The 247,709-nt window shown below is 46.2% G+C and overlaps 9 protein-coding genes across 22 annotated transcripts; 3 read left to right on the top strand and 6 right to left on the bottom strand.

Moving 5' to 3' along the window:
- The first annotated feature begins 7,538 nt into the window (after positions 1–7,538).
- CAMKK1 (calcium/calmodulin dependent protein kinase kinase 1) lies at positions 7,539–107,179 on the top strand. 5 transcript variants are annotated; one of them, XM_077919442.1, is made up of 17 exons: positions 7,539–7,782; positions 47,521–48,078; positions 56,166–56,213; positions 66,783–66,836; positions 69,366–69,417; positions 69,683–69,816; positions 71,690–71,726; positions 72,534–72,555; positions 74,327–74,415; positions 81,572–81,771; positions 82,378–82,431; positions 83,248–83,321; positions 89,824–89,911; positions 90,318–90,446; positions 91,797–91,900; positions 94,880–94,927; positions 98,044–107,179. In XM_077919442.1, the coding sequence occupies exons 2-17, from the start codon at positions 47,626–47,628 to the stop codon at positions 98,114–98,116; spliced, it is 1,659 nt and encodes a 552-aa protein (XP_077775568.1). In that variant the 5' UTR covers positions 7,539–7,782; positions 47,521–47,625; the 3' UTR covers positions 98,117–107,179. The 5 variants fall into 5 exon arrangements, with proteins under 5 accessions (XP_077775568.1, XP_077775569.1, XP_028563515.2 ...); XM_077919443.1 differs by having other exon boundaries at positions 7,539–7,723; XM_077919444.1 differs by lacking the exon at positions 7,539–7,782 and adding an exon at positions 41,715–41,790.
- On the bottom strand, positions 106,835–112,545 carry C1QBP (complement C1q binding protein). The gene is made up of 6 exons (XM_028708416.2): positions 112,233–112,545; positions 110,325–110,475; positions 109,996–110,080; positions 109,577–109,672; positions 107,855–107,977; positions 106,835–107,356 (listed from the first exon to the last, which is right to left on the bottom strand). The coding sequence occupies exons 1-6, from the start codon at positions 112,489–112,491 to the stop codon at positions 107,207–107,209; spliced, it is 864 nt and encodes a 287-aa protein (XP_028564249.2). The 5' UTR covers positions 112,492–112,545; the 3' UTR covers positions 106,835–107,206.
- Positions 112,546–115,580: 3,035 nt separating this feature from the next.
- DHX33 (DEAH-box helicase 33) lies at positions 115,581–128,176 on the bottom strand. 2 transcript variants are annotated; one of them, XM_028708117.2, is made up of 12 exons: positions 127,669–128,176; positions 126,156–126,316; positions 125,330–125,557; positions 124,710–124,880; positions 123,938–124,123; positions 122,363–122,474; positions 120,949–121,108; positions 120,198–120,286; positions 119,188–119,315; positions 118,246–118,449; positions 117,349–117,435; positions 115,581–116,785 (listed from the first exon to the last, which is right to left on the bottom strand). In XM_028708117.2, exons 1-12 carry the CDS (start codon positions 128,159–128,161, stop codon positions 116,477–116,479), a joined length of 2,328 nt encoding a protein of 775 aa, XP_028563950.2. In that variant the 5' UTR covers positions 128,162–128,176; the 3' UTR covers positions 115,581–116,476. The 2 variants fall into 2 exon arrangements, with proteins under 2 accessions (XP_028563950.2, XP_028563951.2); XM_028708118.2 differs by lacking the exon at positions 126,156–126,316 and having other exon boundaries at positions 127,669–127,919.
- Positions 128,177–130,399: 2,223 nt separating this feature from the next.
- Positions 130,400–140,658, bottom strand: DERL2 (derlin 2). 3 transcript variants are annotated; one of them, XM_028708287.2, is made up of 7 exons: positions 140,498–140,654; positions 137,371–137,436; positions 135,858–135,931; positions 133,426–133,519; positions 132,328–132,523; positions 131,999–132,089; positions 130,400–130,945 (listed from the first exon to the last, which is right to left on the bottom strand). In XM_028708287.2, the coding sequence occupies exons 1-7, from the start codon at positions 140,588–140,590 to the stop codon at positions 130,840–130,842; spliced, it is 720 nt and encodes a 239-aa protein (XP_028564120.1). In that variant the 5' UTR covers positions 140,591–140,654; the 3' UTR covers positions 130,400–130,839. The 3 variants fall into 3 exon arrangements, with proteins under 3 accessions (XP_028564120.1, XP_077775572.1, XP_028564121.1); XM_077919446.1 differs by lacking the exon at positions 140,498–140,654 and adding an exon at positions 137,524–137,545; XM_028708288.2 differs by lacking the exons at positions 132,328–132,523; positions 133,426–133,519; positions 135,858–135,931 and having other exon boundaries at positions 140,498–140,658.
- A 2,197-nt stretch (positions 140,659–142,855) lies between these two features.
- MIS12 (MIS12 kinetochore complex component) lies at positions 142,856–145,448 on the top strand. 2 transcript variants are annotated; one of them, XM_028708553.2, is made up of 2 exons: positions 142,856–142,964; positions 143,893–145,448. In XM_028708553.2, exon 2 carries the CDS (start codon positions 143,930–143,932, stop codon positions 144,545–144,547), a length of 618 nt encoding a protein of 205 aa, XP_028564386.2. In that variant the 5' UTR covers positions 142,856–142,964; positions 143,893–143,929; the 3' UTR covers positions 144,548–145,448. The 2 variants fall into 2 exon arrangements, with proteins under 2 accessions (XP_028564386.2, XP_028564385.2); XM_028708552.2 differs by having other exon boundaries at positions 142,867–143,030.
- An 876-nt stretch (positions 145,449–146,324) lies between these two features.
- RPAIN (RPA interacting protein) lies at positions 146,325–153,399 on the bottom strand. Its single transcript, XM_028708510.2, has 7 exons — positions 153,232–153,399; positions 151,826–152,023; positions 150,282–150,327; positions 150,076–150,190; positions 149,810–149,873; positions 148,785–148,919; positions 146,325–148,523 (listed from the first exon to the last, which is right to left on the bottom strand). The coding sequence occupies exons 1-7, from the start codon at positions 153,307–153,309 to the stop codon at positions 148,494–148,496; spliced, it is 666 nt and encodes a 221-aa protein (XP_028564343.2). The 5' UTR covers positions 153,310–153,399; the 3' UTR covers positions 146,325–148,493.
- Positions 153,400–154,282: 883 nt separating this feature from the next.
- On the top strand, positions 154,283–171,421 carry NUP88 (nucleoporin 88). 3 transcript variants are annotated; one of them, XM_028708508.2, is made up of 17 exons: positions 154,283–154,693; positions 155,785–155,954; positions 157,374–157,499; positions 158,511–158,597; positions 158,721–158,897; positions 159,338–159,524; positions 160,898–161,048; positions 161,489–161,587; positions 162,293–162,383; positions 163,742–163,843; positions 164,267–164,425; positions 165,688–165,813; positions 166,553–166,618; positions 168,574–168,654; positions 170,202–170,328; positions 170,548–170,666; positions 171,217–171,421. In XM_028708508.2, the coding sequence occupies exons 1-17, from the start codon at positions 154,298–154,300 to the stop codon at positions 171,278–171,280; spliced, it is 2,328 nt and encodes a 775-aa protein (XP_028564341.2). In that variant the 5' UTR covers positions 154,283–154,297; the 3' UTR covers positions 171,281–171,421. The 3 variants fall into 3 exon arrangements, with proteins under 3 accessions (XP_028564341.2, XP_077775990.1, XP_028564342.2); XM_077919864.1 differs by lacking the exon at positions 168,574–168,654; XM_028708509.2 differs by lacking the exons at positions 163,742–163,843; positions 164,267–164,425.
- A 1,249-nt stretch (positions 171,422–172,670) lies between these two features.
- RABEP1 (rabaptin, RAB GTPase binding effector protein 1) lies at positions 172,671–223,931 on the bottom strand. 3 transcript variants are annotated; one of them, XM_028708505.2, is made up of 19 exons: positions 223,746–223,931; positions 203,707–203,832; positions 201,634–201,837; positions 200,266–200,426; positions 197,517–197,636; positions 196,526–196,661; positions 195,519–195,697; positions 195,043–195,081; positions 193,726–193,848; positions 188,561–189,025; positions 188,232–188,336; positions 184,394–184,510; positions 182,430–182,528; positions 180,288–180,428; positions 178,643–178,832; positions 177,378–177,433; positions 176,967–177,065; positions 176,711–176,827; positions 172,671–176,219 (listed from the first exon to the last, which is right to left on the bottom strand). In XM_028708505.2, exons 1-19 carry the CDS (start codon positions 223,786–223,788, stop codon positions 176,118–176,120), a joined length of 2,622 nt encoding a protein of 873 aa, XP_028564338.2. In that variant the 5' UTR covers positions 223,789–223,931; the 3' UTR covers positions 172,671–176,117. The 3 variants fall into 3 exon arrangements, with proteins under 3 accessions (XP_028564338.2, XP_028564340.2, XP_028564339.2); XM_028708507.2 differs by lacking the exon at positions 203,707–203,832; XM_028708506.2 differs by lacking the exon at positions 195,043–195,081.
- A 4,057-nt stretch (positions 223,932–227,988) lies between these two features.
- On the bottom strand, positions 227,989–232,105 carry IFT22 (intraflagellar transport 22). Of its 2 annotated transcripts, XM_028708503.2 has the most exons (5): positions 231,893–232,103; positions 230,567–230,646; positions 229,690–229,779; positions 228,290–228,492; positions 227,989–228,191 (listed from the first exon to the last, which is right to left on the bottom strand). In XM_028708503.2, the coding sequence occupies exons 1-5, from the start codon at positions 231,929–231,931 to the stop codon at positions 228,043–228,045; spliced, it is 561 nt and encodes a 186-aa protein (XP_028564336.1). In that variant the 5' UTR covers positions 231,932–232,103; the 3' UTR covers positions 227,989–228,042. The 2 variants fall into 2 exon arrangements, with proteins under 2 accessions (XP_028564336.1, XP_028564337.1); XM_028708504.2 differs by lacking the exon at positions 230,567–230,646 and having other exon boundaries at positions 231,893–232,105.
- Positions 232,106–247,709: the final 15,604 nt, after the last annotated feature.

The following is a 247,709-nucleotide window of genomic DNA, read 5'->3' on the forward strand; positions in this document are numbered from 1 at the left end:
TCCCATGTAAAACTTGGTGGTAAGTGAGGAAGACCACCACCACTGCTCACACCACTTTCAGATCTGGAATTTGAACTTTTCTCAAGCCGGACCTGCAGGCATGGCATTAAAGAGCACTGGAAAATGCACAGCGGTGATCTCGTTTCCACGGAGGCAGAAACAACAAAAAGATTTGGCTGGGATCTTGAGGCTACCTGTTTCGACGTGGTGTATGTGGTGTTGTGATGATGTGAACAGCAAATTATCAGGGGGGTTGGACTATGCCTTCTCAATCCGGCCCACGGACGGTCTGGGAATCAGCATGTTTTTACATGAGAAGAATGTGTGCTTTTATTTAAAATGCATCTCTGGGTTATTTGTGGGGCATGGGAATTCGTTCACCCCCCCAAAAAAAAAATATATAGTCCGGTCCACCACATGGTCTGAGGGACAATGGACCGGCCCACGGCCGGAAAAGGTTGCTGACCCCTACTGCCAAAGAAATTTTAAAATATTTTTATGTACACGACAATGGCGGCAAGAGTCTTAATAGCACAAGGATGGAAGGATGGGGAAATCCCGACGAAAGAACTGTGGCAAGAAAAACTGATGGACTATGCGGAATTGGCAAAACTGACACACAAACTACGTGACAAGGATAACTGTGATTTTAAAGATGAATGGGAACCTTTTACGAAATACTTAAAGAAGCAACAAAATGAACTGGACTCTTTCGCAGGTTTTGAATAAACATTCACAAACTCTTTATTGTAATATATAGATAGATAATTTGAGGATCTTTACAATTTTACAATATGCAGACAGAAAGATGTGTTGAGAAACCAGAGAAAGGAGTTGAGGGAAGTCTGGGGTGGGGGTGGGAGGTTGGGTTTTTTGTTTAGGGGGGAGGGGGAGGGGAGGGGGGAAAGGAGGGGGAAATATGTGGATGATGTATTTTTGTTAAAATTATTGTGTTGAAATTTCTATTTATTTATTTTTTAAATGTTACTGACCCCTGGACTATATGATTCTTCCTTAGTCTCAGTGTTGCCCTTGTGGAATTCAGCAGGGAGGATGGGGACAAAACTAGAATGAGTTAGCTCTCCCTGTCATTGGCTCCGGTGCCACCTACTGGTGGCCTCCTTGCATTCTGCCCTACCAGCCCTGATGGTCACCAGACACACTGCAGACAGACAGACAGACACACATGCAAAGCCAGTGTGGGGTAATGGTCAAAGTGTCAGACTTGGATCTGGGAGACCAGGTTCAAACCCCCACTTGGTAATGAAGCTCACTTGATGCCCTTGGGGGACAGTCACTGCCTCTCAGCCCTAACTTATTTCCCAGGGTTGCTGTGCCACTGTGGTCTAAACCACTGAACCTCTTGGACTTGCTGATCAGAAGGTTGGCGGTTCGAATTGCCACAGAGGCTTGGGAGGGGCACAACTTCACACCAAGCGTCTGCGGAGATCGCTCTCCTGCAGTGGCATGGGGGAATAGTTGTGCCCCCCCCCCCCGGTGGCTGGTCGTGCACGGCTACAGCCACCCAAACACTATGTGGTAATTTTGGGGCATTGGGCGGATATTTGCACCCTGGCGCCGCATCTGCTAAAGACGGCCCTGGCAGCAGTGTTCCTTGGTAGAAGAATTGGAGGCATTACTATTGTGACTCTGCTTTTATGTGTGAAATGCTGGAGCATCTGCTTTTCTGATTCGGGCAGCAAAGAGTCTTGGTCTCGGCCGGGCCCTGCCGTTGGGCGTTCTCTATGTGTGTACAAGTGGCCCTGCTGCCACTGTCCTCAAGCTCTTCCCAAGTCGTTCCCCCCTCTTTTTCTGCTTTGTGTTTGCGTTTTCAAGCTCTTCCAGAGGCTTTCCCTGATTCATCTTCTCCAGATGGAACCTCGTCACTTTCCACATATTCGTCAGCTAGAAGGGAAAGGCAGCTTGCAAATGAGTCACAAAGCTGCAGAGGGAGGGGTGCGGAAAATATGAATGAACAGTCTGAGAAAAGACGGCGGCAGCTGGATTGAGCTCTGTTTATGCCTCGGGCACATTTGGCAGGCAGCTGCAAAGGAAGAGCAACCCTAAAAATACTAAATAATTGCCTGTATCACAGGTGAGCAACCTGCCGCCCAGGCCGAAGGTGCTTCCATCCCAAAATAGTTCCTTCCTTCTCTTCTCTTCCTCGCTTTTGCTGCATTTTGAAAGTGTCTCCTGAACACTTGCATATATATTCTGTGTGGCTTCAGTTATGTATTGCAGAATCATCGAATTGTAAAGTTGGAAGGGACTCCAAGGGTCATCTAGTCCAACCCCAAGGGACGCGGGTGGCGCTGTGGGTTACACCACAGAGCCTAGGACTTGCCAATCAGAAGGTCGGCGGTTCGAATCCCCGCGACAGGGTGAGCTCCCATTGCTCAGTCCCTGCTCCTGCCAACCTAGCAGTTCGAAAGCACACAAGTGCAAGTAGATAAATAGGTACTGCTCTGGCGGAAAGGTAAACGGCGTTTCCGTGCGCTGCTCTGGTTCTCCAGAAGCGGCTTAGTCATGCTGGCCACATGACCCGGAAGCTGTACGCCGGCTCCCTCGGCCAATAAAGCGAGATGAGCGCCACAACCCCAGAGTTGGCCACAACTGGACCTAATGGTCAGGGGTCCCTTTACCTTTACTTTAGTCCAACCCCATTCAATGCAGGAATCTCAACTAAAGCATCCATCACAGATAGGTATTCACCCTCTGCTTAAAACCTTCAATGAAAGATAGTCCACCACCTTCTGAGGGAGTCTGCTCCACTGTTGGACAGACTTACTATCAGAAGGTTCCTTCCTGATGGTTAGTCGGAATCTCTTTTCTTGTAACTGGAAACCATTAGTTCAGATTCCATGCTCCAGAGCAGGAGAAAACAAGCTTGCTCCATCTACCATGTTGACAGCCCCTTAGATATTTGAAGATGGCTATCATATCTCCCCTCAGTCTCTTCTTACCCAGGCTAAACATACCCAGCTCCCTCAACTGTTCCTCATAAGGCATGGTTTCTAGACCCTTCTTTGCCGCCTTCCTCTGTACACATCCCAGCTTGTTAATATCCTCCTTAAACTGTGGTGCCCAGAACTGGACCCAGGACTCCAGGTTGGGTCTGACCAAGTCAGAATAGAGCGGTACTAATACTTCACTTGATTGGGAACCTAGATAGATAGATAATATTTATTACGGCCATAGGCCCATACAGGTAAAAACATTGGGAACCTATACAGTGGCACCTTGAGTTACAGACGCTTCAGGTTACAGACTCCGCTAACCCAGAAATAGTACCTCAGGTTAAGAACTTTGCTTCAGGATGAGAGCAGATATCGTGCTCCGGCGGTGCGGAGGCAGCAGGAGGCCCCATTAGCTAAAGTGGTGCTTCAGGTTAAGAACAGTGTCAGGTTAAGTACAGACCTCTGGAATGAATTAAGTACTTAACCTGAGGTACCACTGTACTTCAGTTGATGGAGCCTAGAACTGCATTAGCCTTTTTTGCTGCTGCATCACACTGTTGACTCATGTTAAGGATATGGTCTACTAAGACCTCTAGATCCTTTTCACATGTACAAGTGTCCCACATCCCATATTTGTGCAGCTGGTTGTTCCTACCTAAGTGCAGAACCTTACATTTGTTCCTATTGAGCTTCATTTTGTTGGCTTCTCCAATCTGTTAAGGTCATGTTGAACCCTGATTCTATCTTCTACGGTAATAGTTACCCCTTGCTATGTACTAGGGGCTGTACCTGCTGGCGTGAAAGAGAGAGGCAGTGTGGTGTAGGGGTTAGAGTGTTGGGGTAGGACCCGGGAGACCAGGGTTCAAATCCCCACTTGGGGGCCAGTCACTGCCTCTCAGCCTAACCTAGGGGGAGATCTGTGTGCCCAACCTTGAGCTCCTTAGAGAAAAAAGCTGGTGTTATGTATTGAGTTGAATAGGATCCAAAATGCAGCAGTCTGATTGGTCCTAGAACAATAGGATTCAGAATGCAGCAGTCTGATTGGTCCTAGAACAATAGGGTCCAGAATGCAGCAGTTTGATTGGTCCTAGAACAATAGGGTCCAGAATGCAGCAGTCTGATTGGTCAACAGGAGCCACCCAATCCAGCTCCAGGTGGAAGTGAATCTGCAACCTGATTGGCCTACAGGTGAATCCCAGAATTAGCCAATCACGTGGGGCCCATTGTGTAAATAATGTCTATAAAGCAGACATTCTGGAGGAACTTCCATTCCTCCTCACCACTATGAGCTGAATAAACAGCATGAAATCCACTCTCGACTCCGAGTATATTTCAGCTGGGAGACGAATGCAATAAACAAACAAATCCCCAAGAGGCTTTGGATTTGGGGGGCTTTGGTTGCTATGCTCCTGTGCAGTCCTGCTTGGCATATTCCCTGCGAAGAGTGCATAGAATCTCTGCCTGGGATATCACATTTGTGGCTCCCGGGGCAAAATTCCTTTCTCTCTGAGAGGAAACCGCGAGAAAGACAATCTGCAACCAGACACAGTGAATGGGGAGAGTTTTCAAGGTTCCCTCCCTAGTGTTGCTCGCTGTGTCTTAATTATGCCATGATAGTCCTAATTACTTCCCCTGGCAAACTCCAGTTTCGTTTGGCAGAGGCTCTTTTGTGCTGTTAATTGCTCGTTTTAATTTTTACAGGTAGCACGAGTTGCATGGGAAGCGGGGGGGGGGGGGGAGAGACAGGCACAGCCCACCCCAAATCCTAAGTTGTTCAAATGAGTCAGGCGCCAGGCGATAACTTTCCATTTTAACCAGGTCTTTGGCTTTTTACAATCTCTGGGGTCTTTTAGAGTGGGTGGGGATGTTTGGAGCTGCCCGTGGCAAAAAAAGAGACTAGTAATATTATTGTAGACCCACCCCCATTTTCACTTTCAATAAAATAAAATAGAATTGGCCTGTCTCTAGTCTGTAAATGAGGGACGCGGGTGGCACTGTGGGTTAAACCACAGAGCCTAGGACTTGTTGATCAGAAGGTCGGCAGTTCGAATCCCAGTGATGGGATGAGCTCCCGTTGTTCGGTCCCTGCTCCTGCCAACCTACCAATTCGAAAGCACGTCAAAGTGCAAGTAGATAAATAAGTACCGCTCCAGCAGGAAGGTAAATGGTTTTTCCGTGCGCTGCTCTGGTTCGCCAGAAGCGGCTTAGTCATGCTGCCCACATGACCCGGAAGCTGTATGCCGGCTCCCTTAGCCAATAAAGCGAGATGAGCGCCGCAACCCCAGAGTCGGCCACGACTTGAGGGTCCCTTTACCTTTAGGGCCTTTTAGAGTGGGCGGGGATGTTTTGAGCTGCCCGTGGCAAAAAAGAGACTAGTAATATTATTGTAGGACCCCCCCCCCCCCGTTTTCACTTTCAATAAAATAAAATAGAATTGACCTGTCTCTAGTCTCTAAATGAATGAAGCAGCACAGAATCTAGAATCATAAGACCTTTTTAGACTACAAAGGGGTCTGTAGAGGTCTTCAAGTCAATGCAGAATCTGCAATGCGAGGATACAACAGCCCCTTCCCTGATGGACAGCTGCCTAGCCTCTGCTAAGGCCACATTCACACCATACGTTTAGAGTGCTATGATACCACTTTGAACAGGCAAGGCTTCCCCCAAAGTATCCTGGGAGCTTGTTGAGGGTGCCAGGAGTTGTTCAGAGACTCCAATTTCCTTCCCAGAGCTAAAATTGTTAGAGCGGTTTAACAATCCAGCCCTCTTCACAGAGACCCGTCAGAGGGGAAGAGGGGGAAGTTTTATTTTGTTGTGGTTGCAAATTTATGTAGAAATGTGGAGAAAAGGTTGGAAAAATGAGAAATCGAAAGAGAAACCATCAAAGTTCTGCCTAACCTTCCTCACAAGGTTATTGTGAGGATATACTGGAGAGGCCATTGGGTGGAAGAAGTTTGCACCTAACATTGAACTCCTTGGAGAAAAAGGTGCAATATAAATGCAATTATTTTTTTTGACATATTTCTAACAGGCCTTTGGGAATTGAAGGTTGGTTTTTTTAAAAAAGAAATATATTTGTTTTTTATTTTGTTTAATTATGCTTCCTTGTTTTAATTCTGTTACCGAGTTTAATTACTTTTCAGAGTTTATTGTTTATATGTTTTTAGCTTTTTGTATTTTATCCGTGCCGTCCAAGCTGCCTCGAATCCCTGTTTTGGAAAAAGGTGGGATATAAATAAATATAATAATAATAAATCATGGATACATTTCAAAGTATTGTCTGTGCACTACACGTCTCATGAAGATATTAGTGTATTTTTGGTCTTTGTGGAAGCCACCCAGAGTGGCTGGGGAAACCCAGCCAGATGGGCGGGGTACAAATAATAAATTATTATTATAATAATAATTATTATTAATTATTATGCACAGCCAATTCCTGCAGATTCACTGCGCAGGAGCAAATACACAGCTTCCAAGCCCAGGCAGGCAACTGTCCCTTGGAAACTCAACGTTGGGGAAATGAGAAATGGAGAGAAAGCGGAATTGGCAGATTCTGACCTTCTTCGCAGGGTGGTTGTGAGGATATCCTAATGGAGGTGGGGAGAAGTTTGCACGCCGTCTTGAGCTCCTTGAAGGATAAGGCGGGATATAAATGCAACAGATAGAATCATGGAATTGTAGAGTTGGAAGGGACCCCACGGGTCATCTAGTCCAACCCCCTGCAATGCAGGAATCTCATCTAAAGCGTTCATGACATATGGCCTTCCAACCATTTTGCTTAAAAACAAGCGGAATTAATAACCGGCGCATGCACTGCAGAATTGACCAGCGCACCACTGGGATGAAATGCACAGACTTCATTGCACAGCAGCAAAACAAAAGCCAAATAATAATAATAATAATAATAATAATAATAATAATAATAATAATAAATATCCAAACCCAGATGATGGATTTTTCAGAGCTAGCCAACCTAACCGGAAGAGTCCGCGACCAGAAGGAGGAGGAGGAGTATCAGGAAAAATGGACTAAATTTAATGATTATTTAGTTAACTATGTCAAGTTATTAATTGGAAACAGGTTGCAGATAGTTAATCAGTTTAGGATTTTTTATAAATTAAGTGATGAATTAATATGTTTAATTTCAAAATGAAAAGATCTAAGGATGTTAATGTTCGAGTTAAACTTTATAAGAACTGTGATTTGGAAAAACCGTTAAAAGGATATGCATTGAAATTCAACCAAGGGGAAGCGAGGAAGTCACTTAATGTTAATAAGTGTAATTTTTAATAAGGTTATGATTTATGTTTGTTTGTTTTATGTGTTTGTTTGTTTATAATTTTGTGAAAACCAATAAAAAAAATGGGGGGGGGGAGAAATAATCCAACCCCACCTAGCTTGCAAGCCCGGGCAGGCAGCAGCAGCAACCTTCCCTCCTGCCGAACGCCGGGCAGCCGATCGAGAATTAAGCTCGCTCCGCCGGCCAATAGCGAGGCGCGCGGCGGGCCAGCCAATTATACGGGCCAATGAGGAGCCGAGCGGGCCGCCTGCCAATCGCGCCGCCTGTCACAAAGCCAACCCGCGAGCAGGCGGAGGAGGAAGAAGCAGCGTCCGCGCAGCGCGGCGCCGGGCTTGCTACGGGGCTGCGGATTGGAGGCTGGCCGGATTACTTTGTTTCGGGGCTCCGCGCTGGAATTGCGAGCGAGCAGAAGCCGGAGGGGAATCGGCTGGAAGGGAGCCGCCTCCTTGGGAAGGAGCCGGAGCAGGTGAGCGGCTGCATCTCAAGGGGAGAGAGAGGGAGATCGAGAGAGATCCAGCTAGAGAGGTTAGCGCCTTTGCATTTTCTGTTTCTCCAGATCCGTGATCCAGATCCGTGCAACAGCTGGAGGGGTTTGATATCGGTGGGGGAAATAATGAATCGGCACCTCTCTGTGAGCCAGTAGCTTTGGGCGGTGCAAAGGGTCCTTTTCTTCCGCACACCCCCCTTCCAAAAGGGCCATTGTGTCTCATGTGTGGGTCGCGTCACGTCTGTGGGGCGGTGAGGGGTGACAGCTGGTTGACACCCCCGAACCAGATGGGTTTGGCAGCGCAGGGCTTCGAGCGGAGGAAGGGTGCCTCTGAACATGTGAGGAGGGCCGCCCCCAACCTCCCCCATCAGCGAGCGGAATGCGAGTTTTGACCAGACAAGAGGAGGAGACGGGCGGAGGGGCGCGTGCTGCCCAAGCAAAAGGGGGAGATGAATGGGGGGTCTTCTTTCTCTCGACCTCTCTGCGGGTCCTACTGCGGACCGACGGCTTTTGACTCTGCTCTTCAACCTTTTGAAAGGTCTGTGTAACGTGTGGCTTATGTCTTTGGAGGTGAGGAGATGCAACCCCCCCCCCCCGTAAAAAACACAAATGAGGTTTTGCAGCACAGGGTTTTGGAAATGTGAAAGAAGAGAATAGTGCCTTCTGAGCATGTGTGGAGTGTCGCCACCAACTAAAGTGGTGCTTTCGGCTAAGATTTGGTGATGGAGCTAAATAATATATCTAGACAGTGCGCCTAAGCAGACTTGAACCCCCAGCGTCCCAGCGTTGGAGGGTCGGAGGAAGAGTAGAAAAGGTGTCGCTACTGAATGAATTTCCTAATGCGAGAGATTCAAGGGCATAGCTCAAGTCTTTGCTCCGGAATCGCGTCTCTCTCTAAGCCAGGGCTGGAAACCTGTGGCCCTCCAGATGTTAGGATCACTGCAGCTCCATCAGGCTGGGCTAGCATGACCAATGGTCAGAGACAGCAGTAGCATCTAGGGGATACCCTGTGGGCTTCCCTTAGCCTACTCTGACTGGCAGCAGCCCTGTAGGGTTTTAGGCAGGGGACGTTCCTAGCCCTTTCTGGAGGTGCCATTGGGGATTTCTGCATGCAGAGCAGGGGTTCCATCCCTGAGCTATGGCTCTTCCCTTAAAAACAGAGCGAGGCTCCGGTCCTCATGATTCTATGCCCAGGTCAGGTTTAAATAATAACATAGCAAGCTGCCTTACCCACAGGGGCCCATCTGGCTCAGAATTGTCTACACATTTATCAGCTGCTTTCTGGGGTTTCAGGCAGGGGACGTTCCCATCGCCACCAGGAGACGCCAGGGATTGAACCTGGGAACTTCTGCATGCATGGCAGGTGTACTGAGCTGTAGCCAGCATGGCAGGGGTTATGGGACTTAGCCTTGTAGTATTATAGAATCATAGAGTTGGAAGGTACCACCAGGGTCATCTAGTCCAACCCCCTGCAAGGCAGGAATTCTTTTGCCCCAAATGGGTCTCGAACCCATAACCCTGACATTATGAGTCTCATGCTCTGCCCACAGAGCTTCTGGGGGCCCCCAGCTTTCCACATTCAGGTGTGGGAAGGGACAGAGAGAAAAGGGCATGGCACATCTTTATTTGGGGGGGCAGTCTTAGAGTCCCTGTCTTCCAGCCCTGAAGAAGGGAAGGGCTTTAGTTCAGTAGTAGAGCACCTGCCTTGCATGCAGAAGTTCCTGGGTTCAGTCCCCGGCATCTCCAGGTAGGGCTGAGTATGTCCCTTGTCTGAAACCTTCTGGTCAGTGTGGACAGCAGTCAGCACAAGGCAGCTTCCTGTGCTACTCTTTAAATCAGCCCTTTTATTCAGAACAATGAGGACTAGAATCTTGCTTTGCTTTTAAGCGAAAGACCGCAGCTCAGCTGCAGAGCATCTGCTGTACACGCAGGTTCAATCCCTAGTGGCACCTCCTGAAAAACCCTGCAGAGCTGCTGCCAGGCACTGTAGAATCATAGAACTGTAGAGTTGGAAGGGACCAGGTGGATCATCTAGTCCAGTGTTTCCCAACCTTTTTTGGGCAAAGGCACACTTGTTTGATGAAAAAAATCTCGAGGCACACCACCATTACAGCCCCGTGACGTCAGCGCGCAGCGTCACGCCGGGAGGGACGCACGAAAGTGTAAGTTTCAATTTTTTCCCCTCCCCCTTGCCGGGGAACCTCCAAGCTTTGGGGGTGGGGGGGGGAGGAGGCAGCAAAGCGAGGGACTGAGGGACTCCTCCAACGACAAGGGTTGGGGAAGAAGAGAAAGGGCTATTCCGCTCCAGTCCTTTCTGAAGGAGCTGAGGGTGGGGGTCCTCCGGCGCCTTCGGCGAAACGGCGCCAGCCCAGAGCGCTTCTAGGAGGCTGCCTTTGTGCGCGACGTAAAGCCCTCTTTCCCTCCCTCCAGCCCCGTGTCACCTGTGGAAAAGGGGGCTGGATCCAGTGACGCAACTCGGAAAACTGTTAGGGAAGCCAGAGCAGGAAAGTGAGTGGGGGGCGGCGTCGCCGCTTTAACCCACGTTTCCTTTTTGAAAGAGAAACTTAAGACTAGATGACCCTTGGGACCCCTGCCAACTCTACAGTTCTATGGCCCTTTGTGGAGGGGGGGCAGCACCTGGAAAGACGGGCTAGGGGATAATTGGGGCGGCCGCCTTAGGCACACGTCCTGAGCTACAAAAACAAACCCAATTCCTGCCTTGTTTTTTGCAGTTTCTGCAAAGCGAGGGAGTCTCCCCCGCCTCCATTCCTCGGTGCCTCCTCCTCCCCCTGCTCCCCACTACGGGTCTCCCCTGCACTTGGCCAGGCCGCCTCGCCCTCCTTCCTTTCCCAGAGCAGTGGCTCAGAGCGCCTCCTTGCACCGCAGGAACACTCCGTGGGGAGGGGAGGGAGCGGAAGCCCAGACCAGCCCCCAACCCGCTTAGTCCGACCCCTCAAACCTTCCCAAAATAAGAACTCTGCGTTCTACAACGTCACCCCCCAGCGGGGCCCCCTTTATTCCCGGTGAGAGGGGGGCGGCGGAGGGAAAAAGCTGCTTCCCACACTTACCCGCCGCCATCTTGACTTCCCGCAATGAGCCGGATGCGGCGCCTAAGCTCCCTGCCGTCGCTTCTCCGCCTCCTCTACTTTGCACAAGGCTTCAGGGGCGCTGGCCGATTCATCCATCGGCCGCTCTTTCAAGCCCACTCGGAGGAGGAATGAGTCGAAAGAGCCAGAGACGCAGCCGCAGTGGAAGCCCCGCCCCTCCCTTCCAGTCTCGGGGCGGGGCAGAGGCCACCAGGCTGGCAAGCAGAGCGCCGAGAGCGAGGAAGCTGATGCAACGCGGAGGCAGACCCCGGCTGGCGTGTGTTAGAGCAGTGTTTCCCAACCTTTTTTGGACTCGCCCGCCTCCCTCCAGGCAACACCTCGCGGCACACCAGGCAACACCTCGCGGCACACTAGTGTGCCGCGGAACACCGGTTGGGAAACACTGATCTAGTCCAGCCCCCTGCACTGCAGGGATCTTTTGCCCAATGTGGGATTCGAACCCAGGACACTGAGGTCAAGAGTCTCATGCTCTACCAACTGAGCTATCTCTAGGAATATTAGACAATCTTGAGCTAGGTGAGTCGATGAACTGACTCTGTCTTGAGCAGCTTGCTGAGCTTTTATTTTCCAAAACTCCTCGTCAGATACCACCCTCAGTTGTTAAAAGACGAGGTGGAGCTAGAGATGGGACTCCAGTAAAGTGTTTGGAAGGGAGAGTTTGTCCTTGGGGCACCTTAAGGGTCAGAGAAATGAATTGTGGCATAAGCGGTAGAGTCAGTTTCTGGAAAAGGAATTCTGTGGTCCATGCAATCTCACAATGTAATGGCACATTGCTGGAAGCTACAGGACAGGAGAGTGATTCCTGCATTGCAGGGGGCTGGATTCGATGACCCTTGGGTCCCTTCCAACTCTGATCCCATGATCTTATAATAACGCTGCCTTCCTATAGCCACTTATCTGGGAGTAAGTCCCATTGAACTCGATGGGACTTCCAAACAGGCAGGCGTAAGATTGCATTGCTAAATCTCTCTTTAAGCCTTTGAAATCTTTGTTAGGGAACCTGTGGCCCTCCAAATGTTGCTGGACTTGCAATGTGGCCAAACAGTCACATTCAAGTCCCTCAAAAACCTGGAGCGCTCTAGTCTCCCCACCCATGATGCCTCAAGGGGCCTCAAGACTCATCTGTGTGTATTTGCTGTAATGAGCGAACATGGCTACCTTTATTTGGCCAGTCTGCTAACCTGGCCTACCTCGCAGGGGTCTAGTGAGGCTCAATCTGTGACCCTTGGTGGATAGGTGATGGTAGTGATGATGACTTTTCATTTAAGTACCTCTCTCTTCGTTAAAAAAATAATAATCACAGGGCAGTTTGCAGAACAGAACAGCCCAGAATGAGGTGGCGTGAGATAACGATTGCAATAAACAATAATTAAAGCCCAGGCACTAATTAAGCCCTGCTGAGCTGTCAACTTGGTTAATTGTCAGTCTTGACTCTCCAGGTTTTCTATCAAAGAGTATCTCTCTCCTTCTTTTTTTTTTAAAAAAAGCTTGTTCCGTTTCCCCGTTTTTTGGAGACAGTGGAAAAATACCACCTTAGGATGAACCACTAAGTCTTTGCTGTCGCCATACACGCAACACACACACCCCAGGCCTTTGGATCCATATTGATCAGCTAAGTAGGGGTGTGTGTGTTGTTGCAGTGATGGCTGGTAGGGCGAAAATCAGGGAGCCCTACAGTAGGGGGCGCCCAAGCCAACGATAGCAAAGCCAGCTAACTCCAGCTTTGCCCTCCTCCTTGGCCCTGCTGAGTTCTACAAGGGACGACACTGGAGGTGTTTAAGCATAGGTTGGACAGACCGTCTGCCAGGGATTATTTAGCTGCTGTTTCTGCATTCAGGGGGTTGGACTAGATGGCCTTTGGAGGCCCCGTCCAATAGCTCTGCTATTCAGTGATTCTAAGGAGGAGGAAGCTGACAGGCAGGGCGTCATCCGGGCTGGTTGTAGGCAAGAGTGAGGACTGGCTGCGGGCAGACAGGGATTATTGAGCAATGGCCCATTAGCCGCAAAGGACCGTCCGCAACTGGGCTATTGCTCCTCAGTTTGACGTTGGGGGAGAAAGAGCAACTTGCATTCCCATTTGCCTGCTGCAGTGCTGGGCCTGCTTCAATTTCTATCTTTCTTCCTTGCTGCCAATCCAAAATTGGTGGATTCATCTTGGGTGGGGGCAGAGAGAATGGCAGAAAATGGGTTTGGCCGTCCTTGCACTAAGGTTTCGCAAGCCCCCTAACCTGCTCCTCTGGTTTCTGGAAGTGAAAAAGGTGCCTTACTGAGACCGCTACACTTTGGGGGTCCTTTGGTCTGCAAACCTGGGTGGGCAGCCACGTGTCGGAGACCACCCTTTTGCTCAGTCTTCTCCTTCACACATCTTCCCCAGCTTCCAGATGGTTTTGTTTTGGGTGGTTTTTGGGTTGGGGAAATCGTCTCTATCTTCATTCTCCCCTCCTCCCCATTCCTCCTTCTCTAGACAGCACCTTCTGGAGATGATCCCAAGGTCTCCTTTAGATGTGTATGTACCAAAGAGGCAATGATAACTCCTAGCTGCCTTCGAGTCTGTGTTTGTGTGTGAAACTTCAAAGAAGGCCTTTTATTTTTGATGCTTTCCCCGTATTCCAGAATGGATCGGGGGCTCATTGTATGTTGTAGGTGTCCTTCATTATTTTTATTTTTTAAACTGCTGTAGCTTTTCAGCTCTCCTGAGATGGTATGTGCTTTTGTTTTTGAATGCTGAATTGGCAAGGCTCCTGAGTTTTCCACCTGCTCCCTGTTTCCTCCATAAACTGGTTTATCCAGGTTAGCAGAACAAAAAACAGGAGTGTGGGGCTTGATGGCAAGTCGCAAATAAATATGGTACCTCCTCCCCCATCCCCGTTTCATATACAGTGCTACCTCAGGTTAACTACTTAATTCGTTCCGGAGGTCCGTTCTTAACCTGAAGCTGTTCTTAACCTGAAGCACCACTTTAGCTAATGAGGCCTCCTGCTGCTGCTGTGCCGCTGGAGCACAATTTCTGTTTTTATCCTGAAGCAAAGTTCTTAATCTGAAGCACTATTTCTGGGTTAGCGGAGTCGGTAACCTGAAGCGTATGTAACCCGAGGTACCACTGTATTTTATTTTATTTTAATTGTTCAGTGGTTAAGAACCAGGAAAGGCCTCATGGTATTCCCCGCTGTCTTCTGTGGGGTTTAACACTACTTATTTCATTGTGGTTTCTGCCATCCGGTTCAAGAGCTTGTGGCTTACCTAACACCCGGCTTACCCAAACTTGTGGTGGCCACAAAAATGCTTCTGTTTAGCCCTGCAGAAATGGAAAGCACTTTTCCTTAAGAAGATAAGAAAGGCCTGGTGGATCAGGCCAGTGACCCATCTTGTCCAGCATCCTCATTGGCCAACCAGATGCCCTGTGAGAAACCTGAAAGCAGGACTCGAACACAGGAGAACTCCTGTGGTTCCAAGCAACGGGTATTCAGAAGCATTGCTGCCTGCCATGTAAAAGATAAAGGGACCCTTGACCATTAGGTCCAGTCGTGGCCGACTCTGGGGTTGCGGCGCTCATCTCGCTTTATTGGCTGAGGGAGCCGGCGTACAGCTTCCGGGTCATGTGGCCAGCATGACTAAGCCGCTTCTGGCAAACCAGAGCAGCGCACGGAAACACTGTTTACCTTCCCGCTGAAGCGGTACCTATTTATCTACTTGCACTTTGACTTGCTTTCGAACTGCTAGGTTGGCAAGAGCAGGGACCGAGCAATGGGAGCTCACCCCTTCGCGGGGATTCAAACCACCGACCTTCTGATCAGCAAGTCCTAGGCTCTGTGGTTTAACCCACAGCGCCACCTGCGTCCCTGCCATGTAGCCATCAATAATAGCCTTCCCCTCCATGAATTTGTCCAGTCCTCTTTTAAAAACCATCAGGGTTTGTAGCTGCCACTGCCTCCTGTGGCAAGGAGTTCCATAGTTTAACTCTGTGCTGTGTGAAGAAGTCCTTTTTTTTAAAACCTGTATCTTCTGTCATTGAAATGTCCACAAGTTCTGGTGTTATGAGAGAAGGGAGAAAAACTTTTCTCTATCTACCGTACTTTTTCCATGCTGCGCATGATTTTATAAACTTCTATCATGTCTCCTTTGAAATCCCAAACGCTGCCACCTTTCCTTGTAGGAGAGTTGATCTTCTATCTACCCCATTGAACATTTGGGTCGCCCTTTCCCTCTTCGGACAGCCCTGTTTTTTCAACTTTTAAAAAAGTGTTGTTTGCCTCTGGTGCATGGATGAACTGCTGAGAAGCTCACCCTGGTGCTCTTGAATGAGTCACTGTTCTGGGTGTGCCTCTGGGTTTGGAAACAGGCAAGCTCAGACCAGTGACTCATCTAGCAGGCAGCCTCACTGGCGATTCTCTCTAGACCTGTCGCTCTAAAACTTCTTTTTCTGTTGCTGAGGATCTTTGAGAAACACTTAGTGGACTTTTTCGTTTTCCTTGTGCCTTTATCACTGACATCTCCCTCAAAGCAGCACTGAACTGTGAAATCACAGGCCCTAGACCAGGCTGCAGAAAACAGCATTTTTAACAGATACATTTTAAAGGGGGAAATGGCCCCCGTTCTGTGTTTCTGAAAACTGTAGGCCAGAACCTTGTTAGTCTGTTTGTTAATCCAGCTCTGGTCAAAATGACCTCTATCTCCACTGGCAAAAAAATAAAATAGAAAGAGAAGATCGAATTAAGATATCCTTGATTTCTCTGCAAACTTTTTGCAGGCTGACTGAAACAAGGGTGTAAACCACCGGTTGGCCACAGACCACACATTATGGAAAACCTCTGTTCCTTATATATTTATATGCAGCCTCAAGGTAGCACGATTCTGTTCTTCCCATTTTTTAATCACAACAGCCCTGTGAGGTAGGTACAGCTGAGAAAGAGAGAGCTGTTGGTCCAAAGTCGTGAGCTTCATTTTGTAATAAAACACTTTGCACTGCGTGGATAAAGTAGAGAGAGGAGATTTTTTCTCCCACTGTTGTAATGCTATAACTGATAAGCTGGATGCCCAAAGGCTCATCTCTGGCTGTGAGTGACTGGGGAGAGTTGGAATCCAGCAACACCCGGCAGGTGCCTGGTTTGTGAAGACTGCGGACCACGCCGATGCTCTGATTCGGGAGTAGCCAAGATGCTGTCTTTGTGATGCTGTTGGATGACAGCTCCCATGACGCCTGAGACAGCTCTCCACTTCGCTGGGAGTCCCTTCTGTGACTGGGGTAGAAGCTGCAAAGCTCTTGGCCTTGTAGAGTCTGGTGAGGTGGCTGGGCTCCTTGCGATGTCTCAGGGATGAAGGTACTAGCCCTGTCTCCTGTAGCCTTCCTGGTGCAGAAGGCCTGTGTGCAGGATGAATCCTACAGTGGGTTTTCTCATGCTGAGGAGGTGTCAGGGAGCTTTGGCAGTTTCCCAGCTGCATCTCCCAGTTTTTTGGGTGTGTGTGCGTGTGTGGAATGGGGAATTGGCATTAAAAAACAACCACAGGCTTTCTGGCTGGGGCGTGAAAGTGGGAAATGGTATAATATCTCTCACTCATTCAGAACATGAAGTAAATTGTCTCTGTGTTCCGATGAGTTGTTCTGGAACATCAAAAGAGGCAGCCATCAGATGAAGCTGAAATTGGAAGCAATAAATCCTGCACACGGCATGTGTTAGATTTAAGGATGGGCAAATCTCTCTCCGTTTTGGTTTCTCTCATTTATTTATTATTATTTTATTTCTCCCCTATCCCTAATTGGATTTCTCTTCCTGTTTGCTTGGGATTTTGCAGGGACAGACTTCAGCCACATCCGCACGCCGTACATTTAAAGCACGATGATATCACTCTAAACCAGGGCTAGTCAACCTTTTTATACCTACCGCCCACTAATGCATCTTTCTTGATGGTAAAATTTCCTTACCGCCCACCAGTGCTCGATGGAAGGAGAATTCAGCTTGTGCCGTAGAACCCCCTACCGCCCACCTAGAATCCTGACACACCCACTAGTGGGCGATAGGGACCAGGTTGACAACCCCTGCTCTAAACTATCATGCTTCCCTCAAAGAATCTTGGGAGCTGTTGTTTCTTAAGGGTGCTGAAAGTTGTGGGGAGACCTGTACAGTCATACCTCAGGTTACAGACACTTCAGGTTGCATTTTTTTGGGTTAGGTAAAGGGACCCCTAAGCTGCTTCTGGCGAACCAAAGCAGCGCACAGAAACACCGTTTACCTTCCCGCCGGAGCGGTACCTATTTATCTACTTGCACTTTGACGTGCTTTCAAACTGCTAGGTTGGCAGGAGCAGGGACTGAGCAACGGGAGCTCACCCCGTCGTGGGGATTCGAACCACCGACCTTCTGATCGGCAAGTCCTAGGCTCTGTGATTTAACCCACAGCGCCACCCGCGTCCCATTTTTTGGGTTACAAACTGCCAAAACCCGGAAGTATCGGAACGGGTTACTTCCGGGTTTCGGCGGTCACGCATGCACAGAAGCGCTAAATTGCGTCTTGCGCATGCGCAGAAGCACCGAATCGCAACTGTGCATGTTCAGACACGTCGCTGCAGGTTGCAAACGCTGTGGGTTGCAGACATGGATCCCACATGGATCATGTTCGCAACCCGAGCGTCCACTGTATTCCTCTTCCAGGGGAACAGTTCCCAGAATGGATTGACAATCAAGTCCCTTTTCCCAGGGAACTCTGTTTTTGCATGCAGAAGTTTCAACTCCTGGCAAGTCCAGATTAGGCTAGGAAAGGCTCCTTTCTGAAACATCAGAAAACTGCTGCCAATCTGTCACGGACTGATTGGACACAGAGAAATGGTGGGGAAGGAGGCTGAGAGCCCGGGGATTGGTGGTGGGACGACGACGAGTGGTCAGAGGGAGAAGATTTGGGGTGAGGTGGTGTCAGAAACTCAGACGGTAACAGGGCTTGGTGAGCTGGGAGAGTCTATGGAAGAGAGAAGTCCAGAATTGTGGGAAACTGGTTGCCCCTTATACAAAACTGTCAAGAAAATAATACCTCTAGTGAAAGCAAATTCAAGTAGCTTCTGAGTGGTTTTAAGAGAGGCCTCCTCTTCCTCACGTCCTCTTCATAAACCGGAGTGCATCCGTTTGGCATGCACCTGGCCAGGTGTGAGGAGCCTACAAGATGACAAATGGCCTTCATCTACCTGGTGAAGTTTCCTAATGTGCTAACCAGACAAGGAGAGATGTCTCTGCTGCGGCCTGGCTGGCCTTCTCGCTCCCGGCTTGGCTGCATATTACCACCGGCTCCCGACTGCAACACAGCTGACCTCCTGTTAGCACTGCAAATGGATCTTTCAGAAGCATTTCAGGAAGAGAGATGTTTCCCCACTGCCCCTCTGGGCGGTAAATTGAGGGAGAAATTTCGCTAATTGGATTTCTGTCTGGCCTGCCTTGAATATTTTACTGACATGCTTGCAATGGGTGGAATGCGACTAAATTTCACTCAGAGTAGACCCATTAAGAGTAATGGACTTGCTAAGTTAGGCATGGATGCGGAACAGAGCTGCTCTTACAACCGTTAAAGAGCAGCTCCGGGAAGTTAAAACAGGATCAGAAAACCTCGCAGGCCTGAACAAAAGTTAATGGAAACATTCTTCATATGGTGCTAAGAAAAGATAATGATGTTGGCACCAAAAGGACCTCTCTGGAGAGGAAGCTCCAAAAATGGGGTGCTACTGCTGAAAAGGCCCTGTCTTAGAATACTGGGATCAGGAGTGGGCAGGCTTTTCAGGATTGAGGGCCACATTGCCTTAGGGGAAGGCGGTCAGGGGCCACATGCGGATGGCAGTGCTTGGAGCCAAAGCAAAAGATGGGTGAGATATCCAGTCTCTGTCACTCTCTTCCTTTTATCCACCCATGGAAGATGGAGCAAGCTTGTTTTTCGCTGCTCCAGAGGGTAGGACCCAAACCAGTGGATTCAAATGACAGTAAAGGATATTCTGACTAAACATCAGGAAGAAATTTCTGCGGTAAGAGCTTTTTGACAATGGACTTGACTACCTGGGAAGGTGGTTCCTCTCCTTCATTGGAGGTGTTTAAGCAGAGGTCGGATGGCCATCTGTCATGGATGCTTTAGCTGGAGTTACTGCATTGCAGGGGGCTGGACTAGATGACTCTTAGGGTTCCTTCCAACTCTACAATTCATAGAATTCACTGAGGCAGTGTTAGAAACTCTCATATACAAGCTAGGCGCCCAATGGCTCCTTAAACCAGGGTTACAGTTGCCAAAACAGAATGCCTAGTTGCAGTTTTGGGGCCAGACAGCTTGAAAGTCATATTTACCAAGACAGTGGACGCTTGGGTTGCGAACGTGATCCGTGCGGGAGGCAACCCGCAGCGTTCACAACCCACGCCCCACACGTCTGCGCACACATGGGTCATGATTTGGTGCTTCTGCACATGCGCAAAGTGCCGAAACCCAGACGTAACCCGTTCCTGTACTTCCGGGTGCAGTGCGGTGCGCAACTCAAAATAGCGCAACATGAAGCGTCTGTAACCCGAGGTATGACTGCATTATTTTTTTGGTTCCTGGATTTAATTCTGATTGTGCATATAAAATATAACAGATAGAATTCTACAGGATGCTAGTCAAGATCCAGTGATCCCCAGGCATGCATCTTCAGATGGTGGAGACATCAGACGCCATCCTGGTGCCCAGGCATCTTCACTTGGCCGCAAGTGGCCGATAGGTAAAGGACTCCTGACCATTAGGTCCAGTTTGTAGCCGTCCCTGCCTTCTATCGGAATAGGTAAAGGTAAAGGGACCCCTGACCATTAGGTCCAGTCGTGACCGACTCTGGGGTTACGGCGCTCATCTTGTTTTATTGGCCGAGGGAGCCGGCGTACAGCTTCTGGGTCATGTGGCCAGCATGACTAAGCTGCTTCTGGCGAACCAGAGCAGCGTACGGAAATGCCATGTACCTTCCCGCCGGAGCAGTACCTATTTATCTACTTGCACTTTGACGTGCTTTCAAACTGCTAGGTTGGCAGGAGCAGGGACCGAGCAACGGGAGCTCACCCCGTCGCGGGGATTCGAACCGCCGACCTTCTGATCAGCAAGTCCTAGGCTCTGTGGTTTAACCCACAGCGCCACCCGCGCCAGATTCAAAATGGGCCTGGTCCCTGGTGAATTTTGAACGCTGTCCTGAGGATCGTCTCGTCCAACCCCCTGCAATGCAGGGATATGCAGCAGTCCCATATGAAGATTGAGCCTGCAACTTTCTCATGCTGAGCACCATGTTCTAACCTACTGAGCTAATTCTTTGATTCTACGTTGCAATCACAAAACAAGGGCATTGAGCTGCAACGGGCAGGTGCCCCCCAAATAATGAGTGCCCCTAGTCAATGAAAATAATTTTAAACATATGTGAGCACCGTAAGGAAATGTAAAGCTTTCAACAGAATCTTTGGGGAACCTTGAACTTAATTTCAACAAGTTATAATTTTGCCAGTGCAGGGAATAATTTTCCGCCTGCACAACCAGGAGTTATAGTTTGCGAGAAATGCATGCGACCGCAAGGGGAGAACTTTGAAACGAGCATTTTCCCTCCCTCGTTTCTTGTTGCCAAAGAATACTCTCAGCTGCACGCTAATTTTCCCAAGCACGCAAACTAATGGGTCCATTTCCTTTGGAAATGGCTTTTTAAAAAAATATAAAGAAGGAAATTGTACGGTTTATTTTAGGGTTGAGTGTGCTTGTACAAAACCCATGTTTGAAGGCCAGAGGATAAGAAATTGCTTGCCTGCATCCTCAAAATGGGACGCGGGTGGCGCTGTGGGTTAAACCACAGAGCCTAGGACTTGCTGATCAGGAGGTCGGTGGTTCGAATCCCCGCAATGGGGTGAGCTCCCGTTGCTCGGTCCCTGCTCCTGCCAACTTAGCAGTTCGAAAGCACGTCGAGTGCAAGTAGATAAATAGGTACTGCTCCGGCGGGAAGGTAAACGGCGTTTCCGTACGCTGCTCTGGTTCGCTAGAAGCAGCTTAGTCATGCTGGCCACATGCTGTACGCCGGCTCCCTCAGCCAATAAAGTGAGATGAGCTCCACAACCCCAGAGTCGTCCATGACTGGACCTAACGGTCAGGTGTCCCTTTACCTTTACAGTACCTTTATCCTCAAAATATCATCCTGTTCAAAACGGTGTGGAGAGTGTGCGTGGGAAGAAGGCAATTAAAAGGGAAAAGAAGTTTCCTTCTGGTGGGCATGATCTGGAGCTTAATAATAATAATACAGCACAATTGTGGGATAGTTTAGTCGGTAGAGCATCAGAATCTCTGGGTTATGGATTTGAGCCCCACGTTGGGCAAAAGTATTCCTGCATTGCAGGGGGTTGGACTAGATGACCCTGGTGCTCCCTTCCAACTCTACAATTTTATGGTTGTATGATTCTACCTTGCTTTTCTGTTTCGAAGTCCTTCTCCTATGTGGCAACCCCCCCCCCCACTTTGTTGCTGAGTCATAAATCACATCTTGCGCACGTCTGAAGCTACCGTAGGTCCATCGTCTGTGGCGAGCCTTTTGTAATGAGAATCCAATTGCAATTTTCCCTTCCCTTTTTTGATTTATGGTTTCGCCGCAAGCAGATGGGGAGCGGGGGGGGGGGAGGGAGGGAGGGAGGGAAAGGGCCTTATTCCCGTTTAATTATTCCGAGTGGATTTTTGGCAAGCAGGTCCCTCTTTGCCGTGTTTAGATTGTTTTGAGAAACCAGCTTCCAGGAAGAGAGCTCATGTTTGCACATTTTTAAAAAATCTGCTGGTGTGTACATGGAGATAATGCATACTCATGCGCCCACCCCCACCCCACCCCCGCTCCTCAAGCTATCTGCTTTAATTTCACTGTTGCTGTAAAGTCCGGGAGCTAACAAAACAACAACCTACTAGATTTGGCTCCGCTGCAAAATCTGCGAAATGTTTGCATGTTGGGAATCTGGCATTCGTCTGGATTGATGCTACGAGCGTGAATGGAGGGGTGAGTGGGTGGCAATCTGCATTTAGGCTCCCCCTCCCATCCAGCCCACACCAGCGAAAGCCGAAATTTTTGATGCACCAATTCTTCGGACCAGAGGGCACCGTCCATCGTGTGGCGATGCAAATTGGAACTGTTTCTAACCGTAGAATTCCCCTGCCCTCAGAAATACACCTGCCTGTTCTGTATGCACTCCAATTTGTGGGCAGCGAGAGACTGTGGAACTCCCTCCCACAAGAGGCTGTGATGGCTTCTTCCCCTTGGATGGCTTTAAATGAAGATGGGACAAATTCAAGGAGGATAGGGAAGGCTAACAATGGCTCCTAGCTGTGATGGCTCTGCTCTGCCTCCGCAATTAAAGGCAGCCATGCTTCTGAAAGCCAGTTGCTGGCAACCACAGGAGGCAAGAGGGCTCTTGTGCTCAGAACGTGGTTTTCCCACAGGCGTCTGGTTAGCCAACGTCAGAAGAGGACGCTGGTCTAAATGGGCCATTGGTGTTGTAAGCAAAATCTGCCCTTGTTCCCTAATGGGGTGTCCAAGAGCCCGTATAGAGTCCTTACGTAGGTTCCCTATTGGTTGTTGTTGTTGATGTTTAGTCATTTAGTCGTGTCCGACTCTTCATGACCCCATGGACCAGAGCACACCAGGCACTCCTATCTTCCACTGCCTCTCACAGTTTGGTCAAACTCATGCTGGTAGCTTCGAGAACACTGTCCAACCATCTCATCCTCTGTCGTCCCCTTCTCCTTGTGCCCTCCATCTTTCCCAACATCAGGGTCTTTTCCAGGGAGTCTTCTCTTCTCATGAGGTGGCCAAAGTATTGGAGCCTCAGCTTCACGATCTGTCCTTCCAGTGAGCACTCAGGGCTGATTTCCTTCAGAATGGATCGGTTGGATCTTCTTGCAGTCCGTGGGACTCTCAAGAGTCTCCTCCAGCACCATAATTCAAAAGCATCAATTCTTCGGCGATCAGCCTACTTTATGGTCCAGCTCTAGGAGAAAATAACAGAGACCAACCAGAGAATATTGAGAAGCAAAGCAGCTAGTAAGCCTGATCTTTATTGATCTGTTGCAACAGGGTGCTCCCCTCACATGCAGAAAAGGAGGAGGACCCCGAACAAAGGTGTGCCTGCCCTTATATAGACATTTGAAATTGCCTGCCCTGGAGTCCAAGACCACCCCTAGAAACATCATACATACATCACAGAAGGGGTGTAGCTCAAGACCACCACCCCCAGACACATTATACCTACATCACAGAAAGGGCGGTCTACAGCAGAAATCTGAGTGCGTTGTTTATCTCCTGTTGTTGTTTATCTCCTGTCTGGCAGATTACCTGCTAATGCTTACTTGATTGGATACCCTGGGGAGCCTGGCCAGTCTTTTGCAATGATAAATACTTAGTTCCTGAGCCAGGTCACAGGCTCACACACTATTCATATCTTAAATGTGCCCTTAAGACAGGATTTGTGAAGGAAAAGACAATGGGGAGGCTTTTCCATTTTCCTTTGACCTTGCAGAGAAAACATTTGGTCAGTTTGGGAATCAAAAATGGTTTTAGGTCGGTCTTCCTGTGCTGATCTATGTACGTTACTGCCTTCATTTGCATTGCTCTCAACTGAGAATGAGGGTTTTTTTTTTGTGAAAAATAAATTTGAAGATGTAATCTTTGATCTTGTTAACAAAAGCAGCCGCCAAGTTAATGTTTAGTTTACTTAAGACTTACTATATACCTTGTTTCTTGAGTAAAGTCTGCTAAGTTAAACAATAATTTGCCGGAATTGAATGGTGGTCCTTTTGTAAGTGCCAAACTTTTTTTTTTTTTGTCGGCCCTTGGGAGTTTTGTAAGCTGTAAACACTGTACTTATTTTCCCCTGATGGATATCCCAGGCCTGGACACGTCCAAATGTTTAGGTTGCATGAACTTTGGGGTGGTGATAGATTCAGGGTGGTTTGGATACCGGAATTCTAACCGGACAGCAGATCCTTGGTGCAGCAGCCTTGCATTCAAATCTAATGATGATTCCATATTTCTGGGATCTTTTTTTTTTTTAAAGTACAATTTGTGAGAAAGTGTTCTCTAAGAACAACAACACAACAACATGAAGAGGCCTCCCATCCCTGGGATTTCCATTTCTGACCTTTTGCACTTTCTGCTGACCAGCTGGGCCATTTCCAAAGTGGATCCTGTTTTAAAACACAAAGCCCCACCCCTCTTAATGGGGTGGGAAGCAGCCTGGGAATTGTTCCTAAAAGGAAATTCCAATTTTAAAAAATGGAGCCGTGACAAGCTAATGGGATGTCGGCAAACTTCGGAAGCCCTTTGGACAACAGGGAGAGAGGGGCATAAGATCTTAAGAGCCTGTGAGAAATCTACGTGCAGGATCCGAGCACAAGAGCACTCGCTCTTCCTGCAGTTTCCAGGAAGTGATATTAGGAAGCACTGTTGCCTCCAACTGTGGAGGCAGAAGAAGAGTCATCATGCCTAGTTGACAGCCCTCTTCAAAATGAATTTTCCCCTTCCTCTTCGAAAGCCAGGCAGGTTGGTGGCCCTCACTGTTTGGAGAGAGGTTGATTTAAAAGATGCATAGTGAGTGCTTAGGACAGCGTGGTAGCTCAGCGAAGTGCTCTTGTATGCATATTTTTTAAATTGGTTATTAGGAAGTTTTATTGATGCACCGGGGACGCGGGTGGCGCTGTGGGTAAAAGCCTCAGCGCCTAGGGCTTGCCGATCGAAAGGTCGGCGGTTCGAATCCCCGCAGCGGGGTGCGCTCCCGTTGCTCGGTCCCAGCGCCTGCCAACCTAGCAGTTCGAAAGCACCTCCGAGTGCAAGTAGATAAATAGGGACCGCTTACTAGCGGGAAGGTAAACAGCGTTTCCGTGTGCGGCTCTGGCTCGCCAGAGCAGTGATGTCACGCTGGCCATGTGACCCGGAAGTGTCTCCGGACAGCGCTGGCCCCCGGCCTATAGAGTGAGATGGGCGCACAACCCTAGAGTCTGTCAAGACTGGCCCGTACGGGCAGGGGTACCTTTACCTTTACCTATTGATGCAGTTTTAAAGCTGCGGATTTCAGTGCCTTGTTAAGTGTTGTTTTAATGAGATTGCCGTGAGTTATGCTGTCGCTGGCAGCTTTGAGGAGGGAGAAAGTGGATAAGAGAGAAGTTCTCTCTCTCGTAGCACTGGAATTCGTGGGAAGCCGGATGTGGGAAGATTCAGGACTGATGAGAAGAAAGGGCTTCTTCACTCAGCGCCTGGTTAAACTGTGGAACTCCCTCCCACAGGAGGCAAAGATGGCGGCCAACTGGGTTGGCTTTAAAAGAGGATTGAACAAATACATGGAGGAGCATAGGAAGAGCTTGGTGAATCAGGCCCGTGGCCCATCTATTCCAGCATCCCGTTCTCACTGTGGTGACTCAGGTGCCTGTGGGGAAACCTGGAAGCCAGATTCAAGCACAAGATCATTGTCTCCTGCACTTTCCAGTATTTCTGGTATTCAGAAGCATGACTGCCTAATGACGGAATATCTAGGCGCCTTTTTTTTTTACAGTGGTATTTATTATTGTTATTATTATTTATTATTATCATTATTCATTTCATTTCTGTACCGCTTTATATTTTAAAGAAAAAAATCACAAAGCGGTTTGCAACGCATGAAAACATCAAATAATACAGAATGAAGCAAATTCAAGCTTCAAGGAAAATATTTCAGACCCTTCTCCAAGTGACAGTTTGCTTTCCCCGTATTTATTTATCTACCTGCTTGAGTTATAGAAGTGCTCCATAGCAGACGTACTCTAGGAAGCCAGCGTGGCGTAGTGGTGAGAGTGTTGGACTAGGACCTAGGAGATCAGGGTTCGAATCCCCACCCTGTCAGGAAGCTCATTCCGGGATCTTGGAGTCACTCACAGCCTCTTGACCTCCCTCACAGGGTCGTTGTAAGGATTAAGAGAGGAGGGGAGTGAGCCATGTGCTCCCCGGAGAAAAAGGTGGGTTATAAATGCAAAAAAATGAGATCTTCCGCTTGCCTGCTTAAGAGAGCTGGAGAGGCCAGCCAGATAGAGATGTCAGTCGCCAACTTGGCATCCAGGGATCTCCATGTGGTTGCACGTGGAACGATGTCTGTTGCAAAATGCGCCTGGCTCCTGGCTAATTTCTAACATTGAGGAGAAGGGCTACTAGCCAGGATGACAGGGATGCAGGTGGCGCTGTGGGTTAAACCACAGAGCCTAGGACTTGCTGATCAGATGGTCGGCGGTTCAAATCCCTGCGATGGGGTGAGCTCCCATTGCTTGGTCCCAGCTCCTGCCAACCTAGCAGTTCAGTGCAACCTTGCATGCCAGTGCAAGTAGATAAATAGGTACCACTCTGGTGGGAAGGTAAGCGGTGTTTCCGTGCGCTGCTCTGGTTCACCGGAAGCGGCTTAGTCATGCTGGCCACATGACCCGGAAGCTGTACGCCGCCTCCTCGGCCAATAAAGCGAGATGAGCGCCGCAACCCCAGAGTTGGCCACGACTGGACCTAATGGTCAGGGGTCCATTTACCTTTACCTTTAGCCAAGATGACTATGCTCGGCCTCCATGGTCGGAGGCAGTAATGTTTCTGAATACCATTTGTAGGAAAACCACAAGAGGAGAAAGGGCTCTTGGGTCCAGCTTGAGTATCTAGTTTGCCCTGTGAGAACAGGGATGCTGGAGTAGATGGGCCATTGGCCTGATCCTGCAGGTTCTTCTTATGTTCCTAACTTTGGATTGGAAGCAGAGGAGATGCATATATTACCGAAAGCTATCGGGGAGCAGCTTTCCTTGCAATCGGGAATAATTAGCTGGGCTAGCCTGATCTTTTTCGACTGAGCTGTGTGCAAGGCGGCCTTGACCGCTGAGATTGTGGCAGGCCTAGTCAGCGCAAATTAGCATTTTGATGGCTCTCTTTGCATCGCGCTCAGGCGTTCTGCCTGGGAGAGCATCCAGACCCAGCTTTGATTAGCAGGGCTAAGATAAACCCTTTATAGAACTAAATGCGGTAACGGCTAATCTCAGCAGAGTCACCTGGGTCCTGCGAGACGTAAAGAAGCTTTGCTGCTTTTGATTGTTAACATCCACTGGGCACAACACACACACACACACACACACACACACACACACAGTGTGAACACTTGTTGCTAGCAAACATCATTTTTGCAGATAGTTGTTGGGGAAATGACCTTTTTTGAGATCATGCAGCCAATCAGAAACTGACCTTGGCTATTTCTCCCCCACTCCCATTAGAGTTAGGCAATGTGGTGACCTGGGGGTGACATTTGACCTCTAACTTCCAGCAGCCCAATCCAGCAAGGCCAGAGATCATGTGAGTTGTAGCAGCAGGGCACCACTTTGGCTAAGCGCTGGACTATAAAGCCTATGCGTCAGGTGGCTCCTTACACACTACTGAACAAGAGGACAGAGATCTGCATAAAAGTGGCTTCAATGCTTCTTCATCTTTAAACTAGACTTGGACAGAATAGCCCTTCAAATAGAGGATGCCTTCAAATCAGGCATCCCCAAACTCCAGCTGTTTTGGGACTACAACTCCCATCATCCCTAGCTAACAGGACCAGTGGTCAGGGATGACGGGAATTGTAGTCCCAAAACAGCTGGAGGGCGAAGTTTGCGGATGCCTGCTCCAAATAGAGAACAGTCCCCTGTCAAGTGAAACAAATGGCCACCCAAAGCTGATGGGAAAGGGGCTCTTGTACCTTTAATAGTTGCCTGGAAGAGAGGTGTTAACTAAAGGTGCAAAGAGCCCCTCTTCTCTTTTTCATCTGGCTACACTCTCTTCTAGGCTCTATTCAGCTCCATGGTTATCCCAGATTTTCTGGGACTGGTCTTGAAAATCTGTGTGTATTCAATACGTTATTGCACAGATACTTTCAACTCTGCTTTTATAATACAGTGGTACCTTGGGTTAAGTACTTGATTCGTTCTGGAGGTCTATTCTCAACCTGAAACTGTTCTTAACCTGAAGCACCACTTTAGCTAATGGGGCCTCCCACTGCTGCCGCGCCGCCGGAGCACGGTTTCTGTTCTCATCCTGAAGCAAAGTTCTTAACCCGAGGTACTATTTCTGGGTTAGCAGAGTCTGTAACCTGAAGAGTCTGTAACCTGAAGTGTATGTAACCCAAGGTACCACTGTAATGCAAATTTGGCCTCATGTGAAAGGCCGAAGATGCTCCCCAGCCCGGATTTCCCAGTATGCCTTCAGAGAACTAAAAGTTAAATTTGCAGGATTTAAGTAACACAACTTAGCAAATACAGTGTGGGAGGCACTGCAGATATTTCTTTCCAAAATGAAGATATTTTTGGCCATTCTATCCTCCCCCTATTCCGAAGCCTCTTGCAGAAAGTGATTTATTTGCAAGAGGAATTTGTTCTTTGTGCTTCTAGATGATTAGAACATTTTCAAGAGACAATAATTGTTTATAGAGCTGGAGGAATAAAGAGCTCTGGCTGAAGCTTGCGGAATTGAAACAGTTTGAGGGGGTTGCAAACAAAGGGTGTCTGGGCGGGTAGTAGGAGTTCCCTTGGCATTAAGAGGAGGGTGAGCAAGGCGGCAAGGACACTCAGGAGAAAAAGCTCCCATCTGTTTGCGTGTAGCCTAGATGCAGAAAGATGCTCTGCGGATTCTGGTGGAAGAATCTACAGTCTAATCCAGGTCTTCAGCATGTGGGGCAAAGCTTTCATCGCCCCAGAAGATATTCCTGGGCGCTAAATTGCCCACCCATATATGTGTGTGTGCTGATTTGCTCAGCACCATCCGCTGGCATCCCTGCACCTGAGGATCTGAGCCTCAGGATGGGTAGTAACATCTCTTTATTATTTATATCCCGCCCATCTGGCTGGGTTACCTCTGGGCAGCTTCCAACACATATCAAAAAACCATAATAAAATGTCAAACATTTTTTAAAAACTTCCAAGCACTCAACACCAAAGGCAGATACGTGGTGGTAGACATTGTGGAACGGGGGTGGTGAACCCCTGGCTCTCCTCTAGCTGTTGCTTGGCTCCCATCTGTGGGATATTAGCATCCAAAATGCATATGTAAGGGCTGTAGAAGGGCTATGATGCCATGCACTCTGTGGTTCAGTTCTTAACCAACTTGTGAGTCAAAATGAGAGCAGCAGGTGTGTTGCATTGTGCTGCTGTCTGCCTCAGAGTCAGAACACCAGTCTGCCTGTAAATGTTAGGTCATCTGTCACTGTTTAATCTATGCACACTGCTATGTACTGAAGTTCTCACCCTGGGCCAGCAGGGGGATACTGTAGATAGTTTTCACTCAGGTCCACATATGCAAATAAGGGATTGAAAGTGACATTCAGTGATTGGATAGTTACAGAAAGTTGTTACTGTTGCGTTGTAGTGGAGCTCTATATAAGCAGGCTAGCTGAACCCTTCAGTTCAGTTCTGTTCTGGCCTGTGAATAAACAAGAGCTGTCTGAAGAATCGCTGTGTCGTCTGATATGTTCACCCACAACTTAACATACACAACCTGCGTTGTGTATATGTTCAGTCCGCAACTGCAAGTACACTAAGCAATTAGTTCTTTAAACTTTAAACAAGGGCGACTTGCGTAGCTTTTATAGGAGGGGAAAGAGAACGGGAGGGTCAGACGACCCAGGGCTGTCTTTTGCATACTTCCGCCAAATGGGAACTAAAGTCTAATTCCCACGCCATCAGGCCCAGTGGCTAGGGATGATGGAAGGAGACGAAGAGCAGCTCAGGCCCAAAGCCTGAATGTGGTCCTTCAGTCCTCTTTATTAGGCCCTCAGAACCCTCCCCAGGACATACACATCAGTGGCCTTGCTTCACACGCCAAATATTTTTCCCTGGCTGGACTGTGTCTTTGAGCTCTGATAATGCCTCTTCATTGTCTGGGCTAGAGAGAGTGATGATTGACTGTGTGTGTGTGTGTGTGTGTGTGTGTACAGAAAGTAGCCTACTACATACATGTAAAATCTGCATTTATTGCTCTGCTGGCTTTTGCCTCCGACTGCTCCCACTGCTGGCTGCCCTGAAGAGAATGCATCCTTCTTTTTCGCCATCCTTGTTCTTGCAGGTCCCAGTTGGCAAGCTGGCCCGCTCCCTTCTGAACCGCTTAATAATAATAATAATAATAATAATAATAATTTATTATTTATACCCCGCCCATCTGGCTGAGTTTCCCCAACCACTCTGGGCGGCTCCCAATCAAATGTTAAAAACAGTGCAGCATTAAATATTAAAAACTTCCCTGAACAGGGCTGCCTTCAGATGTCTTTTAAAGATAGGATAGCTGCTTCACATCTGAAGGGAGGGTGTTCCACAGGGCGGGCGCCACTACCGAGAAGGCCCTCTGCCTGGTTCCCTGTAACCTCACTTTAAAGTTTGTGAAGCATCCTCCAGACACGCATTTGGCCTTTTGCATTCTTCTCCCACCCTTTTCCCTGGCACTCTCAGAATGAACAGGATTTGACAGGGTGCATCCTCTCCCCTTGGAAACTGCACCGCATGTCTCCCGGGAGCTTGGTCTCCCTGGTTTCCCGCATTTTCCCCATAGTGTTCTTCAGGTTTGAAGCGCAGAAGATGTAATCTTGCAAAGGGACTTTGAATTCCCTAATGCAAGAGCAGCAGACAGTGGAGGCTGGCACCAAAAGAGAGTATATTGTGTTGGAGACTAATTGGATGTGGTTTTCGAGGTGTGTGCTTCATCGGAGGAAGGGATCTGCGATGTCTAAAGCGTCTTGCCAACTTGATCCTTCTGACTGTAGGGAAAGTTTAATTCCAGCAATAGATGTAATGTGGTTGGAATGTCAGGATAGGATTGTGGTTGCCTAGGGACAAATCGGATTCATTTCATGTTTAAAAGTGAATGCACCTTGTTATGTAGTGTAGTTTCACCCTGGGCCAACAGGGGGATACTGTATATAGTTTTCACTCAGGTCTGTAGATAGTTTTCACTCAGGTCCGCGGCAGTTATTTTAGGCGGGAACTCTGGGGCTGTTGTGGTTACAATGTGACAGCCGGCTGCCTATAAATACAGGCCGGCTGAGCTGTTCACAGTCAGTTCTATTCCAGCTTACCATAATAAAGAGCTACTTGAAGAGATCGCTGTGCCGGCTGCTATGTCAACCCACGACTTAACACTGGCGACGAGGATGGGATCGATGGACATCAGAGCACAGCCAGATGCGGCCAGCCTCTGAACTGAGCTGAATCACTGAGCTGAATCACAGAGCGAAATCACTGAGCGAAATCACTGGGCAGAACCAGTTCAGAGCTGACTGTTCTGGCTAGAGCACTGTGTTCCATCCATCGCCCTTCACGCCGGCATCGGAATCATGGCTTCACTTGTGCCTCTACCGCCTTTTGCGCCAGCCTCTGAATCATGGGACTCCTACCTCGCTCGGTTCGACTGCTACCTCCAAGCCAACGAACTGACAGCAGTATCACAGGATCGGAAGCGGGGCCTATTCCTCAGCCTCTGTGGGCCTGAGGTGTTTGCGACGGCCCGAGCGTTGGTTGCGCCTGAAGCAGTCCAGGCATCACCATGGGACACGATCCAAGAGAAGCTCCGCAACCACTACGCACCAAAGCCGTCCAAGATTGCTGCCCGCCATGCGTTCTACCACAGGAACCAGGCAGAGGGGGAGTCAATCAACAACTACACCACCGCCCTGCGACAGGCTGCAATGCACTGTGAGTTCCGAGACTTAGATGATGCCCTGATGGATCGAATCGTCTGCGGGGTCCGGGACATCCATCTGCAACGGCGTCTCCTAGCCAAGCCAGACCTCACGCTACAGAAAGCCATTGAGGAGGCTGTGGCCTCAGAAGCTGCTGAACGCTCCGCTCAGGAGATCCGCAAGTCCAGCAGCCTGCGTCTTGCTAGGGAGCCCGTTCCGGTGCATCATGAAGAGGCCAGCAGTGAGGAGGCATCCTCCAGTGAAGACGATGATGTGCACCAGACAAAGCGGGAGCGCAGGAAGTTCCAACAGAAGTCCAAGGGCCAACCGGAATGTGCTGGCTGCGGAGGCAACCATTCCCGTGCCAAGTGTCGATTCAGAGACGCCATCTGTAGGAGGTGTTCCAGAAGGGGCCACATCGCTAAGGTCTGCCGATCGGCTCCGTCTGACACCCCCCCTTCATCGACTCGCAAGTCCAAGTCTTCACTCCAGTCTGCCAAGGAAAGTTGTTTCGCTCTCACCAACTGCCGCTGCCCGTCTGGAACCACGATTGGCCAAACCGACTCGCCTACGAGACGCAAGCTGAACGTCACGGTGCTCATTGAAGGAGCTCCATGTGACATGGAGATCGACACCGGGTCTGCCCTGTCCATCGTGTCATGGAGCACCATCAAAAGACTGGTACCCAGAGTGTCCAAAAGGCAACTCGACTCTCACCGCGTACACCTGAGAGACTACCAGGGAAACGACGTTCCCGTGGTAGGCGTTGGCCGGTTCCGGATCGCCTTCAAGGATTTTTCGGGCCTGCTCCGGTTGGTGGTGGTCGAAGGTCAGCGGCCAAGCCTCCTAGGGCTAGACTGGTTTGATGCCCTCGGCCTGGAAGTCACCGGCATCAACTGCATCTCTAACGCAGAGACTGAGGGTCTGGTCAAAGACTTTGCCGAGGTTTTTGACGGCACCTTGGGCCAATATACAGGTACGCCCATCTCCTTTAGCCTGGATCCACAAGTCGCCCCCATCAAGCTAAAGCCACGCCGGGTTCCCTTTGCTCTCAAGGCTAAGGTGGACGAACAACTGGACAAACTGATCGCCCAAGGAGTTTTGGAGCCGGTTGACCACGCAAAGTGGGAAACCCCCATCGTCACGCCTGTCAAGCCAGATGGGTCGGTGAGAATCTGCGCTGACTACAAGTGCACGATCAACAAGGCACTTCAGCAGCACGCTTATCCGGTTCCTGTTGTCCAACACCTGCTGCATTCCCTGGGTGAGGGTAAGGTCTTCGCTAAGCTGGACCTTGCCCAAGCCTATCAACAACTGCCAGTCGATGATGCCACTGCTGAAGCCCAGACGATCGTCACCCACCGGGGGGCATTCCGTTGCCGCCGGTTGCAGTTCGGGGTGAGTGTGGCTCCTGGCATCTTCCAAAGCCTTATGGAGCGTCTCCTGCAAGGGCTTCCGGGCGTGGTACCATATTTTGATGACGTCTTGGTGTCTGCAGACTCACACCAGCAGCTGTTCGAGCGCCTCCGTGCCGTGCTGACCAGGTTCCAGGAGGCCGGGCTCAAGGTAAAAAGGGAGAAGTGCCAGATCGCCGTTCCACAGGTAGAGTTCCTGGGCTATCTTATCGATGCCTCCGGTCTTCATCCAACCACATCCAAGATCCGCGCTATCCAGCAGGCCCCCACTCCAAAGAACAAAACGGAGTTGCAGGCGTTCCTGGGGCTGCTGAACTTTTATAACATGTTCCTGCCCCACAAAGCCACAGTGGCTGAGCCTCTTCACCGACTCCTTAGCACTAAGACGCCTTGGGCCTGGGGTCATCGGGAGACGGCGGCCTTCAACGCGGTCAAGGCTCTCCTTTCTTCGGACAGTGTGCTGGTACAGTACAGTGAATCCAGGCCGCTGGTCCTTGCCTGCGACGCCTCACCTTTTGGCATCGGTGCTGTCCTTAGTCACCGTTTTCCAGATGGAAGAGAAGCACCGCTCGCCTACTTTTCCAGGACATTATCTCCGACGGAACGGAATTACAGCCAGCTCGACAAGGAGGCATTGGCACTTGTGGCTGGAGTGAAGAGGTTTCATGAATACCTCTATGGCAGGACTTTTGACCTCATCACTGACCACAAGCCACTCCTGGGCCTCCTCGCCGGTGATCGTCCAACTCCACCGGTCCTCTCACCACGCATGCTGCGATGGACTGTTTTCCTGGCTGCCTACCACTACCGGCTCATCCACCGCCCGGGGAAATCGATGGGCCATGCCGACGCCCTCAGCCGTTGCCCTCTTCCAGCATTTGTGGAAGACCCGGCTCCAGCTTCATCGCTCCTTATGATTGAGGATCTTCCGGCAGCGCCTGTGTCGGCTGCCACTGTGGCCTCCGCATCTGCCCAGGATCGCACCATCAGCCGGGTGCTCAACTGGGTGTGGAGGGGGTGGCCACAAGGGCCCTTTGCATCGGAGTTCCAGCCCTTCGCAACCAGACAACATGAACTCTCAGCTCATCGCGGCTGTCTGCTGTGGGGAGACCGCGTCGTGATTCCCCAGGGACTCCGTCAGCGCGTCCTGGAGGCTCTGCACGTTGGCCACCCGGGAATTGTCAAAATGAAGGCGTTGGCTCGGTGTTACGTCTGGTGGCCTAATATGGACGATGCCATCACTGCCTGGGTGTCCGCCTGTCAAGCGTGCCAGGAGTCGAGGCCTGCACCACCGGCAGCTAAGGGATACACGTGGGAGACGCCAAAGACACCCTGGTCGAGGGTGCACATCGATCTGGCTGGCCCCTTTCACGGCCGGACCTTTATGGTAGTGGTGGACGCCTATTCCAAATGGCTGGAGGTCGCCCTGATGCCCTCCACCACTACCGAAGCTGTCATCCGGGTGCTGCGAGGCCTGTTTGCAACGCATGGGTGTCCTGATGTCCTTGTCTCTGACAACGGACCGCAGTTCACATCAGGCACGTTTGAGCGGTATCTTTTGGGACTGGGCATCCGCCATGCCCTAACGGCACCCTTTCATCCATCCAGCAACGGGCAAGCGGAAAGAATGGTGCGCTCGACAAAAGAGGCACTGGCGCGCCTGGACCGGGGAGACTGGCATGAGCGGGTCGCCGAATACTTGTTCGCGCAACACATCACCCCTCATGCGGCCACAGGGAGGAGTCCTGCGGAACTGCTTATGGGCCGCCGCCTCAGGTCACCGCTCGACCGGCTACACCCAGACTTTGCCGTGGCTGAACCCCCAGGCTGTGCCAACGCACCACGGTCATTTGTCCCAGGAAACCAGGTCTTTGCCCGGAACTATGTGGGGGACATTCCTTGGGTGCCAGCCACAGTAGTGGGAGTCACTGGACCTCGCTCGTACCAGGTGGCACTCGAAGACGGGCGCTTGTGGCGACGGCACATAGACCAACTTAGGCGCAGGGTTGGGGACTTGGACACTACCGAGGTGCCCCCAACTGCGCTTGCGGCTCCAGAAGAGACACGTACAGATGGCGAGGCCCCACCTACACCTCCCTCGCAAACTGCCAGCGTGGAGCCGAACCAAGCCGTCTCAGAACAGACTCAGACCACTCCACTTGCGGAGGCTCCACTCACAGCAGCGGATCCAGGGGAGTTGGTTCCAACGCCACCTAGGGTCGCACCACAGCCTCAGCGAGAACTGTGTGGCCCTCCGGACTTGGCTACCAGTCCCCGGCGGTCTGGCAGAGTTTCCAAGCGCCCAACTCATTTAAAGGACTATGTTGTTGGACAGGTATCACTGTTGGTCTAAGTATGGGAAATGTAACCGATATGCTTTTGTGCCTAATTGAACCATTACGCGTAGTGCTGTATATAAGGAAACCATTACGATTGTAACTAACGCCTTATCTCGGTGGGGAGGGGTGTTATGTAGTGTAGTTTCACCCTGGGCCAACAGGGGGATACTGTATATAGTTTTCACTCAGGTCTGTAGATAGTTTTCACTCAGGTCCGCGGCAGTTATTTTAGGCGGGAACTCTGGGGCTGTTGTGGTTACAATGTGACAGCCGGCTGCCTATAAATACAGGCCGGCTGAGCTGTTCACAGTCAGTTCTATTCCAGCTTACCATAATAAAGAGCTACTTGAAGAGATCGCTGTGCCGGCTGCTATGTCAACCCACGACTTAACACACCTAATCTGCAGTTTCCAAACCAATAAGTGAATCCAAACACAGCCATCCTTTGAAATTTGCATTTCTTCAAATTTTGCAGTGGAGTTCTCCAACCAAGGATTGTACACAAAAATGCATATACTGTATTAGCAAAATATAACATGCAAATTGAGTTATATTAGGGGAAATTGTTTAGCCATCATGGCTAGTAGCCATCAGTAGAATGCCCACCAACATTGCTCCGATGAAAATAGGGACTTCCTATTCAATAATAATAATAATACAGTGGTGCCCCGCAAGACGAATGCCTCGCAAGACGAAAAACTCGCTAGACGAAAGGGTTTTCCGTTTTTTTAGTCGTTCCGCAAGACGAATTTCCCTATGGGCTTGCTTTTCGTCATGCGAGTTCTTGCGAGCTTGTTTCCTTTCTCTTAAAGCCGCTAAGCCGCTAATAGCCGCTAAGCCGCTAATAGCCGCTAAGCCGCTAATAGCCGCTAAGCCGCTAATAGCCGTGCTTCGCAAGACGAAAAAACCGCAAGACGAAGAGACTCGTGGAACGGATTAATTTCGTCTTGCGAGGCACCACTGTAATGTTGTTATTATTTATACCCCACCCGTCTGACTGGATTGCCCTAGCCACTCTGTGCTGCTTCCAACATATATAAAAACATAATACAACATTAATCATTTTTAAAACTTCCCTATACAGGGCTGCCTTCTGAAGGTTGTATAGTTACTTTCCTCCATGGCTTGGGGGTCGCATAACTCCATACCCTCCAACATTTCTCTGATGAAAATAGGGACGTCCTAAAGAAAAGCGGGACATTCTGGGATCAAATCAGAAACCAGGACGGCTTCTTTAAATCCGGGACTGTCTCTCGAAAACAGGAACACTTGGAGGGTTAGGGCTTTTAATTACCTATGGAGGGTCTGCAGTAGCCTTCTCTGTGTATTTGTCCTCTCCAAGTTTGTAGCCGTCCCTGCCTTCTATCAGAATAGGTAAAGTTAAAGGGACCCCTGACCATTAGATCCAGTCGTGGCCGACTCTGGGGTTGCGGCGCTCATCTCGCTTTATTGGCCGAGGGAGCCGGCGTACAGCTTCCGGGTCATGTGGCCAGCATGACAAAGCCGCTTCTGGCGAACCAGAGCAGCGCACGGAAATGCCATTTACCTTCCCGCCGGAATGGTACCTATTTATCTACTTGCACCTTGACGTGCTTTTGAACTGCTGGGTTGGCAGGAGCAGGGACAGAGCAATGAGAGCTCACCCCGTCGTGGGGATTCGAACCGCCGACCTTCTGATCGGCAAGTCCTAGGCTCAGTGGTTTAACCCACAGCGCTACCCTCTATCGAAATAAGTGCCATATTAAATATGCACTACGTGAAGATGTAATTTCTTTTATCTGTCCTGAATCTTCCAACTATCATTGGAGTTCCACAAGTTCTGGTGCTACGAGAGAGGGAGAAAAACTTTTCTCCATCCACTGTCTCCATTCCATGCATATTGTTATAAACTTCTGTCATATTGCCTCTTACTTGCCTTTTCTCAGAACTGAAAAGTCTTATGCTGACCATGAGGTTTAGATTGCTTCCCCAATGAGCAGGTGACTGTAATACGTCTGTCTCCTTCCACTGTCATCTCTTGCCTCTCACCCTTGAATTATTTTGTGGTTGGAGGGATTAAGGGCGAGAGAGAGAGAGAGAGAGAGAGAGAGAGAGAGAGAGAGAGAGAGAGAGAGAGAGAGAAAGAACACTGTGCCGGTCAGGACAGCTTGCGTCTGTTGTGTAACTGAAATGAACATGGCGGAGTAAATGTTAAATATGCAACATTTGCTGGTGGGGAGCAGATGTTTTGCTGCTCGCTCCGTAGGCCTAATTTGTGTTGCTTTGACAAGCTGACTGCGCACCTGAAGGAAAAAACCCCTCCGTTTGCCCAGGGAGGGGCTGATGGGCTCCAGATGGCGCCGAATAATTTCTGCACATCGTTAATGTAAAATGCAGTTAATAGGGCCTGGTGTTTGTTTTCCTATTTGCCTCCTACTTGCTATGAGGGGCTACAGAGAAAGCTGCAAATAGTTACGAATCCTTTCTGGAAACCTTGATTTAGTCATTCTTTTTTCAAAAATGTAATTGCATCAGACATTTATAACTGTGCCTGATCCAGCAGAACTCTTCCTGCTTTTTAATCCTCTATCCTTTTCTTTGTACAAAATGGCAAACCCCTCAACTGTCCCAGGAAAACTGGGACACCCCCCCTTTTTTATTTGTGTGAGAGCACGGCAGCCATTTTGGGCACCATAATCTTGCACCGTAGTCTCGCCCTGGAAAAGGCGCTTTTGGGGGGAGCGACAGTGTTTTGTTATTTATTTATTTCTATTACCTGCCCTTCACCCTAATATAGACCTCAAGTGTCGGAAGCCAGGGTAAAGATGTGAGTCTTCAGCATCTTCTGGAAGCTGTATAATGAAGGTGCCCAATGCTCTTCTCTGGGGAGGTTGGGCCACAGTTTAGGGGCCACCACAGAGAAGGCCCTCTCCTGGGCTGCCACCCCTACGAGACACTGAGGGTGGAGGAGCTACCAAGAAACCCCCCTCTACCAATCTCAGCACACAATAGAGTCTCTAGGGAAGGAGGCTGGCTTTCAATTATTGGGGGCCGAAGTCTTTTAGGGCTTTAAACACCAGCGTGAGGGCCCAGAAATGAAATGACAGCCGGTGTGACTGCTTTGAAAAGGGGTTTATGTGAGATCTGATACGGAAGGGGGGGCATGTCTTCTTCACCTCCTTCTTCGCTACAATATATCCATTTATTTCTAATTGTCAATGTCAAAAGGGACTAAAATCTATAAAATTCATAGAAAATCAACGTGCCAATTTGCTCAATTTCTCTAGGACTCCATGACACCTCCCCTGTCCTCCATAATCCCTCAAGCAAGGTGTCAAGACCCTAATCCTGTCAAATCACTCTGCCAAGCCTTTCCTCCGGGCAATGCCAGGTGGCAGACCATGCATACATGGACCATTGTCTTCTCATCACCGGTACTCAGGATGTGCTTATCTGTGCATATCTCCAGCTCTGCATATTCCCCCCTCCCTCCTCCATATGTTAATCCTGTGTGACCCAACCTCTTCTTAATGTGTTCATGATGTAATCTGTGTAACCCAACCTCTTCTTAATGTATTCATGATGTAACTGGGATGTATTTTGCACTGTATTCTGGGACATGGAGGGAAGTTTCAAAAGTTCATGTCACCCCTTTCTCGCTGTTCAATCTCGCCTTGAACCTGTTGCGCAATAAACCTGGATCTTCTGCAGTTTGCTCCTGTCTCCGGCTGAGCTCATTTTCCTCCGCAGGGACCCGCGGACTTAGTCCGACGAGCTGGGTGGCAGAGCAGCCTCGCACCCAGATTTTACCATAACAGATCTAAACAGAACCCCAGGCAGTAATCTGGTTGCTACATTTTGGACCAGTTGGTTTTCCTGAGTCATATTCAAGGGCAGCCTCACATAGCAATATCCCTGTTTGGAAATTCCCAGAGCATGGAGTATACCATACCCCGCAAGTGTCCCATTTTAAGCAGGACACCCTGGATCAAAGAAGCCAATCCCAGGCTCTGTTTGGATCCCAGAAGGTCCCATGTTTTTTGGTCTGGCACTCTGGTGTGAGCCATTGCACCAAACTGCCAGACCAGAAAGCACTCTGATGTGTGACCTTGTTGACAAGCGCCGGACCTGAAAGCGCCGCACTCTTCCTGACACCCCAATTTGGGGACGAAAATGTCGGGAGGTTTTGTCCAAAAGGTACTCTACCCATGCCTCGTTGCCATGGCCTACAAGACGCCTAGTGTGGTGGGGCCTCTGCTAACAAAAACTCTCTTCCTCTCGGATGCCTTTAGCATCCTTCGGATCATTCCCTCTGGCACAAAGCCATTTCACCCAAAACCTCTTCTCTCTTCCTGTGTCACTCATCTTCTTCTCTTTTTATATCCTCCCCAAGAATGAATGTAAGCAATCTGTTGCCATAGCAATGACAACTTCGCCATCACCCGGGAGTCCGTAAGTACTTCAAGCGCCTGGCTTCTGTCAGCAGCAAGCACTGTCAACTTTCTTGCATTGTCGCCTCTCTCTCTCTCAGCCCTCCAATTTCTTCCCACTCCTGGTGGGTTTTTAGAACCATTAATAACCTGAGGGAGAATCATATTATCGTTCCTCCAGAAGCACCTGGAGGGGCCTGCAAGATCCCCGGCTAGCTGCAGTGCGGAAGTGGGAAGAAATTAAATTCGGTTTGCGTATCATCGTGAAGCCGCCTCGTTCGCATTTTCAGGGGGGGGCGCGTGGAAACAACAAACTGAACCACAGCCATCTTTAGAAATTCGCTGTCCTGAAAGGAACTGGCGATACTGGTGGAAGGGCCAGATTCTGGAGGGGGTACACCTTCAAACATTGATTTATTTTATTCGTCTTGTAAAAGTTATACGCTCTGTTTGATTGTCAGAAAAAGCCCTCAGAGCACTTTACAAAGAGGATAAAACCACAGTATTCGAAAGTCTGGGAGACAGCTATTTTAGAAAAAAAATTACTTGAAAATTGTCCAAGGTCAAAGTAAAAAAGGCACATTCTCTTTGGTATGGTGTGATTTCATTATGTATATAAAGGATGCAACAGATGGATCTGTTGCCGTTCCAGCATTTAAATAGATCTGGCTAGGGCAATGAACTGAAATGCTAGTATCATGTTTGAGTTTTTTTCTCTGTCTTTCCTTCTTTAGTTTTCTGAAACTTGACCTCTGCCTGCAAATCCTATTTTCTGGATAGCAGAGATATTACTGGTGCTCAGTTTTTTGTTTTTCTGCTTGCTGGTTGCTGTAATGCAGCGTTGGCCAAACTTGGCCCTCCAGCTGTTGTTGGACTACAACTCCCATCACCCCTAGCTAACAGGACCAGTGGTCAGGGATGATGGGAATTGTAGTCCCAATACAGCTGGAGGGCCAAGTTTGGCCAACACAGCTTTAATGTTTTGATGTTTCTCTCTTTTGGAAGTTCACTAGTATTGTAGAGACCATGCTCCCTGACTTGATTTTACTGGGTCTTGGATTGCTGTTTCTCTCTCTGTATGTATGTACTATAAAAAGGAGTAAAATTATTTACAACAACAACTCCTCTGAATTTACAGTTCAGTAACGTGCACCAAAATGCATATATTAAGATGAGATGTGCATGGAAATGCATTAATATACTGCTACAAAAATAGCAGAAAACCATCCAGTACGTTAAGAAAAATTGCAGAAGTGTTTATTACGCTAAATCCTCAGTAAAATGCCAATGAATCGTCACAAGGATTTAATGATAATAATAATAATCCACAAACTAGTGTGGAAATGTGGAGAACTGAATGTATGAATGGAAAAATGATAAACTGATAGAAATCAGAATTGTCACATACTCCCATCCCTGGGACACAGGTAATGCTGCAAGACAGATCAAGGATTCTCTGTGTTCTGACTTCGCTATTTATAAACAACAGGTACCCATGAGCACACACACACACACACACACACACACACCAGCACTCTAATAAGCGTTGGCTGGAATTATTATTATTAATAATAATTTATTGATTGCTTTTTGCATCTGTGTCAAGGTGGTTTACAAACAGATGTTGGCAAACTCTTTATGGTTTCCATAAATATGAGATAGGCAGGGTATAAATAAAATAATAATAATAATAATAATAATAATAATAATAATAATAATAATAATTTATTAGATAGCAGTATATAAATACAGGAAACTCCCAACTGACAAACATCCAGTTGATACCCACATAGTGCCAAAATCAGAAGTGACCTAAAAACTTCACTCAAAGGACAAAATGAAGCCGAAAGCAAAACGAGAATTGCCTTTACTTCTATAAACAAACAAACTGCAGGTAGCTGGATTAATTTTGCCTCCTAACTTTCCACCAGCTCTCCCCTTATCCCAGTGGCTTCTGGGCACAGGGTTGTGAACAGCAGCTATTGTGCTATTTTCATGAGGACTAGTGTCATTTCAGATCTCGGGCTTAACTAGTGGCAGAGAACCGGTGTTGTGTTGGGTGTCTTGTGAGTCAGACCTCTTGGCCCCACGAGGTTAGCATTGCAGCTTTCATTTTTCCTGAACATATTTTGTTGTTTTAAATTAGCCTCCCGCCCGCCTCCCCCCCCCCTTGGGTAATTTTTGTCTGATTGTTGCTTATATGTGCAATTAGGGTAATTGCGTCTGATTATGCAAATGCGTGTCATTGTGTAATTAGAAGCTGGAAGATAAAGTATAATACATCCATGGGCTCCCTCTCCTTTCTTCCTGTCTCCTTCCCCTCCCCCATTGTTTTGAACTTCCCGAACTGGCTATAATAATGCAGAAAGCAAGTGATTATTGTGATCACTCTTGACTTTGGGATGAAATTGTTCTTTCGGAGCCCTGGAGTGCTTTGGAACAGGTTTTTAAATGCAAACCTTGCTGTATGGCTAGAGAAGGCTGGTCTGCTTCAGCTATTCAGCTACCACTAACGTGGGCCGTAGAAATGGTAGAGAAAGCAGGGTACCTTGCACACCAGGTCCTGATCCAGCGACAGTTGTGCCCCAGGAAGTAGCATGAAAGAATGAGAGCAACCAGAGCTACAGTCCTCACCCCCTGTTGAATTCAATAGCACGTTTTCGCTCCATAAGACACACTTTTTTCCTCCTAAAAAGTAAAGGGAAATGTCTTTGCGTCTTACACAGCGAATGCGTGGTCCCTGGAGCCGAATTGCCCTGGGGCGAAAAGCAGATCGTGCTTTTTTTTTTAAGAAAGAGGAAAGGGGGTTTGAAAGGAAGCCGCTGAGCAGCTGATCGGCAAGCGATCAGGAGGGAGATAAGGGACGCTAGCGATAAAGGAGGCTGCCTGGGAGAGGGGAGGTAAAAGCACATGGATCCTCAGGATTTTTGCATTGGGTCACCCCAAATTCACCATCAGATCACATAGCATGTCCATAGCTACAGCCTGCACCAAAAAAAAAATCATGCATCCACTGTTTTGTGGGGCCGCAATGGCGCAAAAACGTGGTTATAAAGCACAGATCCACATGGATTCTCAGGATTTTTGCATTGGGCTACCCCAAACTCACCGTCAAATCACGTATCATGTCTGTGGCCACAGCATGAACTACAAAAATCATACATCCACTGTTTCGTTCAGAATATTTTTTTTCCCTTGTTTTCCTCCTCTAAAAACTAGGTGCGTCTTCTGGTCAGGTGTGTCTTATGGAGCGAAAAATACGGTAGATAGACGTCTGTCAGGGATTCTTTAGCTGTGATTCCTGCAATGCAGGAGGGGAGAAGGGTTCTTGTGCTTGAATCCTGCTTGTAGGTTTCCCAAAGGCACCTGGCTGGCCGCTGCTGGACCAGATGGGCCATTGGCCTGATCCAGCAGGCTTTTCTCATGTGCATACTGACGGAACGCAAAAAGATGAATGGCTAGCATTAAAAAACAACAATTTTTTTCTCCCATGGTAGGTCAGGGAAAGGGATTTAGCTATATCTCTGAGAGATTTCTGACGGAATCAAATTCCTTGATGTCCTGGGAAGATGGCAAGGGTATTCCTTTTATGGCGGCTCCTCTCTTCCTGCTATGATGCCTTCCGGATCAGTACTCCTTTGATCTGCCCCTAAGCTTGCCATAAATAATGCAAGGGAGAGGGATTCAACCCAGCTAGAGGAAAGGCCGGCCAGCAGAGCCTAGATAAGGTTGCCACATAACGTTACTCCTCCTGCTACGCCCCTGCAATCAAAGCCAAGATCTCCATTTTGCACGCCTTTCCCAGAGACCTGAGGGGAAGCAAATACGTCGCAAGATGCACCCGGCTTTTTTTTAGCCTGAGGTGAACCGTGGTTTTGGTGCCAGTGGTCCATCCTCAATCAAATTAGGCTGCCGTTGTGGATTTCTTCAATAACTGTACTGTTGTAATGTTTAGGTGGAGTCCCCAGGCTTATATAGAGGCATTCCCTCGCCTTAACACTTCGCTTGCATAGAAATAGAGTCACGTCCTCAGAGGAAAAGCATGCCTGCACTATCTGAGCTGGATACCTGATTTAGCAAGAAGAACAGTGTGCCAACTCTCTATCTCTCTATTCCCTCTTTAGGGAAGCTTTTAATGTTTGATGCATTACTGTATTTTAAAATATTTTGTTGGGAGCCGCCCAGAGTGGCTGGGGAAGCCCAGCCAGATGGGCAGGGTATTATTTATTTATTTATTTATTTATTTATTTAATATCTTAGGGGCTGCCACAGAGAAGACCCTCTCCTGGGCCAGCCCCCCTGAACTTCTGAGAGAGGTGGAACTACAAAGAAGGCCCCCTCTGCTGATCTTAACACCCGGGAGGGACTGTGGGGAAGGTGGCTGCCTTTCAAGTATTTGGGGGTCTTATCGGACTTCGAACACTAAGATGAGCGCCTTGAGCTTTGCCTAACAGATTTCCCTAAAATGCATATTTATGCACACTTTCTCCTACCACTAGTTTTTGGTTTTTAGAACCACCTCCTGAACTTCAGAGAAGTGCAAGATTCAGAGGGCTGCATTTGGTTTCTGGGTCTTGCTTCAGGAAGTGGGAATGCGGAAGGCTGGCATCGAAACACAAACCGAACCGAATTTCCCCTCCATCCTTAACCTCTGTTGCAGATCTTTCATTTTGCCGTCGAGCAGCAGTTGTGTGTCGCATATGCTTTTAAAAAGGCAGCTGCTCAGCACCACAAAGGAAAATGGCAATAAACTAACTGCCTTTTCCTGAAATAGCATGGGGCAGATTTTACTGCCACGCTGGGGTTCTTTTCAACAGATGCTCTGCAGGAAGGGAGATGAATCGCAGACAGTTACGGCCGGGGATCTCCAAGGGGAGCATGAGTTTTATTTGAAACAATTTCATTTCCTTTTGGCCAGGTGCCCAAACATCAGCAGACAGCTCCTTCGCCGTGAGAAAGGAAATGTGTTGTTAGGGTTGGAGAGGTGGGATGTCTTAGAAAAACCAGCAAAATACCCTGCCACCCCCTGCCATTCCTTTGCTGCCCTCTTACACAACTAGAATTAGAGGATATTGTTCCAGCAAAAACAAACTCTTTTGAGACTGTGGCCACATTCATACTGTACTCTTAAAGCACTTTCATGCCACGTTAAACAGTCATGCTTTCCCTCAAAGGATTCTGGGAGCTGAAAAATGGCGGGAGTAAAGGGAAATTTGGGGCGGTATCCCGGCATACAGTTCTTTCCTGCTGTTTTCACGGGGGGAATCGTGCAAGAACTGAAAGATAAAGGCGGAGAAGGCGGGCAGTAGCGACGTTGTCCCAAAACGTTTGTTGTACCCATGACTCTAACCACTACGCTGCGCTGTCTCTGTGGTTTGGGTATCATTTTATTTGATGTCATTTTATTGAAATGGTTTTTGTTTTTTAAAAAATGAGTGGTAGTAATCAAGGCCCATTTTGGTAGGGTTGGTCTTGATGTGCCTTCCTGAAGGAGTTGGCTAGAACCAACTGTTATTCTCTCCAAACTGGTTCTGCGTGGGTATCCTTAATTTGCATCTTCTTCCTTCGGCCCTTGTCCGTTTTTATTATTGTTGTTGTTGTTGTTACAATATTCCAACAGTAAACAAAAGGCTACGTGCTTCACCCTCCGTTGGCTGATAGCATCTCCGGACAGGGAAAATTTCCATTGGCCCTGAGGCTTCTCCCCTCCAGTCCATATTGTGACACACTTCCAGCTTCCCTGAGTTGGGTGAAAGATGGGAGGTGGCCAGAGGTCTTCCCTGCGAAGGCACCCTCTATTTCAGTGGTTCCCCACTTGGGACCCTGTGGACCCCAAGAGGCATCACTCATCGCAGCCAGGGAAAAACATGTAGCAAAAGTTCAGAGCTGGACTAGTGGGCGACAGTGGCCAAAGGCCCTTGGCTTGAGGGTCTTCCGCCCCAGCCTTAGGCCACTTCAAACATTCATGGCTTCCACCAAAGAATCCTGGGAGCTGGAGTTTGAGAATTCTTACAGTGGACCTGTTGCTTTCGCAAAGCCACAATTGCCAGAGTTCCCTGGGAAGAGGGATCGACTGTTAAGCCACTCTGGGAATTGTAGCTCTGTGAGGGGAACGTGGGTCTACTAGCAACCCTCAGCACCCTTAACAAACTACAGCTCCCAGAATCCTTTGGGGGAAGCCGCGACTCATAGCTCTTTAAATGTACAGTCGTACCTCGGGTTGAAGTAGCTTTGGGATGAATATTTTCGGGTTGCGCTCCGCGGCGACCCGGAAGTAACGGAGCGCGTTATTTCCAGGTTTCGCCACATGCACAGATGCTCATAATGACGTCATGCGCATGCACGGAAGTGGTGAATCGCAACCCACGCGGACACGGATTGTGTTCACTTCAGGATGCGAACGGGGCTCCGGAACGGATCCCGTTCGCATCCAGAGGTACCACTGTACGGCGTGGATGCAGCCTTAGAAGAAAGAAGGGGAAGCATTTTGGCAGACATGGTGCAAGGACGCTTCTGCTTTTCGTGGCGGAATGAAGTGGCCGCGCTATTTCTAAATCAAAGCAGAAGGAATGGAGGAAATGATGAAACGGGAGGGTGCTGGTTGTGTGTGAATTCTTTGCAATAAGAGGCCTGTTTGGGATTCAGACAGTCCGTGGTTTGCAACGCTGATCGAACAGTTCTTTGCCGTTGTCACGCCGCGACCTTTCCATGCCTTGCCCTGCGTTCTTGTCGTTTGCTTGCATATCATTGCGCAGTTGAGAGGTTTCCAGTGGTTTTGATCTAGTGTCATGCTGGCATCCAAGCTGCTCTGGTTTCTGTTTTTGACTGTGTTTTAGAGATTTTCAACATGTGAACTGTCCAGGGAACATGGTTGATTGGGTGTAGGATGGATGGGAGAGAAGTATGATTCAGCTCACATTTAAAGGCGAATCCACCCACTTAAAGGCAAATCTATGAAATTTGCAGTTTCCAAAATAGTCTAAGAACCAATACGCAGCCATCTTTAGATAAACACACTTTGCTGAATTTTGCACCGCAGTTTTCCAGCCAAGTAATGTGTTTTAAAAAAATACCTATATGTGAGTGAAATGTACATAAAAATGCATATTCTTCTTCTTCTTATTATTATACTGTACTGATCCTTCATCAAGGATCAAAGGGTGGTTTACAATATAAGAACACAAATAAACACAACACATATTGAAAATAGCATTCAGAAAGGCATTATATTAGGGGAAACTGCTTTGCAAAAATGTGCATTAATATCTATACATCTATTATCTAACAAACAGCTTTAATATCTATACATTGAAGAAATTAATGCCGATGAACTTTCCCAAGGACTTTTTTAAAAATCTCAAACTGATGAAGAAATATGAAGACCTGAATTTATTATTTATTTGTTTGTAAAAACTACTTTTAATTCAACGGCACGTAAGAAATAAGGACAGAATGAGGGGAAATACCATTAAATTTAAACATGCAAACAGAAAAAATACAGATATTGGTTTCTGTATTCGCAATGATTATTCCTATTGCAGCGTGATCACATATACTTTTAAAAACAATTTTCTTTATTTGTTAGTATCAGGATGCTGTCCTCGGGGTCTGATGACATTCACAGTGGCTGGAAACCACGGCATAGGAGAGGGCTCTTGTGTTTGAATCCTGCTTGCTGGTTTCCCACAGGCATCTGCTTGGTCCCTGTGAGAACAGGATGCTGGGCTAGATGGGTCACTGGCCTGATCCTGCAAGCTCTTCTTACGATCTTACTTAGTTACAACTACGCAGGCTTGACCATGACTTTTTGTGATACTTTCCAGGTGTCCATGCGGCAGGGTCTCCACCTCAGATGCTTCCCATGAGCCACACCGCTCCAGCACCCTCCGTTGTCGTCATCTAAGAACGCGGAAAGCCACGAATCGAGGATGGGGGATTCCGCAGCCGAGACAGCGGTCCAAATCCCCGATGTCTGTTGCAAAGACACCCAGACGGAGCTCGCCGAGAGAGTCGCAGCGATCCACGTTGCCGTCGGCCCCGACGCCACCGACCAAAACGGCCAAGGAACCATCTCAGGGAATGACGTTGGGTTCTCCAAGATGGCTGCCAACAACCAAAGGAACGGGGTTGATGTTGATTCGGGAACATCCGAAGAACTAGATGGTGCTCACGAGTTGCTGGCCCCAAAGAGGGCTCCAGCAAGACCCATCCTCTCTGGCCGGAAGTACTCCCTTCAGGAAAAGCCCGCAGGGAACTATTTGGCTTCTTCAGATGCTGCAGGCTTCGGTCCATACGCCACGGGCCCTTCCACTCACATCTCGCCACGGATAGTGCGGCGGCCGACGATAGAGTCCCACCGAGTCTCCATTTCAGATGCTCCGGTGGGTTGGCTCTCCCTTTTGGATGGATGGGGTGTGCTGTCAACAAAGGGCGGTTGAAAAATACTTTTTGGGTGAACTGATAAATGAAATTCACACATCCCGCTCTGCCATTAGACAGAGTGAGGCAAACTCCTCTGGCAGCCATTTTGGGGGGCTGTGAAAAGGAAGCAAACAGATAGTTATTTAATGTATTGTTATTAATGCTGCTGCTGCTGCTGTTGTTACTACTGCAGTTTTACAGTCAGGGGGTGAGAGAAGCAATTGTGGGAATATCTATCTGAAGCGCTGACATAACTTGACTAACTTTGGTTTGGGATGCGGGAGGAATTGGTTTGTGTTGAAAGGGAAACCTACTTAATTCGCCCCTTTCTGAAGCAATATGTGAACTGAGACACAGCCATCCTTTGAAATTTGCACTTCTTTGAATTTTGAAATGAAATGCATTATATTAAGGGAAACTGCCTTGCAGAAATGTGTACATTAGGTAAAACACTGCATATTTATTAGCGTTAAATGGTGGATTGCATTATCTTCACTCCTTGGTCCTAAGTCCTGCCTTCCAGAGCAACAGTATCCAATAATACAATAATTTGGTGTCATCTGCAGATTTGATGAGCATCCCCTCAATTCCTTCATCCAGGTCATTTATAAAGACGTTGAACAACAACGGGCCCTGGACAGAACCCTGCGGTACCCCACTTGTCACTTTTTTCCAGGATAAAGAGGAACGATTAATGAGTACTTTTTGGGTTCAGTCAGTCAACCAGCTACAAATCCACCTAACAGTTACCTCATTCAACCCACATTTTACCAGCTTCCTTGCAAGAACATCATGGGGGACTTTGTCAAAGCCTTACTGAAATCAAGATACACTATGTCCACAGCATTTCCCTGATCCACCAAGTTTGTAATTCCATCAAAAAAAAGAAATCAGATTGCTCTGGCATGACTAATTTTTGAGAAACCCATGCTGGGTCTTCGTAATCACAGCATCCTTTTCTAAATGCTCACAGACCAACTGTTGAATTATCTGCTTAAGGACCTTCCCTGTTATCGATGTCAAGCTCTGTAGTTATCTGGGTCTTCCTTTCCCCCCTTTTTGAAGATGAGGACAACATTTGCTCGGCTCCATCTTCTACATGGCAGCTCTTCAGATATTTGAAGACCACTATCATGTCTCCCTTAATCTTTCCACCTACCAGCCAAACTTCAGGCCTGGAGATCAAATGTGGCCCTCCAGGCCTCTCTGTCAGGCCCTTGAGACCCTCTCCAAGCCACACCCCTCACCCTCCCATCTCTCACACCCTCCTTGAATGTTCTCCCCTGGCTGGGATGTGTCTTCCAACTCTAACTATGCCTCTTGCTTGTCTGGTGGGAGGCTAGAGAGGAGTGGGTGGGCATAGGTCAGGCATAGGCAAACTCGGCCCTCCAGATATTTCTGGGACTACAACTCCCATCATCCCTAGCTAACAGGCCCAGTGGTCAGGGATGGTGGGAGTTGTAGTCCCAAAACATCTGGAGGGCCGAGTTTGCTTATGCCTGGCTTAGGAACTAGCCTGCTGTACAGAGCTAATATTTGCATTCCTTGCTCCACCTACTTTTGCCTCTTGCCCCACCCACCCCTGGCACGCAACCCCCGAAAGGTTACCCAGACAGGAATGTGGCTCTCAGCAGGTGGACAAAGTGTTTACCCCACCCCGGGGGTTCCCCGGGCTTCAGGTCTCCCCCCCCAGCTTGACTCGGCAGCAGGAACTTATTTTTTCACGCCAAGTTTTTTCTTCTTTAAAGTTGCCACACTGTTGGCTCCGTGTGTACCTTTGGCGCCTGTCTTTGGGGAATTCTAGCAGCGGCTGGCTCATGATTATTTTATTAGCTGACGTGTGCCACATTTCCCAGCACGGCGCACACAAGAGCAGAATATGGGCACAGTTTGAAATTTTAATGCGGGCAAATGGTGGCAGGTGCCTGATTGTTGGCAGCTGTGCTAGGAAAAGCAATAGATAGATAGATACCGTATTTTTCGCACGATTGGACGCACCGGACCATAGGACGCACCTAGTTTTTTGGGGGGGAAATAAAGGAAAAAAATTTTCCCTTTATTTCCCCCCCAAAAGCAGGTCAGGGAAACCGAACCAGGTCAAGGAACAGCGGGATAGTGGCGCTGCGCCTCCCTGCTGTCCCCCGAGCTTGTGGGGCTGGCTGATGTCTGCCTAGCGCGCGGGGCGCTCTGCTTCAGGGCGCCCCACCCGCCGGGCGGCAGGCTGCTATCCGCAGCTTGGGGAGCCTTGCGGGGAACTGCTGCAGGGCTCCCCACGCTGCGGATGTATGCCTGGCGTGAGAGGCGCTCTGCTTCAGGGCGCCCCACCCGCCGGGCGGCAGGCTGCTATCCGCAGCGTGGGGAGCCTTGCGGGGAACTCCTGCAAGGCTCTCCACGCAGCGGATGTGTTCCCGAAGCGCCGGGCGCTCTGCTTTCAGGGCGCCTGACGCTCCGGGAAGCAGGCTGCTATCCGCAGCTTGGGGAGCCTTGCGGGGAACTGCTGCAGGGCTCCCCAAGCTGCGGGTGTATGCCTGGCGCGAGGGGCGCTCTGCTTCAGGGCGCCCCACCCGCCGGGCGGCAGGCTGCTATCTGCAGCGTGGGGAGCCTTGCGGGGAACTCCTGCAAGGGTCCCCACGCTGCGGATGTGTTCCCGAAGCACTGGGAGCTCTGCTTTCAGGGCGCCCGACGCTCCGGGAAGCAGGCTGCTATCCGCAGCGTGGGGAGCCTTGCGGGGAACTCCTGCAAGGCTCTCCACGCAGCGGATGTGTTCCCGAAGCGCCGGGCGCTCTGCTTTCAGGGCGCCTGACGCTCCGGGAAGCAGGCTGCTATCCGCAGCTTGGGGAGCCTTGCGGGGAACTGCTGCAAGGAGACCTTGCCGGCGGAGACCTTGCCGGCGCCCAGAAGCTTGGGGCGCGCTGAACTCCGCACGCCCCAAGCTGCTGGATTAGCGCAGTGGTCCGCTAGCCCTGGGAGAGCCGCGCGACGTCGCGGGGCTCTCCCAGGGCTAGCGGAGACCTTGCCGGCACCCAGAAGCTTGGGGCGCGCTGAACTCCGCACGCCCCAAGCTGCTGGATTAGCGCAGTGGTCCGCTAGCCCTGGGAGAGCCGCGCGACGTCGCGGGGCTCTCCCAGGGCTAGCGGAGACCTTGCCGGCACCCAGAAGCTTGGGGCGCGCTGAACTCCGCACGCCCCAAGCTGCTGGATTAGCGCAGTGGTCCGCTAGCCCTGGGAGAGCCGCGCGACGTCGCGGGGCTCTCCCAGGGCTAGCGGAGACCTTGCCGACACCCAGAAGCTTGGGGCGCGCTGAACTCCGCACGCCCCAAGCTGCTGGATTAGCGCAGTGGTCCGCTAGCCCTGGGAGAGCCGCGCGACGTCGCGGGGCTCTCCCAGGGCTAGCGGAGGCCTTGCCGGCACCCAGAAGCTTGGGGCGCGCTGAACTCCGCACGCCCCAAGCTGCTGGATTAGCGCAGTGGTCCGCTAGCCCTGGGAGAGCCGCGCGACGTCGCGGGGCTCTCCCAGGGCTAGCGGAGACCTTGCCGGCACCCAGAAGCTTGGGGCGCGCTGAACTCCGCACGCCCCAAGCTGCTGGATTAGCGCAGTGGTCCGCTAGCCCTGGGAGAGCCGCGCGACGTCGCGGGGCTCTCCCAGGGCTAGCGGAGACCTTGCCGGCACCCAGAAGCTTGGGGCGCGCTGAACTCCGCACGCCCCAAGCTGCTGGATTAGCGCAGTGGTCCGCTAGCCCTGGGAGAGCCGCGCGACGTCGCGGGGCTCTCCCAGGGCTAGCGGAGACGTTGCCGGCACCCAGAAGCTTGGGGCGCGCTGAGCTCCGCACGCCCCAAGCTTCGGGATTAATGCAGCGCTCCGCTAGCGGTGGGAGAGCTGGGTCTCCCACTGCTAGCGGATAGCTTCCTGAAGCCTGGAGAGCGAGAGGGGTCGGTGCGCACCGACCCCTCTCACTCTCCAGGCTTCAGCGAAAGCCTGCATTCGCTCCATAGGACGCACACACATTTTCCCTTGCTTTTTAGGAGGGAAAAAGTGCGTCCTATGGTGCGAAAAATACGGTAGATAGATAGATAGATAGATAGATAGGCCAAAGTGGCCTTCCTTGTGAGGGTGTTGGAGCCCCAGAGTACCAGCAGAAGGTCTCACAACACTGTTTTATTGCAGCATCAGCTTTTGAGGAGCAGAGGCCTCTCCATGTGATGCGTAGACAGACATATTTGTACAGTGCTGCAGCAGCAGGAAAGCATTTTTTAATATATATAAAGAAACGTACAAACAGTGGGGCCAAAAGGTCATGAAATCCGGTGGGATTTGTTGTAGTTCAGTTGCATTTCTACACGGAGTGCAAATACACACAAGATAAGAATAGATCGACCCATTCAAAATGACAGCTGCTGCAAATAAAGCTGTCTGTCGGGCTGCGCTGTGCAAAGTTGACATCGGAAATGGGGAAGAAACCCAGCAGCCAGGAATAAGCTGTGCCAGGTCATCACTGTGTCCTCACTGCCTCCTGTGGGAGTGAGTTCCATAGGTTAACAATGCACTGTGAGAAGAAGGTCATCCTTTTATCTGTCTGGAATCTTTCAACATTCAATGGATGACCTGGAGTTCTAGTGTTACTGGAGTCCATGTCGTACATACTTTTTAAAAGTTCTATCATTTCGCCACGTCTTTTCTCCAAAAAAATTCCCAAATTCTGCAGTCTTTCCTAGTAGGTGAGTCACTGCATTCCTTTGGTCATTTTGATGGCTCTTTTCTGAACCTTTTCCAACCCCTTTTTGGGGCGAGGTGACCAGAACGGCACAAAATATTCCAATTGCCTCCTCCCCTTCCACCGTCTTTCCTGTTTAGACACATTTTCGATAGGCAAGTTGTTCAGCGTGGCGTGGCATTTGCCCCACCCCAAGACGTCTTTCTCCCTGAGCCCCTTTCTGGTGACATTCAGATACATTGGAATACTTTCCGAAGCGACACCTTTCCCCTGGTGCAGGCTGCTTGGGGGTCATCCATCACTGTCAGAGGCAGCGTTATCCCTCACACTGTGGTTGCGAGTCATTACGCAAGTTACAGCCCTGGTAAAAACGAAGATGAAATCAATCACAGCTGTTTTGTTGGCTTATTCCCATTGGTGAAGATCCATGATGGATTGGTGACTGCCTGCTTGCTACACAACTGAGGCTGCACTCACGTCAACAGAGAAGGATTGCATCCTTAGACAGCAATGCATTTTAAGACCTTAGGCCTCGGGTTCAAATGCAGCCCTCCTACCCTCTTGTACCAGATGTCTGCGCCTCCATGGACAGCTGTGAGTCCAAAATGACTCCCAGGCTGTGCACCTGGTCCTTCAGGGGCACAGTTACCCCATTCAGGACCACGGAGTCCTTTACACCTGCCCGCCTCCTGTCCCCCCAAAACAGTACTTCTGTCTTGTCAGGATTCAACCTCAATCTGTTAGCCGCCATCCATCCTCCAACCGCCTCCAGACACTCACACAGGATCCAGGGCTGAGTTGTTAGAAAAATGGCCTTCTGTATTTACTCCTTAGTTGCCATGGGAACCAGGCCTTCACACCCTTCTTGAGTGTTTTCGTTTGGCTGGAATATGACCTTCAGCCCTGATGATGCGTCTTGCTTATCTTGATGGAAGATAGAGAGGGTCGTGTGATTATAAAAACTAGGCCAGTGTAGAAAGGTAAAAGTCCCATTCACTGCTCCACTCACTTTTGAATCTGGCTCCGCCCACCACTAGAATGTGGCCCCTGGAAGGTAGCCTTGGACAGAAATATGGCCCTCAGACTGGAAAAGTTTCCCCACTCGTGTTTTAAGGGGAGGATTGAATATATTTTCAGTGGACCAAAAGCTGAACGGCCAGCTGTATCATGTTCTGTTTTATTCAGTTTACAAGCTGCTTGCTTAAGATAAAACTATACTCTAGGTGACACAGACAAAATTAAAACATTGCACATTGAATTGTGCAATAAAATTCAATAAAAAACATAAATCAATTAAAAAAAAACCCTCCCTGGCAATAAAATCCAGCCATAAAATCCAGCATAGATAGATGCCGATTAAAGCCGCAGTTAAGAATCCAAGAAAACTCAGCTCAGCTGGAAAAACTAAAAAGAAGAAGAATCATTTGTCATCGACCTGCGGAGATGAAATTAAAAGAGCAATGATGTTTTTAAAGATAGAGAGGTGTTAAAAGGCTTGGGAGCACAATAAAAGGCCTTTGGCTGGGAAGGAAATGAAAAGGGACTCTCTCAGGATAGCATTTCACAGTGAGGGGCTTTGCAGAAAGGCCCTCTTCATCTTAACAGGCCTCAGTATTTCATTGTGTGGGGCACTTGGAGAAAAAACAAACATCCCAGGAAAAAGGCCATAGGTAAAAGACCTGATAAAAAAAGGAATATTTTTGCCTGGCACCTAAAGCTATGAAACGATGGCGCCAGGCGAGCTGCGCTGGGGAGAGCGTTCCACAAGCGAGGAGCCACCACTGAAAAGGCCCTGTTCTTGTGTTGCCACCCTCCAAGCGTCCCATGGAGGGGGGCACACAAAGAAGGGCCTCAGGTGATGATCGCAGGGCCTGGGTCAGTTCATACAGAGAGATGAAGTTCTTGAGGAGTGGGAACCCTGAGCCGCATAAACCTTTATGGGTCAGAACCAGCATTTTGAATTGGGCCCGGAAACCGATTGGTAGCCAGAGCAGTTGGGCCAGGACTGGTATTACACACTCAGAGGATTTTGCCCTGGTAAACAACCTGGCTGCCAAATTGTGCACCAGCTGCAGTTTACAAAAAAAGAAAAAGGAAACCATTATTTAAACATAGCATATTACTACAAATAAACGAACTACCAATAAACCCCAACCATGGAGGCAGAGCATAGCGTGACTTGTTGCCATCAACAGTCCTATCCTCCGTGAATTTGTCCAATCCTCTTTTAAAGCAATCCAAGTTGGTGACCACCCCCTGTCTCAAGTGGGAGGGAGTTCCATAGTTTAGATACGCACCGTGTGGCAAACACGGCCCTAGTAAGTGTGTTTAGGGTTTCCGCCTTCATCAGTGAGTCCATTGATCAGCTAAAATGCACCTGATGAATAGACCCAGATTATTTTGCCTCACGTATCCTCCGCTAACAAATCCCAACCCAGACTTAGATGGCTTGGTGTGTTATGCTGACTACAGCGTCTGGCAGAGGGCAGACTTTTCGTACAAAAATTGGCCGGAGGCGGCAGAAAACCTTCAGAGCGAGCTGCCTTCGGAGCCCGATCGCGTTTGACAGCCTCTCTGCATGGCAGCGCCTCCTCCCTTTTGAAACGGAAAGACTCGCCTCATGCTTCCAGCTGAGGGAAGCGGACCTAGCCGCTCACTCAGACGTGTGACTGAGGAGAAGTGACAGGCAGAGGGAACCTGGCTTGCCTCTGGGGGTGTACTTTTCCTGTCTGCGGATCACAAATACTAAGGGGGTATTCTTCCTCATCGCCTCACAATGAAGCTGGATTGCGGTGCTCAGATGCCATTATTAGCTTTCGCTGTTGTCGCTGAATTTGGGGCGAGGGAGGAATTCGGTTCAATTTGCATCAAAAGGCAAATCTTACCTAATTCACAGTATCCAAAACAGCTCGCAAATTGAAACACAGCCATCCCTTGACGTTTGAAAGTATCCAAATTTCTGAAACGCAGTTTCTTACCAACCAAGGTAATTGTGTGCCAAAATGCATCTGTTGAGACGTGCATTAAAATGCATGAGTTGGCGAAAAGGACATACAGAAGTGCATTGTATTACGGGAAACGTAACTTTCAGGGGAAATACGCTCTGCAGAATCAGGGATATTGGGCAAAAGCGCATCCGGGAATGTTTGCATTAGAAATTCTCACAAAAATGCTGATGGGTTTTCGTGATTTTTTAAAAAAAAAAAAGTCAGCTGATGTGGATGTGAGGAGAGCTAACTGGAAAAATGAGAAACTGACCAATTTGCCCATCTCAGCCTCTAAATGCAATCCTTTTGAACTAGCTACCCTAACTGAATCTCTATTTCTACCCCTCTAGGATTGTGTGCAGCTGAACCAATATAAGTTGAAAAGCGAAATAGGCAAGGTATGTGACCACAACTTTTCCTCAACTACTTCACCAGAAGCAGATTTTTGGGGTTCTGTGCAATTTTGTATATGTTTATTCAAAAACCTGTTGATTGTTATGTATATTTTGGTAATTTTATTATACCGTTTTTAAATATCTGTTTTTATTTTTTTTTTATAATAAATTTTTATTAGTTTTCCATAAATAAAGAATAAACAAAACAAAAACATAGACATAAACAAACAAAAACATGACTTCCCCATACCACCCCTTTCCTGCATTCTTGTTTCAAGATTTTTTAGCAACCCTCTGATCATAACTTAAATATATTTCATGTATTTAACTTCAGTTAATTATTAATACAACTGTAGTTCTTTATCTCTTATAACTCTGAGCCCCTAATTTTCCAAATTACAACAGTTTTTAAGATAAACTTTGAATTTGTTCCAGTCTTCATCCACCGCCTCTTTCCCCCGGTCTCGAATTCTGCCAGTCATCTCTGCCAGTCCCATATAGTCGATCACCTTCGTCTGCCCTTCTTCCAACGTGGGTAAATCTTGCGTCTTCCAATACTTTGCTAGAAGAATTCTTGCTGCTGTGGTGGCGTACATAAAAAATGTCCTATCCTTCTTTGGCACCATTTGGCCCACCATACCCAAGAGAAAGGCCTCTGGTTTTTTAACAAACGTTCTCTTCAGAACTTTTTTTATTTCATTATAGATCATTTCCCAGAAAGCCTTAATCTTCGGGCAGGTCCACCAAAGGTGATAGAAGGTTCCCTCCGTTTCACTACACTTCCAACACTTGTTATTGGGCAAATGATAGATCTTTGCTAACTTAGCAGGAGTCATGTACCACCTGTAGATCATTTTCATAATGTTTTCTTTTAAGGCATTGCATGCCGTAAATTTAACACCAGTGGTCCATAACTGCTCCCAGTCTGCAAATTCAATGTCATGCCCAATGTCCTGTGCCCATTTAATCATATTAGATTTCACCATTTCATCTTGAGTATTCCATTTCAACAGCAAGTTGTACATTCTTGACAAATTTTTAGTATTGGGTTCTAACAGTTCTGTTTCTAATTTTGACTTCTCCACCTGGAAGCCTTTCTTTCTGTCCTGTTTAAATACTTCATTTATCTGTCGATAATGTAACCAATCTCTCACCTTAAATTTCAGTTTCTCAAAACTCTGCAATTTTACATTTTCACCATCTTGTTCTATAATTTCACAATATTTAGGCCAATTAGAACCCATATTCAATTTTTTCACCTCTTTTGCTTCCATTGGTGACAACCACCTGGGGGTTTTACTTTCAAACAGGTCTTTATACTTAATCCAAACATTATACAGAGCTTTCCTCACCATATGGTTCTTAAAACCTTTATGCAATTTTACCTTGTCATACCATATATATGCATGCCAACCAAATCTGTTGTCAAATCCTTCAAGGTCCAAAATGTCTGTATTCTCGAGGAGCAGCCAATCTTTCAACCAGCAAAACGCTGCTGATTCATAGTAGAGTCTTAAGTCCGGCAGGGCAAAACCCCCTCTATCTTTCGCATCTGTTAATGTCTTAAATTTTATTCTTGGCTTTTTGCCCTGCCAAACAAATTTCGATATGTCTTTCTGCCACCTCTTGAAACAGTCCATCTTGTCTATTATTTGTAATGTCTGAAACAGAAATAACATTCTAGGCAATACATTCATTTTGATAACAGCAATTCTGCCTAACAAGGAAAGTTTCAGCCTTGACCATATGTCTAAATCTTTCTTAACTTCTGTCCAACATTTATCATAATTGTCTTTAAAAAGATTCACATTTTTCGATGTCAAATTCACCCCCAGGTACTTCACTTTTTTTGCTATCTCCAAACCTGTTTCATTCTGGAATGTCTCTTTTTCTTCATTTGTTAGGTTTTTTTCCAAAACTTTAGTTTTTTGTTTGTTCAGCTTAAATCCTGCAACTTGACCAAATATCTCGATCAGTTCTAAAACTCTTTTTGTGCTAGTGATTGGCTGTTGCAAAGTCAAAACTAGGTCATCTGCAAATGCCCTTAATTTATACTCTTTCACTCCGACCTGAATTCCTTTAACCAACTGGTCCTTTCTAATCATATTTAACAAAACCTCCAGAACCAGTATAAAAAGTAGGGGGGAAATAGGACATCCCTGTCGTGTTCCTTTCTCTATGGCTATCTCTTCCGTTACCACATTGTTCACAATTAGCTTTGCCTTCTGCTCAGAATAAATTGCACCTATACCATTTTCAAAACCTTGGCCTACCCCCATCCCTTGGAGATTCTTTTTCATAAAACTCCAACAAATATTGTCAAAGGCTTTCTCCGCGTCCACAAAAATCAAAGCCGCTTTTCTGTTAATGTTCATTTCCAACAGTTCCACAATGTCTATTATGTTCCTCACATTGTCAGACATGTGTCTACCCGGGAGAAAGCCAGATTGATCCTTATGAATCTCACCTGTCAATACTTTCTTCAGTCTTTTTGCTAAAATGTCTGCAAAAATTTTGTAATCCACATTTAATAATGATATCGGGCGGTAGTTCTTAACCTGGTTCTTTTCAGTCTCGGTCTTTGGTATAAGTGAGATAAAAGCCTCTTTCCACGTTTCAGGTGCCTTTTTCCCCTCCAATATTTCATTGCAAACTTCTTTTAGTGGTTGCACTAAACCTTCTCTCAAAGCTTTATAATATCTAGCCGTCAGTCCGTCTGGTCCTGGAGACTTTCCCAGTTGTGCCTTTTGAATGGCCTCCTCTATTTCCTGTTCTGTTATTTTCTCATTCAAAATCAACTTGCCCTGTTCTGGAATTTTCGGTAGTCCGTAATTTTTAAGAAATTCTTCTATTTCTTGTTCATTTACTGGCCCTTGTGTGTATAATTTCCTAAAAAAACTTTGGAAACAGTTACTTATCTCATTTGGCTTATGAACATTCTTTCCCTCTATCTCCAAGCAAGTAACTGTGTTCAATTTTTGTCTCTTTTTCAATTGCCATGCAAGGAGCTTCCCACACTTATCTGCAGACTCAAAAGTCCTTTGTCTCATTTGTTTAATTTTCCATTCTATCTCTTGATTTGTCAGTTCCATATATTGCGTCTGATAATATTTTATTTCTCTCAAAATTTCTTGAGACTTTGGTTTTGACCTCAGTTTCTTTTCTCCTTCCTTCATTTTTTCTAAAATTCTTTCTTTCCTTTCATTTTGCTTTTTCCTCTTGATTGAATTCTGTTGTATCAGGAAGCCTCTCATCACGGCTTTACTTGCGTCCCAAATTGTTCTTTTTTCCACATCTGTTCTCAAATTTATCTCGAAGTAATCTTTCAATGTCTTTAGGGCCTTTATACAGAATTGTTCATCTCTAAATAGGGAGTCATTCATTCTCCATCTAAAGGATCCAGTTGTTGTCATTTTCATTTCCATCTTTACGGCATTATGGTCGGAGCAGGTTTTTGGGCAGATTTCTACTTTTTTAATCTTTGTAGCCATCACACTAGATACCCAGATTTGGTCGATTCTCGTCCATGTCATTTTAGATTCCGAGAAAAAAGTTCCCTCTCTCTCGAGAGGATTCTTTGTTCTCCAGATATCAATCAAGTCCATATTTTCCGTCATCTCGAAGAAAGTCTTTGGTAATCTTCCTTCTTTAGATATTGTCTGTCTTTGTGCCTTGTCCATATTTGTAGAAACCACTCCATTCATGTCCCCCATCATTATTATTTTGCAGTCGAGATAATCTAGTAAGGTCTCATGCAACTTCTTAAAAAATTCTGCCTTCCCATCATTTGGTGCATATACTCCAATTATCAAATATTTTTCCCCCTGGATCTGTACTTCAATTGCCAGGTATCTTCCTTCTTCATCCTTAAATTTTAGCTTTGGGTCCAATTTTTCCTTTGCATAAATCACTACTCCTCTCTTTTTTACTTTATCGGAAGATATAAATTCTTGTCCCAGTCTTTTGTTCACCAACAATTTCCTGTGTGCTCTAGTTATGTGAGTTTCCTGTAGACATATCAGATCCAGTTGTTCCCTTTTCAAAATGTGGAAAACCTGTCGTTTTTTTCTGGGATGGTTCAAACCGTTGCAATTCCAGCTTAGAAGTTGCAGAGACATTTTGTTTGTTAGATGTTTGATCCTCCGACTGCTCCAAGTTTTTCTTCCTCTTCAGTTGGCAGTTGTGGTAGTCCAAATGATAGATTTGCAATGTCCGTTAGCCCTCCTCCTTCTGGTGTTAATCCTTGTCCTTCTCTTGCCGGATCCACCGTACCTTTCTGTAGGTCCTCTAGGTTTCTCTCCAAAAAGTACTCTTTCTCCTGTACTGTTCTTATTCTTACTTTCTTCCCTTTGTAGTTAAAGGACAACCCCTGTGGGAATTCCCACCTGAAGGGTATAAAGTTCTTCCTCAGCAAATTGGCAAGATCTCTATAAAAAGTCCTCACTTCCAAGATGTATTTAGGGATGTCCTTAAAGATTTGGACTTGAATGTTTCCAATCACCAAAGCTTTTTGATAATGAAGGTTCAGTATCTTGTCTCTTTCCTCTTTGGTTCTAAAGGTGATCAGACAATCCCTTGACTTCTTGCTTTGCTTTCTACCAAGTCTGAAAGCAGTTGTTATCCCCACTTCATCTTCCTCCAGATCTCCTTGCCAATTTTCCAGAATTGCCTCTGTGAGAAATTCCGCCAGATTGTCCTCTTCTTTCTCTGGAACCTGTCTAAATTTCAGATTTCGTTCTTTCCGTTGTAATTCCAGTAAGGAGAGGGCCGCTTCATGCTCGTTCACCTTTTTCTCAATCGGCACAAGTCTTTCCTGTGTCTCACCTGCGACAGATTTTGCACTCTCTGCAATTTTCCTTGTTTCTGAAGATTCCTGAATCAGTCTATTTATAGATTCTGTATTTGTTGCCACTGATGTGGTATTCAAATCCAATCTTGCTGTAAGTTCTGTCAATTTCTTTGAATTTTCTGCTGATTGCTTTGTTAAGGCCTCAAGGGATTGATTTATTTTAAGCAGTGCCTGTGTCATAGGTTCCATTGATGCTGCTGTCACACTGTCTGGTGCAGGCACTGTGTTGCCAGAGATTGAGCCTCTTTTCTTTTGTGTTAGTTTAGCTTTAGATCTGGTTCTTATCTCCTCTGCCGTGCCACTCATATCCCAAGGCCGTTCTCACAGGAAAAACTTGCAATGGAAAATCCCAGTATTAGTCAGTTACTTTACAATTTTTCCCTCTTAGCCCTCAAGAGGGAGCAGTTAAAAGTTTCCAAGTTAGAAACAACAAAGAGACAGAAAGCCGGATGTAGAAAGTCTCAAGTCCTCCATTAAAGTTGTAAAACTTTTTCTCCAATTTAAATTTGGTTAGTCCAATATCAGTAACAAAGTCCCATTTAAGTCTTAAATGTCTTAAAATTTTTCCACCATTTAAGGTATAGTCTATATCCACTTCAAAGTTGTTTTAAAGAACAGTTTTCCCGGTGTTAAGTCCTGGCAGGTCGTCCCGGGGATCAGAGCAGTGAAAAACTTTGTTTCCCTTTAAATTAAAAGTATCTTCACAAGACTGTCTTTTTTCCCCCTTCTCCTGCCAATCTGGAGGGGAGAGATACTTTTGACAGCTCAGGTTTGACAGTTCGCAACTAAGTTTCTAATAACTGCAGCGAGGTCTTTCGTTGCTTTAAATTCCTGCAGTCCGGGGGGGGCAGACTTCCTTATTTTTTGCCCTCCCGTTTTCAGCCAAATTTTCAATTTTTAAAGGTTCCTAATTTTTTTCCCTTCTTACTCACGGGAATCCAGTCCAGATTTTCTTTTCAGGAAGGAATCGGCGCTCTCCGCTAATGGCGACGCGGCTTCACTCCGCAGGCTGGGTAGCGACTCTCAGCACCGCGCTCACTCCCGATGCCGCTCCGGAGCCTTTAAAAAGGCTCTTTCACAGTACCGGGGGGCGCAAAGGTGCCCACCGAGTCTCCTTGCTCTCAGGCTTCCGCGCCTGAGATTTTAGGGGTCCCCCACTCGCCGTAGCGGGTAAGACCCGAACTTGCGGAGCAGTCCTTCTCCGGAGCTCGGAGGTAGGACCGCCATTAAGCGCTGGCACCGACCGGAAGTCCCTTAAATATCTGTTTTTAATCGCTTCTTCTAATGACCGTTTTATACTATTTTATGCTCCAAGTTCCTTCCATGCTATCTTGGAACTGTAGGTAGAATGCAAAATCCTGATGGCGACTCCTTTCACCCTTCCTTCCAGCTGAAGATGTATGAGCAATTATACTTCCAAGTCCTCTTAGCGTTATTCAGTTCATACGTAAATAATAAAGGATGGTTTCCATCATAAACCTTTTGCAAAATAGAGCTTCCCTCCTTTCCCCCCCTTTTTACACACTCAGTTCCATTTGGTGTTATACTCCATATTTATAATCCAATTTCTTCCATCCTCGCTTGTACAAATATAATTTGAACTAGCATTCAGAGGAGGGTTGCTGAAACATAAATGTAGAGAAGAAAACTTTAAATAAAGAAACCGTAGGCTCCCCTCCCCCCCCACGTCTTTTGCACCGAATGAAATCTTATCTCAAGTTCAAACCATAATGTCCTTGCAGTTGTTTCCCCCCGCATTTAGTGATCTCATCTTTTCTAGCACGCACCTGTAAAAGGTAAAGGTAAAGGTACCCCTGCCGGTACGGGCCAGTCTTGACAGACTCTAGGGTTGTGCGCTCATCTCACTCTATAGGCCGGGAGCCAGCGCTGTCCGCAGACACTTCCGGGTCACGTGGCCAGCGTGACAAAGCTGCTCTGGCGAGCCAGAGCCGCACACGGAAACGCCGTTTACCTTCCCGCTAGTAAGCAGTCCCTATTTATCTACTTGCACCCGGGGGTGCTTTCGAACTGCTAGGTTGGCAGGCACTGGGACCGAGCAACGGGAGCGCACCCCACCGCGGGGATTCGAACCGCCGACCATGCAATCGGCAAGTCCTAGGCGCTGAGGTTTTACCCGCAGCGCCACCCGCGTCCCCAGCACGCACCTGTAATTTAGTCCAATTAAGCTCTAATTAACAGGAGAACCTCTGCTTCTTAATGGCAGCGTTGGAGGGTTTTCGGCCGGTGAAGTGCTTTTGCACTCAGCACCTCCTTGCCCCCCCCCCCATTCCATGCTGGAGCGAGAGCCAGGTTTGAGACAAACTGCTAGTGAAGTGAAGTGAAGCCTGTCCCCCCCCCCCTCTGGTCCCTGGGGGGAATTTGCAAGGATAATTACCCTCGATCATCCTTGTTTTTTCTTCGCCAATGATCTCCTGATGTCGTGAGGGCTGCCTCCATTAAGGCAGAGTGGAACCGGAAGCCAACGTGGCATTTGATTGTGAGTTTTTGAGCCGCTGCTGATGTCTTGGAGCCCTGCCGTAATGCCAGCTCACTCTTAACAAATCTGATGGGGCTCGATGTGCCAAACAAGTGAGGTTGCAGGAATAAGGGGAAGGTGCTGTTGTTGACTGCACCGATCCAAGCCTCTTCCCGCTACAGGCAGCAGGTAAGCGGAGGAACGGCTGGTGTTCTTCTCCTGCCTGCCTTCGGGAATCCTGTGCCAGCCTCCTGCTACAGAGATAATGACTGTGTATATCGAAATTTGCACATGGCAGAGTTCCCAGCACTGCAGCACCTGGGCTCCGCGTGACGAGAATCAGAGATGTCCCCTTCCTCTGCCCTTCATGGAAAAGAACGTAAAGTCTGTGTTCCAACACATAAGTGTCCCTGGGAGGCAGCCCAACAGATAAGCATGTTCTGCAGGAACATGAGAACAGCCAGCCCTCATGCTGCCTTCCCAAAACTGGTGCTGGGCTTTTGGAAGGAGGCGCAAGGCCCTGGCAGGGTCCTAGAGCCCTCCCACCTCCTTCCCAAAGATGAGAAAGCGCTCACTAGGCTTTGGCAAGGAGCGTGGAGGACTCTAGGACCCTTTCGGAGCCCACACACCTCTTTCCCAAAGCCCAGCACCTCCTTACCTGACCTTGGGAAGTCAAGGGGTGGGAAGTCATGAAATGTTGCTGGAAAAAGGCATGTAGCCCTCAGCCCCCCCCCCCATGTTGGACCACGCTGGCCTGACGATTGAATTTTGGAAGTCTGTGGGAGGTGGCCCAGGGTGGGGAAGAGGGAATTGGCCAGATTAAAAATAACCCATCTCCCCATTCCACTGACAGAAGTTCTCTGCCTGATCAAAGAGCTTTCCATCCTCATGAATCTCTTTCAACCGATGAAAAGGTTTGCGTAGGTAGATCATCTGCCTTTGAACTCAGTTTAGCTCCTTCCATTTAAGCACCTTTATTTACATTTTTTTGGCATATCAAGAGAGGGGGGGAAAAAGAAACTAAAATCTTCTGGGCATTTGTAGATGGGGTCATCGCAGGAGCCCTGCCGGATCAGAGGATTGCTTGGTCCGACATCCTGTTTGTGACTGTTGTCACCATCTGCAGTGATCATGGAGCCCAGGAAAGTAAAATCTCTCACTGCCTCCATTTCTTCACCTCCTGGCAAATGGAAGGGGAAGAAATGGAGGCAGTGAGAGATTTTACTTTCTTCGGCTCCATGATCACTGCAGATGGTGACAGCAGCCACAAAATTAAAAGATGCCTGCTTCTTGGGAGGAAAGCAATGACAAACCTAGACAGCATCTTAAAAAGCAGAGACATCACCTTGCCAACAAAGGCCCGTATAGTTAAAGCTATGGTTTTCCCAGTAGTGGTGTATGGAAGTGAGAGCTGGACCATAAAGAAGGCTGATTGCCGAAGAATTGATGCTTTTGAATTATGGTGCTGGAGGAGACTCTTGAGAGTCCCATAGACTGCAAGAAGATCAAACCTATCCATTCTGAAGGAAAACAGCCCTGAGTGCTCACTGGAAGGACAGATCATGAAGCTGAGGCTCCAATATTTTGGCCACCTCATGAGAAGAGAAGACTCCCTGGAAAAGACCCTGATGTTCGGAAAGATGGAGGGCACAAGGAGAAGGGGACGACAGAGGACGAGATGGTTGGACAGTGTTCTCAAAGCTACCAGCATGAGTTTGACCAAACTGCGGGAGGCAGTTGAAGACAGGAGTGCCTGGTGTGCTCTGGTCCATGGGGTCACGAAGAGTCGGACACGACTAAACGACTAAACAACAACAATTTACATTTTTTTGGCATATCAAGAGAGAAGTTGTTTTTTTTTAAAAAAAGAAACTAAAATCTTCTGGGCATTTGTAGATGGGGCATCACAGGAGCCCTGCCGGATCGGAGCAAAGGACCGCTTGTCCAACATCCTGTTTCCAACAGGAAGTGGTCAGATGGCAGGACAGAAGCAGGGAAAGGGGCATGGCTCAGTGGCAGGACACCTGCTTCGCATGCAGAAGGCCCCGGGTTTGTTCTGCAGCATCTCCAGGTAGGGCTGAGAGAGACACCTGAGCCTGAAACCCTGGAGAGCTGCTGCCGGTCAGTGTATGCAGTGCTGAGCTAGGAGGAGGACCAGCGGTCTTGACTCAGTTTATAAGGCAGACTTGGGTTGGGGAACAGCATCCGGCCAGCGGGCTGCATCCTTACTCCCCTAACCTGATGACAGGTGGGCAAGACACCTGTCTGCAACCTGATGTCACAATGATGTCAGGTGACTGAGACCTGTCAAAGTCCAAGGGAAGTAACTGACAACTGCCAATCAGCAGTTACAGCAGCCACCTTTGAAGATGTGCTTTCGGCGCCGTTCAGCACTGGGAGTTGCACCTTCAAAGGGACTCTCTATAGCCGCCGACCAGCTGATTAATGTTTAGTGGAAGCCCTTTTGAAGTACTCAAAACGAAACATATTTCCCCCTGCAGAGAAGGAGGTTTGTATTCAGAGCATTTAGAAAGGGAGCTTTTCTTTCTTTTTTTCATTTCCAAGTAAGCAGCATTTTTAGTGCAAACTCTTTCCCCCAGAACGAAAATATGCTCCATTTTTTCAAGGCGGCATTTTTCTTGTTTTGTTTTCCCCCTGCTGCTGAGAAAGCAGCTTGGATTTAAAGCACTGCAGGAAGTGTTTGAATCCAAACTGAATCCTCCAACCATTTGTTCATACTTCCAGAACTTACACTTGGACCCTCTGTGCTTCAAAACCCCACTCTTCTCTTAATTTTTGGGGTGCAGCTCGCCCAATGAAAAGCGTGCAAAGCAACATGAGAAAACTGCGTTTTGGGGAAACAGCTTACAGAAAATAGATACGTTAGGCAAAAAGGTGTAAAGAACTGTGTATTAATGCACGAAAGGTACATACAAATCTGCAAGAGGTTGCAGGAGCTCTCATGTCATCCTCCCATTGATCAAAGGAAGCCACATTTTTGTCCTTCCAGTGTTTCAATATTAATCTTTTTGCAGATGTCTAGGCCCAGAGAATCCATTTACGTTGTCCATTTGTCAAGCCCCATATATTAGGTATAAGAGGATGTTCTGGAATTTGCAACTCTTCCCTCACAATAGTTTTCATACATCCTAGTATTTCTTTCCAAAAAATTTGCTAACGTCGAACATACGTTTCAACGAGCCATTCTCTAGTCTGAACTGACATTGTCTGTGCATTTATTTCTTAGGGCTCCTATGGCGTCGTGAAGCTGGCCTACAACGAAAGTGACGACCAATATTATGTAAGTTCCTCCCCTGCTCCCTGCCGTTCCCTATGCAAGTGGCTGGATATTCCCTCCAATCAAATTTGACCTCTCAGGGGAGCCTATTTTCACATAGCCCTTGTTTGTTTGTTGCATTTATACCTCACCTTTTCCTCCAAGGAGCTCAAGTTGGCGTACATGGCTTTCCGCCTCCTCATTTACCCCCCCCCCCCCAACAACCCTGCGAAGTAGGTTAGGCCAAGAGGCAGTGACTGGCCCACAATCAGTGAGCTTCATTTTTGGGTGAGGGATTTGAACTCAGGTCTCTCCCAGGTCTTAGTCCAACACTCTAACTACTGCACTGCTACAGGCTCTTGCCTGTCTGTGTTTGGTTGAGTTCACTTGCCTTGAGAAGGGACTCTCCGTTCCACCACAAAAGAACCCACTTTGTCCAGGAACAGAGCCTCTTCGGTGGGCTTCATCCTAGAGACAGAGGAGGCCAGCTCAGATTGCAGGAATTCTCCCCAATAATTCTGGGAGCTGGAGTCTGTTAAGGGTGCTGAGGGTTTGTAAGGAGATCCCTATTCCCGCCCCCTCGCCCTCTGAGTTGCAGTTGGAGGCAGCAATGCTTCTGAATACCAATTGCTGAAAGCCACAAGATGGGAGAGTCGCTCTTGTGCCCGAATCCTGCTTGCTGGTTTCCCACAGGCTCACCTCTGTGAGAGCAGGAGGCTGGTCTAGATGGGCCTTGGGCCTGATCCAACAGGCTCTTCTTATGTTCTTTAATCCCAGAGTACAGTGGTACCTCAGGTTACAGACGCTTCGGGTTGCAGACGCTTCAGGTTACAGACTCCGCTAACCCGGAAGTTGTACCTTGGGTTAAGAACTTTGCTTCAGGATGAGAACAGAAATTGCTCAGAGGCGGCAGCGGGAGGCCCCATTAGCTAAAGTGGTGCTTTAGGTTAAGAACAGTTTCATGTGAAGAACAGACCTCCAGAACGAATTAAGTCCTTAACCCGAGGTACCACTGTAGTGCAACAAACCAATCCCTCTTCCCAGGGAACTCTGGGAATTGTAGTTTTGGGAGGGGAATAAGGGCCTCTTAACAACTCAACACCCTTAACCGACTCCAGCTCCCAGAATTCTTTGGGGGAAGCCATGACTGTTTAGAGGGGGTATCACTCGGGATGACATGAATGTGGCCTAAGTCGAAAAAAGGAAGTTGGACGAACCCTGCACAGATCGCGGACAGCACCACTCCTCATTCAAACATCTTGGAAGGTGTTTCTGTTAGCCGGCTCACCAAGTAAACTTCCTCATTCACAGAGCCATCCAGATTCCCTGAGGCCACTGAGGAAGAAAGCAAAAGAAAATGGCACCTGGGAGGGAAGGGGGAACCCATAAGAGAAACTGCTCCAAATTGCATAATGAGCTAATGGCCAGTTAGCTCCCCGGCATGCTATTTGATTGACAGGCAGCTTTTCATACCACAAGAGATTACATGTTCCATGTATCTCCGCTTTGCAGAACAACGTTCACACTGATAGCGCTTTGATGAGAGCTGTCAAGTGGGCAATGGAAATATTTCACGCAAAGGCAATGCACCACCAATTACCTGGGACCCTTTTAAAATTCTGACAATTGGAAACAATCCAGATGCTCTCTTTCTGTCTCACTCGCACAAACACACACACAAGCAATATGCTGAATTTTTTCACCGTCGCCTATCCATGTCCTTTCCCCCCCTTCAAGGTGGTTACAGCAGAGAAGAGGGAGCGTTGCTCTGGTGCCTTCTGCCTTTCGATCTTACCTTTAAAGCATATGTCCAGATTTTAAGGCTGAGATTACTGTGGTGACAGCGTCAGGCTACTAGGACCTGGAAAACACCAGGGTTCAAATCCCTTCTTAGCCATGCAGCTCACTGGGTGACTGTTCACAGACTTTCTTGGCCTAACGCACTACACAGGTTTGTTGTGAGGATAGGAAAGGGGAGGAAGAGGACCACGTAAACCCCCTTTGAGCTCTCTGGAGGAAAAGTGGGGTCCGAATGAAATAAATAGATAAATTGGAATTGCATATATCAGGCTAGATTGCTTGCAAAAGAAGTATGTTAAGAGGAGCATGCATGAATGTGTGTGCAAACATTCATACGGATAGCTCAGTTGGTAAGAGCACAAGACTTTTAATCTCGGGGTCAAGGGTTCGAGATCCACCTTGGGCAAAAAAGCTCCTGCATTGCAGCGGGTTGGAGTAGATGACCTTCGTGGTCTCTTCCAGCTCTACAGTTCTGTGATTCTATAGCTTCGTTGTTTTTCAAATGTAAACTGTGGAGGGAAAAGAGAAATCGAGAGACCACAACTGGCAGATTTGTCGCTCCTTCCTCTTTTGTTGTTTACCCTCCTTTCACCCTATAGTCCCAGGGAAGCTGACCACAATTAAAACACAGTATTGAAAAACAGTTTAAAACAAACTAAGAAATAGAATGGGTCCTACTTACTGCTCCAAATTACTACTTACTTGACTTTTTATAATACACGTCTCCTCCCCACCCCTTCTGTTTCACTACAGGCCATGAAAGTCCTCTCCAAAAAGAAGCTCTTGAAACAGTATGGATTTCCACGTAAGTATCTGTGCCTTTTTACGGCTTAGGGAGCTTATCTGAAGGTAGGGCAGGCACACACTTCCGCCTAGGCAAACAAGGAGCATTCTGGGAGTTCAAGGACATATTCCAGCCAGGCAAAAACTCTCAAGGAAGGTGCAAAACTGGGCCAATATGGGACGATACTTAGTTTGGGAGGACAACAACTTTATGAGCATACAAGGAGACAAGGAAAACTACTCCTAACTAAAGTGTGAACTGGTGTGTCTTCTTCCTTTGGGTAAAGGTCGGCCCCCGCCTCGAGGGTCGAAAGCTGCTGCCGGGGGACAGGCAAAGCCCATGGCGCCCCTTGAGCGGATCTATCAGGAAATAGCCATCTTAAAGAAACTGGACCATATCAACGTTGTCAAGCTGATTGAGGTTTGTTTGTTTCTGTTGTGTGTCTGAAGGTAAAGGGACCCCTGACCATTAGGTCCAGCCGCCGCCGACTCTGGGGTTGCACCGCTCATCTTGCTTTATTGGCTGAGGGAGCCAGCGTTTGTCTGCAGACAGTTTTTCTGGGTCATGTGGCCAGCATGACTAAGCTGCTTCTGGCGAATCAGAGCAGCACATGGAAACGCCGTTTACCTTCCCGCCGGAGCGGTACCTATTTATCTACTTGCACTCTGACGTGCTTTCGAACTGCTAGGTTGGCAGGAGCTGGGACAGAGCCAGGAGCTCACCCCGTCCCGGGGATTCGAACCGCTGACCTTCTGATCGGCAAGCCCTAGGCTCTGTGGTTTAGACCACAGCGCCACCCACATCCCTGACCCTGAAGCATCCCTGCAAATGGTGCATGCAGGATCATGTAACAGGGGCTGTATGCGTCCTCTTGGGCAGGCTTTTTACTTGTAAGGAAGCTAAAGAACATAAAGAAGAAAATAGTTTCAAAACTCAACTCCCTTTTGTTAAAACTGTCCTGGAGATCAGATGCATTTTACATCCTGTTGCTGCTTTCAGATCACAATGCACCGTTCTCTCTCTCAAATGTGGCCAAGTTCTGAGTAAACTCTCCAGAAACCAACCCCAGACATTTTGCAATTTCCCCCTCTTTGGGAAAGACTGCAATGTTTATAATGTTGTTCCCTGGTCCCACAGACAAACAAGAGTTAAAAACCCATCTTTTCCATATAGTCTTGGTAGTCTCCATACACCATTGCAACTAATGCCACATTCACACCATAGATTTAAAGTGCTAAGGCAAGTTCAGCAGTCACGGCTTCCCCCAAAGAGTTCTGGGAGTTGTGGTTTGTTAAGGGCGCTGATAACTGTAAGGTGGCCTCTGTTCCTCTCACAGAACTGGAATTCCCAGGGTGGTTTAACAATCAACCCTTCTTCATAGGGAATTGTAGCTCTGGGAGGTGGGATAAGGTAAAGGTAAAGGGACCCCTGACCATTAGGTCCAGTTGTGGCCGACTCTGGGGTTGCGGCGCTCATCTCGCTTTACTGGCCAAGGGAGCCGGTGTACAGCTTCCGGGTCATGTGGCCAGCATAACTAAGCCACTTCTGGCGAACCAGAGCAGCGCATGGAAATGCCGTTTACCTTCCCATTTACCTATTTATCTACTTGCACTTTGACGTGCTTTTGAACTGCTAGGTTGGCAGGAGCAGGGACCGAGCAACGGGAGCTCACCCCGTCGTGGGGATTCGAACCACCGACCTTCTGATCGGCAAGCCCTAGGCTCTGTGGTTTAACCCACAGTGCCACCTGCGCCCTTCACAAATGACAGATCCCAGAATTCTTTGGGGGAAGCCATGACTGTTTTAAATGGCATCATAGTGCTTTAAATCTATGGTGTGAATGTGGCCTCTTTAAGTTCTTGCACTCTAAGGTCTATATCCGTCTAAATTCTACTGGGAGTAAACCCACTGAAATTAATGGAGCTTACTTGGTCATGGCCATTAATTTCAGTGGGTCTGCTCATGAGTAAAACCAACGGTGGATACACCCCATAATGTTTGCCTCCATTGTCCCTTGTGTCAGGTTTGAGATGGCAACACCCACAGGGCAGAAACCTGCCCCTTCCTACTCTCCTGTAGCACTATCCCTCAGCCCTCTTTTACCAACAATCTCAGCACCTTCATTCGGATTACAGTTCCCAGGCTTCTTGTGAGGGGATCCAGGACAGCATAAAACCGATCCGCGTTTTGTGCTGTAGAATGATATCCTCATCTTTCTGTCATTCGTAAGCTCCTTCCCTCGGCCTGTGATCTGAGGAGGCCCAAAGGTTTGAATAAATCTCTTTCCTTCCAGGTACTAGATGACCCCGCAGAAGACAACCTGTACATGGGTAGGCATGTCCGTCTTTTAGAAAAACGTAATTGATCGACACCGGTTATTTGCGGGCAAACCGTTGTGTGTGGGGGGGAAATACAGACGAGCTGTGTGATCAAGTGGGGCAAATGGGTTTCAAGCAGAGCAGCTGCAAGTGGGACCTGCAACAAAATGCCGCAGCGTGCGGTTACCCCTGTTTAGTGTTTCAGCCAGCCAGCCACGACTCCCTTCAGGTTGCTCCATTCCATTCCTCTCCTCACATTTTCTGATCCCTCCCACAACAGATAATCAGCATACTTTGTGCTTCATTTTCATTCTTCTGGTGGGTTTTATTGGTTTCTTGAAGAGGGGGGTTTAACTTCTTGAGAGGTTGCCGTGTCCCTAGCCCAAGAGCAAGCTGAAGGTCCACCTGTCAGGAATTATTTAGCTGTGATTCCTGCATTTGTAGAGGTTTGGACTGGATAATCCTTGAGGTCACGCCCATTCTGTGATTCCCTTGGAGCAGTTTATAGAAGTGGGACTTGCACAGAATATTATTTCATAGAGCTCTCCAGTTCAGGGTCTGACTCAGTTGCCCACGTCCATTTCCAGGATACTCCATTCCAGTCCCCCATGCTCACAACAGCCAGCCGGTGCAGCATGCACCTATACCTATATGGAGAAAGGGTGGCGTAAATTCAGCCACAGCACAATCCCTTGCATGCTTATAGGACTTTGTTCAACATAAGCGTGTGTATAGCCTTGCAGCCTCACAAGTTAAAAGGCAGGTGGTTAATCAAGCTCGTCCTTTATTTATTTTTCTTCCCTTTTCCATCTCTTCCAGTGTTTGACCTCCTGCGGAAGGGGTAAGTAAATAGCTTGAACCTGACTGCTAGATAATGGCCAAAGGCCTGTCCAAAAGATGTTTTAAGTCGGATGTTTCCTCAGGCTCCAACCAACCTGGTGCCTTCCAGATGTTTTGGACTACAACTCCCATCGGCACCATCATCATATGGAAGTGCTGGCTGGGTCTGATGGGAGTTGTAGTCCACAGCTTCTTGGGAGGGCTTTCAGGTTAGCCAAGACTTATTTCAAGTGCTTAAGCAGTCAACAAAGTAATAGCAGTGGCTGAGTCAGGCATAGATCTCCCATTCCTCATAAAAATGTTAATCATCACCTGAATTCATTCCTTGAAAATGTAAAGTGTGAAGAACAAGTGTTGGCACGTTAGCATACAAGGATTTATTTATTTTTTCCAGCTATTTAATGGTTTGCATCCATTAGTCATTCTCCGAGTAGGCCTATTGAAATGAATGGGCCTGTATGAATCATATCTACTTTGAGGCTTTTTCTACAATCGAGGTATATACATTTTATGAAATAAATTACATAAATACATCTAAATGGGGTGGTATTCAACTAAGCTTTACTCGGGAGTACACCTATTGAAATTAAGAGGCCCTACTTCTTCATTAATTTCAGTCAGTATGCTCTGAGTCAAACTTAGCTGAATACCATCCAGTAGGTCTACTCTTGAGCATAAAAATTTTAGCGTCAAGGTTGCTCACTGTGGCAAGACACTCTGAGGATGAAACACCAATCCTGGCCCAACTGCACTGGCTACCAGTTAGTTTCTAGATTCAGATCCAGTTAGTTTCTCAATTCAAAGTGCTGCTATAAGGACCACCTCTCCCCATATGAACCAACCTGGACTCTGTGATCATAACCTGCGGCTCTTCTTTGTGTGCCCCTTTCATGAGATGCCTGGGGGGTCGACAAAACAAGAAGGGGCCTTTTTAGAGGTGGCTCCCCACTTGTGGACTGCTCTCCTCAGGGAGGCTCACCTAGTGACATCATTACATAGCTTCAGGCGCCAGACAAAAAACATTCCTTCTTCACTGGGCCTTTGGTTTCTAACCATCTATGGCCTTTTTGCATGGGTGGGGGGAAACTAATTATTATTATTATTATTATTATACCCCACCCATATGGCTGTCTGGGCGGCTCCCAACAGAATATTCAAAACACGATAAAACATCAAACATTAAAAACTTCCCTAAACAGGGTTGCCTTCAGATGTCTTCTAAAAGTCAGGTAATGGTTTATTTCCTTGACATCTGATGGGAGGGCATTCTACAGCTCGGGGGCCACCACCGAGAAGGCACTCTGTCTGGTTCCTTGTAACCTCACTTCTCGCAGGGAGGGAACGGCCAGAAGGCCCTCGGAGCTGGATCCGGGCTGAACAATGGGTATGGAGACACTCCTTCAGGTAGCATAGGTTTAAAAAATAAAATGCTGGTTTTAATGTACTTAGGTGTTTGTTTTTTGCTTAAGAAATTGTAACGTGCTTTGAGTTGCAAAATAGTGACTAATAAATTTAATTAATGGTAGCAGTAGTAATAATAATACGACTGAGACTGGATGGGTTTTTTAAGTATGTGGATTTTATCAGTATTTTATAACACTTAGGGTTTTTCTAAAAGTTGAGCAGTGTATAAATGTAATAGGATTTCCATGGAGAATAGAGGAAGTCAGGTTTGATTGCAGCTCCACACTGAACATGTCCTTCCCAGATTGGTCTTATGTGATGATATGAAAAGGCCTTTTGTGGTTCTCCTTTTTTTACCCCATTTTTAGGCCTGTCATGGAAGTGCCGTGTGACACCCCCTTCACTGAGGAACAGGCCCGACTCTACTTAAGGGACATCGTCTTGGGCATTGAATACTGTGAGTATCAAAATGACACGTTTCCATGGCATTTGGGTGGATGGGCACCCAAGGACAAATTGGGGTAGGCCGAGTTCTGGAGCCTCCAGAAGCATATTTGGAGCTGGGTTAGGACCTGCTTTCTAGATTGTTCCGGGCCCTTCTGGAAATATGTGAGAGGTTGGCACAGCATAGGCCTGGTGGTCTCCAGCTATGTTACATCCACCTTCCGTATCTGCAGGCCCCTGGAACATAGGCACCTGCCGACTCAGACCTTTGATCCATCAACTCAGTGTTGCCTACACACTGACCGGCAGTGGTTCTCCGGGGTTTCAGACAATAAATGTTCCCAGACAATGCCTTGAAGGTATTTGAAAGTGACTATCAAATCACCTCTCAGATAAATCTCTTTGAAGGTGCACTCCTGGTTGCCTATCAGCTAAATGGCATTGAAGGTGCATTTTCAAAGTTGGGTGCTGTAACTGCAGATTGGCATGTACAGTGGTACCTCAAGTTACATACGCTTCAGGTTACATACGCTTCAGGTTACAGACTCCACTAACCCAGAAATATTACCTTGGGTAAAAACTTTGCTTCAGGATGAGAACAGAAATCGTGCAGCGGCAGCGCAACGGCAGCAGGAGGCCCCATTAGCTGGGGTGGTGCTTCAAGTTAAGAACAGTTTCAGTTAAGAACACACCTCCAGAACGAATTAAGTACTTAACCCGAGGTACCACTGTACAGTGACCTCCTTTGAACTTTGACAGGTGTCCGTTATGACATTGGTTTATGGACAGGTGGGTGGTTCTGCCCGCCTGTCAAGATTGGCCCATGGAGATGGAGGAGGAAATAAGGTTCTGATCCACCAGTGAGATCCAGTTCCTCAACCTTAATCTGCTTTATATTGGAGTCAGGCCATTTGCCTATCTAGCTCAATACTTCTTACCCTGACTGGAAGCAGCTCTTAAGGGTTCCTGTGCAGAAGAGCCTCTAAAACAAAAATGCAACTCTCTCTGTGTGTGTGTGTGTCTGTCTGTGTTTTAAGGCTTATAAAAAGAACTTAAATTCTGTTGCAACACAGGGTTGTGCCCAGTATTATTCCTTCTCAAAGTAGACCCATTAACAGTAATGGACTAACTTGGGCTCATTAATTCCAGTGAGTCTACTCTGAGCAGTTGGATATGATCCTTAGGGCCCCCTACCTGTTAGGTTAAGGTTACCAGACATCCCTGTTTCCCGGGGAGAGTCCCCAGATTTACAAATCAGTCCCCTGACAAAATCCACTGAATTCGACTGAAGTTGAAAAGTGTCCTCAGATTCCTTGGGGGGGGGGGGGGAAATCTGGTAACCTTATGTTAGGTACCTTCCAAAAGCCAGGCTGATCTTGCCAGAACTCTTGCCAAAGCTACAGAAAAGGCTTAATGTGTGAATGATTACTCTCCTTTGTCTAGACTCCCTCATTCCTTTAAAAAAAATTAAAATTACCCCCCCCCCCTTTGCAAGGCTCAAGCTGTTTTTGTTACAGTGAGGAGCACAGGGTGGAGGGGAAGAATCAATTTCTCCACACACACCTCCGCTCACTGCTTCCTTCCTACAAATCGTAACACCTTTATTGATTGCGTCCTGGAAAGCCCATGGCGGTTAATGTGGAGACGGGCAGCACAGCACCCTCAAGGGAGGTGTTTTAATCTGCGGTTGAACAAGCTGGTTTAGGAAGAAGAAAGGGTGGTGTGTGTGTGTGTGTGTGGACTGTTGATGAAACCACAGGGAGGTTGCAAGCACCTCGTACGCTCACTTTCTCTTCGATTCACAAGCTCAGTCCTGCTGCAGTGCTCCCAAACTCCACCAGTGGCGGACAATGTCAGCAGCGCCCTATGTGCTGCCAAATTTTGGCACACACAGACCCCCTCCTCTCACCTTCCATTGTTCGCGCTCCCCTATGTCCACCTCTGACTCCATGCCAACCTCGGTGTTAAAGGGAAGCACCCAGATATAAACACCCTCTGGGTTCTTGAGGGCTCCGCCATCGACCCATGTCTGCTTTACTTAACATAGGGGCTCTGCCTAAGTCAGATGTGTCAATTTTCCTTTCTTTCTGTCAGTATAGGGCAGCTTCCGACACTCTAAAGCAGCCCTCTATTCAGAATAATCAGGACTAGAACCTTGCTTTACTTGAAATAAGAGACCATAGTTCAGTGGCAGGGCATCTGTTTTGTATGATAATAATAATAATAATAATAATAATAATAATAATAATAATAATAATAATAATTTATTATTTATACCCCACCCATCTAGCTGGGCTTCCCCAGCCACTCTGGGCGGCTTCCCCAAAATATTAAAATACTGTAATACATCAAACATTAAAAGCTTCCCTAAACAGGGCTGCTTTCAGATGTCTTCTAAAAGTCTGGTAGTTGTTCTTCTCTTTGACATCTGGTGGGAGGGCGTTGTACAGGGCGGGCACCACTACCGAGAAGGCCCTCTGCTTGGTTCTCTGTAACTTGGCTTCTCGCAGTGAAGGAACCGCCAGAAGGCCCTCGGCGCTGGACCTCAGTGCCCAGGCAGAACGATGGGGGTGGAGACGCTCCTTCAGGTATACTGGACCGAGGCCATTTAGGGCTTTAAAGGTCAGCACCAACACTTTGAATTGTGCTCGGAAACGTACTGGGAGCCAGTGTAGGTCTTTCAAGACCGGTGTTATGTGGTCTCGGCGGCCACTCCCAGTCACCAGTCTAGCAAGACCTACCAGAGATGAGTTGCTATGATCATTAGGCCTGACACTCCTGTGCAGATCCTCTTTCTGGTAACAAAGAGTTAACTCCAACTTGCTCCGTGTGATTGACTGCAGGCTCGCTCCTGTCCTATGGCTGGGGAATGTCCCCCTGCCTGAAACCCCAGAGAGCAGCTGCCAAGTCAGTGTTGACAAATACTTGGTCTGACTCAGTGCAAGGCAGTTTTCTATGTTCCTGTGACCTCTCCCCTCTGTCTTCCCTTCCCCTGAGATTCCCCCCATCCTACATCTCTCCCCCCTCACACACCCCGCTGCAGATTTCTTTTGATAGGGTGTTAAATCATTCCTCCCCTCCAGATGCTGTGAAGCGAAGCCGATAGCTAAAAGCGTGTTTCTGTGGCGGCAGCGCCTTATGGAGTGCTCTTTGTCCTTGAACTGCGGCAGGCAACTCTGCTGATCAAATATAATGCGGCAAGCCTCGGCAGACGGCATGATGTGCCATTGTGCTTGAAGTGCATTCGTCCATTCATTCATTCCCCCTCCCTTCCCTCCCTCCCTGAATGGTGGTGGAATCTGTGTGGTTCTCAGGCTGCTGGCTTCCAGGCATGAAGATGCCAGCGCAAGAAAACAGGCTGTGAGGTTTCATTTCAGACATTTGCAGTAGCTTTCTTTCCTCCTTTCATCTATAATCTCAGTCAGCCAAACTTACTCTCTCTGGTTGCATTTGCACGAAACATTTTAAAGCACTGTGGTACTGCGTTAAACCACAGAGTCTAGGACTTGCCAATCTGAAGCTCGGCGGTTCGAATCCCCGCGATGGGGTGAGCGCCCTTTGCTCTGTCCCTGCTCCTGCCAACCTAGCAGTTCGAAAGCACGTCAAAGTGCAAGTAGATAAACAGGTACCGCTCCGGCGGGAAGGTAAACGGCGTTTCCGTGCGCTGCTCTGGTTTGCCAGAAGCGGCTTAGTCATGCTGGCCACATGACCCGGAAGCTGTATGCCGGCTCCCTCGGCCAATAAAGTGAGATGATCGCCGCAACCCCAGAGTCGTCGGCGACTGGACCTAACGGTCAGGGGTCCCTTTACCTTTACCTTTTACTGCTTTTAATAGTTGTAGTTCCTTCTCTCCCTCCCCCCCGCCTTGCAAAGAAAAAGCAAAGAATTCTGGGAGTTGTAGTTTCTTGAGGGTGCTGACTGAGAGTTGTTAGGAGACCCCTGTATTCCCCTCACAAAGCTACAATTCTCAGAGGTCCCTGTAAAAAGAATTGATGTGAAAATTGCTCATCTAGGTGTTGCTGAACTAGAATTCCCATCCGTTCCAGCAAGTGTGGTCAGGGATGATGGGAGTTGTAGTCCAGCAAGATCTAGAAGGCCAAAGGTTCCCTACACCAGGAGTAAGAGAAGGTAGATTGAATTATGAGGCTGGTGTGAAAGTGGAGCTTGTTTATAATTTATTCGAATTTCAAAACTGCAAGCTTTGATATTAGCAAAGATACACACACACATATATATTTAAATTGAAAGAAGGGAAAATAGGGAGGGAGAGAGGAAGAATAGGAAGAGAGGGCAAAGATGTCCCATAATTTTAATAATGATAATACCCTTCCCATCTGGCTGGGTTTCCCCAGCAACTCTGGGCTGCTTCCAGCAAAATATAAAAAAATAATAAAATGTCAGACATTAAAGAACTTTCCTGAACAGGGCTGCCTTCAGATGTTTTCTGAAGTTATGCAATTATTTATCTCCCTGACATCTGACAGGAGGGTGTTCCACAGGGAGGGTGCCACTGCTGAGAAGGCCCTCTAATAAATAGTAGTTGTGCAAGTGGATAGCTCGGTTGGTTAGAGCACGGTGCTGATAACGCCAAGGTTGCAGGTTTGATCCCCGTATGGGACCTCTGCCTATTCCTGCATTTCAGGGGGTTGGACTAGATGATTTTCAGGGTCCCTTCCAACTCTGATTCTAAGTTTTCATGACAATGGGAAGTAGCGTTGTTGTTTTCCCCTCCCCTGGGGAACCTTGACAGAAGCGCACAGGAAAGCATCTTATATACCAAGGATGCGTCTGAGCAAGGAGCCGAACTCTCCTTCATGCTTCTTCCTGCACGTAATGATTACCTGTCACAACCAACTTGGGAGCCCATTTGTTAGCTGAACGTTTTGCCAAAGCAGCTCTTCGGATCGGCTCCTGCCAGAAGCCGAGATTCATCCTTCACTGGCTCTCTGTTGGCGGGGAAGCTGCCCAGTGTGAGCCCAAATGGAGGCTGGGTCTCAGTCCCCGGCCTTCCCAAATTTCTTAAGATGTATGTGTTGTAAGGGGAAGAACATGCTAGTGTCGTGCCCTTGGGAAACGCTGCGCGGGGGTCTCAGGTGGGTGGGTGGGTGGAACAACCCTCCTGTCGGTCATCAAAGTCATCCCTCCTGAAGTCAGGACAATTAAAAATGATAGAATTGGAGATCTGGAAGGGACCCCAAGAGCCATCTAGTCCAGCCCCCTGCAATGCACAACTCACAACTAAACTGACAGATTGCCATCCAACCTCTGCTTGAAAATCTCCAGCAAAGGAGAGTCGCATCACCTTCTGAGGTGGCCCATTCCACTGTCAAATAGCTCTTACTGTCAGAAAGTTCTGCCTAACGTTTAGTCGAAAGCCCATTTCCTGTCATTTGAAAGGGTGCGTGTTTTGCTAGGTCAGGGGTCTGCAACCCACGGCTCCGGAGCCGCATGTGGCTCTTTTACATCTTTGCTGCGGCTCCGGGGCGGATACTAGCGAGGGGAGGAGGTACATTGTGCTCCCCGACACTCCCCACTGTGGCGGGCGCTGTACTGGCTGTGACGTCGCATGGGGGCGGTGCGTGCGTTAGTCACACACCGTCCCAACATCACCTTCCCGCCCGCCCGCTACATTGTAAGGGGCATGTATGCTGGTCACTGCATTGAAAGGGGAGTGAAGAACACACACACAGAAAAGGTAACTTGTTAATTTAACGTTTATTTCTATGAGGAGGAGTAATTCTGAGGGGTCAAACAAAGAAATAATAAAAAAGTGACAAAAAAGTTATTTTTATAATGACGAGTTTTGCGGCTCCCAGTTTTTTTTTCCTTCGGAAACGGGTCCAAGTGGCTCTTTTTGTCTTAAAGGTTGCAGACCCCTGTGCTAGGTTCATGCAGCCAAGAGAACAGCAAGAACCTGTATTTTAAATTGGGGTGTTTTTTTTCTTTTTTTATTCCCCTATCATGTTTTTTTTTACTGTGATTTTATTGGTGTTAGGGCCGGGGAGGGTGGGGTATAAATAAAATTTATTATTATTATTATTATTATTATTATTATTAAGAAACAGTTGCTAAGTAGGGTCTGGTCCAAGCCTTAGCCCAAGAGGTTGTAGGAATGCAGGCATTTGCAGTGATGGAATTCCTCGAGCATCCGTAAACCAACTGTTTTGACTGATAACATAGCAGGACCCCTTTCATAATGAATTCATTTATTTGTTTGGCTTAACACACACACACACTCCTGCTCACATAGCCCTGTTGACATTCTCCGTGTGTTGGTTGGCAATTTGCCCTCTTTACCTTGTCCCATTACCCAAACCGACAGACTGCAAGCTGGGCACTGCAGCAGCGCTGCTGCGGCATTAGAGATGCAGGTCACATCCATGCACCAAAAACTTTTTTTTCCCTTTTGCTGCAAGGGGATGGTTATGCAAAAGAAACTGACCTCAGACTGTACACCTAGCATGGCGAGAGGTGCAGAGTCTTTGCCTTGAGGCTGAAATTACCTTGATTTATGGCACAGCTGCCCTTGGAATACATTCATACATACATAATGTTGTTTCTACGTTGCCTTCCCATAGTTAAAACCATCCTCAAGGCAGCTTATGCAAGAAAGAAGTATGTAATTGCAAACATAACAAAGGTAGTCATAAACAAGAACTGAAACATCGAAAATTACACAAGCAATTAAGAATAAGATTTAAAATGAAGATGCAAATCATTAATATTAAAAAACAACAATTGAAACAAAACAAAAAACCCCTAAGCAATACCCCAGTACAAGAACTGTACAGAAAAGCAGGACCTTCTGCATTCAGTGCAGGTGCTCTAACCACTGAGCTACAGCCCCTCCTCCATCTGGAGAGAAGATCAGATCTCTCTTAGTTATCGGGATCTTTCACTCGCAGCCATGAACAGAAAGTCTCTCTCGTGTATATTGAGTTGTGCACAGCAGCAAAAAATTGCAAACAGGAACACACACAAAAAACCAGAGAAAAAGTAAACAAAGAATTAAAAATGCAAACCATAAAATGTCACTGCCTGGAGGGACAAAAGTGCATCTCCAAAGGGATAATAAAACTATATAAAACTAAATGGATTATCCACCAATGAGTTCCATCATGACTGAGAATAAAGGTTCTATAAAAGTTCTCCTCTCTGCCTCTCTTCAGTGCATTACCAGAAGATCATCCACCGGGACATCAAACCTTCCAACTTGCTCTTGGGGGATGACGGGCACGTCAAAATTGCCGACTTCGGAGTGAGCAATCAGTTTGAGGGCAGCGATGCCCAGCTCTCCAGCACTGCTGGGACTCCAGCCTTCATGGCCCCTGAAGCCCTTTCCGAGTCTGGGAAGAGCTTCAGTGGGAAGGTAGGATGCTGCTTATGTGATGTGGACCCCGCTTGGGGAGGGGACCCCAATAAGAGCCCAGTAAGAGCTGATCTGAGCTCTTACTAGTGGCGCTGTGGCTTAAACCACAGAGCCTAGGGCTTGCCGATCAAAAGGTTGGCGGTTCGAATCCCTGCGACGGGGTGAGCTCCCGTTGCTCGGTCCCAGCTCCTGCCAACCTAGCAGTTCAAAAGCACAAAGTGCAAGTAGTTAAATAGGTACCGCTCCGGCGGGAAGGTAAACGGCATTTCCATGCGCTGTTCTGGTTTGCCAGAAGCGGCTTAGTCATGCTGGCCACATGACCCAGAAGCTGTACGCCGGCTCCCTCGGCCAATAAAGCAAGATGAGCGTAGCAACCCCAGAGTCGGTTACGACTGGACCTAATGGTCAGGGGTCCCTTTACTTTTTAAGAGCTGAGCATGCTCATTGGCCACAAAATGCTGACTGGCTGTAACCGGGGTTGGAGCGGAGCAATGGGGAAATGGGGAGGAGGTGGAGTATTCTGAGTGGGGGCGCTTTATACCACAACATTTTGTTGCAACCTCCCCAGAGATCTGATTTTTAAAAAATCTGTTTGCTTCTTTTCAGGCACTAGATGTCTGGGCCATGGGGATCACACTATTTTGCTTTGTGTATGGAAAGGTAAGATGTCTGTAAAAGGGGGACGGGTTTTTGTGGTGGTGGTTGGGGCAGGGCCGGCCCACCCTTGAGGCAAGGTGAGGCAGGTGCCTCAGGGGCAGCAGATTACTATCATTTCTTAGAGTTATATGCTGCCCTTCATCACAAGATCTCAGGGTGGTTCACAGAGCAAAAGCACAAGGTAAGAACAAAAGTAAATGGTTCAAATGAGAACAACAAAACAGTGCCCACCAAACTCATTTATCAGGCTGCAGAATATTAATTAGCCAGAGGCTGATTAATGGCCTGAAGTAATTTCTTTCTGGAGCTGTTGTTGATGATGGTTACTAATTGCCAAATGATTAGATAAAAGAATCCTGAGCAAATTATAAAAAGAACATAAATCTCAGGCAGGCTCATGATGGAGAAGGAAGGCAGTTCTTAAGTGTGCAACTGAAAAGCATCTTGTATGAAGATGTTCTGAGAATCTCTCTGCAGGAATCATAGGAGCCAACTCCTAGGGGCCAAGATCCCTTCACACCCCCCCACCCCAATAAAATACTTGAGGGGGCTGGTCCCCCTCAAAGTTGAGGACCGTTGCCATTCAAATGGTGTGTGTGCGACACATCTTGTGACCTACCCCACCCCCAATATTTAAATTCAAGTTGGCACCCCTGGCAGGAATGCCCCAGCCTCCTTGCAGAGCTGAGCTCTCAGGGTTCCTTGGGATTGGTTATAGAGGTTTAGTTTGTAAGTGTAAACAAGAGGGCTAAAGCAGAGGATTCACAAAAGCATGCAAACCTTTGCTCTGTTTTGCTCTGCCTTTGCTCTGTTTTGCAGTGTCCTTTCATTGATGAATTTATCCTTGCTCTTCACAACAAGATCAAGAACAAGCCGGTGGATTTCCCGGAAGAGTAAGTAAGCTTTGCAGGTCGCAGTGGAGCACAAGGTTGCTGCAGATGACTGGGAATCCCAAGTGAGAAGAAGGGCTTCTGTTGTCCTCAGGTCTTGCTTGCAGACTTCCCATTGGGGCTTCTGGTTCACCACAGTGAGAACAGGATGCTGGACAAGATGTGTCTTTGGCCTGATGCTCTTAACCCACAAGTTTGCATTCTCACTACCTCTCAGAGAGAGCCAGTGTGGTGTAGTGGTTAAGAGTGGTAGACTCGTAATCTGGTGAACTGGGTTTGCGGCTCTGCTCCTCCACATGCAGCTGCTGGGTGACCTTGGGCTAGTCTCACTTCTTTGGAGACTCTCAGCCTCATTCACCTCACAGAGTGTTTGTTGTGGGGGAGGAAGGGAAAAGGAGAATGGTAGCTGCTTTGAGACTTCTTCGGGTAGTGATAAAGCGGGATATCAAATCCAAACTCTTCTTCTTCTTCATTGTGGACCAGAGGAGGTGGTTTTGCTTCACCTCGCAGCAGCATTGAGCACAGTTGACTCTGGCATTTTTCTGAGCCCCTGGAAGGAGTGAGATTATGACTCATTGCTCCGGTCATTGCTGACACTACCAAGTTAGACATTGTTGTCATTTTCCAAGTTAGCCATTGCTAACATTTACCAAGTTAGGCATCGCTGACCTTTAGCAAGTTAGATGGTCCCCCCCTAATGAGTGCTGCACCATTTGGTTATCTGTTTTTCTCCTCTTTTCTCCCCTACCAGCCACTCTGTATATGTCCTGCCTGACATGAGAGAAAAGTCTTTCCCTCCCACAGCAAAGGCTACACCCAGCTCCTCCCATTCTGAGTGGGCAGATATAGCATCCTGGCTTAGTGGTTCTCTGGCACTTTCAATAAGGGGCAAGTCACAGGTCCAAGAGGGAAGACAGGATTGTGGCATTTCCACCCAGGGAAATGTGAGCGGGGCTTGTAGTGGCAGCCAAGGACAAGAAACCGGGAGCCAGCCTTGGCTTCAAAGATAGATGGAGAAGTATAAATAAATACATGAATAATGAGCCTGAAGATGTGATCCTGTATATTTACACACGCACACAAGGAGATTCATATATATCAAAATGAAATATTTTAAGAAAAGTATCTAGAGTGCACAGGTTTTGCAATGGGTCTGTGCATCTGGCTGTTAACCTGGTTGGTGGTTCGAGTCTACTCAGGGATGGCAGGATTCCTGAATTGCAGATAACTAGTAAGAGCTGTTTGACTGTGGAACGGTCTCCCTCGGGTGGTTGTGGCTTCTCCTTCAGTGGAGGTTTTTAAGTAGAGGTTGGATGGCCATCTGTCATGGGTGCTTTAGCTGAGATTCTTGAACTGCAGGAGGGCTGGACCCTTGGAGGGGGGGTCCTTTCTAACTCTAGGTAAAGGTAAAGGGACCCCTGACCATTAGGTCCAGTCGTGGCCGACTCTGGGGTTGCGATGCTCATCTTACTTTACTGGCCAAGGGAGCCAGCGTACAGCTTCCGGGTCATGTAGCCAGCATGACTAAGCCACTTCTGGTGAACCAGAGCAGCGCACGGAAACGCCGTTTACCTTCCCACCGGAGCGGTACCTATTGATCTACTTGCACTTCGTGCTTTTGAACTGCTAGAAGGGCAGGAGCAGGGACCGAGCAATGGGAGCTCACCCCGTCACGGGGATTCGAACCAATGACCTTCTGATCGGCAAGTCCTAGGCTCTGTGGTTTAACCCACAGCGCCACCCGCGTCCCCCCCCCCTTCCAACTCTACAGTTCCATAATTCTGTGATACTTTAGGAAGCTGCCATTGGCCTATCTATCTAGCTCAGTGTTGTCTACTCTGACTGGCAATGGGTTTGAGACAGGGGGAACGGAGGGGGTGGCAGAGAGAGAGGAAGAGTAAAGGGAGACAAGAGAAGGGAGAGAAGGGGGTGGCAGAGAAAGAATAGGCAGTGGGAGGCAGAGAAAAAAGAGTAGGGAGTGGCAGCAGCAGCGGAGGAAGCCGCTCAGGCACCTGGAGCAGGGTGAGCCACCCATAGGGGCAGAGTGCACCGTGGGGCCTCCGGAGTCTGCCTGCCTCCTCCCACTCAGTTGCCCTACAGCGGGGGGGGGGGCAGTGGGCGGACTGTTTGGCCAGCGTGGAGCCTGTGCGCGCCCGAGCCACCATCTCTCTCCCAGGAGAGACGCATGACTCAGGCGCACTGCAGGCCCTGTGGTGAGTGCATTTTGTCACCCTGCTCAGTGGTGACACCCGGGACAGACAGCACCCACAGCACCCCCCTTCCTTCACCCCTGAGTGGCAGAGAGAGAGAGGAGCAGGGCAGAAATGGGTGACTTTACCCCTTTGGGGGGCTCCGACCTCACCTTCTGACTGACCTTGCTTGTTGCTAACATGCCGCTCCAGCAGACCCCCCCCCCCAACAAGGAAATGCAGCCCCTAGCAGGAAGAAAAAACAACATTGCCCATCCCCGTCTCACAGCTTTCGTAGAAAGTTTCATTGTCCCCTTCCCAGCCCAGCCCCAAACTTGCGTCTCGAGCGAAGATGCTGCAGCTGTGATTCTCCCAACTCGGCGTTGCACCAAGGCAAAGGATTCCTGACCTACTTGCATGAATTAATCCTTCGTTCCTAATTGAAATGTAAAGATGATATCATATCGCCGCCGCCGCTTGAAAAGGAATATCGGGGGAAGAATGTGGGTGGGTGGAGAAACGAACGGGGGGAAGCGGCAAGTGTTCGGAGAGAGAGCCCCCTCTTCCTTTAACCCGGGTGTTGGATTGTAAATCATGCATTACACAGAGGGACTGGGTATCCTCACTACCCCCCGCCCCCGTTAATGGTCTAAAACTGACTACAGTGGTACCTCAGGTTAAGTACTTAATTCGTTCCGGAGGTCCGTACTTAACCTGAAACTGTTCTTAACCTGAAGCACCACTTTAGCTAATGGGGTCTCCTGCTGCTGCTGCACCACCGGAGCATGATTTGTGTTCTCATCCTGAGGCAAAGTTCTTAACCTGAAGTACTATTTCTGGGTTAGCGGAGTCTGTAACCTGAAGCGTATGTAACCTGAAGCGTATGTAACCCGAGGTACCACTGTATCTAGGAGATCCTTACAACCAGGCTGAGCCAAGGAACCATACTGCCCCTTGTTTAATCACCCTTTCTGTATGCTAGGAAGTTGGGGTAGGTTTGTGATTTGGAGGTGGGGGGCTGTCAATGCAAAGAAGGGGTGTTGTCCAGCAAAGGTCCCGGTGGTGATGGCCATGTGGCTGCGATTGTTGGCCATGGGCGACTGCCCTTTCCTCCCCACCCATCACATAGCGCAGGGTGCACAATGCCCGTGGGGTGTGTCATTGCGCTTGCCAGGACTTCCAGCATGGCCTGTGAAATGTCTCAGTAAAGCTGCCCTCCGAAACCTGGGAGACTGAACTTGCCTGGGGCCTGGAATCTTGTCCCTGAGACGCCCCACTGAGGCAGCGCTGCCTAATCTGCTCTGACGCTGCACGCTAGTATGCAGTAGCTCAGGTTCAGATTTTACTATTGAAGCCTTGCAGTGCCATGGCGATTTCACGCATTAAGTCCCCAGTCAGCTGGGAGTTCCCTGGGGCATTCTTGCCATGGCAGCATAAGTCCAGCAGGGCCCTGGCAGGATCCCCTAGCCAGCTTAGCCCTCTGAGTTCTGGGGCAAGCGTACTCCGGGTTTCAGAGCAGTTGCTGGAAACGCCAGGGGGAGAGAGGGCTCTTGTGGTGCTGGTGTCCGAGCTTGTGGGTTTCCCACAGGCATCTGGGTGGTCATTGTGAGAACAGTGTTCTTGTCTAGATGGTCCATTGGGCCTGATCCAGCCGACCCTTACAGTAGCACCTCGGGTTAAGGACTTAATTCGTTCCGGAGGTCTGTTCTTAACCTGAAACTGTTCTTAACCTGAGGTACCACTTTAGCTAATGGGGCCTCCCGCTGCCGCCACACAATTTCTGTTCTCATCCTGAGGTAAAGTTCTTAACCCAAGGTAATATTTCTGGGTTAGTGGAGTCTGTAACCTGAAGCGTATGTAACCCGAGGTACCACTGTATTTGGTTCTTACTAGGGAAACTTGTCCATCTCAAGTTTCCCTGCCAGTTCCACCATTTCACATGATCCTCTTTCACCTGCCTCCTCCTCCAAACTATATATTTGGAGTTTATTAGTCAGCTCTGCGAGAGACTCTTCACATCTGCCACCTCCGCAAGGGATTAGCTTTTAATGGGCTGGCTGGGCCTCTTCCTCCTAACATCTCCTGCGGCAATAACTCTTCGCTGCCTGGCTTATTTTGACATCCCGGTGACCTGTTCTTTCCATCTCGAAAGGCCTCTCTCCTCATTAACTTGTGTAGAGAGGCAGGGGAATGGCAGTGTGTTGACTCAGTGTTTAAACCTAAGCCTGTTAATTTGATAAAGCCCCTAAGAGAAGCGGGACTGGAGGCGGGAGAGAGTGCAAGGAAGGAGAGTATCATCAGATTAGTCCTGGCTGCACCACAGACCTCCCAGAGACTCAGTCAGTGCACTGGCTGTTTCATGGGACCGTTTGCAAGCCGAGCATATTCTGCCCTGGCTGCAGAGGCCAAGGAGCATCTGTTTACTAAAAAAGACCTTGCTATTTTCTGCACTCAGGCATGGACAGAAGCCAGTCAGTCACAAACCATTTGTTCTGCGCCGTTGCTTAGTTTTCCCATTTGGAGTTCACAGGTTTTTATGCTCCAACGGAGCTGGTGCGATCTGCTTGGTCTAATGTTCTCATTCCTAAAGCATGATTTGTAAGGTAGTTAAATTTTGAATCAGGGTTCAAGATGACCTCGACAGATTGGAGAACTGGGGCCAAAACAAGCAAAAGGAAATTCAATAGGGACAAATGCAAGGTTCTGCGCTTTGGCAGGAATAAGCAGCTGCACAAATATAGGATGGGGGACACCTGGATTGCCAGTTTGTGGATTGTGAGAAGGATCTAAGGAGTCTTAGTAGACCACAAGCATAAAATGAGTAAACAGTGTGATGCGGCAGCAAAAAAAAAAAAAAGGGGGGGGAAGCTAATGCAATTCTGGGCTGCATCAACAGAAGTCTGGTGTCCAGATCAAGGGAAGTTATTTTGTTGTTTAGTCGTTTAGTCGTGTCCGACTCTTTGTGACCCCATGGACCAGAGCACGCCAGGCCCTCCTGTCTTCCACTGCCTCCCGCAGTTTGGTCAGACTCATGCTGGTAGCTTCAAGAACACTATCCAACCATCTCGTCCTCTGTCGTCCCCTTCTCCTTGTGCCCTCCATCTTTCCCAACATCAGGGTCTTTTCCAGGGAGTCTTCTCTTCTCATGAGGTGGCCAAAGTATTGGAGCCTCAGCTTCAGGATCTGTCCTTCCAGTGAGCACTCAGTGCTGATTTCCTTAAGAATGGAGAGGTTTGATCTTCTTGCAGTCCATGGGACTCTCAAGAGCCTCCTCCAGCACCATAATTCGAAAGCATCAATTCTTCGGCGATCAGCCTTCTTTATGGTCCAGCTCTCACTTCCATACATCACTACTGGGAAAACCATAGCTTTAACTGTATGGACCTTTGTTGGCAAGGTGATGTCTCTGCTTTTTAAGATGCTGTCTAGGTTTGTCATTGCTTTTCTCCCAGGAAGCAGGCGTCTTTTAATTTCGTGGCTGCTGTCACCATCTGCAGTGATCATGGAGCCCAAGAAAGTAAAATCTCTCACTGCCTCCATTTCTTCCCCAAGGGAAGTTATAGTACCACTCTATTCTGCCTTGGTCTGATCACATCTGGAGTCCTGTGTCCAGTTCTGGGCACTGCAGTTTAAGAAGGATATGACAATGGAGCTGCAATGTGTGCAGAGGAGGGGGAACCAAGATGACCAAAGCTTATGAAGAATGCTTGAGGGAGTTGGGTATGTTTAGCCTGGAGACTGAGAGGTGAAATGATAGCCATCTTCAGATATCTGAAGGGCTGTTGCATGGAAGATGGAGCAAGCTTGTTTTCTGCTGCTCCAGAGGAGAGGACCTGAACCAGTGTCTTTAAATGTCAAGAAAGGAGATTCCAATTAAACATGGAGGAAAACGTTCTTACGGCATGAGCTATTCAACAAAGGAACACCCTTCCTCGGATGCTGGTGGACTCTCCTTCCCCGGAGGTTTTTAAACAGCGGTTGAATGGCCACCTGTCAGAGATCCTTTTAGCTGTGGTTCCTGCACTTCAGGGGGTTGGACTAGATGACCCTTGGTGTCCCCCTCCAACTCTACACTAGTGTGCTGCTATCATTCAATATGCAGCCTAGGTCTCCATCTCCCCCATGTCAGCATGTTTCAAAGAGAGTTTGTTGCTTGTATTGGGTATGTCCATCCCGGTTTCTCTGGTTTTTCCAGTTTGGGGCTATTGTTTTTTTAAAAAAACTCCTACAAAGTAGTTCAGTGGCTGAACACAGAGGATTGGCAGCCTGTAGCTTCTGTCCCCATAACCAAACACTTTTCCCCCCCTTTCTGCCAGGCCTTGGATCAGCGAGGAGTTAAAAGACCTGATCCTGAAGATGCTGGAAAAGAACCCTGAAACGAGGATAACGGTCCCTGAAATTAAGGTAAGTGGGACATGAACTTTAATAGGAACAAAGGAAGCTGCCTTATATGTATACTTGTCCTTCCAGCTCACTGACCGGCAGTGGCTTTCCAGGGTTTCAGGCAGGGTTTTCCCCAGCCGTTCCTGGAGATGCCAGGGTTTGAACCTGGAACCTCCCTGGCTTGCGCAGACTTAGAATTTTGCCACCTCTGGGCTGTTAAGTTTCAGTGTCCCTCTCGTTTACATGTTAAGTTTTATTAGAGTTGCCCCACCAAGCTGTGCCTGACCTCAGCCAGCCCCACCTCCCTGTGCCCTCCAACACCTAGCTGCCACCCCTCAGGATTTGCCGCCTGAGGCAGCCACCTCACTCTGCCTCTTGCCAGGGCTGGCCCTGGCCGTGATAGCCTTCGCTTGTGTCTTCCATGCAGCTGCACCCTTGGGTGACGAAGTTCGGAGAGGATCCTCTGCCTCTCGAGGAGGAGCATTGCACAATTGTGGAGGTCACTGAGGAGGAAGTGAAGAACTCCGTCAAGACAATCCCGAGTTTGCCTGCTGTGGTGCGTACTGCTGCCGTTGCGACACTGTGTTGTGCAGAGCTTAAAAGCCACCATCCCTCTGCATTGTGTGGTTGATGGTACAGAACTGGGTGCTTGGCTAATGGCCGGTGTGGGTGCTCTTTGTTCAAAGTTGCGTTGCAACACACCACATTAAGCTGCAGAGTGGAAGGAGGTTGGATCCTGTTTTCCCCAGCAGAAGGAGAAGAATGCTGAGATGGATGCTTTAGGATTTGACTGGGGAGCTGGTTCAGAAGGTCAGGAGCTACTGTACTGACAGTAGCCTTGTCTGTGTTTTTCCGCTTGCTTCTTCTCTGCCCTAAAATGCCTGCTCAACCTATATATTGCAAGCAACTTATCAGGCGAGCCTGACATAATAATAATGCTTATATTGGAAGCCACCGTCATAATCTGGTATGCAGCATTTGAAATTCACCAAGCACATTTTGCACCTGGCTCTCGGCCACTTAGAAGCGGCTTAGTCATGCTGGCTTAGTCATGCTGGCCACATGACCTGGAAGCTGTACGCCGGCTACCTCGGCCAATAAAGTGAGATGAGTGCTGCAACCCCAGAGTTGGCCACGACTGGACCTAATGGTCAGGGGTCCCTTTACCTTTACCTTTACTAAGCATGTTCTTGTTTCCACTGTGAAAACCTTCCTAGTGATTTGAGGTGCTTGAAGCACTCCGTCCCTTTAAGAACAAAAAAATAGCTCTTTTGGGGTCCAGCATCTTGTTCTCACAGTGGCCAAACCAACGCCTGTAGAAAATCCACATGCAGGACTCAAGCGCATTAGCAATCTCCGTGATTTCCATCAAGTAGTATTCACAAGAAATACTGCCTCCTAGTGTGGAGGGGAGAGCACAGCCGTTTGCCCAGTCCTCTTGTAAAACCATCCAAATTGGTGACCACCACTACCTCCAGTGGGAGAGAGTTCCATAGTTTAACAGCGTGCTGTGTGAAGAAGTGCTTTCTTCTATCTGCCCTGAATCTTTTTTTTAATAAGCTATTTTTATTAAAGCTTGAAACAAAGAAAGAAAAGATAATATACATAAATAAATATCAAATATCAAGCATTTTTTAATCTGTCCTGAATCTTTGGACATTTAGCTTTATTGGATGTCCATCAGCTCTAATGTTACTGGAGAGCGAGAAAAACTTTCTGAACAGGCTGCAGTTGCAAAACAAAAAACATACAATCACGTTTTTAAAAAAAGAAGGCTGCAATCGCAATCTTGGGACTGAAAGTTTGGAAAGGCTTTCTAGAAATAGATGAGTGACATGTGTTCTTCTTCTCTGTGATCCATTTGCAATCCTGATTTCTTTTCTTCTTCTTACCCCCTTCCCTAAAGATTTTAGTGAAAGCCATGCTGAGGAAACGATCTTTCAGCAACCCATTTGAGGCCCAGGCCAGGCGAGAAGAGAGATCCATGTCAGCTCCTGGAGACTTATTAATGTATGTACCTCTTTTTCTAGTATTTGTCTACAGCAGGGTAGGGGAGCCGCACTACAAAGACAGGAAAAGGGTTCTGTACCTGGGATCTGTGGAGATCTGGGAGGAAGCGACAAGCTCAGGAGCAATCACATTACACTCCACCACAATCTCTGAGCAGTGAGAGACTTCTGGGGGTGCAGGGGGTGCCTGCCCTGTCCCAGGGTTCAGTTTCGTTGGAATGAAGGTCAGCAGAGACTGTGGTGTCATTAGGATATATGGTTTTATTTACACATAGATACATCCAAAGGACAAGATGGACATGCTCACAGCATTGATACTCCAACAGATCCTGTTTCTCCATTAGTCACAGATTTGGATCCAGCACAGAGCAAGTCTGTGTGTCTCCATCTTCCATTTCACCCACATTGCTGTGGCTATGGTTCTCCTACATAGCTGCTAGGTGGGGTGGGTGGAGACAAGGCCCACCCATTAGCCTGGAGGGCACCATCGCTTAGTTGCAGCTTTTGCAACCTGGTTTATTCTTTTGGGATGCTGATGAGGACACTTCAGTGGCCAGCTAAGGTCCTTGTCTTAAACTTGTCTGACCTGTTCAGCAAAACCTCCTCTCTGAGATTCTTGGGCACAGGGATCCAAGAACTGCAAGGGTCTCTGGGTATCATCCAGACTGACCCCACAAACCCACAAAGGGGAAGAATTATTTGAAGGCAGGAGATTGGCTGAGTGCTGAGGAGGAACTGGAAGAGCCCTCACACAATTGCACTGTTCATGATGCTCATTTGCACTGCATTCAAAACCAATTGGGAAAAGGGAAAGTCTCATTTTTAGCAAACAGAAAAGCGGCACCCTAAAAGTTGCATTTTAAATCATTTTTAAATCCCCAGCTTGTAATTCTGCATAATGTTTCCAGTGTTCATATTTCTCTAAAAGTAAATTAAGGGCCAAAGACAAGGCAATTAAAAAAGCTTTCAAATCGCACAGTTGGTCCTTAATTTACTTTTAGAGAAATATTAATTGGTGTGTTCCTTGCCCTCACCCCCCCCCCCTGAATTATATATTGATTCTGTGACCATCAGGATTAATGTTTAATCATTTTGCATGGCAACTTTGGACAGCCGGGTTCACTTTTCGACACCCAGTTCCAAATTGCGGCAAACTGAAATAGATTTTCTCTTTTTCAAGGAGACAGAAATAGCAAAACAAATTGCAAGCTTTCTCTTTGGGGGGGTTGAGATGAAGGTGGGGGACAGAAGCTTTCTGTTCTGATTTGCGTATTCTTGACATTAAGGTTTTATCTGTGGGCAGAGAAGGAATAACGCCTTTGCACAGGGAATAATGAAACGATAAAACTGAACCAATTATCAGTGGTTGATGCTAATCTTTCCCCCTGTATGGGTTTCTCCACAGGATGTGCAGAAGTGAAAGGAAAATAGTAATTAATTATGTGAGCCAGGTGGTTAAAATAGAAACTGGTGCAGTTTTGTAGTACACCTTATACTATGTAGAATATACTACAATACTGCAATTACTAAAAACTACAAATACGCGTTCACAACATACATTTGAAGCCTGATGAAAACACTTCAGTCAACCATGGCTGCTAAACATCCCCAAAAAAGAACTCTGGGAGCTGTAGCTTGTTGAGGGTGGCTGAGAGTTGTTAGGAGACTCCCATTCCCCTCTCAGAGCTATCATTCCCAGAATGCTTTCACCATTCAGCCCTTTCCCCAGGGAATTCTGGGAATTGTAGCTCTGTGAGAGGAATAGGGTCTCCTCCATCTCCCAGCATTCTTTGGGGGAAGCCATGACTGTTTACAGTGGTATCATAGTTTCCTGTCCTACGGGTCCAAAAGCTGACCAGGGCGAAGGATTGATTGATGCCCCAAAGAACCCAGTTTCAGGGATTCCAAAGAAAGTTCTAGCACTTCATTATAGAGACATAGCAAGAGACTTACATGCAACAGTGCAGTGCTGAATTCCTTGCTGCCACACCTCAAGATGGATGTTGAAGCGGCTTTGTCAGTGAGGGGCTAATTGTACATGGGCTACTCACATGAAAAGCGAGCTACGTAAGCTGGCAGCAGTAGCTCAGTTAACCACCCTTGGCTTAGAGGCCTGTTCCCCACGCCCACCCCTCTCTCAGAAAAAAGGAGTAGTCGACAGTGTGAGAAGCTTCCCCTCTCCCAACTAACTGAACCAAAAGTAAGGCTTCAAAGCAAAGCAGATGAGCATATATGATCTCATTTGACAGCTCACACCAATTAGTCCCGCTTGACTACCGAGAGGGCCTTTATAGGCCTACCGGGATATTCACACCGTGTACACAGAGTGCTTTTGCCTAAATTGACTCTCAGCACAATCCTATGCAGGTTTACTCAAGAGAAAGCTCTATGGTATTCAGTAGCTTGCTTCCAGGTGTAGGATTCACCCATTGAGCTCAAAGTAATTTAGGTCCTGGAACCCAGGGACAAGTCTTTCTGAGTCCATGCGCACTGCAGGGTGCAGAACCTCTGGCCTTCCAGATGATGGCGCTGTAGTTGTCATCCAGCAAAACCTGGAGGGCGGCAGGCTCTCTGTCCATGGTGGAGTGGCTAACCTTCCAGGTGTTGGGTTGCAACTCCCATCCTTCCTCTCCATGGACCCCATTGGCTGATGGGAATTGGAGTCCAGAATGTGTTGGGGGGGAAAGGCTGTTCTCAGCCAGGGGCTCCGAGCACCAGAAAACCCCATCAAATCATCATGGGCTGTGTGAGAAAAGTCCTTGTCTTCCATCCCTCCATATACTTCCTTTGAACAACTTCCAAATCCTCCATGAAGATACCATCTCCTTGCCTTTTCCCTCACTCTCACCCCACCCATCCCCGTTGATTTTCAAAAAATATTATTTCTGCATATATATTTCTTTTACTTTCTGTCTCAATTCATGCAATCTCATTGCTGGGTTTTCCCCCCGTTTCCTTTGTCTTCGTGGTTTGTCTCCAGGCATGGTTTCCGCTTAAGCCCATCTGTCTATTTGCACCCAGCTTTAAGGTAACTCGGTGTCTTGCGCTGTGACCTTTTCTCCCGTCTCGTAATTTGGTGGTGCCTGTGTGTGTTATTAGAGAGAATCTCTTTCACTGTTCCTAGAAGAGTGGGTATGTTCCACTGTGTCACGCTCAACGTTCAGTCATGAATACAGCCCGCCCCCTTTCTCCTCTTCCCCTTCTTCCATATTTTCTCTTTCTATGTTCCCCCCCCCTTCCTTTATTTTAAAAAACTTCTATTGATTCAGCCTGTGCGCTGTGGGCAGCTCAAGGTTAACAAGAGAGCTGTGGACCAAAACAAGTCCCGGAAATGGGGGCAAATGGAACACTAAGCTGGAGTTTCCCAAGCAGAGAGAACTATATTTGCAGACTGATGCCTCAGAAGAGGTAGAGGGCCGTAGCTCAGTGGGTGGGGCATCTGCTTCTCACACAAAAGGTCCTGGGTTCAATCCCCAATGACATCTCTAGGTAGGGCTGGGAGAGACACTGCCAGTCAGTGCAGGCAGTAATGAGCTAGATGGACCAATGACATATAAGCTTCCTGTGTAGTGCTGAAGGAAAACTTATCCTGCATTTTTCTTCAACAATCCTTCAATTTAATGAGAATAAGAAGAGAGGAGGGGAGAGGAAATTTTGATGATGTTCTCGTGGGTGGGGTGCAGGGTTTTGGTCCTGCTTCCACTGCTTTTGAGGTGTTTGGGAAGGGTTATTTTCTTCTATTCTACAAGCTAACGGTGGTCTGCTCTCGGCAGCCTCGCCGGGTGCCCACACTTCGATCAAAACAAGGGAAGGCATCATGCGATTAACTCATCCCTCTTTGGCGCCTTTTTAGGACCAGAAGGGGCAGGCGGGCAGGGAAAGTTCTGAAGGAACATCTCCTGGAAAGAAAGTCACAGACACACACAAACCCTTTGCCACCTCAGAATCAATAAGGCCAGCTCAGAACTCCATGCCGCCCCACTCCAGTGCCAAGGAAATTCAAATTAAATGGCAGAGCACTCCAAACATTGCAGAGCCTTCATCCTGGCATGCCTAAATCTCCCCTCAGCGACTCTGGAGGGAAGAGACTTAAAGAGCCTCCACCATGAACGCAAGTCTTCCAAGAATCTCCTTCACCAGCCTAAAATTTGGTTTCCTCAGAGGTTGAGTGGTCAAAGAACGGATTCTGTCACTGTTGGATCCATGCACTTTTCAAAATTCTACCAGGAGTCAGGCTTACTAGCATCATCTAAAACAGGCTTCCTCAGCCTCAGCCCTCCAGATGTTTTTGGCCTACAACTCCCGTGATCCCTCGCTTGCAGGACCAGTGGTCAGGGATGATGGGAACTGTAGTCTCAAAACATCTGAAGGGCCGAGGTTGAGGAAACCTGATCTAAAAACATAAGGAAAGCCTGCTGAACCAGGCCAGTGGCAGCATCCTGCCCTCACAGTGGTCACCCAGGCAAGCAGGAACCAAGCGCAAGAGCCAGTGTAGTGTAGTGGTTAAGAGTGGTAGACTCGTAATCTGGGGAACTGGGTTCGATTCCCCACTGCTCCACATGCAGCTGCTGGGTGACCCTGGGCTAGTCACACTTCTCTGAAGTCTCTCAGCCTCACTCACCTCGCAGAGTGTTTGTTGTGGGGGAGGAAGGGAAAGGAGCATGTTAGCCGCTTTGAGACTCCTTTGGGTAGTGATAAAGTGGGATATCAAATCCAAACTCTTCTTCTTCTTCTCTCCCCTTCCTGCGGTTTCCAGCAACTAGTATTCAGAAGCATTACTGCCTCTAACTATGGAGGCAGAAGATAGCCATTGTGGCTGGGAGCCTCCCCATGCAAAAACAAATGAGCTGCTGCTATACAGGAGAGAGAATTTGTTGCCTTTCTGGATGGCTCTGCAAATCGGAAGCTGCTAGAAGTTACCGGAACCTGTGTCATCCTGAGCTCGGTCATTATCAGTTAATTGGAGCACCGTTTGGCTCTCCCAGGCAGCGTTTCTCATTAATTTAGGCAATTAGCTGTACTGTATCACCTGGGAAACACTGTCATTGGGGGGAGAGAACCGATCCCTTTCAGGAAATGGCTTTTTTCATTTTTTTTAAAAAGATCGCCTTATGTGGCTCTGGGGAGAAGGTGGAGGTGGAGAGCTTGGCAAAACAGCTTGGAGACTAAAGTCTTGTGACCTGAGCCTAATGACAGCATCAGGGAAGGACTCTGGGGCAGATTTCCAGAGACTCACATTTAGGAAAATGAACATGGGACACACACACCCTTCCCAATGAAGTGGGAGTGGCTTACCACATTTCAAAGAAAATAAAGTAATGCTTTGCTAAAGAGTTTGGGGGTATGTAAGATGAGTGCCGTACCAAAAGCCTATTCTACATCCCCACCACCCTGCCCACCATTCCCCCTCAATTAACAAGAAAAGAAATGGCACTTGGAAGTTATCAAAAGGGAAATAAAATGTTCATGAAATTCTAACAAGCATTTTTGTTCTGCTTGCCTCCCTTTTGAACCGGGCAGGGGGGTCTCTTAGACTGTTCTTCCTTCCATTCTATAAACTAACTCACCAGTAGTCTGTACGCTACAGCTTTCCTGCATGCCCACATTGCCATCACAGGAAGTGCAGGCACCCAGGGAGGCTGCAAGGAGCTGGACAAATCTTTCCTAGAAAGGAAAACGCATAATGTCGAGGTTAGAAAAATGGCAGTGTCTTTTGCAGAGGAATAAAATATTCGAGAAACTGGAGAGCAGATTTCAGCCTAGCAGTACATAAGACCATGAAGTCCAGAATCTAAAATTATCTAACTGTACTCACCACCTGTGCTTCCAGCTTATATATTACCAGCGATAAAACACCTTCCCAAAGTGGAGAAGTAGGTGAGTGAGTGAGTGAGTGAGTGGACCATTGGTCCATCTAACTTAGTAGTGTTTGTACTGACTGGCAGTGGCTTTCCAGGGCTTTCAGCAGGAGTTTTTCTCCTAGCCCTGCCTGAAGATGGAAACTCAACCTGGGACCATTTTTCTCTGCAAAACAGATGCTCTGTGAATGAGCTACGGCCCTCTCCAATAGGGACTACCACACACCGCTTGCTTTCTTCTGTAATGGGTGGGGTTTTATAATGTGTATCTTTTGAACGTGCGCAGAAAGCAAGGGAGTCGAGAAGGGTTGAAGGACCCTGACCTGCCTGACGTATCTGAAGATGAGGCCACATCCTGAAGCCCCGAGCATGTCGCACACTGATCACTTAACTGCTGCTACCGTGACCATCGTATCCAGTGGTGTCGTCCTGCACGCCATGCTGTTTTCATCAACCAAAGTTTGTGACTTGCAAAAAGAGAGAGAAAGAGAGAGAGATTCCTGCTTTGCAGGCGGTTGGACTCGAAGTCCCTTTGGGTCCCTTCCAACTCTACAATCCTATGATTCTATCATATCGAAGGGATAAAATGGTGGGAGTCCCAGCTGCTGGGACGAGAAATGGCCCGTGGAAGAGCTGGCTCTCCAGCAACTGGCTGCCCACATCTGTTTACGTCGTAAGACATTTTGGTGTTGTATACTGGACCATGTGCCTCATATCTTCCAGTTGTGCTTCATGTTGTGATATATGTAGTCAGCGACGTACGGCGATTCGACCGATGAATGTGCACCAAATGTTCTTTGCTAGAGAATGCTTGGTTCAGAACCACCCATGTACATAAATGTCCCGGCATTTATTTATTTTTTGTTTGGGAATTTCTCAGTCAGGTTGCCTGCTCAAGCCCAACGTTGTCTGTTACGCAACCTGCTATAATGGAACAGGTGTGTTCTAAGCTGCCTCCATTAAGCAGCCCTTTTACCTTTTGGAATTTAATTGGCCCAACCTACTCCCAATATAAAGTAGACCTTGACACCAGGTGAATCACAAAGCTTCAGACAAGTTTTTCCCCAAACCAAACTATGCCTTTACTTACAAGTTCTGATTCACGCAGTTTTTGAGAAAATGCTTTAAAAATAAACAAACTAGTTTTGCGCTTTGAGTACATACCCACAAAAGCAAATATAAACAGAGATAAACCGCATCCAGTTAGACCTATTCTAGACTATCCCTAGCCCAGCAAATACTCATCAGTACAGTGGTTTCTAGTCTTCTCAGTTCAACTTCTCAAGACAGGATCCATTGCAGGTTTTCATCCCGGGCCTGTGCTTCAGGTTTCTGCTCTTTTTTTCAATAGAGTTCTTATTTCAGTTCTTTCTTAGTTCCTACCTCTGTGTGTTTCGGCTTTTTTCTCATAATTTCTTCAGCTCTGATCTCTTTTTTAAGCCTATTTTCTTTATCAACTTTACTTATGTACGAAACTTCCCCTCGCAACCTTTTAGGCAGTCAGAAGGGGAATAGAGTCCTGGTTAAGTTTCTGTTTTTCCCTAATTGCCAGGCTGAACCATTGGCCCTCTTGTGCAAAAAAACCCCTTCTGCTTTGTATTTTAAACTTTCCTGTGTAAAACATCTTCCTGTGAGCTTTTGACCGCCCTGTGCAAAAGAGCATATCTCAGTGACCCGTGTGCTTTAAACAGGTGCCTTTTGGTTTAAAGCAGTGTTTCCCAACCTTGTGCCTCCAGCTGTTTTTGGACTACAATTCCCATCATCCCTTGCCACTGGTCTTGCTAGTCAGGGATGATGGGAGTTGTAGTTCAAAAACAGCTGGAGGCACAAGGTTGGGAAACACTGGTTTAAAGAATGCATCAGAAACACTCCCATCCGTGCCCACATCCATCATGCTTCAGCTGGTTCTGTAGGAAGCAGCTGGAAAATTGGAAGATGACCACTTACCTTCATCCATAGCCCTTGGGTTTTGGTAGTAGAGCTTGTAAGAGCTTGTCATTTCATGGACTTTCAGAAGAGTCTGGAATTGATTCTGTAGATTCCCTGCCATGGGATTGGTTAGAATTGGCCCCTTGTGCAATCTACAAAGCCTGGGGTTGGCTAGCATCAAGAAATGTTGATCATGCAGATCAGGGAGGGAGAGTAGTTAGTGGCCTGAAGATTGCCAATCAATCTTAGATGCCCAAGAAGGGGACACAATCAGCACAAAGTAAAGCATCCCTAGGATGAAAAGACCATTGCAAACTTTCTTGGATTCCGTCTGATGTTCCTGCAAGCAAATCCATAATGAGGAATGAAGCTCTGTGCCTGTATGATGATCAGAACAGTGGCTTGTCTATATCCTACATAGGCAAACTCGGCCCTCCAGATGTTTTGGGACTACAACTCCCATGACCCTAGCTAACAGGACCAGTGGTCAGGGATGATGGGAATTGTAGTTCCTGAACATCTGGAGGGCCGAGTTTGCCTATGCCTGTCCTACCAGAAGCAGCTTGCTGTGTCTTGCTGTAGGAAGGAAGAAAGAGATTAAAGAAGACAGGTTGCTTGCAAAATAATTTCAATTTGACTTTGCTCAAGGATAATCTCCAAGTCACTGAGTCAAACCTGATTCCTTCCTTCCTTCCTTCTGAAGCCACGCAAGCCTGTAGCTGCTGAATTTTTACAGCAGTTGGTGCAGGAATTGAGCCTACAAAATCTTTAAAAGACTATAAAAGTTTTTGGGGGGTTTTTTAAGGGTGGAAGGTGTAGGAAATGGGTCAGCCATTAATAGCACCCCTGGCTACCCTAGAACTTGAATCCTTTTATTCTGGTGTGTTTTTTTGGGGGGGGGGGAGTAATGATAGCAGGAGCAGTAATCAGACTCACAAAAAGACTGTGCACAAAAATCAACAAAAGGAAAACCAGTGGCTTTACTAGCAGAAGATCGGAAGTTCATCTGTGCTTCAACTAGTGAGAGAGGAGACATTCAATTCAGTTCAGTTCAATTCAATTCAATTCAATTCAATCTGCACTTGAAAGGAGAACCTACTTAATCTACACTGTATCAATATGTCTTATATATAACTGGACCTTGGAGCTTTTTTAAAACAACAAATGGTGTATAAATTTTCTAAGTAAAATATATCTAACTAGGAGCTGTCACCCCTCCTTGCTCTTCTAGTCAATCCCACCAAACCTCCACCCCTTTTCCATCCCCTTCCACCCACGCCAACCAATTCCAAGGGAAATGTATCAAAATCTCATTCTACAAAGCAATATGCAAACCAAAAACTCAGGCGTCTCTCAAAATTCACACATCTCTGAATATTGCAAGGCACTTCTCCCGCTAACTCATGTGGTCAAAAATGCACATGGCTAGGTGCAAAGTGTGCCTAGGAATGCATATATTAGAGATAACCACATACAGAAATGCACTACTAAAATTGCTTTGCAAGATGTGTATATTGAGAGAAATTGGGACCGAAATGCTCAAGGATTTTCCAACCCTCAGGAAGTTTCTGTTGAAATCTGTTTCTGCCTGTTTCGTTCTAGTCCCATCTTTTCTGCCCCCATCTTTCACATTTGTGGGGAATTGTGGAAGGACCACACTTTTCTTTAAGACTGACGTTCAGATTTATCATTCCCAATATTCAGAGCTGTATTCCGTCTCTCTGGAAATCATAGCCAACCGTTCTTCACCCTCCGCAAATTGGCTTCAGCAAATTCTGTCGTTTTCCAGACTTGCAGCAGTCAGTCAGTCATCCATTCCTGATTATTTCCTCACCAAACCATCCATTGCTACCTCGCGAATTATTGCTAATCCTGTTCAAGTAGTTATTAATTTGATGTCTGTAAAGTGTGCTTTATAACCGTAAGTGGGCCAACAGACAATATAATTCCTCTTGCATGGCTGGCGGGCATGAAACTCAACAGGATATTAGATCATATTGAGCATGGATACAGTGTCAGCACTCCATGTATACAATAGTCCTGTATGAGGGCTAGTTTGATTGCCCCAGTGTTACAGTTTGGTTCCAAAGCTGGCATTTGGCGGCTTGGCTGAGAGTTCCCAGCTGGGATGAGACTTAGTACTAATAATATTTTTATTATTGGTTCCCCACTCTTCTGACTGGGTTGCCCCAGCCACTCTGGGCAGCTTCCAACATATCTAAACACATAAGAAAACATCAAAGCTTTAAAAACTTCCCTATACAAGGTTGCCTTCAGATGTCTTCTAAAAGAGTTACTTGTCTCCTTGGCATCTGATGGGAGGGCATTGCACAGGGAGGGTGCCACCACCAAGAAGGCCCTCTGCCTGGTTCCCTGTATCAGGGACTTGGAACCTAGGATGGTGCTGACTTCTAGCTTCTGCTCTTAATGGTGCCCCTAGATTAATGCAGATTTGTCCCAGTCGCTGAAGCATTGGAGTGGGCTTGGATGTTCCTGCAGATAGGGCCAGGGAGCTCCTGCCAGCCTAGCAGTTTGAAAGCACACCAAAAAAAGTGCAAGTAGATAAATAGGTACCACTCAGGCGGGAAGGTAAACGGCGTTTCCGTGCGCTGCTCTGGTTTCAGTGTTCTGTTGCGCCAGAAGCGGCTTAGTCATGCTGGCCACATGACCTGGAAAACTGTCTGCGCACGAACGCCGGCTCCCTCTGCCTGTAAAGCAAGATGAGCGCCGCAACCCCCGAGTCATCTGCAACCGGACTTAACTGTCAGGGGTCCTTTACCTTTTAAGACCTTTTGAGGCTCTAAGCACTAAAAACATTGCGGTGCCCTCCACACCCTCAAAAATACCCACCCTTGTAATTAAAAATAAAAACTGTACTAAAGTTATTTTTTAATGACGCAGAGCCTACATGTATGCATGCTTAAATTAAGGTAGCCTCATTCTGGATTTTCTGATTGCAAAGGTCTCAAGCATCTCATCTCTGTTGCACATTGCAAAGGTAGGTAAGATAAGTCAAGCCTCTCCTGAAATGTTGTTCCCTGAGGGTTTTTTTATTTCCACTTGAGTAAAAGAGCATTCTGCAGAGCAGTAATTGCCAGTTAGAAAAGTGATGGCTGCTTCAATGCTTTTTTTTTTAATGTCAAATTATTGTTAATTCAATTTATATGCTGCCCTTTATCAAAAGATCCCAGGGCAGTGTACAACATTAAAAACACATTGCAGAACATCCGTGATAAAATCATAATGAAATGCGTGCTGACAGACAGCCTAATAATAAAATATCATCATGATAACAGTCCTCTCCCCCACACTTTCACAAGCCATAGATTTTTTAATAGCCATAGGCCCGGCTAAAGAGGAATGTTTTTGCCTGGCACCTAAAGGCATGTAGTGATGGTGCCAAGCGAGCCCCTTTGGGGAGAGCATTCCACGATCAGGGAGCCACAACAAAAAAGGCCCCGTTCTGTGCGATGGGGGACATAGAAAAGGGACTCTGATGATGAGTGCAGGGTCCGGGTCGGTTCATACGGGTTCAAATTCTCCCCCCTCCCAGATTCTCCCCCCCCTTTTCTTTTTGTACTGGTGTGCTAAGCACTTGCTGTGACTTCTGCATTGTCGCCTAGATGACCCTTGACCCCCCAACTCTACCATTCTATGCTTCTGTTGGGTAAACCACCACTGTCTGCAAATGGCATATCCTTTGGCAGTGAATAGAATAACCCCCTACTTGTCCATATCTCTGAGGCTCAGGAGCGACTTCAGCTTTTTAGGATCTGCATGCCATCACACACTGCTGTCACCATTACAGGAAATCTGCTATGATCACATCCCTTATTCCAAATGGGTGTACGCTTCTCAGCTAGTTATATTCTTGATGTTGTCATGTGCCTTATTTAATTTTAAGACTCTATAATAAAGACACACGCCCACACCCCAAAATATGATGTCGAGAACATATAGAGGATAGCATTTCAATCCACGCTGCCACATCTCGTTTTCCCTGCTTTGTACCCAAGCCACCGGCCCGTTGTCTGTCGACGTGTATGTGTCTATTGTGAAAACCAACCTGTATTTCTCCCTAGGTGTGTGCATGTCTATGTGTACATGCACAAGCCCCCAAACGGAAAGCATGAGTCGTACACAGCGATGGCATTCGAGACCATTGCTGCACTGTAAATATGTACCATGAATATAGAGAGAGCCTATTTAGGGTGGGGCGGGGTGGCGGGTTGCATGCTTTTGTACTGTACTCTGGAAAATGGAAGGGCAGGGGGTGGAAATTCCAATAAAAGTCCTTGGAATAAACTTATTGTCTGATGAAATGATTGAAATGGAAGACCACGTAGATTCCTTTGGGCGTTTCATCGGGGAGTGGTGCACTTTTGAGCCTGTGGAGCTTGAGTCTCTTAATCTTAAGAGTCGTAGGTTCTAGCCCTGTGTTGGACAAAAGATTCCTGCATTGGACCGGATGACTTTTGGGGTCCCTCGCCCCTCCAATTCTATATCACACTTGCCTTGCATGTTCTGGCCTCTTTTTTGTAGAAAATCAAGAACAGTTGTAGTGAGAGATTTCAGGCTGCGATCTCAAGGAGGGCATCCCAGGGACCACAGGATACTTCAGAATCCCCTTCCCGATGTTGCAGATCTGATGTCTGCTCCCTGTGGCCATGGAAACATCCCTAGCCCTACCAAGGTTGGCACTCTGCTGTTGGTAGCTACAAAGAGAAGTATCTGGGTGGTTTAGGAATGTGCCAGGGCGGGCCTGGAAAAACATTGGGATGAAAAGGAGCCAAAGATCTTCTGGTCTCCTGACATACCCCAAACCGAGGAGAGACTTGGGCCTAAATCTTTCCCTCCTGTTATTTGCAATGGGAAGCAAAGCTATTTTTAAAAAAGCAATTTAAAAGGTTGGAAACAGAGGGACATACCTGTTCAGCTTTTACCACACTCCCTATAGGCTCTCAGCCTGAAATACCCTTTTCTCCCACTCACTTTGAAATAGGATGTGCCAAGTTACGAGGCACTCAGCAGCTTTCTTCTATGCAACTTGGCCTGTAAAAAGGGTATTATTAAAAACACTTTCAGAATTCCCTTGGTGCCCTCTGCTGGCCTAACTATTCAATAGTTTTGTTTATGCATTGGACGGACTCCAACCACATTTGTTTTGTTTTGCTCCGAGGTGTAGCAGTTTAGGGTTGCGGAAGGTCAAAAGACCCGTTACTATTTCTGTGGCAGGGTCTCTGTGTGTCTCCAGCATCCTAGAACCAGCCAAGGGTTGACGCTTCTTGGCCACAAAGAAGAAATCTTTCAACGCTTTGTACTGATTGGAGCCAATCAGAATGAAAGAAGGAGAGTCCGTCCCCTGAGGATAGGCTCCTAGGGTCACTCTGCAGAAGGGGCACAGGAAGAACATCGAGGAATTGTTCTGCATGCTTCAAAGCTAGGCATTTAGGAACCCTGAAAACACAAGGCGCCCAGTTTCAAGAATGTGCAAAGCTTTGCTGTGTACAATGGAACTTCAGGGGAAACACAATTTAGGTCACTAAGATTATATTGGAGCACTCCAAATCATTTGCCCATGTATGTGTATGGAAAGTAGATCCAGCTGAAAGGCAACATGTGGAAATCAGTTTTCATCATTGCAGTGCATTCCTAAGTAGCATTGTTTAAGATGTTGTATAATCTTAGAAAGGGGCGTAGCTATGAAGATGTAACAATCATGACACTTCTGAATCTGCCACTTACAATAATGTGAATACTCACAACCTGCCATTCACCAAACGGTTTCAGGCTGGAATAAATACAAAATCAATACAGTGGTACCTCAGGTTAAGTACTTAATTCATTCCGGAGGTCTGGTCTTAACCTGAAGAACCACTTTAGCTAATGGGGGCCTCCTGCTGGCACCGCACCGCCAGAGCACGATTTCTGTTCTCATCCTGAAGCAAAGTTCTTAACCTGAGGTACTATTTCGGCGTTAGCGGAGTCTGTAACCTGAAGCGTATGTGTCAGAGTTGCTTCAAGATCCTAGCTCACAGAGGATCACGCTAGCCAACGGTCATTAAGTAAAAGTCTTTATTGAGTTACAGTTTCCATTCTCAAGCTGCTGCGTGCAACTCTACGTCTAGTAGCTAGATCGGCGAAGCTCCGTCTGAATCTCCGCCCCTTGTACACCAACTTAATATCCTAGCCCTGCTCCACCTTTTCCGCCTGACTGTTCTTCTCTGGGTCCCTCTGCCCCCCTGGGTCTCCTCCCTCCGGGATTCCTCTGACGCTGACCCCCCGGACCCTCCTGTCTCCTTGCGCCGGGCTTTAGGACCTGGCTCCCTTTCCGGGCTGCCTACTGCGCCGCCTTCCTGTGCATTTGAACTTGGCGCGCGCGCCCAACCTTCCACCTTCCGTCTGACCGTCTCTTCGCTCCCAGATGGAGGTGTGGCCACCCCTGACTCGTGCCCTCCCTCCTGTTGTGAGCTGCCAGCGCTTGCCCCCTGGCTCCCTTCCTCTTCCCTGTTCTCTGGCGGTGACGCTGGTCCCGATCTCCAACTGCTCTCCTCTGAGTCCCCTCTGGCTCTATCTTCCTGGGGTGCCCCCCTAAACTCCCCCCTTGCCTTGGCCACTGGTGCTCCCTTCTGTGAATCCTCCGATTCACTGGAAAGACTCGGAGATCTCGGGTCGTCGTCATCACTCATCTTTTCTTCTGCCTCCTCCCCTTCGCTCTCTGTCTCCTCCCTTGCCCTTGCCTCTGCTCCTGAACCCCTGACAGTATGTAACCCAAGGTACCACTGTATAACAAGTTAAAAGAACATGTAACATGAGACTATAGTTAAAACCACAGGTGTAACTAAGCAGAAATGCCCCGTTGATTTTGTGTTGTGCAGTTTAAAGCTTGGTATGTCAACTCACAGTGTTGAAGCATGCCTTTATAATCCCAAGAAGCGAACGAAGATGTTACTAACTAGAGGGTTGTGCCACCTGGTTGGAACTTGTACAGGGGCTGGGTGTTAGCAGTGGCACGACCAAAGTGCCCCCACAGCCATCCTGTGTATACGCGAACACACACACACACACAATGTGCCCACCCCACCCTCCAGCTTGTCCATCTAAGGTGAGGTCTGGGTGAAAAAGCAACAAACAAGCCATCAACACTGTTCACTCTACACAGACAAAAGCCTTCAACTGGTTTTATTTTGAGATCATTTTCTTTTCCTCCTTCAACTGTTCCAAAAACCCCAACCACACTTCCAAGGGCGAGAGGAGGCTACAGGGTTTTAGAAAAACTTCGAAGCGGATCTGCGTGACGCCGGTCAGGTCGTGAACAAGACCGCTGCAGGGTTCTGAAACAGTGACACCTCCTCCTTCAAGGATGCATGTTTAACACACACACACCCTGTGAAGCTCCCATTTCTCGCTCTCGTTCCACAGCGTTTGGAAACAAAGTCCAGCCTTCAGTGGGGGGAAAAAAGCAGAGGAAATTGAGGAACCCCCCCCCCGAATATACAGGCCCTGACACTCTTCTTAGCCTACTGGCATTTGACAAAGAGTTTAAGGTCTTCGAGGAATCGAATGTATTCCCGGTGCTCCAGCGCTGTGCTGAGGTCAACAAGCTCATCCGCAAATGTGTTGTCTACCCCTCGGTCAGCCAAGAAGTCCATCAGGTGGTCGTACAGAGCCTAGGAATATAGTGGGATTTAGGGGGGCAGGAAGAGAGAGAGAGAGTCTGAGTGTCACAAAAACGCAAAAGCTGTTACACTCCTTTCTGCTAGGTAAACCTGGGTTTGCCACAAACATGCACTTGGGAGCTCTGTGTAGCTCCCAACCAAGTGCACCTGTGTGATTCAGGAACTTTTCACATTTTTCTGGAAAATCCGCATCACTTGGTGTTGAGCTCTTGCACAGGACATAATGCATCTTTCTAACACGATACCCAAGAGGCGTCAAGGAAGACATGTGGATGTCCTTTCATAGATGCACAAACAGATGCACACAAGGGTCCTTATGGTGTGCAAGCCTTCCTTATATGCTCATATTAGCAGGTTTGCTAGTTTCGCTTATCTGCCAGGCAAGCTTGCAGCCAGACTAAACTGCGTTTCCGTAAAACCGAAAATACAGCCGCGCAAAATAAGTGCACCACCCACGCGCATGTACCCTAGTTCTACAGCAACTCCTACCCAATCGAGAGAGTCTGTGTTGAGGGTGTAATGATTGTCTCTCCATTCTGAGTCTCCGGTGGGCTGGAAGCTGACCTCTCGGATAGAGAAGATGTCACTGTCTTCTTCTTCTCCAGGAGCAACCTGATTCGTTTTTTAAAGGGGGTGGTTAGAAACAACACAGTTGGCAGGAATGAAAAATACAGTGGTGGGTGGCTTTAAGATAGTTCTGTATTAAGCTTTTTTTTTTGGGGGGGGGGTTATGCTGGTAGATGCAGAGCAGCTAAACAAGGTCCAATCATGGGATGCTAAGCCACCCCCCCCAAGAAAACCCTTCCCTCCAACCCGTGGGCCTGGCAGAAACTCTCTCGCTGCTCCCCCAAAGCGCATGACATAGGGCTTCTCTTCCATGCCATATGACAGTTCTCCCCATGGACCTGATCCAGATTTCACTGAGGTTGCTACCCCCCCAATAGCTGTAAATTGTCTATTCACTTATTTAATAAAATTTATACGCCACTTCGATTGTAAAAAAACAATCTCAAAGCAGTTCACAAAAAAGATAAAACAATAAAATTATCAGCAAGAAAAATGGAACAACAATTTGAGGCTTTCCAAATGTTAGGATAGCAAGAGACCAAAAGCAGATTAAAACTGGGGTCAATTTTCTAAACATCTGCCTAAACAAAAATGCCTTTTAAAAACCCCTTTTAAAATGTGAGGGTTATTGGGTTGCTGTTGTTTTGATTTTGATTATGATTATGTATTTTGTGGTTTTATATTTTGATTTTATTCTGTGAACCGCCTTGAGACCTGCGGGTATGTAAATTCAATCAATCAATCAATCAATCATGTTTCTATCAGGCGCCAGAAACAGCACAGTGAAGGCGCCTGCCTGATGTCAATAGGCAGGGAGTTCCAAAGTGCGGGTGCTGACACATTAAGAGATGGATTTCTTACAAATGCAGAACAGGTATTGTGTGGTACCCGAGGCAGGCTTCCCATCCCTGTAGTAAATACAATTTCTCGGCCTGGGGCCTTCCAGATGTTCTGGACCCCAACTTGGATCCACCTGAGCCAGCATGGCCAATGGTCAGGGATGTAGTAGAGTTGGGATATAGAAAACATCTGGATGGCAGGCAGGCTGATGAAGAAAGCTGGTTTACTGTACTGTAGGGGTAGAAAAACTTCTTCCAGAGTAAGGGCCACATTCCCTTCTGGGCAACCTTCTGAGGGCCACATGGCATGGAGCCAGGAGTGAATGTGGGCGGGGCAACACATACAAATATTAACTTTCTCAGGTAGTTTAGTTTATACACTCGCACACCACTTTCTATCCTCCATCCAGGATAGCAAGAGGTAGGATCAGAGTTCAAGGAGCCAGTGTGGTGTAGTGGTTAGCGTCTCAGACTAGAACCTGAGAGAGCAGGGTTCAAATCCCCCCTCACGCAGCTCATTGGGTAACCTTGGGCCAGTAGCTCTCAGCCTAACCTCCCTCACAGGGTTGTTGTGAGGATTAAATGAGGAGGGGTGAACCATGTACACCCCCTTGAGCTCCTTGCGAGAAAAAGGTGGGATATAAATGCAGTAAATAATAATATTCCAGCCAGGCCTAAAACACCTGAGGGGGACATGCAGCAGGGGCCAGTGAATGGCGTGGCCATGGGAAAGACCCCCAAGGGCCAGAAAAGGGGGCTCAAGGGCCACAAGGCCCCAGACTTTCATTTCAAAAACAACACCCACCTCGTCCTCAGGGTAGTGGCAATCCAGCACAAGCGTCTGCTTGGTGTCGTCTTTGGTGACTTCTACAACGAAGTTTGGGGTCGACGTGAGCTCAGGCTAGAGAAGAGAAACAAACACCTGTGTGGGCCTCAGAAGTAACAGTGGCCGAAGGATGCTCTGCTAGCAAGAGCAAGAAGGGAGGTCATGGCTGCCTTATTGCTGCTGCTACTCTGGACACGACCCACCCAATAGTAGGATAGGAGAGCTGGGGAAAAAATTCACACCTGCCGACCAACGCGGCCCTTTGGTTTCAGATAGTAAATGGGCAGATGCCAGGGACACATATTTTCACAGCCCTCTAGCAGCTATGATGGCTCAATTACCAGAAACAATTTAGCATTAACTCTGGTGCCTCCCTTAGAGAATTCTTCCTCGTTTACCTCTTGCTCATCCGGCTTCTGCCCTTCCTGAGCCTCATCGAAGCTCGGCGGGATGCTGTTGTTAATGTTGAACGAAACTGTGACCCTGCAAGACAGTGGACAGTGGATCAGCAAGCAGAGATCAAGACAGAGCAGCCCAGTGCTCTACTCCACATCCTGGGAAGCTTTGGGCCTCCAGATGCCGCTGAACTACAACTCCCATCAGCCCCAGCAAGTGTGGCCAAGGATGATGGGAGTTGCAGCTCAGCTTCTGGGTTCTGGAGGCATAACTGTACCCCACCCCCAGCTGTCCTTTTGAGGCCCTCTGTGAAAATTCCTTGCACGCTTACGTTTCACCAGCTACCTTCCGCACTAGCTTGGCCTCTGTGCCGTGCACGTCCAGCTCCCACCCTCCAGACATCTTGGGGAGGGACTTGTGCTTCTGGATTTTCTTCTCTTCTTTGATTTCATCCGTGAGGAACTCTGCAAAAGCTTTGTCACCTGCAGGTTGGGGGGGGGGGGATAACAGCCATTAAGAAAGGAATTTGCAGTGCTGTTTAATAATTTTGGCAGCGCCATCGGATCTGCGCTCCAAAGAGCTTGAAGTATAACATTTTGACAGCGGGCATGAATGCTGGCAAATGATAGTCCATCTCCTAAAACTGTTAAGGAGCGATTTGGAGGAAATGTTATTATCATTATTAAATGCTGTCACCATCATCACCAACATCATTATTATTTCTCGCACATCCAATAAGTAGATACTATTAAGCTGACTAGGGACGTGGGTGGCGCTGTGGGTTAAACCACAGAGCCTCTTGGGCTTGCCGATCAGAAGGTCGGCGGTTCGAATCCCTGCGATGGGGTGAGCTCCCGTTGCTCAGTCCCTTCTCCTGCCAACCCAGCAGTTCGAAAGCACGTCAAAGTGCAAGTAGATAAATAGGTACCACTCCGGCGGGAAGGTAAACGGCGTTTCCGTGTGCTGCTCTGGTTTGCCAGAAGTGGCTCAGTCATGCTGGTCACATGACCCAGAAGCTGTATGCCGGCTCCCTTAGCCAATAGAGAGATGAGCGCCACAACCCCAGAGTTGGTCACGACTGGACCTAATGGTCAGGGGTCCCTTTACCTTTATTAAGCTGACTGTATATGCACACACTATTTGAATCTTTGAGTTTACATGTTTACAAGTACCCAACAGCACTTATTATGCAAACAAAACTTCCAAGCTAAAAAAACAAAAACTTTACTGTTTTTGTACAACCCTACAAGCCTGTTAAGCATTTACTCAAATCCCCATTTTTCAACTGGACTTATTTCCATGAATACTGGGTTGCATCCAACACAATCAGAGCAATCTCACTGAAATCAAAGGCCATGACTAATAGTGGGTCTACTCTGAGGAAGCCTGACATGGGATCCATCTAAACCATAGCTGTAGGCGCTTTTCAGAACTATTACTATAGATGCAGTGAGGCCCAAGTCCTCTGCATGTTTACCAGAGAACAAGTCCCCCTGAACTAAACGAGGCTTACCTTTTGAGTAAGCATTTATGGAATTGAACTGCCAGATTTTCTTTTGGAGCTAGGAAACACGTGCTCCTTCCCTTCCTGCCTGACCCTGTTCAGGCCTCTGCCCTCAAACATCTTCCCAGCTTCTGATCCTTTTATCAAATTAGGTAATTTAAAGGCTTGCAGAGAGCCAATGGTTAGTGTCGGATTGAGAAGACCCCAGGGCTCCGCCATGCAACTCAAGGGTGTGACCTTGGGGCCAGTCACTGCCTCTCAGTCTAACCTATCTCCTTGGGGTGTTGTGGGGAATAAATGCGGAGGGAGAAAACCACAGACCTTGAGCTCCTGGGAGAAAAAATGTGGGATGGAAATTCAGTAACCGCTCAATCCCGCTGGGGGGGGGGGGGAATGAGGATGAACCCATACCCGTTATTATTACTACTTTTTCCAAAGCCTGCCTCCCCCTGGGCGTAAGCTCCTCTTGGATGGCAGGCACACATTTACTCGTGAGCAACCCGATGCCGAGGGGGATTCCTCGAGAGCAAGCGCGCCTTGGCTCGCAGCCCAGCCCTCAAGCACTTTCCCCTAGACAAAAGCTCGCTAGGAGGAGGATCGCGGCCGTCTTTTTCCTCGGACGCGATCCCCAGCGGCCCCAAGGGGGGCTTCCTCGCGAGTAAGCGCCGCCCGGAGCTCTGCGCTCCTTGCGAGCGTCCTTCTTCCCCCTTCCCCTGCCCTCCGCGCGTAGCTCACCATCGGTGTGGAGGCCGCCGCAGGCGCAGGAGACGGAAGGCGAGCCCGGCCGGAGGAGGAGGCGGCTGGGGCCTTGGCCGGCGCCGCGCAGCACCCACAGCGAGCGGGTGAAGGGCCGGGAGACGGCGGAGGCGAAGGCGACGGCCGGGCCGGGAGGCGCCGCCGAGCTGGGCTGCAAGGACAGCAGCGGCCGGGGCTGGATCGGGCGGCGCGCCACGGCGGAGAGGGCGGCGGAGCGCAGGGCGCGAGCGAGCAGCATGGTGGATGGGGATCGAGGGAGGCGGACACACGTGGGGAGAGACGGGCCGGAAGGGAAGGAAGGGCCAGGAGGGGGAAATCCTGACCCGCCTCTTTCCCTCCCGCCTGATCTGCTTAAAGGCACCGCGGCGCGCAAGGCGCGTCTCCAAGCAAGCTCTCCAAAGCTCTCTGAGCGGTGAGCGCTTTGCGCATGGAAAAATGAGAGAGAACCTTTTCGCCAGTGCCAGATACCCAGATAGGCAGGGAAGGCACCGTCCTAAGGGCCCCACGGCTTTTAAGGGCCCTGCAACAACGGCTCAAAATAGATTTGATCTCGAAATCAGGGCTGGATTTAGGTTTGATGAGGCCCTAAGCTACTGAAGGTAATGGGGCCCTTTATATGTCCAGCTGTCCTTTGTCAACAACAAATTGTCGCTTTTGTGTTGAATATATGCTATATGGTAATTTATGGACCTAATAGGTATCTAAAGCCATTTGCACATAACAAAATATGTATTTTATAAAAGCAATTGTTGAACTGAAATACAATTAAGAAGAAGTATATTTTGGGGGGCCCCCAAGAGAGTGGGTCCCTAAGCTATAGCTTGTTTAGCTTATACGTAAATCCGACACTGCTCGAAATATAATTGCAATCAAGGATTAGGAAATGATTTGTGAGATTTCAACTGCCTAGGGGCCTCTATAGGGCACTGCCCCTAGCGCAGCATCCTGCTCTTGCAGTGCCCAGCCAGATAGATAGATAGATGCCTGTGGGGAACCTCGAGCAGAGCCTTCTCCCTTCCTGTGCTTTCCAGCAACTGGCACTCAGAAGCTTTGCTGCCTCCGACTGCAGAGGTAGAGGATGGCCATCATGATAGGCTAGTAGCCATTGACAGCCTTGTCCTCCATGAATTTGCCCGGCCTTATTTTACAGCCATCCGAGTTGGTGGCCATCGCTGCCTCTTGTGGGAGGGAGTTCCGTAGTTTACGCACTGTGTGAGGAAGTCCTTGCTGTTACCTGTCCTAAATTTTCCAGCGTGCGGCTTCCTTGAATGCCCACAAGTTCCAGTGACATGGGAAAGGGAGACAAACTTCCCTCTATCCACTTTCTCCATGCCATGAAGCTTTATAAACTTGCCTTTTCTCGGTCTTGCCTTTTCTCTAAACTATAAAGTCCAAATCATTGCTACCTTTCCTTGTGGGGAGTCACTCCATCCTTTCATAATTTTGGTTGCCCTTTTCTGAACCTTTTCCAACTCTCCAATGGACTTTTAGAGTCAAGGTGACCAGAACTGTACCCAGTACAGTGGTACCTCAGGTTAAGAACCTAATTTGTTCTGGAGGTCCGTTCTTAACCTGAAACTGTTCTTAACCTGAGGTACCATTTTAGCTAATGGGGCCTGCCGCTGCACGATTTCTGTTCTCATCCTGAAGCAAAGTTCTTAACCCAAGGAACTATTTCTGGGTTAGTGGAGTCCGTAACCTGAAGTGTCTGTAACCTGAAGCATCTGTAACCCAAAGTACCACTGTATTCCAAATGTGGTCCTCACACTATAGATTTGTGTAAAAACTGGTATGTTTCAGTTCCTTCCCTAACAGCGCTCAGCATGAAATTTGTTTCACAGCTGCCACACACCTCCAAGGTCTTGTCTCTGGTCAGTCACCATCAAGTCAGAGCCCACGAGCATAAATGTGAAGCTAGGATTTCTTTGCCTTGACATGCATCACTTTACACTTGTTTGATGTTTGCCCTGAACAGTAATTGTGGGTCTTTTATATATTTCAGGACAGTTATTTTATGCATTCGTTTACTTTGGGAATTGCTTTGAGTGATGATGTGGTTTTAGTTGCTTTTCTCTTCTTCACTCTGCTTGAGGCAGGGTGATTCATAAATGCGATCAACCTATCATACGATGCAAATACGATTGGGAAAAAATCAGTGCAAACAACCACAGAAAACCCACTTCCAGTGCAAAAACTAGTATTTAAAACTACTAAACCCCAGGATTCATTGCATCGTTGACCACAGAAATGGTGGTAGAGCAAGTCCCCTTATCTGCAACCAGCTTGAATTCAGGTGGCTGGAGGAATCTGCCTCTTTTCTACCAGATGCTCACTTGCCTTCATGGGATTTCTTGTCCCTGATGGTGACCAGGCTAGTCATTAACCGGATGGCTGGTCTCACCTTTTGTACAGGGGAGCGCTGCTGAAATGAATTGGGAAAGAACAGTTTTCTCTCTTTGTTAGCTATCTAGTGGCTTTTTGGCAGGTCTCCAGCCTTCCCCCAGAGGGACATCTTCCTTCTCCATTACGCAGTTCAGGTGCTTTTCCCCAGAGGAGTCAACCTACTGGCAAAACAGACTGTGTTGGTATCTCCCTTGTTCTCACAATAAGAGGTTCTCTCCCCACTGCCCTGTAACTCTTAATATGTGCGTTGCGGCTGTCAACAACACAAGCAAGATGTGGAGTTTCAAGATGGTGCACTTCCTAGTCCTTATGACAACCACAGGATTATCTCCTCTGATTGGCAAGTGGCTGATGGGAATTGTGGTCCAAAACAGCTGGAGGTTCACCAGCATGGCAAAAGTTGCTATCAATCAAGGGTTAGGGGCTTTTAGTTCAGAGGGTGACGCTGCCAGTTTTGAGTAGCTGTTATCTTTCTCCTCCCTGAAATTAAGCACAGAACAACTAGTGCTACCTACCGTGGTGCAAAAGTGCGCAAAAGGAACTTCCAAGCTAAACCAGAAGTGGGGGACCTCAGGCCCAGAAGAGGGCAAATTAAGTCTTTCATATTTCTCTCTGGCTCTTGGGACTCTCACTAGGCCACGCCCCTCTTTGGCCTTGCACCGCCAACCTCCTCAGTCCTTTTGCTTGGCTGGGATGTGTCCTTGACTGCAGTAACACCTTTTCCTTGCCCTGATGGACGGGTGTTTGTGTGCCTGGATTTTGCAAGGCTGGAACATAGCCTGCTGCACAAAGGTAGGAGTCCCAGCTGTTGTCTTGCCTCTGACCCTGCAGGTTTGCCCAGGGAGGGATGTGTCCCTCAGACTGGAAAAGATTCTCCACCCCTGAGATGAGCAATGGCGAATGAGGGAAAGAGTAAAATTAGCATCTCGTATCTAAAAAGAAGTGTGCTTTGAAAGACTGCTCTCCCCTTGCAAAACGATTCATGTTACTGTGACACCAAAATGCGAAACCACAGGGTTGGCAAAGTCTGTTTCAAGGCCATTTTCAAATAAACAGAACTGCTTTCTTTGGGTACAAACCTCTTTTCCAATTTACTGAGCTCCAAGCTCTTCTGTCCTCCCTCAGATAAGAGGACACGGATGCCCTAAGACATACATTATGGCACAATAATAGAAGGATCGTTTGGAATGAAACTTCAGTCACCCAGTTGCTGCTGATGCACAGATGCAGATGCGGTTGGCACAATGTACCTGCGCAAGGCTCCTTTTGAAAGAGACTTTACAGGAAGCACTTGCTCACAAGTGGATGCAGATGCGCGAGGTCCAGCCGCTTGGGAAGCAATTCTCTGATCAGTGGGGAAAGTCTTGAATCCCTGTGCATTCAGTCCCCCCCCCCCCAAATCCCACTTCTCCAAATTCTTTGGCCAGGGTGGCTAACCCACAGCTCTCAGTCCATTTTCTTCCCATCCCGCTTAAGACCCCACTAGTTTTGGCAATACAGCAAGAAGAGAAATAAAAATAATGTAGACGCAATGCTGGGGGTGGGCAGAGAGGCTTATATCTCTCCACCCAATTGTTGGGTTGATAAGTCTGATGAGCAGGGAGGAAACAGGAACCCCTCCTCCCAAAGTGATCTGCACTGTTCAACCGAGGAGGGAGGGCTGCGTGCCTGTGCGTGCATGTGTCCGATACAGGTGTGCATGCGAAAATGCAGCCTGGTGGCATCTGCCACTGGCATGCAGCCCCGGAGTTGGCCAAGAGCGAATGCTGCACAGGCCAATGAAGGTTCGGTGGGTAGGTTTTCCTTCCCTTGTCCCCGGGTCAGTTCTTGGCTGCTCTGAGCTTCCGGCGGAAGTATTCGGGCGCTGCGTCATAAAGCCAGTCGGCATCGACCACGCACAGGTCCCTCATGTAGCACTTGTTGGTGTGGAGCAGCTCATTGTAGGTGACGCAGGCCGGCTTGCAGTGGAAGAGGACGGAGGAGGGGTGGATGGCCACCAGCTGGTGCGTGTCGGTCGTGGCGTAGGTGCCGTCCGCCTGCAGCTCGGCCGTGTTCATGAAGAGGCTGTGCGCCAGGCAGCGGCGGATGTTCCCTGTGTCGGATCGGGAGGATTCCAGCGGTATGGAAAGCTGGGCGGTGAAGCGCAAAACAGAAACACAACAACAGGGTGAGGACAGCACAGAGTTTAAAAACCACCCCTTCCAGGCACTCTGTAATGAACAGGGGGACGCACCACCATCTTCACAGATTCAATTGCTGCCTGGCAAATTGAACAGCATCCTATAATTACTTTTACCAGCCCAAGTTTGAGCCGCAAACCTGCATAGCAAACCTAAGCCCACAGCACCTTCCCTTGTGTTTCCTCCTGTGTGAGATCCCTTTCTGGGTTCCACCACTGCCTGAAGCAAGGCTGCCAGATCGCTTTTATTTTGGTTGTGCCATGCTGCTGTGGCTGATGGGAGTTCTAGTCGAAAACACCGGTTGGCAAATCCTGCCAAGGACTATTATTCTTGTATGATTCAGATTTATGTTTCAATACTAACTGGAGGAGTTGCTTCTTCTTTTGTTCTCTTTGCACTTTTATTGCTTCCCTCCCCTTTTTGTCCCACCCCTGGCTGGCATCTAAAATAACACCTTGCGTCTCATTAAAAAGGGTACATGCTGAACCATTTTGAAGCCTCCTTATAGTTACCTTGATACAAATGTCCCTGAGCTGAGCTCTGACGTCTGAGACCAGCATCATATTCCTGCTGTTCACAAAGTTTTCTTTGCACCATTCCTGAGGTAAAGGAGAAAGTGCGAGAGGAGAAATTAGAAGGCTAACTGCTCGGGTCAGGCGTTAGCTCCATATACCTCACCTTGCAATTTTCATACACGAATGAACACACATTGTATCTACCTACTGACAGACAGACAGCGGTGTACACTAGTAGTAGCATTAAGAACATTGAGCGGTGCTCCCCCAACAACAAAATCCAGTAAGAAGCCATAGATAAGTCACTAAATAATAATACTTAAAAAAAGAAAGGAAATTAATGTTTTCCTGCACTTGACGCCTAGCCACAGATACCAAAGGCTGAATGTTGGCTACCTGGTACTGAAGGAAGTGCATGCTCAGAGGTAATCTTGATTTTAAAAATATATATAGTTGCAGGATCCTTGAGAGACAAGTACTTTGCTCTGACTTTCTGAACTTGCTTGCTCTCCTCTTCCCTCCCCATTTCTTTTTCCTTTTGTGCTGTCCCTGCCTGCAGGCTCACAATCTTATCCTCTAATATCTGTACAGTGCTTATAAAACTTTAGGCACTTTTATGAGTTCAACAACATCAAATAATTACTTAATGGCACCTGTCATTACTTAATGTCTGCCATTACACGTATAAGGGAAGCATCAGTGACTCTTAATGGATTTCTTTTTTCAAAACGTTCTGTTTAAAATGACTGCTCTGAACATGTAGGAATTAAGTATCAAAGCATCCTTGTCAGAACAGAGGTCAGGAAGCCCCCTGCAAATTAAGTGTTACAGAAGATGGGATTTTAAGAAGGAGCACCCAAAACCTGCCCAGTCAAACCTGCCCTGAGCACTTACCCGATTGCCACTGATGTTTTTGAAAGCTCGGTAGATGTTCAGCAGCGTGATGTGATCCCCTTCACTCGAGATGAATTTCTTCCGGACGGCTTGTACTTCATCCCGCCGCGAAGGGGGGTTGTAGAGGACACTGTCCACGGAGAGCAGGGAGACAATGGTGAGGATCTCCTCTGTGCAGTGGAACTTGGGGGCCATCAGGATGGTCTGCCAAACACAGGTAGAAAGAGGTTGCTTTTAAAAATGATGAGATTCAGCAAGCGAGCCAATCGCCTGGCAAGGAGGAATTGTATAGGATGCCAAACTGGAAGGTTATAGGTCAAGTATGGGAAGAGCCACACCGTGGAAGTGATAAACTTGTGACTGGCCTGGACCATTTCAGATTGCAGGTGCAATCTAGCATGACATAATTTCTATTTAAAGAATATGTTTCTGCACATAGACGAGCAGACTTCTTCCTGATACACCATTTTCCTGTATGCTGGGAATTCTTCTAAGCCTAAGATGGAAAAGCCCAGACACAGCAGGGTCACCACTTCTGTGACAGCTAAGACTGGGCACTGCTAGGCAGTATTGTGGCTTGTGGAGTTCAGAAGGGGTTTCCAGGAGATGAAATCCTACCACAGCTACAGATTTGCTACATGTACATCTGGCAATGGCACAGAGCGCCAGCTCAGGAGTGGCACCTACCCTACCTCCCAGGCTGGATACCTGGGCTCAAACACCAACTCCTTCCTTTCCACATAGTACTGGACTCACTAGGGGAGCGGAACCAAAGTCAGTTATCACTTTCTCAACCGTAAAGAAGGCAGAAAAGCAAAACAGAGGAAGACGTGGCTGTGCTTTTCTTCTGTTTTGCTAGTGAAGTTGAAGAGCAAGAAAACAGAAGCAAGCAGAAGGATCTAATTTGTCTCGCAGGAAACAAAACACAGGTGACTTCCTTACTTTGGAGAACTTGGGCTCCAGAGGAAATGCAGCCATCTTCCTTCCCAGGGGGGTGAGAATCAGCTGGTCGTCTTTCCTTTCCACTGCGCCAAGGAGGGCCAGTTGCTCCACGGCCGCCTGGAGCGCTTCTGTCAAGACAAAGGAGATGGGGGTGAGGCTCACACAGCTGGTCACAAGCCACAGGTGTCAGAAGTTGCATAAGAACATAAGACAGCCTTTCTCAACCTGTGGGTCCCCAGATGTTGTTGAACTACAACTCCCATCACCCCTAGCCAGCAAGGCCAGAGCTCAGGAATGATGGGAGTTGTAGTCCAACAACATCTGGGGACCCACCGCTGATAAGAGGAGTCTTCTGCATCAGGCCAATGACCCATCCAGTCTAGCATCTTGTTCTCACAGAGGCCAACCAGATGCCTGTGGGAAACTCACAATCAGGACCCAGGCACAAGAGCCCTGTCCCCACCTTTGCAAGGGAACCCAGCTCAACGTGCACAGCAATCCAACAGCAGTATATAGATAATCACTACATACAATTAGCCACTAGAAGCAGGCACGTTCCTCAGTTTAGTTCTAGACTTTGTGTTTGCTGACTATAGATCAGGGGTCAGCAACGTGCGGCCCATGGGGCAGATGCAGCCCATGAAGACCGTTTTACCAGCCCCTGAACCACCCACTCAGTGAGTCCCGCACCCGCTGCACTAAACCGGAACAGCGCGGTGTGGGGACTCGCCGAGCGGCACCAGAAATCGCGTCTGTGCACGCGCAGATACTGGAAATCATGTCTGCACATGTCCACACGCCGAAAACGCTTCTGTGCAGGCGCTATTTTCAGCATCTGGGCATGTGCCAATGCAATTTTCAGCGCCGCAGACATGCACAGACGTGATTTCTAGCATTGCACTGCGCCACTATGGCCCACAGACAATCTCCATGGGAGTGATCCAGCCCATGGCTGGTAAACCTTGCCGACCCCTGGTATAGATAGAATAACATTGAACAGCTTGAGTTACCTGGAGATGGTTTTGACATGAAGTCAAAGGTGAGGACGTTCGGGATTCTCAGAGCCAGGAGGTGGAGCATCACACCAGCTAGGTTACACCTGTGGAAGGAGAGCCATCTCACAAACAGCCTGAACTTTTGCTGAAGCAAGTGAGCCCACCCTACCCAAATTGCACTTAGTGGCTCCTTCTAAGCCTCAACCACCTTGTTTTAAAATATCATTTTAAAGTCTGATTTTATGTTTTTATGCTGTAATGAATTGTGATGATACACTTTTATTATACAGCGGCAAATAAATATTTGTATATATATATTTTAAAATGAGTTCTATATTTCCTTTTACTGACAGCTTCCTTGAGTCCCTCGCTGTGATGCAAATTCTTTTTTTGTGGCCTCCCATATATATATAATTGAACACTCCCACATCTCCTCTGCTGTGATTCTGATACCAAACAGGACTGAATCTTGCCCTGCCCCTGGAGTACCTGACATCACCCAGTGATGGCGGCTGATTGGCAAGTGGGTGTGCCTTCGGGGAAACAATCTCATGGGCCGAGTGGGAGCCCCTTGGAGTCCAAGATTGACCTGTGGCCTCAAAGTTCCCCACCCAGCTTCCTCTCTTATGAACTTGGGATGATCCAATGCAACTGTTTTGCATAAGATTCAGGATGGACCAGAAGAGGGAGCACTTCTCCACTCAATGTGAAATTTACCGTACTTCACAGAGCAGTGAACACTTCTCCACGGGAAGAGCAGCCTCACCTTTGGATCTCTGGTATCGTCATTTTGTCAAACTTCTCAAACTCATCTTCGGTGTAGAGGCGGTAGCAAAGCCCGCTGTCTTCTCGCCCGGCCCGGCCTGCCCGCTGCCAAGCCTGGGCCTTTGACACCCGCTGGACCGCCAGCACTTCCAAACCACTTTCTGGGAGGAGCAGAAAACACCCACCATTAAGCAGATCATTTATCATGGAGCAAATTAGGCTTTCTGTGGCTCCAGAGGAAAGGAAGCAAACCAATAGGCTAAAATCACAAGGTGGTTTTGACTAAACAGAACTGGCACTATTACAAGCACCGCAAAATATCTGTTGTGCATTTGTAAGAAATCAATCTTTTAGCGTGGCAGCACCTACACTTTGGAACTCCCAGCCTATTGACATCAGTTCACTGTTCTCTTTGCTGAGTCCACTAAATTTTTTTTTGTTTGGACAAGTCTAATGTTATTGTGTGTTTTAATCTGGTTTTAGTTTATTGCTAATTTTAGTTTTTTTAAAAAATGTTTTAAGGAGTTGTTTTTAACTGTTTTTACCGATACTTTTATTGTTTTACTCCATGTAAACCACTTTGAGGGTTTTTTTTTAAAAGTGAAGTAGTGTGTATATCTTCTGAAATATAATAAATAAATAAGCATCAGCCAGAGCCTTTGACTATAGCAAAGTATGCCTTAGAAGGTGGTGGACTTCAGGAGTGCCTAAGCAGAGGCTGCCTCATCGCCAATCTGGGATGCTGGAGATTTTGTTGCACTGATAGGAAGTTGGACTTTGGAGCTGAACTTCCTTTCCAACTCTAGAATTCTACGAAACAGGAACTCCCTTACAGGAGAGACCAGCAGCCATTACTGAACAGATACGGCCCTCAAGGATTTAACTTGACTTATGTCTACTTAGGAGCTATCAACGGTTTTCCAGTTTTGTTGCTCAGTTGGTTTGACATCTGGCCTGGTGCACATATGCAGCAGAATGAGGTGAGAATAAAACAGTGGAACTGTGAATGTTTATACCATTTCATGCTGCAGGCAGGGGGTGCTGTGCCAGAAGAAAACTAGCCCAGCTTCCATTGGGCTAGAACCTCTGGCTATACCTTGATCTTAGCCTGACAGGAGGGTCAAATATGGCCTGCGAGGCCATTTTTTCAAAACCACACTCACCTGTCAACAGGGTGATGTCAGCTGATGTTGTGTTGTCAGCTGATATTGGTGACTGGCCCGGGATGATGGGAGTTGTAGTTCAGTAACCTCTGGAGGGCCAAAGGCTCCCCACACCTGGTTTAGATGCTTCTTAGCTAGACTGACCAATGGTCTGACTCACAACTAGCCAGCTTCCTGTGTTCCCAGGACCCTCTATCTCAGCTAGTCTCTCAACTCTATCTCCTGGCATGACTCTGTCCAATACACACATACCGGGACTATACTTCTTCGCTTTAACCATGCCTGTGTCCACAACATATTTAATGCCTGCAATGGTGATGGAGGTCTCAGCAATGTTGGTAGAAAGAACTACTTTGCGATAACCCTGGGGGAGAAGAAGAAGAAAGCCTTATCAGTGTTCATTCTAAGTTTGTACCTTGCTGTAAAAGTATATTTTTAAAAGGTTCAAGCCATCTCCTCAAAATGAAAAGATGAAAGCGTTAAAGACAGGCAAGAAATAAACTATCAAAAACAACAAAGCAGGAGTAATTCCATCAGAGGCCCTCCTTCAAGTTGCCCTGTTTGTTACTGGACGTACGGCAAGTGGATATCCTGCAGGGGGGCTTTTCAGCTGTGGGAGCCACCAGCTCAGGAATAGCCTTCTGGGAAAGGTGTCATGAGATGTCTTGGAGGGGCTGGTTAGAGCAGGATGAGGGATGGGAGGAGTTGCCCACAGGCAACCTGGGGAGGGACCGAAAATGGCTTCAGGGCCAAGAGAGACAGTGGGCCTACCCAGGGAGGAATCAACAGAACAGGATTTGGATCGTAGGTAAAGGTAAAGGGACCCCTGACCATTAGGTCCAGTCATGACCGACTCTGGGGTTGCGGCGTTCATCTCGCTTTATTGGCTGAGGGAGCCGGCGTACAGCTTCCGGGTCATGTGGCCAGCATGACTAAGCCACTTCTGGCGAACCAGAGCAGCGCACGGAAATGCCGTTTACCTTCCCACCAGAACGGTACCTATTTATCTACTTGCACTTTGATGTGCTTTTGAACTGCTAGGCTGGCAGGATCTGGGACTGAGCAACGGGAGCTCACCCCGTTGCCAGGATTCGAACCGCCGACCTTCTGATCGGCAAGTCCTAGGCTCTGTGGTTTAACCCACAGTGCCACCCGCATCCCATGAAGACGCCAGACAAACCTCCCTGGGGAGACCTAGTGATCACCACCAACCTGGGTGGCTGTAAATGAGGATTAGACTTAACTCATGGAAGATAAGCTTATCAGTGGCCACTGGCCATGAAGACGATGTTTGGCCTCCACTGTCAGAGCCAGCGAATACCAGCTGCAGGAAATCACAAGTGGAGAGAGCGCTGTTATACTCAGGTTCTGCTTGTGGGTTTTGCAGAGACATCTGGCTGGCCACTGTGAGAATAGGATGCTGGACTAGATGGACCTCCTTTGGCATGATCCAGCAGGGCTCTTCTTGGGTTTTTACGAACTTTTGTTTATTTTGGATGCTACAGGGAAACAGTCCATCTTGAGCAGTTTAGTAGTTTTTTTAAAAAAAGAAAGCATCCGAGTAATCAAACCACTTCTGCCATCAATTACAGTGGTACCTCTGGTTACGTACTTAATTCATTCCGGAGGTCCGTTCTTAACCTGAAACTGTTCTTAACCTGAAGCACCACTTTAGCTAATGGGGCCTCCTGCTGCCACCGCACGATTTCTGTTCTCATCCTGAAGCAATGTTCTTAACCTGAAGCACTATTTCTGGGTTAGCGGAGTCTGTAACCTGTAGCGTATGTAACCTGAAGCGTATGTAACCCGAGGTACCACTGTACTTACTTTGGGTGCAGTCTGGAAGACCCGGAGCTGTTGCGAATAAGGGAGAGAAGCATAGAGAGGCATCACCACCATCTGAGGGCAACCATCAGGAAGATGCTTTGCAATGTCCCGACAGGTTTTGGTCATTGCTTCAATCTCTTCCTGACCCGTCAGAAACACCAGGATATCCTGAGGAGGAGGAGCTTCCTTTAAAGAAATGAGACACATATGATTGGAAAGTGGCCGTAGCTTAATGGTAGGGCACATGCTTTCATAGAATTGTTGAGTTGGAAGGGTCCTCAGTGGTCATCTAGTCCAACCCCCTGCAGTGCAGGCAAAAAAGGTCCCAAGTTGAATCCCTGGTATTGCCCTTTAAAATGATTAGGTTGCAGGTGGCAGAACGGGTTAAGTTTGCTCTGCCTAAGCCCTTGGAAATCCACTTAGCAGTCAGAAGAGGCTAATCAGACTAGCAGATAGCATTCTATTTAAATTGAATGCACATACAGAAAAATGAAGATCTACATTAATACTTTATCTGCTCTCTGATTTGTAAACTTGTCTGATTGCTATGAGTCTCGACACCTCTTAATATATCAAAGCCAAATTTTGCATGCATTTGAATGTCATTTTGAATAAAGATGTCATACAAAACCTTTCAAAACTGCACTCATTTGAATGCCTCTTAAGATATTAGAACCAAAGTTTGCGCAATTGTTCCCGAGAAAGGTCAGGATAAAAAATGTGGTTAATTCTGTACCATAGATATTCAAAAATATTGAAACTAATGTGGTACCTGGTGGATTTGGAAAACTGTCACTAGAGCTGCTTGGAGGTAATCGCTCTGAGATTGCTTAGCGTAGAAGATCTGGATGGGATGTTGCCTGCCTTCTAGGTAAAGGACGGGAGCGCCATTGAAGTACTGGGAAAACAGGTCGACATCCATAGTAGCTGACATTATGATTATCTGTAAGAAAAACACAACCCACCCTTGTTACTGAGAATTGTGCTTGATAAGTAGTATAAGAGATCAATATGAGGCCCTCCAGCAATTGATAAGTCCAGGGTACCTCAGGGAGCGCCTGAACCCTTATATTTCAGCTCTGTCACTGACATCATTTGCAGAAGCATCGCTGGTCGTTCCCTGAGTTGGTGAGGCAAATTTGACAACAGCAAGAAACACAGCCTTTAGTGTCTGAATGCCTGCTTAAAACTTTTCTATTCTGTCAGGCTTATGCAGGCAACTGAAAATACACATTTCCACAATAGTTAATTAATGTCTGATTTTAACTTTTCATACAATTTTTATTGTATGGTTTTAGGTGCAATTACTGTAAACTGCTCTGATGTTTCTTATGAACAGCAGTGTGTGTGTGTCAACTGGCAACCTCCTGCCCACCACTTTTAACCACTTACTTTCAGTGGCGACTTCCCCAGTTCCTTCCGCCTCTTCTGTGCTGCTTTCACCACTCCAAATAAGACATCTGTGTGGATGGTCCTCTCATGCGCTTCATCCAAAATGACGACGCTGTACTTGGCCATGAGGGGGTCCCCAATGGCTTCTCGCAGCAGCATCCCATCGGTCAGGAACTTGATTTTCGTCTCCTCAGAAGTGAGGTCCTCAAAGCGTACTGTGTAACCAACCTGAACGTAGGAGTCATGGGGTGGGGGGTGCAGAAATAAGAAGGTGGCACATATTTTTCACCAGCTATGCTTCATGAAAAAGTGGAATATCAATGTAACAATACATAAACATACACGGTAATATAATTTTTTTGCTCCAACAGGCCTTTGGCCACTAAACTGGCTATTGTGGTAGGATGTTTTCAATAGTGGGCGTTCTATGTCTTTTGTGCTTTTCAAGGGTTTTAAGTTACTAAACTGTTTTTAATATTTATATTTATTGCATGTTTTTAGTTGCATTGTTTAATTTATGTTGTCAGCCACCTTGGGTCCTGCACTTGGAGAAAGGCAATATATAAATTCAATTAATTAATTAATAAACAAATTGAAAAGTACATAGAGCAGAGAGAGGAAGTGGGGAAGCGTGTCACTTTTTCAACTTCTGAGGCTGGATAGCTCAGTCGGTAGAGCATGAGACTCTTACTCGGAGGGCTGTGGGTTCAAGCCCCACATTGGGCAAAAGATTTTTGTATGCAGGGCGTTAGACTAGATGACTCTCATGGTCCCTTCCAACTCTATGATTCCTTCAGCTCCACGCAGGAAAATACCAGGATCGTACCAGTTTCCCCAGCTCTGTTTTCTTCTCATCTGAGACTCTGGTGGCCAAGGATATAGCAGCCACACGACGAGGCTGGGTCACAGCAACGATGCCTTGGCGCCCAATCCCTCCTTCATAGAGGTACTGCGGGATCTGAGTCGTCTTGCCTGAGCCTGTTTCCCCTGCAGAGCATTAAACAAATAGCATTGGGAGGTTATTGCCTGTGGTCTCCAGCAGAGACACATGTTAGATACATCAAGGTCAGTTCCCAATTACAGTGGTAAAGGTAAAGGTAAAGGTACCCCTGTCCATACGGGCCAGTCTTGACAGACTCTAGGGTTGTGCGCCCATCTCACTCTATAGGCCGGGGGCCAGCGCTGTCCGCAGACACTTCCAGGTCACGTGGCCAGCGTGACAAGCTGCATCTGGTGAGCCAGCGCAGCACACGGAACGCCGTTTACCTTCCCACTAGTAAGCAATCCCTATTTATCTACTTGCACCCGGGGGTGCTTTCGAACTGCTAGGTTGGCAGGCGCTGGGACCGAGCGACAGGAGCGCACCCCGCCGCAGGGATTCGAACCGCCAACCTTTCGATCGGCAAGTCCTAGGCGCTGAGGCTTTAACCCACAGCGCCACCCGCGTCCCTAATTACAGTGGTACCTCGGGTTAAGTACTTAATTCGTTCTGGAGGTCCGTTCTTAACCTGACACTGTTCTTAACCTGAAGCACCACTTTAGCTAATAGGGCCTCCTGCTGCTGCCGTGCCGCCGGAGCACGATTTCTGTTCTCATCCTGAAGCAAAGTCCTTAACCCGAAGTACTATTTCTGGGTTAGCAGAGTCTGTAACCTGAAGTGTATGCAACCCGAGGTACCACTGTACATGTCTAGAGCGTTCTGCTGAATGGAAAACAAAAGCAAGTGGCTTTCCAGATTCACACAGCCAATGCAAGTGGAGCTATCTACTCAAGAGTGAGCCCAACAAATTCGATGGGATGTCTCCCGCCTGACAGCTGTGTGCTTTCTTCCATTCATCTCACCAGCGGAATGAGGACACCGCTCAGTCACTTTAAGTTGACCCTACATTGGTCCACGGAAGGCAAGAAACGCCTAAGCCTCAGCCCCACTGCAGAACAGGGAGGAATGCTCTCCCAGTTCCGCAAAACAGAGATTGTCCTCCGGGTGTTCCTGAACTTGGGGGTTCGAACCCGGGACCTTCTGCAGGCAAGACAGGTGCTCTAACCACTGAGCTACAATCCTTCCCTAACAACCTCAAGGGGGGGAGGCACACAAGTCCCCCCTCCCTGCAATAATCACAAAGGGAGGTGCTTGCTTCAGCCCCGCCTCTCAAGCATGGAAAGGAGGCGGGGTTCCACAGGCCTCTCCCCTGCACACTGGAAAAGGAGGGGCTTATCGCAGACAATTTAACAGGCCCTTTCCCGCACCCTCTCGGGGAAGGGCGTGGCCTCCACAAACCCCTCCCCCTCTGAGGGGGAGAACAACGGGGGTTTCTTTCTTTTTTTAACCCTTCCCTCACCGATGAGGACGGCGCAGTCCAAGCTCCGGAGCTGCCCGAGCAGAGTCCCCCGCGCCTGGAAGATGGGCAGGCTGCGTCGCTGGCTGTCGAGCCCCGAGGAGGAGCCGGCGGAGGAGGCGGGCGCCGTGTGGCGCTTGGGTCCGGGCGCCGCCAGCAACATCGCTCTGCGCGGGGCCGAGCCGAGGGGCGCCGTGGCGGAGGCCAGCTTCGGTCTCTTGGGCGGGGGCAGCGGGCCGCCTCCCTGAGGCATCCTCACCTCCCGGCAAGAACAGGGCTGCCGCTGCCGCCCTCCTCGCCGGCGACAGGGAACATGCTTCGCCGGGCCCCGCCTCTCTGCCCGCGCCTCAGGGCCGGAAGGACTACAGTTCCCAGCACGCCTCGCGCCGGATGACGTGCCTCGCCGGGCCCCGCGTTCTGGCGCCAGCCTCAGCCCCAGCAGCCCAGTGCCTGCTGGGAGTTGTAGTGTGGGTGGACGGTTCGCAAAGGCGAGCATGCGCACTTGAGACTCCACGAAGGCAGCACCACCTACAGGCAGTTTAGAGCGCAAGTGATGGAAGCGGAAGGAAGTCGCCGCCGTTGCATAGCAACGGAAGAACCTCTAAAGCACATACCGCTCCCCTCCCCGAATCTAAGGATGCTGGGAATTGTATCTGCTAGTGGTAAACTGGAGCTCCTGGGATTCTTTGGGGGAACCCACATGGTTTAAATCTTCTTTTTTGGCGATTACTCGTAGCCGAGTAAGATTATCTTCTATGAACACGGTCTTAAGCAGGCATCCCCAACCTCGGCCCTCCAGCTGTTTCGGGACTACAGTTCCCATCGTCCCTGACCACTGGTCCTGTTAGCTAGGGATGATGGGAGTTGTAGTCCGAAAACAGCTGGAGCGCCAAGTTTGGGGATGCCTGGTTTCACAGTCTGTAAGTCACTGTGGAGGCCAATTCTGGATCCACATGTCCTTCCACAGTGGAGACAAAGGTTTCTGGGAGTCGATGACGGTGAGGGTTTGCCAAGCGTGCCTTCCTCTTAGCATGTTTCTCCCTTTTGTCCTGATTTCGAGTGTTTTCAGAGTCCATGACACCTTTGGTAAAGGCTGTTCTCCAATTGGAGCACTTGCAGGCAGGTGTTTCCCAGTTGTCAGTGTTTATACTACTTTTTTAAGATTTGCCTTGAGAAAGTCTTTGAACCTCTTTTGTTGACCACTGGCATTACGCTTTCCATTTTTAAGTTCGGAATAGAGTAGTTGCTTTGGAAGACGATAATCAGACATCCGCACAACATGACCAGTCCAACAAAGTTGATGTTGAAAAATCATTGCTTCGACATTGGTGATCTTTGCTTCTTCTAGTACACTGGTGTTAGTTCGCCTGCCTTCCCAAGTGTTGTGTAAAAATTTTCAAGGAGTTGGAGATGGAGTTTATAAGTGGTCCATGTTTCACAAGCATACAGTAACGTTGGTAGTACACATAGCTTTGTAAACAAGCATTTTGGTTTAAATGCAGCGTGGATAGGGCCAAAGTGATGGAAGCGTAAAGAAGGAGCTATATAAGAGTCTGCTGGATCATGCCAGTGACCTCACCACCACCCCTCCATGCTTTTGCTGCATGGCTGGGGACCCAATCCAGCTAGAGTGAGTCCTGCCAACATCCCACTGAAAGCAGCAGGTCTCAAGTTATGTATCATTTAATTTGTTCCATTGGTTTTAGGACTTAATAGTGGAATGGTATGCATTCACTGGGGTATAAGAACATAAGAACACTGTTGGATCAGGCCCATGGCCCATCTAGTCTGCGAGAAAGTTGCAAGCAAACCCAAGCACAAAAACACCCCCTTTCCTATGGCTTCCACTGATACACAGAAGTACTACTGCCTCCAACCAGGAGTCGGAGCATAGTCATCATAGCTAGTAACCATTGTAAGCCTCATCATCCATGAGGATTTACTTTTAATTCTCTAGTAAGTGTGGTCATGATCATAGTCTCAGGCTGCAGTTCCAGCTCCTTTTACCGGGAACAGGCTTCCTCAATCTCGGCCCTCCAGATGCTTTTGGCCTACAACTCCCATGATCCCTAGCTAGCAGGACCAGTGGTCAGGGATGATGGGAATTGTAGTCTCAAAACATCTGGAGGGCTGAGGTTGAGGAAGCCTGACCTGGAACTAAGCCCCACTGAATTCAATAGGATTTTCTTCTGAGCAGACATGGTTAGAATTGTGCTGTTAAGTCAAAGATAACTTCAGCATCTGCACTAGCTTGTGATCCTGATCCTGCTTAAATTCAGATGTAAATAACTGTGTCCCTGAGGACAGCACTCACCTACAGAAAAATATCTATTACTTCAGAGCATCAGTGTATAACAATAGTATACAAGTTTCCCTCCCACTACCAGCACAACAAAGTAGAACCGTTCTCTTTTAAGATAAACTGAAGCCAAAATGTGTTCAACTGCTGGGTCCAAATTCCACATTTTACGCAATACGTACACACAATGTTAATTATTCAGATACGCCAATCCCTGCCCAGAATAAGCCTCACATCACAGGCATGACAGCAGGCCAAGTTCCGTAAAGCACTAAAGCTTCTGAGTGTTGGTACTTTACCTACAGGATCCGCCCAAGTCTTTGAAGACAGAAACCAACTCCTCTTTCCTGGTTTGTTTCAGGAGCATTTTTTGCCACAGCCGAAAATCAAAGTGACATCAGTTGTTTGAAATGTAATCAAGCACAAATGAAAAACTAAAGTCAAAAAGTTTTAATCATCTTTTGAAGTTCTCCAGTCTCTGTATCAAATAAATGGGGATGGAGAATGCCTTAGAAATATATTTTGTTTTTACACAAGAACTGATGATCTCATTAAATGAGTTGCGAATGTTCCACTTCCAGTTTGTCTTGGCTTGGAGTAGATTATCCACACCTGAACCCAGGAATGCAACTAAAGCCCCGGCGAGGGTTTGCAGTTACTGTCAATTTCCCGGAAAAGGTCTTTTGATTAGAGCACCTTCCCACCAACCCCTTCCTTAAAAAAAGAAAAAAAAGTGCATCGTATTGTTCAGACTAGTAAAGCTATTGAAACTTCCTTTATCCACAAGAGAGCAAATAAATCTCCGGGAAACTTCTCCAGGCCAGTGTCTCTGGAAAGGTCCCTGTGTCTAGGACATCTGCGAGTCTGTCTTCTGTTCAGCCTCCCAAGCGCTGGCCTTCACCCCAGGCAAAGCCTCCAGGCCGTTCTTCGGGCAGAGGGTTGTAATTGGGATCCTCTTCAGGTGTATCAAATATGGCTTTCCTGTAAAAAAAAAAAAAAATGTAAGTCCACACGTCATCAAGTACAGAAGCTCTGTGTAACCTGGTTGGCAACTACTTTTGCCATGAGGGCTATTATAAGAAAGGAGCCAGGCCCCCCAAACCCCACTGTGGCCCACTGCCCATGTGAACACTTCACTCTGCGGTTGGCAAGTGTGGTGGGTCAAATTTTATCCTAAAGAAGAGCCATCCCTTTCTAGGTCAGAATATCAGGATTACTGCTTGTCTGAATTGTTATTCACTGGAATATTATTATGGAATTAACGTTGGTGTGCTGCTGCTACTTGATTGCTGTATGTCTTGTGTAATATGCACAACATCCAGTGCAATTTTCTCAAGGTAGCATATACATTGAACGTGAAAAATCCTTGCTTGAAAAGAACACGGGTTGGTACAGCTTATTTTCTCCCCTCTGGTTACAAACTAGATCACTCCTTGTGCGGGGGTGTGGCATGGTTGTGACAACTTGGCTTCTCTCATCTGTTTCAGATTCAGTGTTATTTTACACTCAAAAGCATCAAGTTTGACCTGCCAGCAGCCCTCGGCGTCTAGAGCTTTGCAATTACATATGTGGTTGCCTTATCCAGAGTCAAACCGCTGGTCCATCTAGCCCATTATTGTTGACTCTGACCGGCAACACATCTCCAGGGTTTCAGACAGATCTTTCTCAGCACCTGCTAACAGCTAGGGGATGGTGCCTGAGAATTTCTCCATGCAAGGCATCCGCTCTATCAGTGAGATATACTGCCTTCAGTGTAGTAGGAGGTTCCATCTAGCTCTTGTGTGTGGTCAGGTAGACTTTGGTAGAATTTCAGCTTTTTCAAAAGACAGGTGTTTAGCCTTCATGGTCCCGGAAACAAAGGCAACAATACTAAAAGATAAGAGATAGATCAAGGCATCTCTGCCGATCAGACCCCATCTCTCTTGGTGACACCCTAGTTTTAGAATTCCCTCTCTTAACTGGTTTTGGGACAGTTTCTCCCTGCCCCCCGCCCAATAATAATAATAACCCAACACTACAAAGGAAGACACTTACAGAATTGATGGTGTTTTCAAAAGCCTTCCTCCCCCAGGCTGATTTGGAAAGACATCTTCCAAGAAGAAATATATATGACCAACAGCAATACCTAAAGTCAAGGGGAAATATTCAGAAGCTTCTAAATGTGCTCCACACAGTCCTCAATCGTGGCTTATTGTCTGCATGCTGTTTCTGGAAACTCAATAAACACATTTTATTTATTTTAAAAAGGCCAGGCTTTCACCAAAGTTCTGTGACCTTAGAGTGAAGGATGGTTAATAATAATAATAATAATAATAATAATAATAATAATAATAATACTGATTGAATGACCATCATCGCCTTACCTAGAAGGTCAACAATAATAGAGTTTCCCAGTAAGAGTGAAAATCCCATGAGGACCCAGGGGAGAAAGGGAGCCTGGAAGATGAGAAGCCCAAAGAAGTTCATGCGGACAAAAGGGTTCCTGCGACTCCAGACGTAAACCAACATGATTGTAAACGCCTGTCCTAGGAAGACCAAGTTGACGAACAAGCCAAAAAGCTGGTGGAGGAGTGGTTAAAGAAAGAGCGGCTGCACCCATGTCAAGAAAACATAAGCATTTAAAAACAAACAGCAGGAAGACCAATGGTGCAATACTGCAGGATGTGCTTCTTGTTCAGTTCTTTCTTTTAAAAAATCCAAATCTTGACACACACACACCACCAAATAAGCCGATGAATAAACAAGATTTATCAACTTCCTTTTCTCCCCATCACAAAAACTGAAACAAAAAGTTAAGATATCATGCCAAGCTATGGTTTGTGCTAGCCATTGTTGAGAATCCCCACTACAGTTTGAGCTTCCAACCATACAAGAAGGAAAACATGGTTTGGAGCTACTGTTTCTGTTCTGATTAGCATGTTTGCACAGAGCAGCCTTCTGCAATCTAGTGATCTCTAGATATTTTGGGTTATTCTTTATATACCACGTTTTTCTTCCAAAGAGCTCGAAGGTGGTGTATGTGGTTCTCCTCCCCATTTCACCCTCACAACAACCCTGTGAGGTAGGTTAGGCTGAGAAATGGTGACTGGCCCAAAGTCACCCAGTAAACTTCATGGCTCAGTGGGGATTTGAATCCTGGTCTCCCAAGTCATAGTCCAACAATCTAATTTACGCCACACTACATCCACCATCCGGGAGCACAAACCCTGCCGCTTGGGGTTGATGGATGTTGGAATCCTAAACATCTGGAGGGCACCATGTTGGGGAAGGCTTCACTGGGACCAGGGAGCTCCAGGTCCTGGTCACCACTCGAGCCACAAAGTCCACCTGGGCCTGTCAGCATACTCAGCTTAACCTACCCTAAAAGGATACCTGCAAAACTGGAGAACCACTTTGCTATAATGATTTATTCAGCTCTTTTCAGTCTCACAGTATCTTTATCTCAACACTGAAAAGGATACAGTCATTAATAGTCCACCAAAAAGGAACATAAATACAAAGTCTGCTGTCCGGCCCCGGAAAGATCCTTCCTCAAGCATTCGGCAGTAGCGGTATCTGAAGTTATTAAGGTCAGGAAAAACGCTTGATAACAGGCAGGCATTTACCATTTTTATCTTTGCAGGGAAATGAAAAATACATTCTGCACTTGAATAGAATTACTTGCGAGTATCAGATAGGCCTAGGATTAAATCATGTGATGCTGTAGAATACTATGTTAAAAGCTAAAATGAAATGAAAGAAAGAAAGATGTTAATGGACTAAATAAATTATATGTGAAAATAGTTTTGGAAAACTGCAACAATGATATATATGGAAACTCAGCCAGGGGGATTTGAGGAAGTCACCCAACAAGGTCAACAAAAGTGGAATTATTACAGTTAGGATGTATGCATGCATGCATGCATGCATGTATGTATGTATGTATGTATGTTTTCTGATGTTTTCTTTTTGTTTGTTTATATGTTTGTTATAAATTGGGAAAATTAATAAAAAAATTTGGGGGGGGGATTCATTCTGCATTTGAGTTTCAAAGAGTTCCTGAAACCAGTCTCTGGGTATCAGAAGGGATTTGGGTAGGTGGGTGGGGAAAAAAGGATTTGAAGCCAGCAAAGAGGGGCATATGCAGTCTGATTTCATACCAAGCGGCCACAAAATGTGCCAACATTCTTAGCAGAAGTGAATCAAATGGACAGGCTAGGCTCCATAACTCATACATCAGGGGCGTCTGCTAAAATGAAAATAACTCTACGGAATCTTAGCAAGGATCAGTCTCTCAACCTGCCTCATTCCCCATCTAGCCAAGTGATATGGTTGCCAGGGCAACCCTGCCAACTTACTATGGCAAGGGCCATCTCACTTTCCCCAGAACTCAGTAGCCACCAGCATTAAAATGAAGGAGGGGAGAGGGAGTTTCCTGTCCAAAGTGGCTGCATTTCAGCCAACAAGGTTTGCTTCTACTGATAAACTTACAAGTTGCTTTTCTGCAGAAAGAACACAATGCCCAAACCCACTTAAAGGTGTAACAAAACTCAGTAAAAAAAACCAGCTGATCTCAATGTGAGTCTTGCAACAGAGGAATCCTGACCTTTATCCAGATTTGTACAGTTTGTTTTTGTAGCCGTGGCCTTCATCTAAGCACAGGACTTTCTAAAGAATATGCATTTATGTTTAGTCAGTCAATCATTTATTGTGTCTGACTAAAAGCCATGACGGATGTGGGTGGCGCTGTGGGTTAAACCACAGAGTCTAGGACTTGCCGATCCGAAGGCCGGTGGTTTGAATCCCCGCGATGGGGTGAGCTCCCGTTGCTCGGTCCCTACACCTGCCAACCTAGCAGTTCGAAAGCACATCAAAGTGCAAGTAGATGAATAGGTACCGCTCTGGCGGGAAGGTAAACGGCGTTTCCATGCGCTGCTCTGGTTCACCAGAATGACCCGGAAGCTGTACGCCAGCTCCCTTGGCCAATAAAGCGAGATGAGCGCCGCAACCCCAGAGTCGGTCACGACTGAACCTAATGGTCAGGGGTCCCTTTACCTTTTTAAAAGCCATTACAATTTCAATTCAAGCTCCAGCAAGTCAATTAAAACCTGATAAAAGAAATCCAGAGATATACATCCATTTACAAGAAGTCAAATTAGTGAATCACCTGTGCAGTCTACAACATTGTCTTCTATATAGCTAGCATTAATACTTTTAACAGCTTTAGCAAATAGGACTGTTTTGTATGCGACAAGCAGATCACAATCAGATAATAGCCAACATATTTTCACTTCAGGGTTCTGTCCCTGTAGTGGTGTATTTATATTTAGCAATAGGACTACTGTACCAAAGTTCATCCGCTTCGAAGGACTACAAATATATTTATTCAAAACATTGCTTTCCCTCTCGTTTCATATACCTCATGCAGCTTACAGAACAAACCATTAGAAATATTAGTAATGAAAACATCGCGGATGAGCTACAATTTATGTGTCTGTAACTACTGCAGTTACTACTGTAACTACTCTAATCCCATGGAATGTCTTGAGGTAAAGTGTGGAAGCAATATTTTCACCTAGTGCAATGTTCCTGCCTCCACTGGGTGTTCAAAAGTTGGGTGCCAACACCCAAAATGCCTCCTCCCTTGGCAGTCATACCCAAAGATGGGGCACTGGGAACAGTGTCAAAAAAATATTTTAAAACCAGCCTATACAAGGTGGGCTATGTAACTGTGAAGCCAGCGCAAATCTTTCTACTATAAGCCAAAGACCAAGCAACCCTTGAGGGCCAGATACAAACTGAACTTGAGAGAAGCAGCTCCTGCCAACTTTGTATTTATGCCTTCCCAGAGAGGCTCTTACAAACCTTCGATAATTTTTTTGTGTGCTCTGAGGAATTTTAGGCTAAAGGATACAAAAATATCATATTAAATAAAAAATTAAATCCAACTGGTCCGAAGAAAAGGTAGCTCGTTACGAGCCTCCATACCTGCAAAACAGATGAGGGAGCAGATGTTAGTTACCTGTATGCTCTCAGGAAATGCCTCATTGCTTTAATTCAGGGGTAGGCAACCTAAGGCTGGGGGGCCGGATCCGGCCCAATCACCTTCTCAATCCAGCCCACGGACGGTCTGGGAATCAGCGTGTTTTTACATGAGTAGAATGTGTCCTTTTATTTAAAATGCATCTCTGGGTTGTTTGTGGGGCATAGGAATTCGTTCATTTTTTATTTCCCCCCAAAAATATAGTCTGGCCCACCACATGGTCTGAGGGATGGTGGACTGGGCCACGGCTGAAAAACGTTGCTGACCCCTGCTTTAATTAGAAGAAATCTCAATTTAATTTAAATCATCTAAGCTTCCAGACTGACAGCCTCGTTCACTCTTTGCTTACCAAACAATCAATCTGATAGGAGTAAAAGCACAAAGTCCAGTACTGCACCCTGTCTACTTTTTGATTTTTTTGCCAATGCTACCAGAACACAGTGGGGTCTTGGGAGATCAGACCCCTGGCTTATGAATTAAATGCACAAGTTAAGTCCACATCGCACAGAAAACATATTTTCTTCCCTTTCTTTAATCAGACAGAAATTAAATAATTAACATCTGAGTTTGCATAGAGCACCTTTTCGTTATCACTAAGTGAAAGCTCCATTAATTTCCATGGGTCAACTCTTTGACTAGAACTCAAATTCGACAGGACCCAGAATGCTTACGTTGTATAAAAAAGTGAAAGTGGAGATCTGAATACTTTTAAAAATGTTAAATAACATAAGCAAAGAAGTCACTTTCCCACTAAAGAATGGCAGTTCTGGCCAACACAGAGTTAGGGCTGGTTCTGATGTTTTCTCATAATGGGTCTAGGTTTTACAATGCAGAAGAGGAAGAACTGAGATTGACCAGAGATGAAAGATTTAAATGGGTGGACCCAAACCTCATCCATTAAAATGGCAAACTCCTGAACTACTCTACCAGATTTGAGTCTTCTGCCTTTCAACTCCTCTTTTCTCTATTGGTGTCTTAAAGAAAACAAAACCCCAGCAGATCCAGCTGTGGCTCCCGTTTCACCACAGTATGATGTAATCAGGCCACATAACACAGGCTCCCATTCCCATCAAAGCATGATGTAATCAGGCCACATTTAGTCTTCCACTCAAAAGAGGACAATCATTCTATTACCTCTCAATGGTATTAACATGCACGGAACCATTGCCTGGAGCCATCACAGAAGCACTTGTTTCTGTCCCACCCAAACCCTCAAATTCCACCTGCGGCAACCCCTAAACAGTTGGAGAGGTACTTTGCTCATCTGCTTCATTCCACTAGTGTGAAAATAGCAGTGATTTTTCAGTTGTGGAAACACGGCTTTAACAACTGCCTTTAAAAGCCACTGACGTGCAAAAAAAACCCCAAAGCAAAATCTACTTACTTGAAAGTGTTTAAATATTAATTCAGGGTTGAAGTACAGCTGAAACGGCGTGATTAATTCTAATTGCTGAAACAAAGGAGAATGCAAAAGAGTTTAGAATTATACAGCTTTCGCCAACTTGGGTCCCTCAAACATCATTGAACTACAACTCACCATCTATAGCCATGCTGGCTGGGCCTGATGGGAACTGCCCTCCAAACATTTGGAGGTCACCAGTTTTGTGAAGGCTGAGCTAGTATGTCTATCAACTCTGCCTTGTATTCCAATTCTCAGATCTTTCCACTTAAGAACCTAAGAAGAGCATGTTGATTCAGGCCAGCGTCCCAATTTTATGGGAGAGGGTGTGTAATAGTTATTTGTTATATTGTTACTTCATGTACTGAATTCATCAACATTTGCAAAAGCTGTTACTGACGTAAAAATGACAAGCACCTGTACCGTTGCGGACATTTTTATTTTTCTATGCCTAGATATTATTCTTGAAAGTAAATAAAAATATACAAAAAAAAAAGGAACAAAAAAGAAAACCAGGTACTTTTGCAAAGCATAGTTTGGGTTAACCACAGTTTGGGCAATACTGGAATTTATTAATCATAGCTATGGGTGTCACTCCAGGTGCCACTGGTAAATGGGAGTACCAAACAAATAGAAAAATGAAAGGCTCATACAGTGGTGCCCCGCAAGACGAATGCCTCGCAAGACGAAAGGGTTTTCCGTTTTTTGAGTCATTCCGCAAGACGAATTTCCCTATGGGCTTGCTTCGCAAGACGAAACGTTAATAGCCGTTAATAGCCGCTAAGCCGTTAATAGCCGCTAAGCTGCTAATAGCCGTGCTTCGCAAGACGAAAAAACCGCAAGACGAAGAGACTCGCGGAACGGATTAATTTCGTCTTGCGAGGCACCACTGTATGCTGGAAGGGGTGGAGTACTTCATTGGTAGAGTACATGTCAAAGGAACAATTGCTGGCACAACCAATTAAAGATTCTCAAGACAGCAGAACCAGAAAAAGGTCACTAAGAGCCTCTGCTAACTGGAGCAGCCAATTCTCAATGATCTTCTGGTTTTGGAAAATACTGCTGAGCTCAAGCACAGAGCCTGTGCTTTGATTACAGGTGGCCCCAAGTTCAGGTTCACTAAATTTTCCTCCTACCCAACTACCTTAGGAGCTCAGGGCAGTGTACGCAGTTCTTCTGAGCCAACTTTAACTTCCACAACATTCCTGAAGGTAGGTTAGGCTGAAAGATGAAGTTGCATTGAGGTCACCCCAGTGAAAGCTGCGTGGCCAGTGGACCCAGTTGCTTCCTATTGTTGGTCCGAAAGCCTAACCACTACACCAGGCTAGCTCCTAGAGATGGAGGGGACACAGAAAGCTGCCTTATGCTGAATCAGGCCACTGGTCTAACCAGCTTAGTATTGCTGACTGGCAATAAAAGAATAAACAGGGTGGTGATACAATGACTACTGCAAACAGCACAAGATAATATCACCAAGGCAACTATCTGTAAACAAACAGTAAATGTCTATAAAAAGGGCAAAAGTAGTTTCTTTCCCAAAGAGGTTTTATCTTGAACAATAGCAAATGCAGTAAATAAAGAGTTCATTTGTAATATATAAGTGGTTCAGTGCTCATATCTTCTCTTTCCAAAATATTTTTTTTCTTAAACACTTGCAAACACAGTAAAAAAGTGTCCACTTGTGATATACCAGTGGTTCAGTGCTCAGACGTCGTTCCGGTAATCTGATGTTTCGTCGCTGAAGAACTTAGTCATCTGACTGGCAGCAGCTCTCCATGATTTCAGGCAGGAGTCTTTCCTAGCCTTTCCTGGAGATGCCACCCACCGTGCAGGCAAAGCAGATGCTGTCCCGTTCTTCCAGGAGCGTGGGTGGGTCTTGAACCCGTAATCCCAACAGCATAGGCTTGCAGGGCATTAGCCAGTGGCTCATTGGGACTCCCACCATACCCAACCCCTGACCATGCTCCAACATCTGGCCGAGGGCCACAGTTCTCTCACCTTGATTGTAAATGAAAAAGCCAGTCTTTGGAGAAGGGTCATAACTCAGTGGTAGAGCACCCACCTTGCAAGGGAAGGAGACCAGGTTCAGCGCTCGAAAGCATCTCCAAGTAAGGTTGGGGTCTGAAACGTTGGGAGCGCCACTGCCAGCCAGTGCTGATCTGTATGGACCATAGTCCGACTCAGTATAATGGTCACCTCCAGACTGGATTATTGTAACTCGCTCTTGAGTTACCCAGAAACTCCAGCGGGTGCAGAATGCCACAGCTCCAGGTGGAGTACAGGATCAGGTTTAAGGTGCTGGTTTTAACCTTTAAAGCCCTATACGGCCTAGGACCCTCGTACCTTCGGGACCGCCTCTCCTGGTATGTCCCACGGAGGACCGCACGGTCTTCAAACAAAAACACCTTGGAGGTCCCAAGCCACAGAGAGGTTAGGCTGGCCTCAACTAGAGCCAGAGCTTTTTCGGCTGTGGCTCCGATCTGGTGGAACACTCTGTCACAAGAGACTAGGGCCCTGCGGGACTTCACATCTTTCCACAAGGCCTGCAAGACAGAGCTTTTCCACCAGGCCTTTGGCCAAGGCACAGCCTGACCCCCTCCTTTGGTAATCCTCACAGAACTCTAGCCCAATGGTTGCCATTAATTTGATTTTCAACTGATTTTAGAATGAATTGATTTTAGAATGCTGTATTACTTCACTGTTGTTAGCCGCTCTGAGCCTGGCTTCGGCTGGGGAGGGCGGGATATAAATAAATTATTATTATTATTATTATTATTAGGCAGCTTCCTAGGTTTCTCTCTTTCAATGAGCTGGCCTACCTCGCAGGGCGGCTGGGAGGATATTGAAAAGGGTATTATGAATTTCTGGAAGAAGGAAGAGCGGGATGAACTGTGGGCTTAATTAGCAGCTTAAAGAAGGCCATTGATTAAGCTCATGGACTGGCACCAAGAGAGAGGGGGAGCTTGCAGGCAGTCCAGCCTGGGCGACCTCATGCTGGGGGCGGGGCGTGGGCGGGGCTATGCTAATGAGCCTCAGTCCTTCGCCCCGCCCCCTCGGAAGACAGGGGCCCGACGGGTAGGCCGAAGCCTTCCTCCCTCCTCCCCTTACTCACCACGGCGGCGGTGGTGAGGACGCAGGCTGTGGTGTAGGCCCGGGTGACGGGAGGCACCTGCAGGTATTCCTGGCGGAAGGTCTGGTACGCCATCTTGGCGCCGGCGCCGCCTAAGCACTTCCCTCGCCTCTTGGCGTCCCCTCAGCCTCGACCAATCCGTGCCGGCGACGATTGACCAATCAAGAGCCTTCCCCGCCCCCGCTTTTCCCCGCCCTCTATCTCTGCTCCGGCAAATCAGCGCCGTTTTCCTTCGCCTTCACAAGACTAATCGGAATCGAAAACTTCCGAGCCCATAGATTAAATAGATTCTAGAGTCATGCTGCAGAGGCGACGGGGAGTCTCGGGTCTTCTTAAGAATAGAGGCAGGTAGATAAGGGGAAGAGTGATCCATGCAGCGGTTCTCAACCTGTAGGTCCCCACGTGTTGCTGGACTACAACTCCCATCATCCCTGAGCTCTGGCCTTGCTAGCTAGGGGTGATGGGAGTTGTAGTTCAACATCTGGGGACCCACAGGTTGAGAAAGGCTGCGAGTCTAAGCCTAAGGAACACACTTGGTTCTTGTTGCGGGGGCAGCAGAGTATCTGCTTCGCGTGGAGAGCCGCTGCCAGTCAGTGCAGACAATAGATGACCGGACGGTTTGACTCCCTATATGGCAGCTTCCTGTTATGTTCCTATGCCTCAGTGGAGTCCGCGGTTTCTGAGGGAGGAAGAAGAGCCCACTGGCCTTTGCTGCAGTCAGAGGGAACTTTGGGCTGGAAGTCCACCTCCCCTCAGTCAACACACCGAAGGGTTGTCAAAGTTCCTCTTTCAGCCCATTGACGCCAAGAGTGAACAGCCCTGCAGGGTTGGCCTAAGCGTCAACTTCAGCTCCATGCGACGTACAGCTGACAACCACGGGCAACACTGCAAAGATGTTGTAAATTAACTCCCTAATCTGCAGCCATAGATCAGCAACTGTAGGGATGGCAACTAGTGCTGCCAAATGCAGCAGTTCTTTCCAAGAATATCAGGACAAAAGGAATGAGGAGCTGGGAGGGGAACCAAGACAGTTTTATTAACAAACAAACATACAAAGCATAATATAAAATATACCCAACAGGGGCCACCCAATCTCCCCTTCAGCTGCCCGGAGCTCCAGGTAGAGCAGCAGGAGAAAGACCCCGACCGTTGGTCTCCCAGCATCAGGGCCTTTGATATGGGCAGAAGCTCCCCGCATCCCTCCCACCTATGGCTTTTATAGCCTGCCTTGATGCAGTGGCGTGGCGTGGGGGGTGCAGGGGGCCCCGGGCACAACATCTGGGGTTTAGGGTTAGGGGGCACAAATCCACGGGTTAGGGGGCGCAAATTACTTGCCTTCCCCCGGGTGCTGACAATCCACGCTACGCCACTGCCTTGATGTAATCAAGTGCACCTGGCATTAGGTAAAGGTAAAGGGACCCCTGACCATTAGGTCCAGTTGTGACCAACTCTGGGGTTGCGGCACTCATCTCTTTTTACTGGCCGAGGGAGCCGGCGTACAGCTTCCGGGTCATGTGGCCAGCATGACTAAGCCACTTCTGGCAAACCAGAGCAGCGCACGGAAACGCCGTTTACCTTCCCGCCGGAGCGGTACCTATTTATCTACTAGCACTTTGATGTGCTTTCGAACTGCTAGGTTGGCGGGAGCAGGGATCAAGCAACGGGAGCTCACCCTGTCACGGGGATTCGAACTGCCGACCTTCTGATCGGCAAGTCCTAGGCTCTGCGGTTTAACCCACAGCGCCACCCGTGTCCCTTGCACCTGGCATTAGTCAGGATTAATACAGAGCGGCTGAGTGTCTCCCACTACCTGCCGGCATCCAGCCAGCACTTGCAATACAGAAGAAACTCCGGACAGGTGTGTAAAACACAAGAATCCAACTGGGGATGTTAAAGGGAAAGGGACATGCCACCTAACTCCTCGAAATACAATTGTCTTCTGCATTTTCACTACACAGCTCTGTAGGGATGGCAACCCCTTCAGCTGGACCTCTCCCCCCTGCAACTGCAGATTCGTTAGATTAGATTATTAGATTATTACTCTATTATATATTTTTCTATTATTTAATTTCTGGTTGGCAGCGATTCTCTCAGCCTCATCCCAGTCTGCAACCTGCAATAGGGGTGCTTACACCGCAGGAGTGTTAATGGCTGCTAGCCACGACCGTTCCGTCCTCCTAGGTCGCAAAAAGTATACAAATGAAACGATCCCCTCTTGACTTTTTCATTGCTCCGTGTTTGCCATCACGGAGGCTTACTGGAAGCCACGGTGTCGCTCTTGGCTGCCCCCATCTCTATGATTGGATCTGGGAAGGAGGGCATGAGAGGAGCGGTGGGCGGGGCCGAGGAGGTGAAAGGCTAAAAAGTGGCGGGAAGCAAAGGGGCTTCCAGGTCGGTGCTGCACCGGAGAGGCTGCCGTGGTTGTGGGTTCGAATCCCCGCTTGGAAAGGTAAAAAGACCTGAACGCGGGTCAGGAGCTCCAGATCTCGAAACGGGAACTTGCCCCAACTGTCTGGTACTGTATTTCTATAGGAAATAATTATGGATTCAATCACAGACATAACTATATGCCTTAATCCTGCTTTTAAAAAAAATTAAATGTTTCTTTTAGACTGTCTCTTTGTTTTTTGCTGGTTTAAATGAGTTTGCCTGCTGTTGTAAGTTGCTTTGAGATTATTTTGCTTAAAAAACAGTGACTAATAAATTTAATTAACAATAATGGTTAAATGCCATTCTCCCAGACTGAACGTTTTCTCAGTTTATCTTTAGCACTGCAGCCTTTGAGGGGCTTGTAAACGCCAGTAAAAATATTATAAAGTTACTGCTAACCTGGATTACACCTTAGTGGGTGAAATCTAAACCAGTAAGACCATAAACTCACAGTAGCAGCTAACACATATATTTATATGTCTATATTGAAGCATAGTGAACAACGCAAGAATGCAGGAGTAAGATGAATAGAAACGTCTTAGCAAGCAGATGTTTAGATCATATTTTGTTCACAGGACACTCTCTCCCCACTACATCCCTCTTCCCTCATGGAATTGTCCTTGTTTTTCTAAAAATTCACCCCTGGACCTGTCTCCTAGGTTTACCATGTTGTGTCATGTCAGAATGTAGGAAATTACAGTAGGAAGTAAACCACTATTTGACTTTTAGAAGATATCTGAAAGGAGCCCTGTATAGGGAAGTTTTTAATGTTTGATGTTTTACTGTAGTATTATAATTGCTGCAAGCAATAATAATAAAAATAGCTCCCTTTGCTGAGCTATAATAATAATAATAATAGCTAACAGGCAGTATCTGGTTTTGCCAATGGGGTCGTCCAGTATTTTTTTTACCTCTTATAACACTGCCCTTTTTTTCTTATTTCGCAGACTTCCATGCTGTGTTTGTGTAGCTAGTTTTGCAAAAATGTCAGTAAATCCCATGGCCTACGAGGCCCAGTTCTTCGGCTTTACTCCTCAAACGTTCATGTTGCGGATATATGTAGCCTTCCAGGACCACCTTGCTCACATAATGCTTGTGGTGGAGGACACGATTCTGAATAAATTGGAGTGCATCCGTCCCAATAAGCTCACGCCTTCCCTAATCCGGAGGAGCACAGAGCAGTTCTTCTCTTTAATGAAGAAGATTTTCAACAACCTCTTTGGCAAAATGGAAGACACCCTTCTGAAAACGGTGTTGAGCATCCCCCCAAATGTTTTGCTTCCGGAAGACAAAGGCCAAGAGGAATTCCGCTACACTCCAGAACAGTTTCAGGAGCTCCAGGATGAGATTGACCAGCTGGAACGACAACTCAAGGCCGAAAGCGCAGCTGAACAGGCTCTTCTAGCGGAGCTGGAAGAGCAAAAGATTGTCCAAGCGCACCTTGAAGGGATCCTCCAGTGGTTTGATGGCCTTGAAAACGTAGGCAGAGAAGAGGGGGTCGGCAACCTGAAAGAAAGCTTTTCCGCCTTGACAAAAACAGCTGTCAAACTCCAGAGTGTCGTGCGGGAGGTGGAAGAGAAAATGAACAAGCTGAAGAAGTGATTGTGTAAAGGTGGGGATGGAGAACCTTCAAATGTTCTTGAACTGTATCGCTCCCATCAGACCCAGCATACCCAATGGTCTGGTGGAGCTTGTAGTCCGGTCACATGTTCCTCACCCCTAGTGGCAAATAAAATGGGATCCATTGGATCAGTGTTGCTGTTCTGCCTTGAAAGTATGGCAATAAGCTTTTTGCATCTGGAGAATGCCTCGTGGTCCCGCTCGCGAGCTCTTGGTCAAAACTGGGCAGCTACTCTCTCGTGACACATCTATTCTCACCCACACACCTTTAATGAAGAGCTCTGTTATAGGAGCAACCCTGCCATGGACACTACTCCCCAATATATTGAAGGACCTCTTCTGGGGAAGAATTTGCTCCTTCAGGCAGCTGGAATCTACAGGGTGGCCCAAAAGTAGCTATACTGCTTTAGAATCCACTTTCTTTCTTCTTGACTGTTCTTTGATTCAGCTGTAGACCTACTTCTGTAGACCTACTTTTGGGCCACCTTGTATGTATGCAGAACTATATAATTACACTCAACTCTGAAACTTTTAAGAATGGGCACATTTTCCTTTGTGTGTCTCCTGTCTTTCAGACCCCTGTCCTCACAGTTTATCATTTTACCTTGTTATTTATAAGCTGCTTCTTGGCTAGCGTAGGGTAAAAAAGTTTTCAGCTCTTAGCTGCGCCAATACCTTTATTTAGTTTCTCAAGTGTGCTTATCAAGAATGTGCCTTCAAGTGATGTGTGTTTTCTAGCAATGCTTTGAGCTTGAAAATTGTTAAATTTGCATTGCAAAATTTCCAGCATTAAATGTAAATATTCCCTAGAGTAAGGTGTTTCAGGGTGTTTGGTTTGGTTTACTGAATACTCATAAATAAACGAATCACTTTGAAACAGCCATGGCTGCCTGTATTGTGTTGGTTTATTGCTGATGAATTTATGAAATGAGATGTTTTCCAACGAAATATAAACCTTGGAGGTTTTAATTTTGGAAAACATTCCACCCTGTGGCACTGCCCACCTTCAAGGACTGTTAGACAGTGGAACAGACTCCCACAAGAGGTAGCGGGCTCTTCTTTTGTGTATGATGTAGCTGAGATTCCTGCATTGCAGGGGAATGAACTAGATCAGGCGTAGGCAAACTCCAGCCCTCCAGATGTTTTGAGACTACAATTCTCATCATCCCTGACCACTGATCCGGTTAGCTAGGGATGATGATAATTGTAGTCCCAAAACATCTGGAGGACCGAGTTTGCCTATGCCACGGGATCCCTTCCAGCTCTGATTCTTTGCTTCTGTGATAGGTGACTAGTGAGCTGAATACTTGCTTACACCTGTGGTACACCTAGCTCAGTGCTATCTAGCACATAGGGGAAGCCCTATAGAACAAGAAAGAGGAGGGAAAAGAACAGCACTTGGGGAGCAAGCTGGTAACCTGGAAGAGGAAAAAACCAAAGGAAAGGATTTCAGGATTGTCCACAATGACAGGTAGCAGTTCTGCAGGGTTTCAGCCCTCACTTCCCAGCTCCACCTGGGGATTTCAGGGATTAAATCTGAGACCTTCCTGCTACTGCTGTCACTGTAATTACTCCTGTGTAACAGTGCCTGGTGTAGTCTGGTCCATGGGGTCACGAAGAGTCGGATACGACTAAACAACAACAAACAGTGCCTAGGGTTGTGGCTAATGCTTAGAGAGAGAGAGAGAGAGTCTGTTCAAATAAAGCTACCAACAATTTCCTTTGCATTTCAAGTTATAAACAACACTGGAATCCCATCTATGCAAAGATGATTATCTTTTCATTGCATTCATCTTTTTAATGCAAGAATACTGGAGGTGGAGAATAACACTGATGCAATGCTGAAACATTGCTGAGTTTATAAATGTAGATAAATAGCAACATTTTCATACCATAGGAAGTTGTACAAAGGGTTCCCTGCTCCTTTAATTGGGGTTGAAATCTCACCCAAAGCTTCAAAGTTTCCATGTATTGTCAAAACAGCCTGTAATCGGTGGCAGATGCTTTTATTACACGTTTTATATTTGTTATTAGTTACCTTGCCACTTAAGCCACAAATCAGAAACACAAACAACGCAATAAAATAGCAAAGCAAATTAAATAAAGCAGAAGCACAAAAAGGGATACAATAATCTCAGAAACGTAAAAAAACAACACAATAGTGTTCAAATTGCTGTTAGAGCAGAGCTGTCTGCAAGCTCAGCCTGCAGGCCTCACTCTGGCCCAACCCACCTGGCCTACACATGGTGTCACAGATGTTATCAGGCATGGGCTGCTGTACACCTTGGCTGAAAGCAGGGAGAGCAGGCACATCCCATTTTGCAAGCTGTATCCCACAGGAGGTGGAGGAGAAAAAGATCTGACCTGCTGGCCTGCTCCAGTTCCCCACCCCTAGAGCAGAGACTAAGGCCACACTCACCCCATACATTTAAATCACCATGATACTACTTTATAAACAGTCGCAGCATCTCCCAAGGAATCCTGGGAGCTGTAGTTTGTTTAATGGGTGACAAGAGTTGTTAGGAAGCCCCCAGTCCCGACACAGAGCTATAGTTCTCCGAGTGGTTGAACCACCGATCCCTCTTCACAGGGAACCCTGGGAATTGTAGGTCTGGAAGAGGGGATACAGGGGTCCCCTAACAACTCTGAGCACCCTTAAACTCCAGCCTTAAATTATTTGGGGGAAGCCATGACTGCTTAAAGTATCATAGCACTTTTAAGAGTATTTTGTGAATGTGGATTGCCACATACGCTAGGGGTGTGCCATACCTAGAGATTTTCTTCCACACTTAATAGCTTTTGCTTCATGCTTCCTTTTGTAGACACCAGTAAGCAATCAATTCTTTCATTTAAACGCTGATGGTGATCCAAATTTCCCCACTGAAACACCCAGAATAAAAACATTTGATCTTTCCCAACCCGTATTGGGGTTTTTAATCTACGTTTATACCACAGCCACCCTAACCATCCTCAGATATTGGGAGTGTTCATCCTCCTTTTTCTCTGAGTGTCCTCCAGTGATACCAAAAGATTCAACTTTTTCCCCCCTCATGCAACTCTTGAACTGGTGTTTCTTCTGCTTGAAGCAGGCCTCTCGATGGAAAGCTCACTGCAAAATGGCTTTCTTGGATGGTCTGAAAGCTTCCTTGCATGTCTCAAGTCCAAGTATACTTTCACTTGTACGCTGGGACACTCGATATGAAAAGGAATAAACAGTGTAGTATATCCTGTAAAAGTTCTTGCCTTCAAAAACTGCTTGACATTAGAGAGTTTGTAGTGCAAATGGTGTACTAAAGATCTTCAGATAATTTTCAGTTGTTGCAAATGCCGGTTTTTTAATTTAGTTTAGTGGTTCCCTGAATGACAAGAGGAGGCAATAGTGCTTGTTTTAATTCAATATTAGTCTGGTTCCTTCAGAGAAAACTGAATGGTGACAGTAGCAGTCCAACTTTATTCGCAAAGAATTATTAAAAGTATGTGACACCAGTCTGCCTTAGAGAGGAGTTCTGACACAACAACCCAGCGGGTTTTCATGATCTCATGTCATCCTACTTTCCTTTCAGTGGACATTGCACTTTTTAAGCAGGAAAAGCAACACTCCCTGCTCTGATAGCAGGATCAGAGAAATCTAGATAAACACTTCAAAGCAGCTGTGCCCACTTAACGTTACAAAACAGGAAAACAAAATATCCCATTTGTTCCATGTGCACCAAGACCCACCCCTCTCTCAACACTGAAAGGTATTTTTGTTCAACCGAGAACCACTGTAAACAACACGCATCAATGAATCCACAAAGGGCACTTTTTGACATTATGTACATTTGTGTGTATTTTACCACACGTAGATAAGGCGCTTCTCAGAAGGGGACGGGGGGAAAGACTTGAGAGTTCTCTGCTTTCCTGGAAAGTGCTGCAAATGGAGCCACGGCTACAAAATAACCGTCCACGAATCGCAAACCTAAGAACACAAAAAGAAATATAATAATTGCCTGCCATGTGCAGTTTCTTCATACTGTGCAGTGCTATGGAGAAGTCTTTCATCACTTCCCATCAACTGGCAGCGCTATAGGGGCTACACCCAGGGATATCCCCTGCGCTTCTCCCAAACAAGGACAAGGGCCTTCTCAGTCCTAGTCCTGACATGCTAACCACTACACCACACTGCCTCTCCAGCAGGCAGGCACATCCCACTCTTGCTGTCACAAAATGAGGCTCTTACCTGGCAGCTCATGAGGAGATGTGCTTTGCCTTCCGCCCAGCTGGTTACAGCAAATTCAGGACAGCACTGACAGCGGCGGCCGTGTTCCGTCACGCTGTCTTCCAGCGAGGAGCAGAGCTTCTCCTTGGTCATCCCCTTACAGAGAGAAGGAATCAAACCCTTTTGGTGGAGCAGGCAGCCCAGTCCTCCCCATTCCACACATGTATACCTCGCTTGCCAACCGCTTCCCTTCCCTACAGAGGGGTCTGACACTGTGGTCTAAACCACTGAGCCTCTTGGGCTTGCTGATCAGAGGGTCGGTGGTTCAAATCCCCGTGACAGAGTGAGCTAAGTTGCTCTCTCCCAGCTCCTGCCAACCTAGCAGCTTGAAAGCCAGTGCTAGTAGATAGATACTGCTGCGGCGGGAAGGTAAACGGCGCTTCCGTGTACTCTGGCATGCATCACGGTATTCCATTGTGCCATAAGCGGCTTAGTCATGCTGGCCACATGACCCAGAAAGCTGTCTGTGGACAAACGCCGGCTCTCTGGGCCTGAAAAGCAAGATGAGCGCCGCAATTTGACTGGACTTACTTGTCCAGGGGTCCCACCCTAGGACCCTGAAGTGAATAGTGGGTAATAAATCACAACAACAACTTTACAAAATTAATAGTGCAATCCAGCCCGGGAAATCTGCTCAGCTGTTTAACTCAACGGGCCTTTTCTGCTGTGTCTTCTCATTTACTACAATTCCCACCATCCCTGACTTGCTACAATTCCCACCATCCCTGACATCTTGCTAGCGAGGGATGGTGGGAGTTGTAGTCCAAAAACAGCTGGACACCGAAGTCTGGGAAACACTGCTCTAAAGGCCTTGGCCCTTAACCACCTGTGGCCTTTTAGAAGTGGGTGGGATATTTCTGATGCATTTCTCTGCCCCCTTGGTTTTAACATACCCAGACCTTTTGCATACAAATCTGGTGCACTCTGCTGCTGAGCCATGTTCCTTTACCCCAGACGGCGCAAATGATTTTTGAGCACCTGCTTACCTGCGTGCTGATGGAAAGCCCACACGGACACACAACCGAGTGACTCGTCACACAGAGATTGTTCCTAGGAAGAACAGCCATGAATTAACGCAAGGTGCAGAAGCGATCAGCGGTGAAACTTAAACAGGGACGAATTCCTTTTTGTTTCCTTTATTAAGTCTTACGCTGGCGAACTTCGGCCGCCTGCTAGCTATTTCTCCACATCACCTAACTGGGATGAGGCAGAGGAAAGGCCTGACCTAAAGCATTGTATGTGTTTGCCTCACCTTCTGCAAACCGGGCAGATGACCTTGCGCTCTGCATCCAAGCCGTCCAGGATAGCATTCAGGCACTCCTCCTCAAAGCGCAGGCTTTGTTCGTACTCTTCCACGGCCAGCTGTTCTGCAAGGGAGAAAGCCCCGTCCCCTGCGTCACAGGCTGTGCCAACAGAAATTAAAGCCGCGGCTATCAGAATCAAAGGAGAATCAAGTACCTTGCAAGATCAGCTCCTCCTGGATTTCCTCGAAAACGTCCAGCATCTAAAGGGAACCGCACAATAAGCTGGTATTAGCCCCACAGAATAAAAACAGACTTCACCTGCCAGCAGAAGGACAATATGGAGAGAGCCAGTCTAGCCTCTCTAGGAAGGGAGCCCCAAAATACGGGAGCTGCCACCGAGAAGGCCCTCTCCCACATCCCCACCAAGAACGCCTGCGAAGATGGTGGGGCTGGGAGAAGGGCCTACCCCAAAATATCTCAGAGCTAGAGCAAATCTGTGTGAAAGAATACAGTCCTTCTGATAGCCTAGACCTAACCTGTGCAGTGGTACCTTGGTTGTCTAACTTAATCCGTTCCGGGAGTCTGTTTGACTCCCAGAACTGTTTGAAGACCAAGGCACAGCTTCCGATCGGCTGCAGGAACTTCCTGCACTCAATCATAAGCTGCGTCGGACGTTCGACTTCCAAAAAACGTTCACAAACCGGAACACCCACTTCCGGGTTTGCTGCGTTCAGGGGCTGATTCGTTTGACAATTAAGCCATTCAACAACCAAGGTACCACTGTATAAGGCTTCATAGGTCTAAACCAGACCTTTGAATTATTATTAATAATAGTTAAATTTGTATACAGCCAGAGGGATGCCAGCCTCTAAGCTACAGGGGTTGCCAACCTTTTTAAGCTCATGGGCACATTTGGATTGAACCGGTACTGCAGGTGCCCTTTGGGCATTTGTAAGTGCTGTTTGGGCATTTCTCACCTTTCACCCCTGGGATCAGTCCAGACATCCACCCCCAGAGAGTGATAGACAGACACAGACACACTTACGTTGCTCTTCCAAGGGATCTGGGTAGAAGGCAGATCCACTAGAATTAATCTGAGCCTTGAGAAGCACATAGAGCTGAAAGAGGAAGTGTGAAAGAGTGCCGCTCTTCCAAATTCCTCCTTCGGCTCTATGTACTTTCCGAGGGAACGAAAGGCCACCTCTCTGGTTGCCAAGGCTACTTCATGCGGCTGTGAGGTGTGTGCGCGCTCAGAAACCTTGTGGGCACCAGGACATTATGCTGACAATCCAGACACACACTGTTGAGATTTCCATTCCACCTTAAGGAGCAGGTGTGAGGAACTGTTGCGTGTCACATGTCTGTTTACATTCCAGCACAGTTTGCTGGGAACTTCCGTTGTGTGTATTGCTTTTGCTTTTCCCTGTCTCTCTGAGAGGATGAAGAGAGAGAGAGACGACATGTTTCTTTGTCCTGATTTATGATTAATAAATCTGTAGTTGTGGCATGCTTTCACAAGCCTCACGCCTATTCTGTGTGTGCAGTTCTATCTGCTGATAGTGTGCCCTGGCTTTGAAGCCCGGGTCGCTGATTTAGGTCGGAGCAGAGGCCGATGGGTCTTCGCAGTGGACAGCTGGAAGGAGACGGCCCAGCTGGGGCTAGCCAGCTGGCCTTGCAGCCCTCTGCATGTTGACACCCCCCCCCCCTGTGATATGGACAACCGCCAACAAAGAACATAGTACAGTAGCTGCTTCTTACCGCAGTGACCTGAGGGGAAGTTTCTTGTTTCCTGGGGAAGGGCAGCTGGAAATCCAGAGGCTGCAGAGCCTGCCATTCCATTTCCATCACTTCCTGGACCAAGAGGGCTTTGCTCGCTTGATGGGCTGTGTCTTCCCCCACATGGCGGTATCTGTCCAAGAGCCTGGCACGGCTGCTCTTCAGCCTCTCCACGCAGCGCTGGAGGGCAGTGAACAGAGAGATAAAGACTCGCAATGGAGACACCAGCATGGCCAAACCATTTCTCTGACTTTCCCCCACAATCCCCTACTTAGGAAGATGAAATGCTTTCTGAACAATTTTTTTTTTTAAAGATTCACCTGATATGACTACAGGGATGTAGTTTTTCAATATTCTTGGAATATTTTTTTGGGGGGGGAGTGTTTTTCATTCACTAGAAACTGATCAGATTCAGTGTATTTGACTTCATTTTATTACTTACTTAGCCAAACCTTTAATAGGCATTACAAGTATAGTATAGGCTATCATAAAACATCATAAAACATCCATATATAAATATATACAAATAAACAATCATTAAAATATATATAATAATGAGGATTTTTATTGGGATTTCTTCCTGCTAAATAGTGTCATTCTCCACTCTGAGATACTGCACTATTGACAAGACTTTTTTATTTATTATTTCATATATGCCCTGCGTATCCTTTGCTGATACCGTGTACAGTCGTACCTTGGTTTTCAAACAGTTCCTGTTCTGAAACGTTTTAGCTCCTGAACTCCACGAACCCAGAAATGACGGTTCCAATTTGCAAACTATTTTTGTAAGTCAACCGTCCGATGGGGCGTCTGCGGCTTCCGATGGACTGCAGGAGCGTCTTAGGGACTTAGGTGCTTGCTTGTCTGTGTTCTGCAAGAGGGTAGTTCCATAGTATCGGTGCCTGACTGCGGAACGAGAAAAGGGAACTACCCTCTTGCAGAGCACAGACAAGCAAGCACCCACAACATCAACGCAGTTGTTCCGGGATCTTATAAAAACACATGGTTTGTGAGCATAGCCGTCACAGATAGCCATCAACAGCCGCCGCCTCTATGAATTTGTCCAATCCTCTTTTAAAAGCCATCCAAGGTGGTGGCCATCGCTACCTTCTTGTGGGAGGGAGTTTAGCTATATGCTCGGTCCCTAGGGGTTGGGCTCCTACGGAAACGGCCATCCAGGTAGGACGGCGGCCAAATCTGCCCTTTAGCAACGCGCAGAGCCGGCAGGGCTCCTTGAAATGTATCCAGTCATGGAACGTTTGCAGTAGTCATGACGTTCGCAGTAGTCATGGAACGTTCGCAGTCGCCGCGTTCCGCGGAAGTCATGGAACGTTCGCAGTCGCAGCGTTCCACGGGAGTTTCGGGCAGACCCCGCGCCGCCGCCTTACCTGCCTGAAGGTCTCCTTCCAAGGCGGGGTCCGGGCGCCCTTGTAAAGAGCCTGGTGCCGCTGAACCTGCCCCTCCATCCCCTTCGCGAAGCACGAGACCCGGAACCCGGCAGCTGCGTTTACACGGCAGACTTTACCGCCTTCCTTTAACCGCCCTCCACTCGCCCAAGGCACCCTGGGAAATGGAGTTCGGCAAAGGACTCCGGTGCATGCTGGGAAACGCCTCGCACCTTGCATCTTGAGGGATCAGTCAGGCACTTGATGGGAATTGTAGTCCGGAAGGAAGGCGTTCTCGTCGTTCAAACGTCCCTTCCCGGGTTTTGGTGGTGGGAGGAGGAAGAAGGCGAAGTAAACAAGCCAAGCCTCAAAGACAAGGAGATGGGAATGTAAGAGTGATAAAGCAATAAAGTGCGTGAGGGGAGGGTGGGAATCAATTTTACGAAAAAAGTGTGACCAAAGCAATAAAGAAAAATGAAAGTGTGATGTACAATATTTCTAATAACGTGCGGAAGAATAGTGTGGTCAGGCGGTAGAGATATATTGATAAAACAAGGGTGATTTAAAAATCTAAAATGATCGAACAAAAAAATGAAATGCCATTGTGGCTGAACAATTACGGAAAATGTTAGAATGATGAAGCACAAAAGAAAGAAAGAAAAAAATATTAGTTAGGCAACTATAAAAGAGAACGTTTGGAATGATAAGACACATGAATGTACCAATCCCTATCTCTATGTGTTACTAATACAATATTCGCAAAAAACAAAAAAGATACTAAATTAATAGATGAAATCCCGGATATCCTTCCCCGCTTTTTTCGCCCCGCCTAGCCAATAGAAAATATTGCCAAAAATACTGCCAAGATTTGAGCGGGCGGGATGTTCTTTCGACGTAACCAGCCCTCACTTCCACCCCAGGATAATGAGAGTGTCTATGGAAAACCCCCAAGCCCCGCGCAGTTTTCACGTCTAACTTTTCACAAGTCTACGGTCTAGAAACCGCTTGCGTCAGCAGGCCGCAGTGCACTCTGGGTCTCGCCCTTCCCTCGCTCGCTCCCGTGGCGAAGATGCCCGCTGGGCTTAACCATCTTTATCGGTCCGCCGGGACGCCGACGTCACCGTCCGCAGTGCACTCTGGGGCTCGTAGTCCCGCGCTCCTGAGGCGGCGAGGCCTCGACCGGCTTCCTCGACCGGCGACGATGGCGGCGGCCGTGGCGCCGGGCTTGGGAGAGCGCTGGTGGGCGGAGCTGCCTCACCACGCCGTGCTGTGCCGCTTGCGGGAGCAGGCCGACAAGGAGGCCGGGCCGGAGCCGGGGCCCGAGTCGTCGCGCCCGTCCCTCCCGCGGGACCTGTTGTTCGGCCTCGGCGGGGAGCTCTTCCTGTGGGACGCCGAGCGCGCCGCCTTCTACGCCCTCAGCCTGAGGGGCTTGGGCGACGAGCCCGACAGGCTGGGCCAGTACCAGGTGCGGCCTTTCGCCCCGATAGGGCTCGGCCCTCACTGAGGTGGCCAACCTGTGTTTGGGGCGCCGCCGCTTCGGGCCTCAAGGTGGTGGTGGCTCACCTGTGGAAAGCCCCTCCATATAGGACTATAGGCTTGCATTATCAGTAGCGATAATAATGAATGGCTTATTGCGTTTTTGTGCTCCCAAGGAGCTCAAGGTGGCATACAGTGGTACCTTGGGTTACATACGCTTCAGGTTGCATATGCTTCAGGTTACACACTCCACTAACCCAGAAATAGTGCTTCAGGTTAAGAACTTTGCTTCAGGATAAGAACAGAAATCGGGCTCTGGCGGTGCAGCGGCAGCAGGAGGCCCCATTAGCTAAAGTGCTTCAGGTTAAGAACAGTTTCAGGTTAAGTACAGACCTCCGGAACAAGTTAAGTACTTAACCCGAGGTACCACTGTGCATTCTTCCCCAATTAACCCCACCACCACCACACACACAACAATCCCGTGAGGTGTGTTTGGCTGAGAGGCAGTGACTGACCCCTAAGGTCACACCCAGTGAGTTTTGTGGCTGAGCAGGGATTTGAACGCAGGTCCCAGAATTTTTGGAAGGGGGCAGGTCTTTTGTTAGGGGGGCAGAACCTCAGTTAAGCTATGTATTTTTATTGATTTAGGAGGGCTATGCCCAGGTCTCTGATGTTCTAGTCTAGATAACTACTACACTTGCAGCTGTGTTTTTAATTGTTGTCCAAGCATTGGGAGAGAATGCTTGAAGTAACACGACTGCTGGTTTCTCCAAGCTTTTGTCCAAGGCAGACCCTGTGGGTTTAGTGGTCTCTTGGCTTTGATAGAAGAACAGTAGCAGCTACCAGTGCCTTGCATGAAGCATAAGAATAATATAGGTAGTCTTCATCGCTCAGCATCCATATCAGATCATGCCTGAAAGAGTGAGCACAGATGAAATGGTAGGAAGCGACAGGTGCAGTTTGCTTGCAGCCAAATATGTAATTGAGTGACACACACACATCTTGCACTAGTTTTTAAGATTTTGTTCTGCACAAAGTTCAAATATTTAAGCGTTAACCAATTGCTGCTTTGATTTCCAGACCCTGCTCTGCATAAATTCACCCTTTTTTGAGGTGTATCAAACTGCACTGAGTCCTACACAGGAGCATGTAGCTCTGATAGGAACAAAAGGCTTGATGGTGCTGGAGTTACCTAAACGCTGGGGAAAGAACTCTGAGTTTGAAGGTGGAAAACCGGTGGTTAATTGTAGGTATGTAGGCTCTCCATTTCTCATAATTGCTTTGCAGCTCTAGAACTAGGGACGGTTGCTACTTCATTATCATCTGGGTCTGTAAAGAAAGCAGTTTTGAGGACATTGTGTCAGTCTCATTTGCTGACTGTTTTTACTGAAATTCTCAGGCATTATATTTGGAGGGACTTTTGTTTCAGCTGCATACATTCCACTACTATAGAGAGGCAGTCTCTTTTCAAACTTTTTTAGAAGGGTGGCTGAGGTGCTTTATGGTGCAGTGTTAGGATACAGGCTTTGTAGGCCTGAGGTTCTAGGTTCAGTTCCTTGCTTTTCCATTAAAAGTGATTGCTTTTGAGCAAAGTTCTGAAGCAGTCCATCTTGCTGGTGGCACATTTGCTTTGCTGTATCAAGGGGAGGCTAAGGCAACTTTTCTTTGCAATGGAAGTAGTACCATCCATCTGCTCAAATTCCTCACAGTTAACATTTGACAGATCACTGCAAGGCTGGAGAAAAGAGTAAAGGCTGTTGAATTTCTCCCCATTGTGAAAGAAACAGGAGAGGACATTGCACAGAGAACTCACAGCCTGGCAATCTGCATTATTTGCTAGTATCAGTGACTTCTATGTGCACATCACTAAAAATGAGAGGATACAATCTATAAACGGAACAAGGAAGACAAGGGACGATGAGAGGCAAATGAAGGCAATGGTAAACAAGGATTGGATACGTGAATATTTCAGATATATGTACTTGAACATAGTTATAGCACTAGGAGATAGAGGATAGGGGACTGTGCCAAAGAATAGGTTTTGAAGAGAGAGAGCTTCACAAATAAATTACTGGGAGGCGATTCTGGGCATAAGCAGGATCATTTGTGGGAGCAGGACTGTTAATTGGTTCAAAAACAAGATTTCAGGAGATGTTATTTTTGGACAGTAGCTACTCTTTCAACCTTTTTTTACATTTATGGAGAAGATCAGTTCGATTTTAGATTGGAAGCGCTACATTTAGATTGGAAGTGACTACATTTTTACCTAAAAGAAAGCTTCCTTAGTTAAATTCTTTCATTACAGAGATAAAATGTTTGAGTACTGACCCTTCAGGACCAATGATAGCTAATTATTTAGTACCTAGAGTTTAAGCAAGGGTAGTGTTCATGTAACACATAAGTTAGGAAATAAAAAAGGACTGTTACAAGTCTGTGTCTATCCCTTGAGCTTTTTTGCTTTTGATAGGTTTGCCAGTTGGGGAGGAAAAGCCTGGCCTGTTCTTGTGCTCTTGACACCAGCTTGATCTGCAGAAATTGACAGGGGACACAGGCATGAACGTCTGTAGCCCAAGCTGCTGGTCAAAGGCACAGCAACAGTCAAACAGTTGGCAGCCCTCTGTTGGGTTGGAACATAGTGCCTTTCATGATGGAGACCTGTCTTCTTGCAGCACCATCCCTATTGCTGAAAGGTTCTTCACTAGTTCACCATCCCTGACCCTGAAGCATTCCGCCTGGTACCCCAGTGAGACACTGGACCCTCACATTGTGCTCTTAACATCTGACAACACGATAAGGTAACTTTATTGCTCTGAATGGTTTGCTTTTGAGCAGGCTTTGAGAAATCCAAGGAGCCTGGTTTCCCTGACTGTTTAAAAAGGTGGTGCTGGTATCCAATATATATTAGTCATCCTTTTTTATATATATAATTTAGTGGAATATAGTGGTGAAGAGTGTAAGCCACAGACTTTTAGTTTTCTGGTTCAAATCTTTGCTCAGCTGCAGACTCACTCAATGATCTTGGGCAATCTTTCTTACTTCAGCTGCCTCGTTGAAAATAAAAGGGGGGACAATAAAAGGTCTGAAATATTTTCTGTGCACTGCACATGCTGTATCATTGTTCTGTTGCATGCCCCCCCCCAAAAAAAATCTCTGAGCAGTGAGAGCCTCCAAGGGGTTCCAGTGCTTTGCTGGGTTTGGTTCCCTTGCAATAAAGGTCAATGGAGACTGGTGTCTTTTTGAGAAACGGTTTTATAAAAATCATATGTACAATCCGAGCATCAAATGGAGGGGCTCACAGCATTATCCTAGGACCTTTTCCAGCTAATTAGCAGAGTATAAATGCTTTCAGAGGCTAATTTAGCTTCCTTTAAATATTTATTTGATGGGGTTATTTGGAACCACATGCTTAGAGACCCACGGAGCAATTGTTTAAGCAATACTTATTACGGTTTTCTCCCACTCTTTTTCCAAGGAGCTCAGGGTAGCATGTATGCTCTGTCTTCTTATTTTATCCTCATAGCAACCCTGTGTAGTAGGTATGTCAGACCTGGAGGGAGTGACTAGGCCAGGACTACCCAGCAAGGCTGAGGGCTAAGCAGGGCTTTGAACTGGGTCTCTCTGGTCTTGGTCTGACACCAGGGCAGCTCTTCAGCTGAAGTGATACTGCACCAGCTTCTGCCAGTGTAATAATGTTGGGTGCAGTACTGAAAATTGTAAAGGTATTCAGCTAATAGAGGTTGGGTTTATAGAAGCTATTATCTGGGATGTACTTCTTGTTTTTTAAAATGTCATATTTTGCTTTAAAGGATTTACAGCCTGAATTCACCCCAGACACCCGTGAAAGTGATTCATCTTTCAGAAGCTGATGAGGAGACTCTGAGGCTCAATAAGGGGTGAGGTCTGAAGCTTCCCTCATAGTTGCCCCTCCAAGTACACCCCAGCGGCCACTTTCCGTTGGGCAAACTGAATGTGTGCAGAGAACTGCTACAAACTCAACTGACTGCTCCCTCCCTTAGGAGAGCCTACACAGCATTGATAGGAGAAACGGCAGTAGCATTCGACTTTGGGCCCCTGGCAGCAGTCCCCAAGAACATTGCTGGGCAGCGAGAGAAGGAGGAAGTGCTAGCGTATCCTCTCTACATCTTGTATGAAAATGGGGAGACTTTTCTGACCTACATTAGTCTTCTGCACAGGTAAAGGTCTAACCCAGATTCATGATCCCCCTTTCACCTTCATTTTTTGCACTGGGCAGTGCTTGACCAGACCTCATAGATGGCTGGGCGGTAGGTGGGTACTGATTTGAACACCAAAACAGTTGCTTCTAGTTCAACTCTGAATGGAAACCCAGGGTTCAAGAATCAACTCTTGCCTGTATTATCTCCTTGTATGGTTGAGGTGATTTGGTTGGTGTCTGATTAGTATAGCCTAGCCTTTCTGCTCTGAGGCTGGCAAGGTCAGTTTGGTGTCTTGGTTGGCTGCAAAACTTTGCTGTTCCAGGTATTTGGCCATGGCTTGCTTGGAGTTTTTTTGAGGGTAGCAGCAGCAGCAGCAAACTGTCCTAGAAATTTGGGCTCTTCCCAGTAGGCTTCCTTTGATTCCCCCCCTCCCCCCCCCTCCCGTTTCTTTTTTGTAGCAGTGGAAACCTTGGTCGGCTCTTGGGCCCACTGCCAATGCATCCTGCAGCTGAAGACAACTACGGGTACGACGCTTGTGCGGTTCTCTGCCTTTCATGTGTTCCCAACATCTTGGTGATTGCCACGGAGTCGGGGCTGCTTTATCACTGTGTGGTGCTGGAGGGAGAAGAAGATGATGAGCAGATGGTATGTTTGCTTGGAGTTTTCAGGAGAGCTTCCCCCCACCCCCACCCCCCGTTATATGAGGAGGGACTAGTACTTTGCACTCAAAAGGTCCCACACTCAAACTCCAGCTTTTCCAGTGAAAAGGACTGGGTAGCAAGTGGTAGGAGAGGCCTCTTCCAGAGATCACAGAAAGCTGCTGCCTGTCCTAATATTGGGCAAGATAGACCCATGGACTTGGCATAAGGTTGTTTTCAAGTGTATCCCCATCCTGGGTATTCATTTTTAGTTTGCTATATTTGCAGTCCTCCCCTTTTTTGTCACAGGTTTTTCACATTAAGACATGTGCTTACTGAGCATGTGACCAATAGTGCAGTGCTGTTGCACATTCTTATCCTTTTCCTAAATTTATTTGTTGTACTGATATCCCACTTTCCCTCCAAGGAGCTCAAGGTGGCATATGTGACATTCTCTCCCTCTCCAGCAATCTGTTCCCACAGAAGCATGATGGCCCTCTGCCCAGCTGATGATTTGCAGTTCCTAACCCCTAAAACTGCGGCTCATCTTAATTACGGAAGTTGGTTTAGTTTTCCCCTAATCAACATCTTTGTCTCTGCAGCCATAAACAATTTTGGAGGTTCTGCAAGGAGGTTGCACCCAACTCAGTTGTATCCAGAGTAGACTCAATGAAATTAGTGGACCTAAGATAGTCATACATGCTATTCATAGCAGCCAGCATGGTATAGTAGTTAGAGTGTCAGATTAGGACCCGGGAAAGGTTCAAGTTCCCACTCAGCCATGTTTCTCACTGGGTGGCCTTGGGCCAGTCACTGCCTCTTGGCCTAACCTACCTCACAGGGTTCTTGTGGGGATTAATTGAGGAGGGGGAGAGCCATGTACACCATCTTTAACTCCTTGGAGAAAAATATGAGGTATAAATGCAGTAAGTAATACTCAACCCCTTGGGAATTAATGGACATGACTAAAGACAGCCAGGTGTCTTATATTTCATATTCCTCTTGTATTGAGGAGCTATTTTAAAAACCCTGTGCATCTCAGAAATGCACAATATTGATCTGCATTTGGACCTTAAAAGCATAAACACACAAAAGAGTAAGAAGTAGATATTGTTTCCCCTCCCCACCAGCTCACTAGGAGACAATTGAGGGTTCTCTATTTATATTTCTTTATTATTTGTACTTACAGCCCACGCTTTATCAAATGCTGGGTTTCCCAATTAAAATACATGCAATGTGCGATTAAAATAATAAACAAACCTCCCATTTCCACCTTTTTTTGCGGTGGGGAGGGAGGTGCTTCCTAAGTGAATTTAATCCCTTGAGCTGTTATCTCAAGGGAGGACAAATTTAGAAGTGTTAACCAAATCATCCCTGCAGTCTGTCAAATCCTGGGATTCAAGAACTGACCTCATTCCGTCGCTCTACGTGTTCGAATGTGTTGAACTGGAGCTTGCACTGAAACTGGCTTCAAGGGAAGGGGAGGAACCCCTGGAGTCGGACTTCTCCTGCCCAATCAAATTGCATAGAGGTAGGAGCTCAAGTCAGTTACCTCTCTTGCTTTCCCCTTGCTCTGCTCACTTGGCATCCAATTAAAGCGACCTTGCAGGTAACTACAAAAAGTAATCAATGCCAGGCTACCTGTTCCTTGATTTGCACGTAGCTTTATGTCACAGGATAGCATCACCCAGCTATCCAAGCAAGCTGTTTACTGTCTCTTTCTGCAGCTCCCGGTGGTCTGAGTTGTTTTGCCACCTTGAGGCAGCCCACAAGCATTGCCCATCAATAAATGAGAGGGTGGCAACAATGTGGGTCATTGCTGGGAGTTCATGGAACTGCTTTACATAAACAGGTTCGGCACAGTTCCATTTTCACGCAGTTCCACGTTGTCGCTATCATATGTGGACTGAAACCTTCCCGTGTCTTTGTTGGCTCTCCATGAATGCATAAATATCTCACTTGCATTTTCAGATCCCAAATGTCCCTCTCGATATCACTGTACACATGACGCTGGGGTGCACAGCATTGGAGTCACCTGGATCAACAAACTTCAAAAGTTCCTTGACTCAGGTAGTAGTGAAACCTTCCTGCCTTGGAATGTTGCATTCCTAAGCCTTGTTTCTCACAGATGCAACTTGTCTTGAGTAGTGTGCCAGTAGTGTGGAAAGGTGGGATATAAATAGAGTGGACAGTGGTACAGTTTAGTGAGACATCTGAATCTGGCAGACTATAGTTTACCTCCAACTAGAACTGAAAACCTACTTCAAACTGTAGTTTCCAATTCAGATTTGGAGGTAAACTAAGATTTGACTGAGCCAGAAATAATGAAGGGCATCGGAGCACGTGCAGAGAGGAGGGAGAACCAGAGCCTAAGGCATGACTCACAACACAGCCATGATGTGAACTGAACCCATATATTGCTGGCGCAACCCATTAAAAAATGTGATCCAAAACTGGTAGGGCCAGAGCAAACTTGTCATTATCTGTGTCCTCCCAATGGTCAGGACCACCTCCTTTTCTTTTCCTCCACCTCCCATTGGGCTGCCAGGAAAGGGACAGGTGGCTTTTGTCAGAGATCTGAAATGATCAGCTGCATCTTCTGTTACTCAGTCCAGTTCGGCTCCCTCCCCCTACCAATCCCCTTTCCCCTCCAGATTACCCCCCCCCCCGCCCCCCCACATGACATTTGGCTAAGAGTTCTGATTTCCTCATTACTGTTCTGTGGGGTGATAGGTGTGACTCCCCAGTAACCTGCATGTTTACTTGCTTTTTCAGATGAAGAAGACAAGGACCGTTTGCAAGAACTTGGAGCAGAACAGAAATGCATCGTAGAGCACATCCTTTGCACAAAACCTCTGCCATGCAGGTAAGAGTCTACTTCTTCCCAAATCCATATTCTTCTTGCAGCTGCTTATTGCTGGAGAATCTAGGCCGAGAACAGTTATACACAACTCAGTTTCTGAAAAATCAAGCATTGAATGGTGTTGTTTGTGTTAAGATTTGGATGAGCAAGCAGGGTGGACAGGGAAGGAGAACTGTGTTTGTGTCTCTCTGTGGTGAAGACAAGGCTCTTGACTGTTTTTGGGGTGCCCCTTTTTCTTGGTCTGGGTAAGGATGTTGGCTGGAAAAAGGCCTTTTTTGGAGAACATGAGAGAACAAGGCATGAATGCTTATTCTGGGGATATGCAGGAGGCCTTCAGTGAGCAAAAGGTTAAGCCCCATTACCCAGAGATGGGCAGAGAGATGTAATGAAACAGAAAACTTTACTGATGTGACACACACTTAGCACTTCCTTAGTGAGTACCCTCAGAATCTTGTGTAGATCCCAGGTTGGAAACATCTGCATCCCAGGTGGGTTCAACAGAAGGAGGCCTTCTTAACTAGCAAGACATGCATGGATGGGCCAATGGAAATTTCAGCTTTCTTCCAGTAAATGTGACAGACGCACAACTTTGAACTGGTTTTTCAAGGTGTTGGAACAGAGCCCCAGTTGAGGCTGTACTGCAGTAAAGGCAGCATATTGGTGATACTGGTGGAAAACTGAAACACAGAATCATAAAATTGTAGAGTTGGAAGGGACCCCGAGGATCATATCGTCCAACCCCCTGCAATGCAGGAATATGCAGTAGTCCAATACAGGGATCAAGCCTGCAGCCTTGGCATTAACAACACCACACTTTAACCAACTGAACTGTCCAGGCATTTCTGCCTGCTGTGACATTTCAGGACCTACCTAGTGGTCTTATAGATGTGATGGGTAGAATCTCTGCAAGACACCAGCATAGGGTCCACTGCAGCTCCTGGATATTTAAAGACTTATAAATCTTGCATTCAGCCTCCAGATGAAGAGGCAGAGCCAAATTGGGTCAAAATATAGGAATAGGGCCTAAACAGACGATAATGAGCTGGAGCGATTATCTCTGGTAATCATAGATCTGAGAACAATGGTGGGGATGACCTCTACTCTTGCTCAGTTTTTGCAGAAGACTGAGCAGGAGAGACACTAAGCATCAAAAAGCCTAGGAAATCAAATCAGTATGAGGCTGTAAATGTGGCTACAGTGAAGGAAGAATCTGATAAGAGGCACTTAAAAGATATGCTACATTCTGCGGTGGATATTTGTTGTGTTAGTCTGAAGACAGCAAGTGACTTCTGCTCTTCTGTTGTTGCAGTTGCCAATGTTTTCTGGGATAGCTTGACATTTTTTCTGTTCTGTTCCTTTAGCCAAGCGGCCTCAATTATAGGGTTTTGGATCGTCTCAGACATTCTGGGTCCCACAATGGTCTGCATCACCAGGAGCTACGAATGTGTCACCAAACCTCTTCTGTACGTACTGAGCCACATTTACCTATTTAATGCTGAAATATGGTAGGCATACTTCCAAGGACACAGTATATTTCCCTTATATAGTTGCTAGGACTCCTGAATTGCCTAGGTAACTCCTTCAAGTTTCCATGGCACCAGGCTCTGCTGATCTTGAATTCATGACTGTTGGTTCTCCTGGTAATCCCTGACATACCCCTTCATTACCTTGATTGGTACACTTGCCTTTCCCTTATTCCTAACTAGGCTTGTGTTGATAATTCTCTGAAGTTTCTTATCCAGCATTTCATGCCTGCTCTTTGCAAAGGTCTGCAAACTTTTGGGGGGGGGGGGTAAAAGAATTAAAAACCTCTAAAGAACTTCATGAAAGCAAGTGGGTAGTGTCTTTGGAAACGTTTAACTGATGCCTGACACTTGTATTGACAGTTCTGCCATCCACCCACCATGCCCTCCTCTTCTGTGCACCAAGCAAGATTCGCCGGTTACAGTCTCGCCTCTCCGCATCCTGGCCGAATCGCAGGATTCCTTTGAGCGACACATCCGAAATATCCTGGATCGCAATTCTGCTAACCCTCTCCTATTGAAGTATGAAATCTTTCTGGAGGCTAAAGGCTTTCGTCATCCCCCATCACTCCTGTGTCCCCAAAAGGCAACGTCACACCTTGGCCTTTGGTGTTGTTTGGAAGAGGGGGTTCCATCATCTGGTGTTCTCAGCCCCTTTCCTTTCCCTCTGACAGGGTTCACCCTTCTCATTGCTATAATCCTGCATAAGGTCTACACTTGCTGTTCCACCACCTCCATCTTCAGGATGGACTTATGCACAGTGGTCTTTTGTTCTGGCCGATCTCAGCTCCCCTTCTCCCACACTTGACAGCTCTTGCAACTTCACTGGTGCCACCATAAATTTCTTGCTGCTCTTTCTGCACCAGCATATCCTGCGGGTCAGTCATGGCACAGTCGCTTTGGGGTGCTGGCTGGGTTGTTAGGCTCATGGGGCAAGAATCTAGCAGGGTGGGTGGGCTACTTGGCTTCTCTTTACTCTATTGTTAACTAAAAGGGAAGGATGGCATAGGAGATGAGGAAAGTCAGCATTGAACGTCTTAAGTGTTTCTGGGCATTTTAAATAGATTGGCTTTCTGGTGTGTTGATGAGCATCCGACTCGAGGGCTTTGTCAAATGCAATTTGATTGTAATGTCTTTATCTGAGCTGAACCCTCAGTTTGAGGCCAGTTAGAAATCTTACCTAAATAACTCCAGTTCAAGCTTCTTGATGCACACAGCCTTAGGGCATATGGTGTCAGAAGCATTTGTGTGGCAAAGCAGCCTGGGATAGCTCAGTCGGTAGAGCATGAGACTCTTAGTATCAGGGTCATGGGTTCAAGCCCCACATTGGGCAAGAGATTCCTGCATCGCAGGGGGTTGAACTAGATGACCCTCAGATCCCTTCCAACTCTATAATTCTGATTCTAAATGCTCTTTATCAGAGCATGTACCGTAGTTTTCCGTGTATAAGACGAGCTTTTTTTCTTTAAAAAGTAGGTTAAAAATTAGGGGGCGCCTTATACACGGATAGGGCACAGGGGGTACGTGGGATTGTTTGCTGCTGGGAGCTGGAGATTGTCAGTGGCTATTGGTCGTGTTATTTGTGGCTGCGGCAATTGTACAGGTGATTGGTGGCTTTAGCGATGCGTGTGAGTTGCAGGGCAGGCGGGTGAGCGATGTTTGGCAAACTCCCTCTAAAAAAAGGTTAACATTTCCGGGCCACCCCCCACCCCAACCCCCACCCAGCTCAACAACTCTGGGCAGTACGGTATAATGGCCAAGACGGTGTTGTGGTTGTCTTCCAGGTCTGCAGATAAAGAAGTTTCCCCTCCCCCTGAAGAATGCCTTCAGCTTCTCAGCAGAGCCACTCAAGTGTTCAGGGAGGAATACATTCTGAAACAGGACTTGGCCCGAGAGGAGATCCAGCGAAGGTAAAATGGGCCCTTGGCTTCTAAATCCTTGCTCTTCCTCCCTCCTGTTGCAGTAAAAATTGACCATTTTCTGATCTTGATCCTGCAATCTGTTACCTGCCAACTTCATCATATGTAATGCAATGGGGACAAGAATCTCTAGCGCATAGCTTTCCTGCCCTTGGGAATTATTTACATTTTTGTGAAGAGCGTATCCCTGATTTGCTTTTATCATTGGGCTAATCGAAAGAGTGGCATAACTGGGTGGAAATCCCTGCCTTGTTTGCCCCCAACCCCTGCTCCAAAGGAAATACAATTGGTGGCAACATTTGGCTTAATTTCAAAAGCCTTCTGCAAGCTGTCAGTTCTGTCCTCTGGCAAAGGAGAATGAGGGGGTAATGCACCTACTCCAGCAGCCCTCTGGATCGGGGTGGGGAAAGGGGTTGTCCTGTCCACCAGAGGATGCAGCCCCTAACAGAGTATCAAGGAAATGTGCTCCCCACCCCCCGGAAAAAGGTTGCCCACCTCTGTTCTACAGCTAGGTCGTCATCCTCCCCCTTTCTCTCGTTTTCGGAACAGAGCAGTTAATAGCTCTTTAAATGTCTTTAAATGTCTCCACCCCTGGTTAACCCCCTTGTTCCTCGTAATTTATTTTTCTCATTGAACAATGGGTTAGAGGTGTAGGGGAGAGCAGAAAGGCAAGCCAGGTTGCATCAAAAAACCTAACTGTTTGGCCATCCCTTCAACCCTTGCTCCTCAGAGTGAAATTGCTACGGGAACAGAAAAAGAAGCAGCTGGAAGATCTTGCCTACTGTCGAGAGGAAAGGTGAGGCAACCGTCTCTTTGCCTTTTAAGCTAGCTTGGCTGGTAGTTTAAAAGAAGTGGGTTGCCCCGTGGGAGCAGCTCAGAGCTCAGTGGTAGAGAATGTGCCTTGCATGTCAAAAATCTCTGGTTTAACCCCATCCATCACTAGTGAAAAACGATCTTGGGTATTAGGGTCGGGAAAGCCCTCCTGTTCAAAACCTTAAAGAGCTGGTACCAGCCAGAGTAGGCATCACTGAGCCTAGAAGGATCTGTAAGGTACTTTTCAGAACATCCTTTCCAGAGACGTCCACCACAGTCCGATATTAGATACAAGCGTTTTATCCCAGGTTGAAACCTGAAGAGAGCTTCTAGGATTTGCAGATTTTGTTACTCTTCTTTTCCATGTGATTTAGTCCCCCCTTTGTGTTCCTGTTCTAGTGATAGTTTAATTCATTAGTGATGTTTCAGTGTAAGCTTGTTTTAAAGAAATGTTTTCCTAATTACTGTCTGAGGTGTCCACCAGACTTCTGCCACTTGGCTGCTTTTCATTATGCAGCTTTTAAGAATATAAGAAGAGCCCTGTACTGAAATTGGGCCCAAAGTAGCACTAGAAAATAATATTCTCCTGCTCATCTTTTTTTTTTTAATTACTAGCTAAAAGTTCCTGTTGCTCAGGGATTCTTAGAAATCAAAAGATGCTGGTATTTATAAATGGATAATGTAATTTGTAATTTCTAGGGCACTTGATGCCACCTCCCAACACCCAGTTATATTTCAATAGAGACAAAACATCCTCCACCATCTCAGGAACTACCATGCCAGATCTGGAAATGTTAACCAGTGCAGTTTGGATCCAGGGTTGTCATGGCCCAACTTGGTTAAAGTCCAGATTGGCCTGATTTGGTATGGGATTCAGGCTTTCACTAAATCCAGTGCGCAAACGCTTTAATTTTCTGCCAGATTTTCTGACAGTATCCAAACCTAGACAAAAACCCACTCTGCCTCAAGAACCATCATGCCAAACTGGGCAACGATGCCATCAGAGGTTTCCCAATTGACAGAGGTAGGAACAGTTCGTTCTGCCATCTTGTTTCAAAATGGCAGCCGACTGTATCCAAGCATCAATGGAAGTTGGCTCCTTGGCCTCAGGCACTGTTGTACCAAGTTTGGCAATGACATCTTAAGAATGCCTAGAGAACATACAGGTGGACAGACCACTTTCCAAAACATATAGTAGGCTAGAAAAAGTTTGTGGCTTTTATTTGCTTCTGGCTGTTTTTTATAATGTGTCAAACAACATTGGTTGGCATTGTCTTTTAACGGTTCATAGAATTTATCAGTGGGTAGTGCTGCTGGGATTTCCTGGACATTACTGGGATTTCAGTGGTGGAAGTTTTGGGGTTTGGGGTTCAGTGGGGCACTTCAGTTATACAGGGACATGGATTCAGTTACTTTCGGTTGTCTTATTTCACCATACTCATAAAATCTCTGCTTCCACATCTATCCCAAATATAAGGGTGTGCAAGAAAATTCTTTGCTTATTTGTTTGTTAGAGAAAGTCTAATTTGCTTTGCTATGAGTTTTCTTTCGCCACTGATGTCTATGGGAGACCCAGCTGCTCTTCTGCTGCCTGTCATTTCTATGTTTTCCATCCGGTTGGGATGAAAATGTATTCCATGTGTCAAGTTCAGACAAAGACACTCCCTTTATGAGCCGTTTTTAAAAGGCACACATAAAGCACACCACCGGCTAAGTTATAGTACTGGTGTCCAGGATTTGGATGAGAGTCAGAATTTCCTAAAAACTCACCCTTGCAGCCTCATGTAGACATGCCAGCTGCTGTTGGGAGACATGGAAAGAGAAGGGTGCACCGCCCTTTAGAACTGCTTTGTTTCATAAGAAACAACAAATAGACCCCACTTGTTCTGTTTTATGAGAAAAATACATTACAGAATAACATTTCCTCTTCACCCAAAGGAAAAGCTTGCGGGAGATGGCAGAGCGATTAGCTGACAAGTACGAGGAAGCCAAAGAGAAGCAGGAAGACATTGTGAACAGGTAAAAGGGCACACTCTTCACAAGAAAATGCCCATGCCTGTCTGATGCCAAGTATGCCTTGGGCTTGTGCTGAAGCCTTGTCCTTAAGATGTGCACCCTTTGGAATTGCTGGGCCTGAATTAATGATAAAGAAAGCCAGGTTGTGGAGAGGCATTTCAGCTGAGCAGCATGCAGTTTGGCAGCCAGCTGAACTAAACCTACAACTTAAGCTGCTGCTAACAGCTTCATGCAAGTTTATTCACTGACTAAAGCCTTTAAACCCGTGTTTAAAATGGCAGAGATGCCCCCAAACAATGCTGTTGTCTTTGGAAGGGCAAGCTGTTTGGAATTGGCATTATCTAGCCAAACTTACACCCCCTGATGTGTGCCTGAGTGGTCTCAGTGTATTAGCCGAGAGAGAATAGGTGAGCAACACAGTTGCAAGTGGATTGTGTGTGAAGTTAATTGGTCTCATTCTTCCTGAAAAGCAGTTGATAGAAGCCAACTTAATAAAGGAAGGTTGGGAGCGCTTTGAAAGTAGGGGTACCACAATTAATGTGCATAATTTTGCATAACTTTGATTAGAAAATGGGTGGTGTGCAGTTTGTATATGCAGTTTAATATTCGGTTGGAAGATGGGTGGAGTATAAATAATAAATTATTATTTATTAGTCTTTGGACCTGCTTGGGAATACATACAGCTTTGATGACAACTTTCAGCATTTTGAAAATAAGGACTGAATTTGTCTTTAGGAAATTATGTTTGTGACAGTCCCCTCTTCAGCTCCTGCTTAATTAGCATTTGACAATGTAAGTTTGTCTCGGTTCTAAAAGCAGAATTTGCAAACAATTAACTTTCTCTACAAGTTGGGGATGGTCACACGTCACTCAACAAGTGTATAGTCTCTGTGCACAATAGAAGAGCTGCACAAATGAACTAGCATACACTTTCACAGTGTGCAGAGACCTCTTATATCTGTGTTGAATGGAACATATGAATGAGCCCGTTGACTCTGACAGTGGTGGTATAGTGGTATATGAAGTGGTGGTCAACTAAGTTATCCTCGGAATAGACCCACTGAGTTGAATGAACATGATTAAGTTTGATCCAGTTCAGTATTCTCAGTAAAACTTCGTTGAATACCATCCATGGTCAGTAAATATGGGTTTAATTGCCTCCTCCTCAGCTACTTTTGGTATGATATTGTCTGATTCACATTCTTTCAGAATTTTCAGGTAGGACTTATAATTGGTATCTGGGAAACCTTTTGGCAAATTATTTGAACATATTATTAGACTGTCGCTAAACTTCTCCTGGCTGAAAAAAAAATGTAAAGAAATTTCCCCTGATTAAACCTTTTTCTGTCCGGCTGCTGTTACAATTTCTAACGGCTGTGTTGTTTCTTTTTTAATCTACTTTTAATATTGTATAGCTTATTTTAGACATGCTTCAGATCTTCCTCACATCTTGTATCATGGATATACATGGCTGCTGGTTTTATCTTGTTCTAGTCTGTGACTGCATAATAAAAAGATTGATTGACTGACACTGTCTTTGTGGGCTGAAGGATGAAGAAGGTACTGCGTAACTTCCACTCTCAGCTGCCTGTCTTGTCAGATAGTGAAAAGGACATGAAGAAGGAGCTACAGACAATCGAAGAACAACTGCGGCACTTGGGAAATGCTATCCGGCAAGTAAGTGTGGATGTGCATTGTTTTTGTAATGTTTGGCTGTTTTTGTATACATAATGCTTAGGGATTATCAAGTGATCTAAAAAGCCTTTAAAAAATAAATAAGTAGAAGAGGGTGGGAGCTAGAGGCACTGCACATGAAGCTGGAAGGCAGTATTTGAAACACTTTCTCAAGGGTTTTTGAAGCATCTGTCTCTTGTGCTATTTACTGCTTGCCTTTAGGTTAAAATGAAAAAGGATTATCAGCAGAGGAAAATGGAGAAGGGGACCAGTCCGCGGAAGCCTAGCATCAACCTTAACACCTATCAGAGGAAATGCATCCAAGCAGTTCTGAAAGAGGAGTAAGTGGGCGCTTGCACTTTGAAACACTTGGCAAATGAACAGCGAGCGAGTCAAGAGGCCCACCTCTTGGCTGCTGAGTTGTTGTGCTGCCGCTGTACTTTGAAGCAGTGATGTTGAGGGGTTGTACACGTGGGGTAAGAGGGTGCTGAAGTAAGAGGGTCCCACCAGTATTGGCACTGTGCCAGCTGTGAAAGACACACCTGCTCAGACAAACATTCCCCTTATCACCCGATTTGAACCTCCTTCTTCACTCTTCCAATTGTTGCGCTGCTTGTTTCGTTATACATTTTAAGTGCAGTTGTTTCCGTGCTTAGATTAAATTGTTATCGTGTACGTTAATTGTATTTTTGGCAATTGGTTTTATACTGGCAAGCTGCCCAGAAGCAGTATATAAATTAATAAATGCTTGTTTGCTAGTGTAGCCACTAGCAGTAGTGGAGGTGAAAACCCCACTCGGGAAAGTTGTGTGTTGCACTCTGTTTTTCATGCCTTGTCTGCTCAGAATGGCTGAAATCACTGAAGTGCTTTCTCTTTCTCTCTCTGATGCAGGGGAGAACACATCCAGGCGATGGTAAAACAGATAAATGATGTCAGAAACCATGTGACCTTTTAGAGCCATCATGAATGGTGTAAAGCAAACTCGTGAAACATGAAGGGAACGCAAACTGCCTTTCTCCTACTTTATACGTTTGTTCCTTGTGTTATTTTTTTATATATAAAACATCTCTGTTGTGAATAAATACTTTTTTTGAAAGCTCGTCTCACTTCTAAATCTAGGCTTAGACTATTTGGTATGATGTGCTGCTGTTTCTTCTCCAGAAGGCAAAACACAGGAAGAATCCTGCCAATAGATCTTGGGCATAATCACCAGGATTACTCTGAAAGTCTCTTTACAGAACTGATTAATTCCCCACACACCAAAGGAGAAAGCACAAGCACGGTTTTACCCCTAGATATTGCAGGTGCCATATTAAGGTCAGTGCTGCTCATGTATTCAAGTTTTTTTGCAGCATTCACATAACGTAACAGCAAAATGTCAGCCTATGTTTTCTCCCGATTTAATTCAAGTCTGCCCCTTGTCCAGTAAGTAAAAAACCATGTTGCCAATGAAGGTAAAGGTAAAGGTACCCCTGCCCGTACGGGCCAGTCTTGACAGACTCTAGGGTTGTGCGCCCATCTCACTCAAGAGGCCGGGGGCCAGCGCTGTCCGGAGACACTTCCGGGTCACGTGGCCAGCGTGACATCGCTGCTCTGGCAAGCCAGAGCTGCACACGGAAACGCCGTTTACCTTCCCGCTAGTAAGCGGTCCCTATTTATTTACTTGCACCTGGGGGTGCTTTCGAACTGCTAGGTTGGCAGGCACTGGGACCGAGCAGCAGGAGCGCACCCCGCCGCGGGGATTCGACCCGCCGACCTTTCAATCGGCAAGCCCTAGGCGCTGAGGCTTTTACCCACAGCGCCACCCGTGTCCCATGTTGCCAATTACCCATTTGCAAATTAAGCCCCTACCCCATATTTTTTTAAAGAAAATCTATACCTTACTTACTAGAACAGAAAACCTCTAAGCGGATGTTAATCCTTGCCTTTCTAGTTCTTACTGTATTGACGCAAATCTAATGTGCCATCGAATCTACTGCGCACAATTTTCAAAAACATTAAAACCAAAAAACTATTTGCTGGTATCAAATTTAATGCGCACCCTAATTTTTGCGACGTAATTTGGTAAAAAAAGTGTGCATTACATGAGTAAATACAGTAATCTGCCCTCCCTGCAACCTGCAGTTCACTTCTGCGCATAAAAGCAAGACAGAACTTGCCATGATGTCATAAGGATGATTTAACACAGGATAATAATGGAAACAAATCCTTAGGCTCAGTGATGAACAGAACACTAGACTGGTCCCCTACTATGACTATTTTGAGGAAAGCGTCACGGATCTCTTTCTAGCCTCATGACCTAACATTCACCTGGGCAGAAAGGAAGTATGAGAAGGATCACAAAATACTTTTTACCTCCTTTAATTTGGAACACTTCTTAAGGATACACCTTCAAATACAGTTAACAAATGGTTACATTTCTGAATTTGGTAGACAGGAGAATTTTACATCCACAGTTTCACAGGACACCAGAGGCTTGGTTCATTGGAATGTAGTATTCCAGACACTCATTTGGAATTTAAAGGCTTAACTAATTTTTTTCTTAAGGGACTATATTTATAGATGACTTGCCTGCCTCCTACCCTTATTCTTATCCAAACCATGCTTTAAGAGGTTGTATAGCAATGGCACAGGAGTCAAGTAAAGAAGATGTTAACAGGTTAGACATGCTGCAAGAACTTATTTTGCACATATTAAGACTGTACAAGTATACAGAACAGAGCTAAAACTTGCAGGCTTTTTCTCTTAAATTCTGCACACAGCCCCTTTTTGAAGAGTTACTGTATTATATTCCCTGTTTGTAGTAGCTAAGGCTCAGTGCGTAACCCTGAAAGCCAATGGTACAAATTAAGCAATCCTTTACAGCAAGAGACCCAGGATCTAAGGTCAGATGGGCACAACTTTCCCTTTTAAAAAAGAAGGGGGGGGGAGCTTAATTATAGAAGAAATTATGTCCACAATTAAATCATTTACTTTCACTGAGGATTTCCCGGCATTGAACAAAATTATTTTCCCTTTTCTAAATTATTTGGACGGCTTCTTTAATTCATCCTGTGTGTCTCTTGGGTTCTAGGTTTGAGAATTTCTGCATTACACTGTCAATCATCTGTTAATTTAGTTACAACTATGAAAGTTTTAAAATCTAGTACTGCTGATCTATTCCCCTGTCGTCAGGAGCTGAAAACATACTTCCCCTGTTGTCTCTGAAGCCATGCTAGGCATCTGGATGGAAAAACTCAGCCAATCAAGCACCTGACCTCACAAAGTACTGCTCTTCAATGCATAAGCTGTAACGAGTTCAGTAATGGTCTTATTGTGCTACTCTACATGCTATATCGTTCTCTTCCTATTTAACCAGTTTCTAACCACTTTAAGACAAATAGTTAAATAAAACTGACTAGTTGGTGCTTTTCCAAAGATGGCTCACCAGAGAAGGTGGACAGGAGAGTCACTAAATCCATCCTGACTCATACTGGAAAAGATTTAGCAATGTTGAAATGGCAGGAGCAGAACAGGGAGAGTTAGCCTCAGGCATGCTTGAAGAAATAGGAAAACCTCCCCTACAGCCTCTAGGACAGAATTAACAATCCAAAGAAACTTGTCAATGCAGACTAGGTTCTTCCCTCCCAATCCTACTGGTTGAAAATGTTCCTCACAGCGGTAGGCGTCCCAACCTTGCCATTTCTTTACTGCTGCAGTATTCCACCCCTCCTATAAACACACACACATACACACAAACAGACTGGATTCCACCAAGTGATTTCTGATTCTGTAGCAATTATGTGGGTGGAACCACACTGAGCAAGAGACTCCCCATAGGAGAGAGCTTCCAGCACAACAGAAACCTGCAGAACAGCCAAAGTGACTGATTACTTCTGGCCCCAAGTGGTTAAGTCTGGAATGGGACCCTTGGCAGGAGCGGGGTGGGGGCAAGGAACTCTGGTAATTCCTCCTCTTACACTGATAAAATATGAAGCGGAATTTCAGATCACTAGTTGTTTGGGAAATAATCAGGTAATGGTGAACATGATTATATTAAGGACCATGCTAGGCTCATTCCAGCAAATCAGCTTCATGGAGCAATGGCTGGTCTTTCAGTAGCAGGAACAGGAAGGGGAAATGGGCTGCTCTTTGCACCCAAAGCACCTCCCTGTTGAAGGTGATCTGTTCTGCTACAGGAAAAAGCTAGGAATGCAAGGGAGCTGCAGCTCATGGATACAGCACACCCTGCCCATTTCACACAACCCTTCTTCTAAGATGCACTTTCTAGGAAGTTACACGCTCTTAAAGGAAATGCAGGGAATCAGAGTTGAGAGAAATCAAAAATACTTTTGATACGCTTGAACCTGCAAATAAGATTTCTTTCATGGTGGCTCTGCCTCTAAGCCTGTTTCTTCCAAACTCTGCAGCACATGCCACCCCTGCCTTCATGCTCAAATGATTAGATGCAGAGGGCAAATGAGTTGCATGGAGGTCCCACGGATTTAAATGGGGCCACAGCATGATCAGCTTCCAACCCAAAGTCCACAGCAAGGGGAATCTGCATCTGAAGCGGCAAATCCAAGAATGATTCCATTGAAGCTTAACCGCCGTCTCAGAATCTGTTTTAAAAGAGCGGCATATTTTACAGCTTCTAAATCTGTGAGTCTGAAAAGCACCTGCTCCACTTTTTGTTGGCGGTGCCTTGAAATCGACATGCTTGCTTTATTAAAGAGTCATACAAAACCTAATTCCATCCTCTGTCCTTTGTATTCAGATTAAATACCCCCCAAAACACACACACACACACACACACACACACACACACACACACACACACTTCGAGGGGAGGAATGGTGGGATATAGCTCCCTCCCATAAATGAAAAGATCCTAAATTTCAGCTCAACTAGGGCAGGATATCTTTGCTTGCCACCTCTGAAATAAAGGCAACACAAAAAGTGTTGTTTTCAAACTGCTCCTGCAGCCGTTCCAGGGTGCATTTGCCACCCACTCTCTTGCCCCAACAATCTGCAGGGCGAGGCTTTTTATTTCTAGTGGTCGCTTTCCCCCAAAGGCCAAGTCCTCTCTTTCGACAACTTCAGAGCCTTCTCATCTACACTGTCCCCCCCCCCATCCCCCGAACATCCTGTCCCATCACACTTTTCAACAGCAATTGGTCTCCTCCTGCACAACATACGAGATACAATGTGTGCACCGAGCTCAAAAACCCCAAATCCAGTGTCCTGCAGATAAATTCATATTTTAATATAAAATATTCATACAGCATGCTAGACCAGCATCTGCCTAGCCTGCTCTCTCACTCAATACCCCTGGTAGCCCTTCAGTCTTCATTGGGGTGGAGTTCAACAGCTTCACTCCAAAATATGGTTTGGAGAGAAGGGGAGATTTGATTTGCCGAACTACCTTCACCACAATATTTTGTTTTTAATGGGAAGAGGTGAGAGAAAGAAGAGAGCCGAATTCCAGAGTAGGGGTGGAGGTGAGAGGGAAGATAGGGTGGTTATTTTGACAAGTCCGGTCCCCCACTAAAGCTCCCCCCCAAAAAAGCATCTTGCTCATCTCTCCATCTGACGCTTTTCTGCCCCCAACACAAAGCCATCTCTCCCTTCCAGAAACACAGCCTGGATCATTGTTCCCCCGTGTCATCTTCTGCTTCTTTCAGTTAAGAGTTAAATAATAATTATTAAATGTTTTGCTATAAAGATGAGGGTTTTTCTTTAAAAAAAAAACCAGAAACAAACACAAAACAAAACAAAAAAATTGCAGCCTTAGAGCCCTGCTATGGAGGGTGTCATGTTTCAGGCAGTTGATTAATGTCTGTCAGTTTTGTGTCGTTGAGGATCACACGGATTCTCTCCAGGGAATCTGCCTGCCGGATCCGTTCCAATTGGACCTAGAGGGGGAAATTATTTGGTTCATTATATCCGGGTTCCCAGACCTTAGAACATTAAAATACTGTAAACCGCTATGAAAAACCCGTCAGCCCATACGGATTTGTTTTCTGTTGGGCTGCTAAAGCTGATCAATAGGTGGGAAACATTTTTAATGAATGGGAGCACATTTTAATCAGAGGGGAAAAAATTAAAAAGGCTATTTGGGTACTGGGGTGTTACTGTAGCAAGATGATAAAGATGGACTTTCTTTAGAGTATGGTTTAACTAACATAAATCAATGTACATTACTCCACAATTGCTATTATAATTATATACTCTGTCAGATGCACTGACCATAATAATAATCAAGGCAACTAGCTGTCAATTTACTACTATTACTCAGGCATTAGAGCCCACCCAAGCCAGCTTGGGCTTTCCGGAGTCTGGAAAATCTCTTCTGAATCTCCCCTTGGTTTATTCAGTGCCTCACCAATTGTGCCAACCACCCTACCTGAAGGGTCTGCGAAAGCTTCACAAAATCTCTCTGCACTTGCTCACTAACATCCAGTTCCGTCTGCAGCCGCTGAGCTTTGTTCTTCTCCTCAAACATCAGCTGCTCCATGTTTGCCTGAAACAAGTTTTTATTTGCATGAAAGGGCTTATCATTGCACTGTAAGATGGCCCTGATGGTCAGGGGGGCATTGGAGTGGCAAATAATGCCCCCCCTTTTTTTTACACGAACACACCCTGTTTTCATTAATAGTTACCTTTGCAGCCAACTCCTTCTTCAGCTGCTCCTCAAGGCTGTTTCTCCTTTCCTGCAAGCTTTCCAGCTGTTGATTTTTCTCCTTCAAGGCGGATTCCAACTGTGAAATCAAGAATAAGTTGCATAAGGTTCAACACTGCCCTTGTCTGGCATTCACCTGCATGAATTGACTGCAAGTTAACTAAATCTTACAATTCCCTGGCCTTTAAAAAATGAGAATGGAGAAGCCTGCAGTCAATGAGCACTCTCCTGTATTGAACAGCCCCAGAAAATTTGGGCCAACTGCAACTCCTGGGCAAGTGATGCCCACCTGCTCTACAGGGGCTGCTGCTGCTACAAGGTGGGCAGAGAGAGGCTGCTTTTCACCAGAGCATGTCAAACATCCCCTAAAGCATCCAGGTGGAACCCTTACCTGCTCCTTCCCTGCTTTTATTCTCTCCAGTTCTGTTTTCAGACATGAAGCAGCAGCTGTAAGAGAAGAGAAAGACTTTCAGCTCATTAACCAACCTTGTGTTCGGGCTCATGCTGGCCAGGTAGGGACTAAAGTCGCCAACACCACTTTCTCACCGATGGAATTCCATAAAAGACTGTTTATCATATTTCAATGTGTATGTTCCTGTCTGAGCCTCTAGCTGCTGATTTTTTCCTCTCAACTTATCTTGGCATGGAATATTAGGGCCCTGCCCTCCCTTTGCAAAGGGAAGGAGGCTGAGCAGTGGCAGGTGGCTCCCTCATACCTGTGCTCTGATCTCAGGAACCTACTAGCTCTCAGGACAAGCACCTTGTCCTGTGACTCTGAGGCTGTGACACAAAGCTCATGCCATCTATCTAAAATCAGTAGAGATAAGAAGTTTCCATGGGGGGGGGGATATTTATTTTTATTTCCTAATATTTATACCCTGCTTGATTGCAACCCCCCCCCCCAAACCAACCCCTCAAAGCTGTTTACAAAAAGATAAACCCAATGTTAAAAAAAAATCACAACCACTGTTGTGTTTGGCTATGATTAAAGTCTCACACAGACCCTATGGCCAGGAACACCTTTGTATGGCAGGCTGAGGACTGGGAAAAGGTTCTAGAAAGGGGAGGTTCAGGGAATTCCATAAGCAAGATGGCCAGAGGAGGAGTGTACTTGAGTGTGGAAGAGCCTAAATGTCTGACTGAAGCAGAGGAAATAAGAAGGGGATAATGAGGCAAAGTGCTGTGACAGGCTGCATGCTATGTCTGCTGTCACTAGAGGATTGAACTGGCAACCCTAAGGAGGCATGGAGGGTCAAGAAGCAGCGGCTAGAGGCAGGATGAGGAAACAAGTACTGAATTTCCCATATCAATTTCAACTAGCCAGTTATTTAGTTGCAGGATCCCATTTCAAACATTGGACTTATTTCAAGCGGTTTCATTAAAGCACATCGGGCATGACCCTGAAAAAGTTTATTGGGATGCTCCTCTCAATATGGGGGACGAGAATTGGAAAACTACCTTTCAAGGCTCTTGAAAGGGTTACCAAGATATTGCAGAGCACTTTGAACACCTAAGAAGTGTGGTTTAGATGCAATGAATGGCACTGATCCTTCTGTGCAACTAGAGGAGCAGTTTCCTTCCAGCTCAGGGTACCTTTCTGCTCTGGTGCTCAGTGCTGCCCTCTCCCTCCAGGCCCAGAACTTGCCCTTCTCTAACCTATTTCCTCTTTGCAATTCTCTATTTCCAGCTGCAGAGTCTCCTCTATGTTCTCTTTCAAACATTGCTCAGCTTGAATCTGCTCTTTCAGGAACAAAATCTCCGCCTTCAGCTTTTCCTCCAGGTGGTCTGCTGCTGTCCGCACACTAATGATGTCTTCCCGATATTTGAGGACCAGGTCGCGGAGTTCCTGAAAGGAAGGTTGACACAGTTCTAGAACAAAGCACTCTCTCTTTCCCATGCCCAGACACAGCCCTAACGTAACAAAATATTTACCACCCTGCCCCCTGTAGAAACCGGTTTTAAAATTAGCAGAAGAGGGAAGTATACACTAAAGAGAGAAACCAACATTAGATTCCCCTCCCAAAAAAGCTGTGTGTCCAAATGCTAGATAATCTCTTTCTGAAAGTCAGCTGGGGGATGGTGGCAGGGTGAGGAAGAAATGTTGAGGAAATAGAGATCCACACTGAGGAACATCTGACACCAAGGTCCCATGACCTAAAGGCACCAGAGCAGAGTCCTCAAGCAGAGAATGATGTCTCAGCAAAGAGGCACCTGTGTGAGATTCCTAGAGTACAACTGGAAAATGCATACTAGTGAGGAAGGAACAAGGATCAAGCATGACATTCAGTAGAGAGATGTCACATTTTCTAGGAAATCATCTTATTTCTTTTCACCCTGTAGAGTCAGGGGAGGGAACTGATGGGGGAAGGTGGTATGGCCAATTAGTCAGGTATGGCCAATTAGACTTGGGCTCACCTCTAGGGGATGAAACTTGGGACATGTTGTATCTGACAGAGAGAAAGAGATGGATCATTGGCACCTTTCAGCAACCCAGGAAGAAGGAAAAGTGAAAAGGTGAGACTCTAGAGAGAGGGGTGTCCAACCCACTCCTGGTCAGTGTTAGAAACTGAGATATGAAAGCTAGGAGCTAAATGACACCTTAAACCGAGGTTATGGGCACAACAGCGGAATGTCTAGGCACTCTTTTTATAACAAGAATACAAAGCTGAAAATGAATGAACTGCAGCTAAAATATTATGTTCATTTTTCACACGGTCTAATCCTTCCCTTGCCCACCCCCCTAATATTCTTAAGAGGGTCTCTTCTCCAGTCTTCAGAGAGTAGCTGGAAGTGGGGAGGCAGAAAAAGGTCCTCCTTCCACTCTGCAGTTTTAATCTGAAATCTTAGGCACAGTACTGCGCCCAGAGCTCAGAAACTGCTCATGCTAATGAAACCCCATGTCGCAAAATGCGCCTAGAACTATGTGAGTTTCAAACACTGCTCCTGGTAGACAGAACCATCAAGGGATGAATGCATGGAGGATTTTGGAAATGTGACAGGCAGGTTGCTATGCAATGGGGAAGGTTAGGCCATTGTCCCAGGTACACTGGACTTTTAAAGGAACAGGCATTTATTTCATTGTCACACATGTGCGCACAGCAAGCTCATTTGTGCATGTGCCCAGAAGTTAAGGTCAACAGGTACTAACCTAACCTCTCACTGGGGCAGAAGTGAGAATCCTTGTGTTTGTGTGGACACAGAGGCACCTGAAACTAACTTGTACATCTTTACTCAACTATCTCCCTGAGCTTTTCATGTTGAGAATAACTTCCAGTCAATCACCACAAACGTATTCTCCTACCTCTCCAGATTCTGGCAGGATAAAGTCTTCTGCCTGCTGCAAAGAGACATGCAGGCAATGTTTTCCTTGAAGGCTTTCATTGTCTTTCTGGAGTCTCAACAACTCCTCCGAGACATGTTCCCTCGACTGCGTCAGGACAGCCTCCGGTGGGAAAAACACACACAAATATTTCAAAGTCACGGTTTCAAAATCAATGAAGTTGCATCTCCAACATTTCCTAAGCTCACGGAAGGTAAAACACTACCTCTCTTTGTGTCAACACCTACCCCAGATTGGAAATAGGAAGTGATTTTAAATCATTTAGGAGTCAGTAGGAACTAAACTGCTGCAGAAAAACACCTTACTGCTAACCAACCAAAGATCAATTGCATCATGGTTTCTCATTCCAACAAGCAGCATATTACCAGAAGCAGTAAAGGATAGATGTGTCTTTTTTTGTCCGCAAGGGTGCCCTTGCTCCATTGCAAGGTCAGAGTTCTCAATTACCTCAAAGAGCTTTAATAGCCTTAGAAAAGTTTAACATTGAAAGTAAAATCGATTGCAGCAGACACAACTGAACAATAATTCATACTGACATAATTCTGAAGGTAAACAGACAAAAAGGAATCTTGTTACATGAAGTGAAAAGAAAAATTCAAAACACCCAAGTACTAGGATGACAACAACTGTTCTACTGCTCAGAACTGAGTGTGCAAATAAGTATGCATTTGCTGTTTACAAACTTTGCATTCAGCCTTCATCAGTAAAACAATTTCATGGTGGGTAACATTATGAAGAAATATCTACACTGCCAGTCCAGAAAAGGCATTACAAAATCTAAAATCAGATTCTGCACTTACATATGAAAAAGAAGGAAGTTAAAGGCAAAAACCAGTTTATGATAGGCATATTTTGTGCCTGTCTCCTGAATGGAAGACTGACCTACTGGTCAAGACACGGGCAAACACTTCTAGCCTAGTGTCCATTCCTATCACTGTGAAGTTTCTGGGACAGAGCCAGCAACAAATGACACTAGGAAGACACTTTGGGCTCATAGATACCTGAATCCCACCTGTATAATCCCTAATCCACTTTTCCCACTGTTCTAGTGTTCAGATAGAGTGGGTTTAAAAGCCATGGAAGCAATACAGGCTGTAGCTGGATAAGAATAAGCTACCCCAGGACCCTGATGTTGGGAAAGATTGAGGGCACAAGAAGAAGGGGACGACAGAGGACGAGATGGTTGGACAGTGTTCTCGAAGCTACCAGCATGAGTCTGACCAAACTGCGGGAGGCAGTGGAAGACAGGAGTGCCTGGCGTGCTCTGGTCCATGGGGTCACAAAGAGTCGGACACGACGAAACGACTAAACAACAACAACCACCCCAGGGCAAGATGGAAGACATAAAACCTCTGCCATCAACCGTCCCCAAGAGACTAGGTTGAGCGTTTACCGCCTTCTGATAAGACAGCCTTTCTGGCCTTTACACTGCAGGCAGAATTCATCATTATGTTATTATTTATTTATTGCATTCGTATCTCACCTTTTTTTCTCCAAGCAGCTGAAGGTAGCGCACATGGTTCTCTCCCCCCCACCCCATTGCATTTAATCCCCAAAACAACCCGGTAGGGTAGGTTAGTCTGAGAGGCTGTGACTCATGTGGGGACTGAACCCTAGTCTCCCAGCACTCTATCCACCACACCACGCTAATAGCTCTGTTGGATTCCTCTGCATCTCTCAGGACATGGTCAACTGAGATATCCCTACTCCTTATTGCTGCAGTGTCCTCAGTGCCCCCTTCCCCTGCCTTCCTTAATATTCCTTAGAAAGTGGCCATCTTGATGGGCTCCCCACCACCATGTGCATATCTGGGCTCCTCCAACAGCTGGATAAGCAGAAAGAACAAGGAAACAGATGCACACCTAGCTTTGCTGTCAGGAGTCAGCCAGGCACAATCTCCTTACTTCTCTCTCTATATATATACAGGTGAGGATGGACAGCACTCAAGTTTGTTAACTGCCTGGCATCAACCATTCTTTGCCTTGGAAGGGCAGGCAAGTGGATAATTGCAAGGCTGTCATTTGGAGTAAAAAGCCATACAGTGACATTATTTATTTAGTCAAAACCCCAAGATTATTAAAAAAATGTCTGCATTTCTTTTACCATTTGGTCCTGGACATCTCTCCTGGCTTGAGAAAATGCCTGTTGCAGTTCGCTAAGCAGGGCCTCGGACTCCTGAACTCTAACAATAAGCGAGGAGATCTGTTAAAGGGGAGGAAAGAAAGAAGACCTTATCAACCAACACAAATATAACACAAAGAGGAAGCGCTATACAAAGTTTTCAGTAGATGGTATGTTGCCCCTTGCAATGTTTCAGTCAGTATGTTCAAACTAAATTCGGTATTGTTGAAAGGGCCACGGACAGATTGGTGGGGATGTCTATTAGTGCAGGAGTTTCTGGTACATGGTCTCTTATATAGCATGCAACTGAAGTCACCCAAGCAGCTTTCTCAACAGCAGTTGGTAAAATTTGGGAGGCCATGATTACATACATTCCATTTGTCTTCTATTTTCTAGGTGGAAGTTCTTCAAGCTTCTGATCACATGTCATTCAAGCATAGATGCATTTGATTCTTTAATTTCTATACTGCTTAAAATATTTTTTAAAATCTCTCTGATCAGTGTACAGATAACTGAAACAACAACAAACAACTTAAAACAAAATATTACAAAATTGCAGAGTGACGTATAAAAATGTGATACAAAGTTACTGGTACATGTAATACAAGTTAATACAGAGTTACTCGTATATGTAAATCAATATCTTTTCATTTTCCTTCTGGCACACCCTCCCTCTCAGCCTCTGGATTCTCACCCAGGGGCAAAACCAACTCTCAGCTCACCTGCAAAAGTCTCACAATGAGAAGAGCTCCTGGAAACAGCAAACATCCTAGCCTCTCACTCTAGACTTGCTTTTTATGGGCAGGCCCAAGGTGGGTGGTACTTCCTCAGGCTGCACACATATATTTTCCCAGCTATGATCTCGCTACGTAACTTGAACACATCTAAACTTCTCCTTAGGCTATAAAAGCGGCAAAGGAGTCTTGTGGCCCCTTGAAGATTAAAGGTGATATTCAACTAAGTAACCCCTTTGAAATTAATGGACCTAACTTAAGTCATGTTCATTAATCTCAATGGGTCTGTTCTGTGTAAAACTTAGCTGAATACCACCCCTACAAATTTATTATGGCATAAGGTTTCGTGGACTACAGTCTATTTCATCAGAAGGATGCAATGTTATCCAGAGTTATATACATGGTGATGGTGATTTTATTGTTTCTGCCAAAACACAACAACATTGAGAAGTCTGGAAATCCTTTGCTTGTTTTACTCTAATGGTCCCCAGAAGCTTGCCTGTGATACTCTGTAATTAGAGAGTTTCCTTTTCCCCTTAACTATGATATTGTTTTATCGTGCATTCTTCCTTTTCTCTTGTCTATCTATATTTTTAAAACTTATACCAAACCAAATTTCCATGGTTGGTTGGTTGTTTTATATCACTGCCATTAAGGGAAGCTGTTTACATAGGGAAATCACACTCATGGGGTTAATCTAGGGCTGGAATAGAAGCATCAGCTTTTCTTGGTTGATTTATTCTCCCAAATCTCACACTGGGTAGGTATTAAGCTGGCTCTAAGTGCTTGACCTTTGAGAGTACAGGGTTAGATGAGGAGAGGCCACTTCTTTCCTCTTCCCTCCTCATATCTTTTTTTTATTTTGTGCTGTGTCTTTTTAGACAGCAAACCTATGAGCAAGGACTGTTTTGTCTTAATTAATTGTATGTACGCTGCTCTGAGCTTACATAGCAATTAATAGCAACTGAAAATAAATGAAACCTCTTCAATACCAATAATTGGTTTTTTTAAAAACAGTAGTAGTTGCCAATTCTCTCTCTCTCTCTCTCTTTTACACACACACACACACACACACACACTCCTGCTAAAAGCTTGAACTGTTCTTCCAGGGAACTCTGGGGTTTTACAATGAAAAAGGTTCAGGCCTAGGATACCCTTCTGCAAACTGCTGCTCTTCCTTTAGGATTTTGCTTCTCTCCAGGTTTTCTGTACCTGATTTCCTGAATCTTCAGTGCTTTGTTTCATGTACTCCTCCAGCTCCTGTTTCTCTCGCATGGTTTTTTCGAGTTGGTCATTGGCCTGCCTCAACATCACCTGAAGCTTTTTCACCTATGTGGTTAGGACAAGAGCACACCATAAATTACCTTTCTTCTAAAAGGGGGTGGGGTGAGGACAACTGTCCAACAATAGTATCATAGAATTGTAGAGTTGTAAGGAGCCACGAGGGTCATCTAGTCCAAGCCCTGCAATCCAGGAATCTTTTGCCCAACGTGGGGCTCAAACCCACAACCCGCCGAGTAAGAGTCTCATGCTCTACCAACTGAGCTATCCCAGGAGGTCAGCATTCACTGACCTCATGTTCTCTAGATGCGCTGAACTTACAACTGCCTTGGCCGATGAGAGTTATAGTTCAAACCATCTGGAGGGGTCAAGACTACCGTAGATTAAAAAAACACACCATGAATTAATGTTTGCACTCTTGATGAGAGAGTGGCTGTGACCAAAGGCCTCCCTGTATAGGATGCAACCTTTTCCAACACTGCAGCAACTTGATTCATTGCACAGAATTCTAAATTATTTTCCTAACTGTAATCAAAATGTTGTACAACTTGCCTTTTCTTCTCTGCAAAAAAAATCAAAAGCTTTCTGTAAAGACTGCAAAAATCAAGTATGCCAAGTTTTCTAGATGTAGGTGTAGCTATGCACAAAAAAGCTGAAGTGTAACATATTTTAAATGTGAAGAAGAGTTTGAACTTTTGGACACGAGAGACTCTGAAAGATCTGGTAGCAGTTAATCTGTCTGTCACAGGGGCTTGTCTACATGATCAATGACCCAAGGGCAGCCTTCTCCAACCTGGTGCCCTCCAGATGGGTTGGGCTGATGGTGGTTGCAGTCCAAAACATCTGGAGGGCACCAGGTTGGCAAAAAGGCTGCCCTGGGTTAACAACCCCCAAACTCTTTTCAACCTCCAATTTTAACTCAAGGGGTGAATCAGAGGCTGAAGTGAGTTGAAAGAGAGGAAAGGAGCCCCTGCACAAACTCAGGGGCTCTTGACTCACCTCTCATGCAAACAATAGCAGAGTTGTTATCACTGATGTGCAGAGGTAGGTGGAGTGCAGAGTTCCCTGCAGCCACAAGTGACCTGCGAATTAATTATACGAGAAAGTGAGTGCTGCATTGTGACTGGGTGCACTGTAGACCTCCTTGATCACGTGGAGAAGGGATCCCTGCATTGAAGGGGGTTGAACTAGTTGATCCTATGGGTCCCTTACAACTCTACGATTGTCGATCCAGGAAACCATCCCCGAGTCAACAAACTCAACCTCAGGCAACCCTGATCTTGCAAACAAGCCCCTGGTCTCTACATCAGAGATTGGGAACCTACAGCTATTATAGAATTCCAAGTGGACTCCAGTTCCCAACGGACCCAGCCAATAGGGCCAGTGCTGTTTCTAAAGCCCAATAACACCGGAGGGTTGCAGGCTCCCCACCTCTAGAAATGTGAATCTCAGAAGAATATTGACTGAAAGTACAGGTTGAGTCATGCTTCATTTGTGAGTTGCCTAACCCTAAACCATCCAAACTTTATGTTCTGCACAAACAGCAAAGAGGTTTTTATTACAACTGCTTTGACACTGGTAACACTTGCAATAGGAAGGAAGATTCCCTTTCCTCCACCACCCTGGTGTGTGTTGCAACTCTGCCAAAATAGTAAAACTGATGGCGCTTATGCACAGAAGGGAAGGGGCAAGACAACTCTATGTTATACATTTTAGTAATAAAGTAATACAGTACAGACATTCTTGTTCTGCAACACGTTTTTAGCAGGGGCAGTCCTTGAACTGCACAAGGCCCAAAGGCCACAACATTCGCTCCACCCACCAAATCACACCTGCCTGAGCCCAGATGCAGCCAAAGGCCTCCTTTACCCTCCTCTCCCTGCTATGAGTAGCAACAGAGGATTCAGAAGCCTGATGCACTTCAGCTGCTCATTCTCATTTGCCTGTTCTTGACTTGTGCATGGGAATCAGCAGCTGAGATGCACAACCGGAAGAGCTCCACAGCTTTGTGGCTTCCACAGAAGAGAAGGTGGTTAGACCTTATCAGATGGGCAATATGCAGGGAACAGAGGTCCCAGGTGTTGGGGACTCAGCTGGGTCTAGACTGAGCCTTTGAGAAACCAGCTGCCTCCTGTTTTAATTTAGTGCAGCGTCCCCCAACCTGGTGCCCTCCAGATGTTTTGAACTACAACACCCATTGGCCCCAGCCACCACAGCCATGCTGACTAGGGCCCATACTGAACCTCTGGAGTACACGCAGGTTGGTTTAGTGGATGGGCGGGTTCAGACTCAGATAAAGATGCATCTATTGATTCCCGCCTTTCAGATAAGAAACCACAACTCAAGAAACACTCATGATCCAAGAGATATACTAGTCACATCTTGAACTGAGACTCAAAGGTCACTGTTTGTGAGATATTTCAAATGTCCAGTGATAATGGCAATCTTATCAGATCTTTCTGGGAGGGAGGATTCTAAGTTTTTAACCTGAAGGTTGAATAAGGAAATAGATCAACACAGGTGGGGTTTTTCCCTTAAAATGCCAATTGAAGAGAAATGCTGATCATGTGCTCTGCTGACTTAGCTAGGGAGTTGTTAATGTATATATTTTTACTGTTTTGAGGGGGGACGGGAACCAGATACAACTAAGGAAGAAAATTCTTACAAAAAGAATACTAAGCTTGCAAGTAAACTCACAAGTAAAAAACACACACCACATAACCCATTGAGCTTCCTGTCCTTTCCCAAGCAATACATGTACACTAAAATGTCAGAGTGAAGGCACATAAGAAAGTACCCATATAACACCAGGGTAAACTAAGAAAATGCTGTGTGTAAGAGACAAAATAAAAGGAAAAGAAACTATGAACAACAGGTAAGTAGAAAGAGCCTAACAAGAACTTGAGCAAGAGTGAAACATTCAGCCACAAAGCAATGAAGTTAAGCATTTCAGATCTTTGTATAATGTAACTGAGGAAGTGGATTATTGATTTCATTATTAACACAGCTGATAAAAGAATACTGCTAGGGAGCTGTTAGATACGTCAGATTTAACAAAGTTGAAGCAGATGCAGAAGACAATGTAGAAGATAAAGAGTGAGAAAGGATGGTTTCCTAATTTCATACAGCCCATGGCCTAATTTTACAGAGGTGGGGAGCCAGGAGGAAGATGACGACAGGAGAGGAAGAAAGGCCGGACAGATGGAGCCATGTGGAAGGAGAGAAGATCACTTGGCAAGCAATCAGTTCAGCTCGCTGGCAAAAGTGATCTGTCCTTCCTGAGAAGCCCACTGGAGGGGAAGATGGGGGGGGGGGGAGGACGATGGCAGAAAGAGAATAAGAGTCTGACCCCCTTCCACTTTTTGAACTGTTTCTGGCCAACACCACCCCAGGGTGCAGCCCCTAACACATTACTACTGCAAAGGGATGTGGACGTGGCCCTCAAAAGAAAGTGGTTTCCTACCCTGAAAGCAAATTATACTTTACAAGAAGCAATTCTGGGAACCACAGAAACCCACCCTGCAAGTGTCAACATTTCTTCCCCTTTATACTGAAGTATAGTTATAGTTCTATGTGAAAATTTTACTTCTGTCTGACGCTCCAGGAATCATTTTATTTTCTCATTTCAAAGGTTGAAGGCTGGCCAGCTTCACTTCTGCCAACGTCCATGCAGCCGAGAGCTATGCTGCCCAGTAAGTACTCAGTGAACTGGTAGCAACTTCTAAGCACCAAGACCCTTTTGTATGGAAGAGAGCAACCTTGGACCCACCTGATCCCTGGTTTCTGCCTCCTGGATCTGGATTGCTTGCAACTGTTTCTCATAATTGGAACACATATCGCAACGCCGGCCCAGCTTGTTCCCAGCGTTTTGCACCTGGAGAACATAAAAGTCATCATTTGCCATGGAAGCTGCAGAAACTGTGCAAAAACAATGCCAAAGTATCACAGAAGACTGCACTGTGATGGCGGCTGCAGCAAGTGCTGGTGGAGGTTTAAGGATTCTGGGCAGGGCAGGGCAGTTTTTTGTACTTGGTGGATACACCATCCTCCACAGCAGCAATCTTCAGGAGGGAGGAAGATGGTGGATACAAAACTTACCTCTTTCTGAAGGAGATTCCACTCGGTTTCACTAACTAATCTGTAACCACAAGGAGATACGTAAGCATTCTCAACACTCTGTGTGATGCTGGAGAGCAGGGATGCTGTCTCCTCCTGCTCCGGTGTCATCGCTGTGATTGCTTTCTCCTGGTCTTTGGTTAACATAAACCCACTGGGCATTTGCAGAGAGCCAAGGGAGGCCGTGTCAAAGTTCTCTGACATAGAGTCCGCCCCAACTAAGGGTCCAAAGTCAGACTCATCAAGATTCCCAGCCGATTTGGCTTTGTTGTTGTAGCCCAGAGTTTTGGCCTGCAAGGATCCTGATGTTCCCAAGCTGTCCGTTGACTGTGCCCTCCTCAGCCCCTCTTTGAACATGTCGTTGTCTGACTTGAGAGATTCTCCCGAAGACAGCAGGGCATCTGTGTCGAGTGAGTGGACTGAACCGTGAGTACTGTTTATGTGCACCTATAATTTAAAGAGAGATAAAAACACTTAGGCAATGCTTACAGCTGAGAAGAGAAGAAGCTGCCTTATACCAAGACCCAATCCTGTCTACTCTGACTGGCACCTTTCCTCAAATTTCTTGTGAGGAAAGGTTGCAATGTTTGGGACTTTTTCATTCAGAGGAAAGGCAAGTAAGATAGAAGTTTATAAAGTTTTGCAGAGCATGGAGAGAGCAGATAGAGAAAAGCTTTCTTCCCTCTCTGGTAACACTAGAAACCATGGACATTCAATGAAGCTGAATCTTGGAAGACTCAGGACAGACAAAAGGAAGCCCATCTTCATGCAGCACACAGTGAAACTATGGAATCTGCTCCCATGAGAGGCAGGGATGGCCACCAACCAGGATGGTTTTAAAAGACGACTGGACCAACTCATGGAGGCTATTAATGTCTACTAGTCATGGTGGCTCTGCTCTCCACAGCTGGAGGCAGTAATGCTTTTGAGTACCAGTTCACTGGCCTGATCCAGAAGGCTTTCCTTGTATTTTTTAGCAGCTCTGAAAAGTTTCAGCCAGAGATCTTTCCTTGTAAATTTCACCAATTTTAGCATTTGACTCCCGAGCTGCTAGCCAGATGCTTCTAGGAAAGCTACAAGCAGAGCACAAAAGCAATCGCCAACTCCTGTTGGTTTCATGCAGCATTTTACATTTACAAATACTAACATTCTGTTTAAATGTTATGACCAGTTGCCACAAATAAACAGATGAAGAAGAACAGGTCTGTCTAATACTTTCTAAAGGTTGACAAGTTAGTGTCCACTATCACACTTTGCCTTAGGAAACTTCACGTATGCATTTCTGTTGTTTGACCTAAATCTATAGTGAATCAGGCAACCCTATAACATTCCAATATTATATATGGGAGAGGAAAAATGAATCTCTTTAGTTAGTGGAACATGAGACTCTTAATCTCAGGGCTGTGGGTTTGAGCCCCAGGTTGGGCAAAAAAGATTCCTGCATTGCAGGGGGTTGGACTAGATGTCCCTCGGGGTCCCTTCCAATTCTATCTTTTAATGATTTTGTTATTCCACGTGACTAATATTTCCTATAATTCCTTCACAGCATTAAGAAGGTTGCTAATTCAGGACTGTTGCCTGGGGATTAAAGTAGAATTCAAGCATTTTTTTTAACCAAACAGGAAGCAGCGTTGTACAAAGTCAGACTGTTGGTCTATGTACAATCAGGGTTGTCAACATGGCTGGCAGTGGTTTTCCAGGGTTTCAGGAAGGGACCTTTCCCAGCCCCACCTGAAGATGCCATTGGGGAATGAATATGTGACTTTCTCCTGCATGCAATGCATGCCCTCTACCACTGAGCCCAAAGCCCCTCTCATGTGAACAAGCTCACAGGACTTAATCTGAAGGGAACATCCTTTTTAAGCATGCCTGTAGCAGTACGTCTCCTTTTTGTAATGAATGCAGGTGTGTGTGTGTGCGTGTGTGTTGCTTAAAACCATCTGCACAACTCCAGCTTCCTACTTTACTACAGTATAGCCTTTGCAGGAAGCAATATGGCACGGCGTGCTGGCCGAAGCAACATAAAAATGTCTTATGGGCTTAGGCGTCAAACCTCAAGTACACAATTCTCTTGTGTGGCTTACCAGGACTTCACTAAGACACAGAGAAGGCAATTAGTGCTGGTGGGAGCCAATTATTATGGAACCTCATTTAAAGAACCCATGTAAATCCTATTAACATGCCCTATGAAAAACTGGCTTACAGCCACCTTAAGTTAAAGGATTAAAACAAAGAATTTTTCCCGTAGACACAAGAATTCTGTTCTGCTGCTTCACAACGCAACTGAAAGAAGAATAGGCAAGACAGCAAGGGAAAGACCATCAGTCCTGAATATACCCCAGTAAAACTATCCGTTTTAATATGGAGAAATACTGACTTTGCTCTACTGAGGGCGGCTGAACTTAAAACCAACTCAGTTTTAAAAGGGATAAGGAAGACAAAAACTAGCACAGCAAGTACGCCCAGGCGATCAACTTAGAACAATGGTTACATTCAAGCCAAAGCCAGTTGTTTACCAGATTTCTTATTAAAACACATAAATAGTGGGGTCTAACTGTGCAACTTGCAAACTCAAAGCCAATTCCTATCACTAGAATGTATTTCAGATTCACCACCACAAGAATTATGCTGAGTGACCTGGCAGAGACCAGGGTTCAAATCCCCACTCAGCCACAAAGCACAGCAGGTGAGAACCACATATGCCACCCTGCATGGACATACCTTAAACTTCCCAGTTTAGGACAAGGGCAGCCTTCACCACCCCAGTGCCTATCAAGTGTATTAGACTACAATTCCCATCAGCCCAAGCTGGAACAGCCAAAACATCTAGAGGGCACCAGTTTGGCAAAGGCTGGTTTAGGAAATCAGCTCCTCTACGTTCACATGTAGTAACTTCAGGCTTCACACCATATTTAATTATCTTTACAATTCAGGATTTGTGTGCAATCCAAATCTTTAATGTACATATTAAAAGGCAAAGGGACCCCTGACAGTTAAGTCCAGTCATGTACGACTCTGGGGTTGTGGCGCTCATCTCGCTTTACTGGCCGAGGGATCAGGCGTACAGCTTCTGGGTCATGTGTCCAGCATGACTAAGCCACTTCTCGCAAACCAGAGCAGTGCATGGAAACACCATTTACCTTCCTGCCTATTTATCTACTTGCACTTTGACGTGCTTTCAAACTGCTAGGTTGGCAGGAGCAGGGACTGAGCAATGGGAGCTCACCCCGTCATGGGGATTTGAACTACAGACCTTCTGATCGGCAAGCCCTAGGCTTTGTGGTTTAACCCACAGCGCCACCCGCGTCCTACTAATGTGCATATTACCAGAGTTTTAAGATGAGGATTTAATTTTTGTGACATTAAGGCTTTAGAAAATTGCTGGATAACTGATGCCTCATGTTTCATTCCGAAAAAGAGGGGGAAGGTCCCAAAGGTTGAGAGAAATATTTCAAAAACAAAACAGTGTAGGAATTCACTGGGAAAGAGCTGAAACATCTGCATTCCATTGTAGGCTGAGTAGTATGTTGAGTGTATACTTATCAACTGTCAATTGTTAAACTATTTTTAAAAGGACAGGCCCAAGAATGTAAGATAAGCCCTGCCACATCAGGCCAATGGAAGCCCTTCTAGGCCAGTATCCTGTTGTCACAGTGGCCAACCAGATGCCTCAAATGGAAACCAGCAAGCAACACCCGTGCACAAGAGTACTCTCCCCTCCTGTGGTTTCCAACAAGCGGTATCTCTTGCCAAAATCTTATGCAAAGCCAAGGAAAATTACATTCTGCTCATTTAGGTCTTGTCTTACTCCAGCACCATTTGTTTCACATTTACTAGACTATAGCCATACATTTAAAAGACAGATCATACACCAAGAATACCATTCATCATGCTAAAACTTCAAGTCTGGCAACACATGATAAGCAAGCTGACTCCAGCTACGAAGGCTGGGGCTGCTGAGGAGGCAGGAGACCATCTTGGCTGAGTCCTGGAAGACCTGCTCCCTGCCTTGCAGGCCTTTCCCACCTGGCCTGGGAGGGCGGTCCCTGACTGACTCCAGCTACAAAAGCTGAGGCTGCTGAGCAGACTCTTGGACTAGGGTGATGTCGGGTTTGGGGGGTTGTTGGAGGAGTTGTTGCTATTGGTTTTTTGTAACTTTATTTTAGTACTTATTGTGATTTATGTGAAAATTGTTCAGTTTGGTTGTGTATATTTTAATGTTTTATTTATTGTTTATGACTACTTTTTGTTATGTTGTGGTTATGTGGGTTTTTTTCATGCTTCAAGCCAGCTTGAGCATGGTGTGAAAGGCACCATACAAATAAAATTATGTATGTATGTAAGTAGCAGTGAATGAGAAAACTTATGTGACAAGACAGGATCACATGGAAAATATCCCTAGATGTTACTGCAACAAGGTGAAGGACTTGCCTGCCACAGGGGGTATTGGGTTTAGGGTTACCCTCATGCAACACGGTTCTTTGTTCCTTTGAAGAGTGAAGTGCATCCTGTCCTCCAAGCCCTGTCACACTCCTTACAGGTTATTTTATTTATTTTATGTTGACATTTAAACACCACCTTTCCACCAAGGAGCTCAAGGTGGTGTAGGTAGTTCTCCTCCTCCACATTTTATTCTCACAATAACCCTGTGAGGTAGTTACAGATAGGTAGCCGTGTTGGTCTGCCATAGTCAAAACAAAAAAAATTCCTTCCAGTAGCACCTTAAAGACCAACTAAGTTAGTTCTTGGTATGAGCTTTCGTGTGCATGCACACTTCTTCAGATACCAAGTGTGATGCATGCACAATTCTTCAGGTATCTGAAGAAGTGTGCATGCACACGAAAGCTCATACCAAGAACTAACTTAGTTGGTCTTTAAGGTGCTACTGGAAGGAATTTTTCCTGTGAGGTAGGTTAGGCTGAGAGCAAGTGACTGGCCCAGTGAGCTTCATGGCCAAAGTGGGGGTTTGACCCCTGGAATCCATGATAGGGGTCGCAGTTTGCTCTCAACACATTGTAGTATTGGTCTGAATAAGCCAAGATGGCTACCAAGGAGTCTCCATTGATTTTTACCATCAGCAGCGTTTGCTAAAATTAAATACAATCAATAACGTTTTGGGAAACACATGCCAAACAAATCAGCTTTACCTCTTCACCAAGGAACTGCGGAAGGGATTCATCATGAGTGATGGAGCTTACTTTCGATTCATCATCAGGGCCTTTCTGCTTGTCTTCCTTCCTTTTATGAAGCTTCCGCTGCTCTTCATCTTCCTAAAAACAATGAAGTGTTTTGATGTGCTTTCAGCGTCACCTATACCATTATAAATTTCAACGTGGCAGATGACGCCTGAGTGCCTTGCTAAGCAGGGAAGGAATGGGGGGGACGGGGTGTCCCAAAGGAAAATATTGCAAATGAAAGAGAAATGGAGGGTTAGGTGTCAGAATGACTCAAGTTCTGGATTGAACGACTGAATGATTGCGAGCTCTAACGTCCAACTGAACACAATCACAAAATGGTGGACGAAGAATAGAATTACAGAGTTGGAAGGTACCCAAAGGGTCATCTAGTCAACTCCCCTTGCAAGATTGGGGGCAGGGGAGCTTGTAACAACAACAACAACAACAACAACAACAACAACCCTCTAGTCATCTAGATCAGGGAAGGGGAACCTTTGGCTCGCCAGATGTTGCTGCACTGCATCATCCCTGACCACTAGCAATGCTGGCCAGGGCTGATGGGAGTCAGAGTTTGGTAACATCTGGAGGACCACAGGTTCCTCATCCCTGATCTAGGCGTATGGCTATTGCATCAGCTTAGAAGTCAGCTGCCATCAATTAGTATTAGTCACACATGATATCAGGCCTTCATAGATCTCAGTCCAGACCACGTGTGTTAACAAACAGGGATGGGGCAAAAACTTGAAGCAGGGGTGCTCAACTATGCAAGTGCATCTAGTGGAATTGTTGCAAGTTAAATTCAACGCAGGCATGGCCAACTGCAAGCAGCACCCGCCCCCTTTGATTCTGCTCACATTCCACAACCCAAGTGCAGCCTTTCAAGTCACCAAGCATAAACAAATGAAGCAGCTGGTTTGCATGACAGATGATCTGAAGGGCTGCCTGGAGGGGAAACTGCTGCTGGAAGCAAAAGGTCTCTACCATAGGGAAGCTTTGGGACATGTGGGTTTAATGCAGCAGGGAAGAACAGGTTTGCTTTCTGCTCACATTCATTTTGAGTACTCATAATAGTCCTCCGGTATTTGCAAATCCTAGGTCATTTACGAGCCGAGCATGAGGATCTCCACAGACCCCTCATCACACGAACATGGCAAGAACTGAAAGTGCACGCCAAGCGCAAAACTCAAGCAAGTGAACCCAGCTGCAGAGCCATTTGCATCAAGTCGCATGCATCTCACAAATATACGTCACATGTTATTTAGGAATTGAACATGTAAAATTTTTTACCCTTTTTATGGATGGGACTGTACTCGGCTTCAGTGTTACCTAAGAATAATAAGCGATCTCCTTCACAGATAAATCAAATACACGTAGAGCAGGTCTTTTTATAAAACACATTGAGGTTGTTTTGGTTTTTTGACAATCAAGCAGTGTATAAATTTTATGAAACAAACAAACAAACAAACAAACAAACATAAGCTGTCTCAAACACAGCAGATACAAGAAAAACAAAGAAGCCCACCTATCTCGGGTGCACATACATACACACAACACATTAAACCACTGTAAATGTGCACACACATGCCAATGCACACTAACCTCCTTAAAACAATTTCTGCGTTAATAACGTATGTCAAAAAAATTCAAAACCCAGAAACAAATGTTCCCCACATCCTTGCACTCCAGCCTCCTTGTCACCAAACGCCCACAATTATTATACTCTGAAAAAGGCAACAATATTTGATTGCAACACACACACCAACCTGATCTTTCTTCTTCAGTTCTTCCACTTGCCGAAGCTGCTCAGAGGTCAGCACCATTTCCATCCACTGCATGTCCCTCATCAGCAAACGCTGCGACTCTAAGAACTGGTCGTTGGCCTTTTGCCAGGTGTGCTTCAGCTGGTTGTGCTGCTGCCGTTCCTGCTCTAATAGATGGCAGACTATGCAGAAACAGAGAAGGATAATGAATTGGGGTTTTAATGGTCACCATTCACTTCTCTCACCCAAGTAACTCTGGTTACATTTGTTTGCTATTCTGCACATTAGAGCTTTTTATTTAAATCTAAGAACATGCTCACATTTTCTTGCACAGAAACAAAGCAGGCACTTACTCTCGCAAGAGTCACCATTTATATGATCTCGGCCAGGCTTTACCCTGGTTGACTATAAATAAGCAATTAACATGCTTGGAGGGGCCCACCTCCTGCCTCCCCATTGCCTCTTGGCATCAATGGTCCATCCAGTCAAGCATCCTGTTTTCACAGTGGCCAACCAGATGCCTGTGGAAAATCCACAAGTGAAATCCAAACACAAGAGCACACTCCTCTTCCTGTGGTTTCCAGCAACTGGTACTCAGAAGCATTGCTGCTTACAACTGTGGAACCAGAGCCCAGGCATCATGGCTATTAGTCACTGATAGCTGTATCCTCCATGAATTTGTTTTAAAGCTGTCCAAGTGGGTAGCCATCACCGCCTCCCATGGTAGACAGTTCCATAGTTTAACTATGTGCAAAATAACTGCAGAAGTGGAGTCTGGGACAAGCCCTGCCTGCAAATCCCCACCTTTTTTTACTGCCCTGTGATTAAAACTCTAGTGATCCCCAGCACCACGCTCTGTATGATACCACTGTGCGGAAAGTAAGTGGAACACTCTGGAAGCCAATGTGGGCATGCAGCTCAGCCCAAGCACCTGGCTGCCCGCTCCTCATCTAAAGCACGGGTCTACTGTTGCCACCTCCTATGTTTTTAGCAAAGAGGAGAATTCACACCTTCGTGAAGTTCTTTCCGCAGCTTCTCTGCATCTTCCTGCAGAACTGATTTCTGAGTGTTCAGAACAGCCACATACATTTCTAGATCGGTCCTGCAGGATTTCTCAGCTTCCAAATAATGATTCAGTTCTTTAACCTGAAAAAGGTATATAATCAATCAGAGGAAGATTATGGTGAAATGCATGCAGCTGGCTTCAGTTGCTGTACTAAAATGACTGAAGTTTATAGCCACTTAGTGAATTCAAGCACATTTCTAGGAATAATAAACTCCACTGAGAGTCCTTTACTCCAGTTCTATAGTTGCCATCAAGTTTTTGTGGTGGCACACACAACCATTGTAAATTCAAAGCTCCTATTATTTGCCATTAAATGCTCAACGGCATTTAAAGATACTATCATTAGTCATTTTGAATAGAAAGCTAGTAAGTCACTAGAACTTACTAGCATCAAAGTCAATCAAATCTATCTGAAAATGCTAAAAACTAACAAATCTGCAAGGAGTGTATATACTTGCCAAGATGAAAAACTAGATTCAAAGAACAGTAAATAGATCTTGGAACGTTTACTTTGCTGTTCAGAACACAGAGGACACCAACTCAAAGGCCACATACATACAATATTTCTGTATCCCAAAATGAACATACTGGTAGTCCTCTAGTCCACACAACCATCTCTGCCCTGTTCAATTTGACATCTCTACAATACCTTGCCCACCACTAGCTGTGGAAAGATAGAGCCTGAAGCTTTAGACTTAGATAATACATGTTGCTTGCTTATCTTTCAAGATCTGCCTGCTATACAAGATTTTCTACAATCCTCTGCTGAAGACAAGTGGGGGAAACAGGGCTTGAAATATTAAGTTTAGAGGCAGCTCCCGCTTCAAGATGTTTGAGAAGCATGATCTATGAAAAATATTAGTTTCCTGTATCAAGGCAGATGACCCCATTGCAATCTTACAAACACAAGATCTTTGGACATTTTCCTCACCCACCTTTGAAGCCTCCAGCTCCTTTATCCTTTCTTCAGCCTCTGTCAGTTTGTCTTTCAAAGTTGCAATCTCCTTTTCCATGGGCATCACAACTGAACGAAGCTTCTCTGCATCTTCTTGGGCCTGAAGTCAACATTAAATGATGTAACAAACCAACAATGGCCCAGGGTTCATTTATTGTTCTATTGCTTGAAATGTAACAGAAATGCAGCCTCAAATTGGAATACTCCTATGCAACCCACATGCCCCAAATGTTGATTCTGACTGAGATGGGCCACAGAGCCCAGAGGTTTCAGACTTTGTAGCCTTTCAGTAGCAAACATGTTTGTGTAGGATGGCTATATGTTGCAGAGGCTTCTGGGAAGCACGTCTTACAGTGGGACTTACTCTCGAGAACCATGGACCTCAAATTAGCAGCTCTTGCTGAATCAAGCAGCCAAAGTTTTCTAAGTTCAACAATTCACTTAGAACATTAAAATGATACCATGAAAAAACACTGACCAGGCCTGTTTAACTTCAAACAAGGCTTCTGCGTTAATGTGTCCTCTGACAACAGTCATGGCCCAGATCATTTTAATATATATATATATATTAAGCCTAACTTACTGAAGGCTAAGGGAGGCATCAACAGAATTAAAATTTCAAAATAGTTATGAATATGTCGTGCTTTCCACGCAGCCCAGCATTTCACATCAGGACAGGGGGTTCCTGCAGCCTGCTGCAGTTATTTCAGGTTGGGACAGGGATACAGTCTTTCTATTGCTTTCATGCTTGAATGGCCCTACAGATGCCATTGGACTCCAGCTGTCATCAGTTTCAACCAATGGTAAGAGATGATGGGAACTATAATCCAACATCTGGAGGGACACAGATTGCCTCTGCCTCCACACTCAGCTGATAATGCAGAGACATTCTCATGCAAACATGCCCTTAAACCTGTAACATCAACACACAGGAACGTATCAGCCCCTGCCAGTTAATTTTAAGTAGCCAAAAAGCAGCCAGTTAGGTCAGCCAATATCTACCAGTATTTATGTCATGTCAGGAACGTAACTACACATAGTAGCCATAATTGCACAATTGCAAATTTCTCTCATTCTCTCTCTCTCACACACACAAAGTCAAGATGTTACTGCCTTTTAAGCAGATGATGTGTTCCAGGAAATAGCTTCCAACTCCTTAAATGCTTAAATCAATGCCATCATTTTTAGTCCACAGAGGAGCCTAAGCATTAAGGCTCCCATTCTGTCCAAAAAACTAAGTATGTTTTACTATAGCCACACTTTGTGTGTAAAATTAGAAATATGACTTAAGGGAAGCAGATTCCTGCATTTCACAAAACACCAATTCTCAGCGACAAGAGATTGTGATATTTATTTAAAAACAACTACATGTGCATCAGTACTTTACGTAAAATTTCACATGCATCTCATTATAACAGCTCTATTTTTAAAAACACACACAAAAGCACGCATTTTCAAATTATATCAACAGGGATATGCATACAAGGAGACAAAAAAAGATGTTTGTAGAAGGAAGAATTCACCAGGAATTCCTCTATACAAGTCCCACTGAAACAAGCAGGACCTGCACAAGAGAATTTCCTGGTGGGCTACACCTCATTAAGATTTGCCCATCTCCCACACTATCCCACAGCAGCACTGCTTCCGATCAAGTCAGGCAACCAAGAGGCACATTTAGATGCTTCTTTCCCACTCCCTTTATCATAACTATCCTGTCTATGCCCCTGTGCTTAAGAAAAAGTCAATATAAGAAGAGCCCTCGGATCAAAGGTTTAGTGGGCCAGATCCAGAACCCTTTCCCTCCCCAACCTCCTGCATGCCACTTTGACGGGGGGGGGGGACAGCATTACCTGTCACATGATATCAGGTGACTGTAGTTTGTGCCAAACCATACCATACCAGGGGCCAAATGGGAATGACTGGAGGTTCACCTTCACTGGTCTGTTTCGTCCAACATTCCTGGTTCCCACAGCAGCAAACCAGATCCCTATGGAAACTGCACAAAACAGGACCTGAGGGCAATGGCCCTTTCCAGCTGCTGTTCCAGTATAACAAGTATACCGGAGAATGCTGTCTCTGATTCTACAGGTGGTATAGTCTCACCATGATTTGTAGCCACTGAGTTGCATCCTCAATGAATTTGTTTAATCCCCCTGTAAGCAGCCATCTTACTTATCGACTAAGATAGCAGCCACCACCACATCTTGTGGTAGCTTAACTATGACCTGTGTGAAGTATTACATTTTATTTGTCTTGAATCTTCAGTTTCACAGGATGATCCTAGGTTTTAATATTACGAGAGGGTGAAATAATATCTCTATCCATTTTCTCCACATCTCTATCGCATCTGCCTGCTTACTTGTCTCAGGGTGCCTGAGTAGGGAATACTAAGGGGAAAGCGAAATAGCAGGAATGGAGTTTATGTTGGGGGAGAACAGAGGGGAGGAAGGAGAATAATTTAAAGAGATGTTTGTGCTACAAACCTAAATATTGTGGGAATAATTCAGCTCTGGCACACAGCTTCAAGTTTCAAAGCAGAAAGAGAACATTTCTAGTTCATACCAGCTTCTGTTTCCTACTTTTATTTTCTAAGCTGACTAGTCATGACGAAAAGAGGATACACTCCTAGTTATGTTATTTATTTCCCAGTTCTCAAGAAGAAAGACAATGGGCAGACAGCTTCCAAACAAATCTGGCAGTACTACATGTTGAATTATGCATTGATTTACCTTCTTCATATCATTTTCCAGGTTTTCCTCTTCTTGGCCTTCGGAAAGACGTCTTCTCAGATCCACTATTTCCCTTTCCACGTTCTCTCGGTATTGGTTCCACTGAGCTCGCTCTTGCTCCAGCCTGTGATGAAACTGGAGTTCATAGTCACTGACAGTTTCTGTTTAATAACAACAACAATAACAAGTTGCTCATCACTTCTTTAATCCCCTACATCTTTTTTAGGTGACAAGCTCATTAAAAGGCTGGCATATGTCTCAGAGTGAGATCCTTAAGCAGATTATTTGATGTCCTGCTGAAATCAACAACATATGCAGCTGCCTCATACAGAGATAGAATGCTGGTCCATTGACCTCAGGATTGCCTACTGCAAGGGTTCAGAGCCTGGTACCTTCCAGATGTTGTTGGACTACAGCTTCCATCATGCCTGAGTGCCAACCATGCTGGTTGAGATGGATGACAGTCAGGATCCAGCAAGATCTGGAGGGCCAAAAGTTGCCCAGTTCATCTACTCCGAGTGGCAGCAGTCCTCCAAAGCCTCAAGAAGAGGATGGCCTACCCCCAGTCACAGAGAAGCCAGAAACTGAACCTGGGCCTTCTGCATGAAGAGCAATGCTCTACCACAGAGCTATGGATCCTCTCCACCTTAGGAACATAGTTCCCAAGCAAACAAGTAGGGTTCAGAGGTCACACTGTTATATATTTAGCACATTTCTCACTTGCTATTCAAAAATGTTCCAGGCTTGACCTGTCCCGGAACTGTAGGGACCCCCACTGAGAAGACCCTCTCATGTGTGTCATCATTCCTGAAACCTCTGAGGGCAGTGGAAATCAAATTAAAAACTGGCCTTCCCTGCCAATCTTAAATCCAGGGCTGGTCTATAAAGATGGAGGTGACAGTTCAGGAATTCAGAAGGCAAATGTTTATTTCTTTTAACTTCTGCTATATTTTTTCCCTTCTGCTTCTGCTGATTGTTTCATAGTTTTGTTAAATACACTAGACTATCTCTTTTCTGCCATTTCTAACTTGCTTGTGATTGAGTCTTTTTATATATATTTTTTATTTACCTACATTAGCATTTGAAGTAAACTTTAAGAAAAACAGGATAATAATTTGCTAAGTACAGTATAATTAAATGAAAAATGAGTTTGGGGCTGCAAGAAGTATAGAAAGCTAGAAAACATACTGAAGAATGACCTCAAATGTCAACGTGAACCTTCCAACTTCAAATAATACACTCTCGTTTCTACAAGAGATATCTCAAGCATGTGGTTTCAGTGCTACTAAAGCAGTGGTTTGGGGATCAGCGATATCACTGAATATGAAACTTTTTTGATAGCAATTCACCCATTTCCGTCAGTCCCACCTTTCATGATAGCCTGCAGAGAAGCAACCTCTTCCTGCCATTGCCTCTTCACTTCATCAATAGCTTCCTGCTTTGTATTTTCAGATACTGTCGCAATGGCTTTAATATTCTCCATTTCAGCCTGGGCTTCCGTAAGCTGTGCTCGCAGTTGCTCCAGATCATCCTGAGCTGCCTGAAGTACTGCATTTTGCCTCTTCAGATCCTCTGAAATGAAAAGTAGTTCCACTTAAAAGCACAATACATTAATGCAGAGGTTCAAAGTGAAGCCAAGGGGACAGAACTCCTGCTGTTCCTCATTTTAGCCATAAATGAGTCTGTAAACTCTGCACTTAGTTTACTGCTTCATCTAACCAAGAGGGTCACTGGCATCTCACTTATGCCTCTACCATGCTAGGAGTGGGAAAATTTACCTTATGCTCAGCTATATTTCACAAAAATAATTATTCCTTTGGCTACGAAACAGAACTTCCTAGTACAAAAACTTCTCCATTACATCACTGCCATACAAATTCCCTTTCTTCCTTTAGGATTGGTGATATAAAGCTGGCATGGGAAGCCTCCAGTTCATGGGCCTAATCTGACTCACCAGGCCTCTTAATCTGTCCCACAACACTCTCCCTTGGGCAGAAGGTAGATCAAACCTACTGTTAGATTATTGGGTGATTTGCAATAGATTGGGCAAGGCGGGGAGATTCTGAAGCACAATTGTTTTAACAATAGCAAGAAATTGATATTTTCCCACATAAATTAGCTTGATGAACTGGAGCAAGCTAACAAGGAACAGACTTTGGTATGAAAGGAATATGAGCCCATTCAGTTCTGGTATTGGTACTGATTCCTGTACAGAAATAAATGCCTAGTCTCGGAATATGCTCATAATATCCTGCTCTTTAAATCTGATATTTTTGTTTGGCTTTGGTTAGGGTTCTAGTACAAAATGAAGTAGATACAACAGGTCTGAAATCTGTCACACACCTTCCCCTTAGGCCATGCCCCTCACTTTTACTATTTTGCAGCAAGTTCTCTCGTCATACATCAACAGATTGCAGCATTTTACCTCTGCATTGAGAAAGGGCTTCCCATTTCTCACCACACAGCAGGGAAGCCAAAGTGGGGAAGGGAAGGGCGTGTGAATGGGGTGCGAGGGTTGGCCCTGCCCACTTTGGGAACATGCTCCCCACTTTCCCTGAGAGATTTCGACATGTTGGGGGAATGTTCCCCATCCCTGGTGTTAAAGCTTTCCCAAACTTTCCATCTGTATAGGAAAGTGAAGTTCAAAGTAATATACAAGGAAAGAGTTCCAGACATATCAATGATTATCATTAATGTAGTGGTTCAGGCTTCTTTGGAATTTCTAAGGGCACATATTTAGGAGTCATGGGAATCTAAGTAGCAGTCTATCTAATTTGATAAGGGCATGAGTCAGACCTGTGTACTGTGACCTGGAGATTGCCAAACTTCTACCAATATGCCCAGGGTGTATTTTACTCATAAAGCCACCAAAGTTTGAGTCTGGTCTCAGATCTTTTAGTTACCAGCTCTCTTTTCACTACCAACAAGGACATTCTTTGTCTCCAATCTTGAAGTCTGTGATACAACAGTCAACACAAAAACAATGAATACGTTTCCTTAGTAGTCATGGCACTTCTATCCAAACAAATGGGATCATCAGCTCCCCATGGAGGTTTCAGGATGACACCAACATTTCCAGTTGACGCTTCCTGAGGTGTTCTCTAAACTTGCACAAAGAAGCTGAGCTAAATATAGCTAGACATGTAACTAGATACATCAACCTAATCCACAGGTGTCCGGTGGTTTTACCCACATCAAGAGACAGAAGCAATGAATGCAAGAACTATATATCCCCATTTTAAGGTGTGATGTTCTGTGCCGTCCCATATTCTGGTAGTGACTCATTTTGGAGTGCACAGTTGTGACAACAACGCATGTAGTTGAAACCTCAAACTCACAATGTGATAAAACGACACCAAATTAAAATAGCTTATCTGTTCAGTTACTCTAAAGACCACATGAATGTCTACAATTTCTACATTCAGTAAATTTAAGTATTACCTTCTTTAGCCAGATACAGCTCTTTAAATTTTGCCCTCTTTTGATTAAATTCCTGCTCACGGTGCTGCTTCGTGCGTAGAAATTCTGCATTGACTTTTTCCAGTTCTGCTACTCGTTGAAGGAGAGCTAAAAATGGGCCAATGGGGGAAAAAAGGCACATGACCAACAATCAAACGAGCTGCATTTCATCACTTACTCACTAAGGCAAATTATTCTTCATAAAGAACATGGCAAAAAGAATAAAGAGTTTGTCCAGATTGACAGCTTTGCCCTTGGCTAGCTTAATGCTTTAGATACTAACTAGTTTGCAGGGCTAGTACAAGACATTTCACTGCCTGAGGCAAAAGACGAGATGTGCCCTTCTAGTCAACAGTCTCTGGGTTGGCAAATGAACCTTAGTTTCACCAGCAGGATGTGAACAGCATCCTCCAGTATGTCAGAAAGTGACAGGTAAGTTTTGGAGGTGTAGAGCAGGCCACAGAACACACATTGTCAAACTTCTGAAGACACCTGAAGGCAGCCCTGTATAGCAAAGTTTTTAATGTTTGATGTGAGTGGCTGGGGCAACACAGTCAGATGGGCGGCATATAAATAATGGGGGGGGGGTGTCCTGTCCTGTTTTATAGTTATCATGTTGTGCCAAATCAATACTTAACCCACTGCAAAGCCTTCACTTTGAAGCACAAAATATGCAGGGTGGTAATCCTGTACACAGAAGCTGCCTTTGCTTCTTCGCTTACATTAGGGAGGAGCCATAGCTCAGTGGTACGGTACATGCTTTGCAGAAGGTCCTGGGCTAAATCCACAATAACTTCATTTTAAAAGCTGATAGGGAAAACTACTGCCTAAGACACTGGAAAACTGTTACCGTATGATATGTCAGGATGATCAGGTGCATTTAACATCCTTTTGCACCTCTCAGATCAAAATGTATCAATCACTCTCAGTGTGGCAAAGCACTGTGCTGCAGAAAGCAAAACCCACCAGGAACTGACTTCTGTAATTTTCCACTGTGGAGTTTGTGACATGGCTACTATTACTTTGTAAAACACTGAAGCCCATTTTATTCTATCCTACTACAGCGGTACCTTGGTTTACAAACTTAATCCATTCCAGAAGTCCGTTCTTAAACCGAAACTGTTCTTAAACCGAGGTGCACTTTCCCTAATGAGGCCTCCCGCTGCCGGTGCCCTTCCACTGTTCAGATTCCGTTCTTAGACTGAGGTAAAGTTTGCAAACCAAGACATTACTTCTGGTTTTGCAGAGTTCGTAAACCGAATAGTTCGTAGTCCTTAAACCGAGGTATCACTGTATACATATCTGAATAAAGTGTTCTATTTGCTTCTTATTTTGCTTCTTTAATGCTGGTCAAATACTGTAAAAATAAATATTTGATTTGATTTTGTAGCACAGTAAGAGATAGTACTGGGCTAATGGTCCAACTTAGTTCATCAACTGTGAACAAAACTGAACATGACCATAGTTGGACATATTGCCACAACTGAAGCACAGCAGCACGTTTTCAAGTGTTAACAGAAATTAACAGAATTATTATTATTATTATTATTATTATTATTATTATTATTATTATTATTATTATTACTACAACTACTACTACTACTACTACTACAATTTCTTACCCGCTGATCAACTTAAGGTCACTGTATTAACACCCCAAGAAGGTCTTGCTTCTCCCATGGCCACAGCCTTTGATTCTACCAGAAATTAGGCTTGGCATTGTCTCTCAGCTGCCCAGTTGGCAGCCTGCTTCTAGCTTCTAGCTCACACATCTCAACTACAGCCTTGTCTTTCTAACTACCAGAAATCTGAGGGAGGGGGGTCCACCCACTTACCACCTAGCACAAAGCCACTTCTTTTGTTTACCTTAAAGAACCATGCTTCGGTCATTACCAAGAAACTTGCCTGGCTATTCCAGCAATTGAATTCTTGTTGGATCCAGGAATTAGGATACCAGGTACAGCCTACCCCTCCTCCACCTCACAATAATACCTTTCCAACCAATATTAAGAGTTCTAAGTCACACTAGGCAAGTAGATTAACCACAAAAAATTAACCAGCTTGTATCCTGTTTCTATTCTGAGCACCACTTTAGCTCCTGCTAAACCCTGCAGTAAAACTTTCAATTAACAAATGCACTTAAAGCACCTTGAAGTATTAAATACCCATTTCATATATAGTGGGGGGGGGGGGGTTCAGAAATGAGTTCATACAGTAAGCATGCATGATATCTTTATGAAGTGAAGCACCTGCACACCTATTCTATTTAATCATCTAAACCTTAAAGCTCTGTATCTCCTCTATGGTGCCTCTATCAACCAAGGTGGCTGCTATCAGGAGAAGGCTGCTTCCACCTGCCATGCTATACCCCCTGTTCTAGATGCCTTCATATGGGAGTACCTGTCAGAACTGTGAGGGGTTTTTTGGGTCTTTTAGGTCTGGTATAAAAGTTGGTGTACATGGATTGCTAGGTACTAACACCATCCACTTTTAGGCTACTATAGGATAATATTAATTGTAAGCGTCATGCTCTGAAATTTCTTTTGATATGTTCTAAATTAGACCGGGCAACCTTTTTTTACCTGAGGGCCTGATTCCCTTGGGCACCTGCTTCTGGGCATCAAATACCCTGTGGGGGCTGGGGGCCAGAGACAACCTTGCCAGGTAGGCAATTTTCATACGTAATTGGGACAGAGATACAGGCAGATTAGATATCACGGCACTACCCATTTAGGCTCTATCATGCCATGCACTATATTATATTCCAAGCAGCTATCTCTGGGTTTTCACTCAATTCATGGAGAAACAAAAACACCATTATCACCACACTCTTTCTATCGACATCCTGGTCACCTGCAGTTCCCAAGGTATAAAAGAGCTGAGATTAAGAGACTTACTTAGGGCCACTCAGAAATATCAGGGTTAAACTAGAGGCTGGGGAACATGAGAATTCTCAAGTCAAAGTGACTTAGGAAAAAGCATCCAAAAATTAAGTAACTGTTCTGCCAAAATAGTATCAGGCATGCATATTGAAACAGAGGACTGTCCCAAACCTCTCTGAACGATCTGAAATATGAAACAAAATTGGTGTCACTATTTATGTAGTTTTCCATCTTAATATTTGTGCAGCTGTACTCTCACAATTCCACAATGTATTACAATCTTCCATATGTAATTACAGTGGCTATGTATATAGTAAACAAAGCTTGGTAGGCCAAGGGCACTAATGCAATACCATCTGACTGAAACAGGAGACACAGAACAAGATGCTTTCTAAGCACTGGAATGAGGTTGCTATGGGGCCCACAAAATTCATGCTACATAGGAAAACTTATTTCCTACGATTCACAGTATCACTCTCATTTTGCTTTGTTTTTATGTCCAAAAAAAGCTTGTCATACCAGTTTCTCTGAAGCAGACTTCTTATTACTGGGAGCATTTGTACCCTGCTCTTCAGCCAAGAAGGCTCCCAGAGTGGCTTACATACAATTAATTAAAACAAGACAGGCCCTGACCACAGGTTTATAGTCTAAAAAATATACAACACACAAGGCAAGAGGGAAAGGAAGGAACGAGGAAAAGAAATCAAACTCAGGCACTCATTCTTAAATGGTTGTTCTTGTAATAACCAGCTTGTGTAGATCAGTGGTAGCAGGTACCTGATGGAGCTGGGCTTTTGGCAAAGATGGTAGAATGAGCCCTGATTCCAACCTCTCCCACTGAGGCAGTCAGATGGAACAGCAGCTCCCAGGTGACACTTGAGGGACAGGATGGCTGATGCAGCTGGCCTGTTCTAATTCAAGAATTCCTAACTATTACTACTTTTTCCTTTTTCTCCCTCCCTCTCTCTCTGCATAGAGCATCTCTTACCACCCAAAGTCTTAAATTCCACTTGAGCCCTCTTAACATGGAATCTGGAAGAGATATTGACCTCAGGAAGGAGACAAGCTGCAAAGAGGCTGGAGAAGAGAGAGTATAAAAGGAAGTGCATTTCATGGTATTCAACTCACTCTGTTCACAGCTGTTCAGGAGCCAAGCTGTTGCTCAAACCCATGGATGGGGAACCTGTGACCCATCTGATATGGCCGGATGACAACTCCCATCATCCTATCATTGGTCAATCTGACCCAACATCTGGAGGGCTATAGGTTCCCCATCTCTGGTCTAGCTTTTGGCTAGGAAACACACACACCACACACACGACGACTTCCTTTCTTATTCTCCTGGCCCTCAACTGGCCAGCTGAGTAACACAAGAACCAGTTTTGACTATGCCACATCTTAAAGATGTGTGCCAGCACCAGGATAAACAGCAAATAAGGGAACTGGCTCACACCCCAAACCAAAATCCTCATACTCTAACCTAACCTAGAGAAGAGCTCTTTTTAAGTAGCACTCTTGTAAATTGGTTAAGCATAATGAAGTATGTTGAAACACTTTCTGAACTGTGCTATGAGAAGTAACAACAGACTTCATTCCTCCCACAAGTTCTGAGTGATGCTTTTCAATTAATTTAACAATTAAGAAAGTGTAGGTGAAAGAAGAGACTGAGAAAATGCTTATTTGAAAGCTAGATTTAGTTCAGGCACTTCAGTGCTAGACACAGCTCTAGTTTAAGCATACTCGGCATTTGTGCCTAATTAGAAAAACAAAATAAAATTCAGATTTAAAGAGTCTTTAGGTCAACTCAATCTTGGGAGTTAGGGGCTTTGGTAAAGGTGCTTCATGAATTCCCATTCTTTCAGTTTCATGAACTCTCCACTCATGCTTTCTTGTCCCACTCACTCCTGGAATCCAAATCTCAACTACCACTTCTTTCAAGGATGGAAGGAATGAGGAAATAATTGCCTGACTGCCTAACTTTTGTTAGGGCAGCATCCTATGGCCTTGGGACAGCCTCCTACTTGAAGCTCCTCCTTGCAGCTGTGGACACTACACAGAAGACATAAAGAAGATTTTCTGAGAGCAGGTCAAGTTAGATGAGAGATGCTATACTCTGTCCCTGGAGTAGGAACACTTGTTCTGGCCAAGACTGAGGACAAGGAAAACCACACTTTTAAAAAGGCATGAAAAGTAATAGTAGGAGAAACACCATTTTCTCTCCACCTTCCATCCTGTTGACATGAGCCCAGCACAGCTCTGGATTTCATGGTCCTGGGGTTTTACTCCTTTGCCTGATTTGGATTGCTCTACTTGTGAACTTAGTTGGAGCAGGGAAAACAAAAGTCTTTCACATATGCAAAGAACTGGGAAACAGATGTTATAGATAGATAATGTCAGCTATACCCAATATATATATTTGCCAGATTTCAATGGCAACTATGCTAAAGTTTCTAGTTTTGCAAAGTACATGAAGGCCACTCCAGAATTTAGGCACAACTAATTATCCATAGAATTATTTTTGAGCACAGTCTGATTCCAAATTCACAATACAGAAATTTTTCCTGAATGCAACACGAACAAAACAAGCCGTCACAAGTTCAGAACAACTTAAGTGTAGTTGGACCAAACATTCTGAATGAAGACTGTGAAAGCCATCTATTGAAACAATAGTCCAGAAGAGTAGTTATGCTGGCTACAAAACAATGAGTTCTGTGCCACATTTGAAGGATGATAGATGTATTGCAGCACACCACACAGATGGCCTCCAGGCAATTGCAAGGCAACCAATGAGTTTTTGTTGGCAACCTTCATGCACATCTTTCACACATAAAATGTTTTGAGCCTTCACCCTATTAAGGAGATTAGAGGTCGGGGGTGACTTTGAAATCAAGAAGGAAAGATATAACATTCCAGAAGTATTGATCTACAGGCCATTTTATGCCAAAGCTGATAAACAAGCCTTGCCTTTGCCCAACTGAGCCTTACTGAAGTATGCCAGGCCCTAGAGCTATCAAATCATCAGTCAGTGTGATCCATAAGATACCATCCTGTATCTCTCTGGGATCATGCAATAGGACCACTATGATAATCCCATGCCTCTCAATTACATCATTTACCTACCAGAGCCCTGTATTGTGCTTCTGCCTCAAATGATTTATTTATGACTGAAATAGACAGAACGGATTATTTGCTTTCCATCTCGTAGACAATTTTGCCCAGTAACTGTCAGTATGTGCTTCTGGAAAACTCTCAGTATTTGCAGCACAAAGCATGTTTACTCAAAAAATAAAATTTATTCATCCCTTTAAAGCCTCAGGATGAAAGGAAGCAAGTGTCTGACATGTGTGAGAATGGCTCTCCTCTGTCAGGACTCCCTAGCAGCATGAAGGCATGAGAAGCCCTTAACCATCTCCAAAGTTTGTACTATAAACTAGTTGCCATCTCCGCTACCTATGTAAACTGGCCCACAAATTAATTGAGAAAATTTTCTAACAGCAGGAAGATTCTGTTTCTTTTAGTTTTCTTCTTAATAAAAAATAGACTTGCCCCTGGAAAGGCCTAGAAGAATATATTCTCACCCACAATTCAGATTTCAAATGGGCTATGGTATCACAGTTGAACACTTCTGCTCCCATCACCCTTTTGGTTCTCAGTTATGAGGATTTATGTACACATAATCATTCAAAGGGATTATGAAGCTATATTGCTTTTCTTGTCAATCACCCTTTCCTACCATAGCTCTAAATTGTGTAACAGTCTTGGGTAGTTTTCATAGGGTAGGAGGCAATAAAAAAATAGGTTAGGATGGATTTTTAAGTCATACAGTAACTTGAGTCGTCTCTTTCAAAACAGTTAATGGGTGAAAGAAAGTCCCTCAGGGCCTGTATTAACAAGGATAATAATCTAGATTAACTAAAGATTTGGAATGAAATCATATTAATCTCTGTATGAACATTCAGTTTAGAGGTGAAGCAATTTGACTTCGCCTGATTTAACTCAGAGAAAAAAACATGAATATTCAGAGCAAGGCCAACTTAACTGGATAATGCTTTGTGTGTTTTATATGTGAACTGCTACCAGATAATTTGCTTTGCATTGCTTTGCATTGCTTTGCCTTCCAGCAATGTACACGCACTTCTGTGTCATTCCTACTCCCACAACAGACCCCTTTGCCCCCCTTGATTCTGTATTCTTCTATACCAGGCCAATGCAACTGCATAACCATATACCAAGCAGGGAGAAAACACACACAGGGACTGGTCACTTATTCCAAGACAACGGCAATAGCAAAGGCCCATATATGATACATGCACAGCTATTCCTCAGAACACAAGGATACTACAGAGGGACAAGAGGAGACAGTTACTGATGTAGTATTAAATGACTGTAAGGGAGCTGGTAGCACCCATGCTTAGAAAGATCAGAACTTCAGCAACCAACCCATTTACTTTGTAGCGGCTCCATGAATGTCAAACAGTTCCACAGCCTACCGGTATATATTATACAGTGGTACCTCCGGTTATGAACTTAATTCGTTCCATTCTGCTAATATGAGAAGGATGTGTAGTAGTCTCCCCTCATCCAATTTTGCAAGGTGTCAAGATTCACATAGGCTGGGGTTGGTATGCCCATCAGTTGACTTCTTTTCTCACCACAGTCAAATATTTTCATATATTCCATTATGTCATGAATGCCCCTATGTAGCTGGCAGCTTCCCAGTTCTGTATTTTATTATAGCACCATTTGTTCCCAAGGGAATGAGTAAGAGCTGCTTGCCCCCTAGACCTGCAATAGACACAGGCAGACCTAGCAGCATAGTAAAACTTCTCTTACTGGCTACTCCCTTACATTTCCTGATAACTAGTAGCTACCTGGTATTTTGCAAGAGATCCAGGGCAGTCAACTTGCCCAGTGAGCAGAGGTTACAAACTATCACAAGCTATAATGCAGCAGCTTGCAAGCATATGAAGATAGTAGAATATGATGTCTCATTATTTCAACAGCACAACTGTCTTTGTTCCTCTCTTAAATCACAGTGGGAGAAATAAAGTTGAAAATGAGGTTATACTAACAATATTATGATGAGCAGAGACCTAGAAAGCCACAAACTGCTTTCTAGCCAACTTTTACATCAATGTAGAGAATCTTTGTTTTTTTGTTTAAGTGCAAGAATGCTTTGCTTCATGTGTGCCAGTACAAATTGTATTATGCTGTCCTGGGTCATTAGGCAAACTAATAATAGATAAGCAAAAAACAAGGGTCATACTGCCTTACAAAGTATATTTATGGGTTCTCCTGAAGAAAAATACATGTATAGGGTACTGGCTTTCTTTTAAAATAACAGCCACGGAACAACAGTTATCACAATTATCTTAAACATGTTACAAACAGCTAACAAACCTGCATAGGGGCTTTCATAAGACAACTTTATATTTGGTGGTGCAATAATATGATAAAAAACAAGTAAAGTTAGTTTCAGGAGAAAGGGGCAAGCTTCTTATCCAGGGATCAACAATCTGGTTATTCAATGCTTTTTATCCAAAGGAAGAACTTGATACTTGCTCAACTGGATCCAGTCACAAGGCAAACCAAGGGTTCCTTACAAATGACTTTCACATAAGAAGTGTTCAAGAGCAAGAAAAGAGAGGCCTAGGAACTTTCGATGTGGTATTTCCAACTTATAACCACCGAGGCTAAACCACTCAGTAGGAGAAGGGAGAATGTTTCAGTGTTTGTGTTTACCAATCTGCTCCTGGTTATGAACTGAAAACTGTAAATTCTATCCAGTCTATGTTAAAATTCACAGATTTGAAGAGGATCCTAAAGAAACAAAGATTTTTGCTGTATCTTCAGTTTTCTGCATTTCCTTCCTATCCCTACAGCCAAACTGTTCCTGATCTCTCTATGTTTCCTTCCTGCTTTTGTCAAACAAATTAAAAACTTAGTGGTGATTTTTTTAAACTGCACCATACAGAACCACTTAACTGAAACAATTCATTCCACACATGAATTTTATATTTCCTTGGCACAGAAGAGAAATCAACAGATCAGAACCTTGCACTTTAAAACTAATAGCCTTTCCTTTCAGTTTGGAACCCTATGAGAATCAGCTCTAACTTCATTAAATTCTTAAGAGAATGCTGTTGTCATTGTCCTTGAACACCTGATAGCTTTGGAAAAAGATGCACTTTCTTAGAGATAAACATGTTTCCATAGGTTACTGAAATCTAGGGATTAATATGAGCAACCCCACCTCCCTCCCACATATTTGTTTGAAAGAAGGTTGTCAAGAAGACAAACCTTTCAAGTTACAGCCCAAACCCCAATTGTCTATTTGCCACTGCAGGGCTCCACTGCCCAAAGTAACTGGCTGATACCAGCAAAGTACAGTACCCTTAAAGCCCTGTATCATGAAAACCAAGAGGCTACAGACTAAAACTACAGCACATGATGTTTCTCACTGTGGGGAAATTGTCACTTCTTGAGGACAAAAAATGCATACCCCAGCTGCAAAGTCATCATCAACAGAGGAAGAGGGAAGAAGCAAGTCTGCTAAACCAAAAATTCAACAGTATTTATCTCAGTCTTTATCATGTGCTGTCTTATGTGAAGATCTGGACTTTCCAAGACTGAAAGGAGTTGCATCCAATGTCAGTCCTACTCAGAGGAGACCCATTTTAATTAATGGACCTGACTAACTTAGGTTTATCAACTTCAGTGGGACTACTCCAACTAGAGTTGGATATAGCACAGTTTATTTCCATTTGAATGTTTACCATACTGTATTATTATTTAAATGTGCAGACCACATTTAACATCCAAAAGCAGCATTTTATTTTCATACCAGCTCTGAAAGGTAGGTTATGGTAACAGGAAAATGACTTGTCCAAGTGCCTTCCCAAATGAGTTTCATGCCCTATCAAACTATTTTGCAGCTGCTAAGGCTTCCATGCTGCCTCATCCAAGATGTCAGCCCAAATCCAGTAAGCCCAGGGACAAATGAGCATACATTTGATGCCATGTATCACATCAGGAGCTGCTTTTCACATTCCTGAAGTTGCTCTGATAGCTTCCGGGACAACTCAGTAGAGCTGTTGAAAGTCCTGATGTATGCAAGAATCATCCTGATCTCTTCTTTGCACTGAAGTCATACTATCTATATCATTGTTCAAAACTCCCATTGTTCCAGGTGCGTTTTGCAACAGGGAATTTCATTAGCACAGGCAGTTTCTGAGCTCTGAGCGCAGTACTGTGCCTAAGATTTCAGATTAAAACTGCAGAGAGCTGCAGTTCATTCATTTTCAGCTTTGTATTTTTGTTATAAAAAAGCACGCCTAGACATTTCATTGTTGTGCCCACAACCTCGGTTTAAGGTGCCATTTAGCTTTCATATCTCAGTTTCTAACACTGATCTATATCACTGTTACACACATCCACCATGCAGTTGTATTAGTACCAATCAAACTGCTCACACACAGTAATCATCTATGGAGGCATGGTGGAAAATTGCACTCAGCTAGAGAGGGGCAGGCTTCCTTATTTCACTTTTCCCAGTACATAGAAAACCTTTGGCTGGAAATCCTGTGAATCCATCATTAAGACTCTGATCTTTGTCCATTATTTCCTAGCAAAAACAGGAACACACTATATATACGGTTTTCTTTAACTCTACTTTATCCCCACTATCACCATGATGTATAAGCAACTGCGCAAAATGTATAGGCAATTGCACAAAGAGCACAGCAAAATCATCCATCAGAAACATTCCTCTATTTGGAGGAATATAAGATCACCTAGAGTAATGACTATCGTATTTTTCGCTGTATAAGACGCACCCGACCATAAGACACACCTAGTTTTAGAGGAGGAGAACAAGAAAAAAAATATTCTCTCCCTCTCTGCGCAGCGGCTCTTCAGCAAAGTGGCAGGAGAAGCGCAGCCCCTTCCATTTCTCCTCCCGCTTTGCTGAAGGGGCACCGCGCAGATAGGGTGCGCACCAACCCCTCTTGCTCTCCTGGCTTCAGGTTGCTTTCGCTGAAGCCATGGAGCCTGCATTCACTCCATAAGACGCACACACATTTCCCCTCACTTTTTAGGAGAGGAAAAGTGTGTCTTATAGAGCGAAAAATACGGTACCTCTGGGCAACCTCCAGTGGAAGAATGAAAGGCAGAGAGGAGATAGTACGCACATGTTCCTTAGAACTCCTGATCAGGAAACGGGCTCAGGATATGTAGCACAGAGTACTGACAACTGTGTCTCACTGGCAAAGGCAGGGAGGGGTGGAGAGCAAAAAAGAGCACAAGTTTCTGCTGTCTTACTCTCTCCTAGGCTAGCACCCTACACTCTAACTCTAGGGAAGTGAGATAGAGCAGCCACTGCTGTAAAAAGACAGCACTGCACTAATGACAGTTACCTCTAATGGCTAGCTGCCCAAGCTTCTCAGTGCATGGGAGAGATGCTGGAGAGCAAGCAGAGGAGTGTGGTTGAGGGGGTGGAAGATCTGATTTTTCTCACTCTTAAAACACCCAGTCACATTACAAATAACTGGACAGCAGCAACAGCAGGAAGAGATAACTACAGAACTTGTGAGGGGTGGGTCTTAGAAAATGGAATACATTGTTTCCCCCCCAAGCAGGGCTGGCCCAATACGTTTTGGCACCTGAGACAGATCCCAAAATGCTACCCCACTTCCCGCCAGGGAAGAAGGAGTGAGGGAAGATCTACAACAGAATAAGAGGGGAAAGTAAATCAACATCAGGATCTGCTACCCCAGAGGATCCTGCAAACCGAAGCAGTCGCCTCACCTTGCCTCATGGATGGACCGGCCATACCCCCTAGTAATTATAGAGAATGATACAGCTTTTACATAAAAGTTGCAGTACACCCAGGGAAATTCACTACTGCTTTTGCATAGCACCCTGAAGATATCCTGAAGTAAGCAAAGAACATACAAAATTAGTAGCTGGACAGGCCGTTGGACAAAAATGTTGTTGTTCTTCTTCAGGAGATGATAAGAACAAAATCCACATTTTCCGATAAAGAAGTTGCTTTTGCTATGAAAGCAATTATAAGACAAAAAGATCTGCTGCATAGTTCACTTTTACTCTTTGGCTATTGCTTTCCAGCACTGCAAAAATCCTTGTAGGCACCCAAAATGTCAGAAAGGTAGAAAATACTGCAAGGTGGAATGCTCTTATTTCATCCACCCAGCCATGCCCTCATCCATGATACTCCATTTCATCCCTTTCCTCACCTGGTTTTTCTTTTCTCTCCCAACAGTCTGTCAGCAGTCCACTGCCACACTCAGTTCCTACTAAACTGTTTTGGCAACAACAACAAAAACACCCCTTAGCACTTTTCTTCTTCTTCTTCTTTTTGGTACGTTTGCAAACATTGAGGTTTCCCTAAAGTCTGCTAATATTTCTCTCTTGTGCATAGATAGTGCCATTTTGGCTACATGAAGATACACATTGACCTCTAAACTACAGATTTGGGGAAATGAAACACAAATGGGGCAAGCCAATCTCAGACGTAGAAAGTGGGATAGTCATAACAGCTGCAAAAATCCTTCAAAAAACCCAGTGCAACTGTGGGAATGATTCCCCACCCCACACCTCAAGGATCGGGAGAGGGACTGTGGACAGTTTTGGCACTGCATTTCAAAAGCATTCCAAGCACCTTAGAAGTGCAGCAACAAACTGATATATTGCAGACTTATTCCCTGAAGAAGGGAGAAGGGGGCTTGTGTTGCTGCTGCTTTTCCAAATACTTTGGAAGAGCAATGTAACTGTAGGAGCAATCCTTATCTCACCCTGCTATCCAGGTCCAAGTTTGGAGTTGAGGAAGAGAATAGAAGATTGCCCTTGACACTGTATATGGGGACATAGCACTAAGCCAGGGACACAATCCTTTCCTTTGGGAGAGAGCAGGTTGCTAGCGACTACAAATTTTTTGTTGGCCAGCAAGGCCCACAAAAATTTCTGAATCACAAACACAAATAAATCTATGAAGCTCCAATCAGTCATAACAAGCAACTTCACATAAACTGCATTCATTTAACTTTCTCCACTTAATTGCTTCACAAGAACAACGAACTGAATACACATTAAATCCTGTGATTCACTCAAATGAAACACTCCGTTTCAGTTTGAAAAGAGACAAGAAGTTCAGCCAACATGCTGCTATAGTAGTGTTACATGCACTGCTACCCCAATCACCTTGGGGAGAAAACAGGGACACTTGAAGCCAGGATTGACCCAAAGCAGGTGGTGGTGATGGCAGGGAACAATTTTGTGAGTGCTGGCCTCCCTTCAGGAGAAGCACGCCAGGGAGCAATTGCTTGCCTCAGAACCAGGACCCATCAGGTCCCATGCAAATGGTGGCAGGGTACCAGCCCCCAGCCCCCCATCATTTGACATTCTGGGGGAAATTATGCATGAAGTCCAGCTCTCTGTGAACTAGTGCAACCAACTGCTGAGATATACAAGAGATAGGTGACCAGAGCAGATGCTGCGCAAGCACCCTTCTCAAGCCTAATCTGCAAGTCTGAATTACAGTCACCACCCTGAAATAAATTGTACAATGCCCTAAAACTCTAAACAGAATGAATGATATCAGTATGTTTCAAATAAATAAAATTCACATTGCAAGATGACCTGTACACGGCCACCACTACCATCTAACACTGTATACCAGGACCTGTAAATAGCTACCCACCTGTGGTGTCACCTTCAGGCAAGCAGGCAGGGAAACTCTTAAACCGTGGTTCTTCCTACGACCTTTTCAGGCCACCCATGTGCCAGAAATGACTAATCTATACATGTGGGCTGGCAAGTGAGTAACTTTTATAAACTTAGGCTGAAGAAGTTACAAAGCTGGGCAGCACTTAGTTGAAACCTCACACATCTCTTACCAGCAACTAAGATAATGTTGCTTATATCCCTGACCATTTGGTCCTGCTGGCTGGGGCTGAGTCCAACAACATCTGGAGCGCAACAGGTTCCATGCACCTGGGCTAGAGTGCCAGACTACAAATGGGGAGATCTAGATTCAGATCCACACTCAGCTGTGAAACTCACTGGGGTGACTGTGTGGTTTGTCACCATCTCTCTGCCCAACCTACCTCTCAGGGTTATTATAAGGATAAAGGTTGAGGAAAGAACTATGCATGCAGTGAGTTCACGGGAGGAAAGTGGGGGATAAAATATAGTTTTGTGCCCTCATGAGTCATTCCAACTGCAGCCACCGAAAATTTTAAAAATCATATAATTTTTTTAAAGGATGTGATAATGTCAAATTCTTATTCTAAACCAATAAAAAAAACCTCTGTTCCAGGTAACATTCAACAGAGGCTTTTGAACAACAGTTCTGGTCCTGTTGCAAATGAACAAAAATGAAGGTTCAATCTTCTTTTCAGTTCAGATTTGGTTGATGTACGTACTGCATAAAATATAATTTGGCAGCTAAGAATGCACTACAAGTAAAGATCAACAAGTCTAATTCTCTGTCTATAAAGATATTTGCTCAACTGCATCCATTCCCTACAAAGAATTATCCAGTCTTCTTTTCTTGTTCTCCAAAAAACATGCCACTGGTCAATCGTGAAGTGATTAAACTAACTTTCCCCCAGAATGTCCTATGTTGATATTATGAAGCTTCAGTAAAAGTTTTCTTACAGAAGTTGTTATAACTGCCTCTCCAAACACAAATAATCATAATTACCTGCCCAGATAAATACAGTACCTCTTTCAATTCTAAAAGAGTATGTTAGGTCACTTCACTACATTTAGTTCATCCAAGTGAACTCCCTGACCTTAGTGATACATTTCTTACACAAACCTGTCAACTAAATTCTTTGCAGCATTTCTGGCCCCTGCTCTTTATATACACAGGTAGATCTTCCATAGGCTTTTAATTAGTGTACTAGAGGTAAAGGAGCCACTCTTCTTGAATAAATCTATGACTACCATTGACCTACCACAAAATTCCTACAACACCAGCAGGTTATCATTGTTGTGCTTTTTTTTTTTCATAGAAGAAAAACTGAGAATGTTACCTTGCAAACTGATGCCTCAGTGGGACCTTCAATGTGTACCATTCCAGTTGCAAGTCCTACATTTTTCCACATAAATTCACTCAAACGTCTTAGGCTGGAGCCACAAGTGTACAAGCTTACATTTTACACTCCCTGTCTGCATTAACATATTGTGAATGGTTCAGTATCTATTTATTCAGATCACCAGCCAGTACTAAAGATGACTCATACTAACAGAGTTTTAATAGAGGCATAAACTGAATATATTATGTTTTCGGCCCCAGTATAATACTTCACATTCTGCTGTTCTTAGGAATAGTAATATTCAAATAACATCCTTTCTCTTCATCCCACATACTTACTTTTCCAGATTCATCCCTCTGAAAATAGGCTTCTCAAATCTTTACATAGCTAGTGAAGAGGGAGAGTAGAGCAGGCACATTAAGAAGCTCCAAAGAAAAGACTATCTTAAGGATCTTTACATTCTGGTATAAACAGGCTAGGTGAGGGCCAATAAACAGAAGCTTATTCCAGACAAGACAGAGGTGATTCTGATCAGAAGGGAACAGACTGCAGAACAGGGATGCAGTCCATTTGGAATGCGATAGTACTTCCCTTGAAGAATCTGGTTCATCATCTGGAGGTACTATTGTATTTGGATACACAGGTGGCAGTGATGGCCCAAAGGGTCTTTGCCCATCTTAGGCTAGTATGCATCATTTGTGAGGATGTCAGATCTGGCTACAGTAACATATCCTTTAATTACATTCAGGATGTATTCATGTAATGCACCCTATATGGGTTTCCTTTTGAAGAGTGTTGGGAAATTTTAAGTGATCCAGAAAATGGTTGCAAGGATGTTAATGGGCCCATGGGATAACATTATACAACCCTATCTAGCCTGGTGCTCTCCAGGATGCGCTGGCTGTGGATGAATGGCGTTTTAGTCCAAAACTAGGCACCAGTATGGTGAAGACTGTAGCAATGATTCTCCAACATCAACTTCGTTGGACTGGTCATGTTGTGCGGATGCCTGATTGTCGTCTTCCAAAGCAACTACTCTATTCCAAACTTAAAAATGGAAAGTGTAATGCTGGTGGTCAACAAAAAAGGTTTAAAGACTGTCCCAAGGCAAATCTAAAAAAATTATACTACAACTGGGAAACACTGGCCTGCAAGCACTCCAGTTGGAGAACAGCCTTCACCAAAGGTGTCGTGGACTTTGAAGACACTCAAACTCAAAACGCAAGGGAGAAACGTGCTAAGAGGAAGGCATGCTTGGCAAATCCACACCGTGATCAACTCCTGCCCGGGAACCAATGTCCCCACTGTGGAAGGACATGTGGGTCCAGAATTGGCCTCCGCAGTCACTTATGGACTCATTGTTTAAACTGTGTTTATGGAAGACAATTTTACAAGTAAGAAGAAGATCCAGCATCAGCTGCACTGGTTGCCAATTTGTTTACAGGTTTCACAGTGTTAGTAATTCCTTTTAAATCCCTAAGTGGCTTGAGTCCTGGATACCTGAAGGACCACCTTCTCATGTAACAGCCTGCCTACTGCCTAAGATCTGATGAAGTGGTCCTTCACACTGTCCTGCCTATGGTGGAAGCACCGTTTTCTGTTATGAGGTACTTTGTGATGTATGTTATTAGATGAGTAGGGTAGACATTCTCATAGAAATAAATCCATATTGCCATGACAGGTATTGTCAGTCACATAACCCTAAACTCTGTGTTGCTACTTGATTCTCAGGAACCAAGTGTTCTGTACTGTTTGCTAGCTCCACCCTTTTCCTGGGAAGAGACAGCTGACTATTGTATCACTCTTCAGGATTAATGCAGTTTACTCTACCATGGGGCTGTATTTGAATGGTGTGAAGAAATTACCTATGATCCAGGATGCAGCAGCTGAACTCCTGACCATTGTAGCCAGAGAGAACATTATGTAGCTATTATTAAGGAAGAACACGTACCTTGGTTTTTGAACAGCTTCGTTTTTGAACATTTTGGTTCCCAAACACCGCAAACCCGGAAGTGAGTGTTCTGGTTTGTGAGCTATTTTTGGAAGCCAAATGTCTGATGGAACTTCTTTTGCTTCCGATTGGCTGCAGAAGCTTCCTGCAGCCAATCAGAAGCCGTGCTTTGGTTTCCAAATGTTTTGGAAGTCAAACAGACTTCTGGAACAGATTCTGTTTGACTTCCGAGGTAGGACTGTATTGCCCATTTGCCTTCATGTCAAATTTAAAGTGCTAGTAAAGGTAAAGGTACCCCTGCCCGTACGGGCCAGTCTTGCCAGACTCTAGGGTTGTGCGCTCATCTCACTCTATAGGCCGGGAGCCAGTGCTGTCCGCAGACACTTCCGGGTCACGTGGCCGGCGTGACATCGCTGCTCTGGCAAGCCAGCGCAGCACACGGAACACCGTTTACCTTCCCGCTAGTAAGCGGTCCCTATATAAAGTGCTAGTAATTACACTCAAAACATGAAATAGTATTTGTCCTTTATCAAATATGTCTCCCACACCTGCATCTTCTAAAAATCTGTAGATGAAGCCCTGCTCTATGTGTCTTCACTGGTGGAAATGTGTAAAGTGGTAGTTTTTCTGTTTTGGCTCAGCTTTTTTACGAACTCAATCCTTTGGGCCTGTCCAATTCACTCCTTGTTTTAGAACAATTGTTAAGTCCTTCCTGCTTCAGAAGTCCTTTTTATTTTTTTATTGAACAGTAGCAACAACTTTTATTGCATTGTTAGTTTAATCTGATTTGTTGGTTTTACAATCTATTGTTTTAGAGCTGTTTTACTTTTCTGTTAATTATTGCAAACTTCTTTGAGAGCCCAGCAGTAGTGGATAAGCAGAATAAAGATATAAGAAGAAACTTGCTAGATCAGGTCAAAGGCCCACCTGGTTCAACCCATGTGTTCTGACAGTGGCCAGCCAGCCAGATGCCTACAGAAAGCCCTAAGACATGACCTGAGCACAACAGCACTCCAGCACTTGTGGTCCCCAGCAACTGGTATTCACTGCTTTCAAAGGTGGAGTCAGAACATTAATTCTATCCTTATCCTCCATTAATTTGTGTAATCCTCTTTTAAAGCCATCCAAGTTGCTGGCCATCTCTACATCTTGTTGAACGGAATTATGGGAGCAAATTCCACAGTTTAAATGTGTGCTGTGTGATGAAGCACCTTGTCTGTCCTAAATCTTCTAACATTCAGCTTCATTGGACAGCCCTGGGCTCTAGTATCAAGAGAGAGGAAGAAAAATGCCTGCCTATCCACTTTCTCCACATCATATAGAATCTTATGCACCTCTATCATGCCCCTCATTACCTGACTTTTTCCTAAGGAGATGCAAGTAACATAAATATGTTGTATTGTATTGTACTGTATTGTATTGTATTATGCATAATATAAATTTTCTTGGGCACATCCTTATCCAGGTAAATCCCATTAGCACACTTCAATAGTAGTGTCACACCAGCTAAAATAACTGCTGCTTCATTGTACAGAAAGATCACTTCTGCTACCACATGGGACTTGCATGTATGCGCACGCGAACACACACACGCACACACACACTCTTCCTTCACACTCCCACTTCTCCCTCAAAATTCAACTCCACAACCCAACTCTACAGAGTCTTTTGACTCTCATTACAGTTTGAAAGCACGTCAAAGTGCAAGTAGATAAATAGGTACTGCTCTGGCGGGAAGGTAAACAGCGTTTCCGTGCGCTGCTCTGCTTCGCCAGAAGCAGCTTAGTCATGCTGGCCACATGACCCGGAAGCTGTACGCCGGCTCCCTCGGCCAATAAAGCGAGATGAGCACCGCAATCCCAGAGTTGGTCACAACTGGGGTCCCTTTACCTTTACTCTCCAAGAAGAATTCAACCACGGGATCTGTCTTGTTCATTTCACCAAAGGCTTACAGGTCAACCACAACTTCAGAAACATGGGATAACCCAGGGCTGCGGATGTGCAACTGCCAACAGCATGAAGCTGAAGGAAAAGGGAACTGAGGCTGCCCACTGTGCAGAAGGGGGAAAGCTTGAAGTGTTTGTTGCATGGAACATTGGGCTCATTTTTGCACAGGGCTTAGTAGGCTAAAGGAATGGGCTGTATATGGCTGCAAAAAGGGGGTGGTGGTGGTGGTGGTGGAATATTTTGCCAGCAATGATTTTAAGATCAACTGTAATTTGAATGTTGGATTTCCAATCCACAAAAATTAATGCCACAATAAATGTTATTCTTTTAAGGTGCTACAAACTCAGGAGATTCGTCATGAGGGGAGTAAGACAGAAAAACACAGAGCACAGAGGATTGAAGGGAGTAGCTGCTGAGGGTAGAAACTAGTAGGCTGGGGGTGGTGATGCCTGTAGTGGTGGGGCAGGAAAATGATAAATTAATAGGTGTGGGTGTGGGTGGGAGAGAGAACCAGTAAAGCACAAGATGGGGGAGAGAAACACTCCTTAAAGATAAGATGAAACTGTTAAGGAGAAACCAGTAGGCTGGGGGGGGGGTGCATAGAAGTAATTGCAAGGCGATGACTTTGGCGGGGTAGGGGGCAGGAGAAAGATAAATTACGGGGCGGGGAGGATAAAAGAGAAATAAAATAAAGCACGAGACAGGGAGAAGACTGATAAGGAGATAGTACAGGGGAAGGGTTAGGGTTAGGGTTAGGGAAGCAAAAGGAGGAGTTGCATGCGGATGCCTGTCGTGGTGGGGCAGGAGAAGGAGATACATTACTGGAGCAGGGGGGGAGAGAAGAATAAAGTAAAGCACGAGATTTGGGGGGGGGGTTGAAATAGTCCTGTGATGTGGAGGGAAGAGACTGCTAAGGAGAAACCGCTGGGGGGGAGGTAAGGGAAGTGACAATTTAAAAGGTGGGGGGGCACGAACAGGGGGTGTAAGGGGCTTGATATTGGGGAGAGGGGAGACCCCCCTGGGGGTGGGGCTACACTCCCGCCGCCCCCCCCTTCCAAGCCTCCCTGGCCTGCATCCCCAGCGCCATCTGCCCGCCCCCCACAGACACACACGCGACCCCCCAGGCCCAGGTAAGCCTTCGCAGGCCGCGCCCGGGCTTCCCCTCCTCCTCGTCCTCCTCACCTTCGGTCGACGACTCTTCTGCCGCCGCCCCGGGCTGGGCCATGGCTGAGCCAGCTCACGCCGAGGCCGGGCCCGCTAAGTCAGGCGAGGGGAGCGGAGCGAGGACAACAGGGGCCGCCGCCTCAGCCTCCGCCGCCGGCCCTGGGCCGCCTCAGCCGCCTCATCCTGACAGGCAAAAGGGGCGGGCGAGGAGCTGGGGGGGCGGAGGAGGAGAGTGAGGGGGAGCTCTGCGCATGCGCCGGGTTGCCAGCGTCTGAGGGGAGGCTGGCGGGCGGCGGGAGGGGAGCCTCAGCCGGGGAGGTTTATAACCACGGGGAAAGCCGGCCTTGGGGGAGCTGTGGCTGGCAAGGACTCCCAGGGCGGGGGGTGGGTATTTTTTCAAAAGGAAGGGGTACACGCGTACAGAAATTAAGGGCGCGTTCACACGTTACGCGCCAGTGGGCTCAAAAGCCCGAGGGACAAAAATTAAGCGCGGGGGAGCATTGTTCAAACTGCAGAGGGGTGGGGAAATAGAGGCTGGGTTTTTGCAAATTTGCGCACAAAAACAGGGGTGCTTTCACATGGTAAAACTGCACTAGGGTTTACATGCAATTATAGAATTGTGGAGTTGGAAGGGACCCTGAGGGTCACCCAGTCCAACCCCCTGCAAAGCAGGAATCACAGCCATGACAGATGGCCATTTAGCCTCTGCTTAAAAACCTCCAATGAAGGTGAGTCAAACAGCTGTTACCCTCAGAAAGTTATTCCTGATAATTAGTCAGAATCTCCTTTCTTGTGCCTTGAAGCCATTGGTTCAGGTCCTACCCTCCTTAGCAGGAGAAAACAAGCTTGCTCCATCTTCCATGTGACAGCCCTTGAGATATTTGAAGATGACTTGGCTATCTCCTGTCAGTCTCCTCTTTCTCCCCTTGTGGGGTCTGCTCACAAGACTCAAGAAGAATTGTGACTGTAAAAAAAAAGCATGGCAAGGTGGCAAGTTAGTTTCTTCCTGTGTGAAAATAATTACCAAGCAGGTGTGGCAATATTTTTGTTTGCACCATAATTCTCTTCCATTCAAATTTACTCTGTTGACACAACAAGATGTCCATGTTTTGCCAAATACATTTATGTCAATGGGCTTACGTGAGTCTAATGTGTGTTGGACACTGGTCAGTGTGTTTGAAAAACAGAGTGTCTATATGTACAGTAATACCTTGGTTTACGAACTTAATCCATTCCGGAAGTCCATTCTTAAACCAAAGCGTTCTTAAGCCAAGGCGTGCTTTCCCATAGCAGCGGAGGACTCAATTTACACTCAACAGGAAGCGGAACATGTTCTGCTTCTAAGGCAAAGTTCAGAAACCAAAACACCTACTTCCGGGTTTGCAGCGTTCTTTATCCAAGTTGTTCATAAACTAAGCTGTTCTTAAACCAAGGTACCACTGTACTCCCAATGCAGACATAGGAGACTATACCAAAGCTTTAGGGTCCCTTATTTTGGAAGTTTATCTAGCAGCCACAGTCTGACCCTTCTGACTATTCTACTTTGTGAAATGTGTCATCTGCCGTAGTTTTGCTTGGAATCCCCCTAACTTCCCAGCAACAATTCCCTACAGTATTGTAACAAATCTTTGAATAGTTCAGTGCCCTTACTTACATCTTTCAGGCTGCATCTCACAAACACCCAAAGACCACGTCTGGTATTTTCTACACACTTGGTCTTAATGACCACATACTAGAGTAAAAGCGTGCAAATGCACTGCTAAGCAGAAACAGGCCCATAGTGACTTTATGATTTTTCTGCTTTGGAAATGTAGGACATTCTTCTGCAGTTGAAAATCTTTGCAAGTACCATCAGGAAACCATGTTATTCCTGTCCTCTTGTTTAAAAGGTTCCATGTGGTGTATGGCTCAGAATAGATGGAAAGCAGATGAGTGTGTGTGTATATGTGTGTACCCCCAAAAGTATGCTGTCTACAAGTTCAGCTACAAATTCATGCTCGTGGCCTCATTTGAAAGCTGCCTTATTAAATTTCTCTTTTTTCTTCTTCTTACCAGGCCAGGGTGGAGGATGGGGTGGTGATGTTTGTGTACGTGTAGAAAGAAGGCTTCTGTATATAATTGTAAAATGCTTAGGGTTGCCATATTTTAAAAAGTGAAAATCTGGACACAAAAGTTGTTGGTTTTTGAGCTTTTTTATAATATTAACCAAACTAGTTGAGCTTTTTGAGCTATTTTTCATGAAATTCACCAAGATCTACATTACTGACACAGGCTGTTATGCCTACAGATTTCCCTGGACCTTCAGCGATTTCTGCCTGGACATATGGCAACCCTACATTTGCTGCTGTGCCCACTTTACCTGCAGGCCTACAAATTCTTGGCATGTGAGCTACAAAAGGTTGCCTAGAAAGGAATGTTCCCCACTCCTGATCTAGAAGCTCTTAGAATAACATGGGGTGGGGGTAGTGGGTAGAGCAGACCCATCTGATAGGTTTCCTAGCCCTTATTGCTGACTTATCAAGTTACTGAGAACTCTTAGGCACTATTTTGTGACATTATAAAGGTAAAGGGACCCCTGACCATTAAGTCCAGTCGTGGACGACTCTGGGGTTGCGGCGCTCGTTATAGTTGACCTAATAAAGGTATTGCCCCAAAGCGAGTTTTAGACTTTTGTTAGCTTGTTCTGTGCAGCTGTACAATCAATCATTATAATGTGCCTCTTTATTTTAAATTTTATTGTGTGAGCTGGTTACAAAACTTTTATGGACATAAACAAGAAACCAGAACAAACTTCAGCTGTAGCTGAACATGAACTGGGACCAAAATTGTTAGAATTTATCTCCCTCAATAAAATATGGAATTGCTCAGCAAAGGGGTAGGCATCCATATGATTTACAGATCAGCTCTATTTTGGGGGAAAGGGGAAGTGATGGTGTGCATTACAGATCTTTGTGTCTTCTCTTTGTGGCATTCTCAAAGCCTACCAAGTTCTTCCCCTTTTTGTTCACTGTGGGAAATACAGATGCAAGCAGAATTGAAGAGTTGGGAGTTGACTTACAGTCTGGCACACCATCATTGCACAAGAAAAGACCCTTGATGTTCCATGGGCCATGGTTTCCTTGAATCATCTTTTCCCACAGTGCAGCACAGCAGCCACTTTTGTCCTTAATAGTAAGCCATACTTCTTTGCCTAATAAACTGTGGTGTGCACAAGCTAGGCGCTGGTGGACATAACCCACTCATGCAGGAACAAACAAACCAAGGTGTAGCTAGCTTAGCCTGTTAAGTCACCCATACCCCTCCAACATCCCACTGATCAAAATTGGAATGCTTGTTTTTTTGATCCTGAGCTCTCACGGGAGTCGGCTGTTTCGCACAAGACCAAAAAACAAGCGTCTTTTGGTCCAGTACTCTGGCTCAAGCCAGCTGTGTTATGTGAGAGTGTGAGAACAAAAACAAGCATCTTTTGGTCCCAAGCTCTTGTGAGAGCTAGCAGATGAATGTGAGACCAAAAAACTAACAGCACTTGGTCCAGTGCTCTGGCGTGAGCCAGCTGAAAGAGCAAGACTAAAAAAGAGTGTCTTTTGAACCTCAGACCTGGTGGCCACATGTGGCCCTTTAAGCTTCTCTGTCTGGCCCTTGGGACTCTCCTCAGGTTACTCCCCCTTCCCAGCTACACCCTCACCAACCCTGCTTTGTACCCTCCATGTTTTTGTTGGGCTAGAATGTGTCCTTGGTCTGAGATATACTGGGAAAGGGTGTATGTGTGTTTATAGACCAGCCTACTGTACAAAGTTAAAATTTACATTCATTGCTTCACCCACCTTTGCCTCTGGCCCTGCTCGCCACTGGCATGAGACCCCTTGAAGTGAATGTGGCCATTGGGCTGAAAAGGGTTTCTCATCCCTGATTAAGCTAAGAACTTCTATTTTATTTATTGCATTTATATCCCACTCTTTTCTCCAAAGAGCTCTAGGTGGCATACACAGTTCTCTCACTCCTCACTGAATCCTCACAACGACCTTATGAGGCAGGTTAGGCTGAGAGTGATTGTCCCAAGGTCACCTAGTGAGCTTCATGCCGTGGGGCCTGGAACCCTGGTCTCCCAGGATCTAATCCGACACTCAAACCACTACACTACATGCATGCCACTTCCACTGCTGTAAAACTGCTTCTTTAAGTGTAAGCCTGAGGAATCCAAATTCTTTTTTTTTTTTAATGGGTTAGGTAGAAAGCAAAAGACCAGGAGTGTATGTGTGTGTGTGTTTAAATGGGTATTTCTTTTATTTTCTTTGCAGCAGCGTTCCTCCTGCTTTTAAGTGATCAGCAGCATCTCCTCTCTGTCTCGGTTCTCATTCACCAACTTGGTAATGCCCTTGAGGTACTTCACAAATTCCATCCGGAAATCTTCAGGATCTTCTTCGAGGCTAGAGTGGACCACCTGCAGCCTGTTCAGCGGTGGAGCTTTGAAGTTTAAGAAGCAAACCATTAAAACTATTGGCAATTCTGACAAAACACCAAATATAGGTAGGAGCCAGGAAAGCAAGGCATCAGGGTCTTACGCAAGGTGAGATTCTCCGGGTCCATTGCACTGCCTGGCTTGTGATGCGAAATGAGCAGGCACTGACTCTCCAGCAGCTGCTGTTGTTGCACAAAACAGGAGTGCCACATTTCAATCTCCTTCAGATGGGTGGGCGAGTCTTGGTTGAAAACTATGACGACCCCATGGGAATCTTTCATCAGTGCTGGCCAGCAAGTCTCGAATCTGGAAGCGCAACAGAGAAACGGCACGGCTGGCATCACCTGTGTACAGTTCTGGTCGCCTCACCTCAAAAAGGATATTGTAGAGTTGGAAAAGGTTCAGAAAAGGGCCACCAAAATGATCAAGGGGGTGGAACGACTCCCCTATCAGGACAGCTTGCAGTGCTTGGGACGTTTTAGTTTAGAGAAAGGGTGAGAAAGAGATGACACGATAGAAGTTTATAAAATTATACATGGCATGGAGAAAGCGAATAGAGAGATTTTTTCCCCCTCCTCTCATAATCCTAGAATTCATGGACATCCAATGAAGCCAAAAGTTGGAAGATTTTTTTCAGGACAGATAAAAAGTAAAGTACTTCTTCATGCAGCAAATTGTGGAACTCTCTCTCCTAGGAGGCAGTGATGGCCACCAACTTGGACGGCTTGAAAAGAGAATTGGACAAGTTCTTGGAGGATGAGACTATCAGTTGCTACTAGCCATGATGGCTCTGCTCTGCCTCCATAGCCAGAGGCAGCAAAGCTTCTGAATACCAGTTGCTGGAAACAAAGGGAGGGGAGAGTGCTCTTGTGCTCAAATCCTGCTTGCAGGTTTCCTACAGGCACCTGGGTGGCCAATGCGAGAACAACATGCAGGACTAGATGGGCCATTAGCCCAATCTAGTAGGACTCTTCTTAGGTTCTTACCTACCTTCATCATTTATTTTTTTTCTTCTTAAAAAAATCTTAGTTGAGATTCTGCAGCTGCTTTGCACATGCTGGGCTGTATCCAACTAAGTAATTATTGTAAGCAGAATGATTTCCGCCTGCACAATGGAAATTCCCTTTCCCCTACTCCCGCTGCATGTCCCTACGCCTCTTCTTCCAACCCTGCAGAATATATTTAGGGGCAATACAAGGAATGCACAGAGAAGAGAAGTTCCATTGTGTAAGCAGGCCACCAAATCTGTGCCTTGTCTGGCATTTCATTTTTTAGAAGGGGGTTCACCAACCACAAACTAGAATGCCCCTTACACAAGTGCATGTTTCCAACATGCCCAGAGTACCCTCTGCTTCTTAAATGATCAAAAATAATGGTAGGGCTTTGCTCCAACTTCTCGTGAATAGCCTCCCCTCCCCTTCCTTAACCATGGCTTGGTGTAGCGTTTGAATTGCACCAACTTACTCTGAGAAAGTTGGCAGGATACGTAAGTGATCCACTTACTTTTGATCTCCTCCACAATCCCACAGTTCAAACCGACACCCTGCTCCTTTGCCGTTTCCACCGAAATTTGGCATCTCGTATTCTAGGATCCTAGTATTTAAAAATACATATTTTATACAAATCAATAAGGCTGGCGTTCTTTGGGCCTACCTGAAGGACAGAGCTCCCATCCATATTTGCTGGTCCCTTTTTCCAATGTCAGTTCTTAGTTACCCATGCTGTGTGCGTGTTTCGTAATTGTATTTTCATGTGTCTAAAGATGAAACCCATCCCCACTTTCCTGGGAATAAGTCCCATTAAATTCAACAGAACTTATTTGTGAGGGGACATATTTAGTTAGGAATGTGCTGTTAGCTTTGTAAGCCACCTTTGTAAGCAGTGTGCCCTGAAAGGTATGGTTTTTTAAAAAAAAATTAATTAAAGTAAAAAACCTCACAGCCCCAAATTCCATCCAGCCTCTGCATTTGGCTTACTTGGCACTGGAGCAGCTGCCCACTGTTATGAGGCATTCCTCCTTACGCCATTTCATGACTTTACTAGTAATCCACACATACTGAACTGTAACAAATACCAACACTTCATCACTTGAAGAAGGCCTGGTTGGTTTGATATGAAGAGAAAACCAAGAAGTTGCTGTCAAGGAAATCTTGTAGATTTTGCAACCATGCTGTTTTGCAAGGATGGAGAACTTCTTGTGGACCTCCAGATGCTGGACTCCAACTCCCATCAGCCTCAGCTAGCACAGCCAGCAGTCAGGGGTGATGGGGGCTGTAGTCCAGCAACTTCCAGAGGGTACCAGGTTCTGCACCCTGTTGTATGGGGGGGGGGGGGGATCCATGTTTTGCTAGCAGTTCCACTCTACCTGTTTGAAACTCACCTTACTGCATGTGTTGGGAGGTAACTACCAATGCCTTCGGTGCTCTCTGACAAGAAGTTTGCCAAGACAGACTTTCCAGCCTATCACAAGTGAATACAGAAGCAAGATTAGCAATAGAAAATAGGAAGCTTCCTGCTACCAAGTCAGACCATTGGTCCATTTGCTCAGTATTGTCTGCACTGACTGGCAGTAGCTCTCCAGTCTCTGAAAGGGGTCTCTTTCAATCCTACCTGGAAGTGACAGAAACTGAACCAGGGATCTTTTGCATGCAAAGTATGTTTTTTGACCCCTAAGCTACAATCCTCCCCGAATGTTAAGATGGTTTTTTTATTTGTTATTTCATAAAATTTATATAGCACTCGATTGTAAAACAAAACCTCAAAGCAGTTTACAGAAAGAATAATACAATTAACTTTGCAGTAAAACAATTCAAAACAACTCTAATAACAAATAATAACTAAAATCAGTGATAACCTAAAATAGATCAAAACACACGCAAACATTCTACAAATCTGGGTAGGCTCGTCTAAACAAGAATGCTTTTAGCAGGTGCTGAAAAGAGTACAGTGAAGGCACCCGCCTGATGTCAATAAGCCGGGAGTTCCAAAGTGCAAGAACTGCCACACTAAAATATAAATTTATTATAAATGCAGAAGGTGTATTAGGCAGCACCTGTAACATTGCTAGTTCCACAGACTGAAGCGGGCATATATGAGGAAAGGCGATATTGCAGGTAAACCAGTCCCAAGCTGTTTAGGGCTTTATATAGTAATAGTAACACCTTGAGATATGCGCAGTAGCAAATTGGCAACCTGCACAGGTGTTATATGCGGACATGGTCTCGCTCCTACCAGCAACACTGCTGCAGCATCCTGAACTAACTGCAGCTTCCAGAACAAACACAGAGGAAGCGCCACAGAGAGCACATTGTAGTAACAGATGTTAATGAGATGAGATGGACACAGATATGCCACGGTTTTGTCTCTAAACCCCTAAAAACAACGTGGTATGTGCAGTTCTATTAACAGTTATTAGCCCAGCGTTTAACAGAACCTCCATGTTCAGAGAGAGTGTACCAGAAAACCAGGTGCTCAAAGCAAAAAGCCAGGAATAGCTGCCTCCATCACGTCAGGGTATATATGCTTCCCAAAGGCACTCTGCTGGAAACAAAATACTGGATTTGTCCTAATCTGAAAAAGTCAAGAAGCTTTGCCCCTAGATGGTTATGGTTCACAGCGCTTTTAAGGGCTGGGGAGGCGACTGTGAGACCGGGGGGAGCTTTCCTTTCCTCCAAGAGGGACCCCAGGCGCTATTTCGCTCACTCACCTCGCTGGGGCCAACGAAAAGTATCTTCACCTTCAGCATCCCCCCGTCGGACTAGGCCGCATAGCCTCGGCCTCGCGTAGAAAACCAACCCGAGCAAACGGCCGAAAGGGCGGGTCGAATGATGCCGGCTGACTCCGCCCAACCCAGCGACGCGACGTTGCCAGGCGCGGTTGCTAAGGGCGGAGAGAAGGCCCGGCGGAGAAAAAGGGAGACGGCTCGTTTCATAGCAGCCGGGTATTTCCATGTTTACTCAGACGAAGGGTCGCATCCTTAAAGCCTAGTCTTGCACGTGTGAACGACCACTGTGTTCAAATTGAATTTCCCCCCCTAGGTTAATATGCATAGAATTCCGAGCTTAATTAGGGAGGACTTGCACTTGTTTACTGCCAGGTATGCCCCATTGGGTTCAGTGGGGCTTACTCCCAGGTAAAGGTATATAGGATCGCCACCCTCCCTGGGTTAATGCGTCTTCTGGAGTACAACAGGCGTGTGTCCTGTACAAAAGACATAGAATTGAGAAAATTCTGAGACCACGACTTTGTTTCTAGTAGCAGAACTGAGTGACACTCCCAGCCTTTTCCACACACAAAATCCCCAAGCTTTCTTCATTTCTGCAGAAGAATTTAGTGTGTGCATATCATTTGTTGTTGCAATTGTTAAATGACTGGGAGTCAGAATCCTCATCAGTCTGCAAATCACCCACAGATCTGCCAAACTGGATGTTACTCAGTAGTATGTTGGGGATATTTATTAATTATTTTATTTGAGATATTGATGTACTGTTTTTCAGGTAGACCTCACATAGCAGTTCCCAAAAGAACATTACAACAGTCGGCTTTTTTTTAAAAAAAAGGTTATAATAAAAGAGAAAGATAACTTAGTTCTGAGTAAACAAGTACAGAATTATGCTGTTAAACCCCTTGTTCACCAAGTTGAACTACTTATCATTAAAAAAAACACCCCAAACTTTTACATAAAGAGAAGTTACTGTACTCCATAAATCTTTATTTTCCAAGTATTCAGAAGAATAACAACATACTTAAATGGCTATGTACAAGCAACAGTCCATTTCAAATTGATGAGAGGCTATCCAGACGTTTTAGAAAGATGGAACATGTTAAAGGATGTTTTGTTTTGGTTGAAACTTAATCTGAAAGGTTTTCTCCCCCCAATTACGAAAGAGCAACACATTAATCGGCATTTCATCAGCCACACATTTATTTCATAAAATTTATACACCATTGATTGTATAAAAAAGTGGTTTACAAAAAGGAGATATGAAGCACATGCTTATCCAGCTACAAAAAACCAAAGGAGAGAAAAATCTGGAAGCTAATGCTAGTAAGATGCAATGAGTCCCTGTTCTTCCTCGCCACCTTAGCTGGTTTTGAGCAATGCTTTTGTTATTCCAGGAGGCTCAATTTCCTGCATTAATAAGAAACTTTTATAAGACAAACTATGTGGAGCACATTTAGTAGTACTGGTAAAGGTAAAGGTAAAGGGAACCCTGACCATTAGGCAGTGGCGTAGCGTGGGTTGTCAGCACCCGGGGCAAGGCAAGTAATTTACGCCCCCTAGCCCGTGGATTTGCGCCCCCTAACCCGTGGATTTGCGCCCCCTAACCTGTGGATTTGCCCTAACCCCAGATGTTGCGCCCGGTGCGGCCGCCCCCCCTGCACCCCCCACGCTACGCCACTGCCATTAGGTCCAGTCGTGGCTGACTCTGGGGTTGCGGCGCTCATCTTGCTTTATTGGCCGAGGGAGCCAGCGTACAGCTTCCAGGTTGTGTGGCCAGCATGACTGGCGAAGCAGAGCAGCGCACGGAAACGCCGTTTACCTTCCCGCCGGAGTGGTACCTATATTATCTACTTGCACTTTGGCGTGCTTTCGAACTGCTAGGTTGGCAGGAGCAGGGACCAAGCAACGGGAGCTCACCCCATCGCGGGGATTCGAACCGCCGACCTTCTGATCGGCAAGTCCTAGGCTCTGTGGTTTAACCCACAGCAGTACACTAATAGAAGTAGTCCTCTTGCTGCTGCTATAGCTGTTTTTGTTAAATTTTTAAATGCGCTACATGCTCTGTGCGCTATGCTAACGTAAAAAAATCTACTTAGAGCACAGTTAACATGCTATTTCCTCAAGACTGCAAAATGTGTGGAAGATTTTCTTTTCCTGTTCGCTGTCATTAATTATATAAAAAGATATACTGTGTATCTGAAGAAGTGTGCATGCACACGAAAGCTCATACCAAGAACTAACTTAGTTGGTCTTTAAGGTGCTACTGGAAGGAATTTTTTTTGTTTTGACTATGGCAGACCAACACGGCTACCCATCTGTAACATTAATTATATACTGAGTGAAAAACACTTAGGGGTTTTTTCAGTCTGCTCTCTCAGGCCTTGTAGCTTTTCCTTGCGTGTCTGCTAGCTTTTTTCCTTTCATACATTGCCACTGATTTTCATGTAACATATTCTCTGTAGAGTTTACCAGAGACTAAATTCATTCAAAGTATAACACTGTACATTGCAAAGTAATATTAGAAAGGTGTGTGTTTGATGAAGCAACTGTCAGTATCAAATTCCATGGACCAACAGTAGCACCTAGTGGCGGAACAGACTTAAAATCATTTCCTTTTTCTCTGTTCGCCTTTAACCTGATATGACTGGCAGTTTTTCTCTGTGTCCTTTGGGGATTGGCCTCTTGTCCAGCCCCCTACCCTGTTCTGTTTTCTGCTAAAATGGAAGCTGAAATCTGAAACTGCACTTTCCCCTTGGTTATACACCACCATTGCATTCTCTGGTGTGGTTGTGTACAGGATGCAGAATCTGTTGCCCGACCAGCCTAGTCTGGGTGGCCTGCACACGTCCCAGACTGTTGCATCTAAACTCTCCCAGTACATATACTTTCTCTTATTTTCTTTTAAAAGGAGTGAGTCAGCTGTCTGGTGACGGGCGGTGCATTCGACAACCTGATACGGCTCCCCTGCGGGAACTTGATACGTCCTGAGAAATAACAGTTTTGTAAAGTTCAGCTCCATGGCGGTCTCAGTCGTCATTTGCTTCTGGGGCAGCTCGTTCATCTACCAGGCTCCCTTGACACTCTCACATTTGTGATTTTTGGGGGGGAAGGTTGGGACAGGGGATGACAGAGATGGTGGGACAGGAGGACCTCCTATTGCAGCTCATCTTTCAGTTGCTGCAAAAGGAAAAAGTCGTCCTCACCAGCATCTATCATCATTAAGGTTGTCATAGGTAGCCCTGGTTATGGGATGCGGGTGGCGCTGTGGGTAAAAGCCTCAGCGCCTAGGGCTTGCCGATCGAAAGGTCGGTGGTTCGAATCCCCGCGGTGGGGTGCGCTCCCGTTGCCCGGTCCCAGCGCCTGCCAACCTAGCAGTTCGAAAGCACCCCCGGGTGCAAGTAGATAAATAGGAACCGCTTACTGGCGGGAAGGTAAACGGCGTTTCCGTGTGCGGCTCTGGCTCGCCAGAGCAGCGATGTCACACTGGCCACGTGACCCGGAAGTGTCTCCGGACAGCGCTGGCCCCCGGCCTCTTGAGTGAGATGGGCGCACAACCCCAGAGTCTGTCAAGACTGACCCGTACGGGCAGGGGTACCTTTACCTTTACCTTTAGGTAGCCCTGGTTAAAACCCTTCCTTGTCCAGCTGCACCCACCCCCAAGCGATTTCCAGGCAGCTTTTTAGACTTTTTAAAAAAGCAATTTGGCACCCATGGAAGCTTTTTCATTTTTCTTTATTTATTTATAGCATTTGCACTCCAGTCTTCTGCCAGAAAGCCTCCCCAGAGTGGCTTACATACACTCAGTTGAAAGAAGACAGCACCCATCAACCTCTTGGGGGCCCTTAGCCAATCACGGCTGAATGGGAAACATTTGATAGGGAAGGAGAGAGGTTGGGAAAGGTTAATTTTGACAGCTGAACTGCCTGGCTAGGGAAGTAACTAAAGAGCGCTTTCACCTGTGACAAACAGCTTCCACGACTTTTTGCATTGTTTTGCAACACACACACACACATCTGCAAAAGTGGCCTGACCAGAAAGGGCAGAGAAATAGCCTCATGAAAACCATTGCTTGCTTCCAGCCCCAGACCTCTGTTCGGGCTCCCTTAGACCACAGGCGAAGAGCAGTGGGGACAGCATTCAGCAGCAAATGAAGGGACTACAGCTAAATCAGCCTGGGCTCTATAAGCCAAGTCAGAATTTTATGCTCTTGACCGATTGCCAGGATTATAGGCACTGAAGGATGCAAAGCAGAAAGAAGGGGGGAAAGAAGGAAAATATTGGTGAGTCGGGTTTTTTATCATCCTCTGGTCCATACACAAGGGGAGGACTGAAGGTTCATAGTAAAGCACTTGTGCTTGCAGAAGGTTCCAGGTTCAGTCCCCAACGGCATCTCCAGTTAAAAGATCCAAGTTCCAGGAGAACAGAAAGACGACTGCTGTCTCTGCCCCAGGCGCTGGATATTGTCAGTCGGAACAGACAATATGGGGCTGGATGGACAAATTGTATGGCGTTATGTGAGGCAGTTTCCCGTGTTTTTAAGAGTGTGCATATGTCCACACACCCAGGGGCTACACCGCAAGTCCAGCCACTTGCTATGATGTGTGTGCTGCGAAGGCAAAACCATCAATGCAGCATGCTGTACCACCACGGCTCACAAAGATAATGGAAATCCCTTACAGGCTTACAATTGAAAATCCATGACGCAAAAGGAAAAAGGAAAAGGAGGGCAGAGGGAAATTGCAAATTCAGGCACAATATCTCTCTTGCAAGAGGATACGTCCCCACCCAGCCTGAGCTGATAGACCTGCTGCCCCCCCCCCATTTTCTTCACATGTGAACATGTAAAGACCATACCCTCCAACATCTTGAGTGCCAAAATCGGCAGGTCATGTGACCTGTGTGAGATCACAGAGCCTGAAATACATTTTTTTTCAGGGCCATGTTTTGGGGCGCCACCTGAGGTTGTGGTCCCCCAAAATGTGCTATTTTCCGATGTGAAAGTGCTATTTTTCTGGGTGAGAGCTCAGTGTGAAATCATGCGAGATCACAGCACCCCCAAATGGTTGCCGTGTTCTTGCACAAGAAAACTGAATGCCCCATTTTTCCCCAGGACGCTTGCAGGGTATGGAAGATTGATCTGTCTCCCTGTTAGAAAAAAAAACTGTATCACTTAACATGCAGGTACTGTTAATATTCCTGGAAAGATTTTATTTGTGGTGTAGAATTTAGAGGGTTGGACTAGGGCCTGGTAAACCAGGGTTCAAATTCCCCCTCGGCCACGAAGCTCACAGCCACAAAGCTCACATAGGGCCTCTCTCAGTCTAACCTACCTGTTATGTACTGAAGTTATCACCCTGGGCCAGCAGGGGAATACTGTAGATAGTTTTTACTCAGGTCCACATATGCAAATAAGGGATCGAAAGTGACGTTCAGTGATTGGATAGTTACAGAAAGTTGTTACAGTTACATTGTACTGGAGCTCTATATAAGCAGGCTGACTGAACCCTTCAGTTCAGTTCTGTTCTGGCCTGTGAATAAACAAGAGCTGTTTGAAGAATCGCTGTGTCATCTGATATGTTCACCCACAACGTAATACTACCTCTCAGGGTTGCTGTGAGGATAAAATGAGGAGGAAGAGAACTATGCACTTAACATTGAGCTCTGTGGAAGAAAGCTGAAGTACAAATGTAATAATACTATAAGAAAAAAAGTTTCTATGATTTCTGTTTCACCTCATGCATGGTGTGATTATAAGAACCAAGCAGCCCCAGGAGGATCACAGGAATTGTTTGCTCCATGGTGACCTTTCCCCGTGGCTAGGGAAACTCGGCTCTCAAAATAAGCACCAGGATCCCACTGGGTTTTGTGTTGAAAGAAGCCTGATTCCATCGCTCTGTACTGCAATTGCAGCCATGATTGCTAAACCCAATTCACTTTTTAAAAAATCCCTTAAATATAGCAAAAGGTTTGAATGATGTACGTAGCAAGGAAAATGTAGAACATGATGCCAGACAGTATTTCTGAAGAAACAGGCGATAAATCAAGGAGGTGGCAGTTTTGCTCGCATATGATCACATCCAGACAACTCAAGAGTGGTATCTATAGAGCAAAGAATTGTCTGCGAGGAGATGGGATCTGGGCGGGGAGATAAAGCTCAGGCCAGGAGATAATACCAGGCTGTATTTCAACTGTTAAGTTATGAAGCAATGGGGATCCGGCCTCTCGTTTGGGTTTGCAGAAAGATCTCCCTGTGGCTCAGCCGAGATGCCTTTTAAAATGGTGAAGAGGATTAATCAAATTGATTCGGACAAAAGTCTGTGAAAAACAAGAGCATGAGAGAGAAATGCAAAGAGGGGAGGCTGTGTGTGAGGTGGGGGGGGGGGAGGCAGAGGCTGATCTGGCAAAACTCTTGGCCTCCATGTGGAATAAGTTACTGGAGGGGGGTCCTGAGAATCCAGCCAAGCTGGATGCCTGGGAATGAAGTGATGGCAGATGGGCAAGGGGGGAGGGAGTTGGCAGCCTTTGGGAGATGCTCGGGCTGTGAGGCTGAGCAGGAGAGAAGCAGTGAAAGTCAGTTGGTTTAAGAGACCAGCTATAGGATTCAATGCACATCTTGGTTGTGAAATAAATTCAGTGTCAAAAACAGTGGAAATGGATGACATTCATAAGAATAGGATGGGTCCTGAAAGCCACAGGTGTCTCATCCTTAGTGTTGTCAATTGACAGCCATTCTCCAGTTTCAGACAGGAATCAAACTCTTACCTGGAGATGCTGAGGAATGAATGTGTGACCTTCTGTGTTGTGATGTATGTGCTCTTCCCTTTTGCTGCCAGATGTCCTTGAGGAATAGCTGCAAATCATCCAGCAAAGAGCTGTTGTTGTTGTTTAGTCATTTAGTCGTGTCCGACTCTTCGTGACCCCATGGACCAGAGCATGCCAGGCGCTCCTGTCTTCCACTGCCTCCCGCAGTTTGGTCAAACTCATGCTGGTAGCTTCAAGAACACTGTCCAACCATCTCGTCCTCTGTCATCCCCTTCTCCTTAGGCCCTCCATCTTTCCCAACATCAGGGTCTTTTCCAGGGAGTCTTCTCTTCTCATGAGGTGGCCAAAGTATTGGAGTCTCAGCTTCATGATCTGTCCTTCCAGTGAGCACTCAGGGCTGATTTCCTTAAGAATGGATAGGTTTGATCTTCTTGCAGTCCGTGGGACTCTCAAGAGTCTCCTCCAGCACCAGAATTGAAAAGCATCAATTCTTCAGCGATCAGCCTTCTTTATGGTCCAGCTCTCACTTCCATACATCACTACTGGGAAAATCATGGCTTTAACTATACAGACCTTTGTTGGCAAGGTGATGTCTCTGCTTTTTAAGATGCTGTCTAGGTTTGTCATTGCCTTTCTCCCAAGAAGCAGGCATCTTTTAATTTCGTGACTGCTGTCACCATCTGCAGTGATCATGGAGGCCAAGAAAGTAAAATCTCTCACTGCCTCCATTTCTTCCCCTTCTATTTGCCAGGAGGTGATAGGCCCAGTGGCCATGATCTTGGTTTTTTTGATGTTCCAAGATCATGGCCACTGGGCCCATCACCTCCTAGCTGCAAATCATCCAGCAGAGAGCTATTGTTGTTGTTACTATTGTGATTGTGATTATTTACCCACCCTTCCCCAGCAGGTCCGAAGGTGAGTTACAACAGTTTAAGAATTAAAACAGTTTCAAACAGATCACAAGCACAGGAATAAGGTGACTCCTGGAAACACAGCGCAGGTGCCAAATGCCGGGGTAAAGAGGTCCATCATCATCATTATCATCATCATCATCATCATCATCATCATCATCATCACCTGGAAGCTGTATAGTGAAGGTGCCATACACACCTCTCTAGGGCGGGAGTTCCACAACCTAGGGGCTGCCGCAGAGAATGCCCTCTCCCAGTCCGCCACCACCCCAAGCTTCTGAGTGAGGTTAGAACTAGAACCAAGGTGGCTCACGAGACTCTTAATCTCAGCATGGTGGGTTCGGGCAAAAGGTTCCCACGTTGCAGGGGGTTGCACCAAACGACTCTTGCGGTCCCTTCCAACTCTACAATTCCATGATTCTACCAAGTGGAACACGATCTGCTGATCTTTCCAGAGTTGGCGGTGCACATACTGTAGCTTAGCGCTTTAAACACTGACGTGTTTAAGGCCCAGAAACAGACTGACAACCGCCGCAGCTGTTTTAAAACGGGGTTCATACGAGATCGGGGGGAAACACGAACCAGTAACTGGCTGCTGCATTTTGGACCAGCTGAAGTTTCCGCGTTGTCTTCAAGGGCAGCCCCAAGTAGAACACATGGCAGTAATCCAGCCAGGAAGTTACCACAGCATAGGGCACGGTCCTTTAGGGTATCCAGAATTTCTGTCACCGCCTTTAGATTGGGAAGTGTGGCCAGGAAGGACAAACCAAGAGATTGCTTGATCATTTTGAGATACAAGCAAGAAAAAGATAATATACTCGGCCTACACTTTAAAAATCCATTGGTGGTACAGGGAAAGATAGCAGAAATCTTCAGAGACATACCAAAACAGCTGTTGGATTTAAGAACTACATACAAAGATCTAGCAAGACTACTGAGAAACAACTCAATCCGTTACAGGTGGGAATTCCCGCAAGGACTATCTTTCAACTTGAAAGGGAAGAAGGTCAGAATCAGAACAGCAGAGGAGCAAGATAAGTTTCTAAGTGACTACGGGGAGGACCTTCGAAAAGGAACAGCAGGTGCCTGGGCACACCCCACGCCCGACGTAAAAGACCCACCTCCAGACATAGACGACAAGGGAGACAAACCCATTGGCTGACAAACTGATCCAGGATGTCTCTGCAGCTTTTCAGTTGGAACATTCATGGTGCAAATTCCCCTGAAAAAAGGAAAAGGATCTTCCACATATTGAAGAAGGAACAATTAGACGTTATATGCCTACAGGAAACTCATGTAACTAGGCTTCATAGAAGAGTACTAACTAACAAGAGACTAGGCCAAGAATTTATTTCATCAGACAAAGTAAAGAAAAGAGGAGTAGTGATATATGCAAAGGAGAGCCTAGCACCAAAATTTGTTTTTAAAGATGAACAAGGAAGAATTTTGGCGATTGAAATACAAGCACAAGGAGAAAAATTCCTGATAGTAGGAATCTATGCACCAAATGATGGGAAATCAGAATTCTACAAGAAGCTGCATGAGATAATGCTGGATTATATTGATTATAACAACATCATTTTGATGGGAGATATGAATGGAGTTGTCTCCACACATATGGATAAGTCACAAAACCAAAACTTGACTAAAGAGGGCAGACTACCAAAGACTTTTTTCGAACTTACAGACAATATGGATTTGATTGACATCTGGAGAGTAAAGAACCCTCTAGGTAAAGAGGGAACATTCTTTTCTGAGGCCCACCTATCTTGGTCACGAATCGACCAAATCTGGGTATCTAGAGGACTGGCACCTAAGACTAAAAAAATAGAGATTTGTTCCAAAACTTGTTCCGACCACAACGCTTTGAAAATGGACTTGAGACTCACACCAACTGGATCCTTCAGATGGAGAATGAATGACTCTTTGTTTAGAGATCAGGAGATTGTGAAGAAGGCCCAAAAAATGATGAAGGATTATTTTGAAATTAATTTGAACACTTCGGTGGAGAAAAAAACAATCTGGGATGCAAGTAAAGCCGTTATGAGAGGGTTTCTGATACAACAGAATACCATTAGGAAAAAACTCTGGAATGGTAAAAAGGACAAGATCTTGGAGAAGATAAAAGATGGAGAGAAAAGGCTGAGATTGAATCCAAAATCAAAAGAAATCTTAAGAGAAATAAAATTTCACCAAGCACAATATGCGAAATTGATAAATCAAGAAGTAGAATGGAAGATTAAACAGATGAAACAAAGATCATTCGAATCGGCAAACAAATGTGGAAAGCTACTGTCATGGCAGCTGAAAAAGAGACAGAAATTGAACTTTGTTACCAACCTAGAGGTTGAAGGTGAATGTATTCAGAAACCGGAGGAAATTAGAAAGTGCTTCCAGAGATATTTCAAAAAACTGTATACACAAGGTCATCAAGAAGAGAATGAGATAAATAAATTCTTAAAAAGTTATGGCCTGCAAAAATTGACTCATGATAAACAAACAACCCTGAATTACAAAATAACAGAACAAGAAATTGAAAGTGCCATTCAGAATATGCAATTAGGCAAATCTCCGGGCCCAGACGGACTTACCTCCAAATACTACAAGACATTGAAGGAATACCTGATCCATCCATTGTTGGAGGTATGTAACCAAATTATGGAAGGGAAGGGAGCACCAGAATCGTGGAAAGAGGCATTCATCACGTTGATACCAAAATCAGAATCTGAAAAGACTCAGCTTAAGAACTATCGCCCTATCTCACTCCTAAATGTGGATTATAAAATTTTCGCTGATATATTGGCATATAGACTGAAAAAAGTTTTAAACGATGTAATTCATAAGGATCAAGCAGGCTTTCTCCCTGGCAGGCATTTGTCAGATAACACTAGAAACATTGTGGATGTTTTGGAACTATTACAGACAAATCTAAATACAAAAGCAGCTTTAATATTCATTGATGCGGAGAAGGCCTTTGACAACATATCTTGGAAATTTATGAAGAAAAATTTAGAAGGGATGGGAGTGGGAAGGGCGTTTCAAAATGGTATTGAAGCAATCTATTCAGAACAAAAAGCTAAATTGATAGTAAACAATGTGGTGACAGAAGAGTTCAAAATTGAAAAAGGAACACGACAGGGGTGCCCCCTATCACCCTTGCTATTTATTTCGGTCCTGGAGGTCTTGCTGAACTTGATCAGAAAGGACCAGCAGGTAGAAGGAATACAGGTCGGAGGAAAACAATATAAATTGAAGGCCTTTGCGGACGATTTGGTATTGACATTACAGGAGCCAGTGCCTAGTACAAAAAGAGTCTTGGAATTAATTTCTGAGTTTGGTCGGGTGGCGGGATTCAAGTTAAACAAACAAAAAACCAAGGTTTTGGTAAAAAACTTGACACCTTTAGAAATAGAGGGGTTCCAGAAGGAAACTGAATTAAATGTGGCAAAAAAAGTGAGATACCTGGGGGTTAATCTGACTGGGAGAAATCTGAATTTGTTCAAAGATAATTATGAAAAATGTTGGTCTGAAATCAAAAAGGATCTAGATATTTGGTCAAGATTGAAACTTTCCTTGTTGGGAAGAATTGCAGCAGTTAAGATGAATGTATTGCCAAGAATGCTGTTTCTGTTTCAGACCCTCCAGATCGTGGACAGAGTGGAGTGTTTTGGAAAGTGGCAGAGGGACATTATGAAGTTTGTCTGGCAGGGCAAAAAGCCCCGAATAAAACTTAAAATACTAACAGATGCAAAGGAAAGAGGGGGATTTGCCCTGCCGGACCTAAGGTTGTATTATGAAGCTGCATCCTTCTGCTGGTTGAAAGATTGGTTTCTGTTAGAAAACACTGATGTCCTAGATCTGGAAGGGTTTAACAATGCTTTCGGGTGGCATGCATATTTGTGGTACGACAAGGTAAAGGTTCATAAGTTATTTAAAAACCATATTGTAAGGAAATCTTTGTTTAATGTCTGGACTAAATACAAGGACTTACTCGAAAGCAAGACTCCGAGGTGGTTATCACCGGTGGAGGCTAAGGCCATAAAAATACTCAATATGGGGGGTGGCTGGGCAAAATACTGTGAAATAATAGAAAGAGTGGGTGATACTTGGAGGTTGCAGAGTTTTGAAAAATTGAAAGAAAAGGTGCGAGACTGGTTTCATTATGCCCAAATTTTAGAGATCTTCAAAAAAGATAAAAAAATTGGTTTCCAGGTGGAAAAATCAAAATTAGAGTCAGAACTACTTGAACCTAAGACGAAAGTGCTTTCAAGAATGTATAACTTGTTGCTTAAATGGAATACCCAAGATGAGATAGTTAAATCAGCCATGATAAAATGGGCACAAGATATTGGACACAACATTATGTTTGAAGACTGGGAAAGGTTATGGACCACCGGTATGAAATTTACGGCATGCAGTGCCTTAAAAGAAAACATTATGAAAATGATGTACAGGTGGTACATGACCCCAGTCAAACTTGCAAAGATATACCATTTGTCTGACAACAAATGTTGGAAATGCAAGGAGGCTGAAGGAACGTTCTTTCACCTCTGGTGGACATGCCCGAGGGTGAAGGCCTTTTGGGAAATGATTTATAATGAGTTGAAAAAGGTATTTAGGTATACCTTTCAGAAGAAACCAGAGGCCTTCCTCCTGGGCATTGTAGGCCAGAGAGTGCCAAAGAAAGATAGAACTTTCTTTTTATACGCAACTACAGCAGCAAGAATCCTTTTAGCCAAATACTGGAAGGCACAGGAGCTACCCACGCTGGAAGAATGGCATACGCAACTGATGGACTATATGGAACTAGCTGAGATGACCGGCAGAATTCGAGACCTGGGAGAGGACGCAGTGGAGGAGGATTGGAGAAAATTTAAGGACTATTTACAAAAACACTATAAGATATTTGAATGTTGAGAATTTGCTAAGTTTTGAGAAAAACATGCCTCAATATTGAAATTTGGATATCATTGTGACTGAGTTATGACTGAGAAAAGTTTAATTTTTTGAAGTGAATAATTAGATGAAAATATAAAAATACACGAAACAAGGTAATAATTTGCTATTTAACTTTTATTGTAAAAAATACAGGGACGGAGGAGATGGGGAAGTCCTGAGGATAATGAAAAAAAGATTTGGAAAAATGAGCTTTTCTTCTGTTTCTGTCTGTCTTTTTCTTCTATTTTTCTGTAAAAAACAGCTTTTGTTGGGTTATTGATGATGTAACTTGACTTTGGAAAACAAAGCAATAAAAAATATTTATAAAAAAAAAAAAAAAATAGGGTATCCAGAATTTCTACCTCTGTGTCATGACTGGAACACATATGTAGCCAGTCTGAGGGTAGCTGAAGTCATTCATTACTATTCCTTCTCCTCTTCTAGATGCTTCCTTGACTTCATTCATCACCTCAAGATCTCCCTGAGCACACCTCCTGGGGCCCAGTGTCAAAAGATGCTATGAACCGGCTCTCCATCTTCCTAATACTATTATTTAATGCATTTATACCACATTATTTTTCCTCCAAGGAGCTCAAGGTGGTGTGCATGGTTCACCCCCTCCTCATTTAATCCCCACAACAACCTTGTGAGGTAGGTTAGGCCGCGAGGCAGTGACTGGCCCCTGAGTCACACCCTGTGAGCCTCATGGTCAGGTGAGGATTTGAACTCTGGTCCCCCAGGCGCTAGTCCTACACTCTAACCACCACACTGCCCCAGATCACAAATTTATATCTGTATCCCTCGTTTCCCAGCAAACATTTTATCAATACGTTGAGTGCTATAAAAATATATAGTTTTTAAAATATTGCTCACTGATAGCATGTCTGGTTTATAAGAACTGGTCCGTTTTTCTTTCTGGGTTGCTCTTCTAAAAAAAAAGGGGGGGGGAGTAAGAAAGAAAAAAATCTCCCTGATAAATTGAATGAATAGATATTTGTCTTGGCTGTCTCTCTTTCCAAATTGAGCTGGTTCCAATTTATCAGCATAGTTTTGAGAAAGTGTTCAGAATAGGCAGTTCTGATAGGCACCCTGGGGGGGAAACGAGGCAGCCTATTTATTACTGCTAATGTAGGCCATTACATGACACATCTCCAGAAGGGAAAGCCTTCTTTCTTTTCCTCCTTCCAGCAGAAAACCTTGTGGTTTTCTCTTCTCTCCCCAAACACCCTGGAAGATGCTCCATTGACCTGTGTATGTCTTCAGGCCAAAAGAGGTGCAGTGCTGGAGAGCTCTGCCTGGATCTCAAAACAGAGCAGCAACAGCTTTTCAAAAACCATTTCCCTAGTGCAGCAGTTCCCAATTTTTTTGGGAGGCCACCACTCCCTTGGTTCCATAAACTTATCCCCAGTGCTGCCTGCCCTGGTACGCAGGCTGAGACCCTATCTGCCTGCGGACTGCCTCGACAGAGTGGTGCATGCTCTAGTTATCTCCCGCTTGGACTACTGCAATGTGCTCTACGTGGGGCTGCCTTTGAAGGTAACCCGGAAACTACAACTAATCCAGAACGCGGCAGCCAGACTGGTGACTGGGAGCGGCCGCCGAGACCATATAACACCAGTCTTGAAAGACCTACATTGGCTCCCAGTACGTTTCCGAGCACAATTCAAAGTGTTGGTGCTGACCTTTAAAGCCCTAAACGGCCTTGGTCCAGTATATCTGAAGGAGTGTCTCCACCCCCATCGTTTTACCCGGACACTGAGGTCCAGCACCGAGGGCCTTCTGGCGGTTCTCTCACTGCGAGAAGCCAAGTTACAGGGAACCAGGCAGAGGGCCTTCTCGGTAGTGGCGCCCTCCCTGTGGAACGCCCTCCCACCAGATGTCAAAGAGAACAACAACTACCAGAATTTAGAAGACATCTGAAGGCAGCCCTGTTTAGGGAAGCTTTTAATGTTTGATGTATTATTTCCATGGCCCACTAAGGAAGAGAAAAACACAATCAAATTCAAAATAGTAGCAATTAATTGCACATTTGGTTTAATTCAACACAACCAATGAACTTGGAATCGTAGAATTAGAAGGGACCACGAGGGTCATCTAGTCCAAACCCTGCAATGCAGGAAACTTTGCCCAACATGGGGCTTGAACCTACAGCCTTGAGATTAAGAGGCTTGTGCTCTGCCAGCTGAGGCTGTTGATCCGGTGATAACAGCTTTCCAAAGTCTGATAGTCATTTATACTTCCAACGCCTCCCTGCCACCCCCCTGCCTCTTAGCGTCTCCTTAGGTAATCCCACCCCCCCAAGGGGCAGTACCACCCACTTTGGGAACCACTGGCCTATCGCCTTCCAGATGTTTCAGACTACAACTCCCATGGCTGGGTCTCACGGGGACCATGCTCCAAATCATCTGGAGATAAGCAGGTTGGGGAGGCTGTGCCTAGCCATCTCCCTGGTCCAAATCACTTTCCCCAAACCTTTATCTTTTCTCTTCTTTCTTTGGAGGTGGAGGAGTTAGACGTGCCACAGGGATCAGTACACTCCTCCCAGGGATAAATAGCAACTTGTGTGGTGAAGTGTGGCCTAGTGGTTAAAGTACGGTGGTACCTTGGTTTGCAACTGCTTTGGATTACAACCGTTTTGGATTACAACCATGTCAAACACGGAAGTGCGTGTCCCTTTTTTTGGATTACAACCCAATTTTTTTGGATTACAGTGGTACCTTGGGTTAAGAACTTAATTCGTTCTGGAGGTCTGTTCTTAACCTGAAACTGTTCTTAACCTGAGGTACCACTTTAGCTAATGGGGCCTCCCGCTGCCACCGCCGCGTGATTTCTGTTCTCATCCTGAAGCAAGGTTCTTAACCCGAGGTACTATTTCTGGGTTAGCGGAGTCTATAACCTGAAGCATTTGTAACCCGAGGTACCACTGTACAACCAATTTGGGAGGGGGGAGGCCCCACTGGCGAAAGCACGCCTTGAGTTACAACCTGTTTTGGTTTACAACCAGACCTCCGGAACAGATTATGGTTGTAAACCAAGGTACCACTGTACCTTGGACTTGGCCTTGAAGCTCACTGGGTGAACTTGGGGGGGGGCAGCCTAAGTTACTTCGCAGGGTTGTTGTGGCCATGTAGTAGATTCATTTGGTCCCTCACTTAGGAATTTCTTTCTGACGTTTAAAAAAAAATGTA

Source organism: Podarcis muralis, chromosome 15 (assembly GCF_964188315.1).
Source record: "Podarcis muralis chromosome 15, rPodMur119.hap1.1, whole genome shotgun sequence".
NCBI lineage: Eukaryota > Metazoa > Chordata > Lepidosauria > Squamata > Lacertidae > Podarcis > Podarcis muralis.

Excerpts from the sequence above, each read along its gene's own strand:
- DHX33 (XM_028708117.2), bottom strand. The coding sequence starts at position 128,161 with ATGCTCGCCTTTGCGAACCGTCCACCCACACTACAACTCCCAGCAGGC. Across the intron at positions 121,109-122,362 it reads AGCGAAGAAGTATAGTCCCG|AAAGTGGTTTGGAAGTGCTG; the intron begins GTATGTGTGTAT and ends TGCTCCTCCCAG. Across the intron at positions 119,316-120,197 it reads CATGTCAAAACCATCTCCAG|AAGCGCTCCAGGCGGCCGTG; the intron begins GTAACTCAAGCT and ends TTGTCTTGACAG.
- NUP88 (XM_028708508.2), top strand. The coding sequence starts at position 154,298 with ATGCCCGCTGGGCTTAACCATCTTTATCGGTCCGCCGGGACGCCGACG. Across the intron at positions 157,500-158,510 it reads ACATCTGACAACACGATAAG|GATTTACAGCCTGAATTCAC; the intron begins GTAACTTTATTG and ends TTTGCTTTAAAG. Across the intron at positions 170,667-171,216 it reads CAAGCAGTTCTGAAAGAGGA|GGGAGAACACATCCAGGCGA; the intron begins GTAAGTGGGCGC and ends TCTCTGATGCAG.
- DERL2 (XM_028708287.2), bottom strand. The coding sequence starts at position 140,590 with ATGGCGTACCAGACCTTCCGCCAGGAATACCTGCAGGTGCCTCCCGTC. Across the intron at positions 137,437-140,497 it reads TCCTCACCACCGCCGCCGTG|CAATTAGAATTAATCACGCC; the intron begins GTGAGTAAGGGG and ends CCTTTGTTTCAG. Across the intron at positions 132,090-132,327 it reads TATTATTGTTGACCTTCTAG|GTATTGCTGTTGGTCATATA; the intron begins GTAAGGCGATGA and ends CCTTGACTTTAG.
- CAMKK1 (XM_077919442.1), top strand. The coding sequence starts at position 47,626 with ATGGGGGATTCCGCAGCCGAGACAGCGGTCCAAATCCCCGATGTCTGT. Across the intron at positions 81,772-82,377 it reads GGAAGAGCTTCAGTGGGAAG|GCACTAGATGTCTGGGCCAT; the intron begins GTAGGATGCTGC and ends GCTTCTTTTCAG. Across the intron at positions 89,912-90,317 it reads TAACGGTCCCTGAAATTAAG|CTGCACCCTTGGGTGACGAA; the intron begins GTAAGTGGGACA and ends TCTTCCATGCAG.
- RABEP1 (XM_028708505.2), bottom strand. The coding sequence starts at position 223,788 with ATGGCCCAGCCCGGGGCGGCGGCAGAAGAGTCGTCGACCGAAG. Across the intron at positions 200,427-201,633 it reads TCTGCAGGCTATCATGAAAG|AAACTGTCAGTGACTATGAA; the intron begins GTGGGACTGACG and ends GTTATTAAACAG. Across the intron at positions 196,662-197,516 it reads AGGAGCTGGAGGCTTCAAAG|GTTAAAGAACTGAATCATTA; the intron begins GTGGGTGAGGAA and ends TACCTTTTTCAG.
- MIS12 (XM_028708553.2), top strand. The coding sequence starts at position 143,930 with ATGTCAGTAAATCCCATGGCCTACGAGGCCCAGTTCTTCGGCTTTACT.
- RPAIN (XM_028708510.2), bottom strand. The coding sequence starts at position 153,309 with ATGGAGGGGCAGGTTCAGCGGCACCAGGCTCTTTACAAGGGCGCCCGG. Across the intron at positions 150,328-151,825 it reads CTTCCCCTCAGGTCACTGCG|ATGCTGGACGTTTTCGAGGA; the intron begins GTAAGAAGCAGC and ends GGTTCCCTTTAG. Across the intron at positions 149,874-150,075 it reads ATCTGCCCGGTTTGCAGAAG|GAACAATCTCTGTGTGACGA; the intron begins GTGAGGCAAACA and ends TGTTCTTCCTAG.
- C1QBP (XM_028708416.2), bottom strand. The coding sequence starts at position 112,491 with ATGCTGCTCGCTCGCGCCCTGCGCTCCGCCGCCCTCTCCGCCGTGGCG. Across the intron at positions 110,476-112,232 it reads CGGCGGCCTCCACACCGATG|GTGACAAAGCTTTTGCAGAG; the intron begins GTGAGCTACGCG and ends CCCAACCTGCAG. Across the intron at positions 107,978-109,576 it reads GCCACTACCCTGAGGACGAG|GTTGCTCCTGGAGAAGAAGA; the intron begins GTGGGTGTTGTT and ends AAAACGAATCAG.
- IFT22 (XM_028708503.2), bottom strand. The coding sequence starts at position 231,931 with ATGCTGAAGGTGAAGATACTTTTCGTTGGCCCCAGCGAG. Across the intron at positions 229,780-230,566 it reads CTCCCAACACATGCAGTAAG|GATCCTAGAATACGAGATGC; the intron begins GTGAGTTTCAAA and ends TTTAAATACTAG. Across the intron at positions 228,192-228,289 it reads CCCGGAGAATCTCACCTTGC|CTCCACCGCTGAACAGGCTG; the intron begins GTAAGACCCTGA and ends TAAACTTCAAAG.